General features: G+C 51.0%; 5 protein-coding genes and 1 long non-coding RNA gene across 15 annotated transcripts; 5 read left to right on the top strand and 1 right to left on the bottom strand.

Moving 5' to 3' along the window:
- Positions 1-1,320: 1,320 nt before the first annotated feature.
- LOC138120333 (maestro heat-like repeat family member 5) lies at positions 1,321-3,318 on the top strand. The gene is made up of 7 exons (XM_069032913.1): positions 1,321-1,444; positions 1,622-1,744; positions 1,887-1,966; positions 2,065-2,185; positions 2,506-2,595; positions 2,951-3,055; positions 3,292-3,318. The coding sequence occupies exons 1-7, from the start codon at positions 1,418-1,420 to the stop codon at positions 3,316-3,318; spliced, it is 573 nt and encodes a 190-aa protein (XP_068889014.1). The 5' UTR covers positions 1,321-1,417.
- Positions 3,319-4,233: 915 nt separating this feature from the next.
- On the top strand, positions 4,234-7,852 carry LOC138120332 (maestro heat-like repeat-containing protein family member 7). Its single transcript, XM_069032912.1, has 11 exons — positions 4,234-4,239; positions 4,419-4,568; positions 4,760-4,914; positions 5,237-5,372; positions 5,450-5,584; positions 5,790-5,966; positions 6,174-6,329; positions 6,800-6,901; positions 7,191-7,293; positions 7,579-7,638; positions 7,716-7,852. The coding sequence occupies exons 1-11, from the start codon at positions 4,234-4,236 to the stop codon at positions 7,850-7,852; spliced, it is 1,317 nt and encodes a 438-aa protein (XP_068889013.1).
- A 12,967-nt stretch (positions 7,853-20,819) lies between these two features.
- Positions 20,820-34,499, top strand: LOC138120051 (uncharacterized). 4 transcript variants are annotated; one of them, XR_011155715.1, is made up of 9 exons: positions 20,820-20,908; positions 21,126-21,256; positions 26,425-26,585; positions 27,280-27,597; positions 28,306-28,380; positions 29,401-29,544; positions 30,224-30,346; positions 32,125-32,499; positions 32,662-34,499. XR_011155715.1 is itself a non-coding variant. In XM_069032471.1 (8 exons), exons 3-8 carry the CDS (start codon positions 26,522-26,524, stop codon positions 32,193-32,195), a joined length of 795 nt encoding a protein of 264 aa, XP_068888572.1. In that variant the 5' UTR covers positions 20,820-20,908; positions 21,126-21,256; positions 26,425-26,521; the 3' UTR covers positions 32,196-34,498. The 4 variants fall into 4 exon arrangements, 3 of the variants coding, with proteins under 3 accessions (XP_068888572.1, XP_068888574.1, XP_068888573.1); XM_069032471.1 differs by having other exon boundaries at positions 32,125-34,498; XM_069032472.1 differs by having other exon boundaries at positions 20,827-20,908; positions 21,133-21,256; positions 32,125-34,498.
- Positions 34,500-38,973: 4,474 nt separating this feature from the next.
- LOC138120268 (T-cell antigen CD7-like) lies at positions 38,974-49,215 on the top strand. Of its 3 annotated transcripts, none has more exons than XM_069032779.1 (7): positions 38,974-39,103; positions 40,431-40,521; positions 40,770-40,893; positions 41,677-42,015; positions 44,138-44,479; positions 45,828-45,934; positions 47,609-49,215. In XM_069032779.1, exons 3-7 carry the CDS (start codon positions 40,821-40,823, stop codon positions 47,717-47,719), a joined length of 972 nt encoding a protein of 323 aa, XP_068888880.1. In that variant the 5' UTR covers positions 38,974-39,103; positions 40,431-40,521; positions 40,770-40,820; the 3' UTR covers positions 47,720-49,215. The 3 variants fall into 3 exon arrangements, with proteins under 3 accessions (XP_068888880.1, XP_068888879.1, XP_068888878.1); XM_069032778.1 differs by having other exon boundaries at positions 40,278-40,521; XM_069032777.1 differs by lacking the exon at positions 40,431-40,521.
- Positions 49,216-77,835: 28,620 nt separating this feature from the next.
- SEPTIN9 (septin 9) lies at positions 77,836-208,847 on the top strand. 5 transcript variants are annotated; one of them, XM_069032972.1, is made up of 12 exons: positions 77,836-78,590; positions 101,874-101,930; positions 154,251-154,907; positions 190,551-190,742; positions 194,541-194,669; positions 195,044-195,125; positions 195,825-195,962; positions 201,045-201,162; positions 203,499-203,594; positions 204,412-204,508; positions 206,001-206,052; positions 206,870-208,847. In XM_069032972.1, the coding sequence occupies exons 1-12, from the start codon at positions 78,569-78,571 to the stop codon at positions 207,003-207,005; spliced, it is 1,776 nt and encodes a 591-aa protein (XP_068889073.1). In that variant the 5' UTR covers positions 77,836-78,568; the 3' UTR covers positions 207,006-208,847. The 5 variants fall into 5 exon arrangements, with proteins under 5 accessions (XP_068889073.1, XP_068889075.1, XP_068889074.1 ...); XM_069032974.1 differs by lacking the exons at positions 77,836-78,590; positions 101,874-101,930 and adding an exon at positions 112,847-112,960; XM_069032973.1 differs by lacking the exons at positions 77,836-78,590; positions 101,874-101,930 and adding an exon at positions 139,962-140,084.
- Positions 208,848-212,084: 3,237 nt separating this feature from the next.
- LOC138120217 (uncharacterized) lies at positions 212,085-214,927 on the bottom strand. Its single transcript, XR_011155785.1, has 3 exons — positions 214,826-214,927; positions 214,462-214,567; positions 212,085-214,361 (listed from the first exon to the last, which is right to left on the bottom strand). It is a non-coding gene; the product is annotated as an uncharacterized lncRNA (long non-coding RNA).
- Between the last annotated feature and the right edge of the window lie 52,821 nt (positions 214,928-267,748).

Here is a 267,748-nt window from a genome sequence, read left to right as displayed (position 1 = left end):
GCCAGGCCTGTGCCCTGGGGAACAGCTTGCCCTTCCCTGCCTGGGTGGTGGCTCACTGGCACCTGTTGCTGGGGACAGGTTCCATGTCAACAAGCACTGGAACCCGCTGCTAGAGGCAGCTGCTGTGTCACAGCGGGGCCCTCTGTGACACCCCAGCGCAGCATGCGTGGTCAGCATGCCTGCTGCCCACGGTGGATGGTGACAGGCAGGAGCTTGGCGCTGACAAGGAGCCCCTGAGTGCAGCCTGTCTTGCCCCATCACCCCTGGTAGCCCTGTTGGTGCCTTGAGAGGCCACCTAGAAACAAGAAACTAGACAGGAGTAAAGGAATAAGGTAGGTGTTTATTTAAAAGGCCTTCAAAGGTACCCCTGGGGAGCCAGAGGCCACTGCCCAGATGGACCCCAAGATGGACAGCAGGTCACGAGCTCTTCACACTTTTCTAGGTTTGGTTCATTTACATCTCAGGGTTAATTCTCCAGTTAAAGCTTCGGTTTAATGATGTAGTTCCCCTCAGCTTGCCCCCCTCTCAGAGGCCTTTGGTTTGTACTTTTTGGGCCTAGGACGCTCTGAGTGTCCTTGAAGAGCAGGCCTGGACAGGCTTTGTTATGTCTGCCTGGCATGAGAGAGCAGAAATTAACAGGCTACAGGAAAGTTCAGACTTACACACTGGGCAGTGCAGGATTTGAAAACTAGAAAAGTTAAAACCTAAGGCATCACTGTGGGGCTCAAGTGTTTTACCAAAGATTCCCACGACACCACCCACCCCAGCATCTCCCATATTGTCTGTCCTAAAGGATGGAGAAGAGACCCCCTGCCTCCCCCAGGGAGGCCTGGGGGGAGGAGAGCTCTTCCGAGGAGAGCAGCTCTTTACACCTCCAGCCCTTGTCCTTCTACGACACGACCACGATGCAGCCACTGCAGATTGGTGAGCGAGGGGCCCCGTGGGGCTGGGCAGGGCTGGGGCCCACCAGCACACCCTGAATGAGGCCAGGATCACGTTTTCCTGGCACGATGACAACAACAGTCCTGGGGGACAGGCACGATGTCACCTGAATGCCAGGGCAGCTCAGGGCTGGAGGCCAGCCCCAGCACAGCCTCTCCCAAGGAAAAACAGCAGAGGGGTTCCAGGGTGTGGGCAGGGAGGGGCAGTGGAGCTCTGGACCTTTCCTGCCCAGCAGCCCAGGGCACTGGGGCCTTCCCAGCTCCAGCAGAGCAGCTCCTCTGCTGGCTGCCTCCAGCCACAAACTGCACAGGAAAAAGGCCGTGCCAGGGGCATGGGCACGGGGCTGGGTGGAGGGTAGGTCTCCTTGGCTCTCTCCTGTGGCCAGAGCCTCTGCAGCCCTCCCTGCTCTTCCCCTCTGGCAGATGCCAGCTGGTTGCCCATATATGAAGAAGCAGAGGAAGCTGTGGACTTCATCATGGCCTTTGTCAGCAGCCTTGACAAGGTAATTGTGGCCAGTGGGACAGTGGCTGTGCTGGCGATTGCTGGCAGGGCCTTTGCTGGGCTGTGGAGGGCTGCTGCCTGGGCAGAGCTGCCTTTCTCACAGGGCAGTGCTCTGGTCCTGCTGGCTGTGTCCACCCTGCCACACTCCCCATTTGTGTCTCTGTCCCCTGGCTGCCAGGACGCCCACAAGTTCACATTTCTGAAGAGCGTCTACGTGCTGTGCAAAAGCGCCTTGAAACGTGGCTTGACCCAGGGCCTGGATTTATTCTGCCAAACGTGCGAAGTGGTGGAGAACATCAAGGTGGGGGGACACCTGGTGTTTTGGGCATGGGGATAAGCACCCCTGGCACTGGGACCCTGTGTGGACAGCACTTGGGTGGGGCAGGCACTGGAGGCACTGGGTGCTAGCAGCTGCCAGGTCCCATCCTGGTTGTGTTCTGCAGGACATCCTGGAAAAGGAGCCAAGGGACCATCTGTCCTCACGGGTTCGGTATCTCTCCATGATTGCCATTGATGAATTAAGGTGGGCCCCCTGCCCCAGAGCTCCGAGGCCTCCTGCACGAGGCCTCGAGGGGCTGCTCCCAGCACCAGTGGCCAACTGGCTCTCCTCTGTCCTTGCAGCTTGGTGGAGAATGTGCTGGAGGGCAAAACCAAGAGCCTCCTCTCTGCGTGTTTCTCAAGTGTCTTCTGCCTTCCCCCAGAAAGGGAAATGCCACGCTCAGGTGCTTCCCTCTACATCAAGGTAAGTGCTGGGTGAGCTCCAGCAGTCTCCAGTCCTTCTGGGCAGCTCCCTGGTCACCCTGTGCTGCCCCATGACCAGAGACCTGAGGCAGGGTGAGGTCCTGCTGTTGCTTTCCCCCCCTTGTGGCTCTGTCCCCTTCCCACGGGCCTGGCTGTGTCCTGTGCCACAGGCTGCTCTGTCCCCAGCAGTTTGTGTATCCCTGTGTCTGTCCTGGGCAGTTCAGGTTTCCTCCTCAGGCACTGAGAGTTCAGATCAGTCTCCTGGGCATGGGGGAAAGAACAGCACAATCCCAGGCACTGCTCTCTCTGTCCTCTTTGCAGACCCTGAAGGCCATGGACACAATGCTGAGGACATTGGTGCTCAGCTTTCCTGTCTCCAGAGTCAGCCAGGAGCTGCAGGACATCTTTGAGGTCTGGCACAGGCAGAGGGGGGGTCCCAGGGCAGCTCCTCACCCTGGAGGGGAGGAGCTGCCCAGTCCAGTGCTGAGCAGGCAGAGCGTGGTGTGGGGAGGATGCTCACCTCCTGTGAGGAAGCAGGGGCTGGCACCAGGCTCCTCTGAGGCACAGTGGCTGCAGAGGGTGGCACCTTCCTGGCCAAAAGGTTGTCCTGGGAGCTTTGTCCAGGCCTCTGAGGGACCCCAGGGATAGGCACCCCTCTGCAGGCTTTGTGTGAGGTCAGAGGAAGCCTTGAGGGATGATGCAAGTCTGGCCCAGGAGCAGAGCTGTGTTTGCTTCTGGTGCTCACCAGCAGCTTCTCTCATCCCAGATGCTGCTGGACTTCACCAGGTCGGAGAGAGAAGTTGTGCAGGAGAGGGCTGTGGGGAGGATTGGTGTCCTTACCTATTTGATGTCCAACTATTGCAGTCTGAAGGTAAGGACCAGGCACCTTCCAGCCAGGCCATCTCCCCTCCCTGCCACTCTCCATGCCAGGGCTGCTGCCCAGCTGGTTTTGCTCCAAGAGGTGGGGCCATAGAGCCCTGCAAAGCTCAGATTCACCGGGAATCCAGCCCTGGGCACACTCTTGGGTACAAGTCTTCGGCACTAACTTCCTTCTCTTAGCCCTTCTTCTCATGCCTCCCTCATCCAGGCCTCTGTCAACTTTGGAAGAGACAGTTCTGGACCCGTCTGCCCTAAAGACATCTCAATCCCAGTCCTGGGAAAGCTGCTGGGACGTCTCCTTCTTTTCCGATATTCCAGTGAACAAACAAGCTACACAGCCTTCCATGCTCTTTTTTCCCTCGCTGAATTCCTCTGTAAGTAAAAAAGCAAGAGCAGCTGTGGCCTTCACACCTGTGCACACAGAGCTCTCTTGCCATACCTGCTGCCTGATCTCCTTTGCCCCTCCCAGCTGCTTCCTGTAGCATCCCAGCTGTCACTTTGCTGCAGAAGCTGAGTGCTCACCTCCAATCCCAGATCTGTTTGTTCCTGCTCCCTTTCCTCCCCTTCCTTTCAGGACCTTGAAGCCCACTGGCTTGTGGCCCCCACAGCCAAAGCTACAATTGACTCCCAGGTCCCAAAGCCAAGCCTTCCCCGTTAGAGAAGAGCAGATCCAGCACCATGGCTGCTCCCTCTTGCCTGTAGCAGGAAGCTCTTGCTGATGCCCTCCAGAAATCTTGCCTGATTCTGTCCCGCTCTCTTGCAAGCAGATCTCAGGGTGGTTTGATGAGCTTACTGACTTTTCTATGTTTGCCCTGCTGTTTAGACAAGTCAAGGCCAATGGACAGGTCAGGCCAGCTTGTTTGGAAAGCTGTGACCACCTCCTCGCTTTGTTCCCTGAGCACCAAGGACTGTACCCAGGTAAAGAGCCCCCCTCCTCTTTGTGGGGACTCTTGTCCATGGCATCAGCAGGGCCTTTGTGTGAGCAAAGGGACCCAGAGTCAGTGGGGCCAGTGGGGCCTCAGTGCCCTGGCAAGAAGGTTCCTGCCATCCCTGAGCAGGGACAACAGACGGGCTGCACTCCGGTGTCCCGGCAGCAGCTCCAGCCCCAGCAGGAGCTCCAGCCCTCCTGGCCCCCAGCAAGACCCTGCTTCTCTGTAGGGCCAGCACGCCATGCCCGTGAGCCCTCCTCGCCAATGTGGAGGCTCCTTTCTCCTCCCCCTCTCCCACGCAGGGACTGCAGGCACTGCTGTCAGCTTTCCTGAGGGATCTGCTGCCAGCACTGCCAGGAACCTCTGCCCAGCCAAGCAGCAGCACCAGGGCACTCAGGGGCATGCCTGCCTTCCTTCCTGCCATAGGCCTTTGGAAGATACCTCCACTCTAGCGAGAGGACAGACGTCATCCTCGAGGCCATTGGGGCGTTGAGAGATGCCAGCATCCTTGACAAGGAGGTGCCCAGCAGCATGCTGGATGTGGCCATGAGAGACCCAGACTCCTGGCTGATGGATGTAAGTGCCCTGGGGCTGGACTGCCATCTTCAGCCCTGTCAGGCCTTGTTCCTCCCTCCATCCCTTCCTCACAAATCCAGGGGACTTGGGCATCTGAAGCCACCTGAAGGTGGCAGAGAGGAATGGCAAGGGCAGCTGAGGCCATGGCTGCACTCCAGGGGCAGTGCCATGCTCACCTGTTTGCTCTCCAGGTGCCCAGGATAGTGAGCTGCATCCTTGAAACCCTGCCATACATCACCACGGAGTCAGGCTGTAAGAAAGTGGAGTCACTGTTTCTCCTGATGACCAATGAGTATGGCTCAGCAGTGGTCATCAGCCTGTGTGAGATGGCTCTTCAAGGAGACAGGTACTGGGCCTGACAATCTGAAGGGCTTGCTCCATGTGGGGAGTGGGACCCCAAGACTTTGTGTCTGCCAGATCCAAGGAATGCTGCAGGACTTCCCATGGAGCCAGGCTCTCCATCCCACAAACCTTTCCAGCTCTCTGGCTGGGCCCGCAGCAGCCAAAGGCAGCCAAGCCAGTCCAGAGCCAGCTTGGTGCTCCCACAACTCCCCCTCAAGCCTGTCAGGCCTCCCAGGCAGGGCCCCTGGAGACCCCCAGCACGGGCTCTGCTCTGTGGGGCTGGTCCTGGCCATGGCGCTGTGGCTGAGGCAGCCCCTGGCTTCCAGCACTGTGCAGGAACTGTGCGACACTCTGTCCTCCATGCCCGAGATTTTGGACAAGGTCCTAACGGAACTGGCTACCTTGCTCCACAACCAGTGGTGCAACCCTCGCGGAGAAGGCCCCGGCGTCTCTCACAGAGCCGTGAGTTGCCAGGAAAGGCCCTGATCCCTGGCCATGAGCCCTCTGCCAGCGCCTCATGGCTCTGTTTGTTCCTGCAGTCGTTCTCGGGGCAGATTGACGTGGAGGAGTTGGGTGACGAGCCCAACGTCTGGAGCGATCAGGAGCATCCCGATGTGGTGATGGCCTTCCTGTTGCTGGAAGTCCTCGCTGGGCTGTCAGAGAGAGCGGAGATGGTGAGCAGGCTGATGTTGGGGCAGCCACGTCAGCAGCCAGGGCCTGGGGCTGAGTGCAAGGCAGTGGCTTGGCCTGGGCTGGGAGTCAGGGTGTGGGGTGACTGCTTCAAGGACCCTCCCTGCTGTGGTGGGGCCTGGGGTGGCTGCCCTGGGAGGCCTCCAGACAAAGCCTTTTCAGAAAATGGAAATTCTCTTCTTCGGAAAGGCAAGAAAAGTGGACGCCTTCCTGCCAAGCATGATGAAGATACTGGAAGTTGGCAGTGAAGATGAAAAGCTGAAGATCACTGTGGTCCTCCGAAATATCCTGGGTCAGCTGAAAAAGGCAAAGGCCAGCTCCATCGCCCTGATGCTGGTGGGGAAGGTGCTGCCCCTCTTTGACTCGGTGAGGCTGATGTGGGAGCCTGAGCCCTGCAGCCCTGCCCTGAAAGCAGTGCTCAGAGCAGGCTCAGCTCTCCTGGAATGGATTCTGGGCTTTGCAGCCAAACGCTGCTCCTGCCTGCTCTGGAATCTGACCCTGGAGCATCGCCCTCACCGCAGCCACGGGCAGGGAGCCACTGTTCCAAAGCTCACTTTTCCTCCTTCCCGCCAGGAGTGCAGCCAGCTGCGAGAGCTCTCCCTGTGGCTCTTCAGAGACCTGCTGAAGTCTGTGTTGAGTAGGGATGAGAAGAAAATGAGGAGGGAGATGCAGAGTGCTCTGGTCCCGCTTCTCTTCCGTCTGAACGACCATCTCCCCAGCGTGGCTAAGGTTTGGATTTCAAGGCTGAGCACTGGTATGGGGGGACTGCCACCTCCCAGGGATCCCAGGGACTTGGGCAAGGGCTGCTGGCAGCGGGCAGGGCTCCCCCAGTGCAGCCCCTGGGTAGGGTCCCTGTGGAACCAGCACAAGCAGGGCTGGACAAGGTGGCCCGGCCATTTTCAACACCGGCCCTGCCTGCTCCAGCAGGGCTCTGCAGCAGCCCGTGGCCACTGAGGCAGCACCTGAGGCCTGAACATATGTGCTCCCAGAAGCCCAGAGGTTTCTCAGCTTTCCTACAAGTATCAGAGGCCAGGGCTTCAAGGCTCAGTCAGTCACCCAGGGCTATCCCCAAAAGACTTCAAGACATTTGGGCTAGGACAAGTCACAGCTTCCTAAGGGCAGAATCACGGCAGGAGTAGAGCCAAGAGGTCTCTTTGCCCAGGCCCTGGCGCCACCTCTGAGATCATGCTGTCCTGCAGGCCTCCAGGGAAGCCCTGTTTGCTGCTGCAGAGCTTCTCAAATGGAAGCAGCTCAAGCACCTGCTGCAGAGAGAGCGCATGTGGGAGCTTGGAGAATGCTTGGTAAGGACAAGCCCCAGGGCCCGGGCTGGGTGAGGGCCGTCCCTGCTCTATGTCTGTCAGGGGAACAGAGCCTGTTCCGAGTGCTGCTGGCAGGACTGGGCAGGACCTGGAGGACCTTGTTCCTGTCCTCGAGAACAGAGCCCCAGAGGCTCCTGTCCAGGCCCCTCTCCCTTCCCTGTACCCAGCAAGAGGGAGGGCTCAGCAGTGAGGGGTGCTGGCAGGAGGGACTGCTCCAGCCAGCTGGGGGACTCTGTGACAATCCTGGAGACATTTCTGGTGCTCCCTGCAGCTGCTGAGGAGGAGCAGCAGGGCTGAAGAGTACATTCATCAGAGCCTGCCCTACCTGAGGGACCCTCAGTCCTCCGTGCGCCTGGCGGCCGTCAGGTTCATCAGTGAGTCACAGCCCCTGGCCCCTTTTGGGCCAGCCTGGCCACTTCCTTGCCACTGCACTGGCAGCAAGCAGCAACCCTGTGGCAAGCCCAACCACCCCATGCCGAGCCTCAGCCTCCCTCTGCCCCTTGCCACAAGCTGGGCTTGGTGACCGCCTTGCTCAGCCGCACTCCCTTTGGCTGCTGGTGGCCCCTGGGTCAGCCCTGCAGAGTGGGAGGGCAGCAGGGCCAGGGCTCACACTGCTGGGAGCACAGCAGGAGCAGGGAATGACGGAGCTCTCTTCCCAGGGAGCGCCACGACACACATGAGGAACCGGGATTCGGAGACTCAGGCTGACATCCTCAGCGGTGAGTGCTCTGCAGGGAACCCGCAGGGGCTCTGCACACACGTGGCTTCACCTTGGCTCTGTTTCTTTTGGTCACAGCCCTTCAGCCCTTGGAGACAGACAGGGATATCTCGATCAGTTCCATGGCAGCCCACACTGGCTTGATCCTGAGAGCTCCAAGGGTGCGGCGAAGATCGTGGGACATTCTCCAAATGTTGTGCTGCTGGTGCCAGTGAGCTCAGCAGGGTTGTAGTTTTCTGTAGCTGCTGGTGCCGGTGAGCTCAGCAGAGTTTTAGTTTTCTGTAGCTGCTGGTGCCGGTGAGCTCAGCAGAGTTTTAGTTTTCTGTAGCTGCTGGTGCCGGTGAGCTCAGCAGAGTTTTAGTTTTCTGTAGCTGCTGGTGCCGGTGAGCTCAGCAGAGTTTTAGTTTTCTGTAGCTGCTGGTGCCAGTGAGCTCAGCAGAGTTGTAGTTTTCTGTAGCTGCTGGTGCCAGTGAGCTCAGCAGAGTTTGAGTTTTCTGTAGCTGCTGGTGCCAGTGAGCTCAGCAGAGTTGTAGTTTTCTGTAGATTAATTAATAAAGATGGAAAAACACATCCAAGCCCATGGTATCCTTCATTTGTGTAGTGCCCTGAGTGTGTGGAGCAGACTGTGTCCTTCTCAGCCTGTCCCGCAGGCAGTGGGATGCTTCCTCCTCACATCCCTGCCATCCCAAAATGCCCCACTTGGCCCTAAAATTGCAGGCACAGGCCCCCAGATTTTGTGCAGAGGGCCTCAGATTGCATCCCTGATACGCCAAAATGCCCCCGTGGGCCTTGAATTGTATCTGCAGGGCCCCACAGTGTCATTGACAGACTCCAAATTCCATTCCCTGTATTCCAAAATGCCCCGCGGAGAGCTGGAGTACAGCTGTGGGGCCCCAAACGATCCCTGGCAGCCCCGCGAGGTATGGAATGATGAGGGAATTCAGCCCTGAGGGGACCTCAGCGCATCCCAGAGCGGATCCCTGGGAAGTGCCAGGGCCTTGGAGCTGGGAATGAGTGAAGCGCTCTGTTCTAAATGGGCCATCTCCGATTTCCACCAAAACAAGGCTCATCCACGCGCGCTGGGGAAAGCCTCCAGCTCCTCACCACACATCGAGAACAACGAGGAGGTGATGCCATCCCCAGGCGCTGGGAAAAACAGCAGAGAGTCTGACCAGCGAGAAGGGATGGGCAGCCGGGGCACCTGCGGGAGGAACCAGAGCGTGTGCGGGCTGCCGGCTTTGGGCGTCTTTTCACCAGTGCTGCTGTTACCGAAAACCTCCGAAATCGTCGGGATCAAGACTCCCTCTAACACTGTCTTTTGAGTGTTAGAGAGTAAAGCATTGCTTAAGTTTTGGCCAACAGGGGTAGCTGACAAATTCTGGCCTCCACGCTGATGCCAATACAGAACTTTTCCGCTTACTCATACATTTTTAGCAAACAAAGAAATTAATGCTCATTGATTCTAAGTCACATCATTCACTTAATTCATTAGTATTCTATCCTCTACTGGTTTTCTTACTCTTCATGCTACTTTGCTCCACATTCTTTCATCCTTTTATCACCTTTTGCTTTATCACCTTTTTCTTGGGTGGGGAATCTCCAGCTTTCCAGACCTTCATCTCCTCTGTATCTTCTTGCTGATTGTTTTCCCTTGCTGTGCCTCAGCTGTCCTGTAAGTGGTAGAGTCAATCTTGCCAACGAACTTGTGGTGCTTTGTCGCTTAATATTAAATCTGACTTTTGCTCGTACCCTCACCAGTGATTTTTTAAGTGATCTCCAACCCTCTCGTTTGTAACACCCAGGTGAGGGACAGCACCGTGGGGCAGCTGCTCGGGGCTGTCGGGGGACCCCTCGGCTCCCAGCTGGTGAGCTCGGGGGTCCCTGGCAGGTCCCTGCTCTGTCCCCGGTGTCCCTCTCTTGCAGAGCAGGATGGCCATCAAGTGGCTGGTGCTGGGACTGGCACAGGAGTTTTTTATGCCAGACTGCTCCAGGAGAGCCCGCAAAATCCCAGTCCTGTTCTGCAAGGAGTGGCAGGAGTGGCAGGCCAGCAAAGGGCTGCTCCTATCCCAATGGCTGGGCCAAACTCAAATCAGTAGCTGAGGGTTCATCTGCTTTTCCTCTCCTGTGCTTGCCCAGGAAAGCTGCTGCTCCAGGTGTAAAGCAAAGCGAGGACAATCCCTGTCCTGAGCAGCTACTGCCTGCTCTGGAAATTGGTTTTGTTAGAGTTGAGCTGCTAAGGACTTCCACCCGCTCAAATAATTGATTCATATCTGTATATATATCTATATAATTTTAAAAAAGATATTTCCTTGATTTTACTCCTTTCAGTGCCCTGTCCCGTGTCTTTCTGTTGGGATCTGTACCTTGGTGCTGTGTTTGGGGCCAGCCCCAGCAAGCAGAGATGCCTCCCAGGCCCAGGGACAACCAGGAGGAGGCTGGAGGATCCCGAGGGGGTGGGATCCCCCTCAGGAAGGGGATGCCTGGCTCATGCCTGGCTCATGCCCTGTCTGTGCCAGCTGTGACACAGGGCCCAGCCATGCCAGGGGACCCATGCCTGGCAGTGGCTGCACAGAGCTGTGCACTGGGTGTGTCCCAGTTTATTGTTTTCTATGAGAAAAGAGACCACATTTTAATCTTTAAAAACAAAACCCAAACCAAATCCCACACTAATGGAGACAGAGATTTTGCCCTTCAGTCTTCTCCAGGCTTGCAGGAAAGCAGCTGTTAGAGAGAAACACTAAAAAAATAACCTGCAAATGGGAAGACAGAGTTCTCAAAGGATCTCCTGTGTACCTGATGCTAGGGGTGTTTGACCCTAAATTGACTCTCAATTAGACAGAGATGGATCTGATGGGTGGACTGTAAGATGGATAAGAAAGTGGTTGGATGGTCACTTCCACAGGGCCATGGTCAATGGCTCAGAGTCCTGATGGACATCAGTGACCCGTGGTGTCCCTCAGGGGTCTGTGCTGGGACCAGAGCTATTTAACACCTTCATTAAAGACAGATGAGGGGATTGAGTGCACCCTTAGTAGGTTTGCAGGTGACACCAAGCTGAGGGTGCAGGGACACCCCTGAGGACGGGGCCATGCAGAGGGACCTGGACAAGCTCCAGAAGAGGCCCATGGGAATCTCATGAGGTTTAACAAGACAAGTGCTGGTGCTGCACCTGGGTCAGGGCAACCTCTGGGATCCATCCAGGCTGAGGATAAGCAGATGGAGCAGCCTCTGGAGAGGGACTTGGGGGTGCTGTGGGTGGACCTGCCCTGGCCCTGAGCACCCTGTGTGCTGGGTTGAGCCCCCAGTCTGGGCAGCAGGAAAGGGATTGGGATTGTGCCCCTGTGCTCAGGTGAGACCCCACCTGCAGAGCCACCCCAGCCCTGGGGCCCAGCACAGGAGGGATGTGGAGCTGCTGGAGATAGTCCAGAGGAGGCACCAGGATTATCAGAGAGATGGAGCAGTTCTGCTGTGAGGAAAGGCTGGAAGAGCTGGGAATGTTCAGCCTGGAGAAGGGAAATTGCAACCCTCCAGCATCTGAAGGGAGTCTACAGGAAAGATGGAGAGAGACTCTTTACAAGGGCCTGGAGTACAGGACAAGGGGGAACGGCTTCACTGACAGAGGGCAGGGTTAGATATTAAGAAAAAATTCTTCCCTATGAGGGTGGTGAGGCTCTGGCACAGCCTGTCCAGAGAAGCTGTGGCTGCCTCATGCTAGAAGTGTCCAAGGCCAGGTTGGGATAGTGGGATAGTGGAAGGTGTGCCTGCCCATGGCAGGGGGTGGGATTGGATGGGCTTTAATGTCCCTTCCAACCCAAACCCTTCAGTAATCCTGTGATTCCATGTTCTAGGAGTAGTTGCTCCAGCGCCCTTTTTCCCCCACCTGTCTACCAAACATCTCAATGGAAGTTAGCAGGTCCTCTTACCATGTAATGATTTTGCTCATAATAAACTAGACTTGTAGTCTAGACTTTTGTCCGGCATCTCATGTTGACATGAGAGCTAATGGCTGAGGTTTTATGGCATGGGTTTTCACACTTTCATCCTGGACAGAAGGCCAGAGTTCAATTCTATTTTTCTCCAGGAATGTGATACATTTAGAAAACTCTACTCACAGGAAATAGACCCATTACTTCAACTACTGTCTGTGGTGGGGACTGTGGCTGTGTGTGACTGACCACTGACCTGAGTCCATTTGCGTCAGCTCTGCCAAAAGTTTATGAAGATACGCGGTGACACTTTCGACTTTACAATGTAAGAAGCAAAGGGAGTAACGGCTCTGTAAGTGTGGAAACGTCACAGCTGCAAAAGCTTCAGGAGGATGTTTTCCAGCGGCAATGACAACCTGTGATGCCACCTTTACTGATGCCTGAGTGCAAACTGCATGTCCTTTACCTCCAGCAGTGGGACCTGCAGCTTTGTCCCCCTGCCACCACCTCCCCGGGCACAGGCTGCCATGCCTGGGCTTCGAAGCTGTTTTTAAAACACAAAGATATGACAAGGCCAGTTTTAATCCCAAGGGTCCTAAATTATCCTGGCACAATGGATCCCACCTGGGTGGCAGTGCCAGGTCCTTCAGGGTGGTGGATCCATGTTGTTCACAGAGGTCTTTTGGCTCAGCTGGAGCACAGAGGGAATTGGAAACCTAAAATACCAAATGGGACTGGAAATTGTCATGAGCTGCACAGCAGGACTGTGTGCAGCTCCCAGCAGCATCCTGCTGAGCACAAGGAGAAGGGTCCCAGTCATTGATCCATTCTCCCAAAGGGAAGCTAGTGAAAGATGTGACACAATCCTGAGATCCTCTGCAGCCCACCAATGGGGCAGTTAAAGATCCACAGTATTTTTCAAAGCAGAAATCATGTCTCTTGTCTGCCTGATGAGCTGGTGTCCTGGGTCACAGTGTATTCTATTACCATCCTCATGAGCTGTGGAAATCAGGTGGGGCAGTGTTTCCTTGCCTCCTCCCCCCAGACTATCTTGCTGTTAATGGCCCATCATTGTCCTGCTGCATGACTCACAGATAACTCCCTCTGGACTATCTGCTGTTAACGAGCCTAATCAACACTTGGCCTCATGACTCATTACCCCATTGTGAGATGCTCCACCCAGAGGGAGGAACCAAGCATTCCATCCTGGATATAATCTGAGATTCCCAAGACCAGAGACAACCTTTCCACTGGATTTCCAGAGGACAGGAGCTATACAGCCACCACTGGACCTTCCGAGGAAGAGCAGACCCTTCCACAGGATCACCACTTCAATAGAACCACATCCCCCACTTCAGGAGGACTGCAGCCACCATCTTATCAGACTGGTACCACCACCCTGACTAACAGGGTGTCAGGTTGTATCCTGACTGTCAGTTTAAATCAGTGTTTTCTGCCTTTTTTTTCTTTTTTCCTTAATTTCCCTATTAAATTGTTATTCTGACTTGGTACCTCCCACTGGTTTGTTTTCAAACTAGTACAGCTGGGATCTGTTAGAACTCTTTCCAGGGCTTTGTGGAGCAGCCCCATCTCCACTACCCTCCCTCTGTGGTTGGTTGTAAGTCACAGCCTCAAGCTCAGCCTCCCACTGTGGGACAGTGACACGTGGGCTCATACCAGGCCAGGACCCTGCTGGGTATTGAGCTCCTGAAGTTTTCCTGCTCTCCTGTAATTCCTTGCTGGAAGTCTGGGGTAGAGATGCCCAGATTGGGGGTTGCTTTTAGAAGGCGACCTTTCAGACTTAAAAAGCTTTGTTCATGTGCTGTTAGGGGTGTTAATGAGCTTTTCTCTCAGAGCAGGAGCTTGTGCTTGGTCATAAACATAATTTTAAAATAATAAAGTATTTGAAGCAGAAGTTTTTGAAGGATGTATAGGTTCTGCCCCAGGATGGTAATTACAGATTGTTTTTGACTATCTGAGAGTAAACATCCACTGTAGAGGTTTTGTCCGCTCAGGAGTCAGCACAATAGAAGGAAATGGAAGTTTAAGAAGTGTGAGTTAAATGGCTGGAGATTGAGGAGACAAAGTAAATACCCTAAACATGTATGAAAGAAATCTGAAGCTTGTATCTGCTTGGACAGCAGTGGCTTCTCCTTCAGCTGTCCTGGAAACTTTGTGCTGCAAAATAAACTTTTTTCTTTCATTCCCCTTCTTATCTATGGGCTCAGACTCTGGGAGACCACCGAGAGCAGATCCAGCCCTGGAACTTTCACCCCAGCTACTCTTCCTGGAGCTCCAGCAGTGGAGGGGTCAAAGATCTGGGCTTTCTATGGGAAATCAGCCTAATTTCCTGAAATAATAGAACCAAAGGAAGGCGTCCCTTTGAAGATTTAGGAGAATTGAAAGCGTAGATTTAGACATCATATAACGTCAAAAATGTTTTCTCACCATTTTATGATGTTAACACGTTTGATTTTTCTCTGCTTTTACTATTTTAACTGCAATGGTATCAACAAGCTGGGTTGATGCTGAGGTTATGTCATCTATCTATTGAGTCATCCATTCCCTGGAGTGAACTCAGGGCCAGGATGAGCCAGCCAGGAGCCCCCTGGCACCCAGCACCCAGCTCAGGTGAAACACAGCCCTGGGTTTCCTATTTCATTGCTAGAACCACAATCAGCTTCCTCAGCAGGGGCCAGAGCTCTCCCAGGTGAAGCTACGTGTCTAAAGACAGGCACTGAACATTTTGTAGTTGATGGGGTTTTTTTGGCTGCTCGATTTTTAATTTTTTTTTTTCCCTCCCCCAGCCCAACAATAAAAATGGAAATCTTCCAACAAAAGAAAACAATGATATCTCTTTGTTGCAATGGCCAATTTGAGCTGTTCAAAACAGGTCTGTGGCCATCTGCATTTGCATGAAAACTGCTCAAGAGCCAGGCTGGTGGCTGAGACTGAGTGCTTTTCATCCTGGGAGCTTTAATTCTTTGCAACTGTGCTCCAGTTTGTGGTGCTCACCTCTGGACTGGTTCTCAGCAGTTGTAAATGGGTGATTTCCTGATCACCTTAGGGCAGTGCTTGCTGCCACTGTGCTTCCATCCAGGTCTTCACCCTCTTGGTTCCTTCTGCAAGGGGCAGTAGGTCACAGACTGGTGAGAAAAAGTGGCATTGTTCCTGGGTGGAGTAGGGGAGTATCTACCATAGAGAAGGATGAGAATGTCTTGTTATGAAATGGTTTCCTAAATCTTTCCTTCCTTGGAGCATCTGTGTAAAAGCAGAGCTTGTTCGGGTAATGTCTGCAGCAAGTCAGAGTTGTGTCAATGGAAGGGAGGGTGTAAAGAAACCCTGAGGAGAACTGAGCATGGTCTGATATAAAAACTCATAACCTTTCTGGGAATTAATCTAAAGGAAACGTGGGGTGTGAGTTCCTGATGTAGCTCCTGCTTGAAAGTCTCTTACTGATGTTTTGCTGCAGTTTTGTGTTACAAGTTTCAATGACTTGGATTTGAGCCAGCTTTGTGTTGCAAAAAATGTCCTCTGTATGCAATTTTGATGTTTCACAAGTATTTTTAATTATGTGTGCAATTCTTTCTATGTGTGTTTATGGATGGAAAAATCCAAATATAGTGTGTCTTGGCTAATCCCATTCTGTTCCATCCATAATCCTCTAAAAACCCAGAGCTGTTTGAATTCAGGGCCTGCTACCTCACCTGTTTCATCCATTTTCCATCGTGCTCTTCTGAGCAGAAAAAGGAACCAAGTTAAAACTCCAAGCCCACTTTACTTGTGTTTATTCCAGAGGCAAAGAACACCTTGGCCTGACACTTGTGGAGGGCAAACCAGCTCTGCTGGCTTGGGCTGGATCCCAACATCCCATCTCTAGGGATGACCAGCAACCTGCAAGTAGCTGGTGTTCCCTTGGGATGCACTTGCTGAGCAGACAGGTGCTGGAGACTCCCTGAGCTGGAGTTCACATCACAGCCAAAGTGTTGAAGAGCTCTGGTTGCTGCACCTTCCTCCCATGGATCTGTCTAATCCCAAATGTACCAAGAGTTTCTGGGCTGGCTCCTTGTCCTGAAGCAAAGGGCCCTTCTCTCGACTGTTTTAGCATAGAGCACAATGATGGCTTTTGTGAACCCCATTTTCTTGTCCTGCAAGGACAAGGGAGGTGACATTTCTTCTTTCTCAGGGTCATTTACATCTTCATGGCCATCTCTTGCACATCTTTATCTCCTGTGCCCTTGCTCCTGAAGCCCGTATTTCCCCCATTGCCCATGTTTGTGTATTTTCCGGATCTAGTTTATATTATTGGAGTCTGAGCTAATGGGATGTGGCTGTGTCATGGGTTTAGTTGATCTGATCTGTGTTTCTTTGCTAATACTTCCTGTTGTTTTATTTCATTTTGACAGGACAAGAGGAAATTGCCTCATGCTGTCCCAGATGTTTAGTTTGGATTTCTGGAAGAAGTTCATCACTGAAAGGATTGTCAGGTGGTGGAGTCCCATCCCTGGAGGTGTCCAAGGAATTCAGTGATCTGGGCTGGGTGACAAGGTGGGGATTGGGCACAGGTTGGAGTCGATGGTCCAGGAGGTCTTTTCCAACTGAAATGACTCCAGGATTCCATGATAACAGCAGGTATCACTGAGCTACTTTTGGCACACGTACCATAATCCTGATGTCTCTGTCTTGAAGAGTTGATTGTGGGTTCTCTGCTGTGGTGGTCAGACACTGAGCTGATTGACCACACTTCCTCAATTCGGTTCCCTTATGACAAAACTCCCTTCCTGCTTGCGTCTCCACATTTGGATAATGAATTTACTGCTATGTTAACAGAAGGAAAAAACACAGTAAAGAGTGCTGTATTTCTATGTCTGTTTCTAAAGGGGAATGAAAACATGAAAGGCTTCATTTGTCCCCCAATTTAGTTTGTACAGTGCCTGCTGTATAAGCAGTCTTGGGGAATAATGAAGCTGTGAGTTGCCAGGGTTGTACTGCCTGAAGTCATGTTTCTCTCTGAAAGAGATCTTTTCTGTGTTGCACAACTGACAAGGCTTCAACTGCAAAATGTTAGCAGTGATGAGGAATATCTGTGGTGCATTGATAAATGAGTATTCTGAGGGACTGGCCTGGAGCCTGCCAGCATTTGACTGTGCCTCATGGAAGAAAAACACCTCGAGAGACTTAAAGTCAGTGTTGGAAGAAATGGTGTAAGTCCTCAGAGAGCACCAGTTACATGAAATGGAGATGGAAAAATTAATAAAACTGTGCCCTAGGCACGAGTTAGACTTTGGTATGAAAGAGAACAACTAGAATTTGCTTGGATAAATAGCTTCATGTAATCTTTATGTTGGGTGGGAAGAAGAAACTATGCTCAGGGAGTCCCTTGCAAACTTGAAGGTGGAGGTTCTGCAGATAAGTGAGATTTGGAAACGAAGCCCTACATAACTTGTGTGCTTTTTCTCACGGTCTCAGACACCTGGTATTTCAGGAAAAATTAAATTTCCTTATGTCCTCTTTAGCAACGGAGAAACAAAGCTTTGTTAAGGTCACCATGGTGGTTTTTTGGGGAGTAATCAAAGAAAATCAAAGGGTCCTATCTTGGATTTAATTTGCGGTTTTCTCTTTTATGTTCCTTTTTTTCTTTTATTAAAGGAACGGTGGTAATGGCTAGCTATGGTATAGCACTCTAAGTAAACAACTTGTTCTGATAAGTTGAGTTTCCTTTTACAAAAAGATTTTCATTCTGTTTTAGGCTGTGATGGAACTGCATTGTCCAAAATGTTGTTGGTTCACAGAATCACAAAATATTCTGAGTTGGAAGGGACCCAGAAGGATCATCAAGTCCAACTCTTAAGTGAACGGCCTGTATGGGATCAACCCCAAAACCGTGGCATTATTAGCACCTGCTCTGACCAACTCAGCTGATCTCAGGTTGTGTCTCTGCAAAACCAGAGAGGTTTTGGATCTCTGCTCCTGTGTATTCCGATCTCTAGGATGCTGTTGGGTACCAACTGTGCTATAGCATTCAAAACCAGCTCCCTTGGACATGCACAGTGGGTGCACAGATGCTTGGAAAAGGGTGCTGTTTCTCCTGAAAAGACACCAAAGCCTTTTGAGGTCAAAGGTTCACAACAGCAGATATAGTTCTGGTTTGGCACTCTCAGAAGAGAGTGTTCCAGGAAATGGCCTGCCTTTTAAAGGAAGCTCATGTCCAGCTTTTGCAGAGGCTTTGGAGCATTGCCGCAGACACCGGAGCTGCCAATGTGTATTTCTTGCAAGAGAACGGTTGGGTGGATTCCATACAGTAATTTTCCAAACTCCGGTATTGGCAGGGAGGAGTTCTGGCCTTTTAATAAAGGCTTTCAGGACTCAGTATATTAACTAAAATTCATAGCTGTCCAACATTCACAACGTGGTTTTAGACTACCTTACAAAAGCTTTTTCTGCCTGCAACATCTCACATAGCTGTTGATTCCTTTTGCAGTAATTTACCGGTGCCAAAATATAATTGGTTTTTCACAGTAGCCTCTCCTCACTCTTCTGAGCAAAGCTGAATGTATGATTTCAAATTTTTAGGGTAACTTTTCCGGAAAATAGCTTTTCTTTTTCTGTGGTACCTGACTCTGGTGGATGACTTGGCACTAAAGAACATTTTATGACTGTACAATGGTTGTCATAAACCATGGGACTTACCCTTTTTATGTTCCAGCCATAAATCATCACATGCTCTATTTGTTTTCTTAATGTACCAGATTAGTAGGGGAATTTCTCACAAATACGAAAGTGGAGGTTCTGTAGATAAGAGATTTGGAAGCCGAAACCAGTGACAAAACACACAGAAATCAACAGTCTGATGGGACAAAGATTGTTAATGCTGAGACTTGGGATAAGTCCCTGTGCTGCCTTATTACTTTCAATTTCCCAGAACATGAAATAAGTTATGTAAGATAATACAGTGGCTTGAAACACAAAGGAATAGAAGCCTAAAACACTTCTTGTAATCATGTGTATAGCTAAGAAAAACTGAGTTTCTCCTGTGTTGATAGTATTTGACTTTCACCTCGTAACTTCTGGTTCATTTATCATGTTGAGTTTCTGGGTAAAATTCTGGTTAAAGTTAACATGGATATTCTGTGATGATAATTCTGGATTCAGTTAGAAGGGATTTTGTGCTGTCAGGGTGGATTGAAGTATAAGATTCCTCGGCCGTAAGAGAAAGTTCATGCTGCAGGTTCTCTCTTGGAAGTTGAAGCGAAGCCTCGTTCAGGAGCAGAGTTTCTGGGATTATTGCACTGTAAATACAATTTAATTAAGGAGAAAGAGGAACTCCTTACTGAAGACATAAATTACTAATAATATTTTCTATTTATCACACAGATAGTCAAATGATGCAGTGCAAATTCTGTACAAACTAAAACTTCTCCAAGTAGCTTTTGGGTACTGAAGTTCATTGCCTGTTCCTGGTAATTCTAGGTTAGGCAGAACCCTGAACTTCTGCTCTATGCTTGCAGAAAGCAGGTGTTTGAGGAATTTAGCATCACTCAGTGGGAGCACTGAAAATGGAAAAACCACATCAAGACAGTGCCAGGAGAACTCAGTGCTGTGTCTCTGAGGAAGAGGTGATCCTGAAACAACTCTTGTGTGGTTTGGTATTACCAAATCCTGTTCTTGGAGACTTACCCTTCCTGTGATAAATGAATCAAGACAAAAGAGAAGTTAAAATTTTGAGTCATATTTCCAGAATATTGATATTTTTAGTGCTGCCAGCTTGCACTAGAATAGCTGCTATTTAGGTTGGCTGGATTTGAGTGAAGGGTTCAGTCCTGTAAGCAATTCCTCAAACCAAGCAATCTTCCAGGAGCCCCAAAACTCCCCAATGTGTGTTTTTGCTGCTACAAGCTGCAGCTTGTTTTCTTGTGTTAATCCACATCATGTGTTACAGGTTATGCCAGTCCTGGCTGAGCAGCTCAGCCCAGCCTGTGGTAGCCAGTGAGACTCTGCTGCCAGGGGTTGTTTTAGGGTGTGAATTTGGTGGGAGGTGGCATTCAGGACTGGTTGTGACTGACACATGCATTTGTTTGGAGCATAATCCCATTGTGAAGTCACTGCCAGACTGTGCTGAGAGCCAGGGTGGGTGGCTGTAGGGGAAAAAACTGCAAACCTGGAGCCTACTGCAAGAGTGGCTACATCAACATGTGCTTTGTCCCTGAAAATTATTACCCACCTCATGATTTAATGTTGTCAATATTCAACTTCTCTAGAGATGTAGAAACCTTACTTGCATTCTGGAGGTGATCCTTCCAGGCCAGGGCAGACACAGCCTGCAGGAAGGGCTCAAGGTAAGGGAAACAAGGGGTTTTGTTGTTGGCTTGTTTGGTTTGGCTGTGTTTGTGGTTGTGGTGGTTTGGGTTTATTTTCTTTGGACATGTCTCCAATTTAGTGTCCTAAGCCTGAAACATGAGAGTTTGGTAGACAGAGAGTAATTGTAGACAAATGTCCCAGTTTTGGAGCATTTTTCTAAGACAGAAGCTGCTGCCCTGAGCTGGGACTGTGAGAGCAAAGCGAGCCGCCCATTCACTGGAGGGGCAGAGCGGGTGTGCTGCACAGTGATTAAACAGAAGGCTGATCAGTGCTCTGTGATATCTGATAAATAAACCCCTGAAACTGTGTTTCCCTAAGGCTCAGCCTCCATGTCTTCCACTACAATGGCACAGGTGCTGCTGTGCTCAGCATAAACACCAAGCATGTTAATCCTTCCAAGAACACTCATTTTCTTCTGGAGCAAAATTTGCAAGCAAGAACTCTTTGGACTTTCTGGGCTGTGGATCTTGTGATAAAAAATGGGGTCAAATGCAATAAAACACCAGCTTGGTGAAAAGGTGACCTGTGGCCTGGGGGGAAGCATTGCTGCTCTCAGATCCAGCTCCAGTTTATGGCAGCCCAGGGGTTGGGGACAGCTTGCACAGGGTGGTAAAGAAAAAACAAAGGTTGTTCTGTGTGTCAAAGGCAGTGGCCAAGTGGAGGCAAAGATCTTATGGCTCTGTGGAGAGATCTGGGATTGTAGGAAGAGGGGAAAGGAGAGGGTTGTTGTAACTTTGTGCTGCATTTGCTGAGAGTTAAAATCTACTTTGACAGCTTGATCTGCCTCCTTGCCACCCCAAAACACCCCACCCAAAACAGGGAGAAGAAAGCAGCAGATCTTACCTGTACCCTGTGCTGACAGGACCTGATCTTACAGACCCTGGGAGCCCTTGCAGGGCCAGGTAGTGCCAGACTGCGGAGCAGATCTCAAATCCCGTCGGTTCACGTCGCTGCTGCAGTACCTAGAGGGACAGGGGGACTGCCCAGGTACTTCTGAGCAGGTTGCTGGGAAGTTTTTGGGAGTGTGATTGGTTTTTCCGTGTTTTCCAACTGCAGATCCTGCAGTTACTACACAGCAGCATGAACTTGCCTTGTTTGCATTGTTCTGTGGCACTGCTGACTTCTGATCCAGAAGTGAAAGTGAAAATCCAGTTGCTTGTGATATGTGGGTGGGGAGGAGCCAAGTAAATTCTTTTTCTCTGAGATCCCAGTGGCTTCTGCATTTCCATCTGGAAGAGGAGCTGAATAAATTGGGATTTGGAAAGGCTCTGCAGACACTTGGAGAAGGGAAGGAAAGAGGCATGAAGGCTTCCTTGGACGCAAACAGCTTTTGAGGTACTCACACTGCCTTCTTCTGTAGAGGGTCCTGTCTTCCAGCCAGTCTGTTCTCTTATAAATTCTTGCTTTCTAGTTTTTAAGTAGACTTTTAGAAACAGGCACTGAAATGTCTGTGGCAGGAGGGAAATCATTGTTGTGCTGCACGGGTTCTCCCTAAGGAGGAATGTGCGTTTACTGGTGCTTTGTAACTAAGTTACACCACATCTGTAGCCCAGACTGGCAACTGCCAGAGAGCTCTGTGTGAACTCACACTGTGTGAATGCAGAAACACAACAGCTTTCTCCAGTGTGAGTGACCACAGAAATAATAGAATAAATGTCTTAACAGCATTTTCCTGTTTATGTAATTCCTGACTAATTTTTCCCATATCCCTTAACTAACTTTTTTTTTTTTTCCCCCCTCATAGCTCCTTAGCATGTCTTGCTAATATCATCTTTTCTGAAAGTGAAATCCTGTCAAGTTTGCAAATAAGGGAGAATTTGTCAGAAGGGTTGCAGGAGAAATCCTTGCAGCTTTCCTCCTTTCTGAGGAGAAGCTGCCACCCAAGCTGGAGCTGACTCTGCATTTCCCCAGGTCCAACCTGACTCATGAACAATCCAACCTGGTGCAACCTTGGGTTCAGAATGAAACACAACAGAATCAAAACACAAAGCATTAGTATCTAAGGACAGTGGTTTTAAAATAGAAGAAGTTAAACCAGTGAAAAACTTCATTCTACTTAATGTACTGCAGGAGAAATGAAAATGTTAGCGATGTTTTCTGTTGGTTGCTGTGGAAAATTTATTTCAGAGCAGGTGGTGGGAAGCCAAAGTGTGCTTTACACTTGGGATTTTTTGCAGAGATTTCTCAGCTCAACCACAATGTCCTGCTGGTTGCTCTCTCTGCAGGGGCTAGTTGGAGCTGTGGATGCAAACTGCACTCGTATGCTCACTTAGGAAAGAGGCTCTTTGTCCCTTTCCATGATTCTGTTTTGTTTATTTGTTTTTATTGCAAAGGCTTGTTGAGAGTGGCATACAGCAGACCAGTGAGGGCAAAGTATAATGAAAGTGATACCAAAATGATCTCTTACATAAATTCTGCTTCTTTTCTGGGAAAGAACTTAGAGCAGGAAAAAAAAAAGTCTGCAGGATCTTTTGAAGTTCTTTGGGTTTTATTCTGTTGCTGTTGTACTTCCTTCAGTAGTAGTATTTTCTCCAAACTGACTGCAACTTATGTCTTCTTTGTGGGACCCTAAGGGTACCAGGTAAATCTTTTAGAGATTGTGGTGTTTTGTTCCACCAAGCTGGTTCTGACCATAAAACCCACAGACTAAAATGCTCCTGTGAAAAACGAGGTTCACTCTCCTGTGAGAATTTAAAGGGTTTAATATAAAGACAATAAGAGACACATCAAATAAAGCAAAGGGGTAACGGCCGGGTGCCTTGGTGCTCTGCCAAGAGCACACCTGGTGCTCGAGGTGAGTCCTTTTTATACCATTTTTTACTGTCTGTTCTTTGTGCATATTCAAACTTTTCCTGGAGCTGTTCTGCACGGCCCCTCCTTGGTCCCGCCTTCTTAGAGCAGGCGTATTCTTCTGCCTTGTGGTTTTATTTCTTTTGATTCTTGGGGTTGGGCTCGCTAGGTAAGAGTCGATGGTAGGGTGGATCTCTCAATTCTCCAGACAGTCAGGGCTGATGGCAGCTTTGGCCTCTTTGCCTCCCCCGGGCAGAGCGGTGAGAGCGGCTCTGGCCCCCCTGGGACCCCGTTCTTGGGGCAGAGCAGCCTTTGGGCCCTTTTGTTCCCTGGACAAAGTGCTGATCAGCAGCTCCTTGGGCCTCATCCTCTGTCCGTTTGGAGGTTATATTACTTGCTCACACTTGCTAACATTCTTGCTAAAAAGAGAGAAAACTACATCCACACAGCAAAAAGCATTTCTAACATTATATAGTATCTACTTTTATACTTTGCGAGAAGCCAAAATTATTATATATGTTTATAACACTCCTAAAGCTATAGATCCCAGGGTGTGAGGCTGGAAGAGGGAAAAGGGGTGGGGAAATTCAGTGTTTACAGCTGGAGAAGAGTGCTGGATTTTGTGTATCTGTGCCTGTGCTTAATGGTTGGTTGGAGAAAGAAGGACATCTAAACCCTGGGACAGCAGCTCTGCTCTCCTGGCTCCTGTGGGGGTGTTGGGTGAACTCTGCTCTGGTCCCTTTGAGAGTGCTCACTGAAGCTGTGCCAGAGGCAGAAAGCCTAAGGATACACATTGGAAAGGCAGTGAGCTGGCTTAACTTGTAGGACAAAACATGTATCAGGGTATTCCAGGTCATTAGCTTTTCACTTTGAGCTGCTGGAAGTGATGCCATTGCATTGGAGAGTGAATTTTCTTCTTGTCTTGGCAAACACTGGAATTGTTTATTGTCTTTTGCTTGTTACAATGCCATAGGAAAAGGAAGAGGCTGAAAGTTTCAGGTAGTGATGTTTCCTCAAATAGATCCTTTTGAAAACAAAACCAACGGACCTTGTTAAGGCTCTATAGTTTTCCTGTCAAATTCTCTTTTTCCTGCCAGTGATCTCAGGTGGGCTGAGTCAGGTCTGCCCTGGGGGAAGCTGGGTGTGAGTGGCTGGTGTTTGCTGAAGGAAATCCAGCTCTTCCTGTTTGTTCCTTTATTCTCCTACTTCTTGCAGCTGATCTGCTTTTAGGGTCTGCCTTTGCTCTGTTACAGCTCTGCAGACAACTCCAGTAGCTCTGAAAAGTGAAGTTTTGTCTTACTTTGAAAAGAAAGGGAAGCAGGTGAAAAAACTAGCCGAAAAATATTTTCTCTCCAAAGAACGTGTTTCACCTTAGATCTGAGTGCTTTATTGAAGTAAATTTAAAACTGATGGCAGGAGGTGGCCAAGACAGCTGGAGAGTCTCCAGATTTCAGGACAAATCAGTGGGAGGGAAGAGAGATTTGGTGGATGGTGTTCTGGTTTTTGAAACTGAAGAGAGGACGGGGAGAAGGAGAGAATGTCACCAGAGAGAAGAGGAAGGGAGATGTCCTTTGAGCAGAATGAGGAGAGGGGCAGGAAGACCACAAGAGGGAAGACTGAATGAGGATAGAAGATACAGACCTCACTACTAGGGAAAACCCAAATCTTAACCTCTGGTCAAATAACCCTGCCAGGTGTGCTGCAGCTGTTCTGTGCAGCAAACATGCTCTGGGGTAGAAATCCCCTGGAGGGATTTAAAAGACAAGAGGAAGTGGTACTTAGGGACATGACTTAGTGGTGAGTTTGGCAGTGCTGTGTTAACAGCTGGACTCGATGGTCTTGAGGGTCTTTTCCAAACTTATGGTTCTGTGACTCCAAAACTGATGTCAGTCCCTTGGAATTCTGCTCATCTGCAGGGTAGGAGGGATGGGAATTGTTAACTGTGCTTTGCAAATCAGGAAATGGGATAAAGTAATGTGTGAAATATGAATGATCAGAAAAAAAAAATAAAAGGACCAATTTTTCAATGTACAGAAAGAGGATGAGAAGAGATTGTTGTTAATACTTGGTGGGGCCAGAGGAAATCCTTGCAGGACTGTCCAGGTGAGCAGGAGCTCTGTGCACAAACAGTTCCCTCACGTGGTGGTGGAAGAGGATGGATCACTCCTCGGAGGGTGCGTGTGTAGCAGTGCCAGGAGCCCGGCTCTGTCCAGCATTCCCTGGATTTGCATCTTGCATAGGGGTGACGAGAGCCTGAGGTGTCCCAGGTTTTATTCCATGGGAGATTTTGCAGTTGGTCTCAAGGACTGGCTCTGCACCTGCGGGCAGCCAGGGAGGGCGTGTCCTGCAGGTTGTGTTTCTCCTGGATGACCTGTTTCTGGGAAATGGGGTGGAACTCTCAACAGATCTACATCAGCACTAATACTCTTCCTGCTTTGCTCCATGAGGTCCCACGTGCACCCACAGAAACACAGGTGGGTTCAGCATTATAGTCAGTAGCAAAGGGTCAAGAAGGGCATTTGCGTGGGCTCTGGCAGGAGCATTAATTGCTGCTACACTGCTGAAAGTTACAGGGGCAAACACCAACATGATCCCGAAGCTCAGAGTTTTATCCAGGGGTGGGGAAAAGGCAGGACCAGGGAACGGGGACCAATGGGGAGCTCTGGGGGGGTGATGAGGGGTAGAGGCTGACAGCCAACCGGGGAATCCAAACTGGGATAGATTAACAGAACAGAAAAAGCATCCTGGGAGGAGCCTTTTTGGTCACCCTAACATGAAGTGGTTCTTGGGGTACCAGGGACTTGTCGTACTGAGGACTCTCTGTCCCTTGTAATGTATGTTCACCAGCCACCACAAGCACAGACCATGACAGATAAGCATTTATTAATTTCTGCTGAAGGTATAACTAGGAATTAGTGCATAATTAATTTGGAAATCTCCTCAAGGTGCCTCTCAGGTAGTGACAACAAAAAAGTAGTTTCAATGAAAGCTTTTGATGAAAAGCTCCCAAGAACAAAGCAGTTTGCATTTTCCAGAGCTAGTCTGGTGAGGAAAGTTAGATGAATTTTCTATAGTTTTTTCTTATTTGGCAAGTATTTTACTAAAATATGCATCACAAAGTCGTGGCAGTTTTATTTAAATGGTTGATGATAAACTTATGACAAAATCCAAGGATGTTTTGAAAAGAAACACCAAGTTATTGTTTCCTTGTTCATTTGACTTGAACAGCTTGTTCCCATCAGATTTCCTAAATTAAAAATCTAATTTGATTTGACAATAAATATTTCATCTTGGGCCAAGTGAAACATTCAGTCAGCATAACTTATTTTATTTTTTGGTGTGTTTTGGAAGTGACAAGAATTCAAGCTGTTTTTTGCTGCTCCTACTGAGGGGTGTGTGCAGGGCCACTGCCTTGAGGAGCCCAGAGGACCTGGGCACTTGCCCAACAGGCTCAGGAGGGATTTCCCCTCTCCCTGCAGAAAGACCTTGTGTCTCCTACTGCTGTGGTTGAGCCAGAGGTGGAAAGGGGTGTGAGCTTGGCCCTTGAAAGTGCAGTAGCAGCTGAGCAGTGTGAGGGTTCCTCTGCCTTGCTCCCATTACAGCCTGGGCTGGAAGCAGCTCTCCGGCACTTGGCCTGGGAGCTGTTTTCTTTTTGTCTGGACAAAGAGAACAGAGACAGAGGGTGCTAAGCAGTGCCTTTAATGTCCCAACAGGGAGAAGACTGAGGGAGGAGCCTGCTGAGCCTGCCCTGGCACTGGGAGGATCTGGGAGAGCTCCAGCCCTGCTGGAGCTGAACCCCCAGGCAGCCCCATGGACTCCCCCCACATCCTGCACTTGGGTTTCCTGCTCCTGGCTCTTGCTGCTCCCCGTCCAAGTGAGTCTCTGTGTTTGACCTCGGTGCTTTTCCCTGCACAGCAGTAGCTCAAAACCTCTGAACTGTTAGGAGAAAGCTCAGCTGTGCCCAGTTAAAACCAAGAACACAAAACCTGTGAGGTGAGAAGAGACATTAAGGAGCTGAAGGCTGATGTGTTTGACCTGTCACAATCACCTCTTTTGGGAGGGGTGTCTGTTTGGGTCTGTCTGATGTCAGATGAGGCGAGTCCTCTCCCACAGGGCTGACCCTTTCCCAGGAGAGTCTGAGTGAGGAAACCTGGGACACTGCACCCAGAGTGGGCAGTCTGGCAGCTCAGCTCTGAACTTCAGTGGTCTTGGGATCTGGCAGTGTGTTGGAGGGACACCTAGTGGGATTGTGCCAAAGAGCTTGGGGAGGAAAGAGAACAAGAATACATGCACTCAGCAAGAAGAATGTCTTTCAACTCACTTCCCAAGCTGCCAGCTTCCCAGTTAAAAAACCAGTGGAAGCTGTGGGGGAATTCTATCATATTGCTCCCCCAGAAATTATCTGGGCACTGGCCCCAATACTGTATAAAATGTATGCATTGGCAGACAATGTCTCCTAAGCCAGGACTGGGCTTTTCCACCAAAACTCATCCTGTTCTCTAACATTAAGCCTCTGGGGAGAAAACTGGTAGAAAATGGTTTTTTTTCTTTGTTTTTTTCTGATTTAGATATTGCCATGTCCAGTGATGATCCTGCCAAGGGAACAAAGGACTCTTCCTCTGGCAACACAACTGTGACAGTCTACCACTGTAAGGACTGTGAGAGCAGCACGTGCCAAGCTAAGGCAATCAGTTTTGAAAACTTTGAAAAAATCGCTGAAACACAAACCATGTCATTTTCAAATGGAGTCATTGAGATAGTGACCACCGAAACACACATCCTTGTGTGCTTTAAGCAAGAAAAGTCTTTTCTTGAAGGAATTTTTGGCATCGTCTGGGAAAAATCTGGGGGAGCAGGACGCTCATGTGGGATCTTAAATTCTGAAGGTATGCTTTGCTGGGAGCCTGGTTATTAACTGATGGAAAGCATCTTTGTGGGTGGGAAACTGAACTCTCCTGTATTTGAGCTGACAGTGAGTTTTATGAGTTGATGCCTTTTCCTGGTCTTAAAATCAAGAATCAAACAGGGTTAGAAGGAAAAAGGCATTTTACCTTGGTATTTATTTTAAAGATCCCTAGGTGCACACGTCCAGGTCGAATGCACCTCCATGCACCCCACAATGCCCACCCCCAAAAGATCTGGTATAACGTTATAGGTTTTACTAATTAGCAGATCTATCAAAGATTCCCCAGTGAGAGGCTGGAATGAGCCCCCCTCCCCAAAGAACCTTCCCCTGGATGGTTCTATTCAGTTTACAGAATGTGTTCTGGAGAGGACCTTGGGGTCTGGGCCCACTCATCCCTAACTACGAAGCTTCTAAGGTGTTCAGTCTCCTGGCTGAACAAACAAGTCCAAGAATGTTGGCAAAAAGCACTAAGAATGCAGAAGTTGTAGAAAGGTATAAAAGAAAAGGCAAAAAATCATCATGGCATCAAGTGAGCTAACTTCTGTGAAAAGAAGTCATAAAGTAATTCACAAAAGTCAGCTCAGTTCTCTGAGGTCACTGCGTAAAACTACACTGGGAGAGATACAGGTAAGCACGTGTTACTCTGATTTATAAATGTACTTTTTTTGTTGTTGTGTTTTTGCAACAGCAATTCCCAAGGTGAAATTCTGTGCCAGTTTGCAGTGTGTGAATCCCACTTCTGCCAGAACACAGCCAGACCCAGGTCCAGCCTCAAGAGCTGCTCTTCTGTCCAATTCAGTAAACACCCAGGAGCATCTTTCCAGCTTCCCGACAAAACTAAATCAGAGGTTCAAACACCTGCCAGTGCATGGAGCAAATGGCTCCAGGAGGCAAAACTTGCAGAGGTGTAACTTAGTTGAGCTCCATCCAAGTCAGTGACATTTCTGTCTGTAGTTGGTTCTCTGAGAACAGTTTTTGTCACCTCTGCTGTTGGACTTAGAGCATCCTTTCTAATTTTATTTCTCAGCCTTTGTATGCATTTGTTCAGCCTAAGAATTCCTTGTGTATTTAATTTCTGGCCACCAATCAATTCCTCTCCTGTATTTATGCTCACCACTGTAAAATATCTACATGCTGTCACTACTGTGTAAAACTTGGGTGACATTAAAATATCCACAGTGAAATCTGGAAATTGCTGCAGACAGAGATGCCTGTATCCCTTGAGAGGGGAATGGTTGGATGTGTAGGTGAAGATGGGAAGTTTTCCAGATTGTCTTAGAAGAAGAATAAGTTATATTATGGCCCAGTGGGATGCAGGGTTGGTAGGAGATGCACTCCAGGGTCTTAGAGATTTACTCAGCTACTGGACTTGTTTGTTCCTCTTCTTTGGTTCCTGTGGATAAAAGGAAGCTGCAAAATTTTGTACTAGTTATGTTTTGAATATATTTTTATTGCATAAAGGTAATGATAAGATTTTTACAGATTTTTTTTTTATTCTTAATTAAATGTGAAAAGTTTCTTACCATCTTCAAATATTTCCATTCTTGATTCCCAGAACAATTCATCAACTTTAGTGAGAAGGAAATCTAATTATAATGGTTGATGTGAACTGTTGGGGAATGAAACATCTCCAATTTGTAGCAATCCTAGCAATCTTCAACTTTTATGCTACGTGATTCACTTTTTAAATCTATTGAATTCTTCAACATTTTAAACCATTCATTGAAGATCTACATGATCCATATTTATAATCAAAACTTCTTTTACCTTTCATCTTTCTCAGAAAATGGAAGAGGTAACATCAGTACTGAGGAGAATAAAATTTGCTGTGAAGCAGAGACAGATGTCTGGAAACACAACCCTGCCCTGAAGTGCTACCCTGAAATGAAACCTGCACTAACCAGAAACCCACCAGATGACATCCCTGGTGAGGGAATTCTAGATTAATCTCTTCACGTGTTGGTTTGCCTTTTGCTTTGAGAGGGGTTTGTCCTGAGAGCTGCATGTGAACAGAGTTTTACATGGGTGGCAGATGTTCTGAACACAGGGATGCTGAGGGAAGGGGGTACATGATGGGTGTGCAACAAATTCCCAAGAATTCCCCTTACCAGTAAGTGACAAATGAGACTTTGCCCTCAGACTAAGAGGACATTTGTCACATAAAGGCATTTTTATGTTCAAATTTCTTTCATGGTAGAAATCCCTGTTGTCTTCCCCAGGTCATGGACAAACAGATCTTTAAAAACCAGTCAAAGCAGATTTCCTCATTGGCCCTTGAACCCTTCATCAAGGATGGGTCTCACGCACCTTGTTGTTGGTTATTTGAGATGAGATTGATGCTAAAAGGTATCTGTTGTGGTGGGGTGTCAAGAATTGGCTTTGAATGTTGATGAAGTCAGCATTGTCATGGGTACCTTCCTTAAGATATCCCAAGCCCGAGGCTCATTGTTGTGTCCTTCACCAGGTCCTTCTCTCTGTATCAGCTGTTGTTGGGTGCATTGCACAAGCACCAGGCCCAGTTCCTTTGTGTGGTGCTTATGAGGCAGCTCATGGCTTGGCACTCCTGCTTGCTTCACTTGGATTCTCTCTTTTCTTCTTCTCTGCAGATAATCCTGAAAATCCCGCCAGCCAAATGAACAGCTTTGGCATCTTGTTCACAGTCGCCTTCCTTGCGTTCCTCACAGGAACGAGCACCATGTATTGCTACTTCTGGCACCGGCGTGGCCAAGGTACAGTCTGGCAAATTGTGTGTTCCCTGTGGGTGCCACACCTGGCAGTGGAAAAAGCATAAAGAATTTTCCTCCTGGATCTCCTCTCCAGTGTGTTGTTCGTGCAGTTCTTAAGGATCTTCACTGGTCCAGCAGCTGGAATGAACTCCCCTCCCACGGCTGCTGTGATGGTGCCCATCTGGTGGCTTTGTTATGAAAAATGAGCACAGAAGTGTCGGGGCACCTCTTGCCGGGGCCCCACTTGTCCGTTTCTCGCGCTTCACGTGTCGGAGGAAAATAACTTTTCAGGGATGGGACTGTGCAACTACACGAATTTATTGTTTAAAATAACAAACGCATCAGTTGAGGCGTGAGCTTTTAAAACACCTCCGAGTAATGGCGACTAGTCACAAGATTTAGGGTTACATCGTAATTTATAACTTTCTAATCCAATAGATACTTAAAACGACACTTTGTTTTAGATTAATGACCTATCACCTGTGGCACTTCTCACTGCAATGCAGCTTATGTTTTGACCAATAACTTCTCATGTCACGTACACACAGATGTCTCTCTTATACCATCTAAATTCTTAACTTAAACTATATAAAATCACACTATTATATTTTAAAACCCTTCACCAAAACACCCAGTGTACAATTTTACTTATAATGATAGGAACACAAGTTTGTAATCCTGTTGCTTAAAGTCCACAAATCTCTGTCAATTAAGCCAGACCTAGTCTCTTCCAGGGTTGTAAATCAAAGCCTCCTTTAATTGCAGGAGTTTCTACTCCTCTGTCTCCCACACAGAAGGAATTTCCTCACTGCTCCCTCCTGAAACGAGGGGGAAGCGCTGGCAGGGCCAAGTGACTGCAGGGCTCAGCCTTCCCTCCATGGATCCTGTTCCTTGGGAGCAGTCCCAGACTGCAGCATTGCTGTGCAGCTTCCCTGGCAGAGATGTGTCCCAGCCAGGAGACTGATGGACATCCAGGGATGGGCTGGCAGGGCCCCCAGGAGAGTGCTTCCCTCTCTCAGCCCTGCCCACTGGAGAGCCAGCTTTCATTTAAGAAAGAATACTTCCCTAAATGCATCCAAGGGGGAAGTTTGTTTTGCAAGCCAATATGCATGGAAAGAGCTGGGATGGGCTCTGTGGAGACTTCTACAGACACCCCGTGACTCTGCCATACGGATTCCCCCTCGATCCTATGTCCACGTGGCTCCAGTGTTTTTGGCACCTTGTGTGTGCCCAAGGCTGAGACTCCTCTGTTACTGACCTAGTCCATCCCCTAGGAAGTGATGTTGGTTGTTTCCTTCTGAGAGTCAAAGGATTAAATTTCCAAGTCTGAATTTGTTTCAGGAGGAGTTGCACAAGCTTGCAAAGCCCAGCATAGACAACACACAACCAGTCTCCCTGTTGTTGTTATTGTTGTTACATCAAAAGATTAGTGGATATATGGGTGTGAGGGGTAAAAAATTTACCATTGGTGACTGCCCTGAGGCCCTGCCCTGGGGTGCAACGTCCAGTGATGTCTCAGTTCTTTCCTATTGCCCCTCTAAGGCTGAAGGGTCACAGCACCAGGGCAGGGTCTCAGCAGAGCCTTCAACCCACGTTCATGGCCATGAAGCCCCCCTTGTGGAGCAAGAGGTGGCCCAGTAGCAGATGGGAGAGGGGGGGTTGACTGGAGGACTTCACACTCCAGGTTTCCAAGTCCAAATACACATATTTGGATTGTAATTCTAACTGGAATCTACAGTTTCTTTGGTGGTCTCACAGATATTTTTCCTTCATTTCTGCAGCTTCTAGGCAAGACAGACAGGATCCTGAGACAGAAATAGCACTCTGCCAGCAGGACCCTCCACTTTTTTGACGTACAGCAACCAGCTGAACAACAGACTGGTTTTCCATGAGAACTCCTGCTCTTGTATTCACAAATAGTCCTGTTTTCACAAATGCACCTTCACCACATCCACGCCTTCCCTGAGGACTGAGGCTCTTATCCAGCTCCAGGCCTTTGTGAGCAGGACAAGCAGCACCAGGAGCCCACATCCTCTCCTGGTGCTTGGCTGCAGACAGCAGCCACCCCAGGGTGTGTGGCTGACTCAGCAGCACAGGCTGGAACAGCTGAATTCTCTCTGTGACTGAAAGTGTGAACTGCTCTGAAATGCACACAGGTGTGTGTATTTTTTAATTCTCAGGTCATGTCTGGATTCACAAAAGCCTTTTGCACAGGTGGCTGGTTCGTTGAACTAGAAGGGTTTGGTCTTTTCACCAGACATTTGATTTTGCCCCCACCTGCAGGCTGAGGACATCTCTGTGTGTTTGTTCCTATGCAGGTGTGGGTGGGAGGCTGTGTCCAGCTCCCTCAGGAATGACATTGGATCACAGAGGCCTTGGCCTCCCCCAGGCTGAATGGAACTCTGGTATCAATCTTCCTGCAAATTAGGCAAGTTCAGACGGTGTGTGATGAATACGGCCCTACAGGAATCCCCACTGGATACTTGGTATCTTTAAATGATTCCCCATTCCCACTTGATTGGAATAAATCCTCAGCTTTTGCATTGGATCTAATTTAGTATCAGGGCTGTTGAATGAAAATCAGTGGTAGCACAAGCGGAAAAACAAATTCCTGAAGCAATGTGAATGTTTACTCAATCATTTTTCCATGGTTTAGTTCCCCATAAACTGAAACTTCCAGCAGGAAATCCCAAAGGATGTAGGACATTGTTTCACTCTTGAACTTTGCTACAGTCAAATCTAAAAGGAAAAGTTCTTAACGTAAAAGATCCAGATAATTTTGATAATTACTGTAAAAAAGATAGAAGGGCCTCTGTGCTTAAATTTACCTTTTGTTTGGCAAAGGAGACCAATGCTCTTACGGGTTGGTGGGGTTTTTCCCCTCAGGGCTTTACACTCACACTTTTAACTCACAGTTTTTACTCAGCTCTCAGCTGATTTGATGCAAATTTTCCATTTTAATGTGGTGGAATGGAATCAAACCTTCCTGAAGGGATGACAATCCAAGTATTCCAAGGCTTCCAGGTGTTTACTGACTTTGTGGTGTTGATAATCCAGTTGTGAACTGTGTTTTATCATGAGGACTGTTATGTTTACTCAATAAATCAAAACTAAAAACTAAAAGTAAAAAGACCAGACTGTGGATGAACGAAGGAGGAAAAAGACTTTTCCTCTTTATGTAGCATCTTCTCACAATTGCACTTCCATTTTTTTTTTCCCACAACAAAACTGCTGAAAGCTTTTGACAGAGAAGATGTGTGTAAAAGGAGCGAGGATGGTTTCTTTGGATCGCATTGTATTAACTTGAGGTATTCAGGTTTAGTGATGTGTACATTTAATTTTCACTCTGTAACAGCAGTTGGGGCCAGAGAACTGGGCATATTTTGAGATTAAAGGTTACATGGGCACCTCAGTGAGATCAGTCAGGAGACACAAGTTACAGACTGATCTTTATGTCTCACTCAAACACTCTTTCCTTCACATATCTTCTTCCTACGGGTCATTATGCAGACTGTGATATCTGGGGACATCACTACCAACTGTTCCACTTTGCCCCTTTGGGGCCATGTTTTGCTGGTGCACACCAAAGGTGCCACATCTCAGGAAAAGCAGTGGGAACTTGCTTTAAAAATCGGCAGGGTTTGTCCTCAGCAAGTGCATTTTGCTATTGAATATACACATAGAGGTGAACATTTTTAACCAGAGGATCATGGAATGGTTTGTGTTGGAGGGGATCTTAAAGATCATCTTATTTTGTCTTACAAAATAAAAAAAATGACAAATGATACTGTCATAGGTTAGCAAGCATAGTCCCGGAAGGGATATCCTTGCTAAGGGGTGCTTACAGCTTCCTCTGGGACCTGATAGAACCTATCAGCTGGCCAGTTTGAATATGGACAATTCTTTAAGCCACTTGAAGTTGTGACCGCCTCTGTGATCCACACTTAAGAATAGACAAACTCCCACCTCAGCTCTCTCTTGTTTCCGGCGCTGGGACAGGTGGCTGCAGGCCCCGTGCGGGGGCCAGCAGGCCCGGCCAGGCCCTGCTTGGGCCAGGCCGGGCCGGGCCACGGCCATCCTGGAGCCATGGGCCTGTTCCAGCCATGGAACCCCCCCCACTGCCTTGCCATGGGCAGACAGAGCGGCTCGGAACCCCCCCCCCCCCACTGCGGCCAAGATTTCAGCAAAGCGGCACCTCTGTCCGGCAGAGGTCAGTGACCAACAGCGATAAGCCACATTCCAGCTGCAAGGCCGAGGTGAGATTAACCCTTTTATTGCTGTGAAGAGCTGAAAACCTGAGGGAAGAGAGAGAGGAGATGCTTAAAGCTGAAAGTCTGTTGTGAAGCTATGATATATCAGAGTATCCTGTTGTAATTTCATGAAGATATGGGGGGTGGAGTGTTCAACTCATAAGCAGAAGCACCTGCGCTGAGATAGGCAGATGCTGACGCAGCTGTAATTTCATGAGAAGTTTGGACAGAGAGAGATGAACCAGATGAACCAGATGAGGACTTTTGCTCCAAAGAGGAAAGGAGAAAAACCTCAATTCCTAGAGATGCTTCCAGAGATAGTCTTAAAGATGAAGATGACCCTTTGCTCCCAGGGAAGGAGAAGGGCCTCTGGTTTTTTTTGTTTCTGAACAGCTCAACCTTAAAATTGTACCCCAGAAAACTTTCAAGAGTGGACCCTCGAAAGCAGTTGCGGGAAAAGCTGCAAGTCGGGGGGAAGGGACTCACATCGTAAGCAGAGAGACTCCTCTTCCTAAATGGACTGACCAATATTTGGAAGTGGGTGGCTGTCTCGGTGTGATACTGTTTTCATAGCATGAGCAAAAAGAGACTTCTCTTTCTAAATGGACTGAACAAGGTTATTATGGAAGTGGTAAACAGACTGAACATCTTAAGGGTTGTCTTTACACTGTCAGTGGGAGAAGGGAGGAAGGTGGGGGGAGGAGGAGAGTTCTAAAGGTGGTATAATTTTTTTTTTCTTCTTTTAGGTCTGTTAATAAACTTCTTTATATTCATTCAAGTTGGTGCCTGCTTTGCATTTCTCCTAATTCTTATCTCACAGAAGATAAACAGTAATGAGTATTTTAGACCAAACCACTACAGATACTAAGGGCACTGCTTCACTAAAAGCCATCATTTGGTAGCTGTTATTTCATTTGAGATGTCATCATAATCACAATAAAACTTTGTCTTAAGCACTGGCTATTTGTTGTGTGGTGGTGAACCCCTCCTTTTCCAGGCCATGCTTCGATCTGAGAGATGCTTGTTAGGCCTTGGCCTTGATGCGCAGCCCCTGGCTCTGCTCCTCTGGAGTTTATCAGAAACACCATCTGCTCCAGGCACTGCTGCTGTCCAAGGAGCTCCTGGTTTCTTTAGGAACAGCCTTGGAAATGATTTTTCTTGCCTGAATGGCACAACATCTGTGTTCTCCCACTTCCAAAGGCGTTGTGCCAGTCTGAAGCGAGGCCAGGATGAAACGTTGTTGTGACTAAAGCCCCTCTCTTGTGACCCTACAAACAACGGTGGAAAATGAGACCCTTGGAGCTCTGCTGGGCTGCAGCAGCTCCACCAGAACCTCCCTCGGAGTGGGGCCTCCCTGAGCTGGGATCTCTCCCGTTTGCTGCTCTCGGGGGATCCCAAACAACGACGGATCCTGGGCTGATCCCGCCACTCCTCAAGGCCCAGCTGTCACCCCTTGGGGAGATGCAAAAGGATCCAGAGTGAGCATTTCCCTGCCTCTGAGGGGAATTTCTGACAGGTTCCTTGCACTGACTCTTTATATCTGTGTGCGGATGCTCTGGCAAATGTGGGAGAAATGCTGCTCTCTTTGATGTTTAAGTACCTTAGATAAGTAAGTTAGGCCTGTGAGTAACTTTAATATAAGTTATAAACTAAGTTAAATGCTGTTAACTGTTATTCCTTTGCTAAATTGTTACATTTAAGGTATAATTTCAGTACTGTTAAATGCTGTTAAGGTTTTAGTGAGTGCCCTCACTGTCCTTTTGTCACACGTGCCTGAACACACATGCACGCAAGACTAGTCAGTTAATTTCTGTTTTGATTAACTGGATTTTGTTTGCCTTAAACATCTTGTAAATGATGTGAAGAGTGAACCTTGCCAATGAACTTTGTTGTGCTGTTGCTTAATTACAAATCTGATGCTTGTTGATCCCCTTGCCAGGGATGTTTTAAGAAATCTCAAACATTCTCTCTAAACATGCATTTCCTATTTGATCCCTCAGTTCCTCGCTGTTCATTACACAAGTACTTCTTGTTCAGTTTCTTTGGCTGTTGGGGTCATTGGAGAACTCCAAGGGTCTCCTTATATGTTTCTCTACCTTTGTTTCTTAGGTTAGACTGGACACTTTCTACAGTCCTTTTCCTGAGAGGCTCTGTTATGCAGTTCCCTGATGTTATTAAATGCTCCTTTCTTTAAAAAGACAAGAGAAAAATGTATTTTCTTCTATTCTCTGGCACTTTTTCTTACTTTTTAATTCCTGAGTTAGATGTGAAACCAGCTCCAAGTATCAGGCTGAGTTTAGTGAAGTTTGTATTTTGAGAACCAATAGGATCATGCTGGGAATCTAAGAGAGAACTGCATTTTCTGAGTGAGGGACAGCAGCCCCTTTTTTGCCAAGGCCTCTGAAGCTTGGGAAGGTGCTGAGTTGCTCAGGTCAATGGGCATGGAGGGCACTACAGGTGCCAGGGCAGCCCAGAAATGACATGTCCAGCACAAAACTGAGGCCCACTCTTACAGAGAGGTTCTGTGGATGGAGGAGTTGATTTTGAAACCTACTTTGATATGAACAGACCAAGAGGAATTCAGATATTACAATTTCAATGCATTTCTTATTTTTAGGTGAAGCAAGTGAACAGACAAGAGAACAGTTATCAGTGCTTGGGAAGGAGACTCCATCAGCATAACTTGCCCAATGAATGCTTCAGAAAATGAACATTTAATTGCTGGGCAGCTCTTTTTTGCAGTGGCCCATTTGACAAAGATGTGGAATTAGTAAATAACCATTCCCTGAAATACTTGGATTCTTGTCTAGTAAGTTCAAGGGTTCCTGCTGAGCATCTCACAGCTGAGGGGTGCCAAGGGCCTGCTCTTGCTCAGAGCAGCCAAAGATGCAGAAAGCTCCGACAGCACCGGCACAGGCCCTTCCAGTTCCCGTAAGGAGGTCTCTGAGATGGGTGCTGGGGTGCAACAGTGCATGCACAGGGCTGCCTGTTTGTTCTGCACAGGTAAGGATTCAGCTCACAAACAGGGAGTGCAGTGCTTTTCCTTTTCCCCAGTTTCTGGCTGTTCTTTGAGACCACTTGCAGTGAAGAACCAGGATCAGCAGATGATGCCTCAGAGAAAAAGGGTAGGTGTGGATTCACAGGGGGCAAAGGGCTGCTGTCTCCTAAGGCAGATGCTGTGTGCTGAGGTACCTTGGGCTGGGGTTGCGTGACTGCTGTCACTGTCACAGCCCTCTGTGCCTCCAGGCAGGGGAGTGGCACTAATATTTGCTCCCTTATCTGCATGTCAGAGGATATCTGGTGCCATGCACTCAGAGATGACATCATGCACTGGGTTTCTTTTGGTTTCTTTATGAACTGATTGAAGTCAGACATGATTCTCTTCCAAAACAGCAGGTTAACTTTCCAGGAGGAATCCCAGGTTGTTTCAGATGGCAGGGAAGGGTGCAATGGGTGGTGGGTCAGCTCGGGGTGAGCTGGGCAGCTCAGCCCAGCCAGGAGCAGCCCATGAGATGTCTGCTCCCAGGGGCTGCTTTTAGTCCCTGTGAATGTGCAGCGATCCCGAGTGGCTGTGACTGGCACAGGTTTGTTTGGAACAGAAGCTCCCTGTGAAGCCCTTGTTAAAAAGAGTGTGCTGAGAGCCAGGGGGGAAGAGAGCAGCTTGGTGAAAGGGTGACCTGTGGCCTGGGGGGAAGCATTGCTGCTCTCAGATCCAGCTCCAGTTTATGGCAGCCCAGGGGTTGGGGGACAGCTTGCACAGGGTGGTAAAGAAAAAACAAAGGTTGTTCTGTGTGTCAAAGGCAGTGGCCAAGTGGAGGCAACGATCTTATGGCTCTGTGGAGAGATCTGGGATTGTAGGAAGAGGGGAAAGGAGAGGGTTGTTGTAACTTTGTGCTGCATTTGCTGAGAGTTAAAATCTACTTTGACAGTTTGATCTGCCTCCTTGCCACCCCAAAACACCTCACCCAAAACAGGGAGAAGAAAGCAGCAGATCTTACCTGTACCCTGTGCTGACAGAGCCTGATCTTACAGACCCTGGGAGCCCTTGCAGGGCCAGGTAGTGCCAGACTGCGGAGCAGATCTCAAATCCCGTCGGTTCACGTCGCTGCTGCAGTACCTAGAGGGACAGGGTGACTGCCCAGGTACTTCTGAGCAGGTTGCTGGGAAGTTTTTGGGAGTGTGATTGGTTTTTCCATGTTTTCTCACTGCAGTGTACCACACAGTAGCATGGACTTACCTGGTGTCCAACGTTCAGTAACATTGCTTACCTGCACGCTAAATTTAAAGTCCAAATGCATGTAATTAGGCACTAATTACATCTAATTACATCTTAAAGAAGGGAGGAGCCAGTATCCTGCTTTTTCTCCAGGATCCAAGTGACTTTCTCATCTCTTGCTCAGGGCTGTGGAAGAGGAGCTGAATGTGCTGGGGTGGGGAAAGGCTGTGCAGGCACTTGGAGAAGGGAATGGGAGAGGCCTGCAGGCTTCCTTGGACACAAAAAATGTGTGAGGTACTCACTCTGTCTTCTTTAAGGGCTCCTGAGACAATCTGTTCTCTTAAAAATTGTTGCTCCTTCTACTTGTTAAGTAGACCTGTAGAATACAGTTGGCTTTCTGGGCTGCAAGTTTAATTTTCACTTTGAGAGAGTACATTGCTGTGGTGGAAAAGGCTTTATTGTCTTGGTAAAGACTGGAATTATTTATTGTCTTGGCATTGCAATGAAGTTAAGGGAGAAGGAAAAGCCTGAGAGTTTCAGGTAGTGATGTGTAGGAACTTGGGGGTTTGTTTGGTCAGTCAGGCCCGGCCGGAGATGAGAGATCTCTGAAGTCAGATCTTGGAACACGCAGTTTATTGCAAAGGGCGTGGGCGCAGGGGCACTGATTAGAGCTGCCAGCTGCAGCTTGGAGCAGGCCCAAGGTAAGAGCGGAGTAAGGGAGAGAGAGAGAGCTAAGTGAGTTAAGAGGGTTAAGAGCTAAGAGAGTTAAGAGCAAGAGCAAGACAGTAGGTAAGAAGAGAGGAGCTAAGAGAGCGAGGTCCTTGTTACAATACAATAAATCCTCTTCTGTACTGAATATTCTAATTCTCACTAGCCAATCTAATACAAGGTACAAATCCTATAGCATTTACATACAGCCTATAGGAGTTATTACATTACCATAGAGTGTTACATTTTAACTCCTAAAAACTACTCTTTGGACCCCTTCTGCTGAGCTAGTAGGGTCTGCTCTGACCCTTGGACCTGGCTGCCAGCAGAGGGTATTGTTCAATCAAGAGGGGATTACCTTCAGTCGGCCACACCATTGTTTTCCAGTTGTTCAGTAACTAAGACTTTATATCTCAAAGATGGCCTTCATTTCGATGTCGCTTATAGTTTTCATATTCCCAAAATCTTTTGTCAGGCAATCATATTTATAAGGCTTTCCTGTTTCATCTTCCCCAACAGTGATGTTTCCTCAAATAGATCCTTTTAGAACAGGACCAAAAGGCTTTGTTAGATTTCCTGTCAAATCCTCTTTCTCCTGCTGGTGATCTCAGGTGGGCTGGTTTGTGAGTCAGGTGTGGTCTGGGGGGAAGCTGGGTGTGAGTGGCTGGTGTTTGCTGAAGGAACTCCAGCTCCTCCTGCTTGAGAATTAATCACGTTGTCGTTGCCAAGATGCAGATAAAACCTGCTGCTTTGTGTGCAGGGCTTGTGTAAGAACTGAGGGTTTTCCTGAAGCAGTGGAGCACCTCTCATCTTGCTCCTTACAAAGCCAAGACTTTTGCATCTGCACCCACCAATCTAAGCCAGTGGGAGCCCTGACAAACTGAACTCATTGTACCAAGCCCCTGCATTTCAGGGGAGGACACAACCAGGGGACAACTGCATGACTTTGTCACTGTGAAGAGCAAATTTGAGCCTCCCTTTTCTCAGTTGCCTTCCAGGGGGAGGTAGGTGCTCCCCATAGACAACTTTCTACTGCTGCCCTGTGGGCTGGGGGTTGCTCAGAAGCAGGAAACCAGGGGTGGTTTAAGTGTGAAAAAACCCAGATGCACCTCCCAGAGCCATAGCTCTTCCCCCTCTATCACAATCACTGTGATACAAAGGCAAAAGCAAAACTCTGCTGACTTTTTTCAGTAGACAGCTCATGTAGCTGGAAGACAGCAGCCCAACCTGGGGCTTACGACTCTCTCCTCAGGACTTTAACTCATCGGTCAGACTGAGGGAACAACTAAAAAGAGCTTTGGAGATGCTGTGGATGTCGTGTCTCCCAACTGCCTCCATCTTTCTTCTGCTTCTCCCATGCTTCCCTGCCCAGGACAGTACGTACAACATCAATGCTCTTACATTTCTTGCATTTTAATATTTTCTTTTCTTTTTTTTCAACATTTTCTAAACTATGTTTGTCTTAGATATGCAATGTTCTCTATTTAATTTTTCTTCCCTTGCTTATGATGTACCTTCTTTTAGGTGTTTCCCATTTGATCTCTCTCACTATTCATTGCACAAGTACTCACTATTCAGTTTCTTTGGATAATGGGGGCAATGGAGAACTCCAAGGATCTCATTATATATTTGTATATCTTTGTTTCTTAGAATAGATTTGGCTTACACCTTCTGCAGCCCTCTTGCTGAGATTCTGTATTATCCAGTTCCTTGATGTTATGTAATGCTCCTTTAAAAAGACAAGAGAAAAATGTATTTTCTTCTATTTTCTGCCACTTTTTCTTACTTTTTAATTCCTGAGTTAGATGTGAAACCAGCTCCAAGTATCAGGCTGAGTTTAGTGAAGTTTATATTTTGAGAACCAATAGGATCATGCTGGGAACCTAAGAGAGAACTACATTTTCTGAGTGAGGGACAGCAGCCCCTTTTTTGCCAAGGCCTCTGAAGCTTGGGAAGGTGCTGAGTTGCTCAGGTCAATGGGCATGGAGGGCACTACAGGTGCCAGGGCAGCCCAGAAATGACATGTCCAGCACAAAACTGAGGTCCAGTCTTAAAGAGAAGTTCTATGGATGGAGGAGTTGATTTTGAAACCTACTTTGATATGAACAGACCAAGAGGAACTCAGATATTACAATTTCAATTGCATTTCTTATTTTTAGGTGGAGAAAATGAACAGTCAGCAGATGTTATCAGTGCTTGGGAAGGAGACTCCATCAGCATAACTTGCCTAATGAATGATTCACAAAATCAAGTGGGAATGTACTTGAGAGATATCAGACAGAATCTCAATGTGATATATGTTCCCAAGGATGAATCTCCAAAAGTCAATCCTGCCTTTGCTAATCGCACCAAGTATTCAAAGGAAGGGCAGAATTTCAGGATAACCCTGCAGAGGTTACAGGAATCTGATTCCAAAATCTATGCATGCTCTGAGATGGTTAAAATCAATGGCCGTCACAAAGACCTGTATGGGAAGACAACCATAGTGGTGGTCAAAGGTATTGCAATTCCACCTTTTATGTCATGAATTAGTAAATGCAGATCTATATTTTAAATCAAAGATTGGAAGAAAACAAAATGGGAGGGTGAGTCTGGCAGAACTTTTTCCATGTCTGCTCAGGTCATGTACATATTTGAAGGAAAGTGTGGGGTTTTCCTCCCTGAAACAATGAAGAAAACACATTAGATAGTATGGTACTAAAAAAAACCCCAACCACCCTAGAACATTAATTTGTGACTTGTTAATCACAGCTACAGATTTTCATATGAGTCATAGGTTACTGCAGCAGTTTGGAAGCAGTGAGGTCCCACAGCTCTTTCTAAAACAACCTGTCAAACCTTTATAAACAACCAGCAGAGCAAAGAGGGGTTTTTTTTTTTGGTAGCGGTTTTCGCAAGTCTCTTTTGTTTTTACTAATTCGTCTTAAATGAAAAATTGGTAATAACTGGGAAGCTGGTGCTAGGCAGGGTCTGCAAGCTGGGCATGAGTGGGTAAAGGGTTTTTTCTCTTGTTAGTGAGGAGTTGATGAATGGGCAGAAGTGTGGGAGACAGAGGAGTAGAAACTCCTGCAATTAAAGGAGGCTTTGATTTACAACCCTGGAAGAGACTAGGTCTGGCTTAATTGACAGAGATTTGTGGACTTTAAGCAACAGGATTACAAACTTGTGTTCCTATCATTATAAGTAAAATTGTACACTGGGTGTTTTGGTGAAGGGTTTTAAAATATAATAGTGTGATTTTATATAGTTTAAGTTAAGAATTTAGATGGTATAAGAGAGACATCTGTGTGTACGTGACATGAGAAGTTATTGGTCAAAACATAAGCTGCATTGCAGTGAGAAGTGCCACAGGTGATAGGTCATTAATCTAAAACAAAGTGTCGTTTTAAGTATCTATTGGATTAGAAAGTTATAAATTACGATGTAACCCTAAATCTTGTGACTAGTCGCCATTACTCGGAGGTGTTGTAAAAGCTCACGCCTCAACTGATGCGTTTGTTATTTTAAACAATAAATTCGTGTAGTTGCACAGTCCCATCCCTGAAAAGTTATTTTCCTCCGACACGTGAAGCGCGAGAAACGGACAAGAAGGATCCCGACAAGTGGTTCCCGACACAGAAGTGCTCCTTTTGGCAGATATTTCTGCTTGGGGGAACAATATTTTTGTCTTTTTTTTTTTTTCATTAGATGAGGGTTGAGCCCACACTATTCTTTGGCAGTTTATTCCTCTCTGTACCCGTCCTTCCGATGAGACCTTCTAACCTGAAACATCTTTCCCAAAGCTTACAGGGCTTTGTTCCTTTCCTGTCCCCTAGACATGTGAAATCGAATTGATTGCTGATCAGCAATAGTAATTTATATCCATGAAGGATTATCATCTCCTCCCTTAGGCTTCTCCTTTCGAACTTCTTGGCTGTGTTTTCTCAAATGAATCACATCTTGTTTATTGTGTATTGTCTCTCCAAATTATTTTATTAGATTGCTTTATATGTCTTTTTGACTCTGATCCTCTTCTCTGAAATGCTTACAACCTTTCCTTTACAAACTTCATAAATTCTGTCCTCACTCCCTTATCCACTTTAATGATAATGTTAAAAGGAACAAGTCCTGTCCTCAGAGGAACTCAGTGGAATGTCTTTCCAGCTGAACAGTGAGTCATTAATAACCACTCCATTCTCATAGACCATTTTTAGACCATAAACCCATCCCCCATGGATGGGAGACACACTGTATGATTTGATCCAGACCAGTAACCTCCAGGTCCCTCTATGGCTTCATCTCACTTGAGAAAGCAAACAATGATGCATGGCTCAAGGACGTGCTGATCAGGCTGTATTCCCTTAGAGGAGATCAGTATATGTCATTTTTTAGGTAGATGCAGACCCTTTACAAACAGCCAAACCTGTTGGTCAGTCCTACTTTCAGATCCTGAGGCAGGAAGATATGCCAGGGTATACTAAAATATATCGTTCTTCTCAAAGCATGTGTAAAGCATGTTTAAAAATTCGTTTTATCTAAACTTCTATGGTCTGTTCTGTCTGTCTGTGACCTCTGCCCTTGCTCCCCAGTTAAAATGCACCGTGTTAAGCATGTGATAGCCACTAATCTCTCTGGTTTTAGCTAACTCCAACAGGGCTCTGGAGCAGTCACCACTTTATGCCAACCCTGAGCCAGGCCAGTCTGTCAGCATCACCTGTGTGTTGAAAAGCTCACCTGAAGATGAGGGGTTCTACTTGCTCAGGACTCATGTGCAGCGTGCCATAGTTCTGCATGTGTCAAACCTCAACACGTCAAGGGTTTCTGCTGCCTTTGTGAGTCGCTTGGAGTATTCAAGGGTAGGAAATAGAATGGTGATAACTCTACAAGACCTACAGGAGGATGACAGTGATAACTATGTCTGTGCTGAGGAGGTGACAAATTCCCCTCTGCTCTCAGCAAGTGGCACCATGGTGCTGGTTAAAGGTATGGCCCTTTTGCTTATTTAATCATAAATAACTATTGTGTTGTAGTGCAAAAAGTGGGCAGAAAGCTCTTGGAACTTTAGTCAGGAGAGGCAAACCTGGGTAAATTTGGAGAGTGGGCTCAGGCTCCTTTGTGCCCTGTTGAGCTTGGACATGGAAACAGACTCTGTGTTTCTACCTGCCTCGTACAACCAGAGGGGAATTCAGACCTTGCCATAATCCTGCATCTTAGAAAAAGAAAAAAAGGCCAAAATAAGATAACAAACACTTCACTGTGTGAAATCTGTCCGTTTTAGGATATGAATAAGTATTTTTAGCAACAATTCCTTGACCTTAACATGACATAAATGACTTTTAGAAACCATTCCCTCTAGCAAGTCTTGTGTTTAAAAATAGATCACATCAGGGACCACAAAACAAGTCCTCAGGCACCTGCTTCAAGCACTACAGACCACAGTAGAAGTGTTCTCATGTACCCTTGTCACACACTGAGCACTCTGTGAGCATGTGCTGCAAAGAGGGGGGTTTGATTTTTTTGTGTTCCCAAGAAGGGGGTTGATTTTTATGTGCACCAAAGACGGGGTTTTACTTTTCTGTGCTCCAAAGAGTTTTTTTTATTTTCCTGCAGGATGGTGCTGTACCCATTTGCTAAGCTGAAGTCTGAACCAGCAACATAGTGCTTGATTTTGATGTTACTGGTGCAATTTAACCCTGTGCATTGGGCTTTGCTGACACTTTTCTAAAATAAGGTTTACAAAGGCCCAAAGAGTCGCAAAGGATTTTCCTGCAGTTTGCAAAGGCAACTGTGGTCCCATTCTGTGCTACCACCCACAGCTGGGGCAACAACTCAGTAAAGTGAGGTGGGGGAAATGACAGCACAAAAAAGCAGGGGGGTGATTATTAATTAATGTGTTATTCAGATATGGAATAATTGACGTTTCAGAGAGTTGAAACCCTTTCCACCAGCTCAGTGTGCTTCATACCACAGCATCCTCCTGCTTCTGTCTGTACCTCTCACCAGCCTGGCTCTTGGATAATTCAGAGCCCTTAGGGTTGCAGCAACACTGCAGGAAAACATTTTCTGCTCCCATTAGGAGTGTGTGGTCCACTTCTGCTCAGTGGTGGGGAAGCTACATCTTTGTAAAGTGCTGCACATGCCACCTGCAGCCGTCCCCGCCTCTGGAAGAGCACAGGAAATGCCAGTGAGAATATTAATGGGATGACAAACATGGCTCTGTAGCTGTTGATATCCAAATTTTTGATTAACCGGTAAAGTTTTTTTTTTCAGAATAAAAATAAAATTCTGCCTCTTTGTATTTATAATAATACTGCTGTAATTTTACATGCAGAAGTGGAGCAGGCATGCAAGAAGAGCTCCTGGGGTCTGTATGCCCTTATTGCCGTGGTGGCATTGCTGTTCTGTGCCCTGGTGTGCTGCACCTTGTACCGTGTTGATGTAAGTACACTGTCACCACAGCAAAACTGTGCCTGGTGGAGCAAACTGATGTTATTTTCTAAATAGTGACCGAGTCAAGCAAATATCTGAAAAACCTAAGCAATTGTGGCTTCCTATTGCTCTCCTATTTTCCCTTGTTTAATATCTTCCAGCTGTAAACTGTTGGCAGCTAACATGGTATCTTATATTTCTGTAACCCTTTGTCAATGAGGTATTGTTTATCTTTTAATAACAAACCTCAAGTGAGCTGTGTGGTTGACACAGCCATGTGTTGTGTGTGTCTCTTGGAACAAAGCCCCTTGCTGTTCTGCTTTGCTTGCTTTTTAATATTTTTTTTAAATTTTTTTATGTGAATTGGGACTGGAGCTGTACATAGCAAGCTTGTAAGAGATGTAAGAGAACACTTGGAGGGGGACACAAGGGCAACAAAAACTCATAAAATAGCCTGATGTCTGAAAGTAGAACTAGGAGAAAAAAAATTTGCCCCGTTCTAGAAAAAAACCATTCTTACGTTTTTTTTTCCTTTACTGGGATTATTTCTATTCATATACTGCAGAAAGTGCCCAGAAATTGTCTCTGATAAATCCTTCTGTTCCATAAAGATTACTGAAAATGAAGTGTATGGTTCACAGGCTCCTGTCTCGTCCCTCCACGTGTGGATCCAGCACTGCTGAAAACCAGTAGTGCAACATCATTCTGTCAAAGCCCAGTGGGAACTGGTGTCTTGTGTTACCAGTCTAAGAATGAGCCTTATTTATGTCAGAGCTAGAGCTCCATCCAACTCTTGAAGGAACTTTTAGTGAATTTGCGTCAGACTCTGTCATGGGTTAGCAAGCATAGTCCCAGAAGTGATGTTCTGCAAAGGGGTGCTTACAGCTTCCTCTGGGACCTGATAGAACCTATCAGTTGGCCAGTTTGAATATGGACAATTCTTTGAGCCACTTAAAGTTGTGACCACCTCTGTGATCCACACTTAAGAATAGGAAACTCCGAGGCAGAGCCTCTCTGTCTCGTTTTTGGTGCTGGCACAGGTGGTGCAGGCTCCGTGCGGGGGCCAGTGGGCCTGGCCCAGGCCCTGCTCAGGCCGGGCCAGGCCACGGCCATCCTGGAGCCAACGGGCCCTGTTCCACCCGTGGAACACCCCCTTATCCCTGCTGTGGGCAGCCAGAGCGGTTCGGCTCCCCCTCTCCAGTGCTGCAAAGATTCAGCTGAAGCTGCCCTGCAGTCCAGCAAAGATCATGTGAGCAACAGCGATAAGCTTCATTCCAGCTGCAAGGCCTAGGTGAGATTAACCCTTTTAGTGCTGTGAAGAGCTGAAACCCTGAGGGAGAAGGAAGAGGAGATGCTTAAAGCTGAAATTCTGTTGTGAAGCTATGATATATCAGAGTACCCGTAGTAATTTCATGAAGGCATGGGGGGTGGAGCGTTCAACTTGTACTTGTGAGCAAAAGCACCTGCGCTGAGATAAGCAGATGCTGACTTAAAAGAAAGTTAAATAAATAAGCTGATAATTTCCACTTGGTCCTCTAAGACCTCACAGGGTCGTGAGAGGAATTTTAAAGTACATTTCCTCTTCCAATAGATGATGTAGATGGACTCTTGAGATGGAAAACGACTCCTTAGTTGGGGTCTTTCCAGGCTCTGTTTTGAATGGCTGTTTTCTTTGTTTTGCAGGTGAAGAAATATTTCCAGAAGAAAAAGCCCAATGTGGTATATGAAGACATGTCCTACAATTCCAGACGTAGCACACTGGTCAGAACCAACACCTACAGCAGAGGTGAATAAACTTCTGCCAGCTGGGACCGTATGTACATTGACCTTTCCCTTACAGGCGGCTCTGAGAGCTGCTTTCACCAGCTGATGTAGTAGCTGAACTGAAATTGCTATCACCTACCTTCTTCAGTGCAAAGAAAAACCTCATTTCCAGGGGTCTTTCTCCTTTTTTTGATATGTTTTTTTTGTGACGTACAGAAAATGTAGCGAAATGCAGGTACCCTGGATGTGTGTCTGCAGTTCAGTGTGAAAAAGCAGCATTTTGGGGCTAAATGCAACAACATATGGGCTTGTTTCTTTGACCAATAACCCTTTCTGGGAAGGTGGGATGGATGGGGAGGTCTGGTTCTGTGCTGTGGTAAATGCTCAGGAAGACCACACAGGTCTGTTCAATAGTTTGCAATGGATCCACACAGGCCTGGATTCCATTCATGGATCCTCAGGGCCTGCCCAAGAGCTCAGGCAGCTAAAACTACTCAAGAGTTACAGCAGGGAAATCTGTTTTGAAGAAACTTCAGAAATGTGTCAGGGTGCATCATGAGTGAAGTGCTGGATCCGTGTGGGCTCACTTGCTCCGAGGTCATGACAGTCCCACAAAAACACAATCAAGTCTAGATTTTAATTTACTGCCTCTGTCAGAGCTACTGACATGACTGATGACTAAAGTTGAGTCCTGGTGACTTCTTGGGACAGCAAAAACGTTTGTGATGTGCTGTCTCAGCAGGATGTGTTTCTTCAGGTCAGTGAACTCCACACTGTACAACACAAGATTAAATAATCTGGGGTAAAGCCAATGCCTGCATTCCAACCTGGGCACAGGTAGGGCTGATCTAAAACCCCTTCTTATCAAAGGAATTTATCAAAACTCACATCAGGCAAGAAGAGGCTAAATTTGGTTTAGTAACAGTTTATAGAACAGGTGGCTGTGGGAGCTGGGCTGAGGAAGGGCTCAGCCTCCTCCAGGAGTGTTTTGGTTTTGTAGTGTTGGGGCCACTGTGGAAAGTCAACAATGTTCCACAAAGGAATGCTGGATTGCCTTGATACAGGGCAGGATTGATGGGGGGTGAGTTGTGGTTGCTGGGAACAGGCTGAGACTGGAGTTTCTCTCTACTGATGTAATTGTTTATTTTTTTGAGGGATTATTATATTATTATTGTCAATTTATCTTTGATGAGTGCATAGCTGGAGCAGAGCCAGGCACAGAGGAAAATTCTCTGACAATGCTCTGACAAGATCCCAGCTTGCCAGGACACTCCTGCCCCTCAGGATAGCCCATTTTCCTCTGAATATCACTCATGAAATGCTGTGCACCAGACCTGAGGGAGAAATCCCCTCACTGAGGGGTGGCTGCTGCAGGTTCACCCTGTGAGCAAAGAGGTGCTGTCCTCACACGGCCAGACCTGAATAAATTGTGTTTGTGATGGGGTTTTGTACAGTTCCTTGATATTGTCATACATATATTAAAACCTGTTTCATATATCTTGCAAATAAATGGATGTTTCTTTTAATGGTTTGTTGTGTTTGGTTTTTTTCTGAATAGTGATTCAAGGGTTTTGCAAAATGCTGTATAAACTGCTCCTAACCACATCCCAGTAGACAACATAATATCTGTTTTCCACTTGAATTATATAATCTACAAGTGAGGTTTTTCTTTTTAAAACCAATCAGAAAATAGAAAAGAACGCTTCAGACCTTGAGTATTCCATGTCTCATTGCCCAAACTTTTCTTGAACTCTGCTAGGCTTGGTGCTGGGACCAGTTCTGACTTTGTCCCTTGGAAAGCCCAGCTCAGGGGTGGGTGAAGAGCTGGGGAAGAACCAATAAATTGGGTACCTATCTAGAAACTGAGGTGCCCATAATCAATCACCTTTCATCACATTTTCATTTTTGGAACAAGGTGCAAGTTTAGTCAAAAAGCAGCAAAACCCCTGAGAGCCGGCACTGGGAGGCTCACAATGAGCAAAGTGGCATTTGAGATGAGCTTTCTGAAGCAATGCAAACATAACCACAATGGTGGAAAAAAGGAAAAAAAAAAGCTGTGAAAAGAAACAATAGTGGAGGTGGTTTTTTTGGCTTGGTATAAATGAATTTAAAAAACAAAGAAGAAGTAACACCTTGCTGAGGAAAATGTCACACACTGAGCCATTTCATGGGCTGGAGCTGTGTGGAGGGGTAGAGAATCAGCACCACAATTAACCCAAGCAGCGATGAATGAACTGCTGGGGAAATTATCTCTGGAGTCAGGGAAGAATTGGTTATTGGCTGCCCAAGAGGGCTGGGGCACTCTGAAGATGCAAAGTTGTCTCAGAGCTTCCCTGGAAAGCAGAAAAACGGAAATTTTCACTCCCAGAGCTGCAGACAGAATTGCTCTGGGCCAATTCTGCTGCCTTTGCTGTTTCTATCTCCTGTCTCAGCCTCTGGGGAGGGAAATGATTTTCAAGGAGAGGTGGGAAGTGCAGTCCAGAGGCTGGGATTGGACCCACAGCAGTGAGAAAGGTGTCAGGTATTGGTGATGTCCCCAGCCCCATCCATGGGATAAATGACAGGAATTTCAGCTGGGAGCGAAGCAGCCTCAGGTGGGGAGCAGGGCTGCAGCTCCAGTGTCAGAGTTTGTGGAACAGGGATGGAACAGCTGAGCAAGGACAGAAGGTCAGAAGCAGAGAAAACCCCACAGGCAATGTACAAAGTGTGTCTGAAGTAACTCAGGGGCCAGGTCTGGATGGAGTGGCCTGGGCTGAGTGCCTGGGAAGGGGGAGGGATCATCAGAAATAATTCTGGTTATTTGTAAAACTGGAGAAATCAGCCACACATAGTAGATTAGTGCTGATGGAGCCTGTAGACCCAGGAAAATTTAGCTGGAAAAAGCATTTTAACCCCTTGATTCAGGTGTGTCTGACGAGGATGTGCCTGAGCTCAGATTCCAAGGATTTCTTTTAAAAACTCAGCTGATCAGCTGAGTTGAGCCACAAAAGGTTTTGCAGGAGGACAGGATACAGGAGAGAAGCAGGTTCTGCTCTTGTGGCTTGTGACATATTGCAGAGCACTGGAATGTCTCCAGGGACTCTCCTGCAATCCAGTGTTTATGTGCTCCTGAGAGCTGTAAGAGCTACATGATCCATGTCTGAAATCCACACTGGGACAGTGGTCTCCCACCAGTTTCTCCCACCTGCCTGTTGCTGGTGACTGCTTGTGACTCCTGTTCCATCCAAAAACTCATGCAGGAGACACTCTGCATGTGTGGAGGATCTGACCAAAATTCGTCCAGCACTGCTGGTTCTGCTGGAAACAAGCTACTGACTGCTGATTTCTTGAGGTCCCTGTGTTAGTGAAAAATCTATTTCTACTCATGGTATGCAAGCTGTTGTAAGCACTTGTTTTCCAAAGCATTTAGTTTCTTTTTGAATGCTTTGTAACACTCAACTTGCAATATATTAGCAGTCAGCTTACAGTCAAGTTGAAAACATGTAGGGTTTTTTTCTGGCAGTTCACAGATTTGGTTTTCTCACAGCTTTGAGGTGCTGAAAATGCTTCATTGGTGCCATTTCTTTAATCTGACATATTTGGTTAATATGCTCCTGCACTAGTTAATGAATTCTTTTACTGCCTGTCATACAAATTTAACAGTATTTATGTGGTTTTTCCATGGTTTTTGACACTATTTCAAATCCTTCAGTAATAGATCCTTCGGACTGGATACTGGCTGCATGTAACATGCAAGAAATCTTTCTAATTTCATTTGGAGTCTCAAGGGGTTTTAAGTTACTTTTTAGGAAATCACTGGTAATACATTACTGTCTCATATAGCCAGAGCATCCTGCCTTTTCTGCAAGAGTCTCACATAATTTTTTTCATTTGAGAAACTGAAATAAAGCAACCAGCCTAAATACTGACTAAAAGGAATAAACCATTTTGTCCTAACACTAAAATTTTACAGTGTTGGCACAATCTGTCTGGTACAAGTAGATTATCTGTCCAGTTGTGGATGGGAGGCGACTGCATTCAGTGTAATTAACTGCTGGTAGGGCTGGATGAACTCTCTGGATGGTACTGATTCCTGTGTAACTACTTCACAAGAACAATTATTTTGCTTTTGGCTGGTATTTGACTGCATCAGCTGACTGGCATGTGTGGGAAACTCCCTGGAGAACACATCCATGGCCCCAGAGCTTTCCACCTGAGATATCAGGAATGCTCTGCTACACTCCCGTGCTCCTGTCTGTAATGGGAATAATATTTAAACACTGCACACGCCAAGTGGAAGATGCTTTCACATTCTTTCTGTGAATTAGTATCAGAAATTAGTAATCAGTAACTCTCTGGGAAAGCCTTTAAGTTAATTCCTCTCTGCTGTTCATGACACCCTCAGACATTTGGTCCATCTGCTCTTAGCAGAGTCACACAAGTTGTAAAAGCTTACCTGAGGGTCCTTGTACGAGTGATGCTTGACCAATGGTAGTAATCATTTCATCCTCAGATGGTGGAACTTATTACTCAGCTCTGATATGACAGAAAAAAAAGAAACACTTGGTTTGTGGGGTTTCTTTGCCCACAAATTATTGCCTTACAACTCAAGAGACACATCTTCTGAGAATCACTAAGGCCAGTTTACTGCTCATGGTTTCCACTTGTGTTATATTATCTCTGCTCAGAAATGTAACTGGCAGCAAGCTTGGGGGTGGGTGACATTTAAAGTCCCAATGTAGAGATGACATTTTGCACAAGGGCCCGTGATTTCTGAGAAGTAAGACCATTGAATAAACTCTATAACATCATCGTGGATTTCTCTGTTAGTCTCATTCTCACACTTTCTAATGCTCAGAGTGGAAGCTTTTCTAGAAAGTCTCCTTCAAGTGATGGCAGTTGGTGCTCTAACAGCTCAAAACTCTTTTATTTCATTTAAAAAAACCCTAAACAGTTTAAGGTTTCAAAAAAGAAATCAGACGTGTGTGTGTGTACACACTGCAGGTAAAGAAACTACAGTTTCTAATGACTGTCAAGGCTAAAATTAAAAACAGTCCTTCCACAGAGAGCACACACAGAGAGCCATGTGCTCCTTCTTGCAAGGGTGTTTTGGACATAAAGTGGTAGCATGGAAAAATAGATCATTATATTTCTGTCCTAGCCAAAAGAGGAAATAGAGGAGAGATCCTAGCAGGTTTAGAGTTCACAGAGAAACTCAAATGAACAGCCTGAACTGAGGCTTTGTGACTTTTTGATTTAGGATTGGGTGAACCAGGAGGGATCCATCATTGAAAGGATGGCTGTTGTCCTCCTGGTGCTTTTGTTAGTGGATCTCACCGTGATGGCCATGGTGAGTTTGCAAATTGTCTGGGTGGGCTTGACTGAAAGCAGGGGAAGGCTGTTCTTCCAGTGCTTGTTATTCCATGGCAAGCCCTAATGCTCAGACCTGGGGGCACCACTTGGGTGGAACAAAAAGAAAGGCAGAAATATTCACAATAAAGAAAATTACATTCCTTAATAGCATGCTTTCTGCAGCTCGCTCCTCTCGGGCTTCTCTTGTGTCTCAAGACAAAAATTGTGGTTTTGTGGTGGAGACAGCGAAGCCTGACTGCTGCAGGGGGCTGGGGAGTTTTTTATGTTCAGAAGTGCTACAGTGGTCTGGCCTGTCCCCATCCTGAGGCAGGGACCCATGAGCACATTCTGGCAGGAGCCTGTGGTTGCTGTGTGCTCGGCAGGGCTGTGGTACCCCTTCTGCAGAGCATCTACCCCAAAACCAGGCTCTCCTCCTCTGATCTGCCACCCGCCAGTGTCCCTCACTGTCACTGCCACACCGTGCTCTGTGCTACAGCTGCCTGTGACCCCTCAGTTCCATCACTGTCACTGCCACTCCATCCTCTGTGCTACAGCTGCCTGTGACCCCTCAGTTCCATCACTGCCACACTGTGCTCTGTGCTACATCTGCCTGTGGCCCCCTGGTTCCCTCACTGTCACTGTCACACTGTGCTCTGTGCTACAGCTGCCTGTGACCCCTCAGTTCCATCACTCCACTCCATCCTCTGTGCTACAGCTGCCTGTGACCCCCCAGTTCCATCACTGTCACTTTGTGCTCTGTGCTACAGCTGCCTGTGACCCCCTGGTTCCCTCACTGCCACTTTGTGCTCTGTGCTACAGCTGCCTGTGACCCTCTGGTTCCCTCACTGTCACTTTGTGCTCTGTGCTACAGCTGCCTGTGACCCTCTGGTTCCCTCACTGTCACTGTCACACCGTGCTCTGTGCTACAGCTGCCTGTGACCCCTCAGTTCCATCACTGCCACACCATCCTCTGTGCTACAGCTGCCTGTGACCCCCTGGTTCCATCACTGCCACACCATCCTGTGTGCTACAGCTGCCTGTGGCCACTCTGTCACTCACAGACCTGGACACAGGTTGCTTGCTGGCCCCAGGGCAGCTGGTGTCGACAGAGGAGTTGTTAGCACGCAAAAGTCAGGCACGGTGGTCAGACACAATGAGGAATTACATGAATACATGGCTGTGTCTGCCAGGCTTTCCACAGCCACAGTCAGCTCCCATGGCTCCTGCAGTCAGGGCAGAGCTGCAGTCCTGATGGCCATGGCCAGGGTGTGAACAGGGTTTGATCTGCTCTGAGCATTTGCATTCACTGATTAACTCCATCTTCTGCTTTTTCTGGTTTAAAGAAGAGAAGCTGAGGCACTGGGTAGCTGATGCCCCTGGACCAAGGCCACTGAGTCAGGCAGTGAAGCAGTTTTCATTCAATCCCACCAACAAAAATACATCCCTCCTATTTCTATGCTGTTGTTGTATGGAATGATGTGACATCCAAACCTGTTCAGTGATGAACTGGCACCATTGTCATTATTTCACATTTAAAAAATTTTATTTTTTTGATGACTAGACTTCATCTATTTTCTAGCACAAGGACATAAGAGAAAGCAACTCCTGATTTTGCTTGTTTTTTTTTCCAGCAGGATGTTTGGCATGTGCCAGCAGCATGTTGTGTTTGATGACTGTAACATCTCTGTCACCACAAGATATGATCTTGCTCATCAGTCACAGATTATATGACCTCAGATTTTATTTTCTGATGTGGTTTATTTATCTCAAGTCAAATCTCTGACATTAGAGTGGAGAATTGATGCATATGATATTTATGGCCACTGACATCCCCTGCTGAGCCTCTCAGCTCCAGCACTGCATGACTTTATTTGGGCACCTCCCTGGCAGCCTGTGCATCTCTCCTCTGTGCATTGCTAGCTCAGGCAGCAGCAGTCTGCCTCCTGCAGACCCAACCTCCTTCTGGGCTCAGAAACGCTGCCCACAGTCAGATCACTTCTGATCCCTTGTGTTAGAGCTTGTCTGGGTATCTCAGTGTGGAGCCCGTGCAGAAATAGTTAACAATGCTCAACTCTTGATGCAGCAGTGCTGCCTTCCACAAAACTTGGCATTTGTACAGATCCTGAATAAATCCACTGGGATGCTCTGAGCTCCAGCGTGCCCCAGCTCTGCTGTGATCAGTGCCTGAGCCTGCTGGGGTACAGCCCTGTGTCTCAGCTGCTGGGTGGGTGTGCTTGGCACCGTGTGGAATCATGAACTCCTGTCTGGCAGGGACAAAATAGGGAGAGGAAACCACCACCCTGTAACATTAACAAAGAAGCTGCCTAAGAGACAGAGAATAAACAAAAAATTATGTGTTGGAGGGGTGGGTTTGCTGGTTTGGGACTTTTTTTTGTTGGGGGGGGTTGTTTTTGTTTGGTTTTGGGGGTTTTTTGTTTCTTTGGGTTTTCTTGAATTATCATTTTATTTATTCACTCTTCTAGCTATTGAAAACTGATTGCAGGCTGGGAAAAGGCATGCTCACACATCCACAGCTATCTGTCTGCTGGGTTCAGAGATGTTTAGCAGTTACAGTTCAAGGGTTATAGGGAAAGTAGGGACATCCCTTGCAGGACTAGGCACTTTCAGGCATAAACCCAAGACTCAGAAGATCAGTGATTGGAGATGGAACATGTTACCCAGTACTCAGTTTGTTTAAAAGCTTGCAGTTACTTCCCTGCAGCATTGATCTGCTGCCCCCAGTGCCCCTGAGCTGTGGTGTGACATGAGCTGCCACTGAGTCCTGCCAGCTGTTACGTGGCCCAGCTGGCCCATACCAAGTTTCCTCCTAAAATGCTGCTATATTCTTGGAATACTCTTCACTCTGAGCCACATGGGAACCAGCCCACAGAGCATTTGTATCTGTTTGGACAGCATAGTATGAGCTCTGAAATGTCCTTTGCTGGCTGAAACATTCCTTGCTGTTGGAAATAAGTTTTCCCCAGTAAATTTTAAGGCTGCTCAGCTGTACATATAATCCTCGTTAAGTGACTAATTTTCTCTCGTTACACAGCTGGGTATAGAGGCCATTTCACATCAGCAGGAGGCAGGAAAATAATTCCCTGCTTCAGGTTGCCTGCAGTTTAGGTGGCCAGGTAATGAAGTGCAGCTGAGGTTTCCTAAGGCACGCAGGGAGTCAGGATGTAAAACAGAGGAGCAGGAAGAGAGGAGGTTGGTTTGGTGGAGCCAGTTACCAGGAATTTTAGGTAAGTGCTGTTTCAGTCTTGTTGGGGGTAAAGCTGTATTGGAAAAGCTGTCCAAAGTTGTAGTCTGTGACATTGAACTGTGCCATAAATCAAGTCCCTCCTGGTGGGAGAGAATTTTCTAAAAGTCCTTGCAATGAGTTTCAAAGATAAATGGAGACTTTTCCTTGAGTTTCAATGCTTCCAGATAGTTGTTTATTAAGTCTTATCAGAGGAACAGAGACACTAGTGTGACCCAGGTACAGCATAGAGCACAGAAAAGCAGGAGTGAAAAAGCTCTCTATCAAGATTTACGCAACCTTTTAAAGATATTTTGACCAATAGTTACTAAAAACGTATATTATTTTCACTTTTCTACCAATTATTCAGTAACGTGACTAGGAACTGCGGAATTTTCTATCCAATCATTCCAAACTACTTTTACTGCAGAACATGGAGTAGTAGAAGAAGGAGAAGAAGGTTTAGAGAACAACAACAATCCTCCATTTTGATATTTTTTACTCCTATCTATTTATTACAAAGAGAAGCCCAAAACCTCTAAATTTTTCACCCTGTGACAATCTTACATAGTAGTCTATCACCTAATTGACACCACTGTATTTTATAGCTCCTGTCTGATTGTTGGTAATTTTTTCCAAGGTTGGAGGCTAAAACAGTGTTGTTCAGGGGGGTAAGAACCCTTAAAAACAGGCAGAGAAATATTCTCGGCACTCTGGGTTCCTACAGTCTGGTTCAGTACTGTGTTTTCTTGGTTGGCTTTTGTGTGTTCTGGGAGCTGCAGGTCCTACAGCTCTGGGTTAGAAATACTGAGAGAAAACAGGTGGGGTTTGCCTCCTTGAGGGAGCTGCTTCTGGGGCCATCCCTGCTGATAAGGGTGCATGGAAACATCACTGCTCTACTCCAGCAGAGGCTTGGTCTGATGAAAACAACCTGGCTCCGTGTGGTTAAATGTGTGAAACGTGAGCTCTATGGGCGGGTGCACTGTGAGTCTTTGAAGCTGAGTTACTTGTAAGACATCCTGGAAAGAATGGGAGATGTTCACAGCTGCATCCTCGGGCTGCCTGCAAAAGGCAGGGAGTGCAGGTGTTACCCTGCTCTGAGGAAGGTGCAGTGTGTGTTGGGGAAGAAGATGCTGGATGTTCCCAGGACACCCAGCAGCCAGAGCAGCCCTGAGCTGGCGTTGTGCTCGCTCTGGAAGTGCTTTCAGCAGAGCCAGTGAGTGAAGGAGGGGATGTCACAACTTTTTGGAGCTCTGCTGTGGTTTAGTTGCTGCCTCAGGTGCAGCGACTTGCAGCTTGTACATCAGCTGGCATCTGCCCCCAGACAGGACTTTCTGTGTCTGTGGCTGCCCTTTGTCTAACAGGGCCCTAAATCAAGCCCCCGGGATAGTTGTGGCCTTTTCATCTATGTTGAAAGACTTTAAATAAAAAGGCAGTGCCTCAGAAACTCAGCTCTGCATTGTGAAGTTTTCCTTCATATTTGTGCTGGCAGCATGTTTCCTCAGGAGCAAGTTTAGTTTGTAAGAATTTGAAGGTGCATTTTTATTTTTTGGTCTCTTCCTCCCTGCTTTTGTGTCTTTTTGTTTCCTTTGCAACAAAACAGGATGTGTCTTCAAAAACCACAAGTACAACAAGTGTTAGCTCTGAAGTGTTTCAATTTACTACATCAGATTGTGGTTAAATCTGCCTTTAGCACTGTCAAACAGCCTGGCCAGCTGAGGGGAAAGGAGGAGAAGGATTGTGACTCTGGCACTCTTTTCAGCTAGAAAAAAAGGAAATACCAGTCTAAAAGAAGGAAATCCCTGCTTAATATTCTGTGCCCTCAAACATCTTTTTTTACATCTGTGAAAGCACATTTAAAAGGCTTTTAATGGTGCATGCTGCAGTAGGAGTTGGCATCAATGCTTAACAGGAAAATGTGATCACATAGTGGTGTGTTGGGAAATAGAATTATTGGGATCAATAAAAGAACTGTGCAAGCAATAGGCCTGGAAGCTTTAGGCTTGTGTGTGAGAAAGCTTTCCATGGGAAAGTCCCTGTGTGAAAGATAACAAGCAGGGCTGGGAACAAAGAGGGAATTTTGAAACGGTGCAACTGTACTATCCAGGAGTGAACGAGGGAGAGGGGCACGGAATTCTTTTAATCATAACAAGACTATGGAAGCTTGCCAATGGAAGTCCAATTATGTAGAAATAGAAATGTGTTTTGATGAGCTTTAAGCCACTTAGGAGCTAACAAGCTGGTATATTATAGAAGTGCCTTTGGACTGCTAATAAATGGAGTTTGCTCTATCAGTCATATTGGTGGGACTGCTTCTCTCTCCCCCTGCCAGGGGCCCGGGCTTCTCGTCTTGTTAAGCTTCTAACAGTGGTGTTTAACGTTGTAATAGTGTAAAGGATTTTATTAATATCTGGTCTTATGCTTTGATTAGACACCACTTGCCACTCCTCTGGGCATACCCATTAATGAGGGAGGGAACTCCCTGGCTTGATAAAAACAGGCCGTTTTAGGAACAGGGAGAAAGACACAGACTGTTCCTAAAGCGTGGGAAGAGGCACCAGGAAGGATGCTAAAGCAGAGTAATGGGCCAGCAAGGCCCTAGAAAGGACTCGCACAACTCTAGAGCACAAAATAATTCTCTGTGTCGAGGTCCAGCCCATCCCAGGAGTGCAGAGTCTGCCTGATCTGTCCCTGAAGCCTCCTGCTGGTGGCATCGTTCACAGTCTGCGCTCGAGTTTCATTTCCCTGTAACTCGTCTGAGCTGACACTGAGCTGTGCTCACAGCTCAGCCTGTCCCCAGGAGTGCCAGGACAACAAAGCTGCTCCCTTTCCTTGGTTAATCTCAGCGCTGGGGTCTGGCCCAGGTCAGGGACCTTGAGGTGCTGCTGCCTGAGGAGGGAGCCTGGCAGTGAATCTGGTGTAGAGCTGGTACAGCCACACTAAAGGGTTGTTATGAGAGAGGTGATGTCAGTTTGTGACAAATGAACTGCTTTGGGAATGATGTTTTGTTGTCATAGAGCATGGAAATGCATCATGTGGAGGGGCTTGAAAGGGGAACAGGGTGAAGGGAGAGGCTGGTGAACATCACAGTGAGGAGGAGTCTGTGCTCCCTGGCTGGTAAAGGGAAACAGAAGCTGATGGTTGTGCTTTTGCCTGTCAAAATCCCTTCATTTTAGGCTCTTGGGTAGAGTGTCAGCCTCTAGGCCTTTCTGCATGTACACACAGACGTGTGTGGGAGTGAAGGTGCTCTCCACATTCCACGCCGATATTCCTATCAGATATTCATCAGAGGAAGATTCTCATCTGTACATTTTGTATTATTCAGGCTTAGAAATATTTCAGTGGCTTTCATGTTGCCTACAGGATTTAGATACCAGGGATAAAACAGGAGGCTCTTTAATTTTCTACATTTGGGATTTCTGCTTCATTAAAATTCTTTTGAAGATAAGTCCTAATGATAGATCTTTAGCTTTGACTCTTCCTCCCAGGAAAAAGCAGCTCAGAGCTGCAAGCAGATGATGCCACTCCAGAGGAATCCCTGCCATCTCCCCATCAGCTGTGGGTGGAGGATGCAGGTAGCTGTATTTCTATTCAATATTTGCCTTACCCCAAAGGGTCTGCATTTAGCCCCAGCATGAAATAGCTTCCACGCACTCCTCCAAGATAAAAATAGGGGAGTATTCTCCTTTGAGTGATTCTTTCTGAGACACTGTAAAAAAAAAATTATTGAGCCAGTTTGGACTGAGTTTTAAACCATAGAGATTCAGCACTGATTTTTACACACACAGTTCTGGTTTGATTTGTTACATTTGCCTGGTTTTTCAGACTTTGAAGCACCTGACTGGCTGCTTAAAGAGGTGTTTGCCATCCTCTGCAAGGCCAGTGTGCTGTTTGCTGCCATCAAACCCGGGTTAGAGGCACATAGCATTGGTTCCAAATCTATTGAGAAGATGATCATACTTCTGGGTCTTCCACTGTGGGTGGAACTTCTGGGTCCAGTTTACCAGCCTGGCTGGTTGAGGGGAGACAAGAGCAGGGTTATTACTTTGAGGTTCATTATACCTGGAGAAAAAGGAAGTACCAGAGGCTGTTAGATGGAAGTTGGTACCTAATATTCTGTGGGATCAAAAATGGTTTGGGGTCAAAATTGCATTTACATTATAATTACTTTATAATTTATAATTGAAAGTATCATTTACTTATAATTACTTTACAAAGGAGCATGCAGAGCTCTTGAAGAGGATCCCTCACTAACAGATAAACCAGGATGTTTGACTAGAAGAGGAAGTCACAGCATCCCTGTGTTCAAGGGGCTCAGACTGTTGTTGCCTCTTGTGCTCCCTTTGTGGACCCAAGGAGACCGAGGGGCAGCAGAGGGGCTGGGGCAGTGACAGTGGGTAACCCTGTGTGATATTGGCGTGGCCAGTGTTTGTTTCCTAAGCACCAAATGCAATTCAGCTTCCTCTGTTCTTCACAGGCTTTGGCTGGGGCTGGCTGTGGGGCTTCACATTCAGCTTTCCAGACATTATTTTTGTTTTTGCAAATTTTCACCATTTCTGGCTTCTAGGGGAAGAAAACCCTGAAGCAGATAATTCTCTGATAATAAACAGATGGATAATTAAGTTATGGCACTTTTGCAAGATCCCTTGCTATGAGGAAAGGCAGCAGGCTCTCTTTGCTGGCTCTCTGAGGAGCTTTGGGGTTGTTGCTGTAGTTCTTAGCAAAAATCCTTCTAACTTCTTCTACTTATATTGGTGTCTGCTGCAATTACATCCCACAGGGTCTGCATTAGCAAATCTTGCTTCAGATTAACCAACATGTTAAAAAAAATGAGTTGGGCAAGTGCTTTTAATGCTGGGTAGTTAGAGCAGGTTGAATGATTTGATCTGAAGAAAATGAGAACTTAGAGCAATGCTTATTTTAAATCACAGGAAAAGACAGTAGCTCAGTAGCCTAAACTGCACAGCTTCAAACCCTGCAGAGGAGCACCAGAGTCACAGAGCTGCTGAGCTCCAGCAGTGCCATTAAATCTCCTTCCAGCCTGCCTGATGTGTATATTTGAGAGCTGGTGCTGTGGTTGGGTGTGTTTATGGAGAAAGAGTTCCCACAGACCCTTTCCTTTCCATTGTCTCTGTTTCTCTGGTAGATTTTTCTGGTACCAGAGTCTCAGCAAGGAAGAGGAGTTAATTTCTCATGGCTGAGGGAAAACAAACAAATCTTGGGCACACTGTGGTGCTCTTCTCTTTTGAACATCTCCAGCTGCTGAACTGGGAGCTGAAACTGAACTGTAGACACCTGGTGATGTCCAAAACCTCCTGCAGAAGGGCTCCTGCCATGGAGGAGTTGCCAAGCTCTTGTGATTTTGCCTCTCTTGTTAATTGGAGTTAATCGAAGTGGGGACCAGCACAGAGCTGCCTCTTGTGCCGTGGTCCGAGTAGTGACTAGAAACAGCGTGACCTGGAAGGTTCTGTCAACCTTCCAAGAAATGAGTGTGAAAATAAAGTTCAGGAGATGTGACTGAACGTGTGATATAATTGAACTGTACTTTCCTCTTGCTGACCTTCAGTTGCCTTCATGGTAGGAGTGAACCTGGCGAGGCTGCTTCTAAAACCCGCTGGAGCAGCAGGGTGTTGGCAGCACAAGATTAAAAAAAAAAAACCCTGATAAATAAAAGGAGCTGGATGTGTCCTACAAACAAACCCACAGCATCCCCTGCTAGTGCCTATTCCTCCCCCTGGACCGTGACAGGCAACCAACCAGTTCAGGTGTCAATGTCCATGTTGCAGAGCCCAGTTTGGACTGGTGGATCCCAACCCCTGTGGTGGAGTTTCTTTTCAAAGCACTGGCAGCAGAGCTGGGAGCATCCCAGCAATGCTGGCACGTGGAGAGAGGGGTGAAAACATTGCAGCAGCTTCAGTGCTTGCACTCCTATCAGGGCTTTCATGGCAGGGCTGCAGAATGGTTTATGCTGAGCTGGAAGAGTGTTGTTAATTAAATAATTAGCTGTTTAAAATGTTATTTATTAGGGCTTAACAGCCAGGCCACAGATATGCATCAATTACAGAGCCACAATATCTGCAATAAATGTTTTTCACCCCATAATCAAATATGGCTTAATTAGGCAATGCTGAGAGAACAGTCATAATAAATAGAGTGGGTAAGACTTGCCTTTATAATTGAGATTTAATCAGCCAACTCTTGTATGTTCATTGAATAATTGATTATTCTACACATTTATCAAGGATTAAAAACTCAGTGGTAGATATGCAAATCCTCTTGTATTAAATACATCTGAAATTCTCAAATAACATTGAATGCATATTAACATTTTGATTGAATCCAAATGACAAACACGTTGTGGATCTCATGCCTGCCGTTGGCTATCTTATTGCTATTTGTCATTTATTTTTTCCTCAAGCTAAATTGCTTGTGGCTCTTTAAGAGGATAGAGGAGATGGGCAGAATTATGCCAGGGGGAGTGAACTGGGAGATGGCACCTTGTGCACTCTGGGATGAGCAAGCTAAGCCTGCATGGGACGGTGGGGAAAATTTTTACCCTGAGCAGAGCAGCCCCAATGAGGCAACAAAAACCTTTGGAAGATACAGTAATCCTCCATGAAGGATTGCTGTCATAATTAGTGCTGTGTGTGAGAGAACAGCGAGGTTCAAATAGCCATGGACAAAAGCAGAAACACCCCCAAACCCAAAATAAATTTAAAAAAAAAAACCCAAACAAAAAAGAGCCAACAACAACAAAAAAACACCCCCTGTGCCCCCCCCCCAAAACCCCAAACAAACAAAAAAAGCCCCAAAAATCAAACCCACATGCAGCAGTGGTGGTGTGAGCTGGGGATGAACAGTGCTGGTGTTCCTGAGGGACCAGCTCCCAGTGGGTTCAGTTGTTGCTGGAGCGATGCCACCTCTGCAAAGCCCATGAGAAGCTGCCCTGGGCCTGCTGGGGAGAAAGGAGAACAGAGAAAACTTTCTCCAAGGGAAACAGGTTTGCCTTACTCAAGTCATGTTTGCAGATTTTTTAATTTTTTTTTTGCCAAGGATGAAGCAAGCATGAGATGTAACATGAAATTGTGGTTGGTAGTGACAGCTCATGTCTGAAGTGGTATCTGGGTGGCAGATTAACATCTCAATTAAAAGTGAAAGCCCAGTTTAGGTCACGGGACTGCACCTTGGCAAATCCCCCTTCTCATCTGTACCTGGGGCAGCTCCCATCCTGTCCCGCAGCTCTGGGAGCACAGAGTGCCTCAGGTTCTTGGAGGCAAAGCCCAGAAATGTCCCAGGTAGGTGACACACCAAGCTGGCAGATTTTTGGTAAAGGTTTAACTGTTTGGAGCAGAGCAGTGTCAGCAGCAGGCCTATGAGGATTTAATTTCTTCCCTGATTTGTGGTTCCAGCTGGGCAGGCTGGTGCCAGGAGCAAGTGAGAGCCATGAAGGTCTCAGTGCTAAGCTGGTATGCAGGGTTAATTAATGTTAATTAATTCTGTGACCTGTGTTTGCATGGAATCGCTGCTTTTCACCTTTCACAAATTGTAGAATCCTGAGTGAAGCGGGACTGAGACTGTTGATTATTGGATTTAAATCAGTAACAATGGGGCACAGCCCCTTCTGCGGGTGCTCTGGAAGGCAGCTCGCCCATCCTCGCCCTCAGTCTGGAGGCCACTTCTCTAAGTTGGAGAGTTGTGACCCCAATGGCCCCGGTGCGGCTGTGGTGATGTGGAACGCCTTTATTTTCCGTTTCTGGAGCATTTCTTGCTCGCTTCACTTTGGACACGAGAGGGTGGTGTTTCCTCAGTAATTTCTGCGTGTTGTACAGTGAACAGGCTCGTGGGGGAGCGCCCTAGAGAGAAAATCACCGTGTTTCGTTTTCCCTACCGTGGCAGGGTTATCCTTGCTCCTACTTGGCACCACTGGTACTGGAGGAGGGTCTGGAGCTGGATGGGCACCAGGACACGCTGCCTGTGGGCAGACACAAAACCATTTCATCTGACCTCCAGCAGTGGTTACAGCGCTTCCCAACATCACCAACACCCTTGTGAAGGCTCCTTTGCTTCTGTATTTTCAGGGATCCAAGCAGGTGCCATGTCTGTGGTGGGTTCTAATAATTCCTACAGCTCGTACATCTTCCACCTGTGGGGCACAAATGCCCGGAGTCCTGGTGTTCATTGTGCCACCATTAAATGGCTGATGAAAACAGAGTAAAAGAAGTTGTTTCTACCCCAAGCAGGGATTAGGATTGTTGATTGTGCAGGGAGCAGTGGTGAGAGAAGGAGCTCTCTCCAGGATGAGCATCCTGTTCCTACACATCAGGTCTTGCTCCACCCGAGCTGGGCTCACCTGCAGAGTGCTGCTCCAGGGGTGGAAATCTTTGGGGCTGGGGGCAGTGACGGCTCTGCTTCTCACTTCCACCCTATTTGTACCACCAGCTTGGAAGAGGACAGGGTCAGCCTAAACAGCCCCTGAATCACCACTTCTTGGGAAGTGACTTCTGCTCAGCTCTGGAAGCGTCAGTGAAATCTGACCTGCTGCATGGGGTACCCAGGAGGTGAATGCCACCACTGCTGCTCCACCCTGCTCTGCCTGCCTCTCCCACCTCCCTGGGCTGGTCTGGAGCTTCAGTGCAGCCTTGTGCTCTGCTGGGTCACTGAGGTGGTTCCTCGAGGCTCTTGATCTGCTTGGGTCTGACAGGTTTAGCTCCAGTTCCAGGCTTAGATCGGTGACACTGCTTGGGCCAGGAGTAGTTTTGGAAACATTTGTCAGATGTTCAGTTACTGATGAGCTTTGGCTCCTTTAAAGGTGGACAGATGAGAAGCTCTGGGTTCCTGAGGAGAAGGTGTCTCACAGCCATTGGTCTCAAAGGGTTTTCTGTCCAACCAAGTTCCCCTCTCAATCTTTCTTTATAAACAAAGCAAAGGAGCCTGAGTTGGAAATGGTTTTTTGCCAGCTGGGGTGTTTTTTGCCATTTTAAGGATGCTGTGGTGACTCTTGTGCCTCAGCCTCTCTGCCACAAAGCTCCCATGACTGTGCCCTGGCAGGTAGGGCTGCCAAGGACCCTCACCCCATGCCCACAGCACTGAGCCCTTCCCTGGATCAGTTCAATGGCAACTCTCACCCTGCACCACACACTCTGTCAGCACACACAGACAGGGATTTGGGATTGTCTCCCTGAGTTGCCATTTGGCTCCTCTGAGTTGCTGTGGTGCTCTGGACCACGAGGTCTCTCAACCTCTGGCAGCAGCGTGAGGAGTTGAGTCTCCAAAACTCCAGGGTTTCCCAGAGTGCTGGATGCCTCACTGGATATGTAATTCCCGTGCTTGGACCTCGCACAAGACAATGCAAAGCAAATTACTGCAGACTAAATATATGGTCAGAATGTGTTGGAAGTTGGCAGCGTGGCTGGAAGGGATGGCCAGGGAGGGAGGAGAGACATGATCAGCTCTCTTCCTTTGTGTTCAACTGGATAATGCTTGGGATCCCTTAAAAGACTTTAACATGGTTTTGGAAGAGCAGAGCTGGAGGAGATTCAGCTGTAAAAAGCTGGATGAAGACTGAAGGGTGCAGTGTGCCTGGGAATTGGGAAGGGATCAGCAGCCAGCTCTCAGACAAGAGGAATTTGGGAGCAGGTAATCTTTCAGAGCAGTCCAGAACATGGCTGTGGCAACTTCTTGGACTTCTTCTGTGATTCTTTCTGCTCTGTTCTGATCCTTTGAGTTCTGCTGTGTGTTGGCAGCACTTTCTCCAAAGCACCATTTGTATCCTCCTTGAACACCAAACTCAAGATCAGTGTCTTGCCTGTTTTACTGTAATTCCTAATCTTGTTACACGGAGAGAAACTGAAATTCAGAAAACTGAATTAGAGCTTTGTGTTTTAATTGACTTACTTTTTGTATTTCACCTGGTTTGCTCAGTGATATTAGAGCAGACTTTACTTACTTTTTCTGTTCAGAGTCACTCTCTGGCCCTTTGCCCAGACCAGAAGAGCCCCAAGCTCTTCAGTACTGAATGCTGATTAGAAGTGAGGCCAAACTCTTCTCTAAAGTGCTCTGCTTTGAATAAGGAGACAGCTGTAATGATCACTGTGACCTTTACTTTTCCTCTCCTACAAACTGGAAAATCCAATTTGATGGTGCTTGAAAACCTTAACATTTTTTGTCACTGGGCAGTGCTTGTTAATGTGAGTAGTGATAGAAAAGGGGAATTAAGAATTCTTATCGGTGTTCTGAGGGCAAACACCCACCTGGGCACCTTGGTTCTGCAACATTTAAGAGCAGCATGACAAGTTGGATGGGGTCTAATGGTTGAAATGGCCTCATCAGCTGAGCATCCTGCCTGTGGGCAGCACATCACCCACCCAGCTCTGCCCTGAGTCACACTGATTGTACTCTTTTCCCTGTTAAATGCAGACAGCTTTGGCTCAGAGCTTATCCGTGAAAGAAAGCTGTGTTTGATCACCTTTGTCCTCTCCCTGCAGGTAGAGTGGTCTGTCAATAGATTTTATTTTAGGGCTTCAAAGGTAACATGTAGCTTCTGGAGTGCTGCTCAGGCTGCCTAATAAATTCCCTGCAAAGATCCCTTTTCTTGCTAGGCATTCATCCAGCCTGGGAAAAGGCACAGGGGACTCCCCCACACACTCCAACCCAGACCATCCACAGGCACAGCAACTCCTCTGATGAGCACTTCACAGAGGGAGCAGGCGAGTCAACCCCCTCTCCCCGGTGCAGGGAACGTGGGAATGGCTCTGTGTGTTCAACAGACAAACCTTTGTGATGGACTTAAAAACACAGGGAATAAATCTCCTAATGCCACTGGAGCTGGGCAGGTTTCCATCGCCTGGGGCTTGACTTCTGTGTGTACCTGAAACGTTCCCCAAGGTGAGCCTGTGCTGGCTCTGCTGCCGGGGCACCCAGATCTGTTCCTCAAGACACCAATTGAACATCAGTGGGCACCTAAACTTCCTGCAGCTGGAGCCTGAGGGCTGTCTCCATCCCTGCCAGCAGCCCTTCTGAAGCCCTCCCTGCGTGGAGATGCAGGTGGGAGCTGGAGCATGGGAGGGCTTGTTGGCAGCTGCCGAGGAGATGGGGTTTGTGCCGTGCTGGAGGCTCAGGGCTCAGCTCTGGGTGCAGGAGGAGAGGTGACAGCAGCACAGAGCTCGTGCTGTTCCTTGTGCTACGGCTTTCACCAGGCTGGATTTGTCTGCAGCTCTGGGTACCTGCCTGCTGGAACATATTGAGTAACATTGAGTAATAACTTAGAAATGATAGAGTGATAGTCTCTGCTGCTGTTGGCATTTCTGCTGTTGAGATCTCCTGCCAGCACTCTCATTTTGCACATGTTGCTGCGTGTTGGTGTGTACGTGGTTTGGTTTCCCTCATCCACATTGAGTTAAACTGGTGCAGGAGGGACCCTTCCTGTGTGTAAATACACACTGTGCTTGAAATGAATGTGTTTTAACAAGGTTGTTTCCTTTTCATGAGAGAACAGGACCATACTTGAAGCCATAAATAACATTAGATCTTACTTTATTGTTTGCAATCTGCCCACGTAGTACTGGAAGAGTAAATAGATATCAGGTGTTCTCTCCTTCGATGGCCAAGGGGGCAAAAAGAAAGCTTCAAAACCATTAAAAAATACAATGCTCTGGTATCCTGACTTTCCAGTTGTCATTCTGCTAAGGAGAAAGGGCATGGCTGTGGGACTGACCACCCAGAGGACAGCTCAAAGCTGGAAAAATGCTGGGAGATGTCAGAGGATAAAGGATGCAATTGCTTCCAGCAATTCTTACCTGGCCATAATAAAGCTGCTAAATACCAGGAGCACCCCTTGTCCTTAGTGCTGTACCTAGACATGCCATAAAGCAATTCTAGCTTCAGCCAGCAGCTTGGGATATCTAACAGAGAGTTTATTAATTTCTTTACTGGTTCAGCTGGCAGTGACAGATCAAATCAGGAAACTGAGGAGGGCAGGAGGAAGGGGATTAAGATCTTAGGCTCACCAGCCCCCGTTGGGTTTTGTCCCCATGGGCAAGTGTTGATGAGCATTCCCCATTTTGTTTCTTCACTGATTAAACTAAGAAACCAAACCAAAGGACGCAGGAGAGAAGGGTTAAAGGATTAGAAGATGGTCTTTGAACTGCCATGTGGCAAGGTAATGAGGCATGAATTATTAAAATGATTTCAATTATAACTGGCAGCCACATGCTCTGCTTTTGCATTGGCTTTCTTCCTTGCTGTAAAAAGACAGCTTTGTAAGTGCTCATGGTTTCTTGGAAGAGATATGCTCATCCAGGACTGTTAATTGTATAAATAGTGTAATTTGTCATTGGCCAAGCTGCTCTTGTGGTTAGATAAGCTGAAGTGCCAATGAAATGGGCATGGCTCAGCAGCAAGACAAATTTGCTCCTCGAAAACCTCCGGGTTGGAACCAGGTTGCTGTGAGGGGCTGTGGGTATCAACAACCTCTAATTCTTGAATCAGAGTGGTGGGCTGTGAGGCACTGCTCGTGTGCTGCTAGTAATAATTGTTATAAAAATGGTTTGGGCTTTAATGGCAGGAGAAATATGTTTATAGTTGTGTGTTCTTCTGCTTGTGCATGGCTTGGAAGCAGTGGCTGGAGAAAGGCTCTGTTCAGAGATTTGCAGACAGTGATCAGACTGATTTATGCTCGACCTCTCCAAAGACAGGCATCACACTGCTGGCTGTCTTCCCTACAGTTTTTCATGATATAAAAGCCTATAGAAAAGAAATACAACCGGGAACAGCTCCATCTGGTGACTGCTAAAATTTTTGCACAAAAGCCTGTGTTTTGTGTCAAAATTAACAACCTTAGGCCTGACTCCTTGGGAAAACTCCTGTGGCCACAAAGAGCAAGCAGTACAAATAAGACTTGAAGGGTTTGGTACTGCAGGTGGCTGTGGAGATATCCTGGGGAGATCAGAATCTGCTCAATGCTTCAGGAAGAATTATTTACCTAATGCATCCATTTTTTTCCTCCTCATGAGTTGCCTGAAGGGGGAAGTAGGAGAACTGAATCCACCAGGGCTCGGATCAGTGAGCAAATACTGAAATGTGAGGTATTTTTGCAGTAACACTATCCTGAAGCTGCATCTCTGAGCAGTTTAGTTAAACTGTTACTTTCCACTGCTTTTCTCCACAGCAAGACAGGGTTTACAGGCAGTGTTTATCCTCAGAATTCTGGCGTGCTCTGTTCAGATGTGATGGCTAAAAGCCATGGCCAGGTGGATGAACCTCTAGTTACTTCCTGTAGTTTCAATATTAAAGGGAAAGAAGAGTAAAGGCAAAAATGTGATGTTCGTAGTTGTCTTCAGTACACACAGAACGACCTCACTGGAAAAGGTTGGCTGCAGAATTAAATGGGTTAAAGCTCTTGGACACTCACTACAACATTGAGCAGGGGCTGTGTCAGTGGGACAGAACCGGAGTGACAACAACGACCTGAGTGAAAATTCCCATCCGACAGGATGGGATGGGAGCCCTCCATGGGGTCGGACTGCTCTCAGTCCCTGCCTCTCTTGGGAATATGAGTTATTAAATGCATCAACAGCAGGAAGGCTTTTGCACTAGGGCTTGTAATACCCCTTTTATAGTTCCTGTTTCCCCCCTCCTCGGAATGGAGCTGTTTGCCTTTGGCCACGGGCGAGGTGAGGGTTTATTGGAGCCTCGACCCTCCCAGCAGGTGACTGTCTCTGCAGCTACTCTGTGCAGTTTCCCTTCGCAGCCCGTGCGGAGATGGAGGCCAGATCCCCCCGGGGCTTTCTGGATCACAACCCACTTTTTCCGAGTCGTTCTGCACAGCCTGGTCCCGGGAGCAGCCGGGAGGCCGGGGGATGAGGAGGGAGGAAGCATTCCTTGCTGCTACATTCACAGAGCTCCTGGCACCAGCCAGCTCAGCGAGCTCCTCCTGAAACCGCTCCAGACTCTGAATCATTTCTGTTAGGAAACCATTCATGCCCCAGCCTGAGCCCCAGCTGACTCCTCAAAGCCCCCCAAAACTCTGGCAGCAGTCTCTGATGCTGCTTGGCTTGTCTTGGCAGGGCTGAGGGGCTGGGCTGACACCCCGGCCCTCTGCTGTTCTTGGGCAGTAGTTTCCCTGCATCATTTTGCAGTTCCTGCCAGTTTGTACAGAACTGGACTCCAACCCCAGCTCTGTTTGCCCAGTTGCCCTTAATGCTGTGCTTGTCCCTTCCTCAGTGAGGAGAGGGGCAGCTTTGCACAGTGTGGCTGTGTTTTCTCTCTTCGTCTCTGGTGCTGCCTTACAGGGCCTGTCTGCACCCTGTGAGTGTCAGCACTAAAAAAACCCCGTGGTTTGTAAAGCTTAGGATATTTTATAGAAACAAGGATATTTTACAGAAACAAGAAAGATGAATATACTTATTCAGGCTCTAAGGTGCTTCCCTGGCAGCGAGACTGGGACTGTCCCTTGTGGGGGCTCAGAGGGTCTGGGCAGGAACGTGGATTTGAGGTGTGCTCCTGCAGCCTCCCTCCCTGCCTCCCCAGCCTGTTTGAAGTCCCTCTGAGGTGGGTATGTCAGCCCAGTCGTGCAGGTACCTGCTGAGCAGCAGCAGCAGCATGTTTCAGTGTTTAAATCACCTCCCTGCTCCTCTCTCAAGGGATGATTCATGGTGATTGATCACTCTGAGCTGGGTGTGAAGGCAGCCTTGGCTGCTTCCTTACTGGCACTGCAGAGCTTCAAATGAAGCTGATTTTTACCCTTAAAGCCACTGCCTGTTGCAACTCCTCTGTCTTTTAGAATTGCTCCTTTCACTGTCAGTGGGAGAATCCCCTGGAGCTTTCTGGAGCTTTCCAAAGGAATTTGTACCAACTAAATTGGACTTTTCAGCTTGGGGCTTGTTGTTCATGTGTGAGTTGATTGGAAATGAGTTTGGGTTTGAGAGGCTGGTTTCTTCACTCCCCTAAATCTTGGGCAGGTGTTTGAGGTGTTGGTTTGATGGCAAAATCATCCTTTGAAATTCTGGAGTAAATGACATAGATGGAAGATAAAAAGCAATGAGAAATGAAGTTGTGCCAGTGCAAGAGAAAGTAACAGTGGAATTATGTCCTTAGCAAGCAAGGCAGAGACACAAGTGATGACTGATGCTGGGTGACAGTCTATCACAGATCAACCTGCCCCAGTTTCCAGGAAAACTGAGAGTTTTATGTATAATAACAGCCCAGGACTACAACTCTAAAGCTGGGCTAAACCAGCTGCTTTCTGCAGTGTTTTTGTGTCTCAGTTTTCCCACCTGTAAAGTTGGACAATAGTAATTTCCTCCCAAAAGAGCTGCCAGTACTGGCTGGAAGCTGCTCTGTGTTACAGCACTGAGGAAACAGTGGCTATTATTAATCAGGCCTCATATTTTTTCAACCTTCTGCATAACTAAATTTTGTTTGGTTTGATTTTTAAAACTTGGAATCGATGGCTGGACCAAATTATAGCTGGAAGCTGAGAGCTATAAGAAAAGACATCCAAATGCTGCTCAGTTTGCTCTGTAAAGGACAGAACTGCTGAGGCTGCATCACTTGTGGCTCCTGAGCCCAGTGCCAGCATACAGAATTCCCTCCTTACAGCTTTTCCATAGCACGTGCCAAGTATCCAGCTCTTCAGTCTGTTATAAATCATCCCTAATTCTGTAATTGGTTTGCTGGTTATTATAGGCAGACTCTGGTTGATCCTTCAGTGGTTTTCCTCTATCCACATTTTCAGTGGGCTCTTTTATTGTTGATTCTGTTTTCCAGTTCCTTGCTCCCCTTTCCCAGTTCTAGCAGGCCCCATGGCTCCAGTCCAGTGTTTTCCCTGCAAGAGATGAGGCAGAGCCCCCTCTGCATTTGGGGCTGCTTTTCCACCAAGAGCTGCCAGGGGAAGGGGCTCCTTGTGCCTCTGCCTTGCAGACACGGGAGGCAAACGTAAGGTCATGCAGGTAGGAATATGTTCTGAATCACTCTCACGGGGTGGGGAGCTGCGTTCAGGGCTGGATTTGGAATCAGACAGTGAAGCACGGCTTGCAGCATGACTGTGCCATTCCCTGCCTACCCAGGGATGTCTCTACAGGGGCACAGGAGCAGCCAAACAGCCACACCTGGCTTGTTGGCACGTGCTCAGCCTGCAGCCAGACTGGTTGGTGCTGCTGAGGAGGTCAGGAGAGCTGCTGTGTGGTCCCTCTCCCCCACACTTTCTGTGCCTCCCTCTGCTGCAGCAGCAGCAGCAAACCTGGCTTTTCAGGGCTCCAGCACTGTGCCTCTGCTCCCCTTTCCCCCCGTCCCTAGGGATGAGTATTCACTTCTCTAAATTGCACTTGTGGAAGTGCACCTGGTGATCCAGGCACTGGGGGAAGGCCCTCCTCTGGGTTAGGTGTGGTGTTGGATGAAAATTAGGGATCCTCTCACTTGGTGGCAAGTAAGATCCAGTTCCCTCCTGTACCACTTTGGAAAGACACAACTGACACAAAGCTGAGGTTGTTGCTTAATTCATGTAGTTTCAACTCAAACTCAGACCATAAAAGCCATAAACCAGGGCTCTTTATTTGTGAAAAATGGATTAAGCTGTGAGGGGTTTGAGAGTTTGACTTTGACCTGCTTTTGTTTTTCAAACTTGCAGTTAGATTCCGAAGTGCTTAGCTGGCAGTTCTGAAAGCAGCTCAGGGATTTTACAATGATTCTTGGAGCGGGGTGGGGGATGTATTCATGTGGGTAAGCTCATGAGCCACCTTGAAGAGTTTTGTTTTCAGAAACTGGAGCTATTGAAAATGGAAAGCACTTATGGCCTTTCATTTAGACTTCCCTTACATTCAGGGATTTTCCTTCTATTGAATGGGCATTGACTACTGCCTTTGATTTTTATTTTGTTGTCTGTTAATGCCCTCTTCAACTTTAATTTCAGGTTGAAGTATTCCCTAACCATTCCATGAAAATGGCCATCTGAGGTACCGTGTGGTTGAGCAGATGTTATCTTGTTTGGTAATGAAATTCCGCCCTGAGTAATTGGACATTCTTCCTGGTTCCTCGTCGTTTAGGCAGAAGAAAAGAACAAAACCTGCTGATTTGATATGAGTAATTGTTTCATTAAATTATTTGCTTCCTTACCATAACCATCAGCCCAATGAGAGCAGCCTGACCATCAGATCATACATGATGATCCTTTCGTGCTGGGGGGTTTTGGTGCTTCATTGTCAGATGGAATCGCAGGGGGAAAAGTTAGGAAACACACGGCTAAATTATTTACCTCTTAACCATGTGCACTTAAGACCACAGAAAGCCTGGCTGTGCTGTGTCCTAACCAAGGGAATCAGCCCCTGGAAAAAGCAGAGAGAGAGAGAGAGTGTATGAGGCTTTAGGTCACCACAGCTGCCTGGCCTCCTGCATCTGAGCATTGTGGATTGATGCTGACAGGCTGAACATCTGTGTTTTCCTACTGTGGAGCAAGAAGGGGAGAGAGCTGCATGAAATCCTGGCCACTGGCAAGGAAATGTGGCTCAGGACTGGACTGTGGCAAGTTTTAGCAGTGGTGGTGGCTCATGCCATTGCTGTTGTTTGTGTTTGGCCATCCTGGCTTTGGCAGTGGGGTTTGTGCAGATGTTTGGGGACACAGGGACTTACAGGTGGCCACACTGTCCCCAGTGACACTGAGGACAGGGAAATAGGCCTGTTCATGTGTTCAGTTACTTAGACTTAACTGAGATCTCAGCCATGATTTCCAGTGGGAGATTATTCCCCATCCATGTGAGCTGCTCTCACTTGCATCCCACCTCCCTGTCTCCACGGTTCAGTGGGTTTGGTGCTTGTGAATAACAGATCACCCCAAATGCACTTCAAAAACCTACCCCTCATTTCCTAATTGCAAGCTTGAGAGTCAGGCTGCTGCATCAGAGCAGCCACATGATTCATACGTGCCTACAGATGAAGTCAGGGCTTGGAGGCTCCTTGGATGTGAATTCCACTGAATTATCCCCAAGCTGCTGCGGAAAGCAGTTCCAGGTCACTGCCAATCAGTCCTGCAGACCTCTGCACGCTGTTCTCTGCAAAGCCTGTATGATCCAGGAATGCTATCAGGGACTTTGATCATCGAGCTGATTCCTATCTCCCTCTCCAAGATCTGGGCAGGTATGTTTTTATAAGGCTCCCCTGAGCTTGGAGCAGCCAACATTCCTGCAGCTGGAAAGTTAGGCAGTAACAAGCTAGACAGCTCCCAGCTTTAATCCCAGTTTGGACAACTCTTTCTCAGAGCTTAGAAATGAAAATATGTGTTTGCTTTTTTTAATAACTAAATGAGGATAATGAATGTAGGTAAGCAGTGCACTGTATGGATTAACTGACTGGCACAAGAGGTGCATTGTGTGAGCTAGGGCTGCAGAGGAAAGGCAGAGCCATCAGAGGTGCCATGAGAGTTTAATTTCCTCAGGAAGGTGGCAGAGAGAAGGGCAGATCCTGCCAGTGTCCAGTGCTGGTTGTCAGGCCTTTGTCCTTTCTCACAAGCATCTTGCTGTCCTGGGCACCAGCAATGGGAAATGGGCACGGACAATGGGAATTGTGCCCTGCAAAGGGCACAGAGCATGGGCCGGGCCATGCCACCAGCAGCCAGTCTGCTGGCACAGAGCTCCTCCAGTGGGAGTGAGCAGATCCAGTGGGATGACTGAACTCCTGGCCCTTTCTGCTCTCTCAGAGAATCCCAGCTGTTGGATTCTGGGGTGAGGCCCCCCTGCATATGCAGCAGTGCCCAAAGCCCTCTCTGGTACCTGCCAGGGCAGCCCTGTCTTGGCCAAACAAGGTCTCATCTCTTGTGTGGTGATCTCCTGCTTCCTTTCCCTTGAACCCAGGGGCTCTCCATGCTGGGTTTTGCAGGGATCCCCAAGGCCAGGTGCAGTGTCACCATTCCCCTCCTGCTCAGTTTGGCGGCTGCCTGCCAGCACCGGGCCCTGGGCTGCTGGGGCAGAGCCGGGTGGAAAAGTCCTCTGCATCTCCTCTCCAGCATCACAGCCACAAAAGAGTGATTGGTCAGGAAAGGAGCTTGGAGGATCATTTGTAAAAGAAACAGAGCTGGAGAGGGACATGGGGAGTATTTATAGTCCTGACACCTGAGGTTCTACCCCTGTGTCAGTCAGACTTGCTCTTCCCCAAGCTCAGATCTGCTCTGCTGCACACGGGCAGGTCTTTGCAGTGTAAATTCCCGCTTCTCTTCATCTCAGGGAGTTCTGTTCTCTCCATAACAGCCACTTTTGCCCACCAGGCAATGCCTTGGAACCCCAGGGCAGCACTGAGCCTTACCGCCCCTCTCCCTGGGAAACCTCCATCTTCCTCCCCTTTTGTGAGAGAAGCTTGGTCAGAGAGATTGAAGGAGGCAGTGGCACAGCTCAGTGTTCCCAAATGCCTCGCTTTGTGAGAGTCCTTGTAATCAGTTTTCTTTTTCTCTGGGGCTCATCCTTTCCTAACTTGTACCCTTCCCTCCTCACTCCAATGTGCATTTCTGGGTGCTGCTGCCTCTGCTGTTCTCTCTCTCCCTCTGACCCTTTCCTGGGCCTCTGGCTGCCGGCCTCAGCCCACGGTGTGGAGCTGGCGGTGCTTGTCTCTCCCTCCTCTGATCACTGATGTGTTTAGTTTGGGAGATTACGTTTCTGCATGCGGGACCCCTCCATGCTGGGGAACGGGGCTCCCTGAAGGAGGATGCTGGGGGAGAGACAGCACAGACCCCTTGCAGCCAACACTTTTCGTGCCTGCAACAACTCTAAGACACATGTTGCAGGAAGAACCGTCTGCTGAGGGCACCACAGCTGGGCCAGGCTCTGCAGCTGCTGCAGGAGGTACAACATCTGCAGCCCCAGTGGCTGCAGGTGCCACAGGGCTCAGAGCAGCCAGCCCAGGCTCATCCTGCCAAAGGTCACTGCTGTGTGTGTCCCGAGGTGGGGGCAAGCGAGGCTGACACGGCCTCTCTGAAGAGTGGCCAGCTCTGTGCCTCTGCCAGCACTGTGCTGGCACTCCAGTGCCACGGTGGGATGTGTTTGGCAGGGGGATGTTTGGGGCTGGGGCAGGATGGGTGTGGATTCCAGGGCTGGATGTGCGAGGCTCACACACGGTGCCTGCCAGAGCTGCAGCCAGGCTGAGCCTGCAGTCCAAATCCCTCACTTTCAGGAGCAGTAAATTCCCTCACTGACTTACGAAAGAGCAGGAGGAAGAAAAAAGCTCTAAATGACTTACCTATTTGAAGCCTGTGGGCTCTGCATTGTATTAAACATTAACCTGCCTTTCTGAGCCAAGCGACTGATTCTCTGGGCAATTCCGAGGCCCGGCAGGCAAAGAAAAGGATTCTTTGTCAGAGACTGTTTCAGAAAATTATCCCTTCAGTCATTTTCTGTCTCATCGTGTTTGTTTGGCCCTGCAGTAGGACGCCTGCCCCACAACTTGCTGTTTGTGTTTGGGCAGTGGAGCTGATCAAACAGCCACGGCTCCGAGCAAGCTGCTCCCACCACGCTGCTCCTCAGCAGCCCTGGGACGATGGCACAGACACAGAACCAGACACTGAACGACACCCATGAGCACGTGTAATTGCACACTAAAGGAGGCACACCGGCACATATCCCCATAATCAAGAAGGGAAAGCTGCTTTTTGAACTGTAAAGTGAGAGCCGAGTGTTTGACACTCGTGCCCAGCAGAGAGGTGCAGGCAGGAGCAGAACAGTGGGGTCAGTGACCAGGAGCGGGCTCTGCTCCCGACTTTGCCCTTACTTGGTGTACGAGGTGGGGCAAGTCGTTGCCCTATTGTTTCTCCTCCATGCATTGTGACTAATGGTTTCAAAAGCACCTGTGGAAAGGGTAATATATTACTATTGCCTTTAATGTGTGCTTGATTAAGCAACAAACTTTCGGTGGTTCAGGAGGGTTTTTCTGGTGAAAGTTTTGTTGATGACAGTTTTTGCAAACGTCTCCGCCCTGCAGACTCCAGCAGATGTAGTTCTGTCCTGCAGCCCTGGGTAGTTGTTGTTGCTACAATCCTGAGAATATGGAGTGCTCCTGAGCTGTTCCAGTGCAAAGTCTGGCTGCTTAGCACTGAAACCCCCAGTGACTTCAGCCAGCTCTTCCAGTTTTGCTCTAAAGCCGGAGAGAGGCTCGGACAATCCTTTTTCTCAGATCTGTCACAGAGGGGATAATCTGTGGCTGAGAAATGGTAAGAAATGCTGATAGGACCATATCCTCTTAATCCAGCTCATCTACCTCCTTCCTCTGTCCCTGTGCAGTGCCAGGGTTAGGGCTGGCAAGAGAAAACTTCTTTCCTACTGTGGAAGAGTCTGAAACCAAGTAGAAAGCCCTTCCTATGGAATCCATGCCTTAGGGCTGGTGAATTCTCTCATGTGAGCAGGACTTGTGCTCTGCACCTTTGTGTGTGGGTGACCCACCTGAGGGGCTGTGGAAATCTTTCCAGGGAGCTTGTCTGGCCCTTCCTCCAGCAGTTCAGGCTCCTGCATTTCCCTCTGCCCTTAGAGCAAATTAAGAGCAGCTATGACTTTCTTCCTGTCTGTGTTTGTAATGCTCCCGGCTGATTGCATTTGTGTAATTAATTGCCCAACCTGAGTCTCGCAGGGGGGTGATCCGGAGCATGTTTGCCCTCCTGGCGCGTAAGGAATAGTAAAATCCTGTTCCCCACACCTGGGGCGATGTCTGGGGGCTGTTTCTGGGGTCCGTGGCTCTCTGCTCCCCCCCGCAGCAGTGAGTAAGCGAGGTGCGAGCCTGCACAAACGTTTTGTTCGGCTTGCAGCTTTGAATGAGCCCTGGACGAGCGAGTTTGGAGAGGAAAGAGGCGTTTTCACGGGTCACTAATGCACTTTGAACTAGAGACGGGAGAGCAGCGCTGACCCGAGCTGCTTCAGCAGTCAAGGGCTGAATCAAATCCGTGGGGTGCGCCGGGCTGGAGGCGTGAAATTCCATCCCTTCCCTTGGCTGCAGCGGCGAAACGCACCGGGATTTCCAAGGCGGGGAGCTGGCAGGGCCGAGCCCCGGGGATGATTTGCGTGCCGCGGGGGTTAAGGTGCAGCCGCGGGGGAGGCTGAGCCCCGCTCTTCCCCTGCCCGTGCCAGGAGACTTGGAACAGCCCGCACCGGTGTGTGCGGCTGGGAAAGGTGTGCGCTGGCAACCGGGAGCGCTGGGCTGCCCCTCGGCCGGAGCCACGCGCGGATGTGGTGGCACCGTGCGCGTCCCCTCCCCGGCCCTGCCTACAAAAGGATCGTGGCACCCCCGCGACCCAGCACCCCACCCGGCCTCGCCCCTGCTCCCATGTCACAGCCCGGAGCGACGGCATGAAGAAATCCTCGTATTCAGGTGAGCCTCCCTCTCCTCTCGCCTCTCCCTTTGTGTCTGTACTGGGAAAAGAAAAAAGGTTGAAAAACCCCGGAGTACGACGTGCACAAGCCCTCCCGGCTGCCAGCGCTCTGCGGAGGAGTGAGCAGCTGGTTCACTGTGTATAAACAAGTGGAAAAGGCTTAAAAAGCAAAGCAAAGGCAGCGAGGCAGCTTGTTCCAGGCAGAGCCCGGCACTGGGGGCACGGACCGTGTTATCTGAAGGCACCTGTGCCAGCACGGGGTTAGAGCCAGCGCCGAGTGGCAGCGTGGCATCGGAGCAGGACGGTGCTGTGTGTGTGTGCGTGACACTGGGCTGCCGGGATTTCCAAACGGGGGTGCAAGAGATGCGATCCCCTAATGCTGCGGGACTCTGTTCTGCCTTCTCCCCGTCCTGGCTTTGCCAGTCTTGCCCTAAGGGGTGAGGGCATTGTGCCCTCTGTTCGTGCAGGCTCCTTCCTCCCCGGCTAACACAGAGTGTGCAACCATGCCTGGTGTCGCTCCTCTGAATTCCCTGTGAAATCCTGCTCCAGGAAGTGGCTGGTGCACCACAGAGTGGACGCGTCTCCTGTAAAAGGTCCCCTGCTCACCCCGTAAAGCTCAGGGGCCTCTGGCAGCTCCTCCAGCTGCTGGACTCTGCTCTGCAGCTGATTTCTGCTCTGCTCCAGGCACCAGCCTGTGGCTCCGTGCTCTGCAAGCCAAGTTCTGCCCTGACTTCAGCCTGGCCCCTGTGGGGACACGGTGTCATCGTGCCAGCCTCCTCCTAATGCCCCAAGCCACGGGTCTGGCCACCCTGTAGGGGTGTTGGTGCCACGTCATGGCCACAGGACTCTGCCTGAGCTCATGAGCCACAGGGGCTGGGGGTTTGGCTTCACTCAGAAAATTCACTCTGTGATGCTGCCTGTTTGTTGTTAAAATTAATTAGCAACGTTTCTCTCTTGCACGTTTTTCTTCTCTCTTTAGCGTTGCTAAATGGGCTGCCGGGAGCGTTTATTAGGGCTTGTGTGCCGGGAACCTGAGACAGTCTGAGTGTGATGATTAGCATGTTGTAATGGATTAAATTGAGTACTAATGGTTGTGCCCTGTGTGTAGGGAAACCTGTTATTTGTTGTGGCCTCCTGAGGCGGTTGGAGCAGCCCTGGAGCAGGGAGGAGAAGTGCGAGGAGAGGTCTGGATACAACTGGCAGCCATACGAAAAAGCTGCCGGTGTCGTGACTCCTTGCAGATGAGGCCAAGGGTCCTTCGCTGCTTTGCTTGTTTGGGGTGGGCTGTGCCAGAGTGGAGCTGGGGCACTGCAAAGCCCCTGATGTGTCTCTGGTCGGTGCCCAAACCCTCCTACACTCGATGGTACAGCTGAGCTGCCACCTGGGCATTTCCTTTGTTTCCAAGGGTCTGGGGTTGTATTTTGGAAACGCTGCTTTGAGATTTCCCTGGGTATGGTGCAGCTATTTAAACAAAAAGAACTGAACTGCCGTGCCCAGAACACGCTACTGGGAAGCAACAGGACAGCTGCACTCCTTACAAACACCTCCCACCTTGCACAGAACACAGGCAGCGCTGCTGAGCTGCTCTGGGTGGCAAAGGCTTCACTTTGGGCGCTGCAGCTCCGGCCGATAAATCTCCCTGATTTATCGGGCAGAGGGTGAATGAAGGTGGAGGAATCACCCACGGCACTGGGGAGGCCACCTTGGGGAGCTGCCACCTCTGTGAGATGCAGCCAGCCCTCCGTGGCTGGTGTGCTCACAAATCAGGGCACAGCAATGGGCACTCGCTTTGGGGAATTTCACTGGGAATCCTGATTGCTTCTCCAAGATGTAAGATGTACAGGGTGCTGCAGAGCCTCTGGGCTCTCTGCTGTCTGTCACAGGAGCTGGTGAGGTGACAAAGTGACTTCTTAACTGCAAAAGCTGATGCTGACAGCCCCTGGCAGGCTGGATATACGGTGCCTGGTTGAGAAACTCCTGCAAATGATGGCAAAGGAAAAAACCGAACATCTAAACACTTGTTGAGGCCAGGGAACATCCCTTCCTGGCCTGATTTCTCCCTCTCTGGCTTATTCTGGATCTGTTTTGTGGACTGGGTCCCCCCTCAACCCAGCTGAAGGATCTTGCTTGACTTCCCTGGGCTGAACCTCCAGCTCCATCCTCCTCCGTGGGCACATCAGTGCTCTCCTGCTATCCTGTTCCCTGCCCCAGGCAAGATTTACCTTCCCTAAAGCACTTCAGGGGCGATCCCAACCCATCTGCTGCGACTTCTGAGCACACGCCACGTAGGTGGGGTTGGGATGAAGCCTTTACCTTGGGGTGCCTCACCTCTTAGGAGCAGAGAGGCTCGGTCAGACCTTTGTGCCGTAGCCGCGGGCACGTGCGGCTCATCCCGGTACTGCTTTTGTTCCTGGAACTCCTGGCAGCAGCAGCAGGAGGAGGGGAGAGCGTGAAACATGGGTTTTACACAGCAATAACTTCTACTGAAGCCAGCTCTTACATGTGTGCCTTGGGGATGTCTGTTATTTCAGTTGCTAAAGGCAAACTTGCCCTGGAATACTACTTTTAAAGGATTTTTTGATTCTCACTTTCCATTACTCAAGCCCAACTGCATTGCTGAAGAAGCAATAGACAGGATTTGTGATAAATGACACGAGGATTTATAGGTATTTTCAAGGATGGTGCAAGTGGTTTTGGCCAAGGGTGGTTTCAGTTTCAGGTTTATGTGAGATGCTGGCACTCACTAAAGTAAGGATCACCGGAATTACAGTGCCTCCAGAATTATTCGTAGTGGTTATGTGTCATCCACCCTTACCTGAACTGCAGACTCCTAATTTATTGCTTAGGCACTTAGGGAGAAATAACTCTTCATGTATGAGCTAAAGCTATAGGAAAAATTACAGGAATAACAGCAAGAGCTGTGATTCCATCACTGCATGAGGATTTTCCCATATTGTGACTCGTAAAATGATTCCCTATAAAACATGGGAAATAGAACGTAAGTCAAATTGGATTTGCTGGTGCTGTCTAGAGAATCTGTGGCTGTCTTATCCCTGGAAGTGCTCAAGACAGGTTGGGTGGGGCTCTGAGTAACCTGGTCCAGTGGAAGGTGTCCTGCCTGTGGCAGGGGCTTGGAATTAGATGGTCTTTGAGGCCCCTTCCAACCCAAACCACTCTGTGACCCCATCTCAGCTGGGAAGCTTTGGGGAAACAGCTCTGTCTTTCCTCTGACTGTTGGTTTGTGGCATCCCAGGGCCCCCTCTTGCCCCAGACCTGTCCTGTCCTTGGAGCTGGCACCACACGGCTCCTGCAGATGCTGTGTCCCTGTGGATCTGAGCCCAAGCAGCAGCAGGTACAGGTGTGTGGGGGGGGGTTTGTGCCCCACCAAAGGGCTCTGGTTTGTGCTCCAGTACATCCAGGGGGTGAAGAGAAGCACGGGAGCTCTTGCTGGGCTGGCAAAGCTGTGGCGTGCAGCTGTGACAGCAAAGGGACACGTGCCACACACAGCGAGTCCTCACCCAGCACAGAGGGAGGGGGCTCATCTAAGCACAGTGAAGAGCAGTGCATGGACTTGGCCAACCCTAAATAATCCTCAAGGGCTGTAACTGGCCAAGTTCTGTCTGTTGGGGGGGCCTCGGTCCATATGTGGCTGCAGCTGGTCTGAAACAGCCTGGAAAAACTGAGATTGGATCTTTTTGATACTGCTCAGGAGAGACCTGGTGTGGTTCCCTCAGAGACTTTTTAGCACCCTGCCATAAAAGCTGCTGGGTGGGGTGGGGATGACCCGGTGCCTGTTGTTTGCTCCTGAACCCGACCCCACCTCCCGTCACTGAGCTGGCACCGTCTGTGTCTGAGCTGGGGAAAAATGAACAGACTTGTTCGGACCTGATTTTTTTTTTTTTTTTGTATTTTCTTTTCTCTACTTCGCTGGCCAAACTGCAATATCAAGGAAAAAATACTGCTTGGATCCAACAAAAACATTCATTTAATTTTAGATTGTCATTTGCAACAGAAATTCAAAATAGTTTGTTTTGAAAAACATAAAGAAAAAAAGACAACAAACCATTGTTCTTCAGCTCAGACTCTCAGCTAGCTCTTACTCCCCAAAATTTGCATTGCTGGGCCAGTGAGAGTGAGGGGGATGTGAAAGGGAAGAAAAAAGGGCGAGGAGAGAGTTTTGGAGCCCAGGAGTAGAGGGAAGGGGCAGGATGGTGGTGCTGGCAGTGCCACCATGGAGCGTGAGGCCCCAGGAACACCAGTCCCTTGCCTGAGGCTGTGGAAGGTGTTCTTGGTGTGGGTTTATGTTGGTGTTGTCACCTGGTGTTGCTGAAGCAGCACGAAGGAAAATGACAAGGCCTACAAAATGAACTTGGTTTTTGATAATCCTGAAACAGCAGGAGGCTGGTGCACAGACAAAGGTCTTTGCATTCTTTTCAGGATGCTGGAAGCTCTGCAGGTTGGCTGGGTCAGCTGCCAGGAACGATCTGCATCATTCAGATCCACGTGAAAGCTGGTTGATACCAAACATCCATGGCCCCTCATCCTTGCTTTAAGCCCCACAGAAAAGAACAAACAAAATGCTGTTCCTGCATGGCAAACACTTGCTCACTTTTGGGCGACCACATCTCCGAGTTGTCCATACCCATCTCTCACATTTTCACACCAGTGAGGAGCAGCCATGGTGCCTGCTTACATTCACACGTTCTGTCTTGATGGTTTTTTTCCCCCCAACCTCCTTCATTTTAATTTTTTAACCACTTGATCCACCACATTAAGCTGTTTCTTTCTCTGTCCCTGCCTGAGCCACTTCCCCATTGCTGCCTACGTGTGGGACAGTGACTTTTGATGTTCCCACTGGCTAGTGCCCCAGGATTGTTGTTTGAACTGTAGCAACATTCAAAGATGCCCAGAGAGAGCAGGTACCTTTGTCCAGAGTGCTGGGGGATCCAGTGAAAAGCAGGCATGTCCTTCCCACCCCACATCCCTGAATTTCTCGATGACTGCTGTGTGCTGGGTGGCAGAGGCATAAGAATAGGGCAGTGTTGCAGACCACGCTCCCAAACCAACACTGTCACCAAGAGGCAACGTTGCCCAGCTCTGCAATGCACAGTTAACACCTGAAACAATGAACCATTCTTCTGATTGCTTTTAAAATGGAAAAGTCATATTCTTCAGAGAATTAGATTTCTAATACGCCTGTCCTCCCTTGTGGTAGGAAAGCCTGTAATTTTCTTGAGTGTTGCAGACTGTTGGATGAAAGCATCGTGATCCCTGGGCAGACAGTTCTCAGCTGCCTTCAGGGCCTCACAGTCGGTTTCTGTGGCTTAGCAGATATCCAGAGCTGTTGATGGCACTTGGCATCAGTCCTGGCAAACTTTCCTCAGCTCTTCCTTGCTGCAAAACCCGAGGTGGGACCGTGAGAAGTCCAATCAAAAGGCACAACTGTTTTATTTTCCTCCTGTGCTGACAGAATATATTGCCATGGATGTAAATGCAATGTGCCATCACATGTTCCCGAGGGCTCCTGATGATTGATGGAACCTTGTTATGAAAAACCCTCCTATGGCAGCATCGGGCTGTGCTGGGGTGGCCAGATCGGTGTGATGGGTTTGGTTGGGTGTTCTGCTGTTTCCAGGCTTGGTGGTGTGTGTGGGCAGGGGTAGAGCTTTGCTCCAGGTAGGAAAAACATCCCAACATCTGTTAGAGAATAGTTTGGAGAAGCAAGGAAATCCAGCCTGGGGAGGAAGACAAATAACAGACTGCAACATGCAGACGTTTGCAGAACATAATGAAAGGCCCTGTGGGGCCCAGTGGGGTGAATTCTGCTTCCCCAAAATACCCATCCTCTTCCTGGGACCACCTGGGCTGAGCAAGGAGAAGTGGTGGCACATGGAACAAGGAGGTGCTGCAGGGACATCCCAAAAAGCAGCGCTGACAGCGAGTGGGGTGCTCTGCGTGAGGCCAGCCTGTACCTCTTCGATGAGGGGTGGCTTGGGGTTTGCTGCACAAGGTGTGATCCAAATCCAAGGAAAAGGCTGTGGAAGAGGAGAGGGCTTTGTATTGCAGCGATTTGTGAGGATTTAACCCGTGGGATGGATGTGGGAGGCCAGGGGGCTCACAGAAAGCAGGCAGAGGTGACCTGCAGGGGACACCTGTCCCTTGGGGTGACACCAGCTGGCCGTGGCAGTGTTTTAACACCACACCAGGCAGTTCTCCTTCCTGCCAGGTTCCAGCATCCTCAGGAAAAGCAGCTGAGCTTGTTCAGCCTTATGGAATCCCACGAGCAGTGGTGTGGTGGGAGAGGCAGCACAGCCACTGGTGACTCAGCCCGTTCCCACAGTGGCCTCAGTGACTGAGTGGTGACAAGGACAGCTCAAGGCACCCTTCCAAGGTTTGTGCTTGAGAGGGGCACTCACAGCTGCCTGGGAAGCTGCTTCCTGCTGTGTCACTCCTCAGGTGAGCTTCTCCCAGGGCTTAGAGGGATTCAGGCCTCTTTAGAGCAGGGGTTGGCATCCAAGGGGGATGGCACCAGAAATTGGGAAAGGAAAGTTTTTGTCCAGTGCTGCAATACTTGTGAGAACAGCTGACTGTGCTGGGCAGGAAGGGGCTCGTTGGGAAGTTCTTGCCCGAGTTTCAACATTGATCACTGCACTGCACTCTCTGAAGCGCAACATGAGTGATTTCCATGAGCTGAACTTCTCATTTCAGGTTCAAATCTGATGCCCAGAGCATGTCACTGTGCCCTCCATTTCCCTCAAACACTGTGCTGCCTTCATTGCTCCCGGGTCAAGCAGATGGAAGTTAAACTGGAGGGATGATTGCAAGTTGGAACTAGCAGCAAAAAGGTTTTTTTTTCCTTCCCTTTGTCCATGCCAGATGAGTATTATTTACAGGAAACACTTTGTACAGCTTTGAGATTTGTTTGGAGAAGGAGTGTAGGGGAGGAGACAGCTGAAGGCAGAATGGAAATTAAAAAGGTCACAGTAATGCTCAAGAAAATCCATAATTTCCTGGAGTGGGAGTATTGCTATTCTGGGGACTGAGGGAATAGTGGAGCTTGGGCTCCAGCTCCCAGGGGAGAGAGTGCTGAGGGACGAACTGGCTCCCTTTGGGAAGGGACGAGCTTGGCCTCATGGGGCCGAGCCCCGAGCAGCTGCTGGGGAACAGAGGGTCCCTGACACTGCGTTGTTCCTCAGCTCATCCAGAGTCACGTCCCTCACAGGCTGTGGTGGCCATGCCAGGGACTCTCGGACAGCGGGGAGCGAGCTGGGAGTCCTCGGGAGCAGCCCCCGGGGGTGTGTTTGCTTTGGCCTGATGTTATCCAGGGAAATGGGGATTGCCTGCAGCTTTGTGTAACGGGGAGAATAAACAAAGGGAGCCAGGAGGAGATGCCCTCAGCCACCGCTGCTGCTGTGCCGTGACTCAGTGCTGAGCTGTGAGTGCCTGGGCACGTACAGAGCAAAGTTGCTGAGAAGAGCAACAGACCTTGGAGCAGGACAAGTCAGGACAAAGGACTTGCACAGGACAGCCCAGGGAGGTGGCAGGGGGTTGTTGCAGGGAGTTAAAGAGGCTGGAGGCTTTTTTTTTGCCTGCAGGAAAGGCCCAGCTCTGGGCTGCAGAAGAACAAGTGTCACCCATCCCTGCTGTCACCCACCCTGGCTGGTGGGAGCCCCCGGCCAGCCCAGGTCTCAGATAGAGCAGCACCTAGAAAGGCTTTGCTCTCCTCATTTTCAGCTTCCATCATTCTCCCAAGAAGATTTTCAATTGAATTTTAAACTTAAAAGCAAAATCTAGGTACTTTTTTATCAGTAGGATTGAGGATGGAACGTAGTTCTTTGCCAGTGTGGAATTTAATTTGGAGCACTGAAAGTTGATGATGTCGCCAGTCCAAGCCTAATTCTTCTCTTTGCTGTGGGGAAGGTTTTCAAGCTCACTGAAAATCAGTGTTCTGGTGATAGAAGAAGTCACATGTGCTGCAGTGCCCTTATCTGAGGTCACTTGCTAGAAACACTGTGAAATCCTTAAATTCAGACCTTTCTCGTTTGCTCTTGCAGCCCTCTCTGCCACGTGAAGGGCTTTTTCCCCCCTGGTGTCCCACCTTCACGTGTTTTAGAGCATGTTTTATAGAACTGGCTATAATGCTGAGAAATGTGGGTTTGAGTTGTGCCCGAACTGTACCAGAACGAGGAGTTTCATGGGGTTTCAGGTGCTTGTTTTTTAATTTATTGGTTTTTTTTTTTTTTAGCAGGTAAGTTGTGACTCTCAGAGCTGCTGAGTATCGACTGAACAGCTCAGACACAACCTGCAGGACTGCCATTACTGCAGCTAATTACCCTTTGACATCAATTTCCATCCAGCTCCATCTGCATCTGTAAACGCTTTCCCAAATTGCTGTTCTGACAAGTGAGATGCCCCAGTTGCGGGGTCCCACGTCTGAGAGCTGGGGAAGGCTCTCGGTGCTGTGGCTTGTTGGGGATGTCATGGCTTGGGTGGTCTCCTCGTCCTGCTTGGCAGCTGGAGCAAGAAGCTGTGAGTTATTTCCCGTGGTGGGTTTTTGTCAGATAAACCTCCCAGCAGTGATGTGAAATGGCCTGACAGCTGATTCCCTCAGTTAGTGTTGGGAACAATGAGTTAATCCCAGGAAGGATGAGCTCAACCCTTGAGGGTTTGATCCATCTGTGGAGGTTTCATAGCCTCCTCTGTGGCAGAGCTGCTCTGCTCTGCATGGTCCTTCATGGACCAGCCACTCTCCAGGAAATCATCACCAGGCATCAGTGTTTTAAAATACATCTCAGGCTTTTTGGATAGTGCACGTGGTGGGGAGAGGGGAGGAGGGTGTCTGTGGCTTCGTGGTTATTTTGTGTGTTTGGCTCTGTGAAGTTTTTAGAGATCATCGTGGGAAAAGTGAGAGCCCTGTTCTTGAGCTGTGATGGAGAGGGAATAGTAAAAAGATGTTTCAGAACATGTGTATGGATTAATGTTCAGATCTTACTGAGCCTTTCATCTCCTTTGGGCCCTGAATACAAGTATGGGAATGGATATGAGGCAGAAGTGAGCACCATGTCCATGTGCTGGGTGCTTATTTTTGCAGGGTTTTGCATCAAACCCTTTCACAGACTCTGCCTCTTCTTTGGGCCCTTTTTGGGCTGCTGCTGGCAGAGGTTGTAACACAGGAGGAGGATCTGGAAGATTGGTACAGGGCATGGTCACACAGCTCCTGCTGAGCCAGGAGCAAAACCTCACCTTAGTCTGGGGTAAAAATAAGCAGTGTCCTTGTTCCCAGCCCTGTGGCAGCATTTCTGTGTCCAGAGCCCCTCCAAGGGATGGACAGGCTGCTCCTGGGAGGCACACAGGGCTGAGCAGTGTTTCCCACAGGTCAGGGGTTCACAGGAGCACGGCTCAGCGGGTGGGAAAGCAGAAGCTGTGCTGGCAGAGATGTCCCCAGGTACCCACGAGCTGTGGCTTTTCTCCTCCTTCCTCACCCCCCTCCTCTTTGCTGGGGCTGCCCGAACCAGGCCCTGCTTTCCTCAGGACTGTTCACACCCTCCTGCTTCCCATCTGGAGATGGCCTTGTTTGGATTTCTGGGGGAGCACGGAGCCTGCTGGGGTGGGTTTGTTTGCGCTTCTCTCCGAGCAAACACCCGCCCGTCACGCGGGGCTGGCGCAGGTGGCACCTCGTCCCCTTCCGAGGTGCTCAGAGACCCACGGCAAACCCTGGCTTGTGCACACAGCCTGCAGGAGCTCCAGCCAGCCCTGCTCGGGGCAGGATGTGGGGTGTTTCCAGGAGGCTCCCCTGGCACTCTAGAGCTGGAGCAGAGTTCCAGAGAGAGGAGCTGGTTCAGTGCAAACAAACCCTTGGACCGGGGCTGCTCTGCCTGGCACCTGCAGCCTCTCTGTGCCCACTGGGGAGCCAGAGCACAGCAGGAGGGGTTTGCAAAGGGAGCAGTGCTAATGGAGAGCATCTCCTGGCGCTGAGCCTGGGCGCTGCTGCTCGTCTCACACCGTTCTGACAGCCTGTCTCCCACCCCTCGCTCTGCAGTCAGGTCCAGCCCACGTTTACAGACACCTGCCTGGAGTGCCTGTCACCCTCAGCCATTCCCCCAGTTGATGATGACACAGCCTGGCAATTCAGCCCACGTGGGATGTGAATCTTTTATAGGAATCTCACACAACCACTGACTCGAGTCTGGTGTGTAAATTAGACTTTAAATTGTGCTGGTCCTTGCCTGGTCACACTGTGTCCTATTCGAGTTTTTTCATAGAATCACAGAGTGTGCTGAGTTGGAAGGGACCCACCAGGATCATCGAGTCCAAGTCCTGGCCCTGCACAGGACACCCCAAGGATCCCACCATGTGCCTGAGAGCATTGTCCAAATGCTCCTTGAGCTCAGACAGGCTTGGCACTGTGACCACCTCCCTCGGGAGCCTGTTCCAGTGCTCAACCACCCTCTGAATGAAAAACTTTTTCCTCATATCCAACCTAAACCTCCCCTGACTCAGCTCCAGCCTTTTCCTCGAGTCCTGTCACTGCTCACAAGAGTGAAGAGATTGGTACCTGCCCCTCAGGAGGATGTTAAAGACCACAGTGAGTGGTCACTCTCCTCAGTCTCCTCTTTTTGTTTGGTTGTTGTCCTTTTCCAGTGTATCGGGATTAATTTGAATTCTAATAATCTCTAACATTTCATCCTCACTTGGGATCGTCATCATCTTTAATAACGTCTCTTCCCATTTCTGGTGGTTAACCAGTGGTGTGTCCTTAGGTCAAAACACAGCTGGGAGGTCGGGCTTTGGATTAAAAACTGCCTTGACAGAGCCCCTCAGAACACCCTGGAAGCATCCAAGCCCTGTTGCCTATGGATTATGGGCAAAATAAAACTAAAAACCAAGTAGAGACCTCTGCTTTGGGGGCTTAACAGCCTCCTCTGCTTTTCAAATCATGTCATCATAATCTCTGCAAGATTAAACATTGTTTCAGCTGCAGGGTTTTTTTTTTTAATTTCACTTTCTCATGGAATAAACTGATGGTGACAGATGCCCAGGAGCCCTGGAGGTCAGTGCTCTGTTTATGCACAGGGGACGTAGGGCATGAAGGGTGACAGTTGCCTCTGGAGGGGGACATGGACGTCACCTTCTCATGGAGCACGGGTCTGTCTGGCAGTGACTTTATCTGTGCTTGTATCACCTGGGCAGAGCCCACAGAGGGGCTTTGGGCTCTTTCAGGGGATTCACTCTGTGGATAAATATCCCTTTTCCCTGGGAAAGACAGAGGAACACGCTGTCTCATTCAGTTTGTGTGCCCTGAGTCCTGCTCCTTGTCAGGTGACTGCAGATAACCAAAGTGCTTCCTATTCTGGCAACTGTCATTCAGACATTGATCTTAAAGCTGAGGGAGCTAATATCCTGTATTGCTGAGGGCCAAGGGCTGGAAAAAAACAAGGTGGGATTTAATTTTGCCTGAGCTGAGCCATTTGAAAGCATCTCTGAATCAGAGCTGGTCCCTGCAACCTCTCTCCAGCCAGATGATTCACCCTATCTGCCCCCTCCATCTGGGGCTGGGGGTGACTCAGTGCTGCAGAGCCCAGCTCCTGCTGGCTGTGGCTTCCAGACACTGGTGGGGTGAGGAGTCAAACCCTCTGGAGATGTCTGGTTACGACCCCAGGCAGTGGGCATCCTTTCTTCAGGCACTCAAGCAGGGAGCTGCCAGCTTGCAGCCAGTGACAAGCGTGTGGTGACTGCTTGGCATAGCAGCAGCATCCCTGCTGCACCTGGGGCTGCTGCCCTGACCTGCTCAGGGTCCAGCTGGCTGAGGAGCAGCTGGGTCATGCTAAGGACAGGCACTGTCACAAATCTGGTGTCTCAGGCATGGGTAAATATATTTAGCCTGGACCAGTGGATGTTCTTTTCTGGCTCTGAAACTGCTCACAGAGAGGTGCTTCATTGGGGAGAGGAAGAGGGGTGCCAACAGGAAGCTTGCTGAGACAACACAGAAACATTTTCTGCTCATGATCTCAGCCTCTGGAGATAAGGCTGGAATTCTGACACCCTCCCCAGAGCATCCTCCCTTGGCCCCATGTCAGTCCTGCAGCTCTGGACAGGGGAGGGAGTGGTGGAGGGAGCCTGGGTGATGCTCCTGCCAGGGCTACCAAGGCTGGAGGGAGATTTGGGCTGGAGGGATGTGGCAGTGCCATGGATCCCCTCTGGACAAGAGGTGTTGGAGTGCTCAGGCTGCAGAAGATGCCGTTTGTGAGAGGTCAGCTCATGTAATGAACTCCAGCAGTGGTGTAGAGGTCATCAGGAGTGACCTGAGCCTGCAGACAGGGAAATACCTTCCAGGTCTGGCTGGCAGCAGGCTGTGCATGCCCCAGGACAGGTTTCTCACTGTGTGGTTCATTCCTCATGGCACAAAGTGCCCGTTCAGGAGCTTCGCCCTGTTGGAATCCCCGCTTGGCACCGCGCGGGGGCTCGGCAGTGCCAGGGTCAGTGCACTGGGGTTTGGGTCACTCAGGAGTAGCAGCAACTGCCCTTTCTGTGGCAAGGATTTGCATAGTGGAGACTGGACATCTGGGCTCTTGGGGTGAGTGACTCGGGGCGGTTCTGGGTGGGACCCAGGGCTCCGCTGCCGGCTCCGTTACACCGAGCGTGCCATGTTCCCTGGACAATGCTGCCTTTCACCACAGCCACAGAATGGGCTTTGTGCCTCCGTGTGTGAGCCCTCTTTCTCTCTATAAAGGCTTCCTCAGAGGCTGCAGGCACTGCTCCATGACTTGGGATGGTTTTCACCTATGCCAGGAGTGATTTCACTCTGCCTTTCGCCAGGGCTGGGCTGTTTGGTGGTGCCAGGTGCTTGGCTTTGCCCGTGCTGGGAGATGAAGAACCCCATGAGAAGAAGGAGTTGCACTGGGACCACTTGGTACCTGGAGGGGGGTGTGTGTTACCACGGAGTAGCATCAAGAGCTGGTTTCTATATCTGGGCTTTATTTAAATGAACCCATTCCTAACTTTCCTGCTGCTCTGCTCCAGAGCTGCCTGTTGGAGAGCATGGCTTGGCTGAAAGGTACAATTGGGTCTAGAATTATTTTATTCATAGAATCGAAAAATATTCCGAGATGGGACACACAAGGTTTGTGGAGTCCAACTCCTGGCCTGGCACACGACAGCCCCCAAATCCCACCCTGTGCCTGAGAGCATTTTCCAAACACTTATTGAACTCTGGCAGGGTTGAGGCTATGACCACTGCCCTGGGGAGCCTGTTCAGGGCCCCACCACCCACTGGATGAAAAATCTTTTCCTAACATCCAACCTAGGCCTCCCCTGGCACAGCTTTTTTGCTGTTTCCTTGAGTCCTCTCACTGGTCACCAGAGATAAAAGATCAGTGCCTGCCCCTTGTCCCTTACAAAGATTTTAAAGGACAGCCCAATAAGATACAGGCACTTGCATATTGATTCTACATCTCATTTTTTTAAATGAGCTTAGTGCTTTTGTGCTGGGTGTCTCTGATGGGTTCTGGGGCACAGCATGGACTGTGGGGATTTGTGAGAACCTGGCCCTTCATTAAATGCCTTTAAAGGGTTTATAGAGAGAGTCTGTGGGGCAGAAGGGGAGCACACAAGAAATTTAATCATGGAGTTGACTGGCCCCTCACAGACAGAGCTCTCTCTTCCATCTCCAAGTCAGACACCCACAGAAAGACCAACCATGGTCCCAAAACCAACTACACGAGTGGCTTGAGGGTCTAAGCACAGCATCTTGTAAGATCCAGATGGAATTCTGCTGCAGTTTGTAAAGGCACTTCTGCAAACTCCAGTGTAAGCTGATCTGCAGCATTAGGCACTCAAATATGGCCTAAATTTGGCTGAAGTTGTCTTCCAACTTCCCTGCTGCGGCCACTATTAAATATAATTGTAAGATACAAGGAAAAACACCAAAGAATGTTATTAGTTTATGAAACTGGGTTGCCTTGGCTACTTCTGAGGTAGAATTAATAGGAGAAAACCCTCAATTGTATGAGGCCAGGGCTTCATTGTAGCCTCAAATTGTAATTTCCCTTCTCTCCCGTTTAAGGACAGCGGACATTATCTCAGGAATCTATAGATAGTGTCTGAGTCATTCTTTAAAGTACAGCTAAAATGTAAAAACATTAAATAATATATCCCTGCAGCTCTTCTGACCAGGGGAAGTGTTTGACACCTCGTTTTACAGGCAGGGAAGAGTATGCGGAGGAGGAAAATTACGTGCAGAGAGTCATGTTGGAGTCCTGATGGTGGCTGAGCAGTTCCTGACTCCTCTGCTTGCAGCTGGCTTTGCCCCATGGCCGAGCTGGTCCTCAGCATCTGCCCAGGGCAGGATCAGCCTGGCAGGGGCAGGGAATCAAGGTGTGGCTGGCATTGGGGTCAAAGCTAAATGTGCATGTGTGACATCCCAAGGGAGAAGCTGCCATTCTGAGCTTAATTTTTTTGTGTAGGGCTATGCAGGGAGATTGTTTGTGAACCACAGATCAGAGCTTGGGCTTTCTGACTTTCAGGCACTTCTGTGCAGTATCAGAGTACCCCAGGGGAGCTGCCCAAGCAGTCCAGACTCATCACTGTGTGAGCTGTGTGTATGTGGTGCTGGGTGTGCCGGCTGCACTGGGGCTGCTCAAGTGGAAGGGCTCTGGTAGAGTTTGCAGCCTAAAGTATATTTAGAATATATATATTTGTGTAGAGAGAAAAGTGGCCATTGTCTGCTTGATCTTGGTGCTCTTCCAAGGTTGTCTGTTCTCGATCGAGTGGCCGGACAGTTTGTGCATCTTGACCATGAATATTCACCTGAGTTTCTGGCTAGGAAGGGATTTAGTGACTGTGGCCTCTTGGCTGCTCCGTTGCCTGGTGCTGGTTCCTTCACCCAGATGTTGCCTGGCTGCAGAGGAGCATCTCTCGTAGGGCAAGAAGGAAGAGGACAAGACGTTGTCCAAGTCTGGAGCGAGACTTGGATTTGCACCTTAGGAAAATCCCTGGCTGAGTTTTCCCCTTTGCAGCACCTGCAGAGTCACACACGGGTCTCAAACCCTGTATCTGCTCCAGCCCTGATGAGGAGGTGCTCACCAGAGCAGAGCATTCCAAAGTGTCCGGGTCTGCTCTGGGGGTCCTGTTTGCTCCAGCTGCTGGCATGCCTCTGGCAAGGACCCTGGTGGGTCACCCCGTGGGTCACCCAGGCTCAGGAGAGCTCTTAACCCCTGCCCTTTGTCGCCTGCTGCCCTTCAGCCACTGCCCTGCTGCCTCTTTGTTCTCGGCTTTTCTCCTTTGTACACCCCCACCCCTCTCTGGGAAAAATCAACATTTGCCTTGCAGAGCCTGGCAAGCAGAAGGGGTCTGTGTTCCATCCCGATGGCAGCCCCAGGCTTGCAGGGCTCCCATGATAAATCCAGTGGTGTTTGTTGCCAGGGGGACCCTCTGAAACACAAGTTTGGAAGTTCTGTGTGTGTGTGAAACGAGCAGGGAAGCAGAGAGCGGTCACTGAGTAAATGCTGGGGCTGAGAAAAAAAATGCAGATTGCATTGAGGTTATAGGAAGATGGCAAGAAATTGATTTAAGATCTGAGTAAGGATGACTTTTTAATTTTCTTTTGGTTTTAATCTGAAGTACCATGTTGCTGCTTCATGTGCTGGAGCTGCACATAGTTCTGGAGCACAGCAGAGAGCCAGATGCTGGGCTGGGATGTTTGCACCACGACTTCTCCTGTGTGGCCACAGCCAGAGCGTTGCAGGCCTGTGGGAGTGGGGAGCAGAGCTGCGGGGTGGCTCGGGAGTATTTGATCCATATGGAAATACCACACTGGAGTTTTAAAATTCCTTTCCCCTCCTTCAAATCTGCCCATGGTTTTCTCCAGCTAATCCATGGCCATTGCCAGATGAACCCAAGAAAGCGAGGTGCACTCATGAGGCTGGAAGCTGTAAATGTTGGGGGGGGTTTGGAGGGCAAAGGATGAGTGGTAATTATTTGTTTTTCCTTTGTTTCCATAGTGCTCTGTGTGCTGAGCCTTATCCCTTTTCCATGCAGGCTCCTGGGGACTTTTGTGTTATTAATGTTAATTAACTAACACGTTTCTAGCTTGCTGGAGCTCTTGTGGCAGCTGGTTAATGTAAGACTTTGATTATTTCCTTCTTTGAGCAAGGCTGCAGCTCGGATGGGTCCAGATGCCTTCCCTCCTTCCCACCTCTGCTGGGATGCTACAGGTTCTGCGGGAACAAATGGGACCAGATCCAAGCTGCTCTTGCCATGGCTTTGCAAGCTCAAAACCCCCTCATTTAGTGCAAATGCCACAAGGCACCTGTTCACTGAATTCCCATTCTTAGGTCCTGCTTCTCTCTCTCTTGGATTTTGACAGATAAGGCATGTGAGAGAGTGAGGAGCATGGTGAAAACAGGGTAAATTTAGAGGGACAGGACCTCTCTGGAAATCTGGTTAGCATCACAGTGAGCTGGCAGGGATTTTAGACTTGACAGTGGTTACCAGGTCCATCCCCAACCAGTCGAGCTTCACAAGAACAATTTTCTATTCCTACATAAACCCTTTTCCCTTGCCTCCTGCTGCTAAATACAAGAATCCCCTAAGCCAGCAGAGCTGCCCACACGTACAAAAGGCCTGTTTTTGCAGTCCTTTCCAATTTGTGTGGACACTGGTGCTGTGAATGTGCATCTGCACGAGTCATCTGCTGCGGTGACGTGGCACCTTCGCTGCTGCCCGCCCGGGTTGCTGGAACCAGCAGGATCACAGCTGATGACTAGCACACTTTTTTTCATATGAAAAACTGCTTGTGCTAATTTTTTTTTAGTGCTTTCGTGATTGTCCAGCGTATCTCTGAATGAGTATCAGCTGTGAGGATTTTGTGGTCAGTAAAGAGCAGATGATCACGAGGGGTGGTGAAATGATCTTTTCATTTCTGTGAAGTGAGTATCTGAGGACTGAGCTGACTCACCTCAGAATAAACTCATGGGGAAAAGTCTCTGCATTGTTTGAAGGCCATTTTAGCTCTTGAACAACTTGCCAAAGCACTTGAGATTGCTCCAGTGTTTTAATCTTGATACTGAGATTGAACGTCTCCAAAAAGCCAAGGCTTAGTTCAAGCATGAGTTGAATCCATGTTGGCCAGATAAAAGTGTGTGCTGTGGGTTTTGCGGGTCAGCCAAGGCAATTTTCTAGCCTTAAGCTTCGTGGGTGCAGCAACTGATTTCCTGAGAATTACTGCAGTTTAATTTGAGTTAACAATTTGGATCAAAGCCTAAATTTGAGTCAAGGTTAAAGTGCTGTGTGCCCTGTCACCCCCTACCACCGCTGGCCCTTCTACCTAACGCAGCCCTTTGCTGTGGTCAGACCACTGCTGGCCTTGGGGAAGCCTTTCTAACATTGCAAACATTGAGGCTTGAGTCTTACTGCCTCTTATCATCAGCACAAGCTTTTGGAACAGTTTTTAGTCTTAGAATGCCTTTGGCACCTGCCAAAACAAGACTGTTGTGGTAGGAATGGAGGCATCTTGCTAATGCCAATTTTCCTATGGTTTCCTTGAGGGTGATTTGACCTCCAGCCTCGGGCTGGGTTCTTTCTAAGTGTGAACTCAGGGCTCCCTGTGCTGATGAGCAGGGCTGTGTGGCTCCAGCTCCCACGTGAGGGAAATTGGTGGTGTTTTAGGCTGTCTATGCCCAGCTTTGACCTGGACACAGCTTGTTGGTGCATCTGGGCTGTGTTGGAGAAGGTAGTGGAGCACTCCTGAGTTTGACATCAGTGCCCCTTGGTCACAGCATCCCTCCATCCCACCAGCATCCCTCCATCCTGGTGAAAGCTCAGTTTCCTGCCAGAGGTATCTGATCCAGAATGAAACCGTGCACTAGGGTTGAAGTTGTTGTTGTTTTTTGGGTTTTTTTCCCTAGCTGTGTTCAGTTTCTTTGTAAAGAGTTTCTGTTACCCAGAATCTGGAAAAGTGTCTTTTATTCTTCAGTGCATGTTTCTGATTAGTACTGGAAATGAACATGAATATTTTCCCCCTGTTTTTTTTAACTGTATTCCTTTTGAGGTTAATGTTGCAAGTGGATTTCAAGCTAATGGAAGAGAAGCTGTAATTGTGTGATTCACTGGACTCAGAGCAATTGCTAGTTTGCTAATCTGCTCACAGGTGTCCCTCCCTTTCAGCCCCTGGCTCCCCTGAGCCCCTGTGTCCCCAGCTGTCTCCAGTGGCACCTCCATGTGCAGGCTCTACCTGCAAAGGCAATGTCCTGTGTCAGCATTAAAGCTCTTCAACCCAGCCTCCAGCAGCTGGAGCATCAGAGAAGCCACAGAGACAGCGACTGTGCAGTGTGGATCAGCCCATGTGTGGGTTTTCCTCCTGCCAATAGCTCCAGGCCTTGCTGCTGGTGAGGTCTTCTCCAGTCACTTTATCCCTGGAGCTCTTAGAGCCTGTCTGTATGAAGCAGGGTGAAATGCAGCTGTCAGTGAAGGCAATTCTCCTGCCACTCTCTGGATGGCACCTGTGACATGGATACAGCAAGAGGGATTTCACACCCTGTGCGGCCCTAGGAGTGTTGAGGTGGACTTGCACAATGAACAAAGAGTGGAAAACCCTGTCCAGCAGTCTGCACTGGTACCTGAGCAGGGCAAAGTGACGTCCTTGCTGCCCTTTTTACCCTCCCTCACTGTCAGCAGGAGGGCCTGAGGAGATGGCAGAGGGCAGGATGGGCTGGGGAGGAGGTGGGCTGGGTGTGCACAGCTCACAGGGGCTGCAGGTCCTGCCCTGGGGAGAGCCAACCCTGCCAGCCTTTGCTTTGGAAGCTGCTGGTGGTGTGTGGGTGCTGTAACCCCTCTGAAGGGTTGTTCTGCTGAGGAGTCCCCACCAGCCCAGCGCTGGAGCTGAGCTCCAGAGATGGCTCCGTGGTTTGGCCCAGAGCTGTACGCCCCGGGAAGCCAGGAGAGGGGATATGTCCAGAGCAGGAAACTGTGGTTGGATGGAGACATCTCCAGTGCTGTCTGGGCACCCTGCTGTGCTGTGCTGGGTGCAGAAGGAAGCTGCATTCTCCGACCTCAGACCCTGCAGTAAATACACGGAACAGAAGCGAGGGTCACGCTGGCTGCTCGGACGAGCTGGTGCCGCTTTGCTGACTCCAGCACAGTGTGGGATGGCTCCTGCTGGCTTTGGCCCATCCCTTTCCATCACCACCTTTGTTTGGCTTGGGTTCTTTTGTTTGTTTGTTTTTTGTTTTTACTGGACAGCGTAGAGAGAGCGAGTTCCTGAGCTGCATCTTCCATTGTTTGTCCTCCCCGCGTGGTTTCTGTTGATAATGGGAATTGCTCGTTTGTGCTTTTGAATTTTACATCATGTGAGTGTAGCAGCGTGGATGGCTTACTGTGAGGAGAAAATCAATCTCATGTGAGCTCTCTCATCACTGTTATATGCATCCAGAAGGTTTGGGGTGTTTCCTCCAAAAACTCTGGTGTGCTTTGGAGAATGTATGCATTGACTTCACTTGGAGGTGAACATCTCTGGCAGTTCCCTGGTTAGCTCTAGGTTCAGATTCAGCCAGCTCAGCTAGAAAAGTCACACTGGATGTTTCTCCATACAAGCTGGATTCCATCCCCCTGCTGCCCTGCCCTTGTCTGCATCCCCTGCACCCCAGAAGGTGCTCCCGTTTCAATACTGGGATGCTTTACACCCATCCTGTGTTACATCAGCAGCTGCAAGAAGCATGAAATGGTAGAAAACTTGGTCCAATATTGTCTGGAGGGAGCAATTTAAATGTGAGCCTGGCACTGACACGGTCATAGGAGCGATTCTGGACTTTGTCAGTTGTGAAGGACACCCCAATGAAATCCAGAGGTTTTGGGTGCTGCTGCTTTTCTGCTGGGCCATATGGCCCCAGCCCATGGATCTGGAGGGAATTAGTCATTGATTATAAAACATGAAAAATTATTACTCAGCGAGTGAGCCAAGGTGAGGCTGAGCAGGGCTTTGTCCTGCTGAGGCACATCCGCCGGCTTGAATGAGCCACTCTTGGACCGGCTGCTTTTTAACTGCTGGACTCTTCCCTTCTGAATTCGTTCTGCTGGGAAAGCGGGGAAGAATTCCCACTTTCAGCTAAATAAAGCATATTTCATTATGGTTCTTAGTCCAGTGCATTTCCAGCATGGCTTGAGGGCGTTTGAACGGCGTTGAGAGGGAAGGCTCACAGACACTGTGTCTGCGGTGGAAATGTTTGATTTTCGCCTCACAGCTCAAACGTGGGGCTCAAACTGCTGCTCCCAGGCTATAAATAGAGGTAACCCCAGAACACGCTCAGCAGCTGATGCTCTCTGGTCCTGCCCACTCCGCCGGCTTCCTGGCAGTGTGTTCACAGCAGCATATTTTTAGCTGTTGCTTTCCCATTATTTATTTTATTTTTTTGCCAGATCTTCTCTCCTTGCCTTGCCAGGCTGCCAGCTTTCCCTGCTGTTTATCTGCTTTCCAGGACTGTGTCTGGATCCTCCCTCAGCGGAGGAGCAGTGGGGCATCCCAGATAGCAAGCTTGGCTCGGACTCTGCAGCTCTCCCTCCTCTTTCTAGATTCTCTCCTAAGGTATCGGGCTGCCTGGATGAATTTCGTGTTTGCTGCTCATTTTCCCTTTGGCTGAGAGGGGATTAACAGCATTATTATGTATTATTAATGTTGTTAACAGGCAGTGAAGCAACAGCTGTCAGAAAAACCTCCTCCTCGTGCTGTGTAGTGGTTTGTGCCTCCAACACAGAGCAAGTCAACTCAGCTTGTCCACCCCTTCGGAAAAAAGGGTGTGAATGGCAATTCCATCTCCCCAGAGAAAACCTGGGAGACAGGGCACGTAAACAAATCCTCAGAAAGGTTTGCATGAAAGCCCCAGGCTCAGCCAGGGCATGGATGCTCAGATGGCTGTGCTGGATGCTCCAAGTCCTGTGTGTGTTTTTCCACTGGAGGGAATAAAGCCTATTTCCTATATGGAATCCTGTCCAAGCTTGTAAGCTCCTCGTTCAGCTTCCGTCGTGCCTCGCCGCAGACTGAATGAAAGCTTTGAACATGAAAGGCTGTTCTAACCAGCTCAGCATGGCTGCATATCTGCATTCTTCAGCCTGCCACCCATCAGGGATGATTTTCTCTGGTTTTTGAGCAATTCTAAAAGCTGGATTTCGACACTGCACCTTGCCTGCACGGAGGGAACGTGGAGGTGTTGTCTCTCTGCACGGGGCAGAGCTGGGATGTGGCTGCTCTTGCAGCCTGGCTCAAGAAGTGCTGCTTAAAAATCTGTTCAGCAGGGGAAATACAGCTTTTCATTCTTGCTAGCATCCAGAGAAGCAGTAGACGTTCAGAGAGGAGAAAATCATTAAGAAAAAGATTCAGGGACGGGGTTTAATAGCAGAAATAGGCTTAAAATTTAAAATGCTGGTTATAATGCACAAGTTCCCAGAAGCTTCAGCCTTTGTCCTGCTGTCAGTGATGGAAAGTGAGGCTGGGTGATGGGTGTAGCATCAATCTGCCCCGTTGCAATGCAGGTAAAGCTCTTGAGCAGATAGGCTGGGCGTTCCTGTGTGTGGGTGGACAGTCCTGGCTCTATTTTTGGCTCTTTGGGGGCAGAGCTGAGGGGGGGGGATGGCTCTGGGTGGTGCTGCCCATGAGTTCTCCCTGTGTCGCCCTTTCCCAGGACCAACCCTGTGGTTCAGCCACATCACGTTGTAGGCACAGAGGCTTTTTATGTTGGAAAGGGAGGGAGCAAACACACACGTGAATATATAGATATATATATAAATATATACACACAAGCACAGGGTTCTGAGCATGAGACACTTTTTCCATGTCCAGCTGCCAGGCAGCTCTTTTCCCTTCCCTCCCTCTATCCCCGGGCTTACTGGTATGAAAGTTTTCCTGCCTTTTATATATTATATTTATTTTAAAATCTTTTTTTTCCTTGTATGATGCACTCTCCTAGCTGACAAGGTTTGTAAGGTTGTGACTCCATTGCAAATCCCAATGTAGGGCTGTTCTGCATCTTAAATTGATGCTGTTTTAGTCCCTTTGCTTCCTGTCCAACAGATCTGGTAGATGGTGAGAAGAAAGTAGAAATAATATAATTGAACAGCATCACCACCTCCAGATCCTGGGGGTTTCTTACCCACCCCCAGATCCTGGGGGTTTCTTGCCTGTTTGCAGGTGGAAATCCTGACCCAAGGCTTTTTGTGTGCTGAGGCAGGGTTTGTAATGAGCTGAGGAGCTTCCGTGGCTTGGCAGCTCCAGCTTCTTGTGCCTGAGATGTTCCGGAGCTGGTGTCCATCCTGGACACCATCCTGCTCCTCCAGCAGGACCCCCAGAGCCTGGAGAGCTACCAGACCTTCTGGGAATGTCCATAGCAGGGCATCATAACATCTGGGGGGATTCCAGGACGTAGCATCCCACCCGAGCTGGTTCACTGCATTTATTGGGGCCACTTTTATTGAGGTAAAAAACCAGAAACTGAGGCAAAAATCCATATACAGTTTCATGTGGCTATGTTTTAACTAAATGAGTTAAAGAGGGAATTTTTAAGGGGAATTCAGGTTCCTGCTGAGTTTTTCAGCTTCCTGGGAAGCGAGTGCAGTGGCAATCATCATTTTACAAATAGGCAGCTGGGATGGCAGAGGAATTAACCGAGCTGCTGGTGGATTAGAAGTGTTGTCATAGTCAGCAGGTGCCACTGGCTTGCCTGGAGTCTGGGAGGCAGGCGGGCACCTGAGGGCTCTCTGAGGTGAATATGGGAGTGGAGGTGCCTCTCCTGTTCCAGCTGCTCTGCCCCACAGCAGGGTTCCCATACACGATGTGTTCCTGGGATGTGGGTGCAGTCCATCCAACCAGCTGTCTCTGTAAGTGCAGGACTCATGAAAGTCCCTAAATTCCTGTGCTCTCCTCTCCCAGTGAGGAAGTTCTGTCTTAGGAAATGCTGCACTTCTCTCTAGGATAAACTGTCCTGGAGCGAGAGGTGAACATGAGTGTCCCACATAATGATTTCAGAAGTTCCCTCTGGTGTTTCTGGAAACCCTAAATACATTTGTGGGTTTGGTGTGTTTGAATAATAATGTTTGACATCTTCAGGGAAAGGTGGAGGTCTCTCCTCAGGAGTTTTTTGGTTAAAATAACGTGTGACTCTCCTCGGACCCCAGAGATGATTGTACAGAGCGGATTCCCGACGGAACTGTGCCTTGCCAGATGCAGAATGACAGCAGGGAGGTAACTCCACACCCCATATTCATGTGGACTCCTAATTCAAACCTTCTTCTTGTTTTAGGAATCACCCGGACCTCCAGCGGGAGACTTCGGAGGCTCAGCGACCAGACGAGTCCGAGTAAGTGTGTGAATTTCTCTCTTTGAAACCTCCTCATCCAATTAAAAAAAAAAAATAAAAGAAAAATAGAAGGAATGCAGGAGGTGAAACTCAGAAGTTGCATATTCTGCCATGGTTTGAAAGGCAAAGCTTGCTGCTGACAAATGCAGAGCTGGAGAAAGAAAGCAGTACATGGAAAAAAGGAGAGCAGGGTATATATGTATTTTTTAAAAGCCCCCAAAAACTATGAAAAGAAAGAGAATATAAAACATTCCTCACTGTATAATGGGCCCAGAGACAGTAATTAGCAAGCCCCAACCCAATTCAAGGGGTCTAACACGGGGCAACAGAAAGCAGGAGTGGCTTGTGGTTGAAATCCAGCTTTAGTCATTAGTAGCTCTTTTGGACTCTCCTTAGCTGTTATTTTTTATTGGATGTGCAGATTTATGGATTATAAGTGCTTGTGGCTAAATTTACAGCCTTAATTGCAGCTTAATGTTTTGGAAGTGGCTTCTGATCCAGGAGGAAGCAGGTGAGAGGGTTTGTTTTTCTTGAAAAAGGTGTTTCCCAGCCTCAGGAAAGCAGCAGTGGAATTCCCAGTGCTTGTGAGTAGCTGTGCTCTGTTTGTTTGTGTGTGGCACGTGCTGGGGCTGCCCAGGGACTGTCCCTGGTGGTTGTCTGCAAGTAAAAAATGTCACTGTTCTCATCTAAAGTACTCCAAGGGAAGCTGAGGCAGCCCAGCTCTGGGCTTTTCTTTCTGGTAGCCCCTGTGATGAGCCTGTGCTGCTCCCTGGTTCAAACCCCTGTGGGAAGCATCACATCTCCATGTCCAGGTGCTGTGCACATCCCAGACATTACTCTGCATTAGCAGGTGCTTTGTTGCCACTGAAATCTTCCTTCGTGTTTCCTTCTCTGAGGTCACAGAATCCCAGGACGGTTTGGGTTGGAAGGGGCCTTAAAGATCACCTGGTTCCAGCCTGGGTGACCTCACCTCACCATTGCTGCCTCATTTTCTCTGCTGCTCGTTGTCTCTGCTGCCTGTCCCCCCCCCCCCCCCCCAAACCCCCACTTGCCTCCTCAGCACCCTGCTCTGCCCACACTCGGTTCAGGTTTTATCCTCTCCTGTCCCCTTGGTCTCTCTGTCACTCAGTTGTTCCCTCCGGGCTCGATTTGCTGTTCCAATTCATCTTCTCAGCCCTCATATCCTGTCTCAGCTCCCAGATGTACTTATCAAAACAGTGGGTTTCAGCTTTTCCCTCGGCGTGGGTGGCAGCAGAAAGCCACCCTGGGGATGCCTTCCTGGAGCAGTGACTTCAGCGCTGTGCTGGATGCAGCCCTCAGCACGTGTGGGATGGGGATTAGTCACAGATGTCTGGTTGAAAGTGCACTGGAACACCCTGGGGGCTGGGACACTGCCTGCCTGGCCCTCCTTAGCACCGGTGACCAGCACAGGGACAGGTATTTGTGGCACAGATGAGGGTGACAGAGGCTGGCACGCTGTGACGCTGTCCTGCTGCTGGCATCTGGAGCTCCACGGCCTTGCACCATCACCACCATCAGCGGGAGGATGGAAGTATGGTCAGAGCAGGCCAGTGCACCCCAAACTGATGTCAAGTGGCAGCAAAAATGCGTTGAGTGATAATTACTGGGGAGTCTCGGTGTCCTGTGAGTGGTAAAGCTTCACAACAGCGAGAGGCCAGAAGGACTGATCTCCATTTTAAAGCTGATGCTTCAAAACTCGGCCACCAGCGCAGAGCTGGTAGTTTTGAACTGCAGTGTGTGTTTATCTTGTGCATATGCACAAACAAAGCTGCTGCCTCAGCCCTGGCACCGCCTGTTCTCATGGACAGACGTCCGAGGACAGAAGGGGGAATTGGTACAGCTCCAGAGGGAGCTGGGGACTAGGGAATCCACACTGACAGACACAGCACATTTGTTCAAGCTTGTTTTCCTTAGACTCTAATTATATACTTTTCTACTCTTCTGGTGAGAGACCTTGTAAATTTTAATTTTTTTTTTCCGAAGTTAAAAAATCAAATGAGCAGTTCAGTCCTTCAGTTTACATTGCAGTAAATATTTATGACTCCATATAACTGCAGCTCAATTTCCCCTTGTTTCGGGTCCAAACTTTCCCCTCTGCACATCTGGCCTTGCACCCAGAAGCTTTTATTCCTGTAAAAGATAAATTGGGGTTGGGATGAGTGAGCAGTGGTTGCAAGTGAAGCGTTGCAGAAGGGGCTCGGTTGCTTCGGGCTCTTTGCCACCCTAAACAAAGCAAGGGGTGACGTGTGTTTCCACAGCCACCAGCTCCTGGGATCCAGAGAGCTCCACAGGCAGGCTCCCCGTGTTGCCTTGGGCTGTGCAGTGAGGGTAGGTGCCTGCAGAACTGATGCTGACCTCTTTTGGAAACTTCATTCTGTGTCTCAAATTTTCTCGTCCCTCTGGAAGTGGTTGTGTGGCATGGGAATGCAACCGTGCTCAGTGAGCAGCAATTCCAGGGCTTTGGGGCTGTGGGGTTGCTTTTGGACAAACCTGCTGTGTAGTCCCAGGTAAAGCCCTGGGGTGGGACTCAGAAGTCCCTCCCCAGCTCTCTTGGAACCCCTTCAGGCACTGGAAGAGGCTCTGAGCTCTCCCTGGAGCCTTCTCCTCTCCAGGTGAACACCCCCAGCTCTCCCAGCCTGGCTCCAGAGCAGAGGGGCTCCAGCCCTTGGAGCAGCTCCGTGGCCTCCTCTGGACTCTCTCCTGCACTTCACATCCTTCTTGTGTTGATGGCCCCAGAGCTGGAGGCAGCTCTGCAGGAAGGGGTTTCAAGAGAGTGGAATAGAGGGGCAGAATCCCCTCCCTCGATCTGCTGCTCACAATTCTTGCACTGCAGCCCAGGACACGTTTGGCTTTCTGGGCCAGCAGTGCACATTGCTGGGTCATGTGGAGCTTCTCATCAACCAACACCCCCAGTTCTCCCCAGAAATAATCTTGATCCCTTCTCTGCCCAGCCTGTGCTTGGGATTGCCCTGACCCAGGTGCAGGACGCTGCCCTTGGCCCTGCTGAACTTCCTGAGGGTCACCTGGGCCCATCTCTCCAGCCTGTCCAGGTCCCTCTGGATGGTGTCCCACACCTCCAGCCTGTTGACTGCTCGAGTCAGGAATGGAGTCTCAGGGAAGTTACGCCCACTTCATTTTCCTACAACTGTACCTGATGAATTTGAAGGAGGGAAATATTTGCTGACATTTGCCATGTGGAGCAGTGCTGTGTTCACAGCTCAGCCAGAAAACAGCCCAGAGCATTTGGAGTGGAAGGAACCGGGATCGTGTTCCTCTCGGGCAGCCAGCTGTGCTCTGTGCTTTGATTTGTTTCCAGCCTACAACTCAGTTTTTGCTAAAGAGGAAGGAACTTCCCTGGCAAGGGTAACACAAGGAGAGGGTCCATGAGAAGGCAGAGTTTACTGATTTAGCTGAAACAGCATGTTTTTCCTGTGTAGGTGAGTGCAGGGAGGACGATGCCTTCCAGCTGTGTTTCAGCAGCACTGCTCTGGCCCAGTGCTATTTGTGGCTCAGGTGCTTTGTTCACGAGAGGTCCCAAAGGGGTGGGAGGGGAGCAGGTGCCTCAGCTTTCCTGTTTCAGCCTTTGTGTGGCTGTGAGGCTGCCTGGAGCAGGGGCAGCCTGCCAGGGCCAGGGCAGGCAGGGCTTTTCCATCCAAAAAGCAAGAGCACAGCGGTCCCACTTCTGCCTCGTCAGCAGCTGGCTGAGGATCAGCCACAACTTGTCTCGGCGCTTTTTGGAAGCGCAGGGCATAATTTGGAGAGGCAGGAAGTCAAGGCCAGCTCCCTGGGTTGTGCTAGAAAGGGGCACTCACTGGGACCTTTGCAGGGACAGCTTGTCTCGTGCTGTCTAAATGCTTCTCTTGGGTAGAAAGTGAGGGGACTCCCACCCAGATGTTGTTTGCATCAGCTCAAGTCCCTTGGTCACTATGTTGATGGTGGTAGATGGGCCAGAAGCCACAGTGGGTGGGCCAGTGTGAGGTGGGGATGCAGAAGGGGGGAGATGGAGATGCAGGAGGAGTGAGGTGGTGGTTGTGGTTTGAGCCTGTGAGCTTCTGCTCAGGGCATGAGCTCTAGGACCCCACTGACCCCACTGTCACTTCACTGCCACACTGTCCAGGGCACCTGGGAGGGCTCTGGTACCTGGGATTAATAAAAATAAAAATATTCCAGTCTTACATGAAAATTTCCACAAGACGGGCACAGATAATTCTTGGCTTCCTTGGTTTTTCCCTGATCAAGCCTTGCATTTTCCCTCTAACAATTATGGATGTTCCTATTTCATAGCTGGGGAAAATAGAGCGACAGAGAACCTGAAAGCTGTGCCTTGAGCACTGCCTGTGAGTCCGGGGATCCTTCCCCATGGGCACTGAAATGGAAAGATGCGAGGCCAGGTGAGTGGCAGAGCTGAACACACATAGCTGTGGGCAGAGTTTAAATTGGCATCATCGCTTTAACAAGGACAGCGGGATTTCAGCAGCGTTCCCTAATTTGGGATGCTCCAAATTCACAGTGGGTACGACAACAGATCTTGCTGTTTCCATCTCCTGGCTTAGTACCTTGCCCTGAGGACCATCTCCTCTCTTTGTGCCTGGAGTCTGTAAGAGGACAGGTCTGGAAAGTGGTTTCTGTGAGGCTGTGGGTTAACCAGAACAGCGGAGATAAACAAGAGGAATGTCAGGAGCCGGGGGCTCCCTGCTGGAGCGTGCATGATGGCTGTTACATAAGCGAGTTCAGAGTGCTATAAAAACCATTAAGTGTGTGAGGGGCTTTTCCTGAGGGGAGAGCTGTCAGAACTGTCACACATCTGCAGCTCAGACACGGGCACTGTCACTCACAGCACAGCCCTCCACGTGTCAGCGTGGCCTCTGAGCAAACCGAGCTTGGGAAGCTCCTGTAAACCTTGGTCCTTCAAGCTTGTCCTGCATCTGTCTGCAGCTTCCTGCTGGCATCCTGGGATCCAGGCTGGGAGTGCAGCACTTAGGGTCCAGCTGGAAGCTGGGGGGATGCACAGCATGCAGTGTGATGCCAGCACCTCTCTGGTGTGTGGTGAAACGTCCTCACGTTGCACCAGGAGTGGTTTAGATTGGATATTGGGAAAAATTTATTCACTGGAAGGGTGGTCAGGCACTGGAACAGGCTGCCCAAGGAGCTGTGGAATCACCATCCCTGGAAGTGTTCAAAAGTTGTGTGGGGGTGGCACTCGACATGGTTTGGCGGTGAGCACGGCGGTGCTGAGCTAATGGTTGGACTCGATGAACTCTTGGAGTTCTTTTCCAACCCCAATTACTCTGTGATCCTGTGTTGGTAGCACAGACGTGCCTTCACTGCGGTGGAGCAGCTCAGGGGTTAACTGGAGCCTGTGGTTGCAGCCTCATTGCTCTGGATGTGTCCTTAGATGAGGTCATATGAATTTCTTCAGGCAGCCTCTATTCCCCTTTGTCCAAGCACCAAACCATCCACCCCAGCTGTGCAGCTCTCCTGCCACAGTGTCCCCGTGCACCACCCGCTCCCCTCGGGCTCCCTAGGGACAAACCCTCGCTTGACACGTGTCCCCTTCATCACACATGGCCTTTCTCCTCATGAGGACAAAGCAGCAGAGGGTGCAGCTTGGTCCCCAGCCAGCCTGGAGAGTCCCTTCTGCAGGCACAGCTCTGCAGGTGATCCCAGCTCCGGGCAATAAGGAGTTAAAGCAGTAAAGCTGCTCCCAGCTCAGGTGCCTGATTCCTGCATGGACACACACAAGGGGCCTTGTGTAATGCTGGCACGTGGACTCTGAGCTGCCTGGCAGAGTCCTGTGGGGCTCCCATGTGCTCCCAGCAGAGCTGTGTGTTACTCACAGGGAGTGAGGGAGCGTAGGGGCCGGAGCACACAGCTGAGAAATCCTGGGGTGATGCTGGGTGCCCTGGGCACTTTGTTGCTGAGGGGATGTGCTGAGCACTGGCTGTTTGTCCTGCTCCCTTACAGCACCTCTGATTCATCTCCAGTCTCGTGTATAATCTCACTGAGTCCCCAAAGGCTCCTGAACATCAGAGGTGAGGAGATGGATCTCGATGCTTTCCCCACAGCACCTGGCTCTGTGCGCTCTGCTGTGAGGAAACCAGAGACAGCAAAATATAAATCAGTGGTTCAGGAACGACCAGGGCTTGAATGCTCTGTGATGTCTGGGGGCCTGAGCTGCTGACTGTGTTTTAAAATAAAAATTTTCCGCATTGGAGCGTGATATGGATTTGTTGATGAGTGCTGACAAGGTCCGCAGGGTTCCCCCGAGGAAAGGGAATGTAGAAGTGCAGTGTGGCTCCTCCAGAATAGGAGCAGCAGTCCTTGAGCAAGGTTATTTCTCACCTCAGCACCAGACATCTCTGGAGGAAGCCTTGAGAGCCCTTTCAATAGAGCCTGGCATCAGGTGCAGCAGAGAGAGGGGAGAGGAATGCTCTCCCAGGAGGGTGAGTAGTGTCCAGTCCTGCCTTGCCTCTCACTCTGCCCTGCCAGCTGCTGTTAATTCTTCAGCACAGGAGTGTGAAAGAGTGAGCAGAGAGCCTGGGGAGGAGCAAGGGATTTCCAGCAGTTTGGGGCTTTCAGGCTGAGCCAGCACAGAGGAGAGCTCTAACAGGGACTGTCCTTAAAGCAAAGCCCCTCCACGGAGAAACTCCGTGGGCATCATCTCAGGGGGCTGTGCGGGACTGGGGCAGGAGGGGCCGTGTGCTGCTGCTGTCACAGCCATCCCCTGCTGCCACTGCCACCCCAGCTCTGCGTGGTGATGAGCTTTGTGTCCTGGGCGAGGTCTCTGGCTTAGGAAAGGTAGTAACTCAGGAGGATCTGAGTGATTTGTGTTCCCCTGTGTTGAACAAACACAGGTTTTTGTAGGAAATAGCAAGGGAGTGGCAAAATAGGGCTTGGCAGTGCATGTGGAGCAGCTGAGAGCTGCAGCCCAGGGCAGGGCAGCTCCTTGGCTGCCCAGCTGGAAGAGGGGGATGGAGGCAAAGAAACACCTGGCAAAGAGCAGGGCAGCAGCATTGAGAGTGTGAGTACCTCCCTCAGAAAGAGGAGGATCTTCTTGCTTTGGTTTTAATTTTTTTTCCAAATGAAAGGGGCAGTTTTAGTCAATATTTTCTTTCTTCCCCATTTTTAAGGCTCATATAAATGGAAAAGAAAGGTTTTCGGAGCAAACAGTCCATGGAGGCTCAGATACTCTCATTGCTGGCTGGGTCCAGCCTGGGGGTAAAAGGCATAGAGGGAATGTAATGGGGTAACACTTGATTGAGTTTGGACCTGTATTTCCTCATGTGAAAATGCTTCACTAAACATAATGTGATTTAGGAATGCTCTGCTCTGCCACACTGTCCCCCCTCTGCGCTCTCCTCCCAGATATCCAGTGCTGCAGATAGCTGACACAGCTTGTGAAAAAACAGTTGAATCCCCATTTCTCCTGCCTCTACAGGTCCTGGAGGTTTTAGCTGCTTCCTGCACCTTTGCCAGTGCAGCCTGGACCTCTGACCCCTGAATGGACTTGCAGCATTCATCCTCTCCAGCTCAGGGCTGGGGCTATGAGGTGATACCTGGCTGATGTGCTAAAATCCTGGTGAAAGTGGTCAGCTGTGCACTGTACTGGGCAGGAAAGAAAACAGTTCTTCTGTCAGATGAAATGCCCCAGGAACATAATCCCAGTGTAGAACTGGAGAGGCAGACAAGGAATGGCAAATAAGATCTACCTGGATACCTGCAGGTGTCTGTCCCACTGCTGTGGCTGGTGACAGAGTCAATAGCCCTAAACCCCCTCCTGGCTGCCTGCTGCTGCCCTGGGCTCTGTGCCATGGCCACAGGCCCTGCTTATCTCTGTGTTCATGCACAACGAGCGGGTTCTGGCTTGGCAAAGGGCTGGGGTGTTGCTGGGTGAGCCTCGAAGAGGTGTGTGAGAGAGAAGGCCCAAGCTGAGCCTGGAGCAGGGCTCGGCTGGCTTTCTTCTTTGTGGTTTCCTTCCTTGCTTTCTCTGCACCTGGCGGTGCTTCCTGCTGGCTGCCGATGTCCAAACCTGTGAGGGAAAGCGTGTGCACCCTGTGGCAGCCCCTCGAGCAGGGGATGGCAGCACAGCAGGGCTCCTGCTTTGTGTCAGATCATTGTTTGCAAATGGAAATTGGGGTTGGTTTTACAGCAGACGGTAGTGGTTTCCTTAAAGTTGCTCCTGCTTCTTCCTTCTCCCTGTAGCTTTCCCAAAAGTCAGCCCTAGGGGGTTTGAATCCCAAGAAGGCAGCCCTGGGGAGAGAGTTCTCTGTCCTCTTCCTAAAATCTGGGTGTGCTTGACTTGCCCCCACCCTTTGGTAGTACTACTAGAAAATGGAATATATATTGTCTTTATAATAGACTTGTACAGTGCAGAGACCGCTGACCACCCATTTGAACAGGCATGTGAAGAGCTCCTCAAAAACTAAGAAAAATGGGGAATCCCCAGCCCTGGAACATGAGGGTCACTGGAACCACACCTCTGAAGGGAGCAAACCCCGATGTTGACATCAGCAGCACAGGGTACCCCTGTCTCAATCACAGGCACCCCATTATCTGCCTGTTAGCGCTTTGTGAGCACTGCTTCAGAGACACACGGCTGCACCTTTAAAGTGAATCCATTAAAATTTGCATGAGTACTTCAGGCCTGAACGAAAGCAGCTACCTGGAGGTTTTTATGCATTTCAAGTTCCACTGCATCAGCCACAGTTTGGATTCACTTCCCTGAGTGCCTCCTGGTGATCTGCCCTGCAAGGAGCGGTGCCTTTACTTTATCCTTCCTAACCACCTGGGTCTCGATGGGTTAAAGTCTGGAGGCTAAAATGCATGCTGCCCCCATCCCTTCTTCCTCTCCATTCACCTTCTTCCTTTCTCCACACTTCCCCGGGGTTTTTCCCTTCCTCTCCAGCCTCAGGAGCCTGGCACCGAGGCTGCTTGGTGGAGGCAGTGCAGTTGGGGTTTGTGCTCCGTGGGGCTGTGCAGCTCCCCCGTGTCCTTGCTTTGTGTCCAGCACCTCTGTGGTCTCGGGCAGGAAACGTGGTTTGAGCCTGTCAATGGGAAAACATTGCTTATTGTCCCCTCCAACGCCTTGGGCCCTGGCAGCAGGAACATGCAGAGCTTTGCTAGCAAACAGTGAATGAGCAGGAATTTGGGAAGGAATCTCAACTTCCCTGCCCGGGGAATAACACGCTGGGGGAGAGAGAGGCATTAGGGAGAAGCTTCCCGAAGGACTGGGCTGTCTTGGGGCTGCTTCCCACCGGCTCCCTGCTGCCTGCTGGGATGTGCAGGGGTTGCTGCTGTTGCTGACCCCACAGCTGGGTGCTGGCTGTGCTCCTCCCTCTGATTTGGGGATGCTGGTGCTGCATCAGCTGCTGAACGGGACAAAGCCTCAATATTAAAAAGTGATTTGATGTAGGCCCAGGGTGTGCAAAGGTTTCAGCAGTGCCTGTAATTCCTGGAGTCTTTCCTTGGAGGTTTATTCATCCAGCTGGACAACGACCTCTCCTTCTGCCCATGGCATGAGAGCAGTGTCAGGCTGTGTCACAGACATCACAGTTGGGTTTTTCCATGCGAACTTGTGAGCATTTTGGGGGCAAAAAAATGTCACGTGGACCATGCTGATCACACAAGAGTCCTGTCAGCACACCTGGCCTGTGGAACAGCTGTGCCCTCCCTTCCAGCATTGCCTTGGGATGGGGGTTGAATGGTTTTTTGCCAGCTCCGGGGATGGAGGATGTGTCCTTGCATCCAGCTGGGTGATTATCGATAGGAATCAGTGTCGGATGGCTCGGGAGGGCCGTGCAGAGTGTTTGGGCACTGGGCAGCCCCCGTTGGAAGGTGCTAACGCCGTGTCCCCGCTGCCTGCCCGGGCCGGCGGCCAAGTGGAAGTTTCCGTGTGGGCCAGCCCATCTCTGCAGCCGCACATCCATCCCTCCATCCCGCCGGGCAGAGGAGCATCGGGCACCAGGCTCTGCAGGGCTGCTCCACTGCCTCTGCTCCCCCGTGCCCTGCCCGGGCATCACAGGGAAGGAAAACTGCTCTCAAACCCCACCTCAACCCCGCTGCGGCACCGGGGACAACACCGAGAGCTCCTGCCCGGGGCAAAGACTTTCTCCATCGCTTCTGGCAGGCTCCGATATCCTGCTGCTCTCTGCCGTGCCGTGGGGAGGAGGGAGAAGCGGGGGCTCGGTGCCAGGGCCGGCGAGGAAGCCCCCGAGGGGCTACCCAGGACCAGGGAATGCCGCGCTCAGGTCCCGCCTGGTAGCAGCAGCAGCAGCAGCCGCCCATGATGCTGTGCTTGGAATGAAGTCAGCCTTCATCAGCCGAATAGTTTATGCATGAATCGAAACTTCAGACCTGGCAGAAGAGGGGGGAGCGTGCAGGATCTGCGCGCTTTTAAAATGCTGGAGCCAAGGAAGGAGGAGGGGATAGAGGAAATAGCAGGAAAATAAGGCTGGGGAAGTGGGGAGAGATTTGAGAAGCTGGATGAGTTGTTCGCTCTGTTATTGTGAGGAGCCAAGTTCCTTAAGCATCTCCTGGTGGATATTAAGAGGGAGCTGTGGAGGCTGGAGCGTTCCCCTGGACACTCGCACGCTGTAGCTTTAAGACTGTTTTACAGAGGACTCGGGATTTCCAGTTTTCCTGCGCCTGGTGGAGTATTTCAGGGAGTTACAGGATTTTTCGGGTCATGTACCCCCTTCTCCTTTCTTCTTCCTCCTTTCTCTTTCTCTCTTGCTCTTCTTTCTCATTTCAAAGAGACAAAGCTACTTCAGTTTGGAGCACAAACATATGATCAGCACATGGAAATGTGGTAATTTGGATGCATTCATGATTGCAACAGATTGAAGAAATTAGACCAGACAAAGAGCTTTTTTTGGAAGAGGAGGAGGAGGAGGCAAGGCAAGGAGGGAGGGAGAGTGGGGGAAAGAAGGGGACGCCACCGAAAAAAGGGACGGCCGTGACACGCGGATGCTAAATATATCCCGTAGTAATGGAGAGGGACCGGATTTCAGGTAGGCTATTGATCTTTTAATAGGTTGTATTCTGCCCCTGCCCTCCTACCTTTCCAGCAGCTTCTGTACTTTGAGAAGAGGAATAGCCCCGCTCCGGGTGGATTTCAGCCGATTCCTTTATTTATTTCCTTTTTTTTTTTTTTTTTTTTTTTTTTTTTTTTTTTTGCTTCCCTTCTGCATTTTTTTTTCTTTTTTTTTTTTTTTTTTCCATCCTCCTGAGCCCTCGAGACAGACGGTGATTCCAGCAGAAGGCGGGGGGGGAAGGGGGGAAGCAGGGGGGAAAAAGAAACTGCTTTCTAGGTCTGTATTTCATTTGAGTCCCTCTCTCCCCCCCCTCCGCTCCCATGTGCCGCACGGCGCGGGGGGATGAATGCTGAGCCTGTTAGCTCAGAGCTGCGAGCCGGGGAGAGGGAGGAAAACAGCCGAGCTCTTGGCATGGAGACGCGGTTCTGCTCTGAAGGTTGGCTCCTGGGTGTGCGTGTGCCTGTGTGTTGTGCTGTGGTGCAGCTTCTCCTGCTTGCCAAAGTATCTTCCCTGCGTTTTTGCCCTCCCATCCTGCCTGGCTGGGCAGGAGCTGCCTGCGTGTTCCATGGCTGGTCCTTGCTTTATGCTGGAGCAGCGCCGTGGGCTTCACCTTGCTGCCCGTGCGTGGGGGGGGGGGGGGGGGGGTTAGGCAGAGGAATGAATAACTCCATTTAATTCCCCAGTTTCCCCGCAATTCCCGCCCAGTGGTGCATGTCTGAGTGGTTCCAAGAACTGCTCCCAGGTCCCTGGAGCTGCTGGGGAGTGGTGTTGCCGTGAGCTGCTCGGGGGTGGCTGCTTGCTTCTGGCGGCAGGGACAGGGGACGGGCTGCGTGGTGTCACCCAGGGGCTCTCCCTCTGTGTGCGTGAGCAGGGTGAGCAGGATGAGACAGGGACACCGAGGGAGGGGCTGTCTGTGCCCAAACTGGGTCTCCCTCCTCCCACCCACCCCATGGCACAGCTCAGCTCACCCTCCTCGGGCACCAGGCCCTTGTCCTGGGCGTTCCCAGCCGGCCGCTGGGCATCGGCGCTGGGAGGGAAACCACAGGGACGAGAGGAAGCGCTCAAGCCAGGGTGGAGCGAAGCTGTGGCCAGGGAAGGCTGCTCCCATGGCTGGCCTGTTCCAGACCCACCGTGCCCCATCCAGGGATGTGCTGAGAGCACCCGGTGCCCCTGGATAAGGATTTACCTGCAGGAGCATCCTCCACTCCCCACCGCCTCTTCAGAGTGTGGGTGGCACCTTCTCATCCCTCTGTCCATCTCTCTTGCTTGTGCTTTCTCCTCTGGTCTGAGCCACTTCAAAGCATTCCTGAGAGCTGCTTGTAACTCAGAGCCTGGTGGGCGTTTCAGCAGCCCGGGGCTTTGGGCTGGAGAGCCTGTGCCGCTGGGCAGGGACATGTGGGAGAGAAGGGGGTGACAAGGGGGGGTTTGGTCCCATCCTCAGTGCGGTGCTGGGTCCTCCTCACAGAGGTGCTGGGCAGCTCTGCGAAGGGTCACTGGGGAGAAAGGTGACTCCCTAGTGATGTGATCCAGGGCTTTTTGTTCTAAATGAGCCCAAAAGGTGGGGTTCTCTCAGCCCTCAGGCCGAACGTGGTGCAAGGAGCACAGAGCCCTGGTGCCCGGGCTGGCTGTCACCGCTCCCAGGGAGTGCAGAACCCAGGGACCCCGCGGGCAGGAAGGCCCCAGAGGAGTGAATGCCATTGTGTGAAGATGCAGGAGCTCTTGCTAATGCCCCGGAGCAGGAGCAGCATTTGCAAAACGATGTCCAAGTGCCTACATGTTCTACTGACCTGGAACTGGCTTTCCATGGGTGGCTCAGATGTGGCTGAGCTGTGGGCAGGGATGCAGGGAGGTGACCTGGGCCAGGTGTACAAAGAGTGGTGTGTGCCTTCCCAAGGAGGTTGCCAGGATGATGAACACAGCCGCTCTGCCCTCGCTCAAACGCCGTGTGGGACCTTGGGAACGTGCAGACCCTCTTAGCGGCATTTATGATACGTGACTCTGGCATGAAATGTGGGGTGGGGAAATAGATGCCCTGAAAGTCTGGCCTCTGATCTGCTCCACGGGTCCCTGCTTGAAAGGGTCAGCACGGGCACGGAAAGCTGCTCAGCTGGGGCAGTGGAGAGAATGATAAACCATGTGTGGGAAAACTGTTCTTGAAGAGATTCTGGGCACAGAAGTGACAAATAATGGCTGGAATCTACATTTTTAGGAGTCTTTTCCAACCTAAGTGATTCTGTGATTCTAATATTACCAGGCTGTGCTGTTGACTCCCAGATCCGTGGCCCAGCATGGATGCACAGGGGGAGCTGCTCCCCTGCTCCTGTCCATGTGCTCCGAGGGTGCCCCAGGGCCGAGGGCTCTGGCACTGCTGCACTGGTGGAGGAGAGGAGCGGGGAGCAGAGCTCAGCCACAGCCAGCAGGACGGCTGGGCCCTGGCTTTGGTGACTAACCGAGAGATGACTCGGATGAAAGCAGATCCGTGCCACGCTGGGGGCCATGTCCCAGTCACTGCTCCGGCCCTAAACATGCTTTTAATTAGTCCTCGGCTGTGGGTGGGAAGAGCTGACTCCTGAGCTGAGTGTGGGGCTGCTGGATGGGAGGAGGGCACTCCAGGGCAGGTGGGAACTGGGCCCGGCCTCTTCTTTGAGGTCTCTTTCCCACAGCTGCTGGGCTGGGCATGTCCCCTGGGGTGTCCTCTGCCCAGGGAGAGCTCAGGCTTTCCTCCCAGAGCCGTGTCCCTGACCCAAGGTCCCATCCCAGGGCATGATAAACACCTCGTGCTTCAGGGGAAGGCATGGAAGGTGTGGGGTGAGGCTGTGGGTCTGTGCCTGGTTCGCTGCCAGCTGTGGGACAGCGAGGGGCTGCCAGCTCTGTGGCAAGGAGCCAGTCTCGGGTGGTGCCTATGGGGTGCTGGCAGAAGAAACACAATCTCACAGAACATGTTTGTGTCTTCTAATCCAGTTAACTCATTTCTCACACATTTCTGAAAGCTATGAAAGCATGAGGAGCATTAGCTCTAAATGGATTTGTTTGCAGGCAAGCCTCTCCTCTGGTTTTGGGGCTGGGAGCTGTGCTCTGGGCTGTGTCCCTGACGTCTGCCCCTTCTCCCTCAGTGCAGGTTGCGCTGGTGGCAGTGGCCTGGAGATGGCTCTCCTGTCTTTCCCTAGCGCCTGGTCCATTTGACTAGCTCGGATCTCTCTACAAAGCCTTAATTGTTGATGCCGCGGGGCCTCTTGCCTCTTCTTAAAAGAAAAGGAAGGGTCTGCATCTCCCTGAGCAGAGAGGATTTGGTTGCTGGGGTGGTGGGGTGAAAGGAGGTCTGATCTCCCACTGAAATTATCCATGCCACCTTTGAAATTACACTGGGAAAACTCATTTTAAGAGTTAACAGATGATGATGGTGATGAATATGTGATTATAACACCTGGCTGCAGTGAGTAGAGCCAGGCATGGGGGCTGTAGGTGCATAGCAAGAAGATAAAGGGTTCATTAACCCATTGGTGATCGCTCTGAACCTTTCAGTTGCATCCACTGTGGGTATGTTTATGTGTAATATTCTTAGTTCGACATGGTTTTATCCATCATTTGAAGTGTGTGGTTTGCAGGGGCTGTGCAGATATGACAGAGCATCTCCACTGCCCTCAGAGCCACCTTGTGAAGCATCACATGCCTGGACTGACAAAGAGGAAAGGAAAGCGCTGTTTGTGGTTGCTGGAGGTGTGAGGGGGTGTACTTGTTTCTCCATTTTTTTTAATAGAAGTTAACCTCCTAAAGGTGTGTATCAGGGCAGAGGGGCTGAGGGTGCTTCTGATGGCTTCAGCTATCTTTCCTGTCTCAGGTTCCTTGGTTATTCCTAGGAAATGGCAGATGAAAGATGTGGACATGTCTCTTTTTAGTGGTCTTCTCACAGAAATACACCTTATTTGCCAGACATTTTCCTTGTTCCTCTGGCTTTCACACCACACGTGGGACACCAGACTGTGCCTGCATGGTTCCACCCCCTGTCAGAGCCCACTGCATTCACCCAGCCCTGGCACTCAGGGACACCTTCCCGTCTGTCCTTAGCCCTCTGTCTGCTGTCAGTGTCCCACTGCCCGTGTCCCTGCCTGGTGCTGACCCCTGTCTCTTGCTGCAGTGTGTGATGCCCTGTAAAAACCACCTGCACCTTTTTTCACCCGAGTTTCTCGTTGGGGCGTTTTTCACCCTACGTGTTCTGTAGCAGCCTGTGGCTGCAGGTTCTGGCTCAGTGAACAGAAGGTCTCTCAGGGAAGGGTCTGGGTTTTTTGGGGCTCTGGAGCTGCCTCTGCAGGTGCTGTGTCCGCAGAGAGCCCCGTGCTGCTCCCAGCCCCTTTGGCTGCCGGCTCCCGCCTGGCCAGCGGACGCATTCCCGCAGCTGTCTGAGGCATGTCAAGGTATGAAGCATTATCCATTTCCTGATGTCTGCTCTTAAATCTGCTGGAAATTCTGCTCATCTCCATTAAATATGGTCCCGCTGTGGGCCACATCTCATCTCTGGCCTGACAGCACAGGTAACGCTCCTCTGAGCCGCTCTGCTGAACTCAGCCAACCCCGGGGCCGGAGCTCCTCTGTGGATTTTTACTTTGCTGGATGACTCGGAGCCTCCCAGAAAAGCCATTCCCATGCTGCTGGGGTGAGGGAGGACATTTCTCATGCGAGTCAGGGCTCTTCCAAGGTCCAGCATACCATAATGCTGAGTAGAAGCGAGTACGTAGTTAGGGAAGTATGTCTGGGTCAACACATGTCTTGTGTTGCCTTAATGATCTCAGAAGCACAATATCTGTGTCCTGTTGGCTTTTCCATGCAGGATTTGCAGCTGTAACTCGTGGACAGAGGGATTTGTTAGAGAGCAGTGCGTACCTCGTGCTGTGAGTGCTGTGCTGGGCTCAGGGCTCCGTGGCATCAACGTGGGCCCCATGCTAGGAGCAGTCTTGTACCTGAGGAAATGTAGGGGAAATTCCTTGGTCTGCCTCTGATGTTCTGTAAGTCCTCAGGAAAAGGTGTTTGTGCTGCCATTGCCCTTTGATTTTGGGTGAGGATCTGGTGTTTGGGTCCCTGTGCTGAAGCTCCCTGTTAAGGAAGGGGTTGAAGAATTGCAGGTGGGAGCTCGGAGCTGTTCTGACCCTGCAGTGAGGGGAGTCTCTAAAACAGGGTTGTGAGTGGGATCTGGAGCTGTTCCATGTGGGGCTGTGGGTGCTTGGTAGCTGCTCTGAACAGCTGATGGATCCTTCATGCATGTGCTTAACCAATATCCATGGCTCTTGACCCCTTTAAAAGAAGTTTCTTGGGCTCTATCCACTGCTTCTTCCCAGCAGTGTCTGTTTGCAAGGGAATCTTCTCCCTTCTTAAGGGAGAAAAACTTAAACCAACACTGAAAACTTAATTTCCCTGTGGCTGAGCAGGACATGGCCCCCCTTTTCCTCCAGCCCTTCAAGCTGCTGTGGTTAAATTGATTTATCCTGTACCCAGGTGCTGCTTCCCTGCCACAGGAGCACTGTGAGCCCGTGCTGCAGGGTGGAGCTGCTGTTGGAGTGCAGGTGAAGTGAAATAGCCCTTCAGTGTAAGGTTGAACAGAGTTTTGGGTTGCTGATGCCAAGAGTGTTGTTAGAGACTTATAAACAGCTCTGGATTGTGGCTTGGGGGGAGAATGGGCAGGGGTTTACAGGTGAATAAAATGCATTAGTTTTACAAGCAAATAACCACACAATAAATCTGAGAGTGTATTTTTTCATGGAATGACAGCCCAGGTTGGAAAGGACGCCAAAAGATCACCTGGCCCAGCCTTTTGTGGGAAAGGGAGCCTAAATGAGATTATCTAGCACAGTGTTCAATTACATCCTGGAAACCTCTAGCAATGGGGGCTCTACCATGTCCCTGGGGAGCTTGTTCCAGTGACTGATTGTTCTCTCTGTAAAAAATGTCTTTCTCATATCAAAATGAAGATTTTTTTTTCCCCCATGTGAAGTCAGTGCTATATAAACAGGTCTGCATTAATTTTGTGGTCACATCATTACCAGGAGTTGTTCTTCATACAAATCCTGGTTTCCAGTGAAGCCAATTTGGCAGGGGATGAGTGTGATTGCTCAGATGCAGGGTTTGAGGGGGAGCCTGCCATTAGCTCTGCAGCATCTCCAGGTTGCAGCTTTGACTCTGATGTAACACGAGGCTGTGGAAGTAATGGTGGGTTTGCATTTCACTGCTGCCTGCTTGGTCTGGAAAATAAAACCGTATTATCAAGACAATCCCAGTTTGGTCTCTGGCACAATGGAGCAGACAAATCCTCATAATTTGGTGCTTTTGTTGTCTGATTCTTTTCAGATTCCCATTGGGTCAAGGCACAGAAGTGTGGGGACCCTCTGGTGTGGCTGCTAATGAGGGAATTGGTCCATATATTCTGAAATTACTCTCCTTGACTCCTCCAAAGCTGGGTTTTCCCTCCACAGTTTCCCAGCCTGGGCCAGCATCTGTCGATGCCAGCAGCATGCCCTTGCTGGCAGCCCACCCCTTGCCAGCTGGCACTGCCTGCCTGCATGCAGCCCTTTCTCCTCTCCTTCCCAAGGCTGCAGGATGTGGGTTCTTTATTAGTTTCAGATGCTTTTTTCTTTCCAGGGTTTTCTGCTTCCATGTCTTAGTCATGGTGGTGGAGGGGCCTTGGTGTCACAGGCCTTGCTGGTAAGGGGAGAGGCTGCCATGGGAGGTTTGAGGAGCAGGGCTGTGTGCTTGGTGGGTGCTGGGCGTTCTCTGGGTGTTTTCTGGGTACCTGATCCCTGGCAGTGCCAGGGAGCACCAAACCCACCCAGCAAACACAGGATGGAGTGACCCACATTGGCTGAGCAGCTCCCACGAAGCCAGAGCCTCTGTCAGGGGCAACTGTGGGTTTGAATCCGTCTGGGTGGTGTAGGGGGACAGATGGAGAGTTAAAATCCTGAGCTGGCAGGGTTGCTTGTTTTGAGCAACATCTAGGGAGCTGAGAAGCAGCTCCTGGGGAGATCCTGGTGTGAAGCTGCAGGCTGGGGAGCTTGCATCAGGACTTCACCCCAGGGTTTGAGCCCAGGGGCAGTTTCTGATTTACCTGGGAGAAAAAGGAAGGAAAAAAGACTGCTGGGAACAGCTGTGTTGGGCAGACACACTTTGGTGTGGGCAGGGCTGGTTTTGGTGCCTGGGTCTGGGATTTTGTCCCTGTGCTGCTGACTTTGGGTGAGCTACAACAAGTCACAGACTCCCTGTGTTTCGGTGCCTCTGAGGTGCTGGCTTGGACTTTAGGTTTGAGCAGGCCCCTGTTTGAGGTCAGGGGAGCAGCAGGGTCCTGTGTGAGGGTTTGTATCCCTGTACCTTCCTCAGGAGCTCCTGGTGCTGCCTGGCCCATGAGCTGTTGGAGCTGCTGGTCCCTGGCTCTCCCCAGGCTGTAAGCAAAGAACTTTCCTGATCTTCTCGTCTACGTGGTGCTGGAAGTACAGAGCATTGTGGTGCTGGTACCCACGGCCTGACCTGGGGGGAATCAAGGCTTGGGAGGCTCATGCCAGCCCATGGCAGTGCTGTGCTGCCCACGGGTGTTTTGTGTGGCTCTCTGTCACTGCTGCTGCTGTGACAGCGCTGCAGGGACCCCAGCTCTGGTCAGAGGGTTTGGGTGATGGTTGCTGTGAGTGCAGCTGGAGGCAGGGTCCTGACGACTTTTACAGAAATGTTGTGATGTCTCTTCACAAGGTGGCTTGTAAAGAGTCGATTGCCCGGGGCTGCACAGGGCATCAGCCTTGGATCTCCCATTTTCCAGTCCAGAGGTCTGTTTCCTTGACTACACCATGGAGAGGTGCAAAGAGGCTTTTTTAGCTGCCTCACCTGACCTTTGCAAACCTCTGAAGAACATCCAGAAACCCCTCGTTGCTTTTTTAGCCCATATGTGTGTGGATCCCTGCGTAAGAAACACCTCGGCTGGCTTCCCTGCCCACCTGGATGTCTCTAGGAAACCTGTCCCATCTCAGGTGACTGCGGTCCCTTGGCTGACCCTCTGAGGTCACCCTGCTCTTCAGCAGCTGGATCCCACAATCCCGGCCCCTGGTTTCCAGCGGGTGAAGGGCAGATGTGTCAGCATCCCCGGAGGCTTTGGCCGTCATCTCTTTGGCTCGCGAGTCTCACTCCCGCTGACTCATCCCCAGCCCCAGGGATGTGCCACGGGCCAGGCGAGGGTGACAGCTCGTGGGACACGGGTCCCGGGCCGGGACAGGGATGCACGGCCGCGGGAAGAGGCGATGTGGCCCTCTGGGGGCTGTGGATGGCCTTCGTTCCCCTCGGGGCTGGCAGGGTGAGGTGGGCACTGCCACGTTCCCTGCCCAGCCCCCGGCAGCTGTGAGAGGTGCCCACAATCCCTACTCCAGCCTCCTTCCAGCCTCTCCCTGCCCACACCTGCGTCACTCCTCACCTGCCCCAGGGATGTCCCTTCACCCTTTCTAGGTGTCCGCTTGAATTTCACCTCTGAACGGTTGTGTCAGGCTGTAAAAAGCAAAGGACTACTGAGGTTTAGAGCCGAGGACAGTAAATTCTGATTTATGTGCTTGTAGGGAGGGGTTTTATTCAGTAAAATGGACAGTGTATCACTACAGTGCTAAAAACACTGGGGTGCCCCTCTCCTAAAAGTGTCAGGGTTCCCCTCTCCTGAACAGATTTGCTTTTTGGCACAGCTTTTATTTACTAGTGAGTCAGGATTTAAGCAGCAGCAGGAGGGAATGATCTCGTGGCACTTTAAAGCGGGGTTGTTGGAGTCCTCTTCCTGCTCTTCCACTAAATCGCTCCGTGTCCTTGCGTAAATCATTTAACACGTGTGCTCTCACTTCCTAGATGGAAAATGAGGTGGGTACTTTCCGCTTTTCCTTGGCACCTCAGGACCTGCTGCTAGGCAGCTGCGAGGGATATTGTCATGATAAAGCCAGGGATTTGACCCCTGGATGTGTCAGCACCCCCACGCCAGGCTGGGGCGAGGCTCCCTCTGGGGTGTGGGCAGTGGCTGGGGCTAATTGGAGATGTGGGGCTGGGGTGTGGGTGGACATGAGTTGTTCCCACTGGATCTGTCTGTGCTGGGGGCTGTGGGCCAAAGAGCAAGAGCATGGGGTTTATTCTCTGCTGGCAATGTCCATTCCTCAGGCATTGAAGGTGTGGCTGGCACAGGCAGAACTTCCTCCGGAGGGATGCTGGCGCTTCCAGGGCCACGTTCACAGCCTCGGCACCACTGAACACCAGCTGATGTGTCCCTTCTCTGCCCCTCTCCTCAGCAAGAGCTGTCTGATCTCCTCTGTTTCCTGGGGAGATGGAAAAGAGCACAAATCTGGTCATCCTTTCCCTGCTGTTTTCTGCTGAAGCCTTTAAACTTTGCCCTCTCTCCCCCTGGAAATGAGGATGATCCTGTATGGGCCCACCATTTCCCCCAGTTCTCCCTCCCCAGCCCTGAAACATTGAGCACTTTTGCTTAATTGTTTTCCTTCTCCCTGTGCCTTTTCTTGGCTCCGTAGAGTGACAGGGCTGGAGCTGCCACTCCAGGAACGCTCACCAGGGGGGTTCGTGTTTAATTGTTCACAGATTTATCAAGATAGAGGCAAAAGCAGGCAACCTTGAGAGCAGATAAGCTGTTGGGCCATGAAGAGGGCTTCAGCACCTAAAATATTTCCCAGTTCTCCCTTCTCTTGCATTCTTTGATCCATTCAAGTGGAGAACTGGTCAAACCTGACTTCAGCTGCCTAAAAAGCCCTGGTTGGTCTCTGTATTGACAGCTGCTCCTCAGGGAAGGGAGCCTGATTGGAAACCACCGAGGTTGGCGAGCTGTTGGTTGTTTTGGGAGTGGGTTTTTTTTTCCAGAGAATATGAGAAGTTCCCGGTGGGTGGAGAGGGAAAGTGAACTATGAAATTGTGAGTCTCGTGCTCTCTGCTGAAACACACCCTGGGGAAGGCATATCCTCCATAAACAGCGGTGTTGGCCACGGACCAGGAAACCCTTCCCTCCCCGCTCCCCTCGCAGCAGAGCCGAGTGCTGTGGGCGGTGTTTCCATCCAGAAGGGCTGTTCCTGGAGCCTTTTCTTGCACCTCTGCAGCCCTTGAGACACTCACTGGAGAGGCCTGTTGAAGTGCAGGTTGTGCTCCAGGGCTCTCTCCCCTTTGCTCATCAGTTTGTCCCAGTAACTGTTTGTTCCAGTAACTGGTGTTACTGGTGGTGCTGGGCTCTGTTCTCAGGCGTTGTGCTGGCTGTGCTGCGAGGCCATGGGGGATTTTGCTGAGTCTCACGTGGTGCCCTGAGCACTGCTGGAGGTGTGTGGTTTGGATCCTGCTCCTGGCCTTGCTCTGAAATGATACAGCAGAGGCTGTATGTGGCACTGGTCTTGTCTTGCTGTGGGTGCACCTGGGCACCAGGGCTGTGCAGCAGCTGGGGTGCTCAAACTGCTCTTCATCTCATGGTTGATCCCCAGATTGGGCAAGACCCACCTCTGGTGTCCTCTACTCACCTCTGTCGCAGCTCCACAGCTCCCTCTTCATCTCCAGACTGCTCAGAGAGTGGCCTTTGGTCTGCAGCTGGAGGGGAAATTTTACCTTGCCCTGCACAAGGGCGAGAAGGTGACAGGCAGTGGCACAGGGGACCAAGGGTGTGTGACAATGGGTGATGCAGAGCTGGCTTGGTCGTGGGGGCTGAAGGGCTATGAGCGAGCTGTGGGAATGATACAAGTGCTGCACACTTGCGGGAAGAAAAGGTGGAGTATTTTTGAGAAAAGGGCCTAAGAGGCAGCAGGAGGGGTATCAGGAGGGTTTGAGCAGCAAGGGTGGGGACTCAGCCTGAGCTCTCCCTCTCTTGGCTCTGTGCCTTCCTCCCCCTCCTCTCTGTGTGTGCAGCTTCCCAGCACAGGCCAGCAGGGACATGGGCCCTGCTCTGTCTCTGGTAAAGCTCAGGTTTGCCTGCTCGCCCAAGATTTGCTCCTCTGACAGACCCTGTGCGTGCCCCATCCCTGGAAGTGTCCAAGGCCAGCTTGGATGGGGCTTGGAGCAACCTGGGATAGTGGGAGGTGTCCCTGCCCATGGCAGAGGAGCTGAAACAAGATGAGCTTGAAGGTCCCTCCAACTCAAACCATTCTGTGATTCTGTGATAACAAGAAAATGTTGATTTTGCTGCTTGCTACTCACAAAGAGATGTGAATCCAAACAATGGGTCGACAGCACAGCCCCCATTTTTCTGCATTGAAGGAGTCACCCTGCAGCACTAATTATCCATTGAACTTGAGCATCTGCTCCTTTTCTTTGGCAGCTCCCTCTGGTACAAGGCTGCAGGTTGTTTTGGAGGCTGTCAGTGCCCTCTTTCTGGTGGGTGTGCCCCAGCAGCAGCGAATATTGCCTGACATAACTCATGGGGAATCCTGTTCTGTGTCGGACACGCTGTCCACAGGCACCTTGGCTGTGCTCAGGACGTTCTGCTCACAGGTTTCCCCATGAAGTAACAAGTTGTAGCTGTTGACACACAAGTGCATCTGAGGTGTCAGCTTTTCCCCTCAAACTCCATTGCTGCTGGCTTCAAATCCGGTGTGAACCCAAGGATAACTTGAGGGGGCAGAGGTTGCCTGAACTTTAGCAGAAGTTCATGTTGTGTTTTGAGTTGAAGTTCAGGTTGCTGCTTCTCCCTGCATCCCTTCAGGGGCTGATGCACAATCTTCTTGCAGCTGGGAAGGACCAGCAGAAGCAGGACTGTTCCCTAACTGCCTCTGGCCATCTGGGAGAAGCTGTTTCAGTTAATTGAACTGTCTCTCATGCTTCCTTCTCTGCTTAAATATTAATAGGAATTGCATTGAACTGTGGAGGTCAGCAGTGTCTGGGGATGTGTGGAGTGTGGTAATCTGTGTGAGGATGGTGAAGATGGGGGAAGAGGTGTGGAGGCATCACCTCCATCCGAAACCCAGGTACCTCTGCTGTTCCCACCTCTGCCTGTCCGAGGTCCTCAGCTCCCAGTGACTGCCACATGTTTCCCTGCAGCTCCTTTAGGTGCTGACTCCCAGGTTCCCGACTTGTTCTTCATTGCCTTTTGGATGCTTTTAGTACTTTTCTCATTGTTAGGAAAGTTAATTAACATCAGGAGCTGCCAATATTTGTAGAGCTGCTTTCCAAGGCTGACTGCTGCTGACAAATGAGATTGTCTTTTTTTTTTTAAAGCAGATATGTCAGATCCATCATCAAAATAACCCATCAAAACCATTCCCTTCATAGCCCTCTCACTGCTATTGCATGGACTTAAGCAATAAAGCCAGCCTGGTTTTCAGTCTTGTTACTGGCTTGGAAAAGAAACTGGCTTTAAAAAAAATGAAGAGAAACCAGCAACAACGAACAAACCTGGTGTTTTCCAGCAGAGATGCAGAACTGGCTCTGTGGGGAGCTCAGGAAGCGCTGGAAGTGTCCACTTGGATTTAATACTGCGCTCATCAGCTGCATCTGCTGTGAACAAGAACATCTTGCATTACAAGGACTTTGCTATTTTCCATTAAATAGGAAGCTGCCCTTTTATTATTGTGAGTTAAGGGCAGAGATTCTGGGCTGACGTGGCTGCCAGAGCTCCACCAGCTCCCGCGGCTGACCGCGTATTCCCGGGCAATCCTGCTGCGCTTGGCGTTTTCCGAGGGTTACATAAACATCCTTCTTTCATATGCAGGGCTGGGACAGGCAATCTGCAAACTGCTGACAGCCCCTTGCAAGAGGCTGAGCTGCCCCAGAAGCTTTGGCAGCTCCATGAGGTCAGGAAGGGATGGGAGCCACATCGGGAAGGGATGGGAGCCACGTTGGGCAGAGCAAGGCCATCGGGATCCCGCTGTGGGGTGTGCGAGGTGGCTTTGGGCCATGCCAGTGCCCGCTGCTGCTGAAGGTGTTGGGAGCTGACCCCCACACAGCAAAAGGCCAGCAGGATCACCCTCAGGACTTTGGATTTGCTTGTGTGGCTCCATCTGAGTCTCTCACCTCCCTGTGCCTTCCCGGTGCCCTCTTGCAGATGTGACTTTCCCATCAGTTCGGGATACTGCACTCCCGCTCCGCCACAATCAGGTTTTTCTCCCGAGGAAGGCGTAGGAGTGGAGGTTTGTCTCTGAACTGGCAGGCAAAGGAGGATGCCACACCTCTGGGAGCTTCTGAGGCTGGGTGGAGCGGGAAAGTGGAGCAGCAGGACGTGGGCTTCAAGGAGCTGCAGTTCCTGGGCTTGCCCTGAAGCCAGGGCACTCTGAGATTTCCAGGTCCCTTGGGGAAGGAGGGGAGCAATAAATCTGGATCATATGTGACAGGGCCTGGCCCTCTGGGTGATTTCTGATGCTCTGTGCTCTTCTGAAAACACATGCAGCAACAGGCTGTAATCCACAGGGGTTTCCTTGGCTCTCAAGCTGAGACAGCTCTCACTGTGAGTGGTCTTGGCTGCGAGGAGCTCCCAGCTCTGGCTATGAGGGTCAGAGGCAAAGCAAGCAAAGGCACAAAGCCTTTCAGTGCCAGGCTGGGAGATTTTGTTGTCCTCAGAACTGAGTTCTGGGTAGCTTGATGGCTGTTCCTGTGGGATCTTCCAGTGCTGCTCCAGGAGAGCTGCACTGCTCCCTCAGGAGAAGCACTGAAGGGAAACGCAGGCCAAGGACATCCTGTAAATGCTGAAGATCTGCTGGGGCTGGAAATTCATCCTTGTGTGACTGGTATGGGCTGGGGGACCCGTTGTGGTAGAGGAAAGATACAGGCATCGAGTCTGTCTTTGGATGTGGTTGAAAGGGAGTTATCATCATGTAGAAGATCAGGAGTGGTGATAAGATACAAAGAGGTCCTTGTCTTTGGGGTGGGAAACTTTTCTGGAAGCTCCAGACAGTGTGGAGCACCTAGAACTGTGTCTGGCTTGGGATGTTTCTCCCTGGAAGATGCCCAGTTCATCCCCAGCAACCATCCTTCTGTTGCATGACGTGAGCTCCAGTCAGCCCTTCCCAGGCAAAGCCAGAGGCTGTGCTGCAGTGTAGAAAGGCTGTGGCTGATTCCTTATAAGATGAGGGGTTTATTTTACTTTATTCCTTTGTCAGAGGCTGTGCCTATTTCCTTCTAAGGTGAGGGGTTTATTTTGCTTTATTCCTTTGACAGCCTTCCTTGAGTTTTGCCAGCTCTTCTCTCTATCAGCCTGCAAGACCTAGAAGGAAACCACTGTCTTCAAAATGCTTTTTTGATGCCTAATTCAGGAAAAGAAAGAGAATTGTTTGAGGGTGCCCCTCTGCCTCTGAGTAACAGGCATTGCTGGGGGTGTGTGAGGGACACTGCCTGGTTCCCAGGATGGGGACAGGATGTCTTCACATTCTCAGGTCTGCAAATACTCCACACATCTGGCATGAGAGAGCTGGGCTGGGCTGTTTGCCTTCTTTAGCAACTGGAAACCATCCAGCCTGCCAGTTCCTGCAAAGCTCATCCTGTGGTTTAGTGGATAATACTGATCCTTGTTCAACTCCCACGCTTTAGTGCCTTGTGAGAGGGTAGGGAAGGCTTTGCAGAGCTTGTGCTCTGCTGGGACCCCAGTTCATCGCTGTGGAAGGCAGCATGAATATTCATTATGCCTGGAGTGCTTGCTCCGTAGTTTTAATAAAATGTTTATGGTGACACAGGAATGACTCTGGGGTGGTGGCAGGTGTGAGGGATGCGGGGTGGCAGCCGGAGCTGAGGGGGAAGAGCTGTTTCTTTGAGCTCAAAGTGTCTTCACGAGTGCATTTCCAGGAGTTTGACTTGTGCTGCCCTTGTCTCCTGAGTGCCAGGATGAGAGTTTCGTGTCCGTGTCCCCTGCAGCTGGGAGATGACTGCAGGCAGTGCACGGCTGGCCGAGCTCAGGGACCGGGAGCTGCACAAACCTGCGTTTTCTCAAGCAATCAGCAAAGCTGCCGAGCGACACAAATCAGAGTGACAGACATGTCAAGGCAGATCTGCCAGGGATAGGCACGCAGGCTTCGTTCTGGGACTGCACCAACGTGACCAAAGGTGAATCCAAGTGTCCCAAGTCCTCAGCAGGCTGAGGATGCTCTGATCCTGTTGCTGGTGTGGCTCATGAGGCTGTTTCCTGTCCACAGAGCTGGGACAGCCCCTCTCTGAAGGAGGGTCTCTGTGAGCAAGAGGTGACATTGTGTTTTGGTGCAAGGCTGTCCCCCAGCCTCCCTGCCCTGCGAGAGGCTGTACAGGTGTCTGAGCAGTATTATCTAGCTGAAGACCAGCCTGTTTGTTACAGAGAGTTGGACTAGATGGCCTTTAGAGGTCCCTTCCAACCTCAACCATTCCATGATTCTATGACACGGCACAGAAATGGACCTTCTTATTAAGAGTTTATTTGAGATGAGCCCCATCAAAGCTGCTCACACAGGAGCTCTTCCCCACCCCTGACCTGAGGATGCTGAGCCTGCTGCACACCACAGGCCTCCATCTGTGTGCTAAACCCTGAGGAAGGTGCTCAGTGAGGACAGGGTGGGTGTTTCACCGCAGAGCAGGACAGCAGAGACCAGAGAAGAGGTTGTGAGCGAGCCCTGCAGCTCTGCCTGCGCTCCTGCCTCGCCCACATCCATGGATATGCAGAAGACAGATGACGTGAGCAGGTTCTGATGTGACTGTGGCTGGCAGCAGATGCAGATCATGGATTAAACATGTGCATGGCAAGAAAGGGGCTTTCTTGAGGCACACAGAGGGGCCTGCTGTTGCCGTGCAGCCCCGCTCCTCCCAGCCCCACGCTAACAGCATTATCAATGTGTTTATACGAAGCTTGGCTGCAAAATGCCTCATCGGCCTCAAGTTTTTTCAAGCGAGTCTGTAGCTTTGCTAAATACTGCTTTTATTGTGCTGCCAGAGGCTCTCCCAGAGGCCAGTAAAGGAGGTGGCCTGTTTGGCCACAGTGATATCTGGGCCGGAGATTGAATTCCCGCATGTCTTAAATCTGTCTCCAGACTGGCAAGCGACCAAGTGGGCATCTCTTTCTCCAGCTAATTGGCTGTTTATGTGCAAATTGGCCTCTGGCTGCTTCCACGAGGCCTGGCTCACCAGAGCTGCACGAGAGCATCTCTCTTACAGCCCTCACTGAGTGCCTGGGCTGTGCAGGGGATGGTGACGACGGGGACAGCCCAGCCCTGCTCCTGCCTCCTGGGTCACCATCGCTGGCTCTGAGCGAGCGCCCGGAGCTGCTCTGGGCTGTTAGCACTTCTCTGCAGTGCAGGGATTGCTGTCCAGCCTCCAGCTGGCAGGAGATGCTTTCCCAAGCTACAGGCAAGCGCTGTGGAGAAGTTTTGTCTGGAAAGCACCTCCCGAAGTCGAGCAGAGCAGAGGAGAGGTCCTTGGTTGGGGTGTGCACACCTGTGGCTGGAGCTGGTGGGACACGGTGTCCCTGCAGTGGTCAAGGTCTTTCTTGCAGGAGGGTGTTGCTGATATGCCAAGGCACATGTTTCTGCAGGAGAGAGCTCCCCAGGGCCCCCAGCACTGGAAGGAGGCAGCAGAGCAGTTTTATTTGACTCTCAGGAATGGCATCTGGTTGTTGAACCAACCAAACTGGGGGTTCTGTGGTGCAGGGTGGTTTTTTTTAATGGAGGTGTGGGGAGAAGGAAGGTATTCAAGGACAGAGCCCAGGTCTGGCAGTTTATTCCTTTGTGTCAACTAAACCTGGCTGTGTTGGTCTGTCTGTGATTACTGTCTGTGAATAACAACATCCCCTGAGTTTATAGACACTGCCAGTCCCTGCTGAACAAGAGAGGCTGATGCTTAATGCATCCAGCTCTTTCCTCCTGTCATTCCTTTATAAGGAAAAACATTTCAGATTTAGTTTCCACCTTATTTTAACTTCTCGTAAAAGAGGGCAGTTTAATTCTTTTGGTGGAACATCAAGTCCAATACTCCCTGGCCTGGTGTGGTTATTATGGGCACTTGGTAAAATGAATAAAAACAGTCAGCACGGTAATTGAAGAGCAGGCGTGGGTGATGGGGTGGCAAGCGGTGCCTGCAGTGTGGAGATGGCAGAAGAGATAACACATGACCTCCTTGTGGCATGACTTGGTGTGATGGCACTGACCACAGCTCCTTGGAAAGGGGAATTTGCCCTGTTCCCCTTTCCCTGCTGGGCTTGGCCACAGCGGTTTATGGGCACCAAAAAGATCAGCAGAGAGAGAGCCCAGCCCTGGCTGTCACTGCAAAGGGGCAGGGCCAGCTCTGCTCCTTCAGGGCGTTTGAACCCTGCTGTGCTCATGGAGAAACACGGGTGCCAGAGCTAATTGCCCAGCAGCCTGCAGCAGGATGCTCTGTGCCACTGCCCCAGGAAGGGCCGTGTCCCACGGCTGCTGGCAGCGCAGGTGCTGAGCTTTGCCCTGTTCCAGACCCCCAAACTCAGCCCATCCCCACGGTTTTACTGCTTGTTGGGGGATTGCCAGTGGGGAGTTTCTCTCCCCTTGCCTTGCTTGCTGGAAATCTCCCCTTCTCCCTCCTGGCTTGGTGCCCTCTCTCCATGGCTGGTGCTCTGCCTCCAGTGTGCTCACGGGCCTCTTTCCCATTTAGGGAAAAGCTGGATGGCTCCTGCTTTTGGCCTGCTTGCAGCACGTCTACAAGTTGATTTTTTTCTATTTTTTCAACCCTCTTTTGTCTCTGGAGGCTGAAACCCCCAGCATCACCCAGCCATGTGTGCCAGCTGTGGCTCTTGGAAAGCTGCACTGGGGCAGGTTGGAGGGGAACGTCCAAGTGTTGTCCTGCTCAGGGTGAGCCTGGGGGTGGTGGTGACAGCATCAGTTCTGTCCTGCAGCAATGATTTAATCTCAGCAGGAACAGGTGCCCTGCAGCAGGGAACCCTCAGGCACAGACTGTGCACAGGCAGGGGCTGGGGCAGGCAGCAGGGCTGAGCAGGGCAAAGGGAGAGGAAGCTGAGGGAAATTCCCCTAAAAATGTTGACTCATTGTTTTTATTTTTTAACTCCAGATTTTTAAATCAGCTGTGAAACTTCTGCATCTGTAGAAGATGCTGAGCTGGCAGTGCTGGGTATCTGCAGGATGGATTGGGGAACAAAAGCAGGTGTGCAGGGGGAGACCTGGTTAAAGGGGGCTCTGCCATCCCCCTTGCCATGCTTTTCCAGCAGGAGAGACAACCAGAGTCTGAGCTGCCTCCTGTATTTGGGGTAGATCCCTTGAACCCACAGCTGGGGGTTGTTGCTTTAGTGGTGCCCAGCATAGCTCAGCTCCATCAGCCACTGGATCCTGCTGGATTATACTGGGATCTGCTTAGTGGGGGAGTTACCTTGGATGTGTCTTTTGTGCGAGTCTGAGAGGGCTGTAATAGACTTTTTGGGAGGATGGTTTGATGAGATGTAAAAGCCAAGGCAGACCCTGCCCTTGCTGAGGGCAGCTGGTGCCCCAGGCTGGTCCCCCTCTTTCCCATTTGACTCCTGGAGCCCAGCAGTTTAACAGCACCGATCCTGCCTGATTTCATGTGTTGGACCTGCCGAGCTCTCCCCAGCAGCAGATGAGCTGAGGGTGTTTCCGCCAGCCATGAGCATGGCAGGGCATCCAAATTCCTGTCTGCATGGAGAGAGGAGCACGCAGCCCATGGACCTTGGCAGCAGTTCCACTTGTGCACCTTTCCCATCCCTGTGTGGTGGAGCTGGAGCAAAAGGAAGCTGCCAGTGGTGCTCGGTGCTTTGGGGATGCTGCTGATCACACCTCAGCATCCCCACAGGTGCTTTCGCTGCCATCTGCCAAAACCTTTAAAAGGAAAGGAAAATTGTGTTCATTTTTCCTCTCCTTCCTTTCCCCCTGCCCTTGTGTCCTCCTCCTGCTGTGCAGTGAGCTCCCACACCGTGTCCATGCTGCCCAGAGGAAGCTGAGTGGGTGTGGGGCTGCGGCTCCATCTGGGAATTGTTCTTATCAAACTGGTTTATGTCAAAAGGGAATAATAATAATAATAATAATAATAATAATAATAATAATAATAATAATAATAATAATAAAACCTTTGCTGGTAAGCAGGGAGATCAGGAGGTACAGCTGCTCCTGAGGCCTGACCTGCAGCTTGTGGTGCTTCCTGAGCCTTTACAGGGAGTTTTAGGGTCTTTGTGCTGCAGCAGATTTTGCTGCGTGCCTGAAATATCTCGGAGGAGCAGGGAGAAACAACCGGGGGCTGGCGCAGGGAGCACGAGCTGCTGGAAATGGCTCTCTGAGAAGCAGGGGAGAAGCATAAGAAAAGCAAGTTTCCTGCCATGGAGCTGGTATATTTATGACTGGAAAGTTTTGGGTTGAAAAGGTCGAGAGCAGGCAGCTGAGGGAGCAGCAGAGGCAGGGGCTGCAAGAAGCGATTTCCCAGCTCTGCAGTGGGCTTGGGAGGGTCCCATGGAAGGCTGGTGGCCACGTGTGATGGGAGAAGGATGGGGAGCACTGGAGGGGTGAAGGACAGTGCCCAGGGCAGCTGGGATGTGTGGGGGAGGCAGGATGGTGTGGGATTTGTACCCATGGGGGCTGGGCTGTGCTGGCCTCCTCCCCTTGCTGTGTGGGGATGGAGTTTCCAGCCCTGCCTTGGACACCACGTGAACATGAGACATGCACATCTGGAAGTGGAGTGCATGTAGCACTGCCAGTTTATTTATTCCTGCAAATTCTCCCTAACTGGGGGCTGCTGGGAAGTTGACAGTGCTGGAAATGGCCTCTTTCCAAGGGGTTCAGTGTTCTGACTGACCCTCACCTTCTCTTCCTCCCCCTGCAACCACCATAAGGGTGCAAGGAGTGAAAAGGTGCTCCCTACCTCAAGGCCCAGGCACTGCAATTCCTTCTGGAGTCAGCCAGGCAGGAAGGTTTTCCAAAGGAAACGTGCAGGGCCCTGTGTGTGTGTTAAACTCATTAAGGATGAGCAAGGTTTCTGAAGCCTCTTGTTCCTATTTAAAACATCTGTGCTGTCACAAGACACCGAGTTCTCTGCCTGTTTGGCCTTAATGTTAAAAAGCGGTAATTAATAATTAATTTTTCAAAAATAATTAAAGCAATTAAGTCAGTTTTCTGCTTGGATCCCAAACTGCACCTCCCGGGTTCTTAGAAAAGTCTGACGTGAAACTGAGAAGAGCAAGGGCTTGAGTCTGAGTTTGTTTTAACTGCCTGAGGTTCAGGCGGATGCAGTTCCTGATCCTCTTTCCATTTCCTTCCTCTGCAAGTGTCCCCTGCTGTTTAACCAACACCAGGGAGTTGTGCTTCCCTTCCCTCCCCTTTCCCCTCCCCAGGCACGTGGGCTGCCAGCCCGCTCCACCAGTGGCATGGGGACACCGCAGCCCTCCCAGGAGCCCAGGGTGGCTGGGATGATGTGCCTGGCCCAGGCTCGGGGCAGCATTTCCCTTCCCAGGCTCTAAGCAGCCACAGTAGCCAGAATCACTGTGTTGTCGTGAAATGCTTCAAGCTGGGTCACGGCACTGGTGTGAGGTGATGGGACTGCAGTGAGATCAACCTGTGCAGGCAGATCTGCAGGTCAACGGGCTCAGAGTCCATGGGAGAGAGTTGGAGGAGGCAGAGTGTGCCCCCCCAGCCCAGCCATGTGCCCCTGGAGCCCAGCACAGAGGGTGCTGACCCACAGCATCCTTCCTGCAGGCAAGCTGTGCTCTCAGGTCCCTGGCTTGGCTCCCACCTTAGCACTGGGGTAGCACAGGGTGACCCCATCAATCCCCAGGGAGGTGGTGGGGACCATCAAGGATGAGCACAGTGGGACCAGGACAGACTTGGCTCTATTTCCAGGTTAGCAGGGTGAGAGGGTGGGTGTTGGTCCTCCTCTTGCCCTGCTCAGTGTCACCACACGTGATGCATCCCTTGTCCTGTCCAAGAACAGGCTGGTACCTCCTCTGTGTGCTGGTTTCATGGGGTTAAAACCGACATGGAGGCAAGCCTTGATCTTCATAGCTGTGTCCCTACTGGGGGTGGGAAGAAGGGACTGTGGTTGTCTGTGCTTCTTCCTCCACCCTCACAGCTCCCTGGGGCATCTCAGCTCCAGGCTGAGAACACCAAGTTTGCTGCGTGCCCTGTTTGTGCAGTGAATATCTGAGAAGCTGGAGGTTCAGGGACCTTCTCCTTCCTCGTGTCATATTTAGTTTCCTACAAGCAGAACCCTCTTTGGCCCTTTGCTCCCTTGATTTCGCATCAGTCTCTTTATACCTCCCATCACTAGCTGGTAAAATCTTCTCAGTTCCGCTCTTATCGATCCTTTTACACCATAACCATATTTGGGGTTGGATTGGGGTTTTTTCGTTCCCTTGGCAACGGTGATCTTTGCCCACAGCAGCTCTTCCCTGCGGTGCATCTGCGGGTGATGCTTCTGGCAGCCCCATCCCCTCTCCACCTTCCTGTGGGGTGTGAGAGGTGCTGAGTAGCCAGGATGGCTCACGATAGAGCACTGGTGATTTCTGCTTTGCTGCTAAAAGTCTCTCATTTAATACATTTTAAGAGACATTCGCTTTAACTCTGTGACTTTACCTCCGTTGGTGGCTTGTGGTCATGCTGGGACCTACTGGGGCAGTGAGGTCCTTTGTGCTGAGGCTCTTTTCATGAGCAAAGACTTCATTAAAAGCCCTTTAAGTGCTGCCCGTCTGTCATTCTTCCAGATTTTGTCCTTTTTCTGTTATCCAGTCTTCAAAGATACTTGACCATTTCTGTGCAGGTCCACGGGTACGTGGCACTAAGGGATGAGGTCTGGCAGCCTTTTCTTTAGAAATAAAAATTAAAAAAAAAAAAAAAAAAAATCAGTTTATTGTCCAGAAATCTCAAATTAGCAAACCTATTTTGAATTATTTTAGCTTTTCCCATGCTCTTGGTTTCCTTGTGGAGGAAAGGAAGTGTGACTAGCACTGAAGTGCGTCCGTCCTCCCTGTGTTTCCTACCCTTTGGAAGCAGGAAGATCCTGGAATCTTGGGAAAGAGCCTCTTTTCGTGACAATTCCTGCGTAATCAGGGCTGGATTCGTGCCGTCATCTCCATGAAACCATGGGCGGAGGTGATGGGAACCGTGTCTGATTTTCCTTCCGGAGTCCCCTCGTCCCCAGGCAGTGACAGCAGCACTTCCCAAGGAGCTGGGGGCTCCCAGCACTGCTCCCTGCCACAGCCAGCTCTGCTCTCGTGAATTGCCAGCTCCCTGATTCTGAGTGACAGCTCTCCTGTCCCTCAGTTTCCCTACCTGTCATATGGAGATGACTGCAGCTCTTCCAGGTGGGTTTGGAAGCAGAGATGGTTTTTGGGGCAGAAGCAGTGCAGGAACTCAGCAGCTGCAGGGAGCAGAGGAGTGGAGAGGAAGGTAATGGCAACAGCCTTTATACTGGGCTTGGAGAGAAGAGCTGTGACTCACCATTCCCTCACCTTTAAAATCTGCCTCGTCTGGGTTATGATAAATCTGTCTCTCCCTGGGACGCTGTGTTGGTGCTGCCAAGGGGATGGTGCAGCAGAGCTGCCTGAAGTGATGCCCTGAGCACGCTGGGGTTGGCATCTCACGGTGCAGGGGCCTCCACCCATGCACTGCACCTTCCCGTAAAGGCTGGCAAGGAGGTTTCACCTGTGATCACCAGCAAGAGAAGGTATTTGGCTCTCAGTAGGAACGTTAAGTGGTTAATAATAATGACATTTAGCTCCTCCTCCATGTAATTTTGGTGGGTAAGTCTCGAGGCATTTTATAGAAGAGGCCAGAATCAATGAAGAGTTTTGTTTTCTAATTAAAATGCGAGGAGGAAGGGGAAGATCCTCTGAATGAATTACCCACTTTTGTGCAGGAGATAATTTAAGGCTCAGGTAACCAAAATGACTCATGGCCCCGTCTAACCCAGCCTGATGCTCATGACTGCAGCAGATTGCAAGACCGATAAGAGCTGTCGGGTTCAGAAAAACCTTGACTTGTGGGAGGAAGAAAATCTGCCTGAAAAACTGCATTCTTAGCAGCGTGCAAGGAAACTGCACGGTGCTGTTTGAGATGGGTTTGGATAGGAAAGTCCCTTTTCTGCTTTAGCCTGTTAAGGGATCTTTCAAAGCTGGTATGTGCCATCTCCTTGTTTGGGTTTGGTTTGGTTTTTTTCTGTCTCTTATGATTTTTCTTCTCCTCAAAGTGACTTTCTAAGTCTGGTTGCTTTGTGATCCCCCATACCCATGCCAGGCCAGAGGCTGTGCCCAGCACTGGCTGCTTCTGGAGGAGTTGGAGCTGAGATTTGGAGAAGCTCTCAAGGCACATCCCTGCTGCAGGGCAGGAGAGGCCAGGGATGAAGCAACCAGAGAAAAAGGGTTAAAGTTTCTTGCATCTGCCAGCTCTCGTGGCACCAATCCAATTTTAGCTTCATACGTATAGCTGAGTGATCAGCAGATTTTACAGACTGCCTTTCTGGGGGCAGGAAATCACTTCTAGGCCAATAAAACAACTTTGCAGGAAGTTCCTTGCTCATCTGAAGAGCAGAGTAATGGTGAAGGAGAACGGGCTGGACAGTCCGTGGTGGCCTGGCGTAGTAAGGAAACGAGAAATATTCCTACTGTAATGTAACACAGCAAGGAAAATATTTACCTAAAATTCTCCTGCAGCCAGAGCTTTGGAGAACAGGGATTCTATCTTGGACAGCAGCTGCTGTGTAGAGTATCCCAAAGGTCTTATCAAACCAGGAGCTTGAGTTGAGGCCACTGGTACAGTAAAAACAGCGAGTGAGACCCTTGGTTGTGTGAGCAAGGGGAGCAGCAAGTGACAGAAGAGATGTGATCTGCCCTCTTTCTTTTGAAAAGTGAGTTCCATCTCTTTTAAGATAAAAATTAAAATGTATTACAATACCTGTGACATGTCGGGAGGCAGGAGCAGGAAAGCCAGATAAGTGACTGAAGAAAATACCTGCCACAAGGACAGAAGGAGCAGAACCTGATTACTTTATCAAAGGGAGTGTAGGTGATGTGATCAGTGTGGGAGATCTGTCACCAGGAGAAGTCTCATGGTCTTCAATCTCCTCGATCCACCTGGAAAGGGCACAGCAGGGACTGTGCCAAAACTGCATTTGGCTGAGCAGTGCAACACACACTGGTGCTGTGCTGACAGGGAACCCCAAAAGCCAATTCCAGGGGACAAGGCAGGTTCTCCATCCCACTGGGATGGGGGCTCAGCTTCCCAGGGTTGCCTGCTTTTCTAGAAGAAGGATTTAGCTAAATGTAAACTTTTGGGTTGAGGATGCAGGTAGAAAAACAGATGAAATGGGGTTTGGTTATGTGCAGCTTGGGCAAGGGGGTGATTTTTCTGGTCTGATGTTCTTGTAAAGCTGTGCCTCTGACATGGCTCAAAGAGATAAACGGGCAAGAAAGTCTCCAAGAGAGAGAAGGATGGGCTTATCTCCCTGGTGGAAACTTGCTCCTCTTCTACTAGCAGGCACTTGGGGTATGTGCTGTGGGGTGAGCTGTTTACATACCTTGCTGCTTTAAATATTTACTGTTAGAGCTCTGGATATTCTTGTTATTCTTTAGTTGCTGTAATTTTCCATCTTTCTCTCCCCCTCCCAGTGCCTTAGGTGCACATGGGTGCAATATGACCCAGCTGGTTTTAATGAAAAGGAACTCCTGCTTATAGCCCGGATATTTTATTTCACACTTCTTGGGGCTCTCCTCTCGGCTGCTTGATTTGCTAAGCTTTTATTAGATCCAGGATGATAACATTGCCTTTGCTTGGGAAATGCAGTGACCCAGGGAGCTGGGACTGACCCAAACTGCCTCAACCTCTTCTGCTGAAATGCTCTGAGCTTCATCACCAGCTCCGTGAGACCAGCAGACGTCATTGTGATGCTCCCCACCACAGTCTATCAAGCAATGTTTTGGGTTTTTTTCTAGCATTTTACTTCTTCTTGCTTCCTGTTGACCTCAAAAGCAGGGTCCCCATCACAGCATCACACCAATCCCTGTGTGACCTAGTTCAGAGAGTGCCACCAAACTCCAAGCAGGGCCTCTCACACTGAATCTTATGGGATTTGTAAGGTGGGAGACTCTGAACATCAAAAAATGCCCTTGGTCCCTCCTCAGATTGCCCATATTGCTCTTTTTAACTCTTCTTTACAATAATGATTTTTAGTTTGTCTTGCTTAGCTCACTTTTTTCCCTGCTTTAAACCCATTCTACAACTCTGTGATGAGGTTGTAGTCAGGATGTTTAACAGACTTTGTAAAAGGCTGACCCAGGTTCTGTTCTTCCAGTGAGCAAGTCGTCCATAGTTTTTAACAAAGTGTTTTTTTTTCCTCTCAGTAACAAAGTTAATTATTGACAGTTACATTTTTACCTGCTGGAAATAGATTGCGGATTGTGACCTGCACATGAGCACTGGGGAAGAGAAAAATAAAGACACTTTCTTTCAAAAATCAATGCCAGCGAGGCGGGTCAGCCCTCTGCAATGCTGTGCCGTGTGGCAGCTGCCACCACTGCCCACGGTGGGGACAGCAGGGACCTGGCACCCAGATGCTGAGCTCAGTGTCACGGGAGCCACAGGTCCATGGTCATCCCTGTTCTCCTCCAAGCCACCAGGAACAGCTGATGGTGTTCAGACAGGATGACACCAAGGAGCTTTACTGGCAGTGTATCATGTGGGGAGGCATTTCTGGCTCCAGGTGTGATGCAGAGAGATGCAGAGCTGTTCCTCCCTGCGCTGCTCTGGTACGGTGGTTTCTGACACCACGAGGAGAGCAAGAAATGAAAGAGCTGAGCGCTGCTGTCTGCCAGAGGGAAGGAAATCCACTGTACCTACCTTAAAACACCACACTTCCGTTGTAAAGGTGTGTTCTCGAGATTATTTAAACAGTTCTCATGTTTTCAAGTAACGCCTTTCCTTGGACAGTGTGGAAAACCTGGAGCTTGCTGAGTCTGGGAAATTGATGCTGTTGGTTTCATTTTCTGGTTCATGTGCACTCTGGGGGAGTCTGTGGTGTCTGCAGACTTTGAACATGTGAAATTAAAAGGGTGACATCAGTGGTGAAACTCATACTTTCTGCAGTAACAGGCAGTAACTGTATTGCTCTTTTGCATAATTTTTCTTTATGGTTCACCCAAAGTGGGCTAAAAGCCCAACCCATTCATTTTTCCTTTCCTGTTGATGCGCCTGGACACATTTCAGTGGGTATCATCACTTTAAAATGATGCTATTAAAACACAGGGCGGGGAGGATGAAAAGAGGGTCAAGAGGGCAGGATCTGAATCAACACCGGAAGGGAGAAACATCAGATAGCGAGATGCTCAACCTGAGAGTGTATGAGAGGCGGGGAGGAGGCAGCAGTGTCGCGGAAGGGGCTGGTGTCGGTGCCCGGGGCTGGTGTCGGTGCCCGGGGCTGGCGTTTGCCTCGCTGGCTCGGGCTGGAGTGGAGGGAGCTGCGGCAGCACTGAGTGCTCAGCGCTGGGCTCAACATCGGGGCAAGTTTTGCAGCCCCTTCTGCTGCTGCAGTGATGGTTTTCCAGAGCAGGCTGCTCGGATTTGGCAGTGGTGGGTTAGCACAGTTGGTTCTAGCGCTGGTTTGGTTTTGAGGAATTATAAAACGGAGCGTGGCCAAGTTGTCCCTTTCCAAACAAGGGTAAACCGAGCAGCGAAAGGTTCATCAATGCTGGAGAACATCGGGGGAGTGACCCACCCGTGCGGGCCGGTCCCACCCCTCGCGGGGCAGCGCTGGGTCGTTACCCCAGGCTGTTACCCCCCGACCGGGGCTCCGCGCTGAGGGGCACAGCGGGGTCGGGGCGCTCAGCCCCGCGGCGCCGGGGGATGCGGGACGCGCTCGCTGCCGGCAGCGCCCGGGGGCCGTGAGGGTGCCCCTCGCACCCCTCGGGGCGGGGCGGGGGTCCCGGCCACCGCCCCGCAGAGGGGCCGGCGCGGCGGAGGGGGCGGCGTGACGGGCGTGGGGAGCAGCCAGTGCGCGGCGAGGGGCCGTGCCGGGCCGGGCTGCGCTGGGCCGGGCCGGGGGCATGGCTCGCTGCCCGGCGGGGCGGGGGGCGGCCGCAGCCGCTCGCCCTCCGCCATTCGCGCGGCCGCAGCGCGCACCGCGGAGCCGGGGGGCAGCGCCCCGCGCCCCGCCATGGCCGACCCGGCCGTCAGCGCCCACCTGGAGGGCATCATCTCCGACTTCGAAGGTGGGTGGCCCCGCCGATGGAGCGCGCCGGGGAGCGCGGGGGTTGGAAGGGGCACCCACGGCAGGAGCAGCCGCTTTTGGGGCTCAGCCGAGAGGAGCTGCAGCCGCGGCGGAGCGGGGCGAGCTCGGCTCGGCTTCCCCCCGGCTCGGCTGCCGCAGTCTCCCCACGCCGCTGGCGCCCCGGTGGTACCCGAGGGGGTCCTGGCCGAGGCGGGGGGTGGCAGCCCGCGGGTAGGGAGGGCTGGAAGGAGCGGGATGCCCCAAGGCGGCATTCCCAGGGCTGTCGGTGCCTTTTGTCCGGAACGGCTGCGCCCGGTGGTATCTGCCAAAGCAGGGTCTTACGGGATGTTTCTCCTTTCCTGCCCTTCCCGAGTTAATTTATGTGGTTTTTTCAGCTGAAAACACCCGCCTGACCAGACTGAAAGTCTGAAAAAAAAACAAGCGCGAGCCCTTCTGTTGATTCCCAGCTCTGGGGCGCAAACACAGCCCTGGAGTAGCTGGGATGTGGGTAACGATCCCAAGTTTCACGTATCTCCGTAGCGGGAGCTGCCTGCCCTAGAGAGCTCTGCAGTTGTCCCGTGGCAGAGCTCCAGCGGCCCGCAGCGTTGACTCGCTCGCTGATGGAGGCTCTCCATGCAGCCCCCTTGGCGTGCGGACCGGGGTGGCTTCTCCCCGGGTCCCTGCCTCTTCTTGCCTGCTACTCTGGCTTTTTCAGGCAAGAAAATACGCTAGATAGGAGTGTGCTGCTGCCAGATGGGTCTGGGAGTCAGAGACAGGCAGAAGAGGGCTGGGGGGGTTGTGCCTGAAGCAGGCGTTGAGAGATCGGCTCGAGGGAGCTCATCTTCCCGAGCAGAGTTTTGGAAGAGCAGCTCCATCCCTACGCGCTCGCACGTCCTGGCAGCGGCCCAAGCGGAGCTTTGTGCAGCGGTTTCTAGAAGGAAGGAAAAAAAAAAAAGGCAAAAAAAAAAAAAGAAAAAAACCACAAGAAACAGCGGAGATGTGGGGGCCGCGGTGAAAGCTTATCCAGGGGCTGCGTGTGCATGGCCATAGGCTCAGCCTCCACCTCCTCCTGGAGAACCCAGCCTGGCCTTGGGGAAGCAGCGCTCCGCTGTTTTTCCTGCTGGGAAGCCGAGGAAGCTCAGAGCACAGGGGGTTCCTCTTCCAGGTCAGGCAGGAAACGGGTGGCAAAGCTGGGGTCTCTGCAGTCCTTGTCGTAGGGTTTGGACACGGTCAGCTCCTCTATTTCCAGCCTGCGGGTTTGCTCCAGCTGCAGTTGGCCGTGGAGGGCATAGCGGGAGGCTGAGGGAAGTCACGTCCCTCAGGGAGATTGGAACTAACAAGTGTTGGGACACAGAGGGTGACCCGATGCCACCACCCCTTTGGTGCTTGGGGTTCAAGGGCGCCTTTGTGACTGTCCTTGAGGGACGCGTGAGCTTCCCCACCGCAGGGCTGCGAGCGCTGATGTAATTACAGCTTCCCTCTCGCTGCCCCAATTGCATTTAAATCTCCGAAGAATGAGTAATTCCCTACCCGGATACGATAAAGGCTCTGCTGTGGGCCCCGGGGCTGCCTGCATGGGCTGTGTGTGTTCCTCGGTGGCACCGAGCAGCTCCACAGTGCCTTTATTTTCAGTCTATGGAGCACTTTATAGTTCCTGCCTGTGCAGAGGGAGAGGCTGGGGAAAGCTCCCTGCATCTGAAGCCAAAAGGTCTGGCCTTGCCCTTGAGCAGGGATCTGGGCTACTGTTTCACAATTTAATTAGCTCTCAGGGTTGCGCAGCAGCTTCCCAAAAAGCAGGCAATTAATCTCTAGCCCGTAGGGCAGGAGATGCAGTGTTCCTGTCTGCTGGGTGGGTACCTCAACCCCACGCAGCCCCTGGCCAAGCAGGAAAGATCTGCCAAAAATACCATGGAGCAGAAACACCAGATCGTCCAGAGCCCTCTTTGTTCCGCCAGTCACACACTGCCTGCCCTCCCCAGTCACCCTGGCTGTTCCTGCCTGTTTTCCTCACAGCATCCCTGCCTGGTTTCTTGTCCCTGCTGTGTTGCAGCAGGCAGGGAGCTGCAGCCTCAGTGAGCCTGGGGCGGGTGTGAGGGCCCTTTGGGATAGGGAAACAGTGCCAGGTACTTGATTGAAGTTTAGTTTCCAGATCAAAGTAACATGTGAGAAGGAAGCACAGCACAGCAGAGTGTGTTCTTCCTTGTGCCTGATGCTGTGGTGGGGATGCTCACAGCGCCCGTCTTGCACCGACCAGCAGCTCCTGCGGGGAGGGCACTAGAAAAGTCCAGGGACTTCTGCCCCAAAGAAACTGTGGATGTTCCATCCCTGGGAGCATTCAAGGTCAGGTTGGATAGGACTATGAGCAGCCTTGTTCAGGGGATGGTGTTCCCTGCCCATGGCAGGGGGGTTGGAAATAGATGATTTGTAAGGTCTCTTCCAACCAAAACCATTCTATGATTCTAATCCCCCTTATTTGACTGACAAAAGCTTCCTCCTCTCTAGTGGGGCAGAGCATCATTAGGGCTGTGGTTTGCCAGGATTTACAGAGCATAATAGCTCTGCCCCTGGGTTTATAGATTCTGGCAGGTTTTCAGGAGCGTGGCTGGTACAGCTATGGTTGAAGCAGCGCTTCCCAAGCTCACCTTTGCCTCAGAGGGGGCTGTGGATCCCTCAGCTCCCCAGGGCTCAGGCACAGACCCCGAGCTGCAAGGAAGGGAAGCTGCAGTGCTAAATCAACCTGGTGAGATGCCTGTGCAGTGTGTTAACAACCCGTGTGCCCCACACCTCCCTGATCCAGCCCAGGCCGGGTGATGTGGGAGCGTTGGTGTCCGTGGTGCTCCGCTGCAGACGGGGTGGATGCTCCTGCTCACGGCTTTGGTTGGTTGTGATGCTGCACAAAGACAACCCCACAGCGTGGTACTCGTCTTCCTGCTAGAGGTATAAAGCACTGTGCACTCAGGATCTGCTGCCTAGTAGGAAGACAGGAGAGATCTGCTAAGGTCCCTCATCCTGGTGGGATGTCCCAGGGTAACTGAGGCACGTTTATGCTGGCAGTTGCTGGTGGTGAGTTGGCAGCAGTGATGCCAAACCCTCCTTGCCTTTGCCAGTGCTGTCAGTCAACACCAGATTCATTTCCTTGTGATGTTGAAACACAAATTGTCGCAGTGGGTGCAAACTGTGCCTGGTGGAAACGCTGAGCAGGGCCCTAAGTGTGTGGTGAGGGGTTCTGTGTGGTGTCTGGGGATACAGCCTGGCGGGGGCACAGGCTGGCAGCTTTGCTCTGGCAGAAACCGTGAGACAGCATTTGTTCACAGTTCTTAATCCCTGTTTTTCCCATTGCTCAGAGCCCAGCTCCCTTGGGCAGCGTGTGCTGGCTGGTGGGTGAGCCTTGGCAGTGCCGTGGAGCTGGGTGGGGAGCGTCCAGCCCTGCCAGGACATGCCACTGCTGATCAGAAGGCTTCTCTGGCTATTTTATTTATTTACTCTTCCTTACTATTGCACGCTTTTCAGACACTACTTCTCTCACCACCCAGCGCAGGGTATTTTTAGTATTTCAGCAGCAGACTTTGTCTCAACGAGACACAAACTCGTGCTAAGTTATGTCCCGGTTTTAAGTGCCACCAAAAAACCATCACCCAGCTCGTTTTCAGGAGGGCACTGCATTATAAATAGGCTTTTCTACGTGCGCGAAACTCACGGACTCCTCCTTAAAATTTCCTTGAGCGAATGCCCGGGATGTCTGTGGGACACGTGGCCGTGGTGCATCCCCGGGCTGTGCAGGGCCAGCGTTCCTGCTGCCCCGGGGAGCAGCTGCAGCCGCGTGCTGCGGATGCTGGGACTCAGCCCCAGGCTAATATTAGCAGGAACGCGCCAGCGGGACGATCCCAGCGCTCTGTGGGTGATGCGCCTTGAATTGAGCAGAGTGCAAAGCCCTGGAGATAGGAGGTGCCTCGTGTTTATGTGAGCGTCTCACTCAGGTCCAAGATCAGTCCCGTAAGCCCGGCCCAAGGGTTTGCAGGATGAGCGCTGGGCTGGGAGCTGAGCGTGTGACTAACGGTCCCTCGTGTGCCAGGGCTCAATGCCTGGAAAAGGAAACGCAAAAAAGATCTTTCCGATTTACAGCTTGGATCATCCCAACCCTAGGAGTGAAGCAAAGCTCCTCAATTGTTGGATTTCCTGGGCTGTCCCCAAAAAGTGGCACTGCAGCTGGTCTCTTCCAGAGCTCTTCATTACCAGCTTGGTGTGGGCAAAGCTAGAGCCACTCATTGATGTAGCTGGTGCTCCAAGAGAGCAAAGTCACCTCTGATACCCTCAAAGCTGGGTTTACAGCCACTTCAGAGAGTTTTCTCTCTTATTATACATCTACGTTTCTCAATCTGAGATAAAAGGATGGGCTGGAGGGGAATTTTCTGCCAAGTCCTCATGTGGTGGGAGAGGAAGGAGCCAGAGGAAGGTGCCTGTGGGAAGGGAAGTTTTGTGTCTTCCACAGCAGAAGTTGCATCTGCCCCTGCAGAACTGACCTTCGAGCCACAGAGTCAAAAAACTGCATCTGCCTGGTCACAGCAGCGGGTACCTGCTGTTGTGGGTTGGGGTCTTCCCTGTGTGTATCTTACTCTTTGGGAATAAAAAGGTTGTGAGGGAGTGGGAAAGGGAAGAACAGGACACTGATCTCCCTGTCCACGTGAACTGGGCTCTGGGGATGGCCTCTGGCCTCGGTTAGGTTGGAGAATCATCCAGAGGTTGTTGTTTACAGCCATGTGATGCAAGGAGCTGTGTGTCCTTGGGGCCGGGCACCCACTGCGGCACGGAGCAGCGTCCCTGGCTGTGTGACAGCAGGGAGGGCTCCCAGTGCTGGCACAGGTGAGCTCCTCTGTCCTCATGGGACCAGCCTTGGGCAAAGCGAGCACAGCACTGTGCTGGTCATAAAGAGACCTTTCAGAGGAGCCGGGGTGGGAAGGGACAGGGAGGGGATGAGGAGGAGCCAGGGCAGCTGCTCTGGTTTTGCAAGCATAGTGCTGCTGCCTGGAGGTGAGTCAGGGGCCGGAGCACGTACACCATGCTGGCTCTTCCCAGGCTCTGGGATCTTGGTAGCACCTTTCCCTTAGTAAGGGACTCACCTAAAATGCTTCTCTCTTTGCTCGTTGCCTCTTGGTGGATCAGGGCAGTGGAGTGAGTAGGTGGCACTTCTGGAACACGCTGGGTCAGCTCTGATAGCTCTGAGTGACCATGGCTCTGTCTCTTGGCCAATACCTGCCAGCAAACCTGGGGCTAAATTACTGCCAGGCATTAACCTGGCACCTCTGGGTGCCCCATGGCCTCACTGGGTGCTGGTTTAGTTTCTGGTTTGCTGCCCCTTCTTGCAGGGAGCTGCTCAGCCCTTTTTGCCAGGAGCCAGGACAGACAGCGGCCACAAAAGCCTGGACTGGGACATGTCATAAATCCAAAGACAATAATGGTGGCTTCAGAATCACTCCAAATATTTATGTTCCTGACTCTGATATTTAAGGCAGCATCCTTCTGCAGGACTGTCATGCAGGCTCTTTCCCAACCTCTCTGTCCCCTCCTGCTGCAGTGAGCTCTGGCACCTCTTTGGTCTTTAGAGATGCAACGTGGAGACAAGAAGCCAAGTGACCCTAAATCCTGGTTAAGCTTATTTGAAGCCTGTAAAATGAGTCAGTGGGTCTGAGTTCAGTTTCTGGTGGGGCTGTGCCTGGCTGCTGGGGGTCAGGGTCCCTCAGGGAGCTCTTTGTGGGCTGCCATGCCCTTCAGCACAGGGATTAGGGTTGTGTCCTGGCCACCTCTCCTTTTACACCTGCAGGGTACTGTTTGGTCCTCTGGCAGCACCAGCAGTTTGTACCCAGCTGCTGTGCAGGTGCCAGTGTGGGAGAGCCCTCCTTGGTGCAGGAGACCCCTCCTCACTCCCTTCCCTGCCACAAACTCTGCAGGTAAGGAGTAGCCCTTGGGCAAGAAGGGGTTTGTTGCTGCCTCCAACTTACTCTGAACAGCTCTCATCTCCTGATGGCTGTGACTCAGGCTTTTACCCTGATTGCTTTTGTGAGGCTGCTGGACGGAGCTCAGCCCTTGGGTCTCCTGGGGACACCTCCAGAGCGGTGGCCCAGGGGCAGTGTCCCTCCAAGCTGGCTCTTGGCTGGTTTTTGTGCCAAAAGGGGAGATGCCATGGGTGGTGCGTGACCCTGCGTCCTCCCAGTGCTGCTGGCACCCAGGCCAGGGCAGTTTGGAGTGGGGTGCCCACCTGTTGCCCAGGTGTAGGCACAGTCAGTGCCAGCCTCCTGTGGATTGCAGGGCAGGGGACACCGTGACATCAGTCTGTGCCACCATCCTCCTGGCAGTAGAGGTGGCAGTTTGGGACCCACGCATCACAAAACTGTGCAGCCCCCTGCTAGGGTGAGCTGGGTGCTCTGCAGCCTCTCCCAGCCCTGGGAGTCGTGGCAGGGGTCAGAGGTGAGGGCAGAGGCACTGGTCAGCTGCACTGGTTTGGGAGACAAGGAGCATGGTGAGGGCTGTGGTTGGGACCTCAGCTTTTCTTTCATCTTGGCTGCTGAAAGTAAAAATACAGGGAAATGTGAAAAGGATGGATTTTATTTTATTTTTCAAAGCACGTTTAGTTTGCCAGGGAGGAGGAGGGCTCTGCTCTCTGCCAGCCCTCAGGACGTTTGGACAGCAGCTCACACTGAGTGCTGGGTGTCCCCTCCAAGAGAGCCATCAGAGCTGGCTGCAGGGACAGCAGCAGTCAGCAAGCAGTGCAGGCAGGAGTGGGCAGCACTGCAGGGCTGAGTGGCTCCTGGGTCCCTCCTTTGCCCCCTTTTACCAATTTATCCCTCTTCTGTAGATTTTTAACCAGCGTGTTGCAACACCACCCATCAAAGCATCTTCTCAAATGGAGACTTCACTGATTTAATCACCCAGTCCCTGCCACCCAGGCTGGTCACCCACCCGAGTCACTCTCCATGTCCCTTCTGTGGGCACTGGGATCCATGACTCCTGGGGATGGCATCTGTGGCACCAGCATGGGGCAGGCTGGGCTCTGCAAGACCATCTGCATCATACTTTTGTCTCTGGGTAATCGTTTCAAGGCATTTTAGAAATATTAGTGAACCAAACCAAATCTACAGCCCCACGGGAGGCACAGAAAAGATTTATTTCTCTCCTTCCTCCTCCCCTTATGAAAGGAAACTGGAGCACAGACCGGAGACAGGAGCTGGAGTGAGCCCGTGGCTGAGCCAGTAATGCAATCTGCTGGGCTGGATACCCTGTGTTTTATGTAATTTTCTGTACAAGTATGAAATGAATATAAGGGATGTAAAATATACTGGTCTGGTCTGGAAGCATTTTGCTGCGAGTTAATGGTTATGTAAACCCAAGTGTAATAGAGAATCAAGCTCAAATCTTTTGAGAACTGCATTATAGGGACTGGAAAGCTGGGATTTTGTATTAATCTGAGTGTGGATTTTGGGTTTTTTTTCTATTCTTAGTCCTGACTTTGCTTTTGCATGATCATTTCTGGGAAATGAGAGGTTTGCTGCATCAGCCTCAGGCTGTTTTATACCTTGTTGTGAGTGAGAGAAATGCTGCTTGGAAAGCTTTGATTGATGTCAGAACCCTGAACTTACACTTATGCCCAAATTTCCACCAGAACTCACCTCTTGGTACCATTTACACCGTTCAGGAAGGCCCTGCATAGTGACAGCCCATTGCCAGCCTTGTCTTATACATGTGATTTGTGTCAGACCATGCAATCTACTGCAACTTCTTTTGGAGGCTGTCTGTGAAGTCAGAGAAAGGATTTATTTGTGCATAAACCATTCATAACTTACTCAGGATAGTGTGAGAGTCAGGCTACAACAGCAGAGTGTCACTGCATGTATATGTGTGTGTATATATATATATTTATTTATTTTTATATGTAGTGCAGCAAGGTTGGTTTATTGGTAAGGGAAAGGGGTGAAGCCTCCTGGCACAAGAACAGGGAGGGGATCCAGCAACCCTTACTTCTCTTCTTTCTTATGTTAGATCACCAGAAGCTTTGGGAAATGTGCTTTTAAAATTTCCTGCCTTGGTTTCTGTGGATGTGAGAGGGGATCTGAGTCTCTCGGGCTGTTTCGAAGCTGTGTGTGTACTCACAAAATCCTGCCAGCATGTGCAGCATCGCTTGCTGCCTGCACTGCCAGCGGTTTTCCACCTCAGACCCATGATTTTGATCCCATTGATGGGCTTTGTGGACTTGGGAGCACCTTGTTGAGAATGGGGTAGAGTTATCCTGCTCTGGCCCTGCAGCAGGGGTGCAGCCCCCTTCCCTTTCTGCTGTGGGACCTTTAGGGTTAATGCACGGTGGATACACCCCATAGGTATGTGCAGAACACCCAACTTGCCCCCATAACTGAGCCTCTAGTTCACTCCCATGCACCCATCTCTGGTATGGGTGGTGGCAGCTCTTCAGTGGCATCACCCCGGGTAGGTTTGGATCAGCCAGACCCAGCTGGCCCCATGGTAACGTGGGCACACCCTCTTTGCTCACAGCCTGGCCCAGAAAAGCTCCGCCAGCACCCTGCTGCCTGTGACAGGGCTCTGGGAAGCTTTAAGGGCTGTGAGCAGTGAATGCTGTGTTGGGTTTCCAAGGGTTCCTTGAAAGATGAGAGCTGCAGCCTCCCCCCTTTCCTGCCGGGGAACAGGAGGTGACCATCTGGTAGCAGTTTAGAGCGAGCCCTCGCTCTCAAACGGTGCCATTGTGTGGTGGGAAATAACGGGGCGCCGGCTGCCCCGGCCCCATAAGGCTCTTATGTGTCCAAAAACCCAAGGAAAGCTCTCTGTGCTTAAGCAAGCAAGCAAATGTAACCCCTGGGTTACGGGGACCACGTGAGGGGCACAGGATGTTTAATGGGAAGCAGTTGGGCGCTGCGGCCGCGACAGAGCTGGAGGCTCCGGCTGGGAAGCAGGTCCCCGAGGAGTCAGCATCCCTTGCTGTTTATTTTGGTCTCCTCCCGAGCTCTGTGCATAGATGTTTCCTTGTATAAAGCCTCCCCTGGCCTGTTAGTGGGATATTCTGTTTAAACAGGGAAGAGAGGAGGAGCAGATGTTGCAGATGTTCCCTGGCTGACCCCCGCGGGGTGCCCGGAGCCAGGCGGGGTGAGCCATGGTGGCAGCGTGCTGTGTGCTCCAGTGCTTCCAGCTGGGAGATGTGGAGTCCTTGTGCAGGAGCCAGATCCCTTCATGGCATCTGGGCACCCTTGGATTGCCTGGGCCTCCCGAGGAGGGCCTGTTCTTCTGCCAGAGCTGTGCATGTGGGAGTACCCAGTGCCACTCGCTTGTGGCGTCTCTGGAAGACTCTTGGCTGTTGCATGAGCTGCTGGGATTTGAACCAGACCTCTGCCCTCCCTTCCCAGTTGACAGGATCCCTAAAGAGCAGCTTTAGCTGATGCTGTGTGACCTGCTGGGGGGTGACTGGGAGGACACAGTGGCCTCGCTGTGCAGCCACCCCAGCACTGCTGCATAAAACAGAAAGAGAAATCAATGTTGTCTCCTTTTCATCCCCAGTGCCAGCTTGGGGAGCATTTGAGCAGGAGGAAGGCACACATTTCTTGCCCACAAGTGCCTGTCTGGCATGTGTCACATTTGGGTTTTCAGGAGTGTGTGTCCTCGTGCACAGCCAGCAGAGCCGCCTCGGAGAGCCCATGCCTCCCTCATCCAAAAGAAGGATTAGCAGTGGTATTTTTGAAGCCAGCCCTGCAGAGTTGGGTGGTGCTGAGCGAAACTCCATGACCTTGAGAGGTTTGCAAAGGTCTGGTCCCAAAGGGACATCGCAGTGTGTGGTTCCCAACCCCGACATGGTGGTGGTGGGCTGTTGCAGAGGTTGCATCTGATAGGAAGCACTTGGAAATCTTATTTTAGGGGATTTTGGGCTTTCCCTGCCCAAAAGCTGCTGCCTTCAGCAGTGGTGGGTTGAGCCAGAGATGTCTGGATGGATCTGGAATGGGTTGAAAGGAAGCACATGCCAAAAGCAGTGCAGGTTGTGCTCAGCCCCACGTGCACCTCCAGAGGAAGAGAAGGAAGGGTGGTGCTCAGCACCTCTGCCACCTTCCCTGCCAGCTTCCTCTGACACCAGCCAGTCAGTGGGATGCTGCTGGTGGGGCTGGGGAAGCCCTGCTTGTGCCTGGAAAATACGATAGTGGGGACAATCCTGCAGCGTGGCCAGCCCAGGCCCTGCTCAGGGCAGGGACACCTTGTTCAGGGCTCTCAGGAATATGGCAGGGAGCTGGAGCCCATGGGGACATGGAGAATTGGCCACAACTGCCCGTGTGGGGCCCTACAGCCCTGCCTTGCCTTCAGCTCCTGTTTTTGTACGGAATACGGACACTTCCCCGCAGGAAGCTGGGAGGAGGGTCATCTGGAGCACAGGCTGTTTACTTTCCTTTCCTGGCTCTGGGCAGGACACACTATTTATAAGTTTTTTCTCTTTTTTTGAGAGCTGTTGTGCTTCCTGAGGTCCTTCTCTCTTCTCATGCAAGGAGGAGAGAGGCAATGCTGAGCAGGGAACTCCAGCCATGCTCGGTCCCTTTGAGGGCCACCATTGCTGAAGGTGACATTCCCAAGGATCGTGCTCGTGGCAGTGGGGCTCTGTCTCTGAGGTGGAAACACAAACCCTCTTGGTCACAGTCCTTCTCCTTTCTCATGCCTGGGATGTCTGACCTTCTGCAGACCATGCTGAATTTGGGGCAGCAGCCAAATGTGCCAGCAGGACAAGCTAGGTACTGAAATCCCCATGAAACCATGAGATGGATGCCCCATCCTGCAGAGCCGTGGATGAGAAAGCTCCTGGGCTGTCCCCAGGCAAGTTGGTGATCCTGCTGGAGAGGGAATGCCACTGGGAGCAGGGGTTCCTCATGATGTTGCTGTCAGAATCTGTGCTGAGCCATTTCTACCTCTCCTTTGGGGTGAAGGTTCCTTGCCCAGCCCCTCAGTACCCCCTTCCTGCCCTCAGCACAAGGGAGGAGTTATCTGGAGGCCTTGGCTGTCCTGAGACTGTAATCGTGGCTCTGCAGCTCTGCCTTAGGCTGTTTGAACCCCTTTGTGTCTGGGCTTTGACCTTTTTCTCTTTTCTCCAACTGAAGGACCTGGAAAAAAGCCATTTTTGGGTGTTGTAATTCAGTCCAGCCCTTTGATAAGGACAGGGGCTGGCTGTGCTCCAGCAGAAAGACCACATGGGTGGCATTGGACAGATTTACCCTGGGTGTGGGGCACTTTGAGGGGTTTCAATTCCAAAGAAAAGGCCATGTGGGTCAGCACTGCCATTGAGTTACCCACCACTTCTTCAGGAAGTGGCAGCAGGGCTCAGAGGAGTGGAGATGATGGATGCTGCTCATGCAAGGAACCCTTGGAGGTCAGCGGGGCTGTTTGTATCCAAAGCTCATTAGCAGGTCAGAAAGAAATCCCCAAACGACTTGGTGTTGAGGGATCTCCAGGGCAGTGTTCTTTAGGGAAAGATACTCATCAGCATTTCCTTTGCTGCCGGGTTCCTTGAGAGCATTTACCCTGTTCCTCAAGACACGTCTCTCATGAGGTTATAGGGCTGCTTGTTGAAGGGAAGAGGTGGGGACTGAGCTGGCTGGAGGACTGACAGGCGGGTTTTAAGAGCCTGATGTGGACAGAACTGTGGTTCCATCCCTCAGGGAGCTGCCAGTGCCTGGCAGTGCTGTGTCCTCTGCTGCTCTTGCCCACCCAGCTTTGCTCAAGGCCAGGCAGGGGCTCCCTGTCGGGTCGTCCCTTCCGCTCTCTTTGTTTCCAGCAAAATGCAAACTGGGCTTGGCTGGTGCATTGTTCAAACTTGGGATTTTTGGGGAAAAAAAAATAGCTAAAATGTAAGTTTCTGGATTAAGTGTGTGATGGAGAAGGGAAACTGTAGAAAACCTGTGCTGGAGGGTCTGAGCTCCAGCTCCGGGTTGGAGACCTGAGAGTTCAAACACGTTGAAACAGCTCTCAAGTGTGGGGCTTTTTTTGGATTAGTTATTCTGGGGATGCAGAGAACTGGGGCTTGGACACAGACCTGCAGTGCATGAGCTGTGCCAAGCGCAGACTGCAGGGCAGGGACTGCTGCAGGGAGCATCCCACCCCTGTCAGCGGGTGATGGCGTGGCTGGGAGAGCTCCACGGGAGTCAGAAAACAAATAAATCTGAGAAAAAACACCTTTAGTTTTCTTTACTGCCTCCCTCCCTTCTTCTACCCATGTCTGAATATTTCTGGGATGCAAGACAGACCGTTTTGTCACAAGGTGCCCTTTGTGGGACCCTTCCTGGGTTTCACAGGGGGGTGAGTGTTGTGCTTTGGTGCTTCCCTCTCTCCACAGCCACAGAGCAGCCGTGCTGCTGTTCCCATCAGGCTGATACTGAGGTTGGATCTCTCTGTGCATCCCTCCCTGCCCACACCAGCTGGGATGCCACCCTTGGGAGCCCATCCCAGACTCCTGTTGCTTCCCAGCAGTTCCCATGCTGGGGTCTGACCCACAACTGGGGGATACAGGTGTGTGTCCACTCACGTCTGTCTGTCCCTGAGCACAGAGAGGCTTTTGCTGGGTCGCTAATATGGAAAATCCTGGGGATGCTCCTGCTCCCAGGCTCCTCAGTGCCCGTCCAGGCTGCCTGTGCAGCCTGGGGTTCATACAGAGCAGTTTTGGGGTATTCCCCGCTAAAGGGGAAAGCAGCCCAAAGTCTTTGTCCTCACATTTCAACCCCTGGGAGTCTCCCTGTGCTGTGGCTTGTCTGACACGTGAGCCCCAGCTCCGAGGGCCCTGCTTGCCTCACCATCTCCTCTGGTTTCCCTGTGCTGCTGCCGGGGGATGTGACCACGGCTGTCCCAGCCCCTGCTGGCCGGACGGAGGAGGTCACAGCTGCTGCTGCCCCGCCTGGTGTCAGCAGCGGCGGTGGAGCAGAGCTGGGTGGCTGCCACGTGGATGGGTCCCCCTCCTTGTCCCACCGGCTGGACTCAGCAGTGACCGAGGGCTCCTGTCCAGCAAATGGATGTGCCCGAGGCACAGAGGGTCCCCACGTCCCCAAGCCGTGCCACATCCCCACGTCCCCAGGGGGGTCAGAGCAACCCTGGAGCAGAGATGCTTCCTGCATGGTGGCTCCTCTCCAGCTCCACCCCAGGGGTGGGAGGACATCCTGGGATGAGGCAAGGCTGTGCTCCAGTGTCTCCCTGGGATCCTGATGTCTTGTAGGATCTCAAGCCCAGGCTTTTAGAGGCTAAATCTCCCTGCTGCTATTCTGTTGATGTAAAGGAAGGATGGACTCATTGCTGATGCTCATGCTGGCCATCAGCAGCGTGGCTGTCACCACACTGGGCTGTCACCATGCCAGCTCAGCCTCACCTTGTGGAGGCTTCTTTGGGTTCCCAGGGCTGTGTCTACCCTGACCCTGTGTCTGTCTGGGTGCTGTGGGGTACAGAGGGTATTTATAGCCCATGGCATTTGGATCCAGCAGTGGTTCCCTTTCTGTGGAGCTCGGCCTTTTGTTTCTGTCTGGATCCTGTGTGGAGCAGGGGTCAGTTGTCCCCTTCCTTGTATCAGGGTCTCAAGTCCATGTGCTCAAAACATTTCAGTCTTTGGTTCACGTGGTCTCTACGTTTGTTTTTAAGGATATGAGCTTCTGTGGCTGCCACCTTTGGTTTTCTTGCTGAATTTATATGGGTTTAGTGCTCTCCTGGGATTGTTTCCCTGCTCCCAACTTGGATTTTGCTGGCAGTGCTCACAGGAAAGCTTCTGTTTATCTGTGAATCCTTTGGATGTGAGAGGGAAAACAAAGTGTTGGAAGCTGGATTGCTGTCTTCCCCCAAATCCAGTGCCCTGCTCTGCCATACCGTGGTGGGACCCTCTGCTCCCCTCTGGGTGTGGGATGGAGGGCAGTGTGAGGATAATCTCTGCTCTGGGGCTGAATTTCCTGGCTCTGGTATGTTTTGTTACTGCGTTTTTAACTTGGCTGGAGAGGCAGGGCCTCACCTTTGATCCCCAGCTGCTTAAATGGATGATGAATGCTGGGATGGAGGAGCAGAAATGGAGAGCAGAAATGGAGTTATGAGCCTTGTGCAGTGTCTGTAAGCATCTCTGGAGACACTCAGGTGGATGGTAACTAAATCCTGAACTACTTCTCATGTTTTTCAGCTCTGAAAAGATCCTTTGAGGTCGAGGAGGTAGATCAGTCTTCAAATTCCTCCACCCCACAAAGACGGGCCCCAAACACCCTCCTCCGGTCCACCGTGTCCAGCTCCACGCAGAAGTTTCAGGAACTCGGCGCCAGGAATTCGGAGCCATCCACACGACATGCGGAGCCCACCGTGCAAAGATCCCCCAAGCCCCCTCTGAGGAGAGTGGAGCTCTCTGGACCCAAACTGCCCGAGCCGGTGTCCAGAAGAACAGAAATCTCCATTGACATCTCATCCAAGCAGGTGGAGAACTCCACCTCAGGCTTGTCGCGGTTCGGCCTCAAACGAGCAGATGTGGGGCACAAACCCCCCGAGCCCACCCCCAGGAGGACTGAGATCACCCTCGGCAAGCCCCAGGAGCCGGGGCTGCGGAGGGCGGAGGCGCCGGCCTCCAAGATCCCCGAGATGTCCCAGCGCAGAGCCGACACGGCCAACGCTGCCGTGCCCGACGCGGGCCCCAGGCGCGTGGAGATCCAGGTGGCCAAGGCCACCGAGGGCCCGGCCCCGGCGGCACGGCCGGCCGAGAGCTCGGAGCCTGCCCTGCCCACCCCGGCGCACCAGGCCGAGCCAAAGCCGCAGCCGGTGCCCGTGGAGAGCCCGCCGAAGAGAGAAGAAGGTGAGTAGAGCCCTCGTGCTGGTCCCTGCCTCGGCTGTCACCCAGGGAGGTGCCGAGTGCCGTGTGCTGCTGCTCTTTTATCTCCCGTGGCGACGCCTCTCGAGGCTGCTCCGGGATCTGTGCTCTGATGTGTCCGTGCTCGTGGCTGTTAGCCTTGGGTTTATCCCGCCTGAAGGAGCTGTCGGGTTCGATAAGAAATGCTATAGAGCCTGGGAGGAAAGGAAAAAGGGAATGCAAAAAGGCTGGGTGCTTGCAGGAAATGGCAGCTCTGCCAGCTCGGGCCCTGTGTGCAGACCCACAGAGCCCTGCAGAGGCTCCGAGGGGCTGTGGAAGTGTTGCTGGGATATCGTTGTTTGGTGTTGTTGTTTATGGCTGTGGGGCAGGAACCGCCTGTTCATTAGCAGAAGTCAGGGTTTTTTGACCTTGGAGCCAAGGTCTAATAACATCATGGATCAGAGCCACTATTAAACTGGAGACCTGGCTTATATTAACTCTATCTTGTTTTCAATTAATCCCATATTAAAGCCAGCTTCCCTCCCTCACCAGCTGTCATTTTTTTCTCCATAACATTTTGGAGATTTTCCTTTCAGACCTGTTAATTACCTTTCTGCTCTCTATCACCCACGAGCTCTCTGCTGTGAGGGATGCAGTGGCTGGGTGGAGGGCACCCCCTCCCTCCCCACCCTGTGCCTCTCTCCGGGGGCTGTGGGATGGGGTGGGGTGGCTGAGCCAGGACCTTGGGGGTCCGTGCCTGGCCCTGGAGCTGGACCAGGGGTTCCATGCTCTTGCTGGGTGCTGCCCCGTGGTCACAAAGACCTGCAGAGAGGCCAGGTGTGTGCTGTTGTGCCGTGGTGTGTGCTGGTGTAAAACCAAGTCAGGAGTCAGCAGGGGAGCTGATGTCAAACCTGCAGGACTCAAGTGGGTTTTTCTTACTGTGCATGGTGTAGGTGTGGCTTTTCTGAGCTGGGTTTTTTGACAGGTTGGGCCATCTCCAGCTGGGCACAGCTGAGCTCTGAGCCCCAGCCCAAGGATGGGGTTTGTGTGAGCCCCCCTCTCTGTCCCAAGCTGCTGTGTGTGGTGTCCAGGAGGCACCGTGGTGGGTGGGTGCTCAGCCTCGTCCTGCTGGGTCTGGGCTGCTCTGGGTGTCCCAAGCTCTGAACCCCACGGGTGGTTGGGCACTTTAAGAGCAGAAAAGTGTCTGAGCTGGTGAATCCTCCAGCTGCCCAGGGCTAGGGGAGAGGGAGAACAGCTGCTGGCATGAGTGTTACCCCTGAGCCCGGCTGTCTGGAGTCTGCCTTACAGCACGAGCCAGCCCTGGCCTGGTACAAAAGGGGCTTTCAGTCCAAATGTCTCCAAGAATCATCACAGAATGGTTTGGCTTGGAAGGGACCCTAAAGATCATCTAGGTCCAACCCCACTGCCACGAAGAGCCAGGAGACAGAGTTGGAGGAGTCATGAGGGCTCTGTCTCCTTTTCCCCATGTGTCAGCACAAGGGTACAGCCCAGGGTCACTGCCAGAGCACGTGTCCCCTTCCTGATCTTCTCCTCCTCCCCCACTGCCATGACTTGAGGTTGCCCAAGGACCCCATTTTGGGGTGCTCCTCCCCTTGGCCCACAACACCCACCCTGAGGTGATGCTGGGCACGTGGGTGGCCTCTCTCCTTGTTGCTGGTGCAAGAACCCAGAGAGATTTGGGGGGGCTGCACAGGGACCCTCAGGATGTCCCATGGGTGGGTGCAGGCATGTCTCCAATGCTCCCCAGCTCCACTGCAGCTTTGGCCCCACCACAACCCCCCCAAATGAAAACGCTGCCTCTCCCATGTCTGCAGCAGAGACAACGTGTGGCAGGTCCTGCTCCAGGGTTTGGGTCACCAGGAGGTGCTCCTGTGGCACTGGACGCCCCAGGATCCCATTGCTGGTGGCTCTCCAGCACAAACAGCTGAGCAGGGGATGCAGGCATCTGCCTCCAGCTGTCCTCACTGCTGTGCTGGGCCTTACCTTCCCCAGCTGTCAGGCTCAGCTGCCTTGCCCTTAACCCCTCGTCCTGCTGCTGAAGGTATGCAGGAGAGCGTGTAGTGCAGGAAGAGGCCGGTCAGAGGAGAATAACAGTCCCAGGGAGCTTGGCAGTTCAGAACAAACCACAGAGGAAAGGAGTAATTTCAGTGCTGAACTTCATTAGGGTGGCGTGGCTGGCGGTGTGGGCTGAGCCCGCTCCAGAGCTGGGCTTCCCGAGGTGGGAGGAGGGCAGGAAGTGTTTAATGGGGCAAGAAATATTCCTTCCCATCCATGTTCTCCCTCTCTGAGTCTTTGCTCTCTCCTGCACTCCCTGGGGAGCGTTTGCTTCCTTTGTGCTGGTGTAACATTGAATTGGGCCATTAATGACAGGGAGGTGGGACAGAGGCACCCACTCGTGTGGGACGTGCCACAGCAAAGGCAGACTTTGTGTCCCCAATGTGGCTGGTGCTCCCCAGTGGGGACAGGGAAATGTGATGGGATAACCAGGGGATGTGGATTGCTATGGCTGGAGTCTGCCAGAGCAATCTGAGCTGGGCTGTGCAGTGGGTGCAGGCAAGGGGAGGACATGTAGAGGGCAGAAAGAGGCACAAGCAATTAAAAATAGCCATAAGAACAAGGTGAGGGCAAGGGCTGTTTCTGAGCCCGCGGCCCTGGGCACTGTGGGAGGCTGTCTTTGCTGTGCAGGACTTACCAAATGTGAATATCCTAACGTGAATATCCAAATCTGGCCGCCCGTGGGTGGGGCTGACCTCTCCCAGGCTCCTGCCGTGGGCAGCAGTTCACGCCCAGTCCCAGGGCACTGGCCTGGGATGGAGCTGGCAGAGGGAGGATGTTCCTGCCCTGTGATGGCAGGGCAGGTCTGAGCAGGGATGTGGTGCCAATGTGGCAGGAGCTGGTTCATCCCTGTGAGGAGAGGAACAGGGAATCACTGTGGGAGCAGCAGTGCTTCATCCAGAGACATCCACCTGCCCTTTGCAATGGAGAGATCTCGAGGCATCCGCGTGAGCTGGATGAGGGACAGGCAAATCCTCAGGAAAAGCTACATCAAATCCATCATGGGGGATCCTGTCACTTCCTCCTGCCACAGCATCACCTTCCACTGTGCCTCCCATCTCTGGTTTTGTGCTTGTGTGGTTGAACATCTTGGCCTTCTCTTGTTCCTGGCAATGTGTGGTGGTCAGGCTTGGAGAGGGGGGCAGGCATTGCTGGCCCCAGAAAAGTTAATGGTTTCCATTTTGGTTTAATAATCTCTTTCTACTTCCCCCAGTCTGAACCTGTTTGTATTGATGGCTCGGTTCTGGGATGTCAGGTGATGGATTGGAAGGACTCCCAGATGAGAAGTGGAAGCTGGTTTGATCTGCTGCTCCTTTTTGTCTCCTCACAAGCTGCTGTGGTTGCCTGGTTCCTGGGGACAGCACCCAGCCAGGCAGGCTCTGTCCCACCCTTGCTCCTGCCCCGTGAGCCTTCCTGGCAAGGATGCTCTGGAGCTTGTTTAGATAAATCAAGGCAGATACAATGAATAATGGGAACATTCACCTAAAACAGGGGCGTGACCTTCCTCTCTCCCACCATGCAGCTGTGCAAAACAGCCCGAACCATCTCTGAGCTTTCAGCTCGGTTGGAGTCTTTGTCCCATGACCACTTTGGGACAGCCACACAGGGTGCCAGGTGCCTCTTAAAACTCAGCAGAGTCCCCCCTCCTGTTTTGCTGCAGAACAAGCAGGGCAACATCAGGAGAGTGAAGCAATTCAACTCCTTCACTCTTTTTTTCCAGCTTGAACCCTTACAGAAAGACTTTTCTTTAGAACTCCCATAGAGTTGGGCTAAAATTTAAACCATTAAAGACCACTTAAAAATAGAATGAAGGAAACTTTGAGATCCTTGTGAAAAGCAGGGACCTGTTGCTGTGTGCTGGGAAGTTGTGGTGGGAGCTCTAACCCAGTTTCCCTCTACCAGCTTCAAGCCTCCATCCTGCCATGGGCACCCAGGGATGGAGAAGCAAAGCCACACAAGCCTTAGGGTGACTTTTCTTCTGTCCTGTGCTGCCAGGGTGACACCAAGTGTGGGGCTGCTGGGGTTAGAGGGATTTGGACAACTGTTAACACAGCGATGCTCCCTGGGATGGAGAGCCCGGGGCTGAGTGGAGATGGAGTGAGTCACCGTTTCCAGCTCTTCAACTGTACAAAGAGATTAAAGCTGTAGGGAAATGTTTCCTCCAAAACCAGCTGACCCATTCAGGCTAGGTTACGGGCAGTCTTTTTTTTGTTCTTGTTATTATTTTTAATGGGAAAGTGCCTACAGCTCAGGATTCCAAATGGAAGGGCTGAGTGGGAAACGCTGAGTCTTGGTTTGTGAACGCAGGTGCCAAAAATGAGATAATCTGGAAAAATCTAGAACTGCAACACCAGTGACTTGGAAGGAAGAGCGGGAGCATGTGTGGGGGAGAGGAATGTGTCCCATCCCAGAGACACTGCCTGATCCAGGGCACCACGGGCACGGGGAGGGCACTGCCTGCTCCTCCTCCCTCGCTGTGCTGTAGGAAGCAGCCAGTGCTCCTCGGTGTGCTTTGGGGTTTATTGAGGGCACTGAGGATGCCAGGAGGAGGCTGGGGGATGTGGCTGTGATGGTGCTCGTGTTGCACATCTCTGCCTCCCAGGAATGCTGTCCCCAAGTTATGTTGTGTTCATCTCCAGTCACGCTGGCATGCACGTGTCCCTTCTTTGCGTGGGCACAGTTTGTGTGGATGCTGTCCCAAGTGGATGCTCCAGATGGGCAGGACACATCCCAGGAAGTGAGGCTGTCCACTGCAGCCAGCCAGACCCAGGAGGATTTGTTTGCTCTGCTGGAAGTCCCTGCGGGCCCATAGGAAAAGCAGCGACCTCCCCAGTGGAGCTTCATTATGCAAAGGGATAGTTTCCCATAGGAAACACCACGGTTCCCACTTCCTTTCCCTGCCACACGTCACGTCTGAGACCAGGAGAGGGCGAAGCTGGGGATGCTGCATCCAGATCTGGGGCTTCCAACATCAGAAGGACACGGAGGTGCTGGAGAGAGTCCAAAGGAGGCCATGGAGATTCCCCAAGGGCTGGAACCCCTCTGCTCTGGAGCCAGGCTGGGAGAGCTGGGGGTGTTCACCTGGAGAAGAGAAGGCTCCAGGGAGAGCTCAGAGCCCCTTGCAGGGCCTAAAGGGGCTCCAGGAGAGCTGGACAGGGACTGGGAACAAGGGGCCTGCAGTGACAGGACAAGGGGAATGGCTTCTCGCTGCCACAGGGCAGGGTTAGATGGGATATTGGGAAGAAATTCTTCCCTGTGAGGGTGATGAGGCCCTGGCACAGGGTGCCAGAGAAGCTGTGGCTGCCCCATCCTGGGATGGGGCTTGGAGCAACCTGGGATGCTGGAAGGGCAGGGGTGGGACTGGGTGGTCTGTAAGGTCCCTTCCCACCCAAACCAATTTATGATTCCATGCTGAGCTGCAGAGTGACCCTGGCCCTGGGCTGAGTGACCTGGCAGGTCTCTTCCATGGCTGGGTTGGGTCTGTGGGTGAGGCTGTGCATCCATGTCATCTCCTCACCTCCTGAACCTTGCAGGAAGGATCTGGGGTGAATGTGTGTCTGCAGAGGTCGGAGCCTCCTGCTCCAGGCAGGCTCACCTGGCTGTGGCTCATGGGGTCTGTGCTCCAGCTGGGCTGTGAGCCCTGAGCACTCTGTGATGGAAACTGGGGCAGCCCCTGGACAGAGGTGCCTTTGCTGGCTGAGAAATGGGTGAGTGCTCCCGCCTGCTGTGGGATTTGTGTTCATCCAAGTGGTGCTGAAAGGCAAAGGGAGACACAGCCCTGGCTGAGGGGGGCATGTAGGAACCGGAACCAAGAGTTTCTCTGTTTATCTTGTGGTATTTGCATGTCTGGAGCCCGTGACAGTCGTGCTGGGGAACATGCTCCGCACCCATCCACTCCTTTGGATCCTCCAGCTTTCCCACATTTAGGTTAATCATCCTACAGGCTGATAAGGCAAATAAAATCCGTTATCTCGACCAAGATAAAACAAAGAGGTTGCTTTGATCTCCTGCAGTAAGGCCTGGCCGCTGGTTTTGTGACTTCTCTGCTGTCTGCCGGGGGAGGGAAGTGATGGCAGTGGTGATGAACCTTCTGTAATTAAGGAATCATTCTCTTTTAAGCTATTTCTAGACTGCTGTCCCTGCCTGAGATGTTTCTGTTGGCCAGTGGTTGAGGGGACACCATAGGCTGGGTGCAGCGCCAACTCCATAAACTGTGTCAGAGGAACTGAAGGAGATTATAGAGAGATAACTTTGTTTTGAGAAGATCAAACGTTGTTGTGAACAAAAAAGATAAGTTGACAGCAAGCCAGTTGTGTTCTTTACTCCTCCAGCAAACAAACAGACACAGAGACACTTCTACATTGTCGAAAATGCCGTGGTGAAGCTGAAGTGTATGTGGCTATAAATGGAAAAAGCAGCTGGTCTTGGATGGCAGCCTGTGCTCAGACTTCTTTGGGCCCAATTTTCCTTACATCTGTTAGAGGTTTTAAAGGAGGGATGTGGGGAGAGAGCTGCTTTCCTTTGGGTTGGTTAAATTTGGGTCACTCATTTCATTGATCTTCTCAGTTGGTCTCTGCACAGAAGTTCCCAGGGTTCCTGTAGGGTCACATGCATCAATACGTCATCCTCTTGAATCATTTTGGTTTATCTTAGCATGAAGGTAGTACCAGACATACTGGAAGACAAAGCTGGACTCAAGGGTCTGGTCCAAAACATTTTGCAACCAACAAAACTTTGCAGATGTTTATGCATTTATGAAAGGCAAATAATTTTAACAAACCACCTAAGGTTGCTGTGCCAGCCCAGGAGTGACAGCCTGGGGATTTGGGGTTGCTGGACTTGTATCACCTGCAGTTTGTTCTGTGTGGAAGCTGTACACTGGTTTTTGCATGGCAAAGGCCATTTGTCCAACAGCAATGAAGGATGGCTGAAATGAAGCATCTTTCAACACCTTGAAGTTCAGAGGCTGATGATGCTCTAGCAAATATGAGCATAACCTTGGGTTTATGTTTAGCTTTTCAACCCTTGAGAAGGTGTCCAGGGTTTGTCTGAGTCAGGTGGTCTTACCAGGTGTTCTCCTGCATTATTCCCAGAATCAGAGAGGGAGGTGAAAAGGGATTTGCAGCAGGGCAGAAGTGGCTGAGGCATTAATCCCTTGTTATTATGAGTGCTTGACAGTCTCCCCCAGCCAACCTGGCTTGGTCTGGTTGTTCTGTTGCTGTGGATGATCATTTGCTGTAGTGTGTGTGTCAAACTCTCTTTGATGCTTATCCACAGTACCTTAATCTTTTATGGTGGCTCTGCCTTCCCCCCTTTCCTCCTCTCTTGCTGCACATGGAGTGGGACAGACATTCCTTCCCTCTTTCAAAGAAAAGCTCAGCTTGTGGAGATCTCAGAGTTAAGAAGATTAGATGGGAATCCAAAAGGACGTGGTGCTGAGGAGGAGAGGGCAGTGATAAAAGCTGATGACACGTAAGCTCTTGAAAGGAGCTTTCTCAGCCACAGCTGTGTGGTAACTCACAAGTCTTGAACTGTAGGGCATTGCTTTCAACTCCAGCTCAAATGCAGCTGGGGCGTGTTCCATGTGGGCTGGGGAGATCTGGAGGGACATCACAGGAGCTGCCCTACCCAGATGGGGCTGGAGCCCCTGCCTCTGTTTGCTTCCCCTGTGTTATGACTCTGGATGGGGAATTTTGTTCACTCTGCTCAGCATTTGCTCTGACCTGGGAGCTTGTGCTGTTCTCTGCTGATGCACTGAAGAGTTGGTGTGCTCTGGACTCTTCTCTGAAGCTCTGGCTACATGGAGGTACAGGATGAGTCCCTGGTTACAGCCTCTGAAGCTACAAATGTGCAGGCTCATGCTCTGTCTCAGGGCATTCACTGGCAACTCCCTCCCATCCACAGTGGAAATCAGTTCATGGACCAAGAGCCAGAAAAACGCTGTGGAGATGGCAAAAGTTTGTATGGCAGGAGAGCCTGGTTGGGGCCCTGCCTTTGCTGCCCACTTCTTCGTTGTCTTGGAGGAATCCCTCTACCCACTCCTGCTTCTTTTGTAACCAGTGAACGTGGGCCTGAGGTTTAGTCCTTGCATTGGGTTTTCTTTATCCAGGTTCAGCTGGTGATTAGGAATTTGCTGGTCCTGCTCCCAGAGGTGCTGTGGGATTGTGCAGGGTAGGAGAAGCCACTGCCCAGGTCACTGGAGTGGCTCTACAAAGGGAGGTCCTGAACCGTCCAGGAGGAAAGGGAGTGTAGCAGGTGGTTTCTGTATCAAAACCTTCTCCAGTCTACCTTGGTCACTCCTAAATTTGAAAAACTCATAGTTTGAAGAGGAAGAAAGGATTTGGAAGGCAGACTTTGGATGTGTGGGAGCAGGTGTGGTATGGATTGTGCCTCCTGGCTGAGGAGTATGGGAGGCTGCTGGCACTGAGGGAGGAGCAGGGGTATTTGGATGCTCTTTGCCTCATGTCCTCTTCCCCTGCTTCCAGCCTGTGCAGACTGGATGGAGAATGGAGATTACCTTGGAATTGTCCAGAGATGTCCTGGGAAAAAGGAGTAGATCTGAGCAGCTTTTCTGATAAAACTTAATTGTTTAGACAAACTCTGGCTGAACTTGCTTCCTCCTGCCTCCCAGCATGCAGATAAATGGGGTGGAAGTGGGAGGCTGAGTTCACAGGCTGCTGGGGCCCTCCCTGGGGTCACCCCACCCCCGAGACCCCCTGTCCACCCCTTTTGGTGGCCTTGGAGGAGACGAGAGGACGCAGTTGAGTGCTGAGGATGATGCCCTGGCTTTGGGTAGTTCAGTGCTCCGAGATGTGATGGGAACCTTGATAAGGCAGCACATCAGGGGTGTGGGTGGTCCTGGGGGGCAACAGTGAGTCCGTCATGGTTCAGCTGCAGAGGCTGGACCTTGGCTGTGTGTTGCTCTGCAGGACGCAGGAGGTGAATTTGCTCCAGCCCTGTTCTCTCCAAGCCTGGCAGTGCTGGGTGTAGGGTGGCTGGGCAGAGCTGTGCCCCTGACAGATCCCTGTTTGACCTGGCAGTGAGGGTAGTCAGGATTTGGGTGGGATGTGGCCACTGGAAAGGTGTTGCCATGCGCTGTGTGGCTCCTGCTGAGGTCTCCAGGAACTGCTTTGTGGAGTCAGATGAAATCTGAGATCCTGCCATAACATTGATGTTCCTCCCACCACTCCTCAGGGAAACAGTCCTCCTTGGCCTACTTTGTGTAGTAAATAAAAGTTTATTTACAGCCCAGGAGTGCATGCCCTGAGGTTGGGAGGTGAAGGGTTCCTGCAGGGCCCTGGAGGAGCTCTGGAGTTTCCTTTCTGCTTTGTGCCTTCGGTTCCTGGACAGAAAGTCTTGGGAAGGAGCAGCCCTGTGAGTGGGAGCTCAGGGGAAGCAGAGCCCTTTGCGTGGGCCTGGGGGCATGGCTTTGTCCCTGTGTGTCACCTGGAGAAGGAGAACTGAGAGGAGATAACGAGTCCCGTGGGCTGGAGCAGCCAGGGACAGCAGCAGGAGGTGAGCTGCCATCCATCTGTCCCCCTCCTTGGCTGAGGGTGGTGTGGGGACGGCGCCGAGGGGGACGTGGGCATGGGGCTGAGCTCTGCTCACCAGCGCCTGTGGGGTTTCCAGCTCTGCCCTGGCACTGCCCATAAATCTTCTGCAGAGCTTCAGGGAATGAGCATTTGTCTTCTCCTCCACTTGGAGGAGCGGGAGGGATCTCTTTGGGGTTATTTCAGCCCATGTGCGGGACAGATTGTTTATGGGACAGTCGTTTGAAGGGCAAGCAAACCAAAGCCATGATTTGGGCTCCACTGAAAGAGCAAAGCTGGGAAAGCTTCAGATCGTGGCTGCAGAGACAAGGGGGGGACATGGCTGTGGCTTTCTGCTGGGGACCAGTGTTGTGTCCCTTGGGAGAGGCACAGAGAACATTGTTTGGAGTTTCTGCTTTTCCTTCTCATTTTTCAGACACGCAAGATTAATTGCTCCCTTTTATTGTCTGCAGCAATATTTATTTTGCTGCTCTGCAGCAGCAGGGACTGGATAGGTTTCACAAACTGAATTTTCCCTGGACAAACCCCTCCTCTGATTTCACACTTCCAGCTGCCAGGCTCAGTTTTAAAACAGTTTGCACCAAGGCTGAAAAATATTTGTAGGGCAAAGCAATGCCTTGCAGGAAATGGCTTAAGCTTCCTGCTCCCAAGATGGTGTGAGTGTTAAAACAGAACTGGAGAAATATTAGACATCCTACATCCGGCCTGGCTGGGGAGGGTGACCCTGAGGTGATGAGATGGAAAGCCTGGACACCCCCTCCCCCTGCTGCTTGTGCCTGGCAGCTTCTGGCAGGATGAGGGGCCCTGCTGGTGCCCCCCGACCCCCACCCCCTGACTTTATGGGGGGAAAAACAGGCAAATTGCTTCCTGCTCCTCTGGGCTTTGCTGTGTTTCGGTTTTGTGGGAAATGTGTGGGGAGAACTGGTCGGAGGTGTGGAGCGAAGTGTCAGCAGAATGAGTTTTCAGCAGAAAATGGGAGTTGGGAAAGCACTGGTTCTGATGAAATGTTTGTAGCAGTTTATCCACCACCTCCCAGCCTGCAGTGAAAGGTGAAAGTCTGGGACAGCTGGATCTGAGTTGGTCCCGTTTGTTTGGGGCTGGAGCGGGACCTTCCTTATCCGTCAGTGAAAATCACTGCTGAATTATTGGCTTAATCAGAGAAAACAGAATTCCTCCAGCGCGGGTGAATTCCCACTCGGTGTCGGCTGAGCACCATCTACCTGGCCAGGCAGGGAATAGCAGCTGCTGTGTGTCCAGGACAGAGGGACAGCACTGGGACAGAAATTGGGAGTATGGGTGGGCAGGAGCGTGGGGAAGGGCGGGCAGCGATGGGGTCCCGTGGGCAGGGAGGACCTCGCTGGAGCTCTGGGGTGGCTGTCACATCTTCAGATGGAATTCAGCTCCCTGGGGGTTACTGCCCTGGTATGGAAAGCTTCTCCAAACCCTGGTTTGCTGGCTGGAGCATGGAGATTTAGGGAATTTTATTCAGAATGTTATTGGCTGGATAAAAAAAAATACCTGAGCCGTGTCTGGGAGTCTGCAGATGCAGGAGGAATGAGGTGGAGGCAGTGGGCAGAGCAAGAAATGGGAATAGATGATTTTATCACTGTTGGGATTTAAATCCACAAACATCTTGAGGATGAGCTCGCGGGCTGCCTGTGCATCCCTCTGTGGGCCTGCAGCAAACAGAGACACCAGTGAATGGATTCACTCCCATGCATCCCCCAGATCCATCAACTGATCCATCAGCTCTTTTTCCTATGGGTTACAGAGCTTTAAAGAAGAAATTAAGATCATTTGTGGGATAAAAGTCCCAGGAGCTGAAGTGTCTTAGGAGTATGGATCAGAGCTTGGGCTGGTCTGAGCTCACTCACACTCACTACCTCCAGCAGTCACTGAGAATCCTAAAATTGCTCATAATGGAGGAAAAATTGCACCTGTGCTGGGAGCTGAGTCCCTTTGGGAGGTGTGTTCCAGCTGCAGGAGCAGCAGCAAAGCGTGTGGGTGCTTTTTGGGGCGGGTGCACCATGAATGGAGCATTATGCTGTGCTCCAAGCACCCTCCTCCCGGGCTTTCCGCCCTGACCCCTTCCTTTCCTGCGCTGTTCCATGTGGGATGGTGGGAGCCCCGGCCGCTCTGTCAGAGCACGGATCCGGAGGGGTGAGTCCCACCCTCAGAGGCAGCTCTGGGCCTGGGGAGGTCGGTGTGTGACGCCCACCTTTCCCCATGGCACATAACCCCCTAAACCCTGAGCAGCGCAGCCCTTGGGGCTCGGGATTTGGCGAGGCACACCCTGTTTGTTTTCCCAGGTTTTTCCATGGGGTGCTTTTCCTGGGAAAGCTTTGGCCTGCCGACCTGGGGGAGGGGAAGACGAGGCTGATTTAAATCCCAGAAGTAGTCACAGCTGGCTGAAAGCTGTGTCTGCAGCCTGCAGTTCACCGGAGGTGCCCAGTGCTCTTGGACAAGGCGCTGGTGAAGCTGAGGGAGTGGGAGCCAGTCCTGGGGCTGCAGGGTATGAGGGGCAGGAGAGGAGGGGTGGGCTGGAGGACTGCTGGGGCTGTTTGGGAACAGAAATGCAGTTATTTGACCTGGAGTCATCCCCATTTGCCCTGGAGTCATCCCCATTTGCCCTGGAGTCATCCCCACTGGCCCGTGGCTGCCACACTGTGCAGGGACCAGCAGGGTGGTCATGCACAATGTGGGGCAGGAGATGTGTGTAAAAAGGCTTTGCTGCCCCAAATGATGCTGGGTTGAAGCCTGCTTTTACCTCCCTGCCCCATCAGCTAGTGAGGTACATACTCACACAGCATCCTTGGGTCCACAGGGCTCCAGGTGGGGTGGGGGAATAGGGGGAATTCATCGGGAAAGGGAGCATCCCTCCCCAGGAGCATCCTGGAGCCCCTCAGGCAGTTCAGCAGCCCCAGGGTGGGGCTGTGGGGCTGCAGGAAGAAGCGGTGCCGCTGTGTAATCCCTGCATGGGGGATTTATTTTTCCTCTCCTGGCTGGCTGACCCTCAGTCTGCCCCTGCCAGCCCTTCCCTCCGTGTCACTGCGGGTTGGGGTGTCCCTGTGTGGGATGTGCCCTCCTTCCCACAGTTCCCGCAGAGGGACGCGGAGCCCTGGGGCTGCAGCAGTGGGAGAGGCACAGAAAGGTTTGGGAAGAGGTTTGGAAAGAGCTCCTTGAAAGGCTCTGTCCAGGGCAGAGGGCAGTGCTCGACTTGCTGAACCACAGATCTGCAGGGAAGCCAAAGTTTGTCTTAAATCCTTCTTAAGCTTGTCTTAAATCTGAGATGAATGGGTAATCTGGAGCCCAGGGAGTGAATTTTAGCCTGTCTCTGTGAGACTGGGGTTCTGCCTTGCTCTGATGTGCTCTGCAGGGGCATGGATTGGGATGGGAAGAGCGGGGATGTAGCGGGGTCTGTGCTGGACCTGCCTGCATCCCTCAAGGGATGGATCCAGCACCCAGTCTTTGCCTCAAAAGCTGATTTTTCCCTGTTGCTCTTCATCTAGAAAATAGATTTCCACCACAGCCTTTGCTTGAATGGTCCCAAACTCTGAATCCAGGGTCTTGGAGCCCTCAATAATGCTTTTTCTTCTGGTTAAAAAACGTGAGTATTGGTTGATAGATCCCCAAGTGTGCACCTGAGGTTGTGGAGCAACCTAGGCCCCCAGGAATAGGCTGAAGTCAGCAGCACTCTCTGCTCTCAGCTTCAGGAGGGTGTCAGACATGAGAGCTGTATCCTGCAGAGCTGAAAACCTCAAACCCCGTTGGGGCCCATGACCTTTAAGTGGCAGCGAGTGTCACAGAGCAGAACCTCTGCCTTTATCTCAGATCACGGCTGGGGAGGAGGCTCTGAGCAGAGCTTGGGTGGTGGCAGGGCTGCCCTGGTTTCTCTGAGTTGGTGTTTGGGAGGCAGTGGGGCTGCCCTGATTTCATGGGGTGGTGGGGCTCAGGCTGGGGGTCGCTCTGTGCTGGCCAGGCTGAGGTGAGGGTTTGGGGAGCTGGTGGGGAGCACAGCACCCAGTGCCCCGGAGCCAGGGACACCCATTGCTGTGGGGCAGCACGTGCTGCTCCCTCCCCAGGTGCTCATGGGGGCCTCATGGGATTTGCAGTCTGGAGCATCCCCCTGACACTTTCTCTAGTCCTTGTAGGAAATGGAAACAAGGCTGGGAGGATCCTTGGTGTCCTGCAGGCTTGTGTCCAGAAGAGTTGCTCTGAACATGTCCGGTGTAAGATCTCCAGGAAGCATGACCTGCTGTCACTGTGTTAGGTTTGTGGATGCTGTCAAGGTGGGGATTAGGTGTACAGAACCAAACAGGTACAAATGAACCCCAAAAACATGCACCAAGTGTGCATGGCAGCTCGGAGGAAATGCTTCTTCTGTTCATACCTAAAGCCAAGCTCTGCTTTCTTAGAAGTGGCTTCGCCCAGCAACGCCTGTGATGGTTCCTGATGATCCTTTGAGAGTTTATTCAGCAGCAGCAGCTTCTAATTCAGGCCTCTCCACTTCCCCAGAAAATGCATCTTCCCTGGCTTCTGTCACGTGTGTATGGACACCTGCCCTTGGTCTGAGTGCTGGTCCCACCCCATGTAATGCTCTGTAGGGTGGATGGTGATGGAGACCTGGTGCTGAGTGCTTCATTCCTCACTTGGTGTGATTGTGGTGCAGGTCTGCCCCGAAACATCTCTCAAATATTGGTTCATCTATCTATCTATCTATCTATCTATCTATCTATCTATCTATCTATCTATCTATCTATCTATCTATCTTTCTGCAATCTCTTCAGGAGTATTACAGCCTAATTGGAATTAGGTGTCTAAATACCTTTTAGGATGTATGTCCTGGCTCTCCTGTGCCTCTGAACATGGCACTGCCCCATCATCCTGATGCTGGAAGAGCATCAAACCCCAAGATGTGCTCTGGCATGGGGAGTGGGATGGTGGGAGCAGCTGGGGTGAGGCAGGAAGAGGCAGGATGCCCCTCTGAGACCTCCCAGGGAACACTAACACAGCTTCTTTCACGTTGTGGTGGAGCCCATTGCAGGCAGACACCGTGCTACATCTCAACACAACTGGCTCAGGAGCTGATTTGCTGTAGACACCTTCTGCATTCAGTAGGATGAGGTGTTTCTCCAAGGAGCAGGTCAGGACATCGCAGCTCCAGGTCTGCCACCCCACCTTTTCTATTGCTCTCTCCAACAATTAGGCAGCTAGAATCCATCCAGCCCCTCATTTAAACTCCTCCTTGAGCTACAGGATGTCCTGTGAGATTACTGAGCACTTGAATGAGGGGCTTTCTTAGCTTGGCAGAGGCTGAGCAGACCCCAGAGAGCTCCTGTGCTGGGGGAAGAGTCTGTTGCCAAGTCGTAGGAGGAATTCCCACGTTCCTGTTCCTTCCTGCTGGCTGCCAAATGCTTGTCCTGTCCACAAAAGCTGATGTATTTGCTAGGATTTAACCTTTGCTCATAGAAGTGAATAACGGAGATCTTTTACTTTTGGTTTCTGGGTGTAAATTCACAGCTCAGCGCTGCTTTTGTATGCACAGCACGGACCCGTGGTGGGAAAAAACGGAGGAGGAACAGAGAGAGACTTCGCTTGGGTGAAGTCCTTTGTAGCAACAGCTGGGAGCCCACAGAAAATTGCTGCTCCCTCCTGCCCTGATGAACCCCCAAACCAGGCTCTAGGTGCCAACCAGACCTCACCATTTCAGCAGTAGCACAAAGGCAGCCCTGTGGGATGCGGAATTTGGGATTTCTCACGCCTGGAGTTGCTGCTGGTCCTGTCTGGACTGATGGACAGGCTCCCACATCTTTCCTGTTGGCAGCAAGCATGTCCGTGGAGTTTCAGGGAGAAGGAATGCTCCTTTTTGTTGCTTCTTTTCATGCCTACAGCAGAAGACACAGCTTGCACTGTTTTACTCTGCCCTGGACCCTCTTTTTGTTCTCCGGTTTGTGTCCTGTGGGACAGCCCTGGTGACACCGGTGCTCGTGGTTGCCACCAGTCACGTCACCAGCAGCCTGGCCACCTCTATGTGGAGCTGACTTGGTTTGGGGGAGGTGAGAATGGCCCAAACTTCAGCTCCCAAATCTGGGCAAAGCAGAAAAGAGAAAACCAGCAGGTCCAGGCACAGCCTGAACTCATTTTTGGAGGATATCAGCCATGGCCCACGGGTGGGATCAGCAGGAGGGAACCCTCCACAGAGGAGAGAGGTCTCTGAAATCCCATGATGAGGGTTTGGGGCATGGTAGAACCATGTGATGCCCTGATCGAGGTCAGCTGTCCATCAGGGCAGTGTGTGGCCTCCAAAAAGCTGGAATGAGTCTCCAGTGCTGCTCCAGGATTTGGTTCTAATTAAAGGGACACCCATGTAGGTGACCCCGGGGCACTCCTCCCCACAGGGGTGGGGAGAAGCTGCTGGTGGAGTGAGGCTCTTGGCTGGGGGATTTGCTTAGGAGTGGGCTTGCAGTGGGACCCTGGGGAAGCAGCATGGAGAGGTCCAACCTTACCAGTGTTTGCTGTTCCTGCACCAGCAATTCCTTCCTGGAGCTAAAGTTCCGTGAGATCAGCAGAAGCAGGGGTAAAGCTAAAGTGTTTTTTGCTGTGAGCATGTGGAAATTGGACCCACAAAAGGATAGGAATTGCAGTGATTGCCCCCAAAATGACAGGGTGCTGATTATAATCACAGTCCATGGCATTGCTGCTGGCCTCGGGGTTATGACCAGTGCCATAACCCCACAGAATTCTCTTTTCTTGCCTATCTGTGTAAATCTCTGCTCTCCCATCAGTGCCTGCCCTCAGCACTCCCTGAAAATTGCCCAAAAATTCCATCTTGGTGCAATTTAGAATACGCTCCAGCCTGCCCTGAGCACATCTGGTATCTGTGCGTCGGGTGATATTAATCACAGCGTGAACGCAGCCAAGTGCTAAACGGCACAGCCCTCCCACCTCCCCCCCGAAAACGAAGGTTGTTTCCGTGCTCCAGCAATAAAATGAACCCAACATTCCCGGGCAGGCGGTGATCTGGCAGGAACAACTGCTGTGTGGGATGAAGGGATGAGGAACGCTCCGAAACGGGCCAAGAAACCATGTGCTCCTAGGACTTTTTGAAATCCCTGCGGTGTTTGAAGCTATTTTCTAGTCCTCCTCATTTTCTGAATCCGCGGCTGTTCCTGCTGCGTCTGCAACTGCTCCCTCTGCCCCGGAATTTTGTGCCGAGGCCTTGTTGTTTTGGGTGTAAATGCTGCTTTCTGTTTCCAGGAAGGTAAACACCCCTCCCTTGCCCTGCTTGGCCGTGCAGATATCAAAGTGCTTCGCAAAGCAGGGGGGAGATGTTGTTTCTGTTTTGCAGATGGGGGAGAGGAGCTGCAGAGGCTGCTGAGAAGTCCATGGGAATCTGCTCGCTTGGAGGGTGCTTGTGGTTTTGCTTCAGGACACTTAGTGGCTTCCTTTAGTGTTGGGCAACGACAGGACTGGCACAAGGGATATTTTTGCTCCCCTTTTTCTGGGCTGACCACACAGCAGACAGTGAGCAAAACCCCATCAGCACCATGCTGGTCATGTTACCCCCAAAGGAGAACCTGGCCCAGATTTTCCCCCAAGTTCCCCAGTTTGTGGTTGATTAAAAAACAAAAAAAGAAAAAAAATACAGAAAAAACCCCCCAAACTGTGGTTTCAGCACAGTTGGCGCCTCAGCCACTGAGGTTGCTGTGCTTTTAAGGGAGGCAGCCCCAGCACTGGTGCCTGGGAGGAATGGGGGGGCGAGAACTCTTGTGTGGTGCCTTTGATGTTGGAGGCTTTTACCCGCGTTACCCGGGGAGAAACTCGAGTGCTTTTCATGTCTGGTGGTGAGGGAGGCAGAGAGCCAGGAGGGATCTGCTTTGTGAGACCTTTTCGAAGGGAATTCAGCAGAACTTTCCAGAAACTGGGGGGAGGCTCTCTGGGGCAGCAGCTGAAATAGGTGCTGAAGCATCCTTGGCTCTCGCGGGCTCTGGGCAGCGTGCATTGTCCTCCTCATCACCCTTGGCTGAGTAAGTCTCTGCTTGAGCTCTCCCCAGCCTCAGGGAGTAAAAAGCTGTGGCAAGGGCTGTGCTGGGGTCTCCACAGCCGTGCCAGTGGGGATTTGTGGAGTGGGGAAGTTGAGCGTGGCCGTGCGATGAGTGCGTGGGGGTTTGAAGGGTAAGGAGGGGAAAAACAGAGCGGTGGCTTAGCAGGGGGGAAATACCAGGGACGTGATGCAGGCACTGTCACAGGGGAGTGATTTGTCAGGACCTGTGCCGAGGGAGGAGGCAGAGCCGGCTCTGCTGCCTCTCAGGCTCCCTGTGGGATGAGATGTGCTGAGCTGAGCTTCTGCACCACGGCCCGAGCAGGCAGAGAGTGGGACAGGGGAGTCACAGAGGCTGGTGCCAGGTCCTGGGGGTGAAATGGGGTGGCAGCAGCCCTGACATCATCCAGGGCATGGGGGCTCCCTGGGATGTCAGCTCCCAGCAGGATGGGACCCCGGTGCAGACGGGCTGTCCTCACCCAGCTCCCACTGCCCTGTGGTGGAAGGGGGCCTGGCTGCTGGCAGTGCCAGGCAAGGGCGGGGTGCTGCCTGTGGTGGGCTCCGTGCTGAGTTTGGGAGCCCTGCCCCAGCCAGAGGGGCTGGGTGTGGTTTGCCTCTGCGCAGGTGGTGGGAAGGGGCTGCCACAGCCTCGCCAGCCTGGCAGATGTGTGGCTGTGAGGGCTCTGCAGGAGATGCTCTCACGTTACTTTTGGCAAATGCGTTCCTGTGACATCGCGGGGAATGTGTCTGGTGATGTAAGGGAGGGCTGGCAGCCCAGGGTAGCCTCACTCCTTGGTTTCTGCTCTGGAAGTTGGCTGTGAGCTGATGTGGAAAAGGAACTTCCTGGTGTTTGATGGCCCCTTGTCCTGATGAACACTGGGAAAACCTCCTGAGCGTCCTTGTGTGCGCTGGAGGGTGCAGGGCTCCTCTCTCCAGCCTTTTTCCATGGCTCTCGGTGCCTCTGTGGGAAGTGCTCCCCAAAACCAGCCTCCTGCTCTCCCCTCCTCTTGCTCATCCTGCCCCAGCACTCGCAGCAGCCCCCAAACCTGAGCTACAGCCCGTGCCCAGGGCACACATCTCCTATGCACTGTGGGGTGCACTGGGATCACCCAGAGCCCTGGGAACACCCCAACCCCCCCAAAAAGGGCAGGGCTGTGGAGATGCCACATGGATGGGGACACTGTGACAGTGGGGATGCCACAAGGCTGGGGACACCAAAGGGATGACAACACTCCAGGGGTGTGGATGCCATGGGGATGGGGAGGGCTATGTCGCAGCCCTGGAGCTCTGCAAACTGGCCCAGCTCTGAGCCTCACTTTTTTTTTTGTTTTCCTCTTTCTTTTTCTTCTTTTTTTTTTTTTTTTTTTTTTTTTAATAATTTGAACAGCCCCTCTGCATCCTTGCCTCGCCACTCCTGATGGCTGTTTGCCCAGTGACACAGATGTTTAGGTGACACGGTGGGACCCCCTGGACTTGCCAAGCACAGAGGTTTTCCATCTTGCCTTAGTCTGGCAGAGGTTGGGGGTGCTGGGCACAGCAGCCCGGGCTATGCCAGTGTGAACCCCCAGGAACTGCTCTTTCCCTCTGTATCCCAATGTCTCCCTGTCAAACAGCCCTTGGAAGCAGCCGGGGCTGCAGGAAAGGCTTCACGCCAGAGGATTTCAGGCTAGGCTTTTTATATCCATCCCAGTGTGACCACACTTCATTTAGGGAAGGAGCATCCGGGATGGATCTGGGCTGACGTATTCAGGGCTGAGACTATCTCGGCTCTGCCAGAGCAGATCGGGGCCAGGGGAGCAGCTGGGATCCAATGGGGCCGGTACTGCTGCCCTGTGCTGTGCCTTCCAGCACCGGGCTGTTTATGTAGGATTTCTTGGGGATTTCATAGGCGTTGTGTCCCTCCTTCTGTAAATAGCAGGTCATTCCATCTGTCCCAAAACTCCCTCTTTGGAGCCACGGGTATCCAGCCGTGATATCTCGTCCATGAGCTGAGCAGCTGCGTGCCCTGCACGGCACACTGGGCTTGCTGCTGCTGCTTTCCAGGCTCAGCTTGTGGGAACACGTGGAGCAGAGGAGTACAGGAACAGCCTCCCGTAGCGCCAGGCAAGTTTTGGGTTAAAGTTGCTTAATTTTATTGAATTCCTGCTGCTGTGGATGGTGGGTGCGGCAGAGGGAGCAGACTGGTGGTGCAGCTCTGGGGTGGGAGAGGATTTTGTGCTGCTGTTGGACGTGTGCTGGCTGAGAGTCCTGGGTTTCCTGGTGCTAATGACTGTTGGGTGGATGGACTAAATTCCCCTGGGAGGTAAATGAGCCAGGCAATGGGGTATTTGTGTGTGCAGGCAACACTGGGCTGAGCTTTGGTTTTGAGACAAGGTAAAAATGCAAAAAAACCAAGAATTGTGATTATGTGGGAACCCCTAAACACTGCTGCCTTGTCCAGGTGTGGTTCCAGATTGTAGGATATAGCATCCAGCAGGAGTGCAGCTGTCCAGGGTGTGTGCCCTGCTTTAAGGGCCTCCTGAGTGCAGATAAGGACATGTCATGATAGAAAAAAACTGTTTGGAACACACGGAGGACTGCGGTAGAGCTGTGACCTCTTCCACGCTGTTGTAGTTGCCATCCATGATTTCCCATGTGGAGACCAAAACCCCTGTGTGGCCGTGGGGCTCGTGGGTAGCTCCGTGGTGGTGTTTGAATGTGTTTGACCCCACAGCCCCTCAGCACGTACCCTCTCACTGGGGCATGCTGGCCATGGCTCGAGGTATGCACATGTGGCACGGTCTAATGGCTTGGTGGCCAATAACCCGGCAGCAGCGGTTCCTGGACGCCTCTCCGTGGGGAATCCAGACTTCCCTTCCCTGAGCACGGTGGAATTTTTATAGCCTGTGGTTTTAAATGCTGTGATTTCCGTATGGCCCCGATGCCGCATGCAGCCCCGTGGAAGCTGTGCTGGGGCTGGGTGAAACGCGGGCTGGAGCTGCTGCTCCTTGGGTAACGTGGCTGAGCTCTGCTCCAGCACAGGGGAAAGGCTGGGCTGGGGAAGGGAAGGCTGTCACTCCTGGGGTTGAGCCTGCTGGGTGCTGTGATCTTATGGCTGAATTCAACTGGACTTTATTTCATTTATCCCTAAAATTTGTCGGGCTTGGTGGAGTAGAGTACGGTAAAGCTACCTGATTTGTTAAAAAGTAATCACCAAACTGGCAGTAAAAGAGTTAATCTTGCAAATACAGCTCAGTGGCATCCTGGAAGTGTCCATCCAAAAATCAGGATGGGAGTGGGCATGTGGCATTTCGAGGTAACACGGTAGAGGTGGCCAGGCTGGCAAACCCCACTTGCCACGGGGCCGCAGCTGTGACTCGGGCATGGACGTGGCACTGTGGGATGTGTGCCCGGCTGGGAGGCGAAGGCAGAGACAGTTCATCCACATCTAGTGGGTGTGAGCACTGTCTGCTTCCCAGCAGCATCCTTGGCTTTGTTCCCTGGGGTCCCTGTCCTTGTGGGGACGAGGCAGAGTTCTGCATTAATGCCCTGAAGATCTCTGCAGGCTCATCCTTATCATCCCCAAAATACCAGGCAGTGCTGGCGTGCTCAGAGCTCCCTCCCTGAGCCATTGGTGATCACTAGGAAGGGGTGCAGCCGGTGGGAAATCAGCAGTGGGGTTTTCTCCAGTCCCTGATAAATCCCCTGAAAACCCCTGCCCAGGTCTGGCTGCTCTAGGGGTGTTTTGGGGCCATCAGATTTTCCTAAAACATCCATGTCCCTGTGGTCCTGCTGCAGGGATGCTGCCTGGGTCCAGCCACCTCCAGCCAGCTCTCCCTTCTCATGAACTTGTGGAAAAGTGATTTCCCTTCCTATTTTCTGGCCCCTTCTCAGACTCAGACTGGGTTAACTCTTGCTGTAGATGCAAAACTTGCTGGAGGGGCCTGGCCAGGCGGGGCTGTAAAAGCCACATTTTCTTAGGGAATCGGATTAAGGCCCCTTTTTCCTCGTGCTGGGCGGATGCGGGTGACATGAAGTCTCTCTTTGTCCTGGATGGTATTTCTGGCTCAGCTGCAGTGGGTTAACCCTTTGTCATCCCACACAGTCCTGGTGATGAATGGCCCTTTGCTAAGCAACAGGGACCTTTTCCTGGGGTGGAAGAGGGGGCACTGTGGGCTGTGTCCTCCCCCTGCACAGCTGGGGGATGAAGTGCAAAGCCTTGGTGCCTGGGTAGGGGACATGTCTGTGGGACAGGGAGCTGCCCTAACGCTGCTTGCCGCTGCCTTTCTTTGCCATTTTTAGTCTCTGTTCCCCAAGATAGATGGGTGGGAGTTTGTGCCCCAGTCCTGCACTGGGACCAGAGGTGTCTCCATGCTGGGGCAGCCCCGGGCTGCCTGGATGGCACAGAGGGACTTGGGTGGGACAAGGAGGGGGCAAAAGTGACGGTGAGAGCAGAGGCCAGGCCGGCTGGCGGAGCACGAGAGCTGCCTGTGTGCTCCTCGGAGGGCAGTGACCCTGTTCAGTGGTGCTCCCCGGGCACCAATGCCCAGCCATGCCTGCTGCGGCAGGAGCATCCCTTTTCCTGCATAACCAGCCAGGAGCAGGGCAATGGCAGGCAGAGAGCACCCACAGGGATCCCAGGAGCCCTCGGCTCTGGTGCCCAGGATCCAAGGAGGTGTCTTGGTTTGCTACTCGGTGCTGGGCTCTGTGGCCGAGAAGAAATGGAGGTGATTTCATGGCCATGACCTGGAGTCTGGTGGCTGTGGGCATCTCACACCTAGGGCTCGGGTCCATTTTACTTTGTTTCCCCTCTGTGCCGCATTGTTGCATCACCTTGGATTCATCCACTGCTGCTCTGAGCCTTGGCTTGGCTTGTTTGTTTATGCAAAAGCCAAATGGTAGCAGGGAACGTCCCTTTCTGGCGGCCTGGAAAAGCTGCCGGGGGCACACAGCGCTGGCTCCCTGCAGCGCTGATCCTGTGCTGTTATCAGGGAGCCTCCTGATAAGAGCAGAGCAGGGATTTCCCCTGAGGGGGTCCTGGACCATGTCAAAATGGCATCAGGAGCTCCCCAGGCCTCCCAGCAGTGGGGGGAGTGCAGCCCGCAGGCCTGAATTCTCCCCGTGTCCCTCTCCCTGCTGAGTTTTAGGACGTGATCACCCCAAGGCTGATGGAGGGGTGTCACCATCTCCCAGATCTGACCCAGCAGCAGATGGGGACCGAGCGGGACTCGCTCACGGCGTCGGGAACTGCAGGGCAGCGACGCATTTCCCTCCCACCCGAGCTCCTCCTCCCCCCCATCCTCCTGACCTTTTCCCATCAAAACACAAAGCGCTATTATTCGGAGCAAGGCACCTCCATCCGAGGAGACAGCTGGCGTTGCAGCAGCTTGCTGGGGATGGGTTGTTATTAATTAAGCTGCAGGAGACAGCCCTGCAGCTTGAATGGAGTTTTCCTTCTTTTCAGGGTTAGGATGCCCTAAATTCTTTCTTCTTTACCTCCAAACGGCGTTTATAGGTTTAAAAGGGGCAGCAGACAAAGGGTGGAGAAGGGCCCATTATGTGCAGCTTGCAGGGACGTGTATCCCTTCACGTGGCTTGCAGGGACCATTAGGACACCCCAGCACCTTCTTTGCAGCTTGGTTTGTACCAGGGGTTGCTGTGACCCCCAGGGATGTCCCTGTGCCGCTGCCAGGCCGTCTCCCCATCTAGAGAGGAGATGCCACTTTGGGGTGTAACAGTTTGAACTACTTGAGCAAGTTTGGGGTGACTCGGGCGGTTGAACTTTTCACTCCCTGCTGCTCTCCCTTGCAAAGGTGATTTATTTTCACCAAACTCATCCTGTGCCTCTGCTGCTGGGTCTGCTTTGACCGTGCAGAGGAGGAGCAGAGGTGGTGAAGGAGGATGCTGGGGCTCTGGGAGGTGCCCTTTGGTGTGTGAGCTCTGTGTTGGCTCCATCTGCTCCCCCTCTCTCCACAGGGCAGGATGCAGGGGTTTGGTGGAGTGGGGCTCTGGGATGCTGGGGGGGGGGGGGTGAGATGCAGAGAGTTTCGCTTTACCTCTTTTAGGGATAATTTGTCCTTTGGGATACTCTGTGGATGTCTGGGGAGCAGATCATGCCCTTGAGGAGGAGGGGTGAGGACTGCTCCTAAGCAGCCAAAGGAGCCAAGTGTGTTTCCTTGGGCATGGCTGGGCTGTGCCATCTGCAGAGCTGGCCCAGGGATCTGAGCAGCAGCGTTTTGGTGCCAGGACAGACCTGTCCCTGCTGAGCAAAACCTGTGCTCAGAGCTGAGGCCACAGCAGTGCCTGGAAGAGGCTGAGAGCGCTTTGTGTCTGTCCAAACCAGCACATCAGTGCCCCAACCAGTGTTCCCTGCAAGGGAAAAGGAATGTGGGAGGATTGGGGTTCTTTATTGCTTTTTCCAAGTATTTGTGACTGTGGAGTGCCTTCCTAGCAAAGCCTGTTCCCTGCTGGAAAATGGTGGATTGTTCAAGCACAGTGAGGACCCTCCTGCCTCATGGGAGCAGGCACTGCAGATCCTCTGCAGGAGGAACGTGCCAGAGGAAGGGAGGCTGCTGCATGGACACTGCTGGGATGTGACACCGGGAGCCGAGGCACGGCCTCCCCAGGGAGAGGGTGACTCATGCCAAGGACACGGTGCCAGCTGCTCGTGATGGCTGGTGACAGCGTGTGAAATAATTCCTTCCTTCCTTCCTGGAAAGTGGGAGCGGTCTGGAGATGTCCAGCTGGAGGAGACTCTGGGTTTTGGTGTGGTGGGAGCTGGGACAGTCCTGGGTGTGATGTGGGTTCAGCAGAACAGCCACGGTGCAGTGATGCTGGAGGGTCTGGATCCTGCTCCTGGCCAGGGTGTGGAGGGGTGGCTGGTGGTTGGTCCCTGAGCTCTGGAGGGCTCTGGGATGCTCCTGGCAGTGCCTGCACCCCATGTTACTGCTGTTCCACTACCCTCCCTCTCTAGGGAGATTTAAGCCACCAAAGAGCTTCTTTCGTGAAGGAACTGGTGGGATACCTGCAGAGGTCTGTCTGACGTGGGCTGCTCAGAGGAGCTGTTCAATGCCAGAAACCAGGTAGCTTAAAAGACAAAAACCAGCATAATCCATCGACTTGGGAGTTCAGTACAGCCAGAGGAGAGGAAATGTCATTGACCTGTGGGTCCTAGAGATGTTCTGGGGAGTTACCCTGCACATGCTGCAGGGACTGTGGTGGCTGCCTGCCAGAGTTCTGCCTGAGTGGTAACACTTGCAGACCCGCACTCAGGCTCTTAGAAAAGCTTTGGGGTTGTTTTTAGATGTTCCTGGCATTGGAGGATCCTTTCTGTTCCTGCTAGAGGTGATGGTGTCTCTCTCAATGCTAAAAAAAATTAAATTTTGGTCTTGTGATCTTCAAGCTCTTGTCCTTTTCTCACTCAGTATGAGTTTGCTGGTGCTTCACCAAGGTCTCTGCATTTCATTCTGCTATTGATCTGAGATTATAAATACAGCTGGCAGAATTTCCGTCTGTCTGTCAAAGTCACTGGGGACTGGCAGGTAGTCAGCATTGCAGCAATATTGAAAGAATAAAAATTATTTCCTAAGCCCTAACAGTGCACTTTTAACTGGAGATTGCTGAGGTGCAGTAAAATTGGAAATGTCCCTTCAGCATTCCTGCGAGAGAACATCCCTCTCGTGCTGCCTGTGCCCGAGGGATTTGATGTTTTCTTAAGTGCTGGGCAGCTTGGGATGAAGTGAGTTTGTTGGCAGGTCTGCCCACAGGCTGGATAGTGCTGGTGAAGCTGTCTTCACCTGCAGATCCTGGTTATTCCTCAAAGCTGGGGATTTATGGTTGGAGCTGGCCAAGGGCAGAGCATTGCCTGGCACGGGGCAGAGCTGCAGTGCTGCTGGGGGACAGCCCCACTGCTGGGCAGTTCTCTGCTGCAAAGGACTGTGGCTGGGATTGTCCCCAAAATTCAGGGTCTGTTGAAACCCTCACTGCTGTATCCCTGAGCACGAGTGCTGGACCACCTTCTCCAGTGAGCCCTACCAGCCCTGCAGGGTGTGGCTGTGACATGGGGACCTGCTTTCACTGCAAGGATGTCCCATAAAGCAGTACAGATTGGATTGTGTAGGCAGGAATCTTCCTTAACATTTCAGATTAGTTGCAAGACTAAAAGCTGGATCTGTAGTTAGTTCAAATCCCTTGGTACAACTTACAACAGCAATGGGCCTCTTTAGAATTGCTCCTAACTCTGATTATTAGTTTTTTCTAAGAGAAGAACAATGAGTTTGTGATCTTAAAACCCTTAATTAGGGGATTTGGATCCAGTTCTTGGCTCTGCTGTAGGATTTCTGTGTGACCCTGGGCAAGTCACTTAATCCCTGTCCAGTTCATCTTCACTGTAGGGGTAAAGCTGCTTCCTTCCTCTGCCTGTCGGTCCTGCCTGTGCTCAGAGCCAGAAATGGGCAGTGGGAGAAGCACAGGGCCCTGTTCTCCTTGCAGGAACGGAGATGCTCCTGTAAGAAGAAATCCCAGAGGTGGCTGTTTGTCACTCTGTGAGTGCCTCCTCTGCACAAACACCCCAAAGTCACCGAAAGCCATCCTGGGGACCAGCAGTGCTACCAAAGGGCTGCTGCATTTACTGTGAGGCCAAGGATGACACTTTGTTGTCCTTCTGAGCTGCTCGCTCACCGCCTGTTGCTCCTGGGAAGGATAAGAGTTGAAACAAAATATTTTCTATTAATTAATCTGGGAAACAACTTGTACACAGTGTTGAGTTCCTGTGTGCTCCAATTTCTTCCTCCTGAGGGTGGTGAGGCCCTGGCACAGGGTCCTCAGAGAAGCTGTGGCTGCCACATCCCTGGAATTGTCCAAAGCCAGGTTGGACCTGGTTTAGGGGAAGGTGTCCCTGCCCATGATTGGAATTAGATGGTCTTTAAGGTCCCTTCCAACCAAACCAGTCTGCGACTCTGTGAAATGTCTTTGCAGAGATTCATTGACCATGGGGAGAACTTTCCTATGGTTATTTTTGTTCCCTCACAGGCAAAACTAAAGTATGCTCGTGATTTCAATCCGAAAAAGTTAACTCCAAGGAGCGAGGAGTTGGTTCACGTGGCGGAGCACGCCGTGCTCACCCGTGTTTGCTGCTCTTGGTTTGGGCACATGAACCCTGTGCTGATGTTTAACTCCTGCAGAGCCACAGATGTGGCCAACTTGATGGCAGGGACAGGAAGAGCACATCGCATCTGCAGAGCCCACATGCACTTAAGGTCCTCCCTTTACTCTTTGCGTAAGCACAGCACCTAAGTGAGCTGGGCACAGCCTTTTCCTGCCTTTCTCCAGCTAAAACAAGGCTGGAGTGACTTACAAACAGATCCAGCTGCTACTCAGGCAAGCCCGGTTTGGCATCTAGCATTGGATTTTCCTGGAGATTAGAGAGATTAAAACACTAATGCCCATTGATAGGGGTTAAAGCTTTAATAAGTCATAAAAAGTGGTGTAATCTGGCAGAAAGCTGCACGCAGCTGCAGCATAAACAGATTGAGGCTTGGTTTCCTGCCTGGGTGCTGGGTGAAGGTTTCTCAGAAATTCGTATTTGTGGTACTTGCTGAAGCAGGGGGGATGTGGTCTTGCCCCCCCTGAGCACCCATCGTTTGCAGAGCAGCCTATGCCAGCCTTGCTGGGCATCACAGGAGGGGTGCTGCCAGCCTGGTGGGGTGGGGAAGGGCTGCTGCCAGCCTGGTGTGTGGTGGCGAGGGGCTGCTGCCAGCCTGGTGTGTGGTGGCAGTGCTGGTTGGAGGAAGATCTGCCACTGCTGGTGGTCCGGAAGTGGAGAGGGAAGGTGACAGCCACGCTAGAGCCACAGGCAGGAGACAGGGCAGGGGGGCTGTGGTGCCACGGGCACAGGTGGCAGGGCTGGCATCAAGTGCAGGAGCTTAGCCAGAGGCTGGTGATGCTGGTAACAGCTCAAAAAGGAAGTGCGAGTACTAGCTCTGGGCTTGCAGGCTGTGCAGGGGCTGTTGGTGGGAAATGGAGTCCTCTGGGTGTTGAAAATTGCAGATGTGCACATCTGTCTTAACCCTTTCATCACCTGCAGGCCTTTCTCTGGGAGTGCAAGTCTGGGAACTGCAGGGGAAAAGTCCTGAGGTCATAGGGTGGGTCAAAGGAACGTGTCAGACCCAGGAGCCCAAAAGAGGGAGGTTGGCTTCTTCTTGGCTGTGACAGGAGAGAGTCCCACCACCACTGCTGGACATCACAGAGGGGACCTGACCCCACACCAGGGTGTGTGTTGGAGGGACATGGCAGCTTCCCTCCTGTGGCTGGCCCTTCCCTCTGCTGGTGGGAGAGAGGTGGTGGGGATGCTCTGGGATCAAGGTATAAGGCAGGAAGGACTTGTGGAGGCAGCTAATATCTTCATTCAGCTTCACTGACATCATTTTAGAGAGCAGCCATGCCCGTGGGGGTAGGTTGACATCTTGTCCTGGCAGATGTGAGATGCAGCCCAGAGATCTTCAACCAGCTGCAGAGCAAAGCGAGGCCGCACTCCCAGCGCTCACACCCCCCGGGACTGCTTTGGCGCTCTGCTGGAGAATTTCGGGATGCTAGAAAGCAAAAGGCTTCCCTGGGCTCAGGGACGGGGATGTGGATGAGACAGTGGCCCTTGTCCCTGGAGCACTGGGCTCCTCTCGTGTTGGGGCTGCCCCGTTTGTCCCAGCCTCTCTCTTTCCCGTGGAAGTTTCCCCGCACCTCCTGCGCGGACCCGGGCTGCGCCGTGCCCCCCAAACTCTTCTTCCTCTCACCCTTTGCGGGCCCCCCTGGGCCGGGCCGGGCCGGGAGCGGCGGGGGGATGGAAACCGCCCGGGGGCGAAGCAACTTCCCGGGAAGAGGCTCCATCCCCCCGGGCCGGGCTGGAGGGGGAGGAGGCAGGGTGATGGGGGAGGAGGAGGAGGAAGGGCGATGGGGGAGGAGGCGGAGGACAGCGCGGGAGGAGGCGGGAGCCACCGGCTGCCGGAGCCGCCGCCGCCGCGGGTGAGTCTCCGGTGCCCAAGGGGCGGGGGCTCCGGGGGGCAGCGGAGGGGGGAATTATGGTGGAGGGAAGTGCTTTTTTTGGGGTGAATTATCCTGAGAGCGCGGGGGGTGGATCCCGCGGTTCCCACGGAGGGCGGCGGGGCGCGGTGTGGGGGTTCCCCGCCGGGGCAGGGGGTCCCCGGGCCAGGGGCACCGGGTGCTGGGGGGTTGGCTCGGCCCCCGGCCCCCTTCTGCCGCCGCTGTGCCCCACAAGAGGGGCCGCTGCTCGGCACCGCCTGGCCGCGCTGCCGGCATTGTCCGGAATAAATAGAGATCAATAGAGATCAATAGAGATCAATAGAGATCAATAGATCAAACCCTTCCCTGCCTGGGAGGCACCCCCTGGTCCCCTGCCCTGTCCCCGTGGGTACCCCCTTGTCCCCTGCCCTGCCCGCCCTGCTCCGGCTGCTGCCCCCGCTAAAGGGCTCGCCGGGCGTCTGGGGCGCAGCTGCCTTTAGAAACGAAAGAAAGCAAAAAAAAAAACCCAAACAAACAAAGAAACTAAGTTAAAATCCATACCACCCTACCCTTCAAAGAACAAAACCAAGCGAAAAAATAATTTTAAAAGGGGAGGAAAAAAATAGGGGGGGGGAAAAAAAAAAGAAACCTGAACTGCAACCCCCGGGATGTGAATCCCTCTGGCTCGCTCCTTTCTTTGCCGTAGCTGCATTCAGTGCCTCGTGGGACGCGGGCATCAGCCCCGGAGTGCGGCTCGGCAGCCCTGGGCACACTCAGCCGTGCCCGGGGCCCGTTCCTGGGGCTTGGCCGGACTCATTCCTTCTGCAGTGTTGTCTGGACAAGCTGAGTTTGGGGAGCGCTGCCTGGCTCTTTGTTTTCACAGCGCAGAGCTCTGCAGAGCAGTGGTGACAGGGTGCTTTCTCTTGGCTGGGGGCTGGGGAGGGTCCCCATGTCCCCCCTGTGCTGAGTACCGTTGTCCAGGATGGGTGGACAGGGGTGGGAGTGGATGCCATGGAATCAGCTTTGTGGGTGTCCTTGGACCCTCCTGGGCACGGGCACCCTGAGCCTGTCTGAGGGGAGCAAGGGCTGTGCTGGCCACTGCATGGGCTACACGGGGCCAGCTGATGGAGCAGCTTCTGCTGGGATCTGTGTGCGGGAAGGTTCCTCTCAATGGGGCGTTCCCAGTGAGGCAGGGCTGCTCTGGGATCAGCCTTGCTCCAGCCTCGGGGGAAGCTCCTTACAGAGGGAGATCAGTGAGGCTGCATGGCCAGAGACCTCTGCATGCCCAAGCCAAGACTTGGGGTTGTTAGTGATCATCTCTTTTGCAAACATGGAGAACAGCCTAAGAACTCTTTGCAAGTCTTTGCAAGTGGTTTAGAGCTGCTGTCTCACATGGTTGGAGAAATGAGAATGTCGGACTAGGGTTGTGCTGCCAGAGCTACACGTGTCCAACCAGGGCAGGGTGGTGGTCAGCCTGGTGGTCAGCCTGGTGGTCAGCCTCATGCCACATCTGGGCAGCACAGGAGCTGGCAATGGAGCAGCAGGCAGCAGTTTGAGGTTGTGGAGCTGGCACCACGTTTTGACCCCTGGGATGGGCTCCTGCATGCCAGCCCAGACACGCTGGTGACCGGAGCCTGCAGCAGCTGGAGGGTTTAAGATGGGAAAGGAAGCAGTGATGGGGAGCACTGAAGCATCCATCTCTTGTAAATAAAAGAGCCGGGAGGGTTGAGCAGCAGAGGGCAGGGGCTGCTGGGCTTCCGGAGCAGGAGGGGAAGCACACAGAGCACACAGTGAGTGAGGACGGAAGCGCACGTGGCTGGCGGGGACAGCTCGACCTGCACGTGATGCGTGCCCATGACTTGTGGCTCAGGGCTGTGGCCCCGACTGGTCATCTGTGGAAGCGCTCACACCACAGCAGGAATCGCTGCCTCCTTTTTTTAAACTCTGAAAATGGATTGATTCCCCACCTGAGTAAAAGGGTTCAAGCCTGGAGCATCAGGAGTGCACCCGGCCACCTCTCTGGCAGCTCTTGGGTGGATTTGGTCAAATGAAGAGGAGTTAAGCATACTCTGCTATTTCTGGGTCGTGTTTGTTGGCACCCAGGTGGAAATGCAAGCTGAGAAGGAAACATAACTGGTTGGTAGGTGGGCTTGGGCTGGCAGCCAGCCTGAAACTGTAGCCCAGTGCCCAGGGATGCAAGGGACAGACTCCAGCTTGGGCCTGGCAGTGCCAGCCAGGTGCTGGTGATTGGAGCTGAATAATAGGAACATCCCTTGGTTACAGTTTGGTGCTGCAGGGTCTGTGGCACTGGCTCTGCACCAGCCTGAGCCACCCCACCTTCGGACTGAGCTGTGCCCCACGTTCCCTGGCACCTGCACACCCAGCAGGGACCTGCCACGTTCAGCACCAGGGGATCCCGTGGTGGCAGTGACTGGGCAGCTGAAAAAATCAGCAGTGCCTGGGCCATGCTGGGATTTCATCCCGTCCTGGCTTTGCTGACTCCCTCCCTCCTGAGTCCTGCTGTCCCCTCAGAAGGGACAGGCTCTGCCACCTCCTCCGCAGGTTGGATCTGTTTCCATGGCCTGTGGTCACTGGCTCAGTGTGCCAAGGGGAGAGGCCCTGGAGGCCACGTGGGCCGCAGTCCTGACAGCCAGCTGTCCTTAACCAGGAGCTGAGATTCACTCTCTGGTGCTAAAAATGCTTCTGTGACGCCCTACAGGCACAATTCTCCAAGAGAGCTGCTCCCAAAAATCAAAAGGTTAGGTGGTTCCCACTTCTCCCTTGAAAACGTTAGTGGATGGATACTCAGCTGCCCAGGCTGTGCTTCAAACCACTGTGCACTGCTCTGAACCTGCCCTCTGTGTTTGCATGAACCCATCCCACAAATCTGGGAGCCCATAGTATTTCCAGTGTCTGTTGTGTGGAGGGAAGGGCAGTTATCCACAGTGTCCTGGTCTTCTGGGTGCTTGTAGCTCTGCAGAACTGGTTGCAGCATCATCGAAAGGTGACCAGTGCTTGGTGCTCCTGGCATCTGAGGGGTGTTTCTTGGATTTACTTCCCAAACATTGCCATTTTGCCCTTGATTGTGCATGCAGCCGTAGAGTGTGCAATGGTTTGGATCTGTTGCATCCATAGAGTGTGCAATGGTTTGGATCTGTTGCATCCATAGAGTGTGCAATGGTTTGGATCTGTTTAATCCATAGAGTGTGCAATGGTTTGGATCTGCTGACAGGCAGCCATGGCAGAGGTGCAGCCTCCTGGCCCCTCTCCAGTTGCTCTGTGCAGCCACTGAGCACCAGGTCTGTGACCAACCCTGCTCCAGGACCAGCTCTGCTCTCCCAGATCACCAGCAGAGCTGCTGGGTCTAGCCAGGACCTGGGCTGGATGAGACATTCCCAGTTCAGCCCCTGGGGGGGTTCTTTAACCTTTGTGTGTCTGCACTGCAGCCCCAGTCTCCTGCAGATCCCTATCCCAGATCCTCAGGGAGGATTACCAGCCCCTGGGTTTTGGGGGAGCCCATGGCTGTCCTTACATGCCCTGCCCACAGTGTCCTGGTCTGTGGCAGCCTCGTGGCACCAGCACAGCGTGTCCACCAGCCCCTGGCCAAGCCCATCCCACGGCACACGGTGTCCAGCTGGCTGGAGGAGCAGGAGGGTCCCCGGGGGGCTCCCAGGGGCTTCCCTCCCTGCAGGGTGCCTTTCATCTGCTGCTTCGCAGATGTTGGCTTTGGCTCGTGTCTGACATGCATCAATTACAGAGCAACAGCCCCGAGTCTTTGGCAAAATCAACTTTGGAACAGCTGTCCTGAGTCAGCCGTGCCCGAGCCGGAGCTCTGGCTCTGTCCCCACTTGGTGCAGCGCTGCCCTGACCATCTCCACATCTCCTGTGCCCACGTGGACAGGGTTTCCCTGGCAGAGGAGGTCTAAATATGGCACTTGTTCCCATGTGCTTGATGTTTATCCAGGAATGCTTGAGTGGGAGAGAGCTGCAGGCTCTGAGCTCTCTGCCCCGTCAGCAGAGCGATGTCCCCTTGTGTGGGGGACAACAGTTGGGTTAAGGTGACAGGTGTGAACTATGTGAGGTCTGGTCCTGCTCTTGGCAGGGACTCTGTGGCAATCAGGGATTTCAGATAGCATTTGGTATTTATTAACCCATCCCTCCTTGCAGTGCTCCAGAAGCGTCAGCTCGGTGACACTGGCTCTGGCAGCACCACAGGTTTGACATCGTCCCCTCAGAGAGCACAGCAGGTCAGACAAATGCAGGATGTGCCCATGATGCGTCCCAGGCATCCACTGCTCTGCTCCAATGTATTTCTAGGGTCTTTCTGTTTTAGACAAGTGACTCCAGCGAGTGCTGCATGCCACCCAGCACAGCATCCCTGTGTGCCACTGAGTGCTCCTGTGGTTTGGCTGCACCCTCCTTCTGCTGGCACAAACCCCTTGGAGCCGAGTGTGACACTGGAGTTTTTGCTAAGAAAAGACCAGTTCAGTGCTGGGAAGCTGAAACAAAAATTGCATGTTTGAGTTGTGGCATTTCCCTGGGGAGTTTGCTGATGGTGCTGTGGCATCGAGGGCTTTGCATCTCTGCTGTGCTGCAGACACTCCTAGCTGCAATATACTGATTTTTTTTTGTATTTTTCCCCAGTCAGGACCCAGGTGCTTTAAACCACCAGTTCCCCACAGACCAGCTGAAGCACATGGACTGCCCAGCCTGGGTGCTGCTCTTCCTGTGGCTTTGGTCTGGCTGGAGCCTGGGGAGCCCTGAGCCCTCCTTCTCCCCCTGAGGGCCACAGAGTGTCTGCTCCCTGAGCTGGGAACAGTTTTCCTGCATGTCCCCCTGCCTGGGGACAGGTCAGCCCCTCTGCATGCTGCCAACTGCTCCTTGAGGTGCTGGAAATGCTCCTGGCCTTTGTCAAGTGGAGGGTGGCTTTCTGCTCTATTTAATTTCTTAATTTCCCTGCACCTTACCTGCCCCAGTGTCCCAGTTTGCTATCCCATCCTTGGGGCTGTCCTGTGCACACAAGTGGTGCCTGGAGGAGTTAAACCCATTGCATAACCCGGCGTTGCTGCTGGTGGCAGCATATTTTCCACATGATTTAGTTGTCGTTTTGTTGGGTTTTTTTTTTTTAGCGTTTTGCTTTTGGCCTTGCCACTTTGGAACGGGGCTAATTTGGGATTTGTGGTGAGGCCTCGGGCAGGCCGGGCTGGTTGATTTTGCGAGGGGCAGCGTGGCAGTTGCAGCTCCAGCTGTGCAGTGTTCCTGGGAGGAGTGGGATGCTCCCAGTGGCAGTGCAGCTCCAGCTGTGCAGTGTTCCTGGATGCTCCCATGAGTGTCAGGGACAGCGTGTTTGCTCTCCAGCAGCTCTGTGAGTAATGCTCAGCTACGCAGCCCGGGATCGAGGATTGGAAAAAACTGTTCAAAGGGATCCAACAGTCTTTGGGATTAGTTCTAGGTTTGTTTTTTTCTTTCTTTTTTTAATTTTTTTTTTCTGCTTGGCCTATATTAAGCACGTGGAAGTGTGCTGTGCTTGCAGGAAGAGAGTGGTTCCACCTCACAGACTCCAGCAGGGTCAGGTCTGACATGGCCAGAGGAGAAGGGGTGATGGGCTTGTGCTTGGAGGAGCCCCTTTGGCCCAGCCACACTCCTACAGAGAGAGGGAGGGAGAGAAAAGCGGGCAGCACATCATCAAAGGCCAGGAATAACTGGGGGGCGACGAGCTGAGAGCTGTGTTGCTGTCTGGAGGGGTGAGGACTTTGCAAATAACGATGTTTTTCTTAATAATAATAAACAATTAAAAAATAATAAATAAGCATTGCAAAACACTGAGCACCAACAAAATGCTCACTTTGGCTGGTGGCTGCAGGCACCGAGCAGCAGCAGCCTGGGGTGGCGAGGGCTCTTAGAAGTGTGTTTTCCTAAAACCTCCCTCTCTGTGCCCGGATCAGAGGAGCAGCAGTGCTGCATGTGGCTGGTGCCTCCAGGAGCTTGCAGGGGACTGGGCTGACCTTGTGCAGGCTCTGCCCTTGGGGTATTTGCTGTATCCGCTGTGGGTGATGCGAAGCAGCTGGGGCTGGCAGGGAACAAGGCTGCATCACCCCGGGGCACTGGGGCACTTTGTCCTTCCCGATGCTCCTGCCTGGTTCCTGGGGGAGTAGATAATTCCCTGCTTTTTCTTACAGAGCTGTTGGCTGAGGCAGTGGTTTTACATTTGCTTCTTCTGAAGAACTTTGTTAGGCTGGTGCATCTTGCAGGGGAGACAGGCACCCTGTCTCTGAGGGAGGCTGATGGGATTGGGCTTCTGAGCAGATATGGACAGAAGGAGAGCAAGATCACAGAAGCTCAGTGGCTGCGTGGGTGTTGTCTGGCACAACTCCTCTTGATGCAAATATGTTGGGTTTTCCACAAGCCAGGGCCGGCAGCCTCTGATCTGCGTCAGCTGGAGCTCGAGGAGGGCACGTGGCAGAGGATGCCAAGGGCTCCCTGTGTCTGCAAAGCCATCCAGCTCCCACCCAGAACGTGGCTGAGCTGTTCACATCAGCAGTCTGCACAGTGCTGTAATTCCAGTGGTGTGGAGGAGCGGGATGTGTAGGTCTGCCAGTCCCACAGCAGTGCCCAGGCACAGGGCTATGGGGCTGAAAGCCTTTGTCACTCCCAGATGTGGGCTGAGGACTTTCTGGGTGCTGGGTCCTGCTCTGTGGCAGTAGGTCAGCTGCTGTGGGAGCTGGTGCACTCACACCCCCACAGCAGCATCCTGCTGTGGCAGGTTTGTTGGAGTGGGCAGGGATCCAGGTGAACACAGCAAACAGAGAAAGAAAATCCCAAATTTAATGTAATTATTGTAGAGGAAGATCCCACACGCCTCCTCCCTCCCGGCCTGCTGGTACCCTGAGTCTCTACACATGCTTTACTCCTGCTTTGAATGCAGCAGGCAGCTCCTGTGATTCCCTGCCAGGAGCAGCACCTCTGACCACCCCGTGTTTGCCCCCGCAGGTCCAGAGGCCGTTCCCAGCCACGCTCCCGGCATGACGGACGCTCCACGGGATGCCGGCCCCAAGCAGGCGGCGCCGGCGCGGCCGGACAAGCCGGCTGCAGACTTCGGCTACGTGGGCATTGACGCCATCCTGGAGCAGCTGAGGAGGAAAGCCATGAAACAGGGCTTCGAGTTCAACATCATGGTCGTGGGTGAGTGGTTCCCTCGTGCCAGCTGCCCACAGCGTGCTCGGCTGGGTGCAGTCATTGTCCCACAGCGATGTTTGTCCCCTTTGGGGTCTCCTCGGGGTCAGCACTGCGGGCTCTGCCTTGGCAGTCAGCAAACCCTGCTCCCAAGGCCTGAGTTCAGCTGGAGTTAAAGCTGTTGATGTGATGTGGTCCATGGTCCTCCTCTTCCTCCTGCATCTTGGGGTGCATTATCCACGGGCACGTCCCAGAGGGAAGCACCTCAAGGGGTGTCCCAGGATTCCTGCTCTGGTTTGAGCAGTCAGAGGCCACACTAAGGGCTCAAGAGGCTGCACTGCTGCTGGTATTCCAGAGCCCTCATCCTTACTGGTACTTCCAGTGATCTGGGTAAAATTCCTGTTTGTGAGTTGTTTTGTATTCAGGCAGCCCTGCTACAAGTACCAGGGAAGAAATGCCAAAAGCAGTGATTTACTGGTGGGAATAAAGACCAACAGGAGGGGTTTGCAGAGCTCAGTCATTTGGCCTGGGTGGCTCCTTTGGGGACCTGCAGGGTGGCACAGCAGGGATGAGAGTGTCCCAGGGGGTGTCCACATGCAAGGAGGGAGGGCTGGAGGGTTGTGTGCCCAGATCCTGCTGCCCACAAGCTCCTGTTCATTAGCTCTCCTGGGCTACTGACCACTGGCTGCATCGCTGCTGTTCTGGCTGCAGCTTCAACTGTGGGGGTCTGTGCTCCTGCAGCCCCCAGGCCCCCAAAACCAGCAATGGCACAGCCACTGACCTGCAGAATGCTGGGCACACCAGAGAGCTGGGCAGACCCTGTGGGACACTGGCCAAGGGGGAAAATGGAAAAGAAATGAGGCTTTTCTGCTCTTTTCCAGCTATTAATGTCTGACCTGGTCCCGTGGAGCCCCTAGTTTGAGCTGGGCTGTGCTCCTTGGGGCTGGGCTGGTTAGGCAGCAGCTCTCCCTGCCTGAATGCCCCAGGGAAGCTGCAGGGGGATGAGGAGAGTAAATCCCAGGCAATGACCAGCAGCATGGTCATGGGATCTCACCATCCCTTATCCTCCTGCGAGGAGCTGTGTAAGGCTACAGGTGATGCCTGTGGGATGTCCCACAGGGTATCCTGGGGTTCTGCCTGGGGTTGTGGAAGGGGCTGATCCAGAGTTTACTTCTTCTGTTAAAGACACCAGTGTGCTGTAGCTTTCCAGCAAGTTCTGTGGATGCTTTGCCTTTCCCATTTTGATGATTCCATTCCCTCTAACAGGGAAGGTTCCCCGGGCTGGCTGACCACAGCAAGGCTGGGCAGTGCAGAACGAGTTCTTGGGAGGCGTTTTAACAACTCCAGCTCTTTGCTGCTAACAGAGGAATCACTGCACTGGTCCTGGGAGCCTGCAAGTGAGATTGCCTGTGCTGAGCTCCCATTTCCCTGCCAGAGGAGGCTCCCATCCCTCCAGGAGCAGGCTGTGCTGCCTCAGCACCTCAGCTGTGTGCTGTGCAGGCGGGGAGGGATGTTGAGGAATGGCTGGGCCTTGGCAGCGCTGTGTGTGGTATGAAGGCCCGTGCTGCGGCGCGCCTGGAAAACATTGTTCTCCCCTTGGCAGGCGCTGGGCTGGCTGGTTGCAGGCTGGGAATTCGGGGCAGCATAAACAAGTCGAGTTCTGGCCCTCCCGGAAGACGCGGGAGGGATGCGGGAGGAGCGGCACCCCGGGGAAGGGGCAGCAGCCAGCCCTCATCCTGCTGCGCTTCCCTGGGGATGGGTTTAGCTCCATTATTCCCAGCCAGCCTAAGCTGCGAGTCCTTGAGTTGAAATTGTTCCAATCTCTGTCTTACAGGCAGGAGATGAGGGCAGGGAGGAGGGAGGTGGCTTGTCCTGCAGGGGAGGTGGGAACTGAGCATCGCTGCCATGTGGGGGTCACTCCTCACCATGTCCCTGTGGTGGAGCTTTGTGAAAACTCTTTCCCCACTGTGGCAAGGTCCCTGTTCAAAAAAGGTTTCACAATCCCAACCAGAGCTCTGAGAGGGGGCTGCAGGCTGAGGTCAGCTTAGCTCTTTGTCCTCTAAAGTTGCAGGGATGAGGAAAAATGTCTAAACTTTAAAAGATCCCAACCCCAAAGCACATCTTTTGCGTTGTTTTCGCTGCAAAGCAGCTGGAAGGAGAGCAGAGGTGGCCAGGCTCAGCTGCGTTTTCCCTGCTGGATTTCAGCTCTGGGAGAGGCAGTGGACTGCAAACCAGGGCTGTTGGAAGCAGCTCTGCCCTGTGCTCAGCTGCCTGTGCCACAGCCTGTGGGTCTCCAGGTGCACCCCACCATGGCTCAGCAAGGTCAGCCTGTGGTGCCAGTGGGACATCACATCCTGGCTGCTGGTGGCTCTCACCTCTGGTGCCTTTCCAGGCAGTGCAGCTCCAGCAGCTTGGACAGACACGAATGCAGAGAGCCACTGCCTGGAGCTCTGGCAGTGTGTCACCTGATTTCACCCATCCCCAGTGTGTCACCCAGCCTTCCCCTCTCCCCAGGTGCTCCATTTCACGATGAGCAGTGGTGCAGTGAGAGCTCTGGTTTGGCTCTGCATGCCCAGCTCCAGACCTGTTTGTGCCTGCCCCTTTGTTTTCAGGCAGCAGAGGGCTGGGAGCACTTACCCGCAGTGCTCCGTGTGTTTCTCAGAGTCCAGCAGTGACAGTGGCTGTCAGAGAGTTCTCCTGTGCTGGATTGCAGCCATTGGTGATGCTGCAAACTCAGCTCTAAAACTGATGTTTGCTCAGGGAGTTGGGTGATGGCAGGAGGTGATGCCCAGTGCTGGTTGGCCTTACTGTTGGCTTTGGTGGCCTGGATGGGCCAGGACCCTGAAGGATATGGGTGAAATCCTTGCTAACTCTGCTTAGGGACACTCCGTGGGACAAGGGACATGCTGGTGGCAATGCCATGATCACTGTCTGCAAATGTCTTGGCAGAATGGGGCCAGTGAGGTCCCCGTGATGTGGGCAGGAACTCTGCAGGGGGCACAGAGCATCTGCTCCCTGGGTTTTGAGGAGTTAATTCTGTTTTCTTTGCTCTGGAAAAGTTGTTCTCCAAGCTCATGGGACAGCTGTTCTTGGAGAGTCAAGAGCTGCTGGTGTCCTTTCCACACAGATCAGCATCAGCTCTGGGATATGAAAATGCTTCTCTAAAAGCTGTTTTTCTGGAGTTGTGGAATCTCATGTGCTTCCTGGGGTGTTGTCTGTGGGATTCAGAGATGCTCCTGGCGTGGACCTGTGTGTGTGCAGCCAGCTGGGCCGGTTGCAGCAGCAAGTCTGTCAGGGAAGCAGCAGCAGATGCAGCAGGGCTGAGGTTTGTAGGATTGTTGCTGCTGTTAGTCCTGTCCAGATAAAGGCTTGCCAAGCTGCTCCAAAGCCTTCCCTGCGGAGCTGGACAGAGGAGACTGCAGGAGAGTGAAGGCACAGCTGGGATGCTTCTTCCTGGGGTTCCCTGGTCCCCGCGCCCTGCTGAGCATCACCACAGCCCTTCAAACATCCCCAGCACTGTCTGCCTGTCCTCGGGGTTGCTGGGATTTTGCCTGGATGCAGGGAACCAGCTGCTTTGGAGCCAGGGAGGGGCTTTGCTACCTGCAGCATCCTCCTGGCTGGGCTGGACTCGAGCTCCTTGGCTCAGGGGAGCTGCAGGGGAGCAGCTGCTCCTTGTCCCTCTCTCTCTCCATCCCTCCAGCAGATCCAGTGCAGCCTGAGTCTGTCAGCAGCCCCATCCCCTGGCCCCTGACAGCACAGCCTGGAAATGAGGGAGTGCTGACTCTGGGTTATGCTGCTCTCTTCCAGGTCAGAGCGGCTTGGGGAAATCCACGTTAATCAACACTCTCTTCAAATCCAAGATCAGCCGGAAATCTGTACAGCCAACTTCTGAGGAGCGGATCCCCAAGACCATTGAAATCAAATCCATCACTCATGGTGAGGCTCTGCAGGTCCCACCTGCTGCTTTGCCTTTAGGCCCTGCTCTGCCTTGTGTCTCTGGGGACTCACAGGGGTTGTGAACCTCCATAAACCTCCACTCCCATCCCTCTGAACAGGCTTTTACCATCCAGAGATGCTTGCAGGGCTGAGAAAACATCTAATTTTTATTTATTCATCAGCATTGAGTTAATTTTGTTGGAAGGAACCAGTGAGGTGGCTGTGGGGGTGGCATTTCAGGGTGGCTATGGGGCTGTGAAGGTGCATTTCTCCCCTGGGAGCAAGCTCCAGCTCTGTAGCTGATTGTGGGAGGCTGGGCTTGGCCAGAACACCCATTAACACTCGCCTCACACACCAGCTTTCCTCTCTTTCAGAGATTGAGGAGAAGGGGGTTCGCATGAAGCTGACAGTCATCGACACCCCGGGCTTTGGGGATCACATCAACAACGAGAACTGGTGAGCTGCCACTCTGCCCTGGGTGCAGGGGGGGAAGGCAGGAGAGCCCCAGCACCTCCTGACCCTGTGCCCAGAGCTGTAGCCTGGCGCTGTGCCCCCCTGCTCCGTGGGCAGCAGGAAGGAGGTTGTTGTGGTGGTAGAGCAGTGCCATGCTCCCTGGGAGAGCCACAAACATCCTGCTGTTCCAGGCATGAGACAACCTTTGTTTGTGGCTGGGAGCAGCTGTGTGCCAGCAGGGCCAGTCCCCAGACCCCGCTCATGTGGCTCTGGAGGCTGAACTCTGCCCAGGATCCCTGGCACAGCATCTGGTTCTGCAGGATGGCCCCCTCGCCCATGGCAGGTACCTTGTCCCCACCACCAGCTGGGCTTGTGGGCTTTGATTCTGCTCGTGTTCCTGTGCCATGACACCGTGCAAGGGGCCAGGACATGGTCTCAGCCCTGTCCTGCTCCACAGCCAGGTCCAGAAGGAGAGAAGGGAGCACATTTAGCCACTTGCTTGTCTAAACCAGCCAGTCAATCCCCTCCTGCAGCAGTGCATGGAGTTGCTAAGCAGTGACCACGTGAGGTTTGTGATTTATGAGATGCTGAGTGTCCCTGGCTCTGCAGGCTCTGCTTCACGCAGCCAGCCCAGGTGGGAGGGTCAGGGTGGTCCAGATCCCTCACATGACCCCACCACTCCGTGTTCCTCTCTTCCTGCAGCTGGCAGCCCATCATGAAGTTCATCAATGACCAGTACGAGAAGTACCTGCAGGAGGAGATCAACATTAACCGGAAGAAGCGGATCCCCGACACGCGGGTGCACTGCTGTATTTATTTCATCCCAGCCACGGGCCACTCGTACGTACCCCGCTGTCCCTGCCACCCCTCAGCCTTCCCCTGCCTGTGTCCCATCAGGGCAGTTCTCCCTGAGATCCTCCCACGTTTTTTGGGACTTGAGGAAGCTGTCCTTTAGGGCTGTATCATCTGGAGCCTTGCAGTAACACAGCAGAGCTGCTGTACCCCAGAGAAATGCGGTGTTTCCTCTTCTGAGGGGCCATGAAATCATCTCTGAGCTCCAGGGAGCTGCTGGCTTTGCTGTGGTCACCTGGCTTGCTACACCAAGGATGGACCAGGTCTCAAATTGGATGGAGAGGCTACTTTTGCAAGCAGAACATTAATTTTTTTTTTCTTTGCCCCTGACATTGGAAGGGGAGAAGCCAGTTTTCCTTGTGCTGTCAAGGCAGCGAACACCCTCACCCTGTAAGGGTATTTTGTAGCTTGTTTGACTAGTCTGCAAGTGGGCTGCTGTTTATTCAGCCCAGAGTTCTCCTGGCTCTGGCACTTTTCAAGTGACAACATCAAAAGGCCCAGATCCCGCTCTATTCTTTTTTTCCCTTTTCTATTTTTTCTTTTTTTCCCCTCCTAGGCACACAGCCCACCCTGAAAATCTGGGGCACTTAAAATGTCTTGAAAAATGTGACTTAAAGTATCACAACATGAAACGAGGCCCAAGTTTCCTTTTGATTTGTGTCAATTCCTTCCACTTTTGGCTCTGTATGCATTGGGGATGTTTTTGGGTCTGTTTTCAAAAGTAAACTTAAGCCTCCAGCACTGTATTCATGACAGCCTTTTCCACTTCCCCATGTGGAGATTTATTCCAATAGAAAAGACTTTGTTTTGCTTCTGTCAGTGGGTAGACCAAAAATGCATCCTTCACTGGAATAAAATGACTGCATGGGCCAGTTATGCCCCTCTTGTGTAACTGATCAGGAGCAGAGGGGCTGACGGAACATTTATGGTCGAATACAATAAAGCACAGAAGGTTTCAAAGGGAGATGACATTTTTAGGCCAGCCTAACGTGTTAGTCGCACTAATCTCAGCCCAGATCTTCAGCCCTTGCCTCGGCAGGTCTGACTTGCAGCATTAGCTGTGCTCCAGCTTTTCCTCACCGCTCTGGCTGTTTAACTCTTAGAAAACACATCTGATGCTCAGAGGCTGCAGGGAGCGTTGGGTGCCGGGCAGGGCAGGCAGGGATGTGGAGCCCCGCTGCCGTGTCCCCCGGCGGAGCCTCTCCAGCCGCGCTCTGGTTTCTCTCACCCGCCGGCCAACAGCAATTGTGTGGATTTTCAGCTGCTTTTTTTCCTTCTCTCCAGCAGACATGTGTTTCCAATATCCGAGTCAGCCCGGCAGTTGGGGGCCGTTGTTGCTGAGCCCTGATCCTTTTTTCCCCTCAGCCTGATAGCCCGGCTGGGGCCGTCCCCGCTGTCACCGGCTCACCCGTCCCCTCCTCCCACCTGAACCATGAGTGAAGGGGGCAAACCCCACTGGGAGGGGGAAGTAGATGGGAAATTTTGCTTCTCTGAGAGCTCCACCGTGCTCCAGTCACCATCCTGGATGCTTGGTGCTGCCCTCCGGGGATGTGCTTGCACAGAGTGTTTGTGTTGCCCGGGAGCCGCTGCATTCACGGTGTGACAGCCAGAGCAGCAGAGGTGACTCGTGTCCATCCCTCCTTCCCTGGTGGTGTGGGTGGGTGGGGCACAGGACTGCCTGGCACGTGGATGTGGCAGGCAGGTGGGTTAGGTTTGACAGGGCACTGGGTGAGAGCTTGCTTTTTCCTAAATAAAAAGGAGTGAGGGATAAAAAAAAAAAAGTAAAGTTGACCAGGTGCAGAGATTCAGAGGCCAGAGCAGAGGATTGCTTGGCTCTGTTTCAGTCTGGCCATCCCATCCAGGCAGCTCAGGGTTAATCAGCAGAGAACTTTCTGCTGCATAAGGGAGTTCACAAGGGAGTTCAGGACAGGCTTTGCAGCCCATCCAGTTCACACACAGCCTGTAACACTCCCATGTAACCGTGCCTGTGAAGGCTGAGGATGGTGCTGGCAGGGGCTTTCAGCTGCAGCTGCTCAAGCCTGGCTCTGCCACCCAATAAATATCCCTGCTCTGACCCCTGCACAGCTCTGTTCAGCTCAGAAATGGCTCTGGAGCTCTGCCTGGCCTGATCAGCACCTCTCCTGCCTCTACCAGGGCTGGTGGTTGAGGAACTGCCACCCACTCCCTCTTTCCCCTCTGGCTGCCCCTCTCAGGTGCCCAGCAGCTTCCTGGAGCAGGGCTGGGCAGCTGCTGGGTCCTCACTGGTGTTTGGTCAACATACAGCTCAGATTCCTGCTGTTAGTTTGATCTGGGGCACAACCAAAAGGAAATAACTCTGCAGCTCACTGTGGGTTTTGATTCCTGTAACAGCATTTCAGGGGAGCCAACAGGAATGAGCCTCTGCTTAGATCCTGTCTGTGCACAGTGGCAGAAATAATGTGTGTCCTGGCCACTATAACGTGTGTCCTGGCCACCATAATGTGTGCCCAGCCCTGGCAAGGCGTGCCCAGCTGCACAGCCTCCCCCAGGCCCACGGCAGGAGGGGACGAAGGAACAACCAGCACGGGCTGAAGTGGCTGGAGCCCATCCTGCATCTCCTGCTTCAGCTCATCCAGTCCCCTTCAAGCTCCTCCACCATTCCCAGCAAAGCCCAGAGCATGTGTGTGTCTAATTATAAGTTAATAATATCAGAGACCATTTGAGGAAGGGGAAGAAAATAGATTAGTTCTTTTCTTGAGCCTTCCCTTCTCTTTGGTGATGTGCTTGGAGCAAATAGCACTTGTCAGTGCCTTAATCCAGGTATTTTCCTTTGGTGTCTTCACATGAATGTGATATGTAGCTACAGGCAGGCATTGTTCTTAGTGAAAAGGTGAACTTTCTCTCACATAGGTAAGGTTTGGGAGGGGCTACCTAGAAGAAGTTGGTAGAATATCTAGAAACTTGCAGAATACCCTCAAAACATGCAGTTTGCTCTGCTGGGGAGTCCCTTGGTGTTCTCAGGGTGGTGCAGAGAGGTCACCTCCATGGATGAGGCACTTGCAGGAGCCCATGGGAGCAGAAGGTTGTGTCAGGGGTGCCTGGGTGCAGATGGACACGGTCACTCTGCCTGGGTGGTGCTGCTGGACACAGCAGGGGTGTGTCCAGGGGTGTGGGCAAGCTGTGGCTCTGCCTCCTCCTCTCTGGCTCACTGTGGCATCCTCGGCATCCTCCAGATATGTGAGGGATCGGAGGGATCGGAACTGAGCTTTTAACGTGTAGATGGAGCTGAAACTCAAACGTCTGCCTGATTGTGGATTCATCTGCATTCACTCTGTATGCATCCTGGTCTTTAAAGGAAAAGCTGATGAAAGAGGCAGGAACACAAGCTCAGTGGGGAAGAAGCTTTTAGAGGAGAAAAATTGTTTGGAAAATAGCAAAGAGAGAGGAGGGGAAAGAATTCTGCTGGGAAAGGAGCATAACTGCATTACTTCCTTGGAGGTCTGGGAAATACATTATGCAGAGCTCCAAACAATGTTTGCCAGCAGCAAGTCAACTTAGATGTGTCCATGGGGGGTTCCTTGTGCTTTTTTCTATTCTTTTTTCCCTTTAATAGCCAAAATCTTTCTTTCCTGGGGCCCAGGGTGATCTGTGACCCTGTGTTTGTGTTAGGGCCTCGTTTGTCCGTGCGCTAATGACGTGCTCAGGGCTGTGTGTGCTGTTGGTGTGTGGGGACAAGATCCACCTGGCACAGTCCAGCTCCATCCCTGGGAGAGGAGTGGGTTTGACCAGGGGAGGGTTCAGCTGGGTCACCAGTGCTGGCTGCACTGGGGCAGCCTCGAGCTGCTGTTTTCACATCAGCTGGAGCTGAGTGGGTCTTTCTGGGGCTGAATGTCCCTCCCTTGGCACTGGGGCCAGGCAGAGGTGTCCCCCTGGGATGGGGACACTGCCTGGTGGCTGCTGAGGAGCGGGATCAGTCCCTTCCCCTCTGCACTCCTGTGGCTGGGTCTGCAGGGGTCCCTGAGCCCTTTGTAGGGCCCAAGGAGACCAAGTTGGGGTTTGGCTTGAGAGTGTTGGCAGTGGGTGCTCTCTTGGCCCTTCAGTGAGGGCCCATTTCAAACAGGCTCCTACCCCAAAGGTGTTCCTGGACCCTGGGACCTCCAGGTTTCCTTTTCAAGGCAACATCTACTCAGCTGTGCTGCATGTCCCCATCACTTCCAGAGCCACCAAGGGGGAAGTGCTGCAATTGGAGGTGTCCTAAGGAGGGTTTTCTCCTGGTTTGGGACCCCCAGCAGTTAAAACTCCTTCAGGGAGGACTATGGGGTGGGGGGCATCATGACCAGGTGCCTTCATCGCTGTCTTCAGGGTTGGGATGTGGAGCAGTGTGGCACTGGAGCCGTGTCTGTGCTGTCAGCTCAGGAGGGATTTCCCAAGGCGCTGATCACTGAGTTATGCAATCTCTGCAGCTTTCCTCTGCTGAGACTTTTGTTGTAGAGATTTTCTGACATTCTCACCCTCTGGAAAAAGCAGCATCTCTTCTGTGCTCTGAGAGCCCCTGGAGAATTTCCAGAGCTTTTTTTAATCCCAGCTGATGAATGTGAGAGGCAGTCCCAGCTTGTGTGTAACCATGGAGTGGTGCTCAGCACAGTGGGGAGTGTGAGCAGGAATGGTCACCTGTGGCCATTTCTGTGTTGTGCTGTCCCAGGATGGTCACTGACAGCTTGGATAGAGCTGGAGCAGGTTTTGATTTGGCCCTGCAGCCAGCATCGCCCTGCTCTCATCCCAGCTCCACCAAGGACACGAGTAGCTCTGGGCAAGTTCCCGCAGTCCTGTGTGGCCGTGCAGAGATAAAAGCCCTCTGCCACTTCACGGGGCTTTGTGAGGGTTCACAGGCGATAGCAGGAGCTTTGAAAGGGAAATGTTTAAAGTGTTTTCAAACCCTCTCTGCTGCTGTTGTGCTTTTAAGAAAATGTCTTTACTTGTCCTATCTGAAAGGAAGTGATTCCCTCTCCGTCTGCTCTTTGAATGCCCCTCTCTGCCAGGGGATTGCAGCAGCCTCAGAGTGCAAATCCCCTTCTTCCTGCTGTTTTCCAGGCTCCGGCCGCTGGACATCGAGTTCATGAAGCGCCTGAGCAAAGTGGTCAACATCGTCCCGGTGATCGCCAAAGCCGACACGTTAACGCTGGAGGAGAGGGACTACTTCAAACAGCGGGTACGGGGCTGCTGCCTCTTCCCCGGGCTCCCATGCCTGGTACCCCATCCCCCGGTCTCCCTGTCCCCCTCGTGGCTCCCCCGGCAGGGCTGTGCAGGCAGAGCCTGGCCGGAAGCCCAGCGCATTCCTCCGGCTGCAGCTCGGAGCGATCCCGCGTGGCCGCAGGGTAGGCCTGCTCTCCAAGCACTTCCTTGTGTTTCTCTTGGATCTCTGTCAGTGCAGGATAAGTTTGGAGCTCTACATCTCCAGGCCTGCTTCTCCTGCCTCCTTTGTTATTGTTGTTGTTATTTTCGGGCTGGTTTCTGTTATTTTGGGAATGATGGTGCTGCACGTAGGGGCTGGAAAACGCTCCCTCTGCAGCGGTCAGGCACTGATACAGGAACCAGGCAAAAACGTCTGGGTTTGCTGAGCCCAGCTGGGCAAGATTTAAGAGGAAAGCAAGGTATGAAATTCCCGTGGTTGGGAGCTGAGGAGGGGCTGTCTGGATCCACAGCAAGGCATGGGCTGTGCTCTGAGAGGGGGAGATGGCCCATTTGGGGGTTTGGTAAGGGACTGTAAATCCGTTTGCATGGGTGCTGGATGTGGCTGCAGGCGTGGTGGCCTCAGCATTCCCTGCAGAAGTAAAAAACACCAAGCTCCTTGATCCGTGAGTCTGAACTGGGAGAAGTGAAGGGAAAGGGGGGTTTTGCCAAAAGGGCAGTTTTAGGGGTGTTTCTTTGGTTATGGAGAGGATGACACCTTAGCCAGGAGTGGTTCCACAGCTCCTTGCAGGAGAGGGTGAGCCACTCCTTCCCACACCAGTGTCTTCCCAGTTCTTGATGAACAGCATCAGGCACTGCAATACCCAGCCTGGTTTTGGGGGCTGAATCCAAACTCTGTGAGCAGTTTCCTTGGCTAGAGGCTGGCTGGGAATGGAGCTGAGGGCTAATCCAGGCTGGGCTCGCTCGGCTTGTCAGGCTGTTTGCACAGAGCTCTGTGAGGAGCTGGTGAGGGGACACGGAGGGGCAGGTCCACAGTGCCACATCTGCTCTCTGTGGTGGCTTCTGCAGACTGCTGGCCCCATTCAGAGGTTGCCAGTGCACCTACCCCTGTGTCTGCAGGTGACTAGCTGGCTCTGGCACTACAAAGTCAGTCCAGGACCTCAAATGTCACCCGGGCACCCTCGGCTGCTGACACCATGGAACACCATGGGGACAGTGCCTGGCTCTGCTGCTCTGCTCTGGCTCAGCACAGGATGAGCTCACCCCATCTCTGATTGCTTCCTGATTATAACCAGACCCCCCAAATCCTTTTGGATGGAGGGAGAACACGTAGCCACGTGGTGTGTTTGCTCTCTCTCCTCATGCTCCCAGCTCCAGATTCTCTGGTGCAGATGAGAGGGCAAGTGGTACAAATCAGGCCAGGTGGGCACAGGCTGGACCTTTTCCACTCGTGCCAGTGTGGCTGCGTGTGTGCTTCCAAAAGCAGAGCCCTGTCTGCATCTGGGGGTGTAGCTGGTTCAGAGAGGTGATAGGTTTTGGGCTTGGATGGTGTGGGCAGGGGATGTGAAGCACCAGCCTGGCTGCAGGTTGGTGCCAGTGCTGTGCTGAGTGAGTGGAATGTGCTCCCTGGAGCTGGCTTTGTTGGGTTGTTCCCCTAAACCCCGTGTGTTGGTTTGGTGGGGGGTGGGAGCCTGGCTGGGGGCTTTCCCTGGGCTGGATCCACTCCTTTGCCAACCTGAACTGTAGGATGGTGTGGGGTTATTGCTGTAGGAAGTGGTGGGAGCAGGTGCCAGGCTGGGTTGGGGTTTGAAGCCTTGTAGGAGAAGGCTGATCCTCCAAGCTCCCCACGAGCTGAGCCTCCACCCAGGAATCAGATTTCAGCATCTCTTGGCCTTGCACACAGGCAAAGTCCTTAGAGTCTGCTCTTCCAATCTGTGTCCTTGTCCCCTCAGATCAAATTCCTTTTCCAAGGAGTCTAAACAAACAACAGAGAGCAGCTTTTTACCTTTGTGTTACAAGCCTGGCAGCTGTGTTCCCCTTTGCTTGGGCAGCTTGGGTTGCCCTGTTGTCTTTTCCAATCCCTAAACAACATCCAGCTCATGTAACTTCATCTCACTCTCTGCCTGAGCTGCTCCTTGGCACCAGGTTCTTGCAGAGGTTCCAGGGCAAACACTTGGTGGGTGTGTGGCAGGTGAGCACCGGTCTCTGTCCCCCAGGTGGGCAGTGTTTAGGATGGAGAGGGAGATGCTGCTGCTGGACATCGCCCAGAGACCCTTTTGGGAGCAGCTGCCGTGGTGGGAGTGCAGCTGCTGTGCCTGCCTGTCCTTCACCTGTCCCTCTGCTCTTCCCTCCCAGATAATGGCTGATCTCCTGGCCAATGGGATCGATGTGTATCCCCAGAAGGAGTTTGATGAGGACTCTGAAGATCGGCTGGTGAACGAGAAATTCCGGGTCAGTGCAGGGGCTGTGCAGGACGGGCCCTGCAGCTCCAGGGGCTGGTGATGTCCTCAGGGTCCCTTCCAAAAGGCCTCTGTTTTCTCCCCAAAACTGCTGTGCCCTGTCCATGGGGTTTGCCCAGCACCAGGAATCCTGCCAGAGCTCCGAGCAGGGGTGGAAAGAGGGTGAGAAAGGCTCGTGTGGGAGCTGTCCTGGCCATACTCCTTCCCCATCTCCATCCCCACCAGCAAGCAGGGGGTCCATGGCCCCTGCCCCAGGCACAGGGAACAGAGGTGCCTGCCCATCCCTGGCTAGGGCAGCAGCCTTCCCAGCACTGGGATGGAATTTTACCTGTAGGCTGCCTGCAGCTGGCAATTCCATGCTACTGGAATCAGCCAGCAATTTTTTGGCACAGTAGAGTGGATTGGGCAAATTCAAGGAAGAAAAAAATCTTTTAGGGACTCTGAAGTTCAAAGACACCAACCTGGATCAAGAAACGAGTTGGCCACAGGTTGCCAGATGCTGGGGGCAATTCCCAGGGAAGCTTTGGGATAGCTTTGCTTCAGCTGTACCTGGTGCCTGCCAGTGGGGGACTGGGCTAGGCTGGGTTTGGGCTGGTTTTAGGCTGGGTACACATGTGAGAGATGCTGGTACCCAGCCCTGTGCTGCCTGTGGACCCTGGCAGGCAGCACTGCTCAGGAACATCAGGGGCAGACCAGCTCATCCCATTAAACCCTCCTGGAAACAGCTCAGCATCGGACTTTGCTCACTGGTTTGGTTTCCTGGCCAGTTCTCAGGAAGAAAACATAACCTGGTTTTTCTCTTTCCACAGGAAATGATCCCGTTTGCAGTGGTGGGCAGTGACCAGGAGTACCAGGTGAACGGAAGGAGAATCCTTGGGAGGAAGACCAAGTGGGGCACCATTGAAGGTACCTTGTCCTTGCTTCCCCACCCAAGCCCATCTCTGCCCTGGCAGAAGGCAATGAGGACCAAAACCAGCAGTAAAAGTTGAGGTGTATGTGGTGCTTCCCTGCCCCTCCAAAAAAAGATCATTTTCTGGTGTTTGAGGATTGGAAACACCTTGGCCAATCATCCTGTGCTGGGTTCCTGCGCCTTTGTGTGGCTTGGGGGGCTGCTGAGTGCTGGAGGGGACATTTCTTGGGGGTCTCGTGGCCTGGCTTGTGCTTCTTGCACAGTTAAATGCCTGACAGCAGGGTTTGAGGGCACACCAGTGACATCCCTGTGTCTCAAGTCCCTGTCAGGACCTTCCCCTGGCATCTGTGCCCTCCACCATGCCTTTGGTTGGTGCCCTTGTGGGACTTCTTCCCTCTTCCATTTCCCATCAGGGTGTCCCTTTTTTCTCCTCCATTTTACAATCGTTGTTTAAAGGCTGGATGAAAGCTCCTGGCTCCAGCACATCTACACATTTCCCTGTTCGTGGTTCCTGGCAGCCAGCTGGCTCATCTCCAGTGCCACCCCTCTCATCTTCTTCCCCTTCACAGGTTCCTCTCATTTATGAGTCTTTCTAATAGGAATCCTGCGTTCAGGGATGGTTTAACAAAGCTGCCAGGAAAATCAGTGTATTTTGAAGCTCTGCTGCCCTCTCGTGCCGTTTCCCTGAACGTTCTGAGTTCATTGGGATTCATTAAACCCTCACCTTCTGCTTGTGGCAGCTGCCTCCAGCACAGGGAGACCCCCAGGGCAAAGCCATGGCCATGGGCAGCCTTTGCACAGCAGTGTTGCTTTTGTTTTGCCATTCCTGCATGGTGTTTAATGGTTGGACTTGATGATCTTAGAGGTCTTCTCCAAGGAAAAGGATCCTGCTATTCTATGTACAGGATTGGGTAAAAAAAAAAAAAAATCAAAAAAAGGAATTCACCCTCTAAATTGAGTACATTTAGGGGTAAAATAGCAGCTGTCAGACTGATTGTGGTGGAGCAGCATCCCTTTTGCAAGCACTCCTGCTTCAGTAGCCTGTGCCAGCAGGAGTCCCTGTCCTTGCACAGCCCTGGCAGCCCTCACCAGCGTGCCTGGGGTGCTGCAGGATGCTCATGGCGCAGCTACAGATGAAACTCTTCTGTGGAGACACGCCTGGTGCTCACTGCAAAGCTCACTGTGCCCCTCCCCTGCCTTGTCTGGGGCTCTGGGGGTCCCAGCATTGTGCTGGGCGTGCTGCTGGGAGCTCCCTTTCGTTGGTGGGACACACTGGGAAGGGGCTGTGGATGCTCAGTCAGACCTCACCAGGGCTGAGCTGGGGCAGGGAGCAGCTTTACAGCAGCCAAGAGGACTCCTGAGTCCTGCACCTCTACCCCAGGGGGTGAGTGCCCATCTGTGCCCTCCACACGCTGGGGAAGCCCCCAGGCCCTGCTTGCCCCGGGGGTGGCCATGGGTGCACACTGATGGGTCTCTCTCTCTTGCCAGTGGAGAACACAACACACTGTGAGTTCGCCTACCTGCGGGACCTCCTCATCAGGTCAGTGCCCTGTCCCCAGAGCCTTTGGTCACCAGGTGGCATCCAGGGAAAGGGGACAGCCCTTGAAGCAGCTGCTGCTTTGCTCTGCTGCTCCATCCCTCCACCCTTTCACCCCTCCATCCCTGCCTTCCCTCCCAGCCCTCTGCCACTCTGAGGGGTGGCCCCACTCAGTGGGATGAGGCTTCAGGGGGGTTTTCTTGTGCTGAGGTAGAGGAGGAGAAGAGCGGTGGAGGGGTCAGGACACACTCCAGGACTGCTGGCAGTGTGGCTCCAGCTGGCCTGCAAGCAGCTTTTGGCCTTAGTGGTCCCTCACCAGTGCCAGGTCTCACCCCCAGTTCAAAGACATCACCCTCCACTGGGGTATTGTTGTGGGGTCTGGGCGATGGCTGGGCCCTCTTGACTGTGGGGCAGTGGGAGGCTGAGCTCCTTGGGCTTGCTAGAGGGGGCACTGGGCTCCTCCCCAGTTTGGCTGCAAGGTGAGCTCTGCACATGTGATCTGTTGCTGGCAGATTGTTGTGTGGGGCTACAGAACCTCACCCCAGGACTGGCAGCGTCGGGATCTCCCTGGGTGGGTGTTCTGCAGACACAGCTCCCGTGTCCCCAAGCACCAGTGAAGATTCCTGCTCCTGCTGCCCAATAATGCTGCCCATTATTGCCTTTCCTTCCCTCCTGTGCCCTAAAGACCCCATAAACCAATAGGGCAGGAGGGGCCATTGAGGCTGGGGCGTGGTTGGGGTGCGGAGGGCTGGGGTGCAGAGGCTGGGCCGGCTGAGCCGTGCCCAGTAAGGCGTGATTGCTCTATCTCCCTTTGCTGCAGGACACACATGCAGAACATCAAGGATATTACCAGCAACATCCACTTCGAAGCCTACAGGGTGAAGAGGCTGAACGAGGGCCAGAGCTCTCTGTCCAACGGCGTGGCCGACAAAGAGCTGGTGGCCAACGAAATGTAACCGCCCTGCAGCCAGGACCTCGCTCGCTCACGCTCGCTGTTTCTCCCCTCTTCCCCCTTTATTTTTATATAAATCCTCTGCCACTGTCCCTCTTGCCCTGCTCCCCAACCCCCTGCCATGTTAACTGACCAAATAACCAGACGTGCAGTGGGGTGGCCGCTCTCCCCCCGCTTTGTGCCATGAGTTTTGTCCTCGGCCCCCAGAGCGGCGTCCCTGGGCCGGGGACCGTCCGTCCCTCTGTGGAGGTCGGGCTCTCGCTTGTGCCCAGCTCTGACCCCACAGCCGGACCCTGGGGAGCAGATCTGTGGGGCCAGCGGGGTTGGGGTGTCCCAGGAGCCCTTCCAGCCCCTCCATGCAGGGGCTCTTCTCCGTCCATTGAAGGCGAGGGTTCCTCCAGGTGAAAGTAGCCTTGGGGAAGCAAGGTACGGTGGGATGAAGAGAGCAAGACAATGCCATCCTTGTCTCCTGCCGCCTCCTCCGAGCCCTCTGCAGCCCTCTGGGACCCGCCAGCCCCCAGCCCGGCCCCTGTACCCCGTCTACCTGCAATAAACTGGGAGTGTTTAGGTGTCACCTGGCCTGTCACCGACCCCAGGCCAGGCAGAGCGACCTGCTTTGGGAGAAGTGCCTTTTCAGACTGTGACCTTGCAATAGCGTGGGAGAGGGGAGGGAGGGTCTGCCTTGTCTGTCTTTGCAGCCTGGAGAAGGCTGTGAATCTCTGTAGAGACTCTCCTTCCCTCTCCCTCGGGCCCGAGCTGTGGCTGGTGTCCCGGGAACACTTGTGTATTTATTCTGTCATTCAGTTGGGTGGGTCTTTGTCCGCTGAAGGCTCGGAGTGTGTTTGTCCAGAGGGGGCTGAGTGTGGAACCGTGTCTCTGCAAAGCAGTGGTGGGATGTAGAGGGTTGTCCTGTCTGACCCTGGTGATTCTTGGGCTTTTTCCTATGCCAGAGGAGGCTCTTGGGTATCTGTTCATTCCTGTTCATTCCCAGGGTCCCCTGTGTGATGTGTGTCCAAGGAACATCCTCCTCTGTGTTGCTGGTCCTTGTGCAGGGGGTCTGTGCATGTGCTGACCGAGCCCTGCAGCCATGGGGGGGGTGCTGGGGAGCGTTGTGGGTGCTGCTCCCCCTGCTCTGCCCCCAGACCCTCCTCTTTCTGTGTGTCTCCAGTAAATAAGACCCTGCAAGCGTTAGGTAGCACCGTGACACGGGAGCAGGGGGTCCTGGAGCAGAGCTCTGCAGTCCTGCCCCCTTCTCCCCAGCTCCCCTGGCCTTTCTGTTGTCCACCAGTCTCCAAATCCTCTCGAAGGGAAAAAAACTTCCTGCAAATCACCCATTTTTGGGGGCACGCACTGGCGTGGCAGCGTGCCCCATCCTCTAGCACTGGAAGGCACCTGCAGAGCCCACAGGGGACAGAGCCTGGCTCAGCACAGGTGACCTGGAGGAGGGAGGAGGTTGCTCTCCCCTTGCTGGGGATGCCCAGGTTTTCGGGGGCTCCCCACATGTTCCCCCCAGCAGCCAAAGGGGTGTGGGAAGGGGGGGTGCATTGTGAGGATCCCTTCTCCCCTTCACTCATGTTCCCCTCCACGGAGCTGCTGGGGAACAGCAGCTCTCTACTTGCTGACTTGCTATGTTTTAGCAAAAACAACAACAAAAAATGTGTATTAACTGAAAAAAAAATATATTTCAAGTGTTAAAAAAAGACTGAAAGGGGAGAAAAATCTCTTGTGGTGAGGCACTTCTGCAAATGCCATCTTAAACTTTTTTTTTCCTCTAGTTGATATCTCAAGCTGGGCCAAGCAAGACACGCCGCTTTCTCCTTTGTAACCTGACTTTTTTTTTTTTTTTTTTTTTTTGGAAGAAAAAAAAAGAAAATAATACAATAAAAAAGCCCTTCATCCAGATCTATTAAAATGGCCTTTTGGGGGTTATAAGCATTATGAAAATTTAGTCCATTTTTGTATAAATAATAGTGTTTAATATGTATTTCCCAAAATAAATGTTTCGAATGCAAATAGAAGGAGGCTTGTTTGGAAATGTCTGTTCCCAGCTGTGGTGTAATCACTGCTGCATGAACCCCATGGGGCTGGGGATGGTGGAAGAGCCCAGCCCCAGAACCTGTTTAGGGTGAAAGATAATTCCTGACCCCCTTGACTCATCCCACCTCAGACACCTGCCCCGGGTACCCTACAAAATGCTGGAGCTGCTTGTGCTGAGCACCTTTGGGATGGAGCCAGCATGATCCTGAGGGAGGCAGGTGGATCCCATCCCTCTGCTTCCATGGTGAAGCTGCTCCCACTGTGCTTCCTGGTGTTTTTATGGAGAAGTGGGTTGCCCCTAGTTCAAGGGCAGGCAGGAGCTGGTCTTGCATACAAATGTGCCTTTGGCTCCACAGGCAGATGGTCTTCAAAACCTTCAGGACTGCAGGGTCAGCCTTGGGATGCCCTTGGAAGTTGGCTTCACTTGGAGGACCTTCCTGAAAACCACGTTTCTCCCTGGTGTCACAGCTGGCACTGCCCCTCTGGTGGGTTAATCTCCGTCTGACCTGTTTTTTGTATTTTTCCCACCAAATTAACTGAACTCAGAAGCCACCCAGACACACTCCTGGGTGACCAGCTCTAAGTGACCCTCCAGCAGGAGCTGGAGCAAGTGACCTCCAGAGCTCCTTTCCAGCCTCAGCCCCTCTGGGATTCTGTGCTTGTGGAAGAGGATGAAAACAAACCCAACAGGACAGCACTCAGGTGGGGTTGGGTTCCTGAGGGGGTCTAGAGCACAGGACAGGCTTATGAACATTTAAACTCTGCTTTTCTGCTGGCACCTGGGTTCTGGTGCAGTGAATTGTCTCACCTCACACGGCATCTGTGAGGTGTGCAGTGATGGCCACCTCCCTTTGCCCCAGTGCCAAACCCACCCCTAGCGATGCCCTTCCAGTTTTGGTGCTGCACAGCAGTTCTGTGGTTCCTTTAGCTCAAATCCCCCTCACCCCCACAGCTCACAAGTGATTCCAGGCTGAGGAGCAGCAAAGTCAAAGTGTTCTCACTGTTGTAACCAGAGCAAGACCCAGAACAAAAGCTCTTAGGGAGGGAGCAGGGAAAATCAATGTGTAGTTGTAACTACAAGCATGGATCATGGGCCTTGCTCCTGGGGGAATCTACAGTAGTTTCCCCCCATCTTGTGCTGGGATTTGGGGTTTTTTTGCAGTTTTCCTCAATGCTGGTGTCTGAGCATGTGAGGGAGATGGAACAGAGGATGCTCCAGGCAGATTCTGGAACGTGAGTGTGTCCATGGAGGGAGATGGAACAGAGGATGCTCCAGGGCTCTCCAGGCAGATGCTGTCCTGGTGACACATTGAGAAATGGTTTGTGGATGGAGAGAGGGGAATGCAGGCAAAATTCCCCAGCTCAGCAGTAAGGGCAGCTTTTGTTTAGCCCAGAGGAGGAGCTCAGGGGGTTGGAGGTCCCTTCATGGGAATGGCGCAGGGAATGGCTTCCAGATGTTAGGAAGCTCCGGAGAGGTGGGGTTGGCAAAGGGAGAGCAAAAACACCAGATGCTCTGATGGAACTTGTGTGGTGCTGTGGGAAAAATCCCAGCTGGGGGAAGGGTAGGCTATTGCAAAATTCCCCCTGGCTCCCCAGAGCCTCAGCTAAAGGGCAGGAGTGACCTGGGAGGGGGTGGATGGGGAGGCTTTGGGCAGAGCAGGGGACAGGCAAGGGGCTGCTCCCCCTGCCCACACCCTCCCCGGCTGTCTCCAAGGAAAATGGGCCTTAAAGATGCCTCAGCTGACAGAAAGGACCTTGCACTAATGGCTTATTGAGTGGCCTCACTTTAACAAATGAGGGAAATGAAGATGAGTGAGAGTTTAATTACTGATCTGAACAGGGCTTTTCACAGCAAGGATGGGGCCTCGCTTCCCTTGCCTGGCTCTGGGAGGGCGAGGGGACCCCCCCCCCAGCACAGCCGGGCTCTGGGGGTGCCTGGCAGCCCTGGAGGAGGCAACTGCTGGGGCAGGGAGGGCTGGAGATGGGTCAGGTTCCAAAGAGCACCTCCATCCAAAGACGAGGACTATAAATAATAAGAATAAAAGGGAGTATAAATAATTAAAGCAGCTCATAGCGAGTAGTTCCCGAAACGTCTGCCTGATTTAAAAACTAATTACTTGGAGGGTAATCACCACCAGAAGCGCACATATTTACCCACAATGCTGCTCTCTCCTCCTCTTCCTTTGGCTCCCTTCTCCTGATTGCTATCCCAGGCACCGGCGCAGACTTATCACTCACCCACAGCGCACAATAAACGGGGCTGCACTCGTCCATCTCCCTGATTAATGCCGTCATTGGAGACCTGCTCAGGGAGGAATAAATCCTCTCTGGCTACGAGGCCAGGTGCTGGCAGGAGGGGAAGCTGAGCTGTGTGCTACCTGCAGAGCCCAAAGGAGCTGGGAGCCCCAAAGGGCCACCTCCTCCTGCAAGGATGGAGCCTTGGGATGAGCTGTGCTGCCCAAAACAAGGGCACCACCGAGCACCAGGGGGATGCTGCATCACCTGCTCGGTGTGAGCTGCTATTCAGGGACTTTCCTGGGCCATCAAACCGTGAATTCCCCGAGTGGGAGCTGTCCTCCTGGGAAACATCTCCCTTTGATGTGTGAGCCGGGCTGCAGCAGCACAGGCAGAGCTGCAGAGCTCCAGCTTTAATTACGGGGAAGCTGCTGCACTGCAGCTGAAAGCTGGGGGGGGTTTGATCATCTCCACTGTGGCTTCAGCAGAAAGGAGGATTTGTCCCTCCACCTCCATCTCCTGACGCTGCCTCCATCACACAAGGTGCTGGCCCCAACCCTCCTGCTCCTTCTCACAACCTCAGCAAAGCCTTTCCTTCCCTGCCCACAGCAAGCCCGAGTTTGTAACTCTTTCATGCACTTTAGTTTGTATTTATTTGCCTGAGCTTCTCTCCGGTCCTGCACAAATTAATAAATAATTCTCACCATCAGCCTGATTTAGGAGCAGCATTGCACGGCGCCGTTTCATTTAGGAAAACAGAATAATTTATTCCTGACTTATGGGATTCAGGAGACTTCCACCCACAACCCATGATATTTTCTCATTAACATTACCCAGCTAAGCTAAAAACTGCAATTTCATAAGTCATACTTCCTTCAAAGGCACATTACCATCTTCCCAGGGACTCCAAAAGTTTACTGAAGCTTAAAGACATACCTCATAGCATGCAGAAATGTGCCAAAATCCCTCTTCTTATTACTACTGAAACCACCTTTCCTGCAAGTTTCCCTCCCCTGAACTCTTCCCATCAGGAGGATGTTTAAGTGAGTGATGCTGGCCAAAAGAATGGAATTGAGTTACTCTTTAACAAGAAGATAAAATGGAAATATTTAACTGGAAAACAAAAGTGCTTTATCCTCTGCTCTAGGGCATATCTGTAAATGAATTAAGCCAAAATGTTCCTTTTTTGTGGTTTGTTGGGTTTTTTTTTTAGTGCTGGGCGTGGCCCACAGTGAAAATGTGGGATGGAGGGCTGGGATACAGGGAGATGGATGACTCTGTGTGAGCTCCTCGTCACAGAGGACCATCAGGACCCAGGGCTGAGCAGTTCTTTTAATCCGTGCACCATTTTTCGAGGTTGGTTTGGCTTTGGCTTCTTTTGTAAGTCACAGCTGAAAGCTCTTGCTGGCAAAGTTCACAGACCTCGTTCTTTCAAAAGTAAAAATTGTCGCCTTTCAAGGCCCATGTCCTGAAACAGCTTTGCAGAGGACAAGGACAGGGAAACAGCAAGAGCCTGGACCCCCTGTGTACATCCACCCACGCCACACTGCATCAGATTGTGGGGCAGCAGAGCTCAGTGAGCCCCACCTCCAGCATTCCCCCTTCCCTGCCCTTCTCCTCTCCTGCCACCTCAGAAGAAAGCCAAGATTAAAATCATATTCCTAAAGTAAAATTACACATTGGAGCCTCCACGGGCCTCCCAGGGGGATCAGGGCACTCCTCTATAAATATCTGTCTCGGTATGTTTAATTTGCAGATGAAATTAAGCCTGGGAAGAAAGGGAAGGATGTCTTTTCATGTGTGGGCCGTCCAGCTTTGCCTTGAATATCAAAGTGAGGCACGTTACAAAGCACCGGCTCCACGGGATTATCTGAGAAACCTTGTAGGTCCCAAGTGACGGCGCTTTCGGGATCAAAAGTTGTGGTACTTATGCAGAAAGCCAGGAAAAGCCAGCCCCAAAGAGCCAAATCTCAGGTCAGCTGGCAGAGTTCAGAGATTTCCAAGGAAACAAGAAGGTAGGTGAGGAACCAGGAGAGGCTGGGCTTTCACGTGGACTTTGGATTAAATATTAACTCGCTGCAGTGGGCTAGGAGGATAAATATTTTCATTAATCATGCATGTGCTCATTATGATGGTGAGAATAGACCGTTCAAGATTCATCTGCGTGAGCTTTTCAACTCCAACCTCCCGTTTTCTGCTCGAAGCTTTCGGTAAAACATCACCTTTTGCGCTTGCTTTCTTCAGAAAACTTCTTCCCCACAAATAAATGTTTCAACATTTTATTGGTTAGGCTTTGAAAGCACCAGCTGAAAAGATTTAGCTTGAGGGTGAATGAAGAGGAGGAGGGGAGTGGGGTGATGGTTTTGGGTGGCACATAGAGGGGGAGCCTGACCTTGGGTGGGAAGACAGAGCTCGCCTTCCAGGGATCTGCTGCCATGTACCAGTGACACCTTGCCGTCCATTTCATTAAAAATGGGAATTTTTCCTGCTTCCCTCCAATTTTATTGAATTTTTCAATCATTATAACTTTCCTCAGCTTTCCTTCCTTTCTGTTTTTAGCAGGTCTTTTTCAATTACTTGGTGATTTCCTTTTTATTCCACTAATTTTTTTTTTAAAGACTTGTCTAGAAGGAAGAGGGAAGACAGATTAAAATTTACACTGGAACAGAAAGTGGATGTACGGCCGAGAGTCTAAAACCCTGTCATTAGCAATATTCAATAAGGAACAAAATTATTGGGTAAGCTGAGATGGCTGAAAATTACTCCTGAAACTCTCCAGGATGGAAGAGACCTTCTCCAGCAGAGAGAGAGCTGACTGATGGATGAAGATAAAAGGACTTGGAAGGAGCATCTCTAATGACCATCTGTCCCTCGAAAAAGATTTATGGATGTTGAGCACAGCTCTGAGGGACCCATCTCTGGGTGAGGGTAAGACCAGGGGTGACACCTTGGAAGTGCCTTCTGTGCCCTAAAAATACCTCCTGTCCTGCTGGCACCCTCTGTCCCTCAGCTCCTCCCCCAGGGCTGGCTGCAATGGGGGATTTTCCACTGGCATGTGCAGAAGGAGGCACCAATCCCCGTTTGAGCCCTGTGGAGGAAAGGAGAGGCCATGGATGTTTGATATTTCCTTTTGTGAGCACTTCATGGGGGAGGAGTGGGCAGATTTGGGGTTGCGCTGGTGGTGGTACCTGGGATGCTTCCCGCTGGTTTGGAAGCTCTGGTCTTGGACCTCTCCCACCTCAGTCTGGCACCTCTGATGTTTATCAGAGCACACCACACTCTCGGTGCTTCCTGCTGCAGGAGAAAGCTGTTTTAAACAGAGGTTTTTTGCTGCTGTCAGCCAGGCCACTGTGCTGCATCGTCAGTGCCAGTGTGGGGAGTGAGTGCAGCACGGGAACACCGGGCTGTGTCAGGTTTGCTGGAGTCAGAGCACAGCGAGAGTGGCTGTGCTGTGAAAAGGGGGCCAGGGACTCCTCCTGGAACCCTCCTGTGCTCACAGAGCCACCCTGGTGCTTCTCTGCTCTGGCTGGGACATCGAGGCACCTCCGGTACCTGCTGCAGGTCATTGTCGCAGCGCAAGGGCTGGGGGAGCGGGGTGTCCTGATGAGCAGTCACAGTTATCTCCCCTCTGGTGCAAAATTAGCTTAATTGAAGAGCAGTAAGTGCCATCAGCTGCTGGTGCAGGTGCTCCACTCCTAAATCCTCCGCAGGGCTTAAAAGCAGCAGCTGTTTGCTCTCAGGAGTGCTGGGGGAGGAAGCCTTGCCTGGAGTTCGGATGCGTGGGACTGGCCTGATCTGGAGCTCCTGGGATGGTTCTGTCCTGCTGGCAACTTCTGTGCGAGCTGGAATGTGGGGAGAAGTGGGTTCAAGGGGTTTTTATTCTGCTGTAACTATAAATATAACTTTGTGTGCTATGGCCCAGCAATCTCCCAAAGCCTGGGGCTGTGCAGGTACCTCCCCATGAGTGCTTTGCCTCGAGCAGGGGTAAAGTGGGGTGTCAGTGTCTGGTTTTGATTGTGCAAGGAGGGATATTTAGGGGGAAGGGGGAAAAGTTGTTTTATATCTGGTGGAACGTTTTTCTGCAACTTGAGCTCAGGCTAAGGGCCAGCTCCAGGTCAGAAGAGAGCAGGGAGACACAGGGAAGCAGAGGCTTTGGGCAGTGGCTGGAAAGACACAGTTTTGGCCTCTGCAGCTTTCCAGGGACTGTGGTGTGCCAAAGCTGAGTGCTCTGAGTGTGATACCCATCTGGCCCTGCAGTCAGCATGTGGGTTCTTGCTGTGCTGGTTATGGTTTGGCAGAGACTGGATTATCTGGTAGCTTCATCCCTACTAAACCAGGGTGAATGTATAGAGCAGAGAGGGCCCTGTAGCCTGTACAGACAGGCTGTTATTTATCACAGCTTATGTACACATACTTCATACCCGTTTGGGTTTTTATTCCATCAGGATTTCTGTGTGAAGGCTGGTGCAGATGGATGTGAGAGTGTGTCTCTAAACCCCTAGAGCTGTAATCCTTTAATGCTGGCTACTTTCTCAAGCACATTGATGGCAATAGAAACTGATCCCAAGTCAGGCCTGTCCCTTTTCTTTGGGGTCCTGGTCCTTCATTCCTATGTCCTGCTCCACGTGGGTCAAAACCCTTTAGTGACCAAAGCTTTTCCCAGTGAGCAGAGGGAAGGTGGCAACTGTGATTGCACTGGGGTCTGCAGACCTGCAGTGATGAGTGATTGCCCCAGACACAGGCCTGGGCTGGAAAATCCTGTATTGTAGTTAAGTGCCATATCTAAAAGACTTGGAGGGCTCTTGTGCCTCTGTTTGCCCTTGCCCGGGGGACTCGTGTGGCCACTGCCTGGCAACAAAGCGGGCAGTGGCTCCCTGCAGCACAGGGAGGGGCCTCACCCCTGCCTCGGGACTGCTGCAATTCCCAGATTTGTTGGGGCTGGAGCTGTGACACCCCTAAGGACAGTGCTGGGCATGTCCAGGGTCCAGCTACCTGAGTGGTTGTGTTTAGAATCAAACCTGCTGAGCTGGGGTGGGTGTGACTGCAGTCACAGCTTGGTGCCCACCGTGGCTCTGCAGCCCCTTGAAATAAAAGGGTTGAGTTTAGAGCACAAGAGCTGCATTGGTGCTGCAGAAGCCCCCAGCAGTCTCCTCAGAGAGCTCTGACCACGGGCATGGTGAGCTGGTGATGGTCTCCACAGCCCCAGGTATGGGCAGGGATGGAGATCCTTTCCCCCAGGTGACTTTCCTGGAGGATGAACACACCCCTCCATCCCTTCCACTCCTTGGCTTGTGAGGAGTGATCAAAGTGCAGCCGTTGGATTTCATAACCCGAGTAAATGCTCAAAAAAAAAAAAAAAAAAGGAATCGCTCCAGAAATATCCCAGGGATGGTGTTTTGAGTCTTGGCTGCTTTGCCTGGGAAACAGTCTCCTCTGATTCAGCTTGTTCAAATCATCTCAACAGTTCTTAGCAAGAAAAAAACCCCTGTATCCTGAAGGCAAGTATATTTGGGCAGAGCAATAAGAGAGACTTTAAGAGGTTTGGAGGTTACAGTGGGAAATAGCAGTTATTCCCAATAAGCAGCGTTAAATGAAGTGCTGCTGACAGTAGCCTGAGGCAGGTTCAAGAGTTTCAAGATTTGCAACTAAGAGATTAACCAAAATAGATGTCTTATTACAGGCAAGTTTGTATCTAAATCATTTAAAGTACCTTTAGATGCTGTAGTGTTTTTCCTCCTGAGTGCTCGTAGTATATCTGCAGCTTCCCCCTGGTTTTCAGGGGCGAGCAAAGAAAGAGCCCTTGATCCTGGTGAGTTTAAGACCCTCTGATGAGGGAGGAAGGACCCAGTGGATGGGCAGGTTCCCATTTGATAGGAGGTTGCTTGAGCAGTGGTCCTATTTTACATGGGGGAGACATCCTGGCCCGACTCCTCCCTTGTGGAGGCTCTGCTGTGTGATGGCTGGCAGGCACAGCCCAGACTGGATGGTTTTGCCAAAGCTTTGGGTGTAAAATTCCTGTGAAAGAGCAGCAGCAGCATGGCTGGGAGCTGGAACGATCTGTCTCTTAATTTGCAGAGGCTGTAGGATTTCAGGAGAGCAAGTGCTGTGTTTGGGGGTGTAAATAAGAATGGCTAAGGTGAGCACAAAACATCTTCATCTTTGCTGAGCCCTGAATCCAGCTGCTGCCATCCAATCTCTGCCATCCTGTGGGACTTTCATGTGCATGGATCACCCACCAGAATGTGTTTGGGATGCAGGATGTTGTTTTTTTTCTTCTGTGCTGAACTGGAAGGAAATTCAGTGTAGGGCCAGCAGCATGGGGGTTACTAGAACAAATGATCTGCCACCAGCATGGGCAGTCACTGGCACAGAGCCTTGGCTGCAACCTGGATAAGGTAAATTTAAATTTGATGGATGAGGAAGCAACAGTTCCAAGGAAATTCTCTGCCAAAGATGGGCAAGCTCCATGTGCTCAAAAATAAAGCAGGGGAGAAGGTCAGAGGGGTTTAAAGATAGCTGGTCTGAACACGAGGAGCAGCCTGGGGTGCTGAAGCTGAGACAGGAAAATGGGTGTTGGTTATTTGGATGAGATTCCCGTGCTCCTTGTGTTCCTTCAAGTCAGCAGCACTTGATTTCTGGCAGCTCTCCAACGCTGAGGGGCCAGTTTGCTTTGGCAATCCCACACCTTGTGGGGATGAGCTGCACACCCTGTGGGACAGGAGCCCTGGAGAGGGAAGGGGTTTTCCTAATGGGGTGTGTCAGGTGTCAGGTACCTTCAGCAGCTGTGCCAGGGCTGGTGTGGAGGTGGCACAAAAGGTCTGTGAGAGGGAGGCAGAGATCCCCACCGAAGGATCCACCAGCAGAGCTGAAACCAGTGAAATGGCTGCAGGTTCAGAGAGGTTTCCAGCTATTAAATATGTGTTAAATGTGCTGAAACCATCCTGGAGCAAGCTGGTGAGGGCCTGGCAGGGCTGGGTGGCACCGTCTTGTGGGGAGTTACTAAAGCTGAGCTCTGGGAAATGGGTCCTCCTGTATGAGGCTACCCTGAGCCAAACTCAAAATAAGAAGTACTGCTCTTTCTCTTTTCCCTTGCTTGCTTCCAGATCCTCAGATTTATGACATTTCTGTGTCATGCAATAGGCCTGAGATTGCAAGTTTTTTCTCTGTGTGAATGAGGGAAAATGTCACCAAATGTCTTTGCATTGTTACCCTTCTTTAAAAAAGTGAGTCCAGGTCTCTCCAGGCAATCAGATATTCCTGGTGACACTGCCACCTCCCCTGTCCAGCCAGTGTGCAAGATGTCACTTGGAAAGCAACAAAAAACAAGTGGGACTGGTTTCATTTTCAGCCACAGTAACCTGCTGCATGTGGGCAGAGAGAGGTGGCAGAGTGTGACCTTGCCTCCCCTCGGTGCCAATGGCTTTTCCAGGGGGTGCCAAGGAATGTTGCAGGTGTCAGGTATGAGCTGTAGCACCTCTGTGAACTGAGGAAGGGCTGTTTTACCTTGTCACTTGATAGGTGAGGGAACTGCATCCCAGAGGTCCTGTGCTGCCACCAGCAGTCAGTTTTCCCTGTCAATACAACAGAGACACGGATGCTGTGCTCCTCAAGGCTCTTCCATGGAGTTTACAATGGGTGTCTGCATGACAGCCATGCCACAAACCCTCTTTAAGTGTAATGGGAGGTCCTGTGTAGGAGGATGAAGGAAACAAGGATGAAATGTGTGATGAGTGTCCTGATTTTTCAGGACTTTGGCCAGTTTGAAGGACCAGGTTGCTCCAGGCTTTCATTCCCTGCAGTGGAAGTGCAGACTCAGAGCATTAATAGGAACAGATGGAAATCTGGCTTTTCTGGAGGCTGTTAAGGATATGCCCTGACTGTCACCAGCACCGCAGGTCTGTGGGCTCCCTGGGCTGTCACCAGATAATTTTCCCCTTCAAGCTGCCTTCCCACGTGTGGTCCATCACCTTGTTGGTGTGCCTGCCCCCGTCGTGGGGCTGAGGGTTTAACTGTGGACCAGCTGGAATGATCCAGTCTTTGAGCCTTTTGGCTCCGGGGCTCCATCTGCCTTGTCCTGCCTTGTGCCATGTGGTGGGATGAGCTGAGTTTGGATCAGGCTGGGTTTCACCTGTCCCTAAGTGTGTTCTGCCTTGTCATTGCTGCTGTATTCATCAGGAGTCATGGGCAGCTGGTGTTCACATTTCTCCTGGAGCCTGGTGGCCTGAGAGCTTCCCTCCTTCCCAAGTGAGCCTTTCTAGCCCTTGGAGGGGCAGAGAGGCACTTCAGCAAGTGAAGCCTGGCACGCTCAAAATACTTGTTTTCTGCAAATACAAGGAGTCCAAGCTTATTATCATTATCAATTATCATTAAATCAGCTGTAAAATGAACTATTTGGACATTCTGGTTTATTGTTTTGGATTGTCTGGAAAAGGAGGAGAGCCTGGCACTGCCCCACAGAGCTGCTGGCACTGCCCCCAGTCTGTGTGTGCTGGAAGCATCAGAACTATTGCCCAAGGGCAGGTGGGGGTGAGAGGGCTCATCCCAGGTGAATCCATTGCCACAAACCCATCTGAGGTGCCGTGGTAATCCCAAGAAGGTGCTGTGCCTGTGGGATGTTTGGGAGCAGAGTTGCCAATAAAGCCCTTGGCTTTCTCCAGGGGGAGCCTTGAATGTTTGCATCGTGATCTTCTGAGAGAGAGGCAGCCCTTGGTCTCCATGAAATGTTTCATGAAGTCTGTTTTACTGGATTTTGGCAAAAGAGACCTTGATTTAAGGGGAGTTTTTAAAAGTGGGAAATGTGGAACAGCTGCTGTGGCTGTCAGCAAGCCAGGAATGGAGGGGAGGGCAATGCCTGTGGGTGTTTGCTTATGGAGCCTGGCAAATGGGAGGCTTTCCTGTTGTTTTAATTGGCATCAGGAAAATCACTGGGAGCTTGGAGCCCCAAACGCCCTTCGGGAGGGTCTGAAAGGTGCTTCTGCACCGTGGAACTGTGACAGTGGTGTTAAGGCAGGGAAGGGGCAAAGGAAAGTGCAGGAAGTGGAAACAGAGAGGAGAGGGAGCAATTCCAGCCATCCTTGCCCAGAATTGTAAAGGTTTAGAGGTACCCACAGCCCAAGAGCCCACTGGATTCAGGGGTGTGTCACAAGCACAGCTTGGTGAGCACCCCAAGGCGTCTCCCACCTGCACGTGGTGTCCAGGGCATCTGTGTGGCTGGATCGCCCTGGGACAGGCACCTCAGAAGGACCATTCACCTCCCAAGGATTGCACTTGGGCTGAGACAAATCGTTCCTGTGTGGGCTGGTGGTCTCAGCTAAGTGCAAGCACAGCCAAGGGTGACTTGTGCAGACCCCTGTGTCCACTCAGGGGCACACACACACCCTGTAGGGCAGGAATCCCCCCTGTAACCTCTGCTGGACACCTGACATGGACAAGAAGTCTCGGAAGGACTTGTCCACCTCAGGGTCTCCTTTCTGGACTTTCCCATCCAGTGCTTTGGAGTAGGATCTAAGAAACCTGCTGCAGTCTGCCTGGAGGGGAGGCTTGTCCTGCTTAGGATCCAGCAGGTTTTATCCTTTGCGCTAGAGGAGTATTCAAATAATTTAACAGCGGATGTTCTCATCCCTCATCTGCTGGTGGAGTTGTTTTTGTGGCTCTAATGCTTCCCTGACCTCAATAATGTCTTCTGTGAGTGCGTTGCTCAGGTTAATTATGCATTAGGTTTACATAAGGCTTTTCTGTTTTTAATCAGCTCCAAACCCGCTGCCTTTGGCTGTGCTGGATGTGCTGATAGTCAGGAACTATTGGGGGCTTGCAGGAGGGCTGCACCTGCCTTCCCACCCTGCCAGGTCTCATGCCACCCCTGGGGTGGCTCCTTTATTTGTCACCAGGCTGCAAAACCCTCCTGGGACTTCTGGCTCTGTTGTTGCCTGTGCAGCATCTCTGAGACCTGCTGCACCATGAAGGGAGGTGATTGCTGCTGTGATTGAGCTTGGTTGTGTTCAGCTCCCTTTCCTTCTCTGCTGGCTGGAGAAGTGTGTTTGTGCTCTGAGAGAGGCTGGGGAGCTGCTGGGAGGATTTTTCTTAGAGTCAATCTTTCCCATGTGGCCTGTGTGACTGTAAGAGGGTGGGTACAGAGATGGTGTTTCTCTTTCTTCTGGAGATCCGTTTCTCTTCTCTTTCACTTTGCTTTCCTCTGGGTTTCCCCTTTGGTTTCACTGCAGTCTCTTTTGAGCTGCATGAACTTTTCTTCTCTCTTCTAAGACCTTGAAAGTAAAGGTTATGGTGAGATTGCATAGAAGCAAGTTGGGTAACGTGATTCTTTCTTCAAGGCAAGCGCTCCTGTTTGCAAAGTAACTTGGCAGCTTTGTGTATTTTGGATTTAGGCATCCTGGTGCATAAGCCAAAGCTAACAGATATTAATTAGCTGGAGGACTGATACTGTAATGAGAGCGGTTGCTCGCATAGGTTGGCATTTTTATTTTTAATGCAAGTAATTAAAGGAAAAGTTGTGTTGAAGAAGTCGATGTTAAGAGATGTTGTATAAATAACACACCCCGGGTGGTGAGAGCTGGGGAGGACGTTGAGGGAGAGAGGAGCAGCTGAGTTGCTGGTGTGGTGGCTGCTGTGATGCCTGGCTGTGGAAGGAGGGATTATTCCTGTAGCAGGGGAAAAAGGAGCAGAGGAGAAGGATGGTGAGTTGGAAGAGCTTTGCTGGTGTGTTTGGAAATGCGCAAGGGAATTGTATTTGGAGGATCCCAAAAAGCTGGTCCAAGAAACAGGGATGCAGGAACCAGTGTAGGCTCTGGCTTGGAGGAACAGCACAAGGTTCTGAGTGTGCAGCCTGGTGTTTAAAAGGGATCCCCTAAAACACTTCCCAGCCCACCATCCCACTGAGCTCATGCAGGAGGAAGTTTGTGTGGAGAAGTGCTGAGTGAAGCCTGTTTGGTGGCTCAGGTAAACCCTGGAATAACCTAGGAGACAGGGATGGGTCTGTGGAACTGCTTGAAGCACAGCCACACCTTTGGTTTGTGTTGCTGGGAGTGTGTGTGATGTGAGGAGTTAGAAAACAGTCAGGTCTGGATTTGAGATGCCTGGCAGGGGTGTCCTGGAGATGCCCAGAAGGTCTCTGGATCAGGAAACAGCGGTACCTGTCCTGCTAGCCCAGGGCAGTGCCAGCTGGGTCTGCAGCTGAATTTCTTTGCCCCTGCTGGTAGTGAAACAAAGCCTTGATTATCTCCAGGGTGTTTGTCTCCAGCCTTGAGATAGAAAAGAGACTCCCAACCACACCCAGCCCCCAGGAGCAGAGCCATGCAGAGAGAAAAAGCTGCAGTGCTGAACAATTCCCATTGCATGTGGGCTCTGCAGCCCACACTCCCCTGTCCCCAGCACCCTGCTGCCACTGCCAAGGCTGGGCAGAGCAGGCTTCCCATGGGGATCTTGTCCTTCCCATGGGGATCTTGTCCTTCCCATGGAGCTCAGGGTCTGCCCACCCCAGGCTGCTGGGTACCCACCCGAAACTGACCTCTGAGCAGGCTGAGCTGCCCCAGCTCTCATGATGGGGACCAGCATTTACCTGATGTGCTCCGATGGGAGGCTGGATGTGCCAAATCACGCTGGACACTGCAGTCATTGGTGGAATTTTAACCATTTGCTTCCCTTCTCCAAACCCCAGCTGTTGGCAGTGATGGCCAAGTCCTTGCTCTTCTCTGGGTGGTGCATTGTGAAGGAGAGAGTGGGTGAGGAATACAAATCAAAACTAAACAATGCGTTTTGCCATCTTTTTTTTTTTTTTTCTCCTTTAAGACGCTTAATATATTAGCTAATCATATGTGTAAACAATCTTGATATGCAAACTGAAAAGTGCATCCATCCCCCCAGCATCAGCTGGGTTGAGCTTCCCCATTAACCTCTCCAGAGCAGAAACCCCTTCCCGAACAGCCATTTCAGAGTGTGCAAAATCGATTTTGCATTCGGCCTCCGCAGTGGGAGAAGATGGCGGCGTGGAGCCGCCGGCACCTCTTCCCTCCCTTGCCATTTTTTTGGGATATCCTCTTTTCCTTGGAGATGCAGGACGGGTGGGTCTGGTGCCAGCGGGTCGCTCCCACCACCCAGGCACGCAGGTCCCCCTCCGGCGCCTTCTCCCAAGCAAAAACAATAAAAAACAAATTTACGGTGGCCCCTCCTTGGGTAATTTCCACAGCGCAAAGACCCCCTGCCTCCCACCCCCTTCATGTGCATCTTCTCTTAATTAATTAATACTGCATTCATCACCGCTTAATTCCCGTTTCCGTAGCACCCGAGGAGGGGGGCTGCCAGCAAAGGCGGGTGCTGAGACAGTCTAGAGCTGCTGTCTTAGTGGAGGAGCTTAATTAGCCCCCGTGACAATATGGGCTCGTTTCCCACAGCCTGGGAATGGGTGGCTTCAAATGGCTTCTGGTGCCCAGCAAACGCAGCTCCCTGTCCCCGTGCCAATCCCCTGTGTGTGCTGGGGAGGAAGGGTGATCTCCTGCAAACAGCTGCCCAAATTAAAGAAAAAATTTATCACAGATTGGCCTCCTTTTGAGCTGGATGGGGGACAGGAGGCAAAGCCACCAGGTGGTTTTGGGGACCAATCCCCATTGGGCTGTATAAGGTCCAGTACGCCCCTCACTGCTCGTAGTTGCGTCTGTTGGTGTTGCAGGGGTCCTGCTCTGCTTTTCTTTGTTTTTTACCTTAAACACGACTTGTTGGCACTTGTGGTGTCTCCTCTGCTGTAAACATCTTGCTACGCTGTGCTGCAGCCCTGGTGGGACATGGCTGGAGAGCCCTGTGGTGCTGATGGGGCAAACCAGCAAATCAACCAGCAAGCATAGACTGCTGGGGTGATTTTAGCAGAATAGAACTTTTGGAGGGCTGTCTGGAAGGAAAGACAATGTGCTTGTCAGCTGGTCTTGTGATGTGCATGAGAGTTTAGATAGGTAACTGTATTTCAGGTTTTTACCTCCCAGTTTTTGAACTCTCCTCCCCTCTACAAAGAGGGAAAACCCGCGTGTGCCCACGGCTTGTCGGGATGGTGACCATGGATGTGTTGTGCTCATACCCACGCAGCTCCCACCTGCCTGGGCACCATGTTTAGGGTAAGATGGAGAGATCCAGACCGTGTGTGTGTGTGTGTGTGTGTGTGGAGGGAAGATGGAGAGGGAACAAAAGCAGCAGATCCACCACGGTGCCGGGCCGGGCTCCTTGCCAAGAGCGGCTGCGGCAGCAGCCCCGGCTGGGGTGGTGATTCCCCGCAGCCACCACGGCCGGTGATGCTCCCTGCTGCCCTCTCCTCTGGGACACGGGCTGAGGGTGGGCCGGGGCGTGAAGGTGGCTCTGGGCTGGGATGAGGGATGCTGATGTCGGGGTGCCGATGTTGACGTCGGGATGCGGATGTGGGAATGTTGATGTCGGGATGTCGCCTTGCCCGTGCCCTTCCCACGGCGCGTGTCCCGCGTGACTTGCAGCACAGCCATGCGTGAGTAATGACACCAGGCGGGGCCTCGGGGCGTGGGGAGCGCTCAGCGTTGGGTGTGGGGGGGCTTTTTTGCTTGATTGGTTTTTTTTTTAAATCTTAATTTCCGTTTCCTGCTACTCTTTTATTTTTTCCCCCACTGCCCGGCCCATGGCGTTGAAACTTGGCCGCCTCGTTGGTGGTGGCTTTGGGAGGGCCGGAGGTGTGGGGGTCAGTTGGCACAGCAACTGCTGCTCGGGGACAAAAGGAGGCTTTTTTTTTTTTTCTTTCCTTCCCTTCCCAGTTTTCTTTTTTTTTTTTTTTTTTTTTTGCAGCCACAGTAGCAGCTGCCAGCCAGAATAGCAAATCCGTGCGACTTGGCACCACTCCAGCTTCCTTGAGGGTTGCAGAGGGATGGTATGTTGGAGGGTAAGACTAGCTAATTAATCTTCTGGCAGGGAACAATGTAATATCAGACAATTACAAAGACAGAATGAAATTGCTATAGTGGGAAGGCTGGCATATGAATTTCTCAAAGGGTCCATCCCTCAGTCCGCTGCCGTGGTACTTTGTATGCGGGAAAAGCACCCACTGTACATGTTCTTTTCTGTTGTGTGCAGGTTTTTTGTGTGAATTACATTATGGGTTTGGAGGAGGGGCGGGGGGAGGCCGGCTTGCTCACAGGAGAAGCTTTTTGAGGAGCAAAAGAGAGAAAGAGGAGTCATTTGGAGCAGACGCGTTCCCCATCAACCAGCCGTGCCGAGAGGACAGACCTGGTGCATCGCCGATCCTTCGGGCTCGCGGGGTTGGGGATTTTTTTTTTTTCCAGTTATTTTTTGTGATTATGCTGCGGTGTCTGATGGCTACGGCTTTTGGGAGGAAGATCTGACTAATGGGCAGAGAGGGAGGGATTTCCTTCATCTGTTCTTCACAGAGAAGCCTTCAAAGAGCTTTGGAGCTGCTGAAAGTTCTTGGGGGGAAACACCTACGAGCTCCGCGGTGGTAATTGCCCATAATGAGCTGTAATCACCGCTACCTGCAGTCGGAACACGGTGATGGATAGGGCAGTGTGAGCCGCACGGTGCAGGCTCCCCGTCTGTCTATTTGCAGCGGGGAAAGAATTAGGGAAGTCTCATTTATCCTGGAGCACAGGAAAGCATCGGTGGGAGATCGCCCTGTGCTGGATTAGCATAGGAAACCCCTCCTCCCTTCTCCTTGCCCTCGCTAGGCGCTAGGGATAAGCTAATGACTCTCCTCCCTCTGCATCTCCCTCCCTGGATGGAACTTAAAGCGGTGGGATCTCTAGAAGTGTCATTAAAAACCAAACCAAACCAAAACAAAACCAACCCCACAACACCAAACACGGGAACGGCAGCAGACAAATTCTCTTTGCGATGCTGGGTTTGCGTCTGCGCGCCTGGAGCTGCTTCCAGCCAGGACGGGGATTGGAGCAGCTCCAGCTTCGTTGTTCTTTCTCCTAAGGAATTCGAGTAGGTTTTTGTGTGGTGCCTGCACAGATCAGATGGTGCAGAGACGATGTTTAGAAACCACTGCAAGCCCCCCCGGCTGCCTTGGCTGCTGGGCTGGGCTGCCAGTTGTCCTTGGAGCTGTTGGAAGGCTTAGGCTGAATAAGCGGCTTCTTTTAAAGGAGTAGCAATGTCAAGAGCTGGACTGGCAGGCTGGGGCCCTTTCCAAGATGCAGATGAGGAGGAGCTGCACATGGCTTAGTCCTTTACCAGGGCCCAGAAAGGCTCCCTGGTGGGTGCCCGTCTGTGGGTGTTTCCTGGATACTTTTCAGAGCTGGCTGGACAGCAGGAACGTTTTTCCATTGGGTTTTGTTAGGGGTGAAGGTCCCAGGGCTGGGTTCCATCAGAAGTCCCTTGGTGTGGTTCATGCAGATGTGCCCCTTGTGAGACACCCAAAAATTCCCTGCACACCCAAAAGAGATGGATCCCAAAATCCAAGCCTCTGTTCTCACCATGTGCTCTACCCTCCCTGTGTTTGATTTGAGCATCCCAAGCACTCAGGTGCACAGTGGCTGTTCCTTCCCTGGATGAGGAATGGATGCATCACCTCCCTCTGGAGGATGCAGAGCCCAGCCCAGCCATCCCTTTTGTTCCCATCCTCATCCACCCACCAGATCTCCAGAGCTGGAGGGAAACTCTCTCAAGATCAGCCCAGCTAACATTCCTGCAGGAGAAGGCCTTGGAGACTTCCTATCCAGAGGATCATAGCTCTGGTAATGGAAACTTAGGAGCAGGAGTGAAGCAACTGAAGTTATCCCAATCGTCTCATAAATGGTTTGTTAGAAATGATCACATTTAGTCCCTGTTTGAAGTCCTGCTGAGGACTCTCCCTGTTTGGTCTTGTGCTCAAGCCCAGCCTTGCTCTCGGCTCTGTGCAAGGTCTGAGCCAGCAGCTCCTGCATGGAAGGGGAAGAGACAATCTGAACCTCTTCATAGTCAATAATTGACACCAGGGATATTTTCATAAATTAATGACTGTATCTTCTTGACTATACATCAAAGTTTTTGCTTTATGAATCTTTTATGGAATTCTCTACACTGGGGGAAAAAAAAACAACAAACCCTTGTAGTACTGAAATTTTACCTTTGTAAATGATACAATAAAAAAAAATAGATTAAACCCCATCCTTTCCCAATCAGTTGACTTGGGAAAAATCATCTGCTGGGTCCTTGTGTGCACACTGTGAGACTGAATTTGCCCATGAAGGTGGGCACATCCAAACAGGCATGTGTGCTGAAGGGTTAATAATGGTCTGGGCACTCTGACCTGAACCTTAATGCTGCCAAAATTCTCCCCTTGCAGCAGGGTACATCCCCCCTCAGGTCCTGCTGAGCCTCTCCAAGGAAACTTCTGGAGTTAAGAAATTTAATTTTTAATAAATCAGCATTACAGTACAAGTAAATCTGCTTCAGTGGCTATAAAAATTAATTCCTTATCCTAAACATTATTATATAGCTTTTAAAATGAATTGACTGTGGTTGGTAGTCTAGTATGTGCCATTATTGGTAATTAGTGTAACAAAATAACGTTGCTGTAATATTTCCTGTCTACCCCTCCCCCAGCTGGGAGCTGTTTCCTATTAGAGAATCAGAATTGCAAATGCAAGCCTTGTGTGCAAGCTGCTGCCTTTGATTTTTTTTCTTCTTTATTTTTTATATAATTTTGTGTGTGTTGGAAATCAATCTGTTCCTGTCTGGGGTTTTCCAGGAGCATTTCCTTTTGCAAAAGCTTTGCAATGTCACAGGGCACCATCAGAGCCTGATGCTGGAGGGGCTGGGTTCTACCTGGAGCAGCCCAATGCTCCCAGATCCCCTTTTGAGCTTTTCCTTGTGTGCAGTTGCTGCTGAGATCCGAATCCCAGGATGGGTCAGGCTGGAAGGGAACCCCAGGTGGCATCATCTGGTCCCACGTCCCTGCTCAAGCAGGGTCATCCCAGGCACAGGATTGTGTCCAGATGGTTCTGGAATATCTCCCGTGGTCATTCACACCTCCCAGGATGTGGCACTGTCTTGCTCACCACTTGTCTCTCAACAGTTTTTTCCGGTGATCCACCCACCCTTGGCTTTATCCAGAAGCTTGGCTCGTCCTAAAACACCTGATGGATCTCCCCGTGGAAACCCTGGGGCAGCTCTGAGCCTGCCAGGAGGTGGAGGGAAGCAGAGATTCTCTGTTTTGAAGCAGGTGGCAGGTGGAGGATGGGCTGGGGCAGCTGGAGCTGTGTGCAGCAGGGGGATCCCCACACGTGGAAGGCAGAAGGGTCCTGAGGAGTTTTCCTGGCCTTTTGCATCTGGACAAAGCTGCTTTTCACACTTTTTAGCCTGACTAAGAAACCTGAACAGGGTGAAAAAGGGGATGGAAACACAAGAGGAGCAAACAAAAATGAGTTGATACATTTCTCCCCCTCTGTGTGAGAAGGACACTGCTGGAGCTTTCTGCACAGCCCCGCTTTCAGCACATCCAGTGCCATCCTGCCTTGGGTTGTTCATTCCCACTGTGTGCCCAGGAGTTATCAAACCCCAGTGCCCATCCCAAATGTCCTGGATAATCCCTCAGGAACACCCACACTAAACACTTCAGTCATGCTGACCAAAACAGCTCCTGGTATTTAATTTGTGGATTGTCCTTTTGGATTTTTTTTTCCTCCCACCATCATAGGTTTGTTTTTCTTTTTCTCTCCTCAATTTTCAGCTTTTAGTGTTGCCTTTTGAAATCATCCCCAGCAGCCAGGAAGGTTGGAAACTTGATTCTCCATGGAATCACAGAAAGGTTTGGGCTGGAAGGACCTTGAAGGTCATTTAGTTCCAACCTTCTGCTGTGGGCAGGGCTCTTTCCACTAAACCATGTTGCTCCAAGTCCTGTCCAGCATAACTTTAGGGAAGGAAAGTTCAAATTCTCCTGTAATTTCCTGGCTCTGGGATTTTTTTTTTCTATGAAATGACCAAATTAAAACTTAACAGCTCTGGGAGCAGAGAAATGGGAAGCTGTGGGCAGACTGGATTCTTTGTGCTGTCCCCAGCACGGAGTTATTTCTTGAGTTCTGATGACATGACAGCTTCAGAAGCCTGGAGATATGCCCTGCACTCAGCCACCTCATCTATCACAGAGCTGAAAAATGCAGAAACTAAGCAGCAAAACTGAGCAGGAGATATATTTGCCATCCTGGAAAACATTTAAGATGTAGATACTGAAATAATAATATCAGTATTGTTGTTGGCCCAGACGAGGCTGGTAAATCATAATTCCAAATATCAGCAAGTTCCAGAGTGAACAGGCTGTGCCATCTGAATCCTTTGATTTGGTCCAGGCTGGGTTTGGGAGCTGAGCCTGGGGTTTGTGCTTTGGCTGGAGTTGGACAGATGCAGTCAGCTTAAGCTTCGGGATACAAATTCCCTCCAAGCCGAGGGAAGAAAATAAATTGCATGTTGGAAGCGATATAAACATGATTTCAAGACTTTCTCCAACTCTTTTTCCCCTTAGGACAAAGGATATTGAAATGATTCGAAACAGGGCTTTGCTGGGAATGAAGTGATAGATTTTTCTCCAGTCCAAACCCCCACACTGGTACCAGCAGGGCTTGGAGCCTCTGCCCCATCGCTCTTGCAGGATGAGAGCAATGCTTTGGGTGTTGTTGGGACTGGCCAGGAAAATCAGGATGTTTTCTCCTCATTTCCTCACTGAAAGGTCTGTATCTCAGGAGTTTGTCTGGAATTAAGTGTTTTTAATCCCTTAGGCCACTTCCTCCCATCCTCTTGCTTCTGTACAGAAAGTTTCTTTCCTGTGCTGCCAAACAGATCTAGCTGGGAGTTTGGTGGGGTTTTATTTGCTTCCCTGTCTCATGTCACTGGCAGTCAGCTTTGCTGAAGTCTTTGTGCATAGACTTCAAAATGTTCCGATTTTTCATCAAAGTGGGAAATACCTGTTTTTCTCCACGTGCATATTTCTGCATTTCTTCCCAGTGTTCTTCCTCCCAACCCCAAATCTCTCCCTCACCATTGCTCAGCTGTTTCAAAGAACCCTGTCAAAGTTATTTCAGCTCCAGCCTTGGTGTGAGACCAGTGTTTCTCTATCTTTTTAATGAGCCATATAACTGTGGTGGAGAAAAATTAAGTGAATGAGTCCTTCCTGGAGAGAGCAGAAGGCAGATCTCCTGCTTGCACGGAAACCTCTGCAAGTCCTGATTTCTCAAATGAAACCACTCTCGAAGGTTAAAAATAAAATCTGAAACAATATTTTGTGTCAAATTAAATATTTAATTTCAATAAAATCAAAGTATTTCAAACAGATTTCTTTGTTCCTTTAATATTTTATGAGAGAAGCCTAAAATTAAACATAGAGCTGTTTCTCTGGGGAAAAAACAGAGGTTGTTTTTGTATGTTTTAAAGGAAAAATAAATCCATCTAGTAAAAGTACTGTTTTTTTCCCCCAGAATACTATTTTTTAAACAGTGTGAGGATTTCATTGTGAGGTTGTCACTGCATCCTTTGCAGAAAGATGGTGCCTCTGTGGGTACCAGATCTCCTGGTGCTCCAGGGACAGAGATGAGTCTTGGTGCCGCAGTGGAGTTTGGAGAAATAGATTTTCTATAGAATTATTCTTTCGCAGATTTGGGTAAACAGAAAGAATGAAGGTGTGAGAGGGACTGGGGCATCTCCCAAAATCTGTGGGAAGGAGCTGTGGCTGTTCTGGGCTCTTGGAGGTTTTAATTTACTGCTTGGAGGGTTGGGTACAACCCTCTCAGAAACAGCAGCGTGTGTGGCAAGAAGCCTCTCAATTCACCCCATTTTCAGCTGTGCGAGTGTTTTTCTTTATTTTCTTCATGTGCACAAAGGAAGGAAGGCTTCTGATAAACTGCAAACCCCAGCAAGGCATGTTTGGGCCGTAACATCAAAATCTGTGTGTGCTTCTAGGGGAGACACCTCTGCCAGGCCTGGGTTTATGGATGCCTAGTTAGGCTTAGGTTCGTTTGCTTGAACATTTGACATTTGACTATTTAAAACAAGGAGGTTGTGCTTTATTATCATTATGTAGACTGCTTCCTAAAATCATATTAATTGATGGTACAATTCTTAGTCTCTTGTCTAGGATTTCACTGTGGTGACTAAAAATCCTGGTTTTCTCTGAGCAGTAATAATGGGGCAACGCAAAGAAATGCAGGACTAAGGCAGTGCAGAGCAGTTCTTTACTGTGGCTCATTTATGCATGTGCTGGTCTGGTGCTATTTCTCCTCTGCTGTTTGGCATATGTGCTATTTATCTGTTTGCTGTGACCCTCAATCACTCTGTCTGCACTCAGCTTCCACTTCTGCTGGGAGATTTGTGGGGGGAAAGCAGCTACACTTAACCTCTTGTTTTCTTCGTCGAGTTTCTGACAATATCAATAGTTTGCTGCTCGCCAGCAGGGTTGTTGCACTGGCAGAAATAGTTTTGTTTCTATCAGCTGGGAATCCTCCAGCTTTTCTTGCTGTTTTCCCCCTGCTCGTCACTAAAATGGGCGCAGGTCTCCCAGCCTCAGCAAGGATGGGAGTCCATGGACCTGTTTCCCTTGCTAAGCTGAGCTTAATTGCGACAGGCACAAGGGAATGAGGGTGAAATTAAAGTTACTGCATGCTGTGGGGGTGCTCTGGCACCTGTGGTGGCTGCATTGGAAAATTCAGATTTAGGGGGGAGAAAAGTGATTCTCAGCTCCTCTGTGTGATGCTGCCTCTGCTCTCCGCGTGCAAGGGAGTGCTCGAGCTTCCAAAGGGAAGCGATTTCCCAGGATTTTCTGTGCACTGCCAGAAATAGTTTTGTTTCTATCAGCTGGGAATCCTCCAGCTTTTCTTGCTGTTTTCCCCCTGGTCGTCACTAAAATGGGTGCAGGTCTCCCAGACTCAGCAAGGATGGGAGTCCACGGACCTGTTCCCCTTGCTAAGCTGAGCTTAATTGCGACAGGCACAAGGGAATGAGGGTGAAATTAAAGTTACTGCATGCTGTGGGGGTGCTCTGGCACCTGTGGTGGCTGCATTGGAAAATTCAGATTTAGGGGGGAGAAAAGTGATGCTCTGCTCCTCTGTACCTGTGCGATGCTGCCTCTGCTCTCCGCGTGCAAGGGAGTGCTCGAGCTTCCAAAGGAAGCGATTTCCCAGGATTTTCTGTGACACGGAGCCACCCACTGTCACCTCGGGCAGCGGCAGAGCGGATAACAGCCCCACAAGCAATACAAACAATTTACAGTCCTGCTGCAAGGATGCTGCAACGAGGCCCATAAATGGCCACATAAAGGGAATCCGGGTGGGAGCTGGGAGTGCCCTGACAAACACAATTCTCCCTTAATTTAATAGAACGGTCCATTCAGCAGAGAATATATTGTAAAGCGCTCTCAGGTTGGATGGCCTCCTATTGTGTCTGGCCTTTGAAGTGCTGATTAGCTGGGCTGGGAACACGCTGATAAAAAGTTAATTTCTATTTGCTGTTGCTTTGTAATTGGATGAACACGAAAGCAATTAAATATTAAAACATACAAACAAATAACGAAGTCACTGTAATTAGCCAAAGTTTGATCACTGTCATATTTATTTAGGAGGAGATGATACGTCTCAGCAGGTGACATTTTAAATACCCTTGGCTGCTTTGGTGTTGTCTTCAGAGAATGCTGAATAATGTACGGAGGATTTAATTAAACCCCATTGTAAATCAGCTGTGATGACAGGGAAGTGACAGCCACATGTTGAAAAGAGAATTAGGCCGCAGCCAGAGAGATTAATTAACTATTTTCTACAGAGTTCAACCTAAGGGTTGCACGGGGAGCTGGTCCGAGGAGGAGAACTTGATTTTTATGTTGCTCCCCTTGAGGCTGGAGCTGGGTGTGGAGAAGGATTCCCTGTACCCAGAGACATCACAGTCCCTTGCAGGGGTGGCTGGGATCATTCCTAGGTCTTGAGAGTGGAAAAGTGAGGCACACACAGAGTGCTGCAGCCTGCGGCTCTCCCTTCCCTCTGGGACCATCCCTTAATGCAGAAAAGTTCTTCTACCTCTGAGGTGAATCACAGAGATCCTGAAAAATCCTGGAAAGCTTCTTCCAGCTTTGAAGCAGGAGGGGAAGGGAGGCTCTGGGTTATTTGCTCAGGGCTGGCTGCACCAAAAAACTCCAAAATTTCCCAGCCAGGGTTATCTGAGCTCCCCGGGCAATGCTTTTGCAGGATACAATTCCTGGGGCTCCATTTGGCCCTCGTGAGCATCAGTAATAAATAAAATAATAAAATAAAGTTAACCGTGGTGGGTGTCCCCTGTGTCCAGCCTGGTGGGTTTTAGGTTGAGTTCTTGCTGAGCCTTGCCTTTGGCAGCTCTTCCCTGCAGCTTGGTGGATGTGCTGCTGCTGGGAAAAGCTTCCAGTGCCTGGGAAAGCCCGGGAGGAAGGTGGTGGTGTCTCTGGGAAAGGACAGGACTGGGAGAGGAGCTGTTCAGGTGGAAGGGAGCCTGAAAACCCTCAAAAACCCTCCATGGCTGCTGGAGAAGAGTCAGGAAAAATGGGGAAAGCAGCATGAGATGGAGATAAGAGAGAGCACAGGGAGGAGGGAATGAGAGGAGCTAAAAAGTCAGGATGAGGGGGGAAAGGGACAATATGTGTGGTTAATCAGCAGCATCTGCATTTGGAGATTATCAAGGCTGTAGTGTAATGCTTTTAAATAATTTTGACATTTCTAAAAGCACAGTTGCCTTTGCATGGGCTGTGAGGTGGGGAAGTGGCTCAGCTGTCATGCAAGGCAAGACCTGGAAAAGCATTTTATCTATGGCAACCCCAAGAAGCTTTTTGGGGTCCATAAAGCGCTGGTTGCCACTTGCAGGAGGTATTAGACCACACCAGGCTTTCCTTCCTCTCTTCTCCTATAAAGCAACAATATTTCCAGTGTGAGGTAAGAGAAAACCTATTCCCAGCTGCCAGCTCAGGATGGATTTCACCCATGTTTATGCACTCAAGAAAAAAAAGAAAACAAACCTAAATGTAAAGATAGAGGCAAAAAGCTGAGCTGAAGAATCCTAAAATAGCAAATTGGGCTGAAACCCCCCAGACAGTCCCCTTCCAGGTTTTCCTACTGCTCTGCTTCGTGTTGGGAATGTGGTTAAGAGCCTTGTGGGCTCAAGCTCTGAGGCAGAAGTTTAAGATGATAAAAGCATGGAGTTAAGGGGGGTAAATTGGGAGAGCCCTGCAAGGGCAACACGAGCCACGTGCCCGTTTTTATGGGATGCTGCAGCGTTTTGGGAAGGCACAGGGTGGTTTGGTCCCGTATTGAAGGATCCCATTCCTCTCCTCTGGCAGAGCCATTGCTGATCCCCAGGGACCCAGGGCAAGGATGAGCCTGGAGGACTCTGTGTGGGCAGGCCAGGGCAGAAGAGGCAGAGCTCCTTCCCTCACAGGTAAGATGCTGCCTCACCTGGGATCGCAGCACCAGGGGGAAGCTCTTGCTGCTGGAGATGATGATTTGCACAAAGGACTTTGCATTTCAAAGCCTCAGTCTCCCCTTCTCTTCCCAATGAAAACTGGGAGTAATTGTACACATTGCCAGGAAAAATCCATTTTATTCCCGGGAGTGTAAATTAATTGATTCAGCCCAGGAAAAGGACCTGGGCACTGTTACAACCTGCTCCCTGAGGGCTTTCTCTTGGTGTATGGGTCTGATCAAAAATGCAAATAAGATCTGAGGCAGGGTAAGGGACTGGAAAGGGTGAGAAGTAAAAAGAAAATATAATATTGTCGTGACGTAAATGAGTAGTTCTTCCTTCTTGAAATATGACAGAAAGCATTGACTTCTAGTCCCCAAAATGGTCTTGTGATTCTTCTGGGTGAAATGAAAATAGATCAGGGGCTGGAAACGCCCCTGTCAGGGCAGAGTGAATGGCTGCTTTGGCCATGATGAGATTCAGCAGCCCTGGAGCAGGGGAACTGAAGCTCTGCCTCTACCAAAAATGTGGGGATGTGAAGCAGCAGGGTCTGAGCTCCACACTCGAGGGCAGCCACTGCCTGAGCTCCTCCTCTCCCGGGTGGCTGTGGTGGCTGCAGCCTGATTGATGCCAGGGCTGCTTGGGGAGTAATAGCTGTCAAGAAGGGATTTATCCTTTCCCCTGCCCTCACCTGTGAATTGCTGACTCTCTTTTGGGTCTCTTTTGCATCTTCTGAAGCTTGGAGAGCTGCTGTGACACCCTGACCACCATTCCCTTGGTCTGGGCTTGGTGTAACCACTCACATGGGCTGGGTCATGCTGCTCACTGGGTTTAGAGGTGGGATAACATCTTTTTCCTGTTGGACAGGGAATATGGATGAGCTTTTTGCTGTCTCCCTTAGTCCTGTATTTATGGGTTCTTCCGAGTCCACAGGGACTGTTATTCTTTGGTGGCAGGGTCCCAGTCTCCCTGTGTTGCTCCTGTTCTCCCATCCTTCGTCACATTTTTGCTGTGATTTCTGGTCTTCTAACCCAAATCTTCAGCTTGCCAGAGGTGTGTGAGGAAATGCTTTGTGGTGGGTTGTGTTATGGGGAAGGGATGGTCTTTGGGAAGATCCACAGTAAATCTGGCAGCTCCAGGTTGAAGTGACTATTCAGGCTGTGGTCAGAGGTGACCATCTCAGAGGGCTGTGCTGCTCCTGGGGGACTGGGTCTCTCTGGAGCTCGTGGGGCAGCCTGGAGGACTGCAGCAGTCTCAGACAAAATGTGGAGAAGCTTCATCTCTGATGGAGCCCAGAGCTGCTAGGCTCCCAGCTGTGGTGCCAGATGGGGTGGGGAAAGCTGGGGACTCGCAGCCAAAGGTGGAGGTTGTGGATGTGGTGCCCTAAAAAGCTTTGACTTGTACAGCTCTGAGAAATGGGTCCTTTTTGTGTCTCAATTCGACCCCTCAACCCCAGGGTACCCTTCTGGTTTTAAACTCTGTGCCTCAGTTCTCCATCTGCACAAGAATAATTCCACTCTCTCACAGGGCTGCTCTCAGGCAAATTAATGTTTGCAAACCACTCGGATACTGTGATAATAAATGCTGTGAAAGCCCAGGAGAAAATTAATAGCTCATTATTTAGCCCAGGACTTCAATAGCATGCCATGGCCAGGACACAGGACTACACATTGAAGGATGAGGATAAAGAAAAATATTGAATAGCTGATCATTAAGAGAGCACCATCCATCTGGTGTACGAAAGGGGCTTTTTCCTGCGGGAAAAAAAGGGCTCCATGATCTTATTATTCCACTGTGTGTTGTGATGCACCTGTACACGGGGACTGGGCTGGGGTTATCTGGACTCTGGCATTTTTCAAGTGCTTGACTGCAACCTGACCGCTCTTCTAACACCGAGGTTGGCTTTAATTTACAGCAAAGAGATAAAAATGCCAGTAGATGGCACTCCAGAATATGGACCATCATTCCCAGCTCCGGGAGACCAATGAAAAGTGGTGGTGTGTGCCACAAATGGCTTCCCCTGCACAGCTCCTCACGTTGCCTCTTCTTCCACCTTTTCCTGGCTCGAGTTTGGTGTACAGAGCAAAGGAAAAGCAAGTGGGCGAAGCAGCAGACGCTGTTTAGGTGGTCTCCGTTCTCTCCTGTGGTCTCAATTTTGTTTCTACCCTTTTGGGTTTAAATTACTTGTCTGGAAATGCTGGGCTCTGCTCTCCTCAGCTGACCCTTTTTTTACGCTTTGCTTCCAGCTTGTCTGTAAAATGAGATGAGAACTTAATTTGAAAGCTGTAGTTAATTGACCTAAATAAGCTAAGAACCTTCTGTTGGCTTTAATGTACAAAAAACCTGCACAACCCTGGCTCTCCTTAAACGTCCTGTGGAGCAGAGTGGTTTTCCTGGGGCACTTTCAAGCTGCTGCTGTTTACTAACAGCGGTTTGTGGTGTGGAATTGTCTGGAGAGCCCTGCCCTGGGGAAGCTGCCGTGCTCAGGGCTGATGTGCAGAGATGGGGAGGCAGCACCAGCCTGGAACAGCTCAGTTCCACTGGGAAAGGTGGACCAGGACAGTGAGTCTAAATCAGGAAAGGCTCTGGCTACAGGCTGCTGGTGGAAAGCAAATCCTGGCGCTGCAGGAAGGTCTCTCACATCTGCTTTGGTACTTGATCTGGCCATGGAGTCCTGTGCAGGCAGATTTCCTCCCCCCACGTGGTGTTGCAGGGCTGTCAGGAGTGAGGGAGGAGCAGACCCATTGCTAGTGGGGGCAGGTGCTGGAAAAAGCACCTGATTTCCCAAACACAACCTAAGGCTGACCTTTCAGATCCACGATAACCTTTCTGATCTGATACCACCTCCCTGCTGGCAGTGCAAGCCCAGGCTGGCCTCTCCAGCCCCGGTGGCCACCCAGCTCTCCCCCTGTGCCTCACTGGTCTATCTGAGCCCTGCTTTGGGAAAACCAGTCCCAGTGTCACCACACAACTCCACCCTGAGCAAGCAGGTGCTCTTGTGCTGGTTTAGCCTGATTCAGTACTGCCTGGAAGAGCTGAAGCCAGAAGGAGGAGGGTTGTGTCCACACCTGTATCAGTGCAGGGATGTAAAAATGCTTTTTGGCTGCATCTGCATCATTTTTCTAATCCAGACAAGTTCCTGGATTAGGCTAGGGAAGTGCAGAGAAGAGGATGGGAAGATAAAGGGCACAGCATTGGCCTCCAGCTCAGCTGCCTGGAAAACTGTGGAGCTGGGCTCTGGGCATGGGCCAGGGATGGGAGACCTTGGTCTCACCTCTGAGGCTGCTGGAAACCCTCTGGGTGAGCTTGGGCAGACAGGAATCAGCCACTTCCCTCCTCTGGGCTGCAGTTTTCCTCTTGGAAGACAGGTCAGACAACAGCCTGGCTCCTTTGTGAAAGCTCTGGCAGCTCTGGGACTGAGATTTCCCTGCTTTACACCTTCCTCAGGTGGAACACTTGGGGAGGGTGGGCTGGGAATGAGGCAGCAAAACAAGATCATGGATTTAGATCCACCATACAGACAGGGCTGGGCATGGCTTTTCAGAAATGTGTTTTTCAGCAGAGCCTCCACAGATATTTGCAGGCTCTGGGGGAGGGAAGGGGCAGCTGGAGGCCTGTGGTGCTGGTGAGGGAGTCCTCTTGTGACACAGGCTGAGTGTGCTCAGGGTGGCATTGGCTTGGGTGCAGGGTCAGAATGGATTAACTGATTTGAAAAAAGAGATAAAAGTGCCCAGGAATAACCCACCCAGCAGTGATTTGCTGCATCAAAGACCCTCCTTCAGCACAGTGCAGTGACTGCTGATGGCACTGCTCACTGGAGGGGAGTCATGTACCCTCGAAGAATTGCCAATGCACTTCTAAGCTGGGTGGGAGCAGAGAATTCTGGAACATCCCAAGTTTGAAAGGGCCCTATGAGGATCAGAGTCCAACCCCTGGCTCCACACAGGGCAACCTTGAAGCTGAGCCACATATCAAAGAGCATTGCACAAGCTCTGTTTGAGCTCTGGCAGGCTGGGGGCTGTGACCCCCTGCCTGGGGAGCAGCTCCAGGGCTTGACCACCCTCTCAGTGAAATTTTTTTTCATCACAGCCAATATGATCTTCCCCTGATGCAACTTCCAGCCTCTTGTCCCTCATCCTACATGTACATCCAGGTTTGCACAGTCCCAGGTGCAGAATGTGGAACTTGCTAAGTTTAATTCAGCTGCTGCTTGCCCAGAGCTCTGCTGTAGTAAGGTCTCTCCACAAGGCCTCTCTGTTTCAAGGGAATCAACTGGCCCTCCTGATATAACACTGTTGGCAAGTTTACTTAGTTCGTGCTCAACTCCCCTGTCCAGGAAACTAAATAGAACACGAGCAGGGGCTCTAAAATTGAGAACAGTCTTGACTGGCCACCAGGCAGATGTTGCCCCATTTGCTGTTGGAGCCTGACCCTTCACCAGCTGTTTCATACATGTCTGGCTGCCTGCTGGACACTTTGTCCAGAAGGTTACTGCGAGAGGCAGCATCAGGAGCTTTGCTAAAATCCCCAAAACCCACACCCACTGCCTCCCTCTGCCCACTGGCTGGGTAATTTTGTTATGAAAGGCTATTCAGGAAGTGTCAGGCCTGACTGTCCCTTCATCAGCCTTGTTTTTGTCCACTGACTGAATTGTCTCTCAAGTGTTTTTCAGTAACTCCCGGAATGATCTTCTCCATAATTTCACCAGGCACTGATGTGAGGTTGACAGGCCTATAATTACCAGGGTTTTCATTCTTGCCCTTTTTGAAAATTGGAATGACATTTGCCAGCTTCCAGTTGACTGGGACTGCTCTGGGTTCTCAGGAGCATTGGTAGAAAACTGTGAGAGGGCTCACAACAACATCAGCCAACTCTTTCTGTCCCCTGGGGTGAATCTTAGCCCCCATTGTCTTAAATGCATTCAGTTGCAGCAGTAAATCCTGTACAGTTTCAAAGCTAACGGGGGCCTCATCACTCCCTGAGCCAGGATCCTCCAGCCTGGGGCTCCAGGCCTCCCAGGGGGGATAAAGAGAGAGGTAAAGGAGTGAAATATCTCCACTTTATCTTCATCCCTTTTGTGAGGTGACCAAACCCATCAAGTAACACACCAGTGGTTGGGGTTTGGAGGGAAAGGGAGCACAGACCGCAGGCTGAGAGGGGTCCTGGGGGTGCCTTGAGCTAAATGCCAGAGGGGTCACCTCAAACCTCCACTCTGCTCAGAAATCTGGCCTGGGACTGGCACCTGTTGCTGCAGGGAGACGTCCCTGCCATGGTAATTGAAATAATGACAGCCCATGGCAGCAGAGGGGAAATCGCTGGCCGGGGACATCGCCTGAGCCAGCAGCAGGAAACAGATGTTCCCCACTACATTTACTCTCTAAGTGAGAGTACAACAGATGCAAAACAGCATTAAAATGGTGACAAGGCTGTAAATACAGCTTCTAATTACTGCACCAGGTAACGTCAGTCACAACAATCCCGATTTCTCCCAAGGATGCTCCGCGAGCCGGTGGGATGTATGAAGTCTTTTAAAAAAATGGATTTGTTGGGTTTTTCCTCTCCCTTTGACAGCACAGAGATAAACTTGCTCACTTAGGGCAGCAGAGTGGAGCGTCACAGCCTTTCTGCTGGGTGTATCTTTGGTACATGGTGCTGAGAATAACCCAGGAGATGGGAACAGATCATCAAATACAGAGATTTAGGGACGGGGAGAGGTGGGTGGAGGAAGCTGCCTAGAATGGGAATAGTGTGAGCAGGAAGGGAAAGGAAGGAGCAGCAGTGAAGAGCTCTAAGAGACAGCATGAGTGACGGAGGCAGAAAATAGCTCTGAGCTGGGTGGCCCCAGCTGACTTCTTGGAAGTTACAGTGTTTGCTGTGGAGAGGAGCAATTTGGGATTCCCTGGGCTCTGTCAATGCCTGAGTCACCTTGGTGGGGATGTAGTAAAAGGTAATTGATGGGAATATTCCCCCTGCTTCTCTGCTAACCACTCTGTTCAGCAGTCTGATCTGGGGTTTGTAAGTGCTGAGCACAGACTCAGCATCTCTGACACCTTCACAGCTCTGGAGCTTCCCCTGCACTTTTTGGGGGTCCCCCCCTCTACAGTTTGGGATATGAAAGTCCAAAGGAGTTTGGTTTGTTGCTCATTTTTCTTCTCAAGCAGGGATCACTCTTTTTTTCAGACCTGACTTGGTTTGGAGGGGTTGCTAAAGATCTGTTGTGTCTCAGTAGTGTCATTTTTAAGGTAGAAAGGCCTTTCCAAAGTGGCTGACACAGTTCTTCCTGAAGCTGTGAGCATTGTGGCTGCCCAGGTCCCTGTGAACCTTGGAGTCACAGCTGCTGGGTACTTCACAGCTCCAGACTGGGATTTCCTGAGACTGGGTGTTGTCTCTTTGATATTCAGCATTAGCATCATCCTGCTGGGATTTGGGGCTTGTGGAGGGACCTGAGCCATGCAGCCAGCCTTGGTTTGGAATACCAGCAAGGCCATGGGGTACCCCGGGGAGGAGATGTGCATTAGCATGGACACACCTGTGTCTGCTTCTAACAGAGCTGGCTGGGGATTCCTGCATTGCTTTAACAGGTTGGGCAGGTTCCATGGAAAAATACGGATTTTAGCAAGGTATTTGGAGTCTGGATAGATCATGAAAGGGAGAGGAAAATGCATTTCCTTCTCTTCCTTCCTGTAAATGCTCCTCCAGCTTCGTTACTCTCTCTGCTGTTGGTGGCAATAATGTGTGGGCACTGAAGTGAGAACCTTCCGGGTAGTCATGTCTTACAGGCAAGTGTGAAGAGCAGGGCCTGCCTGGAGTTTATTTTGGATGTTATCGTGTATTACAGATATTTCTGGAGCTGATGCTCAGCTTTCCTTTGTGCTCCAGAGCTGCCTTGCCCACCCACCTGCCCGCAGCCCTTTGTGTGGAGCTGGGGAGGCAGAAAGAGCAGGCCAAACCCAAGGGGTGTGAGGGGAAGGATGGTCCTTCTGGCTGCCTGGAGAAGGCAGGGGACACCCAACCTGCCCTGTACCTGGCTGGGACATGCCACAGCCCCACAGGAACAGCGAGGAGCAGGGATGTGTCACCACACACAGGAGCCAGCACTGTCACAAACCAGGAAACAAAATCCCCCCTCTCTCCTCCCAATCAAATTAAGAGCAGAGAGCAGCAGAAAGTGCATTAACTAATCAAACTGTGGTTTCAAATTGATTATTGCAAATTGCCAACCATAACAGTTCTCCTAATGGCAGTGATTTAAAAATAAAAAACAATAAAAATAGAGCCTGCCTTAGGCACTGGGCTAACCCTGTCCTTGCTGGCGGGCGAGGGCTGGCTGCACATCCTGATCCTTGTGCAGGGCTTGCTCCCTGGCTCTGCAGACTTAGATCGGCCCCTAATCTGGGCAGTGTGGGAGCAGATGCTTGGCTGGCCGCTGTTTCTGCTCCTTCCAGCCCGGCCTGGCACGGCGGGGCTGGAGGCAGCGGGATCCTCGCTGGCAGCCGCGGGTTTGGTGCCCAGATGCGGGCAGCAGCCCCGCGCACTTTCCCAGCGGTTTCCCTGGCAACCAAGTCATCCTGCCAGCAGCCTGCAGTGCCAGGAAATAAAACAAGATGACACTACAGCTCCTCAAAAAGAAGAAAAAAATAAAAACAGCACGCCAGAAGAACACCAACAACTTGTGTCCTCATTTCCAACAGCCCAAGCTGTTGGCCTCCTCTTCCTGGCTCCCAGCCTCTGTTGGTTATGCCTTTGTCCAGGAGGACAGACTGGACTTTGAAGGATTTCAGTAGACTCAGGAAGGTGCTGGAGGGCTGGGAAGTGGCTCCTGTGTGAGCTGGGGTCAGGGCCCTGGTCAAATTTTGGACAAGTACCTCTGTGCTTATTCCCTGGCCAGCCGAGTGGTTTGGCTGTGTGTGTTGGGAGCACCATGGGGAAAGGAGTTTGAAGGCACCTGAGCTGCCTCAGATCCTGATCTGGGCACAGGTAACAGCAGCAACAGTCTATCTCTGCCACAAATACAGTGTGTCCAGCACTTTCTGGGCTCCCCACTCTCCTGTTGTCATGGCCAGCCTTGTGTGGCCCTTGTGCTGCTGCCTGCAGTGGACATGAGACCTGAAGAAAGGGCTACCTTCACCTTTGGTTCACTCTCCAGTGACCTGGCTGTGTGGGGCTACATGGTCCTGCTCGGTGCTGGCACCATCAGGAACACCCTCTGAGAGTGTGTGAGGTAGGTCCATGTGTTGGACATCACCCCGTGGTTATTTTGGACTGAACCCTGCTTGCTGCCCATAACAGTAGGTCCCAGTTCTTTCTTTTGGATGGAGTTGATCTTGTTGGACAAAATAGATGATCCTCTCACTTTGCCTCTCTCCTGCTTTCCAGCTCTTGCCTCAGCAAAGTGTTTTGCTTCAAGAGCATTGGTACAAAACCCAGAGCAGGCATTACCCACCCTGTGCTTGTGAAAGCTCTTCCGAGGACATGAGCTCCCACAGGTCGTGAAAAGCAGCTCTGGAGACTAAACATGACTGATAACAAAAAAAAAAGATAAATAAATAATTAATGACTGTTTTCCTATTTTGAACAATATAAGGTAAGTCCTCGAGTAACGTGCATGGCCTTCCAACTCTGAGCAGTGCAAAGGTAAGGCAGGGGTGTTTTTTAGATCCACGTGAGGACTTCTGGATACAACTGAGTATGTAGGGACTGGAAATATTAGGAAGTGGGTTAGAGATCTCTGTAGTGGAAACTTGTGTTCCAAATAACACCTCCAGGGCTGGGTGTCTGTGTGTGGACACTTGCAGAGATGCTTTTTGTAGGTTAAAACAAATAGTTTTGGGGATTGTTTTGTTTCTTAGGCCACACTGTCTTGGTTGATATTCCTCCTTTTTTTTTTTTTTTTTTTTTTTTTTTTTTTTTTTTGGTCTGTTAATACAAGACATCTGTCTGCAGGCCTGTTTGTCTGACTCTGCCCAGCCCCGTGTTCCTTTTCTGAACTGCTTGGACAATTCCTGCAGATTTCACAGGACAGTTTGCTTGTGTATCTCATTCCCTGGTGCAGCAAGACAAGGCTTTCCTTACATTATAAACTGCTGCTTTGTGTAATATAAAACTTCTAATCTCTGTGAGAGTCTCCTCCAAGGCAGTTACAAGAGTAAAACCTCATAATTCCTCCTTTCTCTGGGAGACACGAGGTAAAACTGGAGATCTCCTCAGTTGCACGTGTTGAGTAAAACATGTGCTCGTCAAATTTGTTTATCTGAAGCAGTTTTGCTCGGAAAGATCAAAACACTCCACTGGCAGAGGTGTGTTTGGGAACAGAGGTCCTGCTTCCATTTGCTACTGATGCCTCTGTTTATATCTAATTGGCTTTATTAGTCCAGGAGCTCATAATCATGAGTACTTGTGCCCAGGTTGCCCGATACTGGTGCTCACCCACTGGGGTCAAATATAATCACCATCTCCCTCTGATTACCATAAACATTTGATAACCTGGCCGCTGCTGGCAGCTGGAGAGGTTTTATCACTGTTCTCCAGGGAGTTTGTTCCTCTGGCTCAGGAACACCCAGCTAATGTCAAGGAGATAATTTCTATGGAGAAGCTTATCCTGTTTGTACAGGACAAGTCTTGGGACTATAGAGTTACCAGGTAGGTTCTGTTTGTTTCTGGGTGCGGAGAAATGTTTCTGAGATGGGCAAATCATTGTGTGCCTATGTCGAGGGGCACCTGGAGGGTCCCATCCTCCTTTCCTTGTTCCTTTCCATCATAGAGACCTGGAGATCCCCCCTCAACCAGGAAGAGAGAATAGCATCTCTCCAGGGAAGGCAAATGAACTGGTTTGGTGACCCTCTTCCTGTAGGAGTCCAGCTTTGGAAAGACCAGATGATTTTCCCAATCATGTCCCATCAAATGTTGTCACTTCCTCGTCACACCACTCATGAACTACATCCTCCTCCCTGCCCAGGGCTGGGGCATGCTGCCTCCTGCAGCTCCCTGCCCTTGGGAGAGAGCAAAAGGCCGGATTTGTGAGGAGCACCTAATCCTGGAAGAATGGCAATGGGGTCACCAGTGCTTCTTTTTCCTATTTCTTGTGTTCTTTTTCTTCTGTAGCTGTAGAAAGAAGGAAACAAAAAGTGAAGGAAAAGAGAAAAGATGCGGTGAAAAATCCGAAATAATAAATACAAACTTCTCTGAGTGTGCAGGGAAGCATAGAAAATATTGACAAAAGATTTAAAATAGTGTTTTATTTTGAATACAGAAAACAAAACCAGCATCTTCATATAGTCTGTGGCATTTTTTCTGGTTTTCTCCTAGCTCCATTAAAACCTCAATAATATACAGGAGCCTATTAAAGATTTCCAAGATGAAACCAAGTTTGGTCATTATCACAAATGGCTCTTTGGTGGGCTGTATAAGAGGAGTGAATGGTCTCGCTGTGGTTCTTAGGGGAAACATGCCCGAATTACAAACCCAGGATCTCTGCTGGCCTTACTGCAGGACTGACAGATGCTGCAGGGAACGAGGGATGTTCCTGGCTCTCCTGCTGGCCTGAGCCAACACCCTGTTTCAGGACTAATTCTGCCCCAGCCCCCAAGAAGGCAGCACACCTGGAGCCCTTTTCTGGGGTAATCCTTTTGGTTTTATTTCTGGGAATCCTCAGGGAAGTCTGAACCGTGGCCACTCCTGCTGCTCCTGCAGAGCTCTCCTGGGAGCTGAGGCCCAGCAGCTTTCATCTGCACTTAAGTCAGACCATTACCATGCATTTTTTAAGCCTGCACATCTCTTCCCCAGGCAGAGAGTGGCTGATGAATGCAGCGTTTCTGAGCCTTTGCTGCCCTGTGCCTGTGGAGTGGATCAAGTGCTGAACCTTCCCTTCAAGCTGGGCGCAGCCAGCAGGATTCCCACGTGGTGGTGGTGGTGGTGGTGGGACCTCCCAGCAAAACCTCAGCAGTCCTGAACCGTGCTTCCCAGGGCCTGGATGCAAAGCCCACGTGTCTTTCTACTGATTGAGGAGACCCCAAATGCATCTATGGGACTGACTGACTCTTGGAGAGAGTCTTTAATTTACAAGACCAATCCCTCTGTCACTTTGCCTATTGAAGAGAAGATGGGAGAGCCAAATTTAGACCTGAGGATGAGGCTTCTCTATGGGATAGCAACAAAACCAACTCTTCCTCTTGGAAGTGAAAAACAGAGGCAGCAAAAGAAGAGATTTGCTGGGATCTGGCAGTTTATACTGTCATTTTCTTTGGTCTATTGCCAAACAGCCACAGTCTGTGCTTGGGGAAAACACGGGGATGAGTCAGTGTTCTGCACTCAGGTTGCTACAGGCACTTCTTGCAGGTTCTAATTTAGACTCTGCTGAGTGGATTTGAGTGCTCAGTTCCACAGTGTCCTACTGCCTGTGGGAGGACAGGTCTTTGGCCACAGGGTCTGGCCACCCAGACACAGCCAAGGCTCATCAGAGAGGGGAAGTTCAAATCTCCCTGGGCTGACATCGGGAAGAGATGCCCATGGCTGAGTCAAAGGAGCAGCCAAATTCCCCTGCTAGGGGCAATCCCTCAGGAGGGATTTGGGTCAGTGGCAGGGGGATGCTGTGCCTGTGTGGCTCTTGGCATGCCTGGTTCTGGTGCAGGGAGCAGCAGGATGAGGATGCTCGAGGGTCAGTGCTGCTGTCCCAGGGCTCGGCCTCCCGGCACCACCGACAGCTTTGGTTTGTATGGGATCCAAAATCCTCCTAATGGAGCAGCCAGCCCTGCCCAGGCCTCTTTGCAACCCTGCTGCCAACTGCTGGCCCTTTCAGGAACAATGTCAAGAGGAGTACAATCCAGGAGGGATTTCTTAGGGCTTTTCATGCGAGCCCCTAAGCCAGCAAGGCTGCCTAAGAAATGCAGCCTCACGGCTGGGTCACCCTGCTGCATTCAGGTCATGTTGGGCACAGCTGCTGCTCTTCTCAATTGTCACCTCCATGGGCTCTGGAGGGGTCAGTGCCCACCCTTTTGTGGAGGGAGGTGCTGTCAGGCCTTGTTCTGACAGCTGCTGCAGAGTCTTTTGTGGTTTAGGTGATTCTTTTCTTACTAAGAAGGAAGAAATGTGGGGTTTTTTTTAGTACTGTCCCTATTACATTTTAATGGTAACCAGCTGCTAGAAGGGATAATGGGGACCTGTTAGGATGCTGGTTGTTTGCACCATCTGAGCCTGGCTAGAAATCCTTTTAAAAGCTCCCTGAGTAAATATCCTTGTAAATTTGGGGAGCACGAGTAGGTCTGTGTGCTCCGTGCCCCCCAAAAGCCACGGCAACACGTGTGCTTGGACTGCAGGGCTCTGCAGGTCTGCAGCTGTGCTGGTTGCTCTGAACAAGGGAGCCAAACCTGAGCCTGGGTGGAAATTTTCCAGACTTTTTCATCTATTACTCATAAAGTTTTGATGAACAGATTGTGATCCAGAGAGCTGCTATTCTCTGCATCACGCAGTAAGTCAATGGACAAGGACAAAGTTCCTGCCTGGCCAACCTGCTCAGAAAATGTACCCATTCCTTTTGTGCTTTCTCTGAGCTTTTCTTTTCTGTATCTACAATTGTAGCTGCTGTGGGTAGAAATAGGAGATTATCTCATACAGAATATGATGAAAAATAAAAATAAAAGGAAGGGGGAAAAAAGTTTCATTTCTCTGTTCCCAGCAGAGAACTTCATCTGGAATATTTTACTGCAAATAGTAATTCCAGTGGACTCACAAAAAATAATTTTCTGAGCTTAGTTTCTGCTAAAAAGCAGGTCTAAATGCAAGCTGGTTTTTTTAATTAACTAGGTGGTTTGTAATCAATTCTACCCTGCCAGGGATGAAAGTGGCTGATTCAGTGTGATGATTGTGAAAATCCTAGCAGGAAAATGTCTCTATACCCAGACAAAAGAATTCTCCACAAACAAATAGTCGTGTCCAAAGCTAATTTGAATGTTAAACAACAAAAGATATTAAGAGGGTTTTTTTTTTGATGTTTTACTCTTCTCTGGACACTTGTGCTGCTTAACTCTGCAACTACCTGTTTGTTCTTGGGCTGAATTAAGCCCTGCTGCATTTGTTAGCATATACAAGAGCTTAGTAATACAATCAGGCACTAATGCATTCATTTTCTACTTGACTGCTCATTCATTGAGATGTTAGTACATAGGAAGAATATGATCAGGGTGACTGTGGGATGAACTAATCAATTCATAATGAATAATCCAAAAATACAGATGTCCTCGGCACAGACTGGATTCAGCAGAGCTGGAGGAGAGCAGCTGGAGGAGACCCCAACAAGGGAGGGATGTTCAGCCCTGAGCTGCCACCACCTCATTCCCCCCCAAAAAAGTCCAAAAAAGGGGCAGAGCTCAGTGGGAGCCAGTTCAAAAGCTGCAAACTGGGTGCATCTGGAGCAGCCTTGGGCTGCACAGACCTGGCCACCTTCACTGGAGCTTCAGAGATCTTTATTTGCAAGGCTGGTAGGGGAGACCTGCCAGGGTTTCCTCAATGGCAACCACTCCTCCTCTCTGTTTGCCTCTCCTCATCCCAGCCCCCGCCAGGAATTTGTCATCTGTTGTTTTGTTGGTTTTTTTTTTTCTGGTTCTGAGCCGCTTGCTCCTACTGTTTTCACTTTAACTTCTCTCTCGGGAGTTAATTATTGCAGATAGTTCTGTGTAATCCTCCTGACTGCAAATAAGAAAGCTGAGCTGTGGCCAGAATCCATTTTAAGCTGGGGCAGCACAAACACTTGTACAGCAATCAGAGTGGGTGCAGGTCATGGTATCTGTGTGTCTCAAATGACAGCAGAGCTTTTGAAAGCCACTTTTTTAACTGCTTTAGCAACTCTCATCCAGCTACCTGAAAATGCTGTCGTGATAGGGACTGAGCATTGCTCCTTTATCACCACTTTTCTCTAGGAGATGTGGAGAGCAGGAAGGGCTGGAAGGTTTCCTGAAGGCTGCCTGGATGTGTGCTACAGCTGATGCAGGAATAAGGGGGCTTTTGTCCCCTCCAGCGCCCCTGAACCCTGGCTGCCTCTTGTAGGAGTCTCCTGCTCTTGCAGGAGGCTCGAAGGCAACTTTTAGATAAGGCTGGACAAATTATTTGCCTGTTTGCAGATTTTCATCCCTCTGCTTTGCAAACCTTGGACTTCCCCTCCACACTCAGCCGTGTCAGTACTGCTGGTGGCTGTTTTCTCAGCCTTGCACTAGAAAATGCTCTTTTTCATTTCAGCACCTCTGGTTCCTAGGGACAAGAAGGTCGCCTGGGTTACTCTGACTTGAAAGTGGATGTGACTGAAGTATTTCCCTTCTGGAGTCTTGGCATGTCCTGGATTTCTTGGGAACAACCAGGATTGTGACCTGTGCCTCACAGACAGCTCCCGTTTCTCACACACAGCAGTGCTGCACCCCAGTCTGTTTGTGCAGTGCCGGAGAAGGGATGTGGCAGCAAGTGAACTTCTGCCTTTGTTTCAAAACAAAACGAGATTCGGTCTGGGAATGGGGCTTTTGATGCCCAGGAGCAGTTCAGTGATGCTGATGTGGAATGATTCCTGCTGGCAGGGATCTCTGTGGGTGGTGGTGAGGTGATTAACGTCTCTGTGATCAACCTCAAAGTGATGTGTAGGGCTATAGGTTCACACCTATAGCAGTGTGAGCACTGCACTCCTGGGTTGCTTTCCTAGAGGGATGGGATCGTGTGGATGGGATTACCCACCTGGGGAGTGAACCCGCTCCTATATGAGGCTTCATCCACCTTAAACCAAAAGATTTGCAAGAAAATTCCAAGAAAACTCAGATGCAGGGGTGCATCTGTCCTGTGGGGTGAAGGCTGCGAGGTCAGGGGAGTTGAGGGCTCAAGGAGAGAGGGATTCAGTAAAAACAGGGGAAGTTCAGCTGGAGCTGTGTGTGCATCTGAGCGTTCCCCGTGCCGCTCCGTGTGTGGGATTTTTCCTTCCCGTTCTTTCACCGCCCAGCGTTCTTTATTGTCTCTTGCAGGTAGATCACTCATTGCCATAAATTTTCTTATCTCTAGTGCTTTTCCAATTATGGATAACAACAGGAAAGCAGTCATTGGTTTCTAAAAGGTCATCAAGATATAGGGCCCGATTGGGAAGGGGATGACTTATGGAGTTGGCTTGTATAAATCTGGGGAAGTTTTATGCACAAGTCAGGCACGAAATGTAAGTGAGATTCATAAAAAACAGAGATTTACACTGGCTTCAGTTAGCAGAAATCAAAATGGTTATGAAAATTTGCCATTCTCTCTCTGCCTGTAAGCTTTAAATGTGTTTTTCGAGTGCCCGTGGTGCTGGGGAAGGGCTCTCCTGCCCCTCTGGGTGATGGACCAGTGCCTGGCCAGAGGATGCTCAGGTTGCAGAGAAGTCATGAATAGGAGCTTCTGGGTGATGGACCAGTGCCTGGCCAGAGGATGCTCAGGGTGCAGAGAAGTCGTGAATAGGAGCTTCTCCCACACCTTGCTTTGCCAGTCGTCCAGAGGTGACCTCCTCCGTGCAGGAGAGGGAGTTTGGTCCCATCCGAGTGTTGGCAGCACTGGCTGACAGCGACAGCTGGGGCAGAGCCTCTTTTCAGGTGACACCAGGATTATCACTGTGGTCCCTCTTTGCACCCACAGAGTCACCACACATCTGTGGGGCTTCAGTCATTGGGCTTGTCAGGTCTGTGTGGGGTGGCAGATGGAGACTCCTGGCTTTCCATCAGGTGCCAGGCACTGGAGAGTGCTGGAGCCCTGGGGGCTGTGAGCAGAGGAGACACTTTAATCCCTGTGGCACAGGCAGCAGTGACATCCCAAAGCGTTGTTTGCCTTACACGTGTGCTGACAGTGTCCATCACCTCTGTAGCACGGCCACCACTGCTCTCAGGGACTCCAGGTGACAGCCTGGCTCCCACTGCTGTAGCAGTGGCTGCTGTGCAATCACAGCACCGTGGTGCTGCAGGGCCTGGCTCACCACGAGAGCAAGAGTGAAATGGCTGTCCCATTTTGTGTCCTGACTTGTCCCACAGCATCCCCAGAAATCAGGCTCTCCTGCTTCCCTCTGCTGCTGACCTGCCTCTCCTTGGCTTTTCTTCTAGTTGCAAGGGTCCAAAGGATGCCAAAGTGTGAATACCTCCATGGAAGGTCTCATGCAAACAGTAGGCTTCCAAGGTGTAAAATTATGTAGTTTGTGCAAAATGCAATAAGTAACAGGCAACAGTTCACAGGAGAAAGGGGAGGGCTGCTGACAACTGGTCCATTTAGGCTCTTAGCTGAGGTACTGAAGTTGAGAACCTCATCAGCCCAGCTGCTAGGGAGTCAGAGGGGAGAGAGGAAGCTCTGCCCAAGAACAAGTCATCCTGTCTGGAGACCTGGATGTCCTTCTGGAGATGGTTCTTGCTCTGTTTCCCATGGAGGAACCTGGGTCACAGTCACCTCAAGTCACATGGGAGGAACCTGGGCTCCAGGGCTGAGGTGATGGGTGCAGAGCGTGTTCAGCAGAGCAGGACATGGGCACTCACAGCCTTCCTGCAAGGCTCTGAGGTCTGCAAGACAGGCCAAGTTCAGCCACTGCATGTGAGATAAAGACCAGGCAGAACTGTTGGCTTGCAGGTGCCTTTTACAGAGGTGCATTTTCCCTCTTTTCAGCAAAAATGCCATGTAGACACAACTTCCAAAGCAGCTGACGTGGCCCATGGCTGGGAGCAAGGCGAGGGACCAGAGGTTTTGGCATCTCTGACCGTGTGGCCAAACGTGATGTACAACACAGCAGATCTGTCTGCCCCCTAAAACTGCTCCCGAACCCAGCGACTCGGAGGCAGTAGAGGGGGGCTGGAAGCAAAAAAAGGTGTTGGGAGCTGCCATGAGCCACTTAACCTCCTGACTAATGCACAAAGTCGTTTCTGTCACAGCTGTCTGAACAATACATTTGCCAATTAAGTTAATTCAATCAAATCCCTTGTATCCAACAGAAAGGGCAGAGCAAATCCAGGTGAGGGAGAGAGAACAGAGCCAAAATTCCCCTCTATGTCACACAAAAGCAGAACAGAGTGCGTGTGTGTGTGTATAAATATTTATGAATAATTGCACTGCGGAGCCACAGCGTTATTGTCAACTCGAAAGACGGTTCCTGGGGGGTGTCCTCCCCACCTGGGAAGTGGTGGAGGGACTTGGGGGACCAGCAGGTGCTGTGCTGAGGGCATCACTCCCACTTGAGTGGTTCAAATGTAAAAAGGATGTCCTGGAGGTTTGCTGGCCCAGCAGAGGCTCTGATCAGCCTGTGCTCAGGGATGTGATGCCACTCCCGGGTGTCTGAAGCAAATCCACGTGGAGATGACACTGTCCATCTCTAGCCTGGAGGGCAGAGGCGTGGTTGTGAACAGGGGTGGCCACCAGCACTCCTGAGTTCCTGTATTTTTCAGTGTTGAGGTTCACCAGGTACCTCCAGGTGTGTTTTTAGCTGGACATCTTCACAGGGACGTGCAGGGTAGAGCCCGTGTGGTGTAGCACACGTTCCAATGGGCACGGACAGATCCAAGCACCAAAAGCAGCCCCAAAAGAAAGGATGAAGGCCTGTGGCAAGCCTGGAATGTGCAGAATGTCAGAGCTGTGCCTGTTCCGGGGGGGATGCTCAGTGTTGCTTTGGAAGCAGGACATGGGCACAGCCCGCTCTGATGGGGCAGGGAAAAACCAAACTCTCCTTCCTTAACCTGTTCAACCCTGCTGGGGTGGCCCAAGGTCTGCCTAAATGAGGATGGGATGCAGTCCCAAGGTGGGGAAGGTCAACAATCAGAGGCCTGCCCGTCGCTGGTGCCCCATGGTTAAACTGGGCTCTGCCAGTCAGGTCGGGGTGCAATTTGGCTTCGCTGCCCGGCTGTCCTGCCAGGGAAAATATATCCAGAGCCACGTGGGGGTCATGGCCAAATCCAGGAGATCCAACCTCATGCGAATTATGCTCCCTAACCCCCAGTCTCACAAGAGTTTGTAAGAGTGGTGCTGGTTGCAGCATCCCAGCTCTGACCCTGAGGTTCCTGTAAAGCCCTGGCAGTGGCTCTCCCCTCCAGGGAGAGAAAAATTGTCACTTCCTTTCTTTTTTTACCTGTTCCTCCCGCTTTTAGGGCTTGTTGGCAGGACAAAGAATGGCAGCTGAGCGGAGATGCCTGTTCCAGATTGACACCCGGTGAATACGGCCACTCGTAATCACCTCCGAGGAGCATTTATCACCTCCTCAGACTGTAATGTGGGGAGCAGGTGTCTGACCTGCCATGACAAAAGCACGGAGTGGCGGCAGGAAGGAAGGAAATAGATAAGAAGTAATTTTTCAGCACGATTTTTCTCTCTTTAATGTTCCCCTAGATTATGGGGAACAATCATGGGATGGGGGACGCCGGTGTTTTATGGTGTCAGAAGGGTTTAAGGTTCGAGGTGTAAAAAAAAAAAAAAAGTGATGTTGGATCCCGCTGTATTATGGGGTATTTATGGGACACACTAAGTTGTTTTTTTTCCAATTTATTTACTCGAGTCAAGAAAGATAAATGGGTGTTTGGATCCGAGTACTTGTATCCAAAGGAAATTAAAAGAAACACAGTTCTCTTGAACTTGGCCTCCACTTAGGGCAGAAAAATGACACAGAAATGACCCTTCTTAGATTAAAGAACTGCTCACGCCTCAAAGGAGGCGGTAGAAATTAGTTTGTAAAAATCTCTCCCTCTCATATTACACATTTTCTGCTTTTCTTCATCTCTGCTTTAAAAGATACAAAAATCCACCAACTTTGCTGTGCTCTCTTCCAGTGCCATTTCCCAGCACACTCCTCTGTGTGACCCATGAACGCTGCTTTCATGCTGACTTCAGCCTTCCATCGTTGAACGTATTTCAAGATGGAAAATGGTTTTAACTTTCCTCATCTGCAGTTCTGGGTTTAAAACCTCATCTCTCATTTTAATAATAGTAATAATCCTGTTCTGAGATGCTTTCATGTTTTCCATCTGAAGAGCTGGCAAATGTCCTACTCATTTAAGCAGCACAACATCCTAAGGGCCAGTGAGTGCAAGCTGCCAGGATTCAGATCCAGTTCACTGCACAAATCAGCTGTTTGTGCTTGAAACCTTGTTCTAGACTCATTATTGCAATGTTCTGCTGGGAAAGGGGGAACTGAGAGGCAATGGGATCCTACATTGGATACAGCCAGAGAGCCACAGAATCATTAAAGTTGGGCAAAACCTTAAAAATCATTAAGTCCAGCTGTCAACCCAGTACCACCACCACGTTCAGCATTAAACCATGGCCTCAAGGGCCACATCCATGTAGGTTTTGAACACTTCTGAGGATGGTAACTCCACTGCTTCCCTGCACAGTCCATTCAAATGCTTTACCACCCTTTCTGAGGAAAAAAAAAAGTAAAAAATCCATGAAAAATGAAGGAGCATCTCCGTATCTCTGTGCTCCTGGGCAGGGAGTGCTGTTTGCAGGTCAGCCTGGCTGTGAGAAATGCTCCCTTCAGCCTTTGTGTTGTCTCCACATGCAGGTGAGTTACTCCAGGGCTCTCTGGGAGAGTTTGGGAGCAGTTGGTGCTGCTGTTGAGCACTGAGAGAACGGCTTCTGCAAGGAACAGTTTCCTCCTCTGTGGTTTATTTGATTGATGGAGATTGATTAGCGTTAACTAATCCTAGAGATAATTTGGAGCCAGAGGCTGCACAACATGTACAATGGGGCTTTCTCTTCTCTTTGCTAAGTGGGAATAAACCAGATTTCCTTTTGCTGAACATTTCCAAGCAGAGAGGTCTCTGTGCACCCAAGACACACCTCGAGTCTTGCTCTTCCCCCTACAACTGGGATCAGTGCCAAGGTCCCCGCTAAAGAATGAGCCCATCCTTGCCAGCACTGCTCCAGGCACACCTTCCATGCAGAGGAAGAGCTCCTGTGGGATGCCACGAGGAGGAGGAAGGAAGGAGCACTGGCTCAGAGACGGGCACCACAGCCTTCACACTCAGGGGTGAAGAAGAATTCCATGCAGCCCCGTTAGTACAGGAGAGGGGAGGCAGGGGACAGAAAGGAGAGGTGAATGTGGGAGAAACCCTGCATGGGGAGTTCTCTGCACGCAGAGATGTTCTCTGTCCTGTGAGCAGGAGCACCCAGTCCCTCAGCACAGTTCCTCTGCGCAGGTGCTGGCCCTGCTCTGTTACACGTTGGCACCACGACATCACGAGGTGCTCCCTGCACATCCACATCAGCCTCCCAAGCAGATCTCCACACCCTTGAAAGCAAACCCATCAGAACTGACAGGAGTGAGGAGGAATTTACAAGCCCACCCCTTTTTGTCCTTGGCGGGGTGTTCTTTGATGGGATTGCTGTGGGACAGAGGCTTTTCCTCTTGTGCTACCAAAACTAAATAAAAACAAGGACAAAATTTTGGAGATGGTGGTAATGAATTTAAGGGGGCTGCTTGTCTCTATCAGTAACAACCTTCTGGCTCGTAATCTGAACAGAAATAATAATTTGAAAGGGAAGATAATTGAATTAAGCAGGCAACCAAACTGGAGGAATGAGACTTTTGATGAACAAGGGCAGCTGGGGGAAAAGTAGAGGAGGTGGCAGGCAAAAGAAGCACATCTCTTTAAATTGTCAATCTCTCAGGGCAAGGTTGCTGCAGACATAATGAGTGTCCTAGTGAATTATCTCCCACTTTTATTGTCTGTTGCTACCATGGAAAGATGGGGAGGTGGGGAAACTAACTTTTTTTTTTTTTTTTTTGAATTTGGACAGACTTAAAGAAGTGGCATCAAATTTGAAGGGCACCCAATCAATCTGTTGTCCTAGCTGCATGAAATTGTATTTCCTTGCCACTTCATATCTTATTTGCAGCAGCTGGGCTGTAAGTCATTGGTGATAACATTCTTTATTATGCAGCCGTGTTTATGAACTGTGCCTGGAAAGAGATGATAGAAATATGCAGCAATATGCAAAGGGGGGGATGCTGGGGGGAGGGGGAATAAATGCTTGTTGCTAGGGCAACCATGGGGCTATTTTGGGCATCAAATTTTGCAGATGATGAAAAGCATTTTCATGTGATGGTTGGTCTCTCTGGGAAGAGAAGGGAAGAGAGGGCACACAATAAACGGGGAGATAATATTCAAGAAGTCAGTCATTTAATTTTTTCATATATAAATACATCTATAGTTTCAGCTGCACTGGAAACGCATTAAAACCAAAGGAGTCGCTACCTCTTAGTTAGGGGGAAGGAGAAATGTTTTGAATAACTAAACAGGAGATGGAATGCTGGTGATTTGGGAGGCTTTCCTACATCGCTTGGCGCAGCCTAAATCCAGCCAGTGCTCTCAGGAAGGTCCTCATGAGTCAGGCTGGTGTCTGCAGCCACCCCTGCTTGCCCCTGGTCCCTCTGGCCACAGGCAGCGAACAGCTCCTTCCCTCAAAGCTTTATCCATCTCCATCCCAATGGAAATTGAGCCAATTAATTCACAACCCTTTCTGTCACAGGTTAAAAACCACCAAATTTTCAAAGACTGCTCTTGACTCCTGCAAGTGTCTAATGATACCCATTAAAATGCTAAATTCATAAAAAATGGGAGCTGCTCTCAGTCAGTTGCCCTCAGTCAGAGATCTCCACTCTGGAGGATGTGAGCTGCTCCCAGCAGCTGACATGAGGGCTGGATGCCCCCTCCATGCACCCAGGCTGTTGAGGAGATCCTGGGGACTCTCAGGGCTGAGATTTAGGCACAGAAGCAAGTCTGGACATGGATGCTTTCAGCCCAAGGTAGTCCTGAGGCGCTGTTGGGGACACAGGCACTTTTACAGAGCAATCACAAATGTCCCAACATTGTCGTGTAACAGAGAGACACCAGTGAGCACAGGGGGGTCACAGCGTGGGGGACAGGGTCACATCACCAGCATTTGCCCCAGCTGGGACCAGGGCAGGGCCTCCTCTGCTGGTGGGGATGGAGGGGGTGGCCCCAGACAGAGTTTTGCACCTTCACCTGTGGAGCTCTCGCAGCACTAAGAGGGCAGGAGAGCACAGTGGGGGTGTTGGGGATGTCACCAGAACTGCGTGGAAAAACAAAACCTCTCTGAATCAGGGGGAGGAGGGGGAAGCAGAGGTTAAATGATTTGCTAAGAAGCTGTTTGTTAAAAGCAATGCATACAGCTTGCTCAACACTTACTGTGCCTACCAAAGCAGGATGAGAAGATATAAGACCATTGATAAAGGAAAGGAATCTTGACTAAAGATCCTGTTTTCAAACCTAAAACTAACTTAAACCAGCCTTGAAGTTCGGACTTGGGCCAGGGACATAAAGAGGGTGCGCAGGGAAGCAAGGTGAAAAGTTGAGAAGGAGGAAGACCCTTTACTTCATCTGAGGAGGACTCTTACTTCATCCCAGAGACCCCTGTCCAGGACTGCCAGATGACACTGCTGCAAGCGCAACGTGGATGTAAATGACTTTTGGGCTCATTATAATGACTTTTGGGCTCATTATAATACGAGGCAAGGTTGGGCGGGGCAAGGTAATGAATATGTATAGGAGAATTGGGAAACTCAGTGAATATGGAGCTTGTAACCCGATAAATACCGAGCTGAATGCAGCTGTCTGCACGCATGGCTATGGAGGAGCTCTCCCCCCATGCGTCCCAGCTCTGGAATAAACATAACTACTTTACTGCTTATTTAGTAGTGGAGTCTTTTCCACATATCACTCTCCAGCAACATTTATTGGTGTTACAGAACCAAGGCATTACTTTATTCCAGCCAGGATGTTGTTCTGGCCGGGACGTGCGACAGAAATCATTTGATCCGCACATAGCCCGGGTTGTGCAGAGAAAAATCGTTCCATCACACACAGTTCTTTACCAGATTTCCCACATACTCATAGAGCCAAAACCCAGAGAAATTCATCGGTTCGGTGTTCGTTGGTCCCAAGTTACACAGCTCTCAGTATTTGGTTTCCTATTGGTCATTGATCCCTTCGCCTTCGATGCTAATCAGGTCCTCGTCCTTGGTTCTCTTATCGATCTTTTCCCAGACCAGGTGCCTCCGACCCACCAGGGGGTCGAGCGCTGATATTCGTTAATGGTCGCTTATCTCCTGTGTCTCTTCTGTGATACCCTCAATCTGTAGATGTTAAACTCATCAGGCTTCGGCCAGGGAACAGAGTCTTTTAAAAAGAAATCTCCGTTCCCTTCCTCCCGGGCGAAGACAAACAAAACCCCTGACTAAAGTTAGTTAAAAAATAATTAAAAAATTAGAAGTTGTGTCATTTCCAACAGGAACAGTGGAGCGGGATAAGAATTTGTCCTTATTTCTCAGCTTCTGACTTTTCTGAGCATCAAGTTTTATGCTCTAACACCATCTCTGTCGCAGCGCTGCTTTTCTTAATTTGATCTTAGTGGAATTGCTCCAAGCAAGAACAAGCTCATGAGTGTTGTTTGCAGCCCCTGGATGATGACTGGTGCTCGAGCCGTTCTTAAAATCCTTGGGACTCCAAATATATTGGCACATTAAGCTGGTTAAAATGAACTGCGCATGTTTACAGCAAGAAATCTATTTCAAATGCAATATAATGTGACTCTCTTATTGCTCTAAAGTTGTGTTTTTAATTAAGTAGTTTTCAGTGGCAGTGAGATTCTTCTTGAATAATTAAATCAAGGTAGTTTAGTGAGTAATTGTAAAGGAATTGCTGAGACCATCAGGCTGCTGTTGAGACAGTCTGTTTGCTTTAAGAAAATTAATTCAAGTGACGCGTGTTGCTAAGAAAGTAGTAGCACATTGTGCTGGGTAATGGGCATTTGTCTTGGAATGCTTTGTGTCTCGGCGCTGCGTCTTTCTCCTTCTGCCTTGCCAGCTTTCAGTTGTCTTCTCCAGAAACAAATGCTGATGACTTTCCGCTTTGCATCTTCCCTTTCCCATAATCCGCCGCCCTGGGTAGCTCAGCAGAGAAGGATGAAAAGGGAGTGGGTGATAATCGAGTTCCTAAAGAACATAAGTACAGACCAGTTCTTGTGTGAATGAAGCAGGACTTTCTGGGCTGAATTTCCGAGCTTTCGGCTCAGGGACAACAGAGCCAGCCCCATCTCCCGACATCAGATTCAGAGTTTTTACTGCTCGTTAATGTGGTATTTAAGGTGTCTCGCTTGGCACAGAGTAATTCTTTCGCTGCTGGGTATTCAGAATGCAAACAGCCGGCAGATATCTTCCATCGTATTAAACTTTATTTGCCAGGAGATCAAGGGGAAAACCCCTGTGCAAACCCCAGCGTGTACAGGTGCCTAGGGCAGCATGTCCAAACATAGCCACAGTGAAGAAAAATTAGTGCACACTGTAGAAACAATATTTTGGATGCATTTTTTATTTTATTTTTTTTTAAAGCCTACCTCATGTTCCCTTAGCAGCTTCTCTTGCTCTGCCTGAGGAGTATGTCTAACAAATAACACCAACATTTCACAAATTCTGAGGAAGCTGGGCTCACTCCGGAGCAGCTCGTGGATATTTTCCAAGACAAAATGAAGAATTGAGCGAGGAGAGTCTGGCCGCCGTCCTGACGTTATCCTCAGGCACCGGCAATCACACAATTTACCAGCTGATGCTTTCTTAGGCTGTTTATTCTGTCACCACGAAGTCCACGAGGACCGAGGGGGACACTGCTATCTTGCGGAATCACTCCTGTGAAGCGGGATCTTTCTAAAGCACCTCAGTAATTTAGGAGTTCAGCCTTACGGAGAAGCACCTTTGGCAATCCCATTCACGACTCTCCGTCACGCTGGGCGAACCTGCTGCCCTCCGCGGGGACGTTATTTCATGCTCCAGGTAGCAGTGTAAAACTCGGGTTTTTAGCACCACGCTGGCTTTCCATCGGGAGAGCCATTTGAGGAGCTATCGTTGCCACAGCAGGCTCCATTCCTCAGGACTTCTCTGGAGCCTTCCCGCTGTCACCTCCGGCTATTCCTCAAAGATCCAAGGATTTTCTGGGGCTGCTTTTCTGCGGCTCCAGGCTCTGCTCTGAATCGTGCCTCAACCGGGCCAGGAGACACTTCAGAGACAGAGTCAGAGAAGAGGGTATTTGCTTTATTCGGCGCGCCGGGTGTGTGGGGATCGCTCCTCCAAACAGACACCTGATGCTCTCTACAGCACAGTATTATGGGTTAAATTATGAATATTCATCACATTCCTTGGGACAGGTGTGGTTAAACAAATTATTTCTTGGAAGTCATTAGCATATGCGCTGTGTGTCCTGGTGGTCGCGCTGAGGAAGGCCTCTCCTCTTCCTCGGGGGTCTTTCTGATGAAGGCCAGTAGTCATCCTCGCAGTGCAGGTTTCACCTTTCTCCCTGGGCATGCGTAGTCCTTTGAGGGATGATTCAGCAGTCTCTGAGATGATCCTTGTCCCCTCTATCTTGACAAGATTAGGGTGAATTCGGCTTCTCAGGCTTTGTAATTAACATCTTCTGTCTGAACTAACATTTGCTGTCTCCCAATAGTTAACTTGTGCTTACATGAGTTAGTTATTGACTGCCCCTTCTTCAGCTCTCGAGGCAGTCCTTACCTGCCAGGGGGGGTATTTGGAGAAAATAGCTCTTTATATCTGTGTTTGCAGCTCTGAAATAGAGATATTGGCATAACAGGGGCGAGGAGGAAGCTTTTGGGGAGAGCAGAGGCTGCAGAACTGCAGAGCATCCTCAGCTGTTAATGGCTGCTCAAGTTTTGATGAAACATCAGACTAGAAAAGTTTTGGGGAAAATTGTCCCACTCCTTGCTGCAGAAAGTGGCAGGTATCTCACATTTTGCGGTTTTGTTTTTTTTAAGAGAAAGTTTAGAGAGGAAAATGTTTTTATTTTATTCTGGGTTTTAAGGCTTTTTCTATGTGTTTCTAACCACGTAGTCCCCCAAGAATGGGCTGAATGTCTTTTGTTGTGTACTCGTATCAATGCTGAGAACCTGGAAACTTTTATTTAATCATTTCTGGTCTCAGCCACACTTGAGTTACCAGAAACTCTGAGCACAAAGCTGAAACCCTCTTTGTTCCAACAATATTTACACTACACAGGCACACAAGCAGGTATCAAATTTAGGAGTAACACAAACTCAGGCCCTTTTTATACATTTTTTCCAGGACACGGAAGATTCTGCCCGTGAATTTAATACCAAAGACAGTCAAGATCTTGGTGAGAGACAGAAGGTCAGTCCTTTAGCTTTGTTTATTCCCAGACTAAATCTTGCCTCTTAACGATTGCATCGATGCCTTCTGCTTTACAAACAAAGCTTTGTGCCCTGCTTGACAAAAATGAGTCTTTACCACCACTGGGATGATCTGGAGGCAGCCAGACTGAGGTGATGTTTTCGTTGTGTGTCCAAAACAGATTTCAGCTCTGTTTGAAGCTCAGGTTTAAGGTCATACCTTGTGACAGGCTCTTCGTGCAGCTCTTTGGTGCAATGTATGGAAATGGATACAGGTATCTTGGTCTGATTTTTGCATCTGGGAGTGTAAATCTTTCCTGTTCTCCTTGACTTACCCAAATCTCCCTTGGTAACACACATTTCTGCTCCTTTTTTTGGAGAGGGAGCAAAGAAACAGTGTTTTATGACACTCTGTGTGGTCTGTGGGTCCTGTCTGGAGTAGGACAAGTATTTAAAAAAAAATACCACCCTCACCTTGCAAATATTTGTTTAAATGTTCCGGATTTACTGTTTCTGTTCCATGTGGGATGTGGAAAGACACATTTTAATCCAAACGGGGACAAAGGGGATGGCTTTGCCATCTAACATTTCAATGTGACAACTCAAACTTTTCTTTTGCTTAAAATAACCTTATTTATAACAGAAGAGTGTAAATGGGAGTAAGAAAGAGAATGCATTTTCCTGTGCCAGTTTCTATTACTTCACTTCCAAATTTAGTTTGCTCCTTTAAATCAGTCCTTCTTGCCTAGAAGGCCCTTTAGCTCTCCTGTCAAACTTTGTCTCTACCCATGCATCTGTGTCTGACCAGCCTCCAGTTAAAATGGGCTGCACTCCAAGGCTTCTCAGAGCATCACTTGGCGAGATTTTAGGGGTTTTAAGAAGTGTTTATGTGCATTTATATGTTTGACGTATTTACACATACAAAACACAAAACACAGCTGTATATTATTTCGATGTGTATTTTGCAGTAACTCAAATGTCAGTCCCTAATCTGTCAGCTCTCCATCCCATCCATTCCATCCCCACCCTGGACAGGAACAGTGTGGTTTACCCCTCAGCAGATGCTGTTAATTGTTGGTACCAAAGCCCACAGGAGTCCATGGAAGTTTGGGTAAGAGATTTTGATTTGATGATAAATGAAGCAGAAAAATCAAACAAGATATCTGAAGGCCGTCCCTAGGCAACAGCAGCACAGCCAGAGCATCTGGTGTTCCCTACAGCAACAAGATGGTTCAAAAGGAAATGCAGTGAATATCAGAAATCATTACTGGAATAAGGGGCAACTACAGGGTTTTGCTTAAAAAACAAAAGAAAACAAACAACAAAACACAGAAACACAAACTCCCCCACCATTCTTGCTCAGAGAATGTTTCCTTTGCTCCAGTGACCCTCCTGCAGCCACCAATCTCCACTGGGTGGATGGTTCGGCCACTCACGGTCCTTCCCCCCGTGGGCTGAGCCAAACCCTCTGGTCTGGCAGTGTTGCAAGGCAGAAATGGCTCTTGATTTAAATTTAGAAGGGTTGAGGTGAGTCAGTGCTGCTAAAGGACTGTTTTCCTAAAGGTCTTGGAGAGAGAAGTTGTTCATTGAAGCTTTGGCCCCTGTCCTGTGTGCCTCACACGTGGTTTGTTGACAAGGGTACGTGTGGGGTGTGCCTTTTGCACAGGCAGGTGCAGACCTGGAGAAATCAGAAAAACAGAAAAGTAGAAAAAAATGGGAAAACAGCATCACACCTAAGAGAAGCTTCAGAAGGCAGGTATTACTCTAAGTCACATCAGCACGAGGAAAAACCTCAATGCCCAGAGGTGAAGTGGGAGGGTAGATGCTCTGGCAAGGGAGAGCAGGCATTTAAAGCAGGACACAACCGTGCAGACTAAGCAAACCCCAGCTTTATGCCCTCGTGGGTGCTCAGACCTAAAGGATATTGTGGTGTGTGCTTGATTTTTATCTCAGCCTCTGCTGCACAGGGCTGGAAGGAGCCTCAAGCATTGCCAGAGCTCGGCTCCCTCCTCCAGTGATGGACCAGCTGTGCTTTTCCCTATAATTTCAGCTCCTAATGCCTTGTCCAGGTTCAAGGGGGCACAAACTTTTGCCTTTTCATTTTGAGCCTGAAACAATGGCTGAGCTCTCGGCCTCCCGTCGGGGTGAAGGAGGTAACCTCCCTCCTCATGGTGTCCTCATGAATAATTCCACCACTCGCCCACTTGATTTCAGGTTTCCCAAAATAACTGACACTCTTCACACTGAGAGCAAGCAATCCTGGGGAAAATAAAATGCATTAAACAGCTACACCACCTTGAGAGAGCCCTGAGCGAGTCAGTGATTAAAAAAAAAATGCAGGAGAGGTTCTGTAGGAAATTTTGAGAGTTGATGGGAAAAATACCATATCCCTCCATGCATTTGCAGTGAATATCTGCCTTGGTTGCTTTTTTGGGGGGATGTGACTGCCTTCTGTCTGTGAATCCACACTGATGGAGCTGGATCCCTGGGAAGACAGGGAGGGATGACATGGGAGATACAGCACGGCTTCATTTGCCATCAGGATCTGTCCCGCCTGCCTGAGCAGCCTTTCCCCTTCAGACAATTCAGAATTTCCCTTCCGAGTGCGACTCCCCTCTTCAGATGTGCTGTACAATGTCTCTCCACTGGATACCCACCGAATGCCTAATTTTTAACCACTCTGTCTGTCAGATCCACAAAAGCTGTTACTGGAGGTGTTTGCATAAAAGAGCCCCACTATAGGTATCTGAGAGCAGCTGGCGATGCTCTAGACAGTCTCCAGCCGTGCTGAGCGAGGCAGGATGCTTTAGTCTCCCTGGCTTAATGGCTACGTGCCGTTCCTTAATGTGCCCTCCCCCTCAATTGCCTCCCAAATTAGCATGCAGAACGTGTCCAGCCTCGGAAAGAAAAGAAGTTTGGAACCTCCTGGATCCAGGCAAGACAGGTTGTGGTATTACTGGAAATAAAATGCAACTCTGACAAGGGAGAGGTCAGAGAATGATCGGCCCTGGGCTCGGACAGCACAGACTGGGGCGTGTGGGGAAAACAATGGGATAACCCTGCTTGGCACTGTGAGCCCAGCCTGGGCTCTGCCTCTCCTGAGGGGAAGCGTGTCCACAATGGTTTTATCTGGTTTGAACCCCATTAACAGCCTTCAGGGCTGGTTTAACCCCCTGGGCAGTGCTAGTGTGGAGCAGGACTCCTGTGATGCACAGCGCTGGAGAAAGGGAGGGAGAGCGCCTGGGGACACAGTTCAGTGATGGACTGGGCAGTTTTGGGTCAACAGTTGGACTCAGTGGTCTGAGAGTTCTTTTCCAACCAAGATTCTATTTTTCAGTTGGTTGTTGCAGCTGGACTTGGGACAATGGAGCTCAAAGCGTTGGATTGACTCTTGTGCGTGATAGACTCAGTAGTGCTCAGTGCCCACAACCTGCTAAAAGCTTTCAGGTGCTCATTGTGCCATCCGGCCTGTTGGGTGTGAATGAGGTTCCCTGACTGTCCCAGCCACTGCTGAGGTCCTTTATGGCTGGATTAAAGCAGACCAAGAGATGTGAGTCTCCCCAGTAACTTTGTGGGAGAGGCAGAGTCAGCATGTGCTGCGCCAACCCCTGTTCCTCATCTTTGGTGGTTGCTGTGCTTCCCAGCTGTGTGGTTTGGAGCTCACATAATTCTGTTTGGGGGCTGGGTAATTTCTCCCTCAAACTCCTCTGTGTGGTTAAAGACCACATTAAAAAATCGTAGTAGCACTTGTGGCACTTGATATTGTGCTTTCTTCTCAGCCCCTTTTTCTCCTGACCTTCATTTCTCCTGTCCTTCACCTCTCCTGCCTTTCAGTGCTGTGCTTTTAAGTCTCAAATCAATCTGGCTGTAGGCTAAGGACAATCCATAACATGCATGAGCAGAAATCACACGGGAGAGGCTGTGTTGGGCAGGAGAGCCCCAGCCTGCTGCTGACACCTCCACCTTGTTCTGCTGCGCTCACCTGCGATGCTCACCGGTAACACAGGAGCTTTGTGTTAAACACACAGCTGCAAAATTCCAAATGTCTGAAATCACAGGTTTTTAGAGGTGTTGGTGGCCTCACGAACTGGGGTGGCAGGGCAGGAGCTGTGTTTCCCTGGCAATGCAAGTGTGCACAGCATTCAGCCCACTGCGGGTTTTTTGCTTTGGTGGTAACCTCTGGCATTCCTGAAAACTTCCAGATGAGATGGGATAATGATAACAACAGTGGGAAAATGCTAAGGGAAGGTTTGCTTTAATGAGTGCAGCTACCCAGGGAAGCAGGAACTGTTTTGGTCTTGTGGCTTGCTGAAGAAGAACCACATAAGGAGCTGTCGGTGCTCGCAGGGCTCGTGGTGCGCTCGCAGGCGCAAATAACTGATTCCAAAGTTGATATAATCAGAGAATAAAGGAAGATTGGGTGTTATAGGTTAAGCTGCTGTAAATTAAAGCAGCTCTGCTGAGCTCATTGTAGTTGTTCTGGGTTATTGCAAATGTAAGTGAGAGGAGTTGACTGTGTTTTTCCAGCAGTGATTGGTTGGAAAATGCCGGTTCCTGGTGCGTGAGTAAAAGTGAGTGGGGCAACTTGGTCCTCGTGAAGCAGAATATTTCCTGTTAGGGTCTTTCTCTGTGTACTGTAAGCCAGACAGACCTGTTGTCCTCTTACAAGCTGCAAATTACCCAGGCAAATGTAATTACCCATTCTCTTTGTTATTAGTGTGCAGTTGGAAGCTTCAAGCAATTGTCCCTTTCTTGGTATTTCAAAGCTTACTCGCAAGATGCATCCTTGATATTGAACACAATGAGATGTCCTTTTTTTTTTTTTAAATTCAATTAAACATTTGCCTACTGTGACTCTTTATTCACTGCAAATTGTCTCTGTAAATAATCTTCATCAAAAGTCAGAACCAATCCCCATTAGTTGTTTAGATTAATTAATGAGTCCCCCTGGAGCCACCCAAATGAATTCAATTTAAACGTCAACAACTTGGCTATGGAGTTTCCCAGGTTGGCATTAAGACAATATTAAACCTGCAATAAGTCACATTTAAAATGTTAATTCAAAGAAGCTCTCCATTTAGAGCATTTAATTAAATCCTTAAATAAACTGCATGGGCTCAATACCAGATGGTTCTGCATTTTCATTGCAGCAGAGAGCCTTGAAGTCATTGAGGGAAGTAATATTGGAGGCATGGTGAAGATAACCAGGATATATAGTGTAATAAAATCTAATCTTGTTTCCAGCAGGGAGATTCAGTGTATGTACACAACCTAGGCTAAAATTGTAAGTTAATTACATTAACCCCAGTGTACTCTGGTATCTGAGCAGCCAGAGATGAAATTAGTCTTTTTCCTATCATAAGATTCTTTTCAACTTCACTATATTAATTTTTAGCCAAATACTTACTCATAAGGAAAATTGAAGTTAATGTAACCAAAGACAAAGTAATGCAGTCTTAATATTCTGAAGGGATTACGGAGGGCCGTGAAAATACACTTTGCAAATGTCACTCACTTTGAATGGATTTGTGGTGGGAAGGTGGGGGAAAAAGAATTATGGCTGTGATCTGCACCATGCTGGGGTTTAATAAAAGTCGTGATTTAAGAAATTTGGGCCTTGTGGGGAAAAAAAAAGCTAAAAAAAAAGAGGAAAAGAGATAAATACCTCTGTCCAAAGGCCCAAATTGCCAAGACATGGTGAGTGTCCTCCTCTGCCAAGTGACAGAGGTATGAGATCCTTAAAATCAAGTTGAAATCCTGGAAGATGATTTGGGTTAGGATACCCCATTCAAATATCTGTATGTTTGGGGTTTTTTTTGGTCCTTGTTGCAAGGAATATCCTTTTTACACAACCCCTGTGTGCTGTAAAAGTTCTTGCAACAAGTCAAGCCAGACCATTGTCCCTTGGCAGAAATCAAAATTATATTGGGATGATAAAGTGGGTTTTTCTTTTTGTTTCCTTGTTTCCTTAAAAGTTGCTTTTGTGATCAGTCTTTGGGTGCCAGTGAGCTGATGGCACTGGTTCAAAAGTTGTCCTGCAGTGTCTGTCCTGCCTCTAAAAACCAGACCCTTTCCCATCGCCAGGTGCCTCCTCTCTGGGTGTTTGATGGTGTTTGATGCAGCCTCCTGGAACAGCTCAAGGAGGAGATCACCCCTCTGGGTCTCAACTCAAGGGCTGAAAGCCACCACGAGAGGATTTAGTCTGTTCCCTCCCTGTGAGTTGTAAACCAGGGGTGTTATTAACGCAGCTCAACGAAGGCAATAACTTTTTCTCTTAATATTCTAGAAACTGTAATTCAATTTCCAAAAATACGGGTTTCTGCCTTTTGGGTAATAGACTGCATCAGGGAGGAGAAATTACTTTGTTGTCGTGGCAGGGCAGATTTGCACTGTTTGGGCTTTGCTGGGACACTGGTGGGAGCCCAGGGAGGGACCTGAGCCACATCAGCAGCACAAATTCCGTGTGTGGTGGCACGAAGGACCAGAGCTGGTGAGGAGTGGCCTGAGCCTGTCCCTGCTGGGGCTGAAAGGACCCAGAAAGGCCTCTTCAAAACACTGGCACAGGGTGCCCAGAGAAGCTGTGGATGCTCCATCCCTGGAAACATTGAAATCCAGGCTGGATGGGGCTCTTGAGCAACGTGGTGGAGTGGAAGGTGTCCCTGCCCGTGGCAGGAGGTTGGACAAGAGGAGCTTTAAAAGTCCTTTCCAACCCCCGCTCTGTGGTTCTAACTCTCCATCCTGTCCCTGCCCCGTCCCACCCCATGGTGCTGGGGTGACTTGGCCTCGTGCCCACGTTCCTTTCCTGTTGTCACAGCTCTGAGTGATGCTGGTGGCACTCAGGCTCTGCACCCCAGGATGTGGTCACCCTCCTCCAGCGAGCTGAGCTCTCTG

This window comes from Aphelocoma coerulescens, chromosome 18, assembly GCF_041296385.1.
Source record: "Aphelocoma coerulescens isolate FSJ_1873_10779 chromosome 18, UR_Acoe_1.0, whole genome shotgun sequence".
In the NCBI taxonomy this organism is placed as follows: Eukaryota; Metazoa; Chordata; class Aves; order Passeriformes; family Corvidae; genus Aphelocoma; species Aphelocoma coerulescens.
This window is presented reverse-complemented; position numbering and strand designations above follow the sequence as displayed.

What these genes read in the sequence shown, in the direction of transcription:
- LOC138120333 (XM_069032913.1), top strand. Translation starts at nt 1,418, where the DNA reads ATGGCCTTTGTCAGCAGCCTTGACAAG. An exon ending in GTGCTTCCCTCTACATCAAG is followed by an intron (nt 2,186 to 2,505) that starts GTAAGTGCTGGG and finishes TCCTCTTTGCAG; the next exon opens with ACCCTGAAGGCCATGGACAC. An exon ending in CCAACTATTGCAGTCTGAAG is followed by an intron (nt 3,056 to 3,291) that starts GTAAGGACCAGG and finishes CAACTTTGGAAG; the next exon opens with AGACAGTTCTGGACCCGTCT.
- LOC138120332 (XM_069032912.1), top strand. An exon ending in TGCTGCCCCTCTTTGACTCG is followed by an intron (nt 5,967 to 6,173) that starts GTGAGGCTGATG and finishes CCTTCCCGCCAG; the next exon opens with GAGTGCAGCCAGCTGCGAGA. An exon ending in GGCGGCCGTCAGGTTCATCA is followed by an intron (nt 7,294 to 7,578) that starts GTGAGTCACAGC and finishes CTCTCTTCCCAG; the next exon opens with GGAGCGCCACGACACACATG.
- LOC138120051 (XM_069032471.1), top strand. Translation starts at nt 26,522, where the DNA reads ATGGACTCCCCCCACATCCTGCACTTGGGTTTCCTGCTCCTGGCTCTT. An exon ending in TGGGATCTTAAATTCTGAAG is followed by an intron (nt 27,598 to 28,305) that starts GTATGCTTTGCT and finishes TTTTTGCAACAG; the next exon opens with CAATTCCCAAGGTGAAATTC. An exon ending in CCCACCAGATGACATCCCTG is followed by an intron (nt 29,545 to 30,223) that starts GTGAGGGAATTC and finishes TCTTCTCTGCAG; the next exon opens with ATAATCCTGAAAATCCCGCC.
- LOC138120268 (XM_069032777.1), top strand. Translation starts at nt 39,014, where the DNA reads ATGTGCTGGGGTGGGGAAAGGCTGTGCAGGCACTTGGAGAAGGGAATG. An exon ending in GGACACAAAAAATGTGTGAG is followed by an intron (nt 39,104 to 40,769) that starts GTACTCACTCTG and finishes CTCTCTCCTCAG; the next exon opens with GACTTTAACTCATCGGTCAG. An exon ending in ATGCTTCCCTGCCCAGGACA is followed by an intron (nt 40,894 to 41,676) that starts GTACGTACAACA and finishes TCTTATTTTTAG; the next exon opens with GTGGAGAAAATGAACAGTCA.
- SEPTIN9 (XM_069032972.1), top strand. Translation starts at nt 78,569, where the DNA reads ATGAAGAAATCCTCGTATTCAG. An exon ending in CCCGCCGAAGAGAGAAGAAG is followed by an intron (nt 154,908 to 190,550) that starts GTGAGTAGAGCC and finishes TTGCCCCCGCAG; the next exon opens with GTCCAGAGGCCGTTCCCAGC. An exon ending in CTGCGGGACCTCCTCATCAG is followed by an intron (nt 206,053 to 206,869) that starts GTCAGTGCCCTG and finishes CCTTTGCTGCAG; the next exon opens with GACACACATGCAGAACATCA.